The following is a 231,956-nucleotide window of genomic DNA, read 5'->3' on the forward strand; positions in this document are numbered from 1 at the left end:
GCCAAGACCAAAGAGCTGTCCAAGGATGTCAGGTACAAGATTGTAGACCTACACAAGGCTGGAATGGGCTACAAGACCATCGCCAAGCAGCTTGGTGCGAAGGTGACAACAGTTGGTGCGATTGTTTGCTAATGGAAGAAATACAAAATAACTGTCAGTCTAAATCGGTCTGGTGTTCCATGCAAGATCTCACTCCGTGGAGTTTCAATGATCATGAGAATGGTAAGGAATCAAACCAGAACTACACGGGAGGATCTTGTTAATGATCTCAAGGCAGCTAGGACCATAGTCACAAAGAAAACAATTGGTAACACACTACGCCGTGAAGGACTGAAATCCTGAAGCGCCAGCAAGGTCCCCCTGCTCAAGGAAGCACATGTACAGGCCCGTCTGAAGTTTGCCAGTGAACATCTGAATGATTCAGAGGAGAACTGGGTGAAGGTGTTGAGGTCAGATGAGACCAAAATTGAGCTCTTTGGCATTAACTCAACTCACTGTGTTTGGAGGAGGAGGAATGCTGTCTTTGACCCCAAGAACACCATCACCACCATCAAACATGGAGGTGGAAACATTATGCTTTGGGGGAGTTTTTCTGCTTTGGGGACAGGGCAACTGCACCACATCGAAGGGACCATGGACAAGGCCATGTATCATCAAATCTTTGATGCGATCCTCCATCCCTCAGCCAGGGCATTGAAATGGGTTGTTGATGGGTATTCCAGCATGACAATAACCCAAAACACACAGCCAAGGTGTCAGGATCGGGACAGGGATCCAACTTGCAAAGTACAAACAGGAGGTAGGTACGTATACCGGACCTTAGAATGGCCGGACTAACGTAAGGAGTAAGCAAAGAATAGTCTAGAGACAAGCCGAGGTCGAGGGAATGAGAGAGCAGATAAGCGAGAGACAAGCCGAGTCAAAGGGTAATAGAGGTAAGCAGGGTAGAACAAACAAGCCGGGTCAAAACCAAAGAGACAAATAGATAACAAGAGCACTGAGTGACTAGACAAGCTAGAACCACGACAGGGCAATGAACAAATGCATAAAGCCCTACTTTATACCCTGGTTCTAGATAGGTAATCACGCCCCCGACAAGTCCTGATTCGTGGTCGGGACTTGATTGACAGGTCGGAACGGATTGTCGTCATGACGTCGGCTACTGAGCGCCGCGTCATAAAAGGAAGCGGGTCCCTCGCGGCCGGCGTGTAAACGGCCGAGAGAACTGCGAGGAACGAGTGAGTCAACCCCTCTGAGAGGATGAACGTCTAAGTATCTCACCTCCTCTGAGGTAGAGACAACAGGTACCCTGACACAAGGCCACAAAGGAGTGGCTAAAGAAGAAGCACATATAGGTCCTGGAGTGGCCTAGCCAGTCTCCAGACTTTAATCCGATACAAAATATGTGGAGGGAGCTGAAGGTTCAAGTTGCCAAACATCAGCCTTGAAACCTTAATAACTTGGAGAGGACCTGGAAGAGGAGTGGGACAAAATCATTTCTGAGATGTGTTCAAACCTGGTGGCCAACTACAAGAAACGTCTGAACTCTGTGATTGCCAACAAGGGTTTTGCCACCAAGTACTAAGTCGAAGGGGTCAAATACTTATTTCACTCATTGACATGCAAATCAATTCATAACTTTTTTGACGTGTGTTTTTCGGGATTTTTTTTATTTTTTTTTAATTCTGTCTCTCACTGTTAAAATACACCTACCATTAAAATTATAGACTGATAATTTCTTTGTCAGTGGGCAAATGTTCAAAATCAGCAAGGGGTCAAATACCTTTTTCCCTCACTGTATTAGTCTATCTAGAAGGAGACAAATAAGAAAACACACATAGTGTAATCTGTAAACAATGATACATACGGCGCCAGATATGAATCTCACTCACATGATTAAGAGCTGTATCAGTCTTTATGTGAATAGTCCATGGGTGCCTGTACAGGCCTCGATCAAAACTGCAACCTTCAGAAATGTGGAACTCAAAATCCAGGTGTGTATTAAAAACTTTACATTTTATTGATACAACATAGAAAATATACATAAAAAAAAACTAAGCAGAACATAAAACAATTAAAAGGCTAGGGAAACCGCCAATTGTACAGCAAATAATAAAGATTTCATACATTATGCTTACCGCATCCCACCTAAAAATTGGATAATAGCAAACGCATTTTAACTAGACAAATCTTTTTCCTGTGCTAAAGTTCAAGATGCCAAAATACTAGAGTATCGCAGTATGCAATGATACCTTTTTTATTGGACTAACATAATATTTCAAAGACAAGCTTTTGAGAGTTTTCCTCTTAATACTGCTCAATCTGATAGAGTTTAACACTTAAAACAACTGATGTTAGAGAAAGGGAGGGAGAGGGGTGAGTGGGATGTCATAAATAGCAAAAGATTTGTCTGAAAGTGAAAGGAGTAGGTTGGCTGAGAATAGCCAGAAAAAGTTGCATGTATGTATGTATATAAATTGATCAAACAAAGGTGAAGCGAAAATATTGAAAAATAACTATATAAGACATTAAGATGTGTGTTTATATAAAGCTTTGGTAGTGTGTTAGAAAGCCAGAGTCTTCATTAGGTCCATTTCTAGTGTTGAAATGTGTGATCATTTTCATCTCAAATGAAAGAACTTTAATTAAGAACTTTAATCCAGGGAGCGGGGGCTGGACTGCCGAGCTAAGCGGTCGCACACAGTAGGAGCTCTGTGCAGCATCAAGCTTTAAACTTATCTTATGGACTCCAAATTCGTATTCTCTACACCTGAAATACCCTACTATGTCTGGGAGTACCATAGCCCAATAACACACCGGTATTTCAGCGGTGGAAGCCCTGGCAACGCGACTTCGGCCTGCTTAGTGGTCAAGACCTTGAGGGTCTCTGACCAACCTGGAGCTGGGCCCTCAGTGGTTAGAATCACCGCCCCACCCCCACCCCCTGCCGGTGAGGGTTATCCCGGCGCCCATAACATCAGACACCCCAGAGCTGCTTGCCTACGCTAGTTCCCACTCATTGTTGCAGCGCGAGCACTTCCAAGATGGCTTGTTCAGTTGTGCACAAGCAGGCACAATTGAACAAGCGAAACTGAATTTTCCCAACCCAGTTGACCGACTCATGCGGCGGCTGGATGAAACCTTCACATGGTTCTGGGCAGCACTTGATACCTACATGGCGGAAGCCGCAAGACAACCTTCAGAGAGCAATGGGAAAGGTGAGCACTGGGGAGAGAGTGAGCCTCCTTTAGGAACAACCTCGCAAGGTACACACGCCGCCAGCAATGTAAACCCACCTGGGTCGAAAGTCACAAGGGGCCTAGTCCCCATGCATCAACCGCACAGACAAGGGGCAACCTGCCACTGGTGGTGCGGGAACACCACTGCCTCCTGTTCCCCCAGGTGGGTGAAGGTCAAGGACTTTCTAAGCCTCCACGACCGCGGTAAGAAAATGCAGGCTACAACAAGGGCCTGGGGATGGAGGACCACCACTCCAATACCCCCACTGAGAGCCTAGCACAACCCGAGCTGAGCCTGATAATGGGAATCGGCTGACCGCTGACAAGCATAGTTCCACTGCTTCACACTGGACACTGGGAGCTACGGGAACCTTCCAGCAGATGTGGATTTCAAAACAAGAGCATAAAGAAGGAGGGACAGCATGTGTGGAGAGAATATGTCCTCATTACCTTCCAGACTGCTACTAGTTTCTTGCAGCCAACTTTTAAAATAGTTTTAGCAGACTCAGGAAACAAAGTGTCTTCTTTTGTAGTTAAAATATCTATATTTCTGGCTCCATTAAAACTGCAATAATGGCTCTTTATTCTAGTCCAACGGTTAAAACCGTGGGCCCTGGCATCTCCGCAGATTGGTTTACAATTTCTAACGGGACCAGGCAGAGATGTCCCTTGGCCCCGCTTTTATATATTTTGACTCTTGAACCCCTCGCAGTGAGCATCAGAAACAACTATCAAATTAAAGGAGTCATTCTGAACAATTCTGAATTAAAGATCAGCCTATATGCTGATGACATAATATTAACACTGTCTGAACCGGATATAGCACTAGTGTGGTGGAATCTCGGTAAAAATAAATTTAGTAGGCCGAGATTACCACGTGGCATGTGTACGTGCATATACTGGTGTATCGGTCGGTTGGTTGCACGTGGCAAAGATACGATCAATAGTGTACGGAGCATGTGCGAGCATACCGGATGTAGTATTCCCCTCCTCCATTGTGCTGGGCAAGCCATGCGGTCAAACCGGAAGTTAGTTCTTGTTCGATTGATTGGGTAAGAGCTTATTATGGGAGGAGTTACATGCCTATATAAGGAGCCTACACTATTGTCCGGGGCTCAGATCTTGTTGTATTTTGGTGACATTAGTCCCTCTGAGTCCCGATCGGTGAACCGAATAAAGAATCTCTTCCTTCCTGAAGAAACCTGTGTCCATCTCTCTGTGCTTGGCTTCCGTCAGTTTCTCCGGTATCATTTGGTGCATTGGCCGGGAAGCTCATCCATCGTTCAACGGTAGCTGAGAAGCAGAGGCGTGAGACGGTCTATCTTTGCCCACGTTCTCTACGGCTGCACCCCTGAACTTCTGCGTGGACTTCCCTTCGTCTCGGCGCCACTGGTCTGTTGTCCAGGAGATCATCGGCCTCTACGTAGTAAGTGCTGGGGTGTCCCCGTCGATGAGTGTGAACTCAGGTTCAGGAACAAGGAGGTAAGGCGACCGCTGTTTTAGACGGCGGACCCACTAGGGGTATTGGATACCGATTGTGCGGTAGGCCCATAAGGGGTTATTTGTGTATGGAATCTGCCCCCTCCAGTGGAGGGAAGGAGCGAATGCGCACCGCTCAATTAAACGCCCTGTAGTCAGCCCGTTTAATTTTGGTTTGGAGTCAGGCGGGGTTCTGGTGTAAATAGCCCTAGCCGGACACCGGTGTCTTGTCTAGACTAGCATTCTAGGGTGTATATTTTGTTCGCTAGGTCGGAGGGACCGGGAGACTAAGCGGCGCCTGTGTAAATTCGGTTCGCTAGATCTCAACCTATCTTGGCAAAGTGGGAAGGCGTGTAAATTTGGAACCCACTAGATTTTTGATAGAGTAAATAGACTAAAAGGGTGCTGTTGTAAATTCCGCCCTCTAGTTCCCTATATGTGGTGCTTGGGCAGTGTGGCTAACCAAAACGTATGTAGATAGTTTTAGGTAGTCCATCAAGGTACTGGCCAATAGATTAGTTGGGAATTGTATATGTGCTAAAGATTGTTGTAGTAGCGTGTATATCTTGCTAGATAGCGTGAGCTCTTCCGTCTAGCGAGAGTGTGAATAGTGTGTAACTGTATTATAGCGCACGGTACCATAACCATGTATAATTACTGACACTGTAAATAAGTACTAATAATTGTCGTCTATGTTGCATGTTTTAACACCATAATCACTACTAATTGTACTGTGACTTTAACTTGTAGTCTAACCTATGCTAACCGTACTATAACTACTGTTTGTAAAGACGATGTTACTGGGGTATGTTATAGACGGGTAATTCAGATATAGGGAATTATAGCGTGGGTGACCGTATAGTTTCGCCAAAGGGCACAGTATTAGTTACTTAGCTGTGTGTAACAGCTGTGTGTGTACGGGAATTCCCTGAGTGTTTTGTTGTGTTCGTTTCACTTAGTAACTGTACCACGTGGTGCTGTTGCCGAGGGAACGGGTGTGACCGTTGGTAGAGTGTTTGTATAGTTTCTGTTGGAAACGACGCTCCATTGTTAAGTATGGGTGCGTCGGATTCGACGATTTTGGATCCCTTAGGATGTATGATTAAAAACTTTAAAAAGGGATATACAGTATGTGATTTTGGGGTAAAGATGTCTCCAGCACGCCTGATTACATTGTGTAGTAGGGAATGGCCTACTTTGGTTGCCGCATAGCCACCACGTGGCAGTTTGGATCCTAATCTGGTATAGCGTGTACACGTGGCTGTATCAGGTAGGCCTGAACTTTACGGCCAGTTTCCATATATTGATTGTTGGAGGCAGGCCGTAAATGACTCGCCAAAATGGATCCGAGTATGCCACGAGGAGCAATGTCGCCTCATGGTGGCTTGTCCACTAAGGCCGTAATTACGCCCATTTTGGACACGCCCCCTGAGTCTGACATCCCTATGCCGCCTCCTTACTCCTCCTCCACCGGAAGAGGAAGAGGAGGTGCTGTTGGAAACGCTCCTCCCCTTGCCCCGTTGTCCCCACCTACTCCCTCCTCTAGCTCAGAGTCCAGCCCCCTTGTTTCAAACCCGCCCCTTCCGGTACCTGCTTCCGTTAACTCCACATACCCAGATTTGGCGCCATATCTAGCTTCCGGTCAGGCTCTACCTAGCCCGGCCCGGAATATTCTACTCACCAACCTTCCCCTTAGTAAAGCTTCCCCATCCCCATGCCTTACTACCCCTCGACCGGAACCCCTAACGGACTCATATCTACGAAGCCCCATACTAACCCGACAACTGACCGGTACCCTCCAACCCCGACATTATCAAATGCCTCTTCGATTGACTCCTGGCCCGACACACATTAGCGATGACGGCCAGATACAATATGCTGATCCAGTCTACGTCTATGTCCCTTTCACAACCACCGATCTCTTTAATTGGAAGACCCATAACTCCTCTTACACTGAAAAGCCTCAAGCCATGACGGATTTGTTTACCTCAATAGTCCAGACACACAATTCCACTTGGGCTGATTGCCAGCAATTATTAATGACATTGTTTAATAACGAGGAAAGGACTAGGATAAATCAAGCGGGAATTAAAGCGCTGGAAGAAGAGGCCCGTACACAGAATCAGGCCAACCCAGCAGCATGGGCCGCAGCCCATTATCCAAATACCGATCCAAATTGGAATGTCAATGGCGCAGACATGGTCCATTTAAAAGCTTACAGAGACGCTATTATTGCTGGCATGAAAGCCGGAGGAAAGAAGGTGATTAATATGTCTAAGACGGCTGAGGTATTACAGAAATGTGATGAATCGCCCAGTGTCTTTTATGACCGATTATTGGAGGCATACCGTTTGTATACCCCCTTTAATCCGGAGGCTCCTGAGAATTCCTGGATGGTTAACTCTGCATTTGTCAGCCAAGCCTACGGAGATATAAAGCGCAAGCTACAGAAGTTAGAAGGGTTTGTAAGGATGTCTATAACCCAACTAATGGAGGTAGCGAATAAAGTATATATGAACAGGGAAACAGAGACAAAGAAAGAGGAAGAGCGCAAGATGCGTAGAAAGGCAGATATGCTAGCGGTAGCGATCGCAGGCGTAGATAGAAGGGAAAAGGAGGTGTATAGGGGAGCAGATAAAGGTGAGAGTAAGTGGAATAGGGAACCCCTGAGTAGGAATCAATGCGCGTACTGTAGGGAAGAAGGGCATTGGAGAAGTGAGTGTCCACAAAGGGAACAGTATGAGAGAGACAGACCTAGGGCAGGATATGGTAATTATAGAGGCAGAGCGAGAGGTAGAGGAGGTCCTGCAGGGAATAATGGTAGCAATAGAGGAAATGTTAGAGAAGATAGGTACTATCCAGCAGCGCAGAGATCCCGCGATAGAGAAGATAGGGACTTTGTAGGATTGGCTGACACGGTCATGGAGGACTATTGATACCGACCGGGCACCATCCCCCTTGGCCGAGCGGAGCCTATGGTCAATGTATCAATAGGGGGAAAAAGGAGTGCGTTCATGATCGATACTGGTGCTGAACATTCGGTGGTGACTGACCGAAGAACCATCACCGTAATAGGAGCAACTGGAAAGAGTGCTGCTAAACCGGTTCTTAAAAGTCGACTCTGTATATTGGGAGGTCACGTAGTGAAACATCAATTCCTTTATATGCCTGAATGTCCAGTCCAACTGCTAGGACGCGATTTGTTGTAAAAACTACAAGCGCAGATAACGTTTCTACCTAATGGAACAACATCTTTAAAGTTCAATGGACCTTCAGGTATAATGACAATATCTGTACCAAAGGAAGAAGAGTGGTGACTTTATACAGCGTTGACCAGCCAAAACCCTAAGAGTGATGAATCCTTGTTCAATATACCAGGAGTGTGGGCAGAGAACAACCCACCAGGACTTGCTCGCAATATCCCACCAATTCGAATCGAACTGAAACTTGGGGTCTATCCAGTGAGCTTAAGGCAATATCATATCCCACAAAAGGCCAAGAAGAACATACAATCGTATTTGGATAAGTTCATACGGTATGGTATCCTAAAATTCTGTACTTCCCCCTGGAACACCCCATTGCTGCCTGTTCAAAAGCCCGGTACAGATGAGTATCGCCCTGTGCAGGACTTGAGAGCAGTCAATGATGCGGTCGTAAGTATACACCCAGTCGTGCCCAACCCATATAACCTGCTTGCTTTAATTCCGGGCGGGGCTACCTATTTCACTGTCTTAGATCTCAAAGATGCCTTCTTTTGCCTTCGAATTGCTGCGGAAAGCCAGTGTATCTTCGCATTCCAATGGGAAAATGCTGTAACAGGCTTGAAATGCCAGATGACTTGGACAAGACTGCCCCAATGGTTTAAAAATTCACCTACCCTATTTGGATCAGCTTTAAGTCAAGGCTTACTGGATTTCAAGTCCATCCCAGGAGAGTGTGTACTATTGCAATATGTAGATGATTTGTTGATAGCGGCAGTTACAAGAGAAATATGTCAGCAAGCAACACATGATCTACTACACATTCTCTGGAAGGCAGGATACAAGGTGTCCAGGAAGAAAGCTCAGTTGTGTCAGCCGACTGTCAAGTATCTGGGATTCCATATCTCTGAAGGTCAAAGAATAATGGGGCCAGAGAGAAAAGAAGCTGTATGCCAAATACCAATACCCAAGAATAGAAGACAAGTGCGGGAATTCTTGGGGGCAGCAGGCTTCTGTAGGATATGGATTCCCAGTTATGCGATATTGGCGAAACCTCTTTACGCAGCTATAAAAGGTACAGAACACGATCCCTTCCTATGGACCCCTGAACAGCAAAAGGCATTTGAAGATGTGAAGAAGGCTTTGATGAGTGCCCCAGCATTAGGTCTACCTGATCATACACGTCCATTCTACTTATATGTACACGAGCAAAGAAGAATGGCTGTGGGAGTATTGACGCAGTACTTGGGATCATGGCAAAGACCTGTTGCATATATGTCAAAACAACTGGATGCAGTGGCCAGTGGTCTTCCACCTTGTCTAAGAGCCGTAGCTGCAGCCGCCCTGCTAGTAGCTGAAGCCGATAAACTCACTCTGGGTCAAGAACTCTATGTGCGAGTCCCGCACGCAGTACAAACGTTGCTAGACTATAAAGGCGATCATTGGTTTAGTAACAGCCGCATGACTAAGTATCAAGCTATGTTGTGTGAAAACCCAAGAGTGCATTTAGAGACTAACACCTTAAATCCAGCTACCCTTTTGCCACAACCTACTGAGAGTCAACATGATTGCCTGGATGTGATGGATGAAGTGTTCTCAAGTAGACCAGACCTTTGTGACTTTCCCATCCAGAACCCTGATGTCCAGTACTATACGGACGGCAGTAGTTATGTGAAAGAAGGGATTTGCTATGCAGGATATGCAGTGATTACCATAGACAAGGTGATAGAAGCACGGCCATTGTCAAAAGGAACATCGGCACAGAAGGCAGAATTAATTGCACTAACACGAGCATTACAATTGGCTGAAGGTTTAAGAGTGAACATCTACACGGACTCCAAGTATGCGTTTCTAACCACTCATGCCCACGGAGCTCTGTATAAAGAAAGAGGATTATTGAACTCAGAGGGTAAAGAAATCAAGTACGCAGCTGAAATATTGCAACTACTGGAAGCCGTATGGGAACCGAAAGAAGTCGGTATTATACATTGTCGGGAGCATCTGAAAGGTGATGGTGACGTAACCAAAGGAAATCGGATGGCAGATAATGCAGCTAAGCGTGCCGCTGAATCAGGAAGACAGGAGTATGTGGAACATATAGCTGCTCTTATACCGACTCCACTGTCTCAATGGACTCCAGTTTATACAGCTCAAGAAGAAGAGTGGTTAAAGACTGAAGCTGGGAAATACCTGGAGAACAAATGGTATCAGTTAGAAGATGGAAGAATAGTTATTCCAGCATCACTAGCTGTAGAAATTCTCCAGAACTATCACAACGGGACACATTCTGGAAGAGATAGTATGGAAGAATCTCTCAGAAAACATTTCTACATACCAAGATTGTCCAACTTGACTCAAGCCATTGTACGAAGATGTGTAATATGTGCTAAGAATAATGCAAGGCAAGGACCAGTGAAACCAGCAGGAGTCCAGTATATGGGGGGACTCCCTATGTCCGATCTTCAAATAGACTATACAGTAATGCCCAAATCCGGTGGACATCGCTACCTACTAGTAGTTGTGTGTACCTATTCAGGTTGGGTAGAAGCATGTCCTACTCGTACAGAGAAAGCAGGAGAAGTTGTACGATTCCTGTTGCGAGAAATAATACCCCGATATGGACTACCATGCTCTATAGGATCGGATAATGGTCCAGCCTTTGTTCACCAGTGCCTACAACAACTGACTCATATGCTTGGTATTAAGTGGAAGCTTCATACAGCATATAGACCTCAGAGCTCTGGTAAAGTAGAAAGGATGAACAGAACTATTAAGAACCAATTGGCAAAGATGTGTCAAGAGACTCAGCTTAAGTGGAATGTTCTTTTGCCCATAGCTCTGTTACGTATTCGTAGTACACCTACCAGAAGGATGGGTCTCTAACCTTTTGAAATCATGTATGGGCGTCCACCTCCCGTACTTGATAACTTAAGGGGGGATTTGAGTCAGTTGGGAGAAGGAATTACCCGGCAGCAGGTTGTAGAGTTGGGTAAAACTATGAAGGAGGTACAGAAATGGGTACAAGATAGATTACCTGTGAATATTTATCCCCCTGTTCATAGCTATCAGCCAGGAGATCAAGTATGGATTAAAGAGTGGAACAGTATACCGTTAGGGCCTAAGTGGAGGGGTCCTTATGTTGTTCTTTTGTCTACCCCTACAGCAATAAAGGTGGCTGAAGTGACTCCGTGGATTCATCACTCCAGGGTTAAACCAGCAGCAGTAGATTCTTGGCAAGCTACACCAGATCCAGAAAATCCCTGCAAGATCCAGTTAAAGCGCACGACTCAGTCGGAGTGACGAGGAGATATCGGGATTACAAGTGTGTTTAAAGAGATCAGCAAGTGAGTGTTTTTGACGGCCATAATAAAGCCTGACCACTTACCCACGTGTCATAGCCAGGGTGTCTCAAAGGGACCTCTGTGAAGGGAAGAGCAGAACTCCATTCCTTGCAGCCCTTACATCCTGGAAGCTGAGGTGCCATCGCACGGACGAAGACTGAGGATGAAGACGTCGAAAGAAGTGCTCTTGATAATGTGTATTTTTATGTTTTTTATTATTCAGGAAGGTAGAGGTACCGACACACCTAGCTGTGAGGTTTGCATTAAGACTACTATAACAGGTAATCACATTTCCCAGACCCTTATTTGGCATTCACAATATGAGTGTAAAGGATATGTATCCAGGTGTAGATACTTAGGTATAGAGTATAGTGTATGCCATTTAGGAGTAGGCGAACCTAAGTGCTTCAATCCAGAGTATCAACCCTGTACAATTTGGTTGACCCTCCGGAATGGAGACCCACAGGGGACCCTAATAAATAAAACAGTATTAGAAACCGTACATTCTTCGGGTGTTCTGCTATTTGATGCATGTGAGGCGATATCAAGTGGTAGAAAACCGTGGAATGTATGCGGGGATCTTAAGTGAGAGAGAACGTATGGGTCTAACGATAAGTATATTTGTCCCAGTAGTAAAAACAAGTATGTAAGTCCAAAATGCCCAGATAGGGATTATAATTATTGCCCATATTGGTCTTGTGTGGGGTGGGCAACTTGGGGACAGACAGTAGATAAGGATATGATTGTTACTAAGTTGCCTACCAAACCGTATTGTAAGTCTATGGAATGTAACCCAGTCCATATACTTATCAATAATCCTGAACAATTCATAGATAGGTTCGGAAACTTATTTGGGTTCCAGATATATGGGACGGGTTTGGATCCTGGGACAATATTATTTATAGGGATAGAGACCGATACCGTAGCATCCCAAACTCATCAGGTTTTCCATTCTTTTTATGAAGAGATGAGTGTAGAAAATAAGATCCCCCATAATGCTAAGAACCTGTTTATAGATTTAGCTGAAAGTATTGCTGGTAGTCTTAATGTGACCAACTGCTATGTGTGTGGAGGTACTAACATGGGAGACCAATGGCCCTGGGAAGCAAAGGAGGTAATGTATTCTGGTTCTGAGACAATTGAACAAATAATATCTTCTCAAGCCGATTATCAAATGAGTGTTAGAGGTAAATCTGAGTGGCGATTAAAGACCTCCATCATAGGTTATGTTTGCATAGCAAGGAAAGGAATAATGTTTAATACATCTGTAGGAGAATTAACTTGTCTAGGGCAAAAAGCTTATGATGATAATACAAAGAATACAACCTGGTGGTCAGCTTCAAATGTCTCAGAACCACCTAACCCGTTTGCCAATTTAAAGGACGTGTGGTTTGATCCAGGGGCGGACTGACAGGTCGGGCAGATCGGTCATGGACCGAGGGCCCGAGGCAGTCAGGGGCCCGGCAGCACAGTCATGCTCTGGCTGAGGAGATCAGAGATCTCCTCAGCCAGAAAACATGATTTCTCCGTTATTCTAGTGATATGCTGCAGGACCACTGCAGCATATCACTCTGTAGTTAACCCCCTCCCCCCCCTCACCCGTTTCCCCTCTCTCAGGGAGACCTGGCAGTGAGTATTCACTTCTTGCTGCCAGGTCTCCAGCCGTGCGGTGCTGTGTGTGAGGAGGAAGAGGCGGGGCCAGGAAGTGACATCACGTCCTGCCCTGCCTGAAGAGCACTGGACGATAAGGAGCTGGAGCAGCCTGGCATACAGCACAGGTAAGCTTCTTATAATTTTAATTCACCCCCCCCTGTCTCCCTGTACTCACATCAGCCCCCCCCCCCAGTACCCATATCAGCCCCCCCCAGTACCCATATCAGCCCCCCCCCAGTACCCAAATCAGCCCCCCCAGTACCCAAATCAGCCCCTCCCAGTACCCAAATCAGCCCCCCCAGTACTCAAATCAGCCCCCCTGTACCCAAATCAGCCCCCCCGTACCCAAATCAGCCCCCCCTGTACCCAAATCAGCCCCTCCAGTACCAAATCAGCCCCTCCCAGTACCCAAATCAGCCCCCCCAGTACCCAAATCAGCCCCCCCAGTACCTAAATCAGCCCCCCCAGTACCCAAATCAGCCCCCCCAGTACCCAAAATCAGCCCCGCCAGTACCCACCTAAGCCCCCCCAGTACCCAAATCAGCCCCCCCAGTACCCACATCAGTCCCCCTGTACCCACATCAGCCCCCCCAATACCCACCTCAGCCCCCCCAGTACCCACCTCAGCCCCCTGTACCCACCTCAGCCCCCAGTACCCACCTCAGCCCCCAGTACCCACCTCTGCTCCCACCTCAGCCCCCTGTACCCACCTCAGCCCCCCCCAGTACCCACATCACCCCCCCAGTACCCAAATCAGCCCCCCCTACCAACATCAGCCCCCCCAGTACCCACATCAGCCCCCCCAGTACCCACATCAGCCCCCCTCCCAGTACCCACCTCAGCCCCCCTCCCAGTACCCACCTCAGCACCCCTTTGCCCACCTCTGCTCCCACCTCAGCCCCCAGTATCCACATCAGCCCCCCTGTACCCACCTCAGCCCCCCTGTACCCACCTCAGCCCCCAGTACACACCTCTGCTCCCACCTCAGCCCACCAGTATCCACCTCTGCTCCCACCTCAGCCCCCCTGCACCCACCTCAGCCCCCCTGCACCCACCTCAGCCCCCCGGTACCCACCTCAGCCCCCCGGTACCCACACAAGCCCCCCGGTACCCACCTCTGCACCCACCTCAGCCCCCCAGTACCCACCTCAGCCCCAGTACCCACATCAACCCCCCAGTACCCACATCAACCCCCCAGTACCCACATCAGCACCCCTCTACCCACCTCAGCACCCCTTTACCCACCTTAGCCTCCAGTACCCACCTCTGCTCCCACCTCAGCCCCTCTGTACCCACCTCACCCCCCCTGTACCCACCTCACCCCCCCTGTACCCACCTCAGCCCCCCTCTACCCACCTCTGCACCCCTCTACCCACCTCTGCACCCCTCTACCCACCTCTGCCCCCCTCTACCCACCTCTGCACCCCTCTACCCACCTCAGCACCGCTGTACCCACCTCAGCTCCGCTGTACCCACCATAGCCCCCAGTACCCACCTCTGCACCCACCTCAGCCCCCAGTACCCACATCATCCCCCCAGTACCCACCTCAGCCCCCAGTACCCACCTCTGCTCCCACCTCAGCCCCCCTGTACCCACCTCAGCCCCCAGTACCCACCTCTGCCCCCCTGTACCCACCTCTGCTTCCACCTTAGCCCCCCTGTACCCACCTCAGCCCCCAATATCCACCTCTGCTCCCACCTCAGCCCCCCAGTACCCACCTCGGCCCCCCTGTACCCACTTCGGCTACCACCTAAGCCCCCCTGTACCCACCTCTGCTCCCACCTCAGGGCCCACATCAGCCCCCTGTACCCACTTCTTCCTCCCTGTACCCACCTCAGTGCCCACATCAGCCCCCCTGTACCCACCTCAGCCCCAGTACCCACCTCAGCTCCCCAGTACCCACCTCAGCCCCTAGTACCCACATCAGCCCCCCTGTACTCACATCAGCCCCCCTGTACCAACCTCTGCTCCCACCTCAGCCCCCCTGTACCCACCTCAGCCCCCAGTACCCACCTCAGCCCCCCTGCTCCTAACTCAGCCCCCTGTACCCACCTCAGCCCCATTACCCATCTCTGCTCCCACCTCTACCCCTCATTACCCACCCCAACCTCCTTTACCCACCTCAGCCCCCAGTACCCACTTCTGCTCCCACCTCAGCCCCCAGTACCCTCCTCTGCTCCCACCTCAGGCCCCCAGTACCCATCTCTGCTCCCACCTCTACCCCTCATTACCCACCTCAACCTCCTTTACCCACCTTAGCCCCCAGTACCCACCTCTGCTCCCACCTCAGCCACCAGTACCCACCTCTGCTCCCACCTCAGCCCCCTGTACCCACCTAAGCCCCCAATACCCACCTAAGCTCCTCCTCCACACACCACATCTCCCCTTGCACCCACCTCAGCCCCCTTTCTCCCTGTACCCACCTCGGCCCCCCTGTACTAACCACAGCTCCACCTGCACCCACCTCGGCCCCCCTGTACTAACCACAGCTCCACCTGCACCCACCTCAGCCCCCCTGTACTAACCACAGCTCCCCCTGCACTTGCCTCAGTTCCCGTGCACCTACCTCTGCCACCATTCCTCCTTGCACTTACCCCAGGATCTACCTATCCCTGTACCCACCTAATCCCCTATGCACCAACCACAGCCCCTATGCCACCTCCACCTACCATAGCTCCTATGCCTTCCAGTACCCACCACAGCCACTATGTCCCTCCCTGTGCCCACTACAGCCTCTATGTCCCATCCTGTGCCCACAACAGCTCCTTGTCTATCCGCACCCACCACAGCTCCTTCTGCACACACCACATCTCCCCCTGCACCCACCTCAGCTCTCCCTTTACCCACCTTAGCCTCCTGTGTCCCTACACCAACCACAGCTTCCCCTGCACCCACCTCAGCCCCGTCTGCATCCACCACAGCTGCTCCTGCACCCACCTCACCCCCCCTGCACTCACCTCAGCCACCATTCCTCCCAACACTCACCCCAGGATCTACCTATCCATGTTTCCACCCAAGCCCCTATGCTCCCACCACATCCCTTATGCCACCTCCAACTACCATAGCTCCTATCCCTTTCAGTACCCACCACAGCCCCTATGTCCCTTCCTGAGCTCACCACAACATCTATGTCCCACCTCATACTCTGTCCAGCCCCACCCCCACTTCAGTCCCCGTGCCTCCCTGAGCCCACCTCAGTCCCCGCGCCTCACAGTGCCCACCACAGCCCCTGTGCCTCCCTGCACCTATTTCAGCATTTATCCCCCTACACACACACTACAGCCACTATCCAACTTATACACAGTAGAACCTCTATTATACAAACACGCACACACACTACAGCCCCAGTAACCACGAGATGCCTACTACAGATTCTATCCCACATACACTGCAACACAGCCAGCCCTCTCTACTCACATAATGCACTGCAAATAGCCCCATTCACACACGCAAAAACCCACAAGGAGCCTTACTGTATAGACACACCACAAGCAGCATACAAAATGACACATACACACACATACAAAATGACATGCAGCCTCCCTTCACATACACATCACAAACAGCATACCCACCATTGCAATACTGCACACAGCCTTCACACACACAACTTTTACAATCTCTTATAAAGCGCCAACATATTCTGCAGCGCTGTACAATAGGTAAAACAAAAGAAAGAATTAATCTAACACAACACTTTGACATACAGGAACACATCACTAACCACATCCCCACACACGCAACCCCACAAGTAGACTCCAAACACATGTGGCTTGTTTTAAGGTTGTACATGTGGGGGATGCTGCTTGTGATGTCCAAAGCAAAATTAGTGGAAGTGTGTAATTAAATTTGCTTTATTTTAATTGCTGGGGAGGCACGCCAGCAAGGGTTACTCCATCTAAAAACTGTGTTTATTAAAACACTGGTTAAGGTTGGATTAACCCCTTAAAAGTAAATCTGGCCATTTTGGGGGGCACTCGGGGATGTGGGAGTCAGGGATGTGTGGCTCTCACACATCCATTCTGTGTGCTGGGCAGCCTACACATAATATATGTGTAAAAGCACCAGAAAGAAGGGGTAGAAGAATAGCAGGGAACCAGAAAACCTTGTACCAGGACCAGGAGGGCGGGCCCTTGATCACCCACTGCCCGAGGGCCCTGTGAGGTGTCAGTCCGCCCCTGGTTTGATCTATCTATCACATCTAGTTGGAAAGCCCCAGCAAATTTGTACTGGATCTGTGGTAAGAAAGCCTATTTGGAATTACCACAGGACTGGGAAGGGGCATGTGTGTTAGGTATGCTCAAACCATCCTTCTTCTTGTTGCCTATTGAAACAGGAGAGACTTTGGGAGTTAAAGTATATGATGTGAATCATAGGAAGAAAAGGGGAACCCTAGAGATAGGTACCTGGGAAGATAATGAATGGCCTCCCCAGTGTATTATAGATTATTATGGGCCAGCCACTTGGGCAGAGGATGGTACTTTTGGTTATAGAACCCCAATATATATGCTCAACCGCATTATAAGGTTACAGGCAGTGGTTGAGATAATTACCAATGAGACATCGCAAGCGCTCAATCTCCTAGCGAAGCATAATACTAGGATGAGGACAGCCGTTTACCAAAATAGATTAGCTTTGGATTACCTATTGGCAGTAGAGGGAGGTGTATGTGGGAAGTTTAACCTAAGCAATTGCTGTCTTCCAATAGATGATGAAGGGCAAACAATAGCTGAGCTTACTAGCCATATGGTTAAACTAGCGCATGTGCCTACTCAGGTATGGAAAGGGTATAATCCAAGTAGTTGGTTTGGTAATTGGTATGAGCAGTTTGGAGGACTTAAGGCATTGGTAGGTGGAGTCATGCTAATCTTAATGCTGTGTCTTCTCCTACCATGTCTTGTTCCTTTGATAGTTAGGTCTGTGCAGAGCATCATAGAAACTATAGCAGAGAGAAAGGCTGTTGCACAGATAATGGCCATATATAGATATGAGGCTCTAAATCAGGGAGAACCAGTGCAGGAAGAGGAATGTTGAGGGATTCATATCATTAATCGCAAAGTCTGGTCTGGTTCATGGCAACCTGAGGTATATGCAAACTATGGTTAAGTGATGCCTCCGTAATTGTGAAAATATCAGAGGCATCAAAGGGGGGAATGTGGTGGAATCTCTGTAAAAATAAATTTAGTAGGCCGAGATTACCACGTGGCATGTGTACGTGCATATACTGGTGTATCGGTTGATTGGTTGCACGTGGCAAAGATACGATCAGTAGTGTACGGAGCATGTGCGAGCATACCGGATGTAGTATTCCCCTCCTCCATTGTGCTGGGCAAGCCATGCGGTCAAACCGGAAGTTAGTTCTTGTTCGATTGATTGGGTAAGAGTATGTGTGGGTGGAGCTTATTATGGGAGGAGTTACATGCCTATATAAGGAGCCTACACTATTGTCCGGGGCTCAGATCTTGTTTTATTTTGGTGACATTAGTCCCTCTGAGTCCCGATCGGTGAACCGAATAAAGAATATCTTCCTTCCTGAAGAAACCTGTGTCCATCTCTCTGTGCTTGGCTTCCGTCAGTTTCTCCGGTATCCGGTAGTTATGCCCATCAATTTAGATTTTACGACAATTAATAGATTATCAGTTAAATATCCCTTCACTTGGTCATTACAAGGTTTTAAATATCTTAGGAGTCATTTCTCTTATAATGTAAAAGAAATGATCAATAAAAATGTGGATAATCTAAACAGTGATAAATTACTCAAAGATTGGAGAAACATAGGAATTTCCTGGTTGGGAAGAATAAATATCATCAAATCATATATTCTACCTCATTGGTCATACCTGTTCAGAATGATCCCTTTATCTATAACAATAACTATAGATAAAGGCAGATTCATAAATTATTTCTGAAATACATATGGGATTATAAGAGGTTAATGATCTCGATCTTACATGTAATAAAAAAGTCCAGTAAGGGTGGCCTGGCTGTCCCAAATTTTATCAAATATATTTGAAGCCTCTAGGCTGTATCATCTGTGGAGATGGCAGGGCCTGACCACATTAGAAGAGCCTTGGTATACAATTGAATCCTTTCTGTGTAATTCAAAAAAATCTTTCTGATATGTTATGGATTGACGTTGGGGCTAGTGCAAAATTCATCTCCAACATAGAAACTTCATACATAAAAGATATCTATGAAATATGGGTAAAATACAGGAAAATAAATCACATTTTAAATAAAAATTCTAAGTATAGTCCAATTAAGACAATGGAATATAATACTAATGACCTAAATGTAGGTAATTGGATCAAATTTGGTTCAACTAAAATAGATGATTTATTAGAATTGAATAAAATAAGGTCTTTCTCATATCTTCAGTTAAGTCTTGACCTTAATTCAAGAGAACTATTCACATACCCAAGAATCAAAAATTATTTTGACAACCATCTGCTTTATGACAACACTAGGATAAATAAAAAACTAAATGATCTATTTAAAAATAATACTAATCGTGAATCGATATCTAGTTGGTATGAATTATTGAGAGAGGAAGAAAAAGAGTCTAAACCAAGAGCCTGGAAAAACTGGAAACAAGAAAGTGGGTCTCCAATCGAGAGCAGTGGTATAGATCAATTCAAGAAGTTAAAGAATCGTTGCATTGTTTAAATATTATAGAGCTCCATTATAAAATTCTTCATCAATGGCATAGGGTACCAAAAATTCTAAATAGAATCAACCCTGATAATTCCAAACTTTTTTGGAGGTGTACTTGTGCTGAAGGTAGCTCTAAACATATCTGGTGGGGATGTAAGCTTTTAAGACCTATATGGAATAAAGCATTTAGAGTTATATCAGATTTAGTGGGAGAAGATTTGGGCGATAACGGTTGCTCTTTTTCATTTTAATTTAAGAAGATTCTCAACTCAAAATAGATATCTAATAATCCAACTTATGAAGGCCATACAAATAGAAATATCAAGATATTGGCTACAAAAAAAGACTCCATCTTGGACCCAAGTGCTAACTCAGCTTAAATACCAACACGATATGGAAAGGGGAATATCTTTTATTGAAAAGATATTCCCCTTTCCATATCGTGTTGGTATTTAAGCTGAGTTAGCACTTGGGTCCATATCGTGTTGGTATTTAACCCCTTAAGGACACATGACATGTGTGACATGTCATGATTCCCTTTTATTCCAGAAGTTTGGTCCTTAAGGGGTTAAGCTGAGTTAGCACTTGGGTCCAAGATGATAGCCACTTAAAATTTGATGAGAAATGGTTACCTTGGCTAGATAATCTGCTATAACTATATATCTTGTTGCGTACTCTGTTACAAATATCCTTATATATAAACATCACTCTAGTTCTTCCCTATGGTACTGTATTCAGGAAAGTTATGAAGTAACCTAATTATTATAGTTTAGGCCCGCCTAATCCGCTCAGTCCTTTTAAATTGTGATATTTGTGTTTCTGTGTGAGAAGTTTACTCAACAGTTCATATATCCTAAAAAAAAAAAAAAAAATAAAAAAAATAACTATATTTCTTTAAATCCTCAATAGACATATGTCTGGTAAGCACAGTTGTATATGATATGCGTCTGTTCCCAAGCAATAACCCTTACATTTTAGTTTTTTAGTTTTGTCACGAAGATCTATCTTTATATGAGAGTTGTTTAATGGTGTTCTGGGCACAAATGTCATAAGAAGTCCATGGAATGATATTAAAATTAAATGTGAATCCTAGAACATTACTGTAGTACCAATAGCGCTCCAGACGGGTACCAGCATCGTATTATGAGCACTCCGTGTGGCATATTACACATATAAGTGGTTATCCCTCTCACAGCCTCTAGTCCAAGTATACTGCAAGAGCCTTGCCGTAGATCACAGTATGCAATCTTTTATATATTTTGTATTTGTTTTTGGGAGTTATTTGTTGCATTCTGTGCACGGTAATGTACTATTTAGTGATGTCGCGAACATAAAATTTTCGCGAACGGGCGAAACCGGCGAACCGCCATAGACTTTAATAGGCAGGCGAATTTTAAAACCCACAGGGACTCTTTCTGGCCACAATAGTGATGGAAAAGTTGTTTCAAGGGGACTAACACCTGGACTGTGGCATGCCGGAGGGGAATCCATGGCAAAACTCCCATGGAAAATTACATAGTTGATGCAGAGTCTGGTTTTAATCCATAAAGGGCATAAATCACCTAACATTCCTAAATTGTTTGGAATAACGTGCTTTAAAACATCAGGTATGATGTTGTATCGATCAGGTAGTGTAAGGGTTACGCCCGCTTCACAGTGACAGACCAAACTCCCCGTTTAACGCACCGCAAACAACCGCAAACAGTCCATTTGCACAACCGCAAACTCCCCATTTGCAAGGTTGGATACCAAGCCAGCCATGTCCCGTTCCTTGTCCTCACTGATGTCATTGAAGGTCTCTTCCTCCACCCAGCCACGTACAACACCAAGGGTACCCGAAAGGTGACAACAAGCCCCCTGTATTTTTTTTTTAAATGTACACTACTGTTACACCAGATATGAGTTGCACTGGTGTGACACTGTGCCCTGGCAGGCCCTGAAACGCACACGTGTGAAGGAAACTGACTATTATTTCACAGTCAAATTTCTAGGTTTTTTTTTTAATGTACACTACTGTTACACCAGTGATTGGCCCACGTTATGCCTATGCCCCCAAAACGTTTGTATGTGGGGGTGCTGGAATGACGTGGGCCAATGGGAGCCTGAATCAACTTTTGGCTCCCACTGCCCCTTTAAGAGCGAGCTCGTGACTGGAGCCGTGCTCCTAGTGCCAGGCGGGCCACGTGACCGATCACTGCGGTCAGTGCACGCGGCTAAGTCAGAAGAGGAGATCAAGCCGCATGCGGCTCGTGTGGAGGCAGGAGTGATCCAGCCACGCGCGGCTCAAGCTTAGGAGCCAGGTCGGTCCCAGGATAAGGTAAATACAGCCACAACCACTTATCCCAATCACACACCTTTCCTAACGTCCTATCCCATTGAAAGCATATTACCGCGTATTTAATAAAACAGATAGACCCCCTACTTCATCCAGGTTACCTATCAATGGTTCGATATTCTGAGCCCTCTCTGATTTACTGTACACGACTATTCGATATTCCCACAAATTTTATATAGCATTTTATGTTTGTTTGAGACCACCTTAAAAATATTGGTTATCGCTAAAAATCATGATCACTATATACTTTCTCTACAAACCTCTAAAACGAACCAAACTACTGATCCATCCGCTATACCACTTTATCCCACCTAGAACTAGTGCCCAGTTAAAATACTTGACTCTTACTTACCCACACTCAGTCATGCCACACACATTTCACCACGACTCTCACGGAATCCCTCTGACTACGGCTAAATTAATCTTCTAAACACTACTCCTAAGATTGGGTTGTATCCATTTCTCGGGTCTTTCATTTAGAATAGGGGCAGCTTCGGTCTCCTTCAACACTGACACTGCAGTGCATATTATTAAAAGATTGAGCTCCTCAGTCTACAACCGATATATTCCTCATCCCGAGAAAGAAATGAGGAAAGCTTTTAAAAGTTTGGCTTTGTAAATTTGATGCAATAACTGTGTTTTTCTTAAATACCTTTTCACCCTCTTTGCATGAACCCGATTTACATATATTACTAATATGTTTCTGAACATATATATTATATTATTCACTCACTCACTCTCTGGGCCGGCCTAAGACATCATGCTGCCTAGGTCCAACGATAAATTACTATGGGGGATAATGTATAATAAACACAGGTTACTGGCTATGGGGGATAATGTATAATAAACACAGGTTACTGGCTATGGAGGATAATGTATAATAAACACAGGTTACTGGCTATGGGAGGGATAATGTATAATAAACACAGGTTACTGGCTATGGGAGGATAATGTATAATAAACAGAGTTTACTGGCTATGGGAGGATAATGTATAATAAACACAGGTTACTGGCTATGGGGGGGATAATGTATAATAAACACAGGTTACTGGCTATGGAAAGGATAATGTATAATAAACACAGGTTACTGGCTATGGGAGGATAATGTATAATAAACACAGGTTACTGGCTATGGGGGATAATGTAAAATAAACACATATTACTGGCTATGGGGAGGATAATGTATAATAAACACAGGTCACTGGCTATGGGGAGATAATTTATAATAAACACAGGTTACTGGTTGTGAGGGGGATAATGTATAATAAACACAGGTTACTGGTTGTGGGGGGATAATGTATAATAAACACAGGTTACTGGCTATGGGAGGATAATGTACAATAAACACAGGTTACTGGCTATGGGAGGGATAATGTATAATAAACATTATCTGGCTATGGGGGGATAATGTATAATAAACACAGGTTACTGGCTATGGGGGGGGGTAATGTATAATAAACACAGGTTACTGGCTATGGAGGGATAATGTATAATAAACACAGGTTACTGGCTATGGGGGATAATGTATAATAAACACAGGTTACTGGCTATGGGGGGATAATGTATAATAAACACAGGTTACTGGCTATGGGGAGGATAATGTATAATAAACACAGGTTACTGGCTATGGGGGGATAATGTATAATAAACACAGGTTACTGGTTGTGGGGGATAATGTATAATAAACACAGGTTACTGGTTGTGGGGGATAATGTATAATAAACACAGGTTACTGGCTATGGGGAGAATAATGTATAATAAACACAGGTTACTGGCTATGGGGGACTGATGTATAGTAAACACAGTTTACTGGTTGTGGGGGGGATAATGTATAATAAACACAGGTTACTGGCTATGGGGGGATAATGTATAATAAACACAGGTTACTGGCTATGGGGGGATAATGTATAATAAACACAGGTTACTGGCTATGGGGGATAATGTATAATAAACACAGGTTACTGGCTATGGAGGATAATGTATAATAAACACAAACACAAAAAAAAAGAATGCAGCTTCAGAATTAATCTAAATTGTATGCTGTCTAGAAGGTGGGAGGGTCTGGGAGGAAGGGTCTGCTGCTGATTGGCTGGAATGTTTCTGCTGACTGTGAGGTACAGGGTCAAAGTTTACTCAATGATGACGAATAGGGGCGGACTGAACATCGCATGCACCTCCACAACACAACCATCAAGGAAGCCATCCGACAAGACATCACCAATTACTTTGATCTCAACAAAAACTCAGTCACCTCCGCGGGCACCCTATGGGCTGCCCATAAAGCCGTCATTAGAGGCAAACTAATTGCGGCGGCTACAGCATTCAAAAAGAAACAACTAACACAACTTGAAGCGCACCTCACAGCCCTCAGAACCACAGAACTCCTGCATAAAACGAGCCCTAGCCCCACCCTGACGGCCCAACTGCAAACACACAGACAAGACGTACAAAGATTCATGGCACAAGACTCTAAAAAAGCGCTCCAATGGATGAGACAAATGTTTTACGAAAAATCGAACAAGGCAGACACACTGTTAGCCCACAGGCTACACCGGCGACAAAGAGCCAAACACATAACCCAAATAAAAACACCCGACGGACAACTGCTCACGCCACCTCACCAAATAGCGACCTTCTTCCAAGACTACTACGCCTCTCTCTACGACCACGACCCTGAAACACGACAAGACCCCACCTCCAGGAGAACAAAAATAGAGGCGTTCCTGGAACGCATCCCCATGCCCTCACTGACAGACGAGGGCCACCAAACAATCAACACACCCATCACCACTGAAGAGATTGCGCAAGCAATAAAATCCCTGATGCCAAACAAATGCCCGGGCCCCGATGGCTACTCCGGTCTCTACTATAAAACTTATCCAACGGAACTCCTACCACACCTTCTAACACTGTTTACCTCCATCATGGATGGAGATCCCCCCCCCCAGACATGTTACGGGCAAACATATGCCTGATCCCGAAACCCGACAAAAAACACCATGACCCAGGCCACCACAGACCAATCTCATTACTAAACACAGGCATTAAAATCTTTACAAAACTATTAGCCAACCGACTACATCCATTCCTCCCCAAACTGATACACCCAGATCAGGTGGCTTCATCCCATACCGCCAGGCATGCGACAACACTAGGAGAACGTTCGATCTCATCTGGATAGCAAACCATCGTAGACACCCCACACTACTCCTCTCCCTAGATGCCGAGAAGGCATTCGACCACATCCTCTGGCCCTACCTATTCGCAACCCTCGATAAAATGGGCTTCCCAGTAACTTTCATAGACATGATCAGCGGATTATACTCCCAACCCACCGCAAACCTTCTCATCCCGAACGCCCAACCCCCCACCTTTACGATCCACAATGGCACACAACAGGGCTGCCCCCTTTCCCCTCTCCTCTTCGCCATATCCCTGGAACCCCTCCTCCAGACAATCCGACAGAACAAAGCCATAACCGGCATCAAACTCCGGGGCGAGGAATACAAAGTAGTAGCCTACATGGACGATCTACTGCTGACACTGACAGACCCCACATCCTCCCTCCCCCCACTACTGGCCCTCCTATACGACTATGCAAAAGTGTCGGGCTACAAATTAAACCTCAGCAAAACAGAAGCCCTGCCAATCCACATCCCAACCAGCACGCTAGCAGCACTCAAATCAGAATACCCAATCAGATATGAAACGCAATGCATACATTACTTAGGAACGCGCTTACCGGCGGAACTACACTTAACATATAAACTTAACTACCTCCCACTGCTAACTAAAGCAACCCAAGACCTAGACACTTGGCAACACCTCTTCATCTTCTGGCTAGGCCGCCTGGCATCAATAAAAATGAACCTACTCCCGCGCTTCCTATACCTCTTTCAGGCCCTACCCATACCCATATCCAAAACAGACTTCAAATCTCTACAGACTCGTATTGATAAATTCATATGGGCGGGGAAAAAAGCAAGGATAAAGAGAGCAACGCTGTACATCCGGCATAAGATGGGGGGACTAGGCCTCCCCAACTTTTGGGACTACCACCAGGCGGCCCAGCTAGCGCAAATCCAGAACCTACACGCCCCCGCAGGACTCTGGGTGGACCTGGAACACGATCTACTCGGACGGGACTTCCCCTCCCTACTCATATGGTTACCCAAACAAGACAGACCACACACCCCCTTCCACAACCCTAGCACTAACACACTCCATTCCACTATGGGACCGGATCACCCGCAAACACGACATAATCAACTCCCCATCCCCACTGACACCAATACTGCGCAATACTCAATTTGAACCGGGAATGACCCCCAAAAACTTTGCAAGGTTTGAAGACAATAACCTGGTCAGATTTTACCACTTCTTCAAAGGGCCGCAGCTTATCCTCTTTCCAGACCTCTCGAACACCACGCCACTCACCACGTTCGACCATTTTCGCTTCCTGCAAATCAGGAGCTTCCTGTTCCAACCGCCCAATCACCAAGCAGCTACCACACCAACAACGACCTTTGAAAGGATGTGCATGCACACCCCAATACAAAAGAGACAGATATCCATCATCTATGGCATTCTCCACAACTCCACCTCCCATGAGGGAAATAGCCCAAACAATAAACAGGGCTCTCCACAGTGACCTCCCACTAGACCCCTGGATCTGGCTCCTCTCAAAACCACACAAATCCCTAACTAAGGGCCAAAACAAACTCACAGCTCGGGTGGCTCTTGCTACACGAAGAACCATAGCCACACACTGGGGCAGCAACGCCACCCACTCCACACCCGAAGTACAGCGAAAAATAGAAGAGGCCGCAGAAATGGACAGGCTATCTCCCCTGATCCACGACACGACTAACTCTTTCCACAAGATATGGGACCCATGGATAAAAGAGCGGCAATAATGCTATAACCTCTATAGATCATAACCCTCCCTACCCAAAAGCCTCCCCCCTGCATCCTCCCCTTTCCCACCCACTTTTTTTTCTCTCTCTCTCTCTTTTCTCTCTCTCTCACCCCCCACTCTCACCGCCCCCCCCCCCCCCTCCCCCTGCACCTTCTCCCACAAACTCACACAGGCACCACAAGACAACAAATAGATGAGACATGCTCCACCGACAACAAAATGGCATACCCCCCCCCCCCCCCCGGAAACATACAACACACAACAGACAACGTAAGGACAGAACCCTAACACCCCATTCCTGCCCAGACAAGCTACAAGCAGACCCAAAACAGAGGGGCCCAATTTCAATGGACACCGGCAAGGAAGGAGCTCACACTTAGCCCCCACTGCTCGGACCAGAACCCCACATGAAATATCCACCGCGATTAGTTCCACACCCCGACTCTCAGAACAACTCTAAAAACACACACGACCGACCCACTGTACCAAAGCCCGAACACCCATCCCCCCATGACAATGGACACCAACGACGGTAGGACAAAGAGAACTGAAGCCGTTCGCTAACGAGAAACGCACAATAACCCCACCTAACACCCTAACTTCCGTACCCAACAAGAACATTTAAGACGTAACACAACACCGATAAGACGGCTATTGTATGAAACCGAAGATGATCAGACTTAAACTTCCTGGCATACAAAACCAGACAGGGTAACCCACTCCCCTCCCACTCCTATTCTGTACCCCTCCCCAACCCTTAGACCTAGAACAGCAACAAATGATACGGACAGAGTAATATTATATGAGCAAACGATCGCTACTGTAATTAGAGAAGAAATGTCATAAAAATTTTCTATATGTCACAAACAACATAACTAAGATCTACGAACTCTGTAACACTTACCCCACTCCCAAGTTTTCTTCTGTACCCTAACCCCGGCATAAACGAAAAAAAAAAAAAAAGAATTAAAAAAAAAAAAAAGAAACTTCAATCCAGAGGTTTTGGATGGAGTCACAAGTCTTGGTGAAGTGATGACCAACCGAAGTACAATATCTGTTTTCCTTGTGGTTCCTGATTGAGTGTCTGTGTAGATTCTTTCTGAGATGCAGCTTAAAGGAAAACTCCAGTGCCAGGAAAACAATCCGTTTTCCTGGCACTGCAGGTTCACTCTCCCTACCACCCCCAATCCCCAGTTGTTGAAGGGGTGAAAACTCCTTCAGTTACTTACCTGAGGCAGCGACGATGTCCACATCGCTGTTTCCTCCTCCGCGCCGCTCCTCCTTCTGACTCTGTCGGCCAGTGGGCGAGACTGATACCGCCCACCGGCCGAGGAGACCTAATGCGCATACGCGGCAATGCTGCGCATTAGCGCTCCCCATAGGAAAGCATTGAAAAAGATTTTCAATGCTTTCCTATGGGGAATTGAGCGACGCTGGAGGTCCTTACACAGCGTGAGGACATCCAGGGACGCTCTAGCAAAGAAAATCTTTGCTATAAAGCAGGAAGTGCCCTCTAGCCTAGAGGAGGAGTTAAAGGGACACTTTAGGCACCCAGACCACTTCTGCCCATTGGAGTGGTCTGGGTGCCAACTCCCACTGCCCTTAAGCCTGCAAGTGTAATTATATGCGCATTAGGTCTCCTCGGCCGGTGGGCGGGATCAGTCTTTATGAATTTTTTCTTAGGTCTTCAATTATTTCAGTATTATCTGTTACAGATGCGTCGCTGGCCATTTTTTATACACGGATTTAATCTCAATACAAGACTCTTTTCTATATCAAGATTAAATTGCATGAATTACACCAATATTATTGTATATGGAATATAATTTCAACTTAGCACCGTGCCTCCAATTTGTGGGGATATTTATGGGATAATAATAGTAAACTGTTGAGAATTGCCCACTATTTCAATTCTCATATCCCAAAGATCGTTATCGTGTAAGTGAAATGTATTCCATATAAATAAAATCACAATTTGTTATAAAAATAGATACAATTTATTGTGACAAATTAAATAATAATAATATGTAACATGCGTGATAATAATCAATGAATATTCAGTATAACATGGTATGCAATACAATGGCAATATACATTCTAATGGTTAACACAAGATTTATGACTGTCTTTCACAGAGAAATGAAAGTGAAACTTACACACAGACACAGAGCTTGCAGCTTTAGGCCATACAACTTTTGCTGACAGTTAGAATAACCCTTTCAATGCTGGTTAGACCTCCTAGGTAATTAAGACCTATTCTCATGTAATTTTAAATAAAATAACATTTAAACCAGCTCATTAGTCATTTCCTGGAACCATCCAATAAGAGTAATCTACCATGTTCTATAAGCAGAATTTTAACTTGCCTAAACAGATATTTTATCTTATTTTAGAGCAAATCAATAAACCTGGATAAATATCACGATATGCTAACATGTGATGTAATCACACTAATATATAATTATTATTCCTTTCCATCTGCAGAATGGAATGGTTATAACTATATACTTCTTTAGTAACTAAGATTTCTAAATATCGAAATCTGATCGTCATATATCATGCTATTAGAATTTTTTTTATTAATTAAGATTAATTAAATGAAACCAGTATAATTACCAGTTGAGTAGATATTTTCATCAGATTAGTAGGTAGTCTCAGGAACTGAATGGATGTGTGATCGGTGTGTACGAAATTCTGAGTGCCCTGGAGTGGATATCTGTCATGGATTTCTCTGCATTGCCCCCGACTGCTCACCTCTTTGCTTCTTTGCTTCCTTTTTGCATACCTCTCTCTTCCCTTTGTCTTAACTTTTTTAAAGGGAAAATTCACTAGGTGATAGACCAATAGAAAATTGGAGGTGTAGCAAAACCTTCCAGATAGCAATTTAAGTATTTGGTCTATAGAGGGCAGTCTCGTCCCACTAAACATTCCTATCCAGGAAAGAATTAACTTTTCCTGGTGGCTATGTTGACGTCATTTAGCTTATCTTTATGGTTATTTATAATTTAAGTTTTCTGTCAGTTCAAAGAGTTTCTTTGGACTTTCTTCAGACTATGTGTCTGGCAATTCTGCTATAATTTCTAATATGACAGTTATAACTAAATATGACCCCTAAACTTACAATGGGACGTTATACAATATCGAAAGTAAAATTAAATTATTTAATCTTCTCTGTCATAAATGTCTGGGTTTAGAATTAATTATATTCCATTAGCATTTAGACAGTCTATCCATCCCCCGTTCTCATTTCTTATCAACAGGTTTGTATATACTAAGCATTCCTTTAGCTCTGGCAAAGTGGTTAGTTTTACAGAAGGGATATAAATCTTGTGTCTTTTGTTAGTTTGAAGATAACAAAATGGAGTCTGATCTGTTCAGAATGATTTAGGCAATATACACTTTAATTTCTATCATAGCACAAAATGTCTGCTGATATAAATACCCTGACAACCCTTATATACCAAATCCCAGTCCCCCTCTCTACTAAATCCTAGCACCCCCCTCTAGCCAACAAGCAGACTCAACGCACATTGCCACTGCCAGTATTCGACTCCGGAGACCAGCCTCTGGTATACCCCAAATGGCGCTGTCTGCACCCTGTGCCAAAGCGGATCCTCCTGCTACTTCTTGAAACCCTGTGAAGGTGGAGCACTTCAACGTCAAGTTGGAATGTGACGTGGCGTTGCGTGCCTACGTGCCCCTCCAGGTCCTCCACTGTCCAGCCGTGGTCATCGCAATACTGACTAACACACACTCACTGACATACACACAGACACACTCACTGACACACACACACACTGACAGACACACATACATACACCGATAGACACTCACTGACACACACACACACTCACTGACACACACACACACAGACAGACGCACACTCACTGACACACACAGACAGACACACACATACTCACTGACAGACACACACACTCACTCACTGACAGACACATACATACACACACACTCATGGGCACACACAGACAGACAGACACACATACACACACTCACTGACAGACTCAAACACACTCATTCACTGACAGACACACACTCACTGACACACATATTTCCACATTCTTGCACACACTCACATCATTGTATTTATCCCTGGGGTCCAGTGGAGATCTTCTATCTGAAGATCTCAGTCTTCCTGCTCCTCACTGCTCCCTCACGTGTGCAGTTTAGTGATGGCGGAATATGACGTTATATTCCTGCACCCAGCATCCCTAAAGACGGCGCGTGCGAGGGAGCAGTGAGGAGCAGGAAGACTGAGAGTAGGTACCTGCAATGTGGAGAAAGCAGGTGCCTACTCTGCTTTAACACTTAGAATGTACTCACTGCTGGCTTGGCCACAAAGATGTCCATTCTGTTTCGCATGCGGCCCGCGGGGCGCAAGTTTGACATGCTTGTATTAAATAATATACCAATTATAAATATGTATGTTTATATGTGTAAATATATATGTTACAAATCGCTATTTGTAACTGGCCCTTTAAATGGAAAATTGCCCTGCTTCCCTGGATTGTGGAGAAGCCTATTTGTCAGCCTCCTTCCTCATGACTATGGCCCCTGGAAGATTGTGCCCCTGAAAACGTATTAACTTTTATTGGGTGTGTATGGCCCTTTAAGAACCGTCTGGGGACATATTGTGACTTTGCTGAACAATACCCCTTTAAGACTATGTCCCCAGACCTGTAAAATAACTTGCCCCTGGCTCTCTCCCACTTGGTTCAGTAAATAGGGCTTACTGAACCAAGTATTACACAGGCGGACCACCCAGAAGTTAAAGTGTGCAGGCAATTGACCTCCCAGGCTGTGAGGTTACTGCAGGTTAATTGCACGTGGCGGCGGCCATCTTTGTTCAGTCGAATGCGGTCGGCGGTGTATGCTAAAGATTCTGTGGAACTGAAATCGGCTACACATTTTACCGAACACCGCTGACCCTTACCTTCTCCTACACTTCATTTTTCAGCTCCAGAGACTAAGTCCCGTTCGAAATGGGACTTAGTCGTTTTTTTGGCATGAAATTGACCGGCCGCACAGCCCAAATCTATGGAACTGTTTTGGGCAGGAAACTGTGCTTGCAGTCGGTCATAAAGGGACCTCCAGCTAACTTTTGATCCGCTGGAGGGATTTGACTGATTTTTGGAAGTGTTTATGTTTGATGTATGCTGAGTTCAAATATGGAGATTGAATGTATAGTTTTAAAGTTACAGTGTATGTGTGAAAAATGTATTTTTACTGTATGCTATAATTATGTTATATGTTTATCTGAGGGGAGGAGACATGGGGGTGGTACCATGTATGTGATTGGTTAATTTCATCCTCCCCTTGGGAGTGTCCTGTGTGTACCTTTTTGTAATAAAAAGCAGGCTGGGTGTTCCAGTCCTCAGTTCTTCTTGACCCTTCAAAACGTAGCCTCGTCTCGTTATTGGAGGGAATTGCTGTATCACACTGGGGATTCCCCTGAGCTTAATCACTTAGCTCTTTTAAGAGCTTGTTCCGGATACGCTCTCCTGGAGGAGAGGTCTTCCCCACACGGTCCTGAATGCTGGAGGTTCATTCCAGGGTGGAAGGAAGACGGCGCGGCTCCAGTTAAGCTCCGGCGGTTGTGGAGCGTGCGGTAGGTGTGGTGTCGTCTGCAGTGCTTGGAGTCCTCTGAGAGCGCTAGGAGCATCCATCAACGGAGGGTACTCGGTCGGAGTACACGGAGCTCCGTTACAATATATATTATTGGTATATTTATTTTTCTAGTTAAAAAAATATTGGTCCTTCCAGGGTAATTCAATTATACAGTAAAGCATACTCACATACAGACACAGACAATCTTACTGACACAAGCTCATTGATACACAGGCTCACAGACAATCTCACTGATATTCATAAGCTCATTGACATAAAACACAAGCTCACTGATGCACACAAATAGGCTCACTGACAGACAATCTCAATGACACACACAGACAAGCTTACTGGTACACACACACAAATTTAGTACAGACAAGCTCTGATACACACACAAGCTTACTACAGATAAGCTCACTCACCAGCAGACAAACTCACTCACTAGCAGACGCGCACACACACACAAGCTCACTCACTAGCAGATGCACACACACAGAAGCTCCCTCACTAGCACACACAGAAGCTCCCTCACTAGCACACACACACATTCACAAGCTCACTCATTAGCAGGCACACATGATCACTCACTAGCAGGCACACAAGCTCACTCACTAGCAGGCACACACACACATACATAAGATCACTAGCAGGCACACACACAAGCTCACTCACTAACAAGTACACACACTCAAACTCCCTCACTAGCAGATGCACACGCACACGCAAGCTCACTCACAAGCAGATGCACACACACACACATGCACACACACAGAAGCTCACTCACTCACTAGCAGATGCACACACACACACAGATGCACACACAGAAGCTCACTCACTCACTAGCAGATGCACACACACAGATGTTCACTCACTCACTAGCAGATGCACACACACACACATATGCTCACTCACTCACTAGCAGATGCACATACACACAAAGACACAGAAGCTCACTCACTAGCAGATGCACACACACACAAAGAAGCTCATTCACTCACTAGCAGATACACACACACACACACACACACACAGAGAAGCTCACTCACTCCCTAGCAGATGTGCACACACACACATATGCTCACTCACTCACTAGCAGATGCACATACGCACACACACACAGCTCACTCACTCACTAGCATATGCAAACACAGACACACACACACACACACACAGAAGCTAACTCACTCACTAGCAGATGCACACACACACACACACACACACACAGAAGCTCACTCACTAAGCTTACCTGGCACTGGTAGGTGAAGGTGTCAATGTCTGGCCTCTTCATCCCAGCAAGGTCAGCTGCTGTCTGGGGGAGAGGCTTGTGTTCAGGAGGTGGGGCTTAAGTGTTGGGCCGGGCGGGGCATGCAGCTGTAGTTGCTGTACACTGTGCAGGGATACTGACAGGTCTTCCTTGGGCCACCGGCAGAGTAATTGCGGCCACAGCAGCCCCCAGCTGCTCCCTCATTACTCACCTCAGACTGACACAGGCTGGCACAGTCCAAGGGAAAAATCATTTAAATGAGATGAGCCTGATGGTTAGGGCTGTCTTCCCCAGGTGCTGCAGCCCACCTGGAAATTTCCCGGTATCCTGTGGGTCAGTCCGTCCCTGTATACAGTAAAGGAGAAAAGTATTTGATAACCTGCTGATTTTGAACATTTGCCCACTGACAATGATGATGTCAATGATCAGTCTATAATTTTAATGGTAGGTGTATTTTAACAGTGAGAGACATAAAAACAAAAAAAATCCAGAAAAGCACATGCTCTGTTCGTGCCTTTAGACTTATATGGTTTGGTATATGGGGCTTACCGAATGGATTAGGAGTATTGTGTTCGTGTACATAACCCGGGGACCACCCGTGGGAGATGTGTGCTGCTTATTAACCTTATTGACCTTGTTAACTGCAAAGTTTTAAGTGGTTAGTCGGGTGGCCGTCGTTCGTATGTGCGAACACCTACCAATCTGGGTGATGTTTGAATATGTTGGTCCCCCAGATCTGGGCTATCAGGGGATGTGACTTTTGTGGGGTTTTCACGTGTTTCGGGGGTACTTTTGAGATATTGTAAAATGTATGTTTTCAGTTCCTGACTCAATTATCTCTAATGCACAGGGGAAGATTACCCTGTTTGTGTGGGAGTGTCCTGGACCTGAGAGCCAATGTAAGTACAGTGTGTATTTTGTCATACTCCCCCCTCAGGTCCAGTGGGGAATGCCCCTGGAATATGTTGTAGTAAACCCTTTGCATGGGGACTTACATAAAAGGCCGGTTGTGGCTACCAATAAACGAGTTCCTCTTCACCCTCAACATAGAACCTCATCTCATGTGTGGAGGGGACAGCTATATTCCCTCTGGGGTTTGCTATAATCTGTGTACTCCCTTGGATTACAACACTTGCTCTTGTAAGAGCAGTCTGCTTTACTCTCTGGTCTAGGAGAAGTCTACCCACTGGAAGCTGGATCCTGGTCTTGGGTCCAGGGTGGTGGAGGACAGCGAGACCACATCCAAGCTGTAACGCTGGCTGTGGTGTTTGTGGTGGTAATGGTGTCTGGTGCAGTTGTTATTGTACTCAAGGATTACTAGGAAGCAGTGATTGGCGGAGGCACCTGGTCGGGAGCCAGGCGGTCCGCCACACTCCTGTTCTGTGGTCAATCTGCTGCAGACCAATCATTGTGTCAGGTTGGGTGGTTGTTTGTATGCTAGTATGGGGGGCTCAGGAAATATTTTTTTGTGTGGGGTCCTCTGAAATTAACAGTTATAGTTAATAATTGTACGTACTCCTTCTAGAGTTGGGTTGTATGCAGGGCCAGCCTTAGGGGTGTGCGAGCTGTGAGGCCACACAGGGCGCCATGGAAGCAGGGGGCGCTGCACGGCCGACACAGCTCACACATGGCCGTCCCCGATAAAACTAAATATTTACAAATATTGTGTCGGGGGCGGAGCTTACCGTGTGGCAGGGGCGGAGCTAAAAGTGCCGGTTAGCTGCTGCAGGGGAAGCAGGAAGGAGTCTCTGCTTCCCCAACAACCAGTCTCCAGGAGCTGTACTGCCTCCACTCAGGGGTGTGTTTACCGTGAGGCAAACAAGGCATTTGCCTTGGGCGGCAAAATAAAACTGCACCCCAATCACCCTGGCAAATGCCTTGCCACCTCAGGGCCCACCAGGCTGGCAGCGGCAGAACTTTTCGGACAGGCAGCAAGGAAGCACTTATCCTCCTGTTCAGCATCCTCACGCACACCGCAGTGATGGTGGAGCCAGAATCTGATGCAATTCAGGCCCCGGCATCACTACGCAGCGTGCGAGGGAGCTGAACAGTAAGGTAAGTGCTCCCTCGCCGACTGCAGTGACCGGCCGGCCACCCAGCAGCCCCACTGGACCCCAGGGAAAATGTTAATCCACCCCAGCTTTCCCAAAGGTAGGGAGGCTGAGGGGATTCAATTCTTACAAAAATGTGAGTGTGTTAATGTGTGTGTCTGACTGAATGTATATGTGTATTTGTTGGGGGGGGGGGTGTTCCTGAGTTTTGTCATGCCTAGGGCAGCACATGCCTAGGGCAGCACAAAGTCAGGATACACCACTGCCTCCACTCCTCCATAATGAACAGAGGTAACTATGTGTGATTGTTTGCCTGTGTGTGTGTGTTTGCCTGTGTGTGTGTGTGTGACTGGCTTCCTGTGTGCCTGGCGCCTAAAGGCCCTGGTTGTACGTAACTACTAGAGGGGCTTGTTTTGTTTTCATTTTCTTTGTATTGTAGGAACATTTCCCGTGGTGTTTTTATGGCATATTTTCTTTTTTTAGATATCTGCCAATGAGCCAGAGGAGGTTAGTAATGAGGGAGAGTCCTCCCTTGAAAAGAGTGTGGCCCCATTTTGCACAGGATCAGAGCGTTCTCGGGCTTAAATGCGGAGGCTCAGGCTAAATAGAAAGTGTATCAGTATTGTGTGTGCTGCTTGTGGCTGAAGGAGACAGAGCTTCACATAGGCACATACATGCAGCTCTGCCAAGTAGCCACACCCCCCTTAATGCCTTTTCCCTCTTTTTCTTATTTATATAAATGAATATAATGTACATAATCCTGTTCAGTATATATTTATTGGACTTTTGAACAAAGAATCGCTTATAGTTTTATTGATTTGGAATGATGCCCTCAAACAAAATGTCGATCTGTATTAAGTAAGGGAATTGGAATTCAACTTGCCTGAACAAGCATCACTTCCATCTCTTATGAGTGACACAATTTGCCAACAAGATTGAGGATCCAGAAATGAAGAAGGACGCCTCTTTCCACGTGGTTGACATGGAAGAAGAATCGGGACCTATTGGGTATATAAGCAGCAATGTTTAAATGGACTTTAGCACAGGAAGAAGACTTGTGTATTTGAAACACATTTGTTATTATCCCTTTTAAAGGTGGGATGCCAGCTGTGAGCATAATTTATGAAATCTTTATTATTTGTCATAAACACTGCACGATTTTTAATACACACCTGGGCTTTGAGTTCCATACTTCTGGAGGCACACTAATGGACCTGAGAGAAACAAAGACACACAGGGGACTCAGGGGGAACAAAGACACACAGGGGGCTGAGGGGGACAGAGAGACACACAGATGACTTGAGGAACAAAGAGATATATATATATAAGCGCTGAGAGAGACAAAAACATACACTAGGGACTGTGGAGAACAAAGAGACACAGAGGGGTGAGAGTGAAAAAAAGAAACACAAATGGGGCTGGGGAGACAAAGAGACACACAGGGTCTGAGGAGGAGTTAAATAGACATACAGAGGAGCTGTGGGGAACAAAGAGTCACACAGGGGGATGCGAGGAACAAAGAGATATGCATAAGTTCTGAGAGGGACATAAATATACACAGGGGACTGTAGAGAACAAAGAGACTCAGAGAGGTTAGAGGGACAAAGAGACACACAAATAGGGCTGGGAGGACAAAGAAACACACAGTGGGCTGATGGGGGACAAACAGACACACAGAGGAGCTGGGGGAACAAAGAGACACATAGAGGAATTGGGGTACAAAGAGACATGCAGGGGGCTGAGGAGGACAAAGAGACACACAGAGGGGCTGAGAGGGACAAAGAAACACAAAAAGGGTCTGGGTGGACAAAGTTGGCAATTGTTTTTTTGGGGGGAGTGCAAGTAGCTTGTCTTGCTAAGGGCACAGAATAGTCTAGCACCAGATCTGCCTCTAGGGTGTCACACACTTTAACCAGGACCATAGGCCGTGTGTACTCAGCTTTAAGCTTAGTGCTTGTGGCCTTACTAAAAGGATGCCAAGTTTTCAATGTACCTAGCAATGTGATCCGCAGGGAGCCACTCCACGGATGTATGATGATGATGTCATCTGGATCAAAAAGTTGCTTACACAATGGGTCCAGGATCATGTCCCCTGCAGCCACAGGTAGAGCCTCCTGAAGCTCATCCTTAAGGGTAACATGAGTCTCAGACAGGTCTGCTAATATAAGTGCATTGAAAGTCACCTTCCTAGGAGCTCCCACAGTGGGAGGCTCACTTTTATACTGTGTGCAAGTAATCCCTGAGGTTGGCAATAAGACTTGGGAGATCATCTGGGACAAAGCTGATCATATGGTCCCCACAGCAGCCATAATGGCGTCCATTATGGACTTTTGCGTTTTGCATAGTCAAAGAGGGCTTCACGCAAGGTACCAGCAGATCTGAAAATATTAAGAGGAGACAATGACAGGGACGATTCCCCTCAGAGGAGTGTTGGGCCTCAACCTCCTTGGGGATAGGGGTAATACAATAATCTTATGCCGGGGCAAAAGCCAAAAGCCAAATCCCAACACAAGCCAAATCCCAACACAAGCCAGAAAAGTAAGTAATAAGAGGGAGTCAATGGTAAGCAATTCCCAACACAGAAGCAGAGCACTCCATACCAGAAAAAAACCTAGGTGTGCAGCAGGTAAAGTCCCACAGGACACTAGGTGGGTAAATTACCCAAACTACTCCTGCCACACAGATCAAGAGACTCCATGGGAACAAAGAGGGAGCTCACCAGGGTCCAGAACCAGAAGGACAGCCAGAAGACAGGGAGAACACTCAAGCAACGCACGTGATTCCATCACAAAAAGCATAGGGGAAGCAGGCAGAGCCTCAAGCCCAACTCTCTGAAGAGTGTGACCACCAATGTTCTACAGAGCACCAGAGAGGGGAGACATGGTGGGAAAACAGAAGCCATCCTGAAACGAACAAGAGAGCAAGCACCTGCCAGAGAAGGGAGCAACTGGCAACCACAGAACAGAATTTAACAGGGGGCACAATGAGGGGAAGAGAGCACCAGCAGGTTCAACAAGGGACAAGCCAAGGGACAACAAGGGAATACACAAAGAAGTGTTCAACAGGGATCTAGGTGGGGATTGGCAGAAGTTCACTCTGTGTGATTTCTTTTTTTCTATTTTTGTATTTTCTTTGCTACTATTTGAGACAGTAAAGAAAGAGTTAAGCAATGAGCATTTGTGTCTTGTCATACCGTTTAGAATGTAATTTCTCCTGCTTTGTTAATTTCCTGCTAGAGACTATAGCAGCCTCCTGTGAGTAATTAAAGGGACACTGTATGCACCCAGACCACTTCAGCTCATTGAAGTGGTCTGGATGCAGTGTCCCAGGTCCCATAACCCTGAGCAAGTAATTATTACAATAATTGCAATAATTATCTGCTAGGGTTAACTCCTCCTCTAGTGGCTGTCTTTCAGACAACCCTAGAGGGATTTCCGAGCTCAAAGGCAACTTTTGGTTGCCTAAATGGCGCTGGATGTCCTCGCGCTATGCATGAGGACTTCCAGCATCACTGGAATACCCATAGGAAAGCATTGAATAATGCTTTCCTATGGAGAAATCCTAAGACAATGCAGCCATTGCCGCGCATGAGCTTTAAGTCCTCCCCACCGGCTGATGTCTGCGGGAGAGGAGCATGGGCGGAGCCAAGCGCTGGACCCATTAAGTGACAAAAGGGGTTATTAATTCCCATCCGGGGGGAGGCCTTGACAGAGGGGGAAGCTATAGGGCCATGGAAAGGAGTTTGTTTTCCTGAAACTATAGTTCAATTAGCAGAACAATAAAGTTTAAAGTAAACACACTGTGCTGTAAAAATGTAGTATTTTTCTGATGTAGGCTGTGAGTCACTGTCAGGAGAGGTATGGTTGCATAAATACAGTGATTTATTTCCTAAACTGGTGTAACTTGTTTCCCAGTCCCTATAATTTGCTTTTCAAGTGATTAACTCTTTCATAGTCAAAAGAGGTCAGCAGATGCTTAGCCAGTCAGGTTTGTGTTCTTGGAACTATAGCTTAAATGTATTATTTGTTTATTTATTTATTTTTGTGTTACAAGTAGTTTTTTTATTTTAAAAAAATAGTTGCTATTTCATGGGTTTTTGGACTGTTTTAGTGTAACAGAAAGAAAATTGAAGAAATAAAGTCTGCAAGCAAGACATTGCCATGTAATATTAAATAAGAATTGCAGTCATCCTAGACACACGGGGGAGATTAATCATGTGGCCTGTAGATTGGACATCTCCTGATCCCCCCACCCCCTTGGTATTATTATTTCTATTGATGTATTTATTTTCCAAGATTTTACCATATCTTTCAATGCCACAGGTGAGACAACTTATACTTAACATACTTATACTTATACTTAACAGGAGATATTTATTGACAAAATTTGAAACAAGCCTTGTGATACCTGTAAATTAAATGTGTTGTTGTATAGCAACGGATGCACTCTTGCACATCAAAAAATGTATCAACATATTTAATGAAATGTTCTATTATTGTAATTTTATTTTAGGCCTCAATCCTGTTACTCTATCTTTCTTTTCTGTACACTTATAAGAATTGGTACTAATCTAATTTCTACTGCAAATTATACTTACATTTATAGCAAATAAACAAATATGAGTGCATTTCCTTTGACACCAAGTAATTTGATTAATGTTACGCTACTTATACTTAATTGGTATAAAATGTGCACATATCCATCTGTCTGTCTATCTTTCTGTCAACCTGTCTGTATTGTGTTCAGGAAAATAAATGTGCTCGTTATATATATAGTACACAAGGTACAAATCACATGCCCTCCTTTAATCCCTTTAAACTCTTTACTAAGGCTCAGAACAAGTTGATGTTATTAGATTACTGATAATCCTGTGTTTCCTCTAAAGCTCTGAGCAACACTCTCTTCCGTGTAGAAGGCCATCGGAGATATTTCTATGTCTCATATTCCAGAATCTGAGGCAGCCAGGACCCCAGAAAAAGAAGGGACTAAAAGTCATTCAGGGACAAAACATAAAAGTGGGGGGGACACCGGAGGCAGAAAAAGCACAACAGGGGCCCATGATGGAGCCAAAAAAGGTACGAGTGGTGGAAGCCATGACAGGAAGAGTCCACAAAGTGGGCACGAGCACGGGCATCATGCCAGTGGGAGAAATCATCATAAAGGCAAAAGATTGAGTGACACCCAAAGCATTACAACCAAGACTTACTCACCCTTTTTGAATGCACTTTTCAGCAAGGTATGTAAAGTGTGTGTCTGTTTTTGTGTATTTGTATATGAGATATGAGTAGAATTATACCTGCGAGACTTTGGAAAGAACGTTTTACTTTTTAATTACTCAAACATATTATATATTGATTAGGCAAAACTATACATTTTTACAAAATACCAAGTCGTATATGTATGTGTTTAGGAAAACCTGAAGACATAAGACAAAAATGGCACAACACATACCTCCCAAGTGTACCTATAGTAACAGTCCCTTTTTTCTAACCAAATGTCCCTAATGTTTTGTAGGAGCGCTGTATTCCTTATGTGTGTATTATAGAGCTTAACAGTAATAGTGTTCACAGTAATGTGTCTTTTTACATTATAATAAATGTGCTTAGAAATGTCTGTGTAAATAGATCCATTGATATTGTACTTATTTATAGTTTAGTTGCATAAATTGTTAGTAAAAGTTCTCAGAACAAGGTACACTTTTGTTCACGTCCCACTCACACCACTAAAGTTAGAGTCTCTCATTGTCCATTTGAAATGTTGGGAGGTATTTATACCCACCAACAGAACATGAGGCTGATACAAAATTGATTAGGTACCACTATAAGTACTGTCACAAAATTTACATCAATAGTTGTATGAGTATGAAAAGACCTATAAACAGCATAAAACAAACACATAAGGTCAAAACAGCATCAACTTTTATAACAATATGCGTTCTCTATTTCTTTATTACTCAGGAGAGAGATTTGGCTCCAGAAGAGATGGATGGTGAGTATTTGACTGTCTTGATGTAAGTAAATACATGGATAAGTAGAAATATAAGAGAAACAGAGCAGCACCGTTTTGTCATGGTTTTCCAACATCATGAAGTTGAATAAAGACAGAGGTTCATTCATAAACCCTTAGTGGTGTAGGATGTGCTATGATGTCCTATAAAAGGTGGGCTTTAACATTGTAGGGCGTAACCAAGATCAGTACCCCTCCCCAATGGCCCAAATACTCACCCTCTTTGGCGATTGCAATCGGGAGGTCCTGCCTGACCCGATTACACCACCATAACATGACATGGATCAATGGATTGGCAGATTAACTGCAAGAGGACTGCCTGTGTTGTCAGGCAGATCCCCCAACTTAAAATTCATATTTTATTAATTATATATATTAATTATAAGTGTATTTTGATATTTATATATAATAATTCTAAGTGTATTTATGTATGGAATTATATATATTAACATTAATGTATAACATTTTAACATGTTTGTTTTGTTTTGGTCAGAAGTTGGACATTTTGTCTCTGCCTTAAAAGGTTAAGGACGGCTGCAATTATTGTTATGCATAAGTTCTGAACCAAAAAACAAATAAAAAACAAACACTAGAATTTGAGCTATATGTTTGTTCAACCAAAATGAACCTCTTTCGTATTAATTGCATCCACGTATATTATATGGAATTTTGTTCAGGAGAAATAGGGCTTTTATTTCACATCAAATATATTTCTATATGGAACACAATTTAATCTTAAAAAGTGTGAGAAATTAAGAAATGTTAAGTGGTGCATGGCATTAACTGTGAATGTCATAATACTGTTAGCCTTTACTGCAAAAAAACACACATATTCATTTGCTGTGATCCAATGAGTACAATGATACCCCTCACGCACAGGTATAGAGCTTGCCCATTTCAGTTTTTACAATAAAAAAAAAAAAACACATTTAAATTTGGTTTCAGTTTGGTACAAATTGGTGTTTAGTAAATAAACCCATACATTGCTGTTTTTTCTTTGTATTATGTTATTCCTCTTACTTGATGCGTCTAAAATTAGCTTCCAATCTTTCTTCTGTGCGTATTCGATCTCACTTGGTTATTTTTGTTTCATCTCTATTTCCCACTTCCTGTATGTCTTATTTCCTGTATGTCTCTCAGTTTTTATTAATTTCCCGTCTGTCAATTTCCTATATGTCAAATGCCACAAAATGTGTTTCATACTTATAATGTTTTTAAATTACGTACTATTATTTGTAGTTTTCCTTCTGATAAGAGGCTATTGGTGTTAAACTATCCTATAAAAATATGTTTTCATTTATAAAGCATGATATGAGCAAATCATGCCCCCTATCTTTCCTATTTTCATGTGTTTCCGAAATGTTCAGATGCAAGCAATTTCCAATGGACCAATGACATGTTACGCTGTCGTCATACTATGGTCCATAAACATCATAAGTCAGAATGAATGTCCTGCAGACATGTAAAGTCCCGCTATCATTGAATAAGTGGAATGCTCAATTTTCTATAGAATCTTCCAAATGTGGTTTGTTATTAAAGAGTTATGCTGCCCTTGGTTCTTAAGGGGTTAATCCGTGTAGGTTTACTTCTAACCAACAAATTTCTTATTTTCTTTAGTTGTTGACTATATACAGACATTAGTTTGTCTAACACAGGGGTCCTCAAACTCCGGCCCCCTAGATGTTGCTGAACTACAACTCCCATGATTATATGGCTATCTATGTAATTCAAAGAATCATGGGAGTTGTAGTTCAGCAACATCTGGGGGGCCGGAATTTGAGGACCCCTGGTCTAACAAATGCCAGAATAATGAATTGTGTATGTTGATATAGCTCCTTGTACAACATAATCTTTTCACTAAAACATTATGTAATTCCTGATCTTGATGGATTGCTAATATGTAATTGGGATTCAAGACTTTTTGTGACAGCTGTATTTGAAAGGAGTACTGCCATTTCTCTGGAGTTTACACCATTAAATAAAACATTGAAAATCACATGCAATGCATGTTAATATCTTTTGTCTTTTTTGAGAGGCATTTTTCCTTTAAATTTGCATTCAAGATTTAGCAATGACATCATAATCCAGTCTAAAAAAAGACAAAGCAGGGCAAACATCGCAAATAAAGAGGAACAATAGAATTAGTTTCATTTCTACTCTTCTCTGTATGCTTTATTCTGACTGCTAGATAGAGTTTGTTACAATGATTGGCAGGGAGCTAAAATGGAGGTACCCAGTTGCAGAATATAAAGGTGTGAATCTCTATATTTATTATTCACACCTTATATATATGTTAAATATAGAGATAAGTAACATAATATAAAAAAATCCTAGAATGTGGCAGCTCCTCATTCTTGATCAACCCAGGCAGATTAACCCATTGGTTAGATACTACCCTCACAGCAGGAAAGACTGGAAATGCACACTGTAATTTCTATTAAGCAATTCGCCTTCTCTCCATAAGCCTTCTTTCCTATACTTAAAGGAACACTGTAACGCTAAAACAATAAAAACCAAATCAACAAATAATAAACAAATTATTCACCCTTTCTTCAGCGTTGAGTCTCCCTCATAGAATAGAATTGCACCTACAATTCCTCCATAGAGAATCGTTGTACTAAATAATTCTCTATGGCTCTCATAGCCGCAGTTCAAAGCCTTCTAATTAGTTTGATATTGTTTTTTGGGGAGAAGTTGTTAAAGTCCCAACAGTCGCCCTTTAATATCAGTTAGAAAGGAGTCTGGCTTAGCAGGCCTGGATTTTGTATTATGCTCACCAGACTAATATTCTTATAGCCTCCAATCTCTGAAGACCTAGAAAATAGCACATATACAAGAGTTGCTTCTCACGGAGACCTAAACATTCTTCCTGAGAAGATAATAGTCCATTGCAGACCTGGACTGGTCATCGTGTAAACTAGGCAAATGCCCAGTGGGACACAACGGCCATGTGCTGAGGTCAACAGGGGAAATCAGAGGATCTCTCCTGCGAGCCCATGCAGAACTGGAGCTATTCATGATCTCCCTCACAAGCCCTTTGGCACAACAATCCAGGGAGGTTGAAGGGAAAAAAAACCCGGGAGCTATAACTTCCAGGATCTTCCTCTAGTGACTATCTGCTGCGGATACCATGGCAAGTTAACCAGATCTTGCGAGAGTGAACTTCAGACGGAGGAGTTGTAGGTGAGTACACCCACCACTGGACCACCATGGCTTGTAATGTACCCCCTCCTGGGCCAAAGGAAAGAAGGGAGGAACGATATACAGTTTATTTTCTTAATATAAAGCATATAAATGTATATACATTTACTTTGCTCCAATCTGCCCTGCACCCACAATACCACCCAACACATTCACACAATGCACATACATTGAACCCTTCATACACACACTGCACCCCTCAAAAACATTCCACCCCACACACACACACTGAACTTACACACACACACATTGAACCTCTCACAAACTGCACCTCTCACATACACATTGATCCCCCCACACACACACATTGATTCCTTCACACTCACATTGCATCTCTCTCTCTCTCACACACACACACACACACACACACACACAGACAGACACACTGTACTCCCCCTTACACACCCATCAAACCCCACACACCCTGCACTCTCACATGACATTACATCCCTCACACACTCACCTCTAACACACACTGCACCCCTACACACTAGATCCCCTATAGACCATTTTACACACACTCTACCACTTTCACACACTACATTACAGACACATACTGAACCCTTTACACACACAATGCAACCCTCACCTCCACATTGAACCCCTCATACACACTGAACCATCACACACTGCACCCATCACACACACACTGCATCACTCACACACTGCACCTCTAACTGTGCCCCTACACACTCGATCGCCTATAGACACTACATCAATAAAACACTCACTCTACAACTTAAACTCACTACATCCCATATACACACACTGCACCACTTACACTACATTCCACACACACTACTGGGTCTGGAGCTTTGTGTTTTGGTGAGGTAAGGATTACTGTACGTATTTCGGCTTCTGTAAAGGGAGCCACGAATGTTTGGATCTAAGCTTGCCTTACAGTAGTTTGGGTAGGAAAACGTTTTCTAAGAAACGCAGAATATTCTTCTGTGTGGGTTAAAATATGCCACGCTCGTCTCTTATATTGTACCGTTTATCGTAGTAGCGGGCCAATTCATCCACTATATCATTTAACCCCTTAAATCCGGAGGGCGTACTATTACGCCCTGCAGGAGCCGGCTCTAAACGCCGGCGGGCGTAATAGTACGCCCTTGCTATAATGGCCAACCACGTGGCCGGCGCTAATCACCCGCTAAGGATCGCGGTCGGGGGGGGATGCCTGGACCCCCAGGCAACCCCCCCTGTGGCCGGTGACCACGATCTGCAGTCTCTGATCGCAGTGACAGGCTGTCACTGCGATCAGTATTTTCCGTGTGTCAGACGATTTCAAATCGGCTGACACACGTGGCCGGCGGCTTTCCCCTGTGCAGATCGAGGTCGGGGGACATACCTTTGAGACTGTATGGTAGCCCAGGAATAATAATTACCCCCATGATCGCATACCATTTGCAAAAGTAGACAACCCAAGGTATTGCAAATGGGGTATGTTCAGTCTTTTTTAGTAGCCACTTAGTCACAAACACTGGCCAAAATTGGCGTTCAAATTAGTTCTTTGCAGTTTTCACACACAAACAAATATTAACGTTAACTTTGGCTAGTGTTTGTGACCAAGTGGCTACTAAAAAAGACTGGACATACCCCATTTGCAATACCTTGGGTTGTCTACTATTGCAAATTGTATGCCATCATGGGGGTAATTCGCATTCCTGGGCTACCATACAGTCTCAAAGGCAACGTAACCAATCTGGCGAATTTCAATGTGAAAAAACTGAAATCTAACATGCTATATTTGACCCTGTAACTTTCCAAAACACCATAAAACCTATACATAGGGGTCACTGTTTTACACGTGATACATTGCTGAATACAAATATGTGTATTTTATTGCAGTATAAGCAAACAGTATTATGACAGTCACAGTTAGAATGTCACGTAGAACTAAACATTTTTTAAAAATCCTTATTTTTTCCCATTGTTCAATATTTTATTCATATTAAATTGTGTTTTATACCTAAATATTTGAGGTTAAATGAAAGCCCTGTTTCCCCTGAATAAAATGATATATAATAAGTGTGGGTGCACATAATATGAAAGAGGCGAATTACGCCTGAACAGACATATAGCGCAAATTAAAGTTTTTGTTTACGTTTTGTTTTGATCACAACGTGTACATTTGGCTCAGTCCTTAAGGGGTTAAATTGAAGAGTCTTGTTTGTTGTGTAGAAATAATGTAGGGGATTTTAGTTAATACATATTTTTTTAATTTCCAAGCCAACAATTTGCCTGCTTTATTCCCTTGTATGTAATAAGTTTATTTAAGCCTTCTCAACTGTTTTTCAGTGTCTTGTAAATCTAGCATTTAGAGTTATTTTTTAACATTTTCTATTAGTGTGGAAAGTTTTTTAGAGGGGTTGAAAGTGTTCTTGGATTCCAAATTGGACAAGGCTTGAAGGAGCCTTCTTTCTGTGTCAGGCTGCAATTTATATGAAGACCTCAACTTTTATTTGTAGTACATGTTCTGTGGTATCGAGAACTGTTTCATTTAGCAGGTACCACTTGCCCCTTCCCCAAAAAGGATATGACATTTGGCAGATAGTAACTATTGGTTCATCATATGACCATGTCCTTTTATTGATGTGTAAATCTGTAATGTTAGTAAGCACATATCTATATGTAAATAAGTTAAGTGTACTGGAGAAAAGAAGAAAAATTCCTTCGCAGAAGGGTAAAGGCATCTTCATGTATCATAAAGATCATGGGCATGGAGTAAATTAGCCAATATCTGGCTTAATAAGTGTATTGCTGGATGCGGACATCCTTTATGCTCCCACAAAAACATTTAAATCTGGGCCTAGCGTGCAGTTAAAATAGCCAAACACAATCAAATGGCCTTTACTTAAAAGGACACTCCAGGCACCCAGACCACTTCTGCCCATTGGAGTGGTCTGGGTGCCAACTCCTACTACCCTTAACCCTGCAAGTGTAATTATTGCAGTTTTTTATAAACTGCAATAATTACCTTGCAGGGTTAACTTTACCTCTAGTGGCTGTCTACTAGACAGCCACTAGAGGGCACTTCCTGCTCTATACAGCATCGCTGGACGTCCTCACGCTGTGTGAGGACCTCCAGCGTTGCTCAATTCCCCATAGGAAAGCATTAAAAAGCATTTTCAATGCTTTCCTAGGGGAGCTCTGATGCGCATGCGCATTATGTCTCCCCGGCCGGTGGGCGGGATCAGTCTCGCCCACCGGCCGAGGTAATGACTGGGAGGAGCGGCGTCGAGCAGAAACCACCGCCGAGGGATTGGGAGGTGGGAGGGAAAGGGGACCTGCAGTGCCAGGAAAATTGATTGTTTTCCTGGCACTGGAGTTTCCCTTTAAAGATTGTATTCTTTTAAATGCTTTACGTAAAAAAAAAAGTCTGAGCATTGTTGGGCGCATACAAGGATACAATAGTTATCTGAATTCTGTTTAATGAACCCACCAATATCAGGAGTTGTCCCAACTCATTTTCATATTTTTTGTCTAACTTAAACACCCAATCAGCGTGAAAGAAAATACTGTAGATATCCTTTTGGATGTTGTTGGTGAGTATATCCCGACCATTGCATGTACTGGCTGTCCAGAACGGTATCACACTCCATGCCAACTGTATGCTCCCAAACCCAATAAACGAAAGGAACATATGATGGCCATTGTTCCGAGCGAATGTTTGCAAATTGGGACTCCATAGCTAAAAGTAAATCTATAACAAGAATCCCTCATACTGACTTCTAAAATTTCCTGTAATCGAGTGCCTGATGGAACTCCCGAAAGTGGGCAACCCGTAGACTGGTTGTAGACTAGAAGAGTGAGGCCATTTGTTTAAATCACCCAGGAAGATTAGCTATGGTTACACCATGAGAGAATCCTATGGTAAAAGACTGCTTAGATCCTCAGTAGGGACAGTCCAACTACAAAATCTCAGATGCATTGTTGTTCTGAGATCTGTTATATATAGTTTTTCGGTGCGCTCACTATCTTAAAATCAGGTCAAAATGTGTGTGGAGACCACCGTTGAGTAGTAGGATTTTACTGCGACTTTATTATTCCCCAGTCTTTCAGCATAGTAATTCCAAAACAGCATGGATTTTGCCCTCTTTCCTCAATAGGAGTTTAGTGGAGTAACCCAACTTGTAAGGGATCCTGTGATTTCTCAGTATTTGTGCCAGAATGCCATTGTGGTAGCAGAAAGATCTGCATATACAATGACATCCTGGTATGGCATCGGAAAAGCAGGCATTTTACTGGCTGCATTAATGAGTAAGTCCTTGGATCGGTAATAGTGAAATCTCACAATAGTGTCTCGTGTAAATCTAGCTGGTCTTGGCAGTCAGTGAACTCTGTCCAAGAGCAATGCCGATTCATCCAGATCAATACACAAGATCCAGGGCACTCACTCATCCACTAAACAGCAACTTCAAAGCCCACAGATTTAATTAGTTGTTTTTTGTTTTTGTAAACACCTCATCTAAGCAAAAATAATGGGGGTTTAGTTACAGTATATGGCATAAGCCAGCCACAACGACAATATACACCATTTTTGGCAGGCCCTCCTCTAACACCTAATATCTTCTCTTGTGAGATTAACCCACTTACTTGGGGAAAAAAATTCCATCTGGGGCTCTCTGCAGTGCATGAGACACCTGTGACAGGGAGGGGGAACCTGCTCCTCCTCCATCTTTTGTAGCTTTTCCATCACCTCCCTGTGAGCGGTACATGGCTCCTCTGTTTTTTGCTCCAGGTGGTTCGTCCTGTCTCCCAGTTCTGCGATATCTGTATGGAGCAATGCTGTAATTTGGTTAAAACCATTCTGTAAAGTGGTTCTGAGTTGTTGTAGCATTGTATTAAGGTATCTGCTTGTAACAGGGTTGTCATCAAATATGAGTTGTGCTGGATCAGGATCAGCCGTTTCGTCTGAAGTAGGGTAGTAGGCCTCAGAAATGTACCTATTATAGGTAAGTTTAAGGAGCTCTTTTTTTCCTTGTCGGATCTGATCCGTGAGCTTTGTTTGTTTTGAAGAAACCATAAGAGAGATTTAGGTATCTGCCATCCGGAGCTGTGCTGCGCACTCTGGAAGTTAGCCACGCCACCTGGCTCTATTTCTTGACTACTGTATCGTATCAACCATTCATGCCTGTTGCCTCTCTGGATTCACACCTCATCCTACATTACCTCTCTGATGTTTCCGTTTATCCCTGTGCCTTGTTTTAACTCCAATATTAGACCCCAATGTACTATTCAAGACCACTCTCTTGGATCATCTATTCAGCCATTGCATTACATAGCTACGTACCTGAAAAGAGACTTGCGTCTATCAAGTTCAGACGTTCTGTTTTCACTGTTGATCCAAAAGAAGGCAAGAAAAAGCAGTTTGAAGCACTTCCAATTTTAGAAAAAAAACTAGAAAAAAATTCCTTCTTGATCGCAAAATGGAAGTCTGATCTCTACTTGGTTCAAGATGCTATTACCCCACTAATTAAAATGTACCGTATATACTCGAGTATAAGCCGACCCGAATATAAGCCGAGGCCCCTAATTTTACCCCAAAAAACTGGGAAAACTTATTGACTCGAGTATAAGACTAGGGTGGGAAATGCAGCAGCTACTGGTAAATTTCTAAATAAAATTAGATCCTAAAAAATATATATTAATTGAATATTTATTTACAGTGTGTGTATAATGAATGCAGTGTGTGTGTATGAATGCAGTGTGAGTGTATGAATGCAGTGTGTGTATGAGTGCAGCGTGTGTGTATGAATGCAGTGTGTGTATGAGTGCAGCGTGTGTGTATGAATGCAGTGTGTGTGTATGAATGCAGTGTGTGTGTATGAATGCAGTGTGTGTATGAATGCAGTGTGTGTATGAATGCAGTGTGTGTATGAGTGCAGTGTGTGTATGAATGCAGTGTGTGTATGAATGCAGTGTGTGTGTATGAGTGCAGTGTGTGTGTATGAATGCAGTGTGTGTGAATGAGTGCAGTGTGTGTGTATGAGTGCAGTGTGTGTGTATGAGTGCAGTGTGTGTATGAATGCAGTGTGTGTATGAGTGCAGTGTGTGTATGAGTGCAGTGTGTGTATGAGTGCAGTGTGTGTGTATGAGTGCAGTGTGTATATATGAGTGCAGTGTGTGTATGAGTGCAGTGTGTGTGTATATGAGTGCAGTGTGTGTGTGTGTGTGTGTGTGTGTGTGTGTGTGTGTGTGTGTTGCAGAGCCTTGGTGGGGGGTGGGCAATTTTTTTAAATTTTTTTTATTATTTTAATTTTTTTATTATTATTTATTATTATTTTTTATTTAATTTCATTATTATTATATTTATTCTTATTATTTAATTTCATTATTATTATTAATATATATTTTTTTTCGTCCCCCTCCCTGCTTGATATATGGCAGGGAGGGGGGCTCTCCTTCCCTGGTGGTCCAGCATTGGCAGTTCAGTGGGGGGAGGGGGAGCTGGCAGAGAGTTTACTTACCTGTCCTGCAGCTCCTGTCAGCTCCCTTCTCCTCCGCGCCGTCAGTTCAGCTCTTCTGTCAGCTCACACTGTAAGTCTCGCGAGAGCCGCGGCTCTCGCGAGACTTACACTGGGAGCTGACCGAGGTGCTGAACGGATGGCGCGGAGGAGAAGGGAGCTGACAGGAGCTGCAGGACAGGTAAGTAAACTCTCTGCCAGCCCCCACAGCCCCTGTCTGTATTATGGCAATGTAAATTGCCATAATACAGACTATTGACTCGAGTATAAGCCGAGTTGGGGTTTTTCAGCACAAAAAATTTGCTGAAAAACTCGGCTTATACTCGAGTATATACGGTATATCCCTGAATATTATGTTTTTGCGAGTATTCATCCAGTTGCTATTTAAACATCTGTACAGACTCTGATAAAACCACCTCTTCAGGCAGACAGTGTTCTCACTGTAAAAATCCCTTTACTGTGCCGTAGACTAAATCTCCTTTCTTCCAGACTAAATGTGTGACCTTGTGTCCAATGTATAGTCCTGTTTATGAATAGATTTCTAGACGATTGTTTGTATTGGCCCCAAATATATTTGTATAATGCTATCATATCCTCTCTAAGTTGCTATTTTTCCAAACTAAATAGATTTGAATCTTTCTTCATAATCTTTCCATTTATTAATTTTGAAGCCAACCTCTGCACTTTTTCTAGTTTCATAATATCCTTCATTAGAGCAGGTGGCCAAAATTGCACAGCATATTCAAGGTCTGATCTTACCAGTGATTTATAAAGAGGCAAAATTATATTTTCATCCAGAGAATGAATGCCCCTATTTATACATGACATTACCTTACTGGCCTCAGGAACTGCTGATTGCACATTGTTGCCTAGTTTGTTGTCTATAACAATTGCTCACATCTTTCTTGTATGTTGTTATCCCTATTTCACTACCATTTAGGATGTAAATTGATTGTGCCATTTTGTCCCAAAATGCATAACTTAGTATTTTTCTACATTAAATTGAATCTGCAATTTAATTTGCCCAGTCCCCCAATCTATCTAAATCCCTCTGCAGCTAAGAAATATAAGTTTTGTGTTATCTGCAAACACTACATGACTTTCAATGCCTATTTCAAGATAGAAATAGAAGCGGTCAAAGAAAAGATCCCTAAAGGACAGCACTTCCCTTGTTCAGGCTGAAAATGTACCATTAATAACAACTCTCTTTACTCTATCATTAAGCCAAAGCTCTATGTAAGAACAACAATTTTCATCTAGACCAATTTGTTTTAATTTAGTTACTAAAATATTATGAGGAACTGTATCAAACGCCTTGGCAAAATCCAAGTAGCTCGCATTTACTGCAACACACTGATCTATACTTCTACTTACTTCTTCGTAGAATGCAATTAGGCTAGTATGACATTACCTATGTTTTCTAAACCCATGCAGATTATTGCTAATAACACTGTTCTTCCCAATGAATTTCTATATATCATCCCTTAATAACCCTTCAAACAATTTCCTAGCCTCAAAAGTTGTCTATAATTTCAAGGCAAAGATGTATAACCCTTTGTGAATATAGGAACCACATTTGCCTTCCACCAATCCTCTGGTATGATTCGGAAAGAAAAGAATATTGAGCCGCATTGGAATGGACAGTCTGGGCTGGATTAGAAGGTGAGGGTTTGCAACAAGAGAACTGCAGCTTTTGCAAGATGTTTTTAGATATACCCCAAAGAAAAAAATGCCTAAATAAAGTCTCGTTTTCAGTTGGGGTACACCTACTAAACAGGATGAGATAGTGGAGGCAGGGAAGTGTTTATGATATCAGACAACCACACAACAACAACAAAATAGAAATTGACACTTTTATAAAGTAACCTGGTTACACCCCTGGCTTTCAAGCAGGCAACAGAGCATGTTACTTCCTGGCTTGGTTAGCTCAGTGGAGCTAAACTCAAGAGTCAGCAATTTCCCAGAGCACCTGCCTTGGAAAGACTTCTCACATTGAACCGTCATTGAACAGCCACAAAAAGTATAGGCTACGGGAGAAGGGAAGGGTTTGTAAAGGCAGCAGTCATGGGAACTGCAGCTTTTGCAAGTTGCTTTTAGATATACCCTCAATAAAAAAATACATTACTGAATGCATTCACAGTTTCATTTGTGCTATATATACACTACACAGTGATTTTTATTTATTTTGTATTTGAGCAGTGGTGTCCCTTTAAGAACTTGTGGATGAAGGCCCATGAGCTTTGTTTTCATTAACCTTCTTTAGTTGCTGCAGCACCTTGAGTCATCCAATCACAATTTTTCTGCATTTCTTGCAGCAATCATTTGCAAATCTCAATATGCAATATATATTGAGGAAAAATAGTTATTTAAAAAGTCTGCCTTTTGCTGCCCTGCAGAATCTGCTGAACCCTAGCAGACAGCAGGTTCGTCATTACCGCCCTAGAGGCACTGTCGTAAAACTTTGTCACTTGACACAGAATCCTATAGGAAAGCATTAAATAGGGGGGCGGAGCCAAGCGTCCGAACGGAATGGCCGCAATCTTTCACAGCTCCTGAAACAGGAGTAAAAGCTGACAGCTACCGGACCCCAAACGGCTCCATCGATGTGTGAAAACCACCTACCACGACGCCTGAAGGGGCGAGCAGCACACAGATGCCCTTCAGATTCCTGCAACCCGGCAGGAACATCCGACGGAGGTCTGGGGCCTACCCCGAGTTCCGCGCCATATAGACAGCGCTGGGAATATTAGAACGGACGGAAGCACCTGAATACTCACCTTGGGCCCAGCACATACAACCCCAACAAGACCCAAACACCATGGGTAGAAAATCACAAAAACCACAACCAGGTGCGTACAAAGACTCACAAGACATAAGCACCATGTTACAGCGCCCTGCTGCTGCAAAAATGGCGGCCGAGCCGTAATACGCTGATGGCTCAGACGGCTCTGAGGGACTCACAGGGGAGCATATAGAACCCCTAAACACCCGACCACGCCAAACAGAACCGGCAAGGGAAAAAAACCTGACCCCAGCAACAAAACAGGACATAGCAGAGCTCCTGCAGGAAATGAGGCAGCTACATGCAGCAGACCTTGAGCTACTGAAGACAGAAATCTCAGCAGTAACAGCCTGCACTCAAGCCTCTGAGGAGGTCATAATGGACTTAAGACAAGAGGTACAAGGCCTCAAGGAATCTATACTCCAACTGCAATCCTCCCAAGCTAACCTAACGAGCAGGGCTAAAGCGGCAGAAGACCGCCACAGGCGGGTAAACATAAAGATCAGGGGAATACCCGACTCCATTAGCAGAACAGAGTTGCCTCACTATCTCAGGCGACTCACCAACTCACTACTGCCGAACGTCCAGGCCAAGAAGCTCACCTTTGAGGGACTCTTTCGCATCCCGAAACCAAGACAAGCTCCACCAAGAGCATCACACAATGTCATAGTCAGATGCCACTCGTCCACTGACAAGGCCCTCCTAATGACGGCAATTCGGGGTAAAACTCCACTCACTTTTGAATCCAGTCAACTTACCTTCTACCAGGATATCACACACAACACACTGCTGTGGAGACGCTCACTGGGACCGGTAACCAGCCAGCTGCGCAACGCAGGCCTAGAATATAGATGGACATTGCCACAAACTCTAACAGTAACCAAGGAGGGCAACGCAAAGAAACGAACCACCCTAGCAGACGCAGACTCCTTCCTCCGAGCCCTGGGGCTCCCCACGGCAGTGGCAACAGCGACAACCCCATCTACCTCACACACCTGGGATCCGGAGAGAGCCGTGACCTTCACACCTAGAGGGGGCACACAACCAGAGGCCCCGACCTGAAAGGACTGCACCAACCCGCAGCATACCTTAATAAACTGTCAAGTTTAAGATACTAAGTTCTTATAATTCACATTTGTTTACCCACCGATCAGACGCTCTGTTTACGTTTATTTTCTATGTTACCTTTTCCCTTTTATACACCTGCCATAGAGGCGACAGGCCCGAGACGAACACCCACCGACAATCCCCCCAACAGACACCTACTAATAGGACCACAACCGGCACACCCAACGCGCATCAAGCGGGCCCCCGCACTGAACAGGAACGGCATATGTACCTAGCTGCACAGGAAGGGCTACCAGTGAAGAGACGTTCGAGGGCTCCCACACAACTGTAGATACGAAAAACTACACTGCACTAGCCTAATCACTTGACTAGCAATGACTACATACGTTAACTGACACAACTACATGCATGGCTTAAACATTGTTTATCTATTATTAATATTTGTTAATTATAAAGTCAGTTCTACCTCGAACCACAGACACATACCCAGTAAAACAACTGTTTTAGCACATTCTAAATTCTGACGTGAGACCCAATATGTGCATGAACAACTCGAACCTGAGGCTGCTATACAGGACTGTATAGCTCTCACTACTCTACACAAAGCATAATGTGTAACCCTAACATACTACTGAGCTGGGCTCCTGAATATAGCACGCTGTCTGAAACCATTAACACACTCAGTAAGTAGGCATGTCTTGTATTTACGCACTGACCTATTGTAATCTACTATCTCCCTTAAAAAATGTGTGCTGTCTTACATATGCCATGATGATGTCATTATCTAATGTCGTTAATGTACTTGCCCATGCTGTCGTGGCTGTGCAAGCCCATTTGTTATAACATGCACAACAAAAATAAAGAATTACAAAAAAAAAGTCTGCCTTTTTATGGTCTTCATTGAAAGAACAATATTGTTAAAAACATGGCGTGGCATTGAGATACATTGAGAGGCTGGGGGGTGAGACACATGGAGGCACTGGGAAGGAGAATGAGACACATGGAGGTTCTTGGGGGGAATGAGACACATGGAGGGGCTGGGAGGAATGAGACACATTGAGGGACTGGGGGAATGAGACACATGGAAGGAGGGAATGAGACACATGGGAGGAGAATGAGACACATGGAGAGGCTGAGGGGGGATGGGACACATGGAGGAGCTGGGGGTGATGAGACACATGGAAGGAGGGAATGAGACACATGGGAGGAGAATGAGACACATAGAGAGGCTGAGGGGGGATGGGACACATGGAGGAGCTGGGGGTGATGAGACACATGGAGCAGCTGCGGGGAAGAATGAGAAACACAAGAGGGAATGAGACACATGGAGGGACTGTGGGAGAATGAGACACATAGAGGAGCTGGGGGGGGGCAGAATGAGACACATGAGGGGGATGAGACACATGGAGGGGATGGGAGACAATGAGACACTTAGAGGCATTTATTACATGGAGTAGCTGAGAAAGAGAATTAAATACATGAAGAAGCTGGGGAGAAGAATGAAATACATATAGGTTATGGGGCAGAGAATGAGACACATGGAGGGACTGGGTGGGGATCAGACACAGTGGGGGGTCCCAGGGCAATTTTTTCACCAGGGCCCACTGGTTTATAGTTACGGCTCTGCTCCCTGGTATTTAGGATATAAGTAAAGGCTTAGGCCTTTGAGCCTCAAGTACCTTTGTAAAGGCAGTATTTGGAGGCAGCACAGGCAGAGGATTAACAGCTGTCTGGAAGAAGGAAAGGGTGGATAATTCCTGCATGGAAAATGGTTGGGGTTCCTGGTACCAGAGGAAATAGGACTGACAATGTAGCGGAACATGGCTGGATTCCAAGTCAAGGACCAGTCACCCCTGTTCATGTTATTTTATGTAAATATCTGTCATTTTTATTGTTATCACATTAACTCCAATGTGTATGGGCTCAAGTGTCATAGCCTATGCAAAAATTATATAGTAAAGTTATTTATTTAACTGCTCAAACTATTGTCTCATCCAATTATTGCACAAAAATGCACCATCGCAACCAGGAATCATGACATAACCCTTTAACTCATTTGTGTATCTTATTTCCACCTATCTTTTGTGTCACTTACCTCCAACTATTCCACACATTGTGTCTGTTACCTCCACTCTGCAATCCTTTGAGTTTCTTATTTCCCTCTTAACACTTTGTGTCCCTTACCCTCACTCCCCCACACTTTGTGTCTCTTATTTCCTCCACACACCCTTTATGACTCTTACTCAGTCTATCCCACCCTTTGTATCTCCTATTCATTCTCTTCCTCCCCATTTATCCTTTTGGTAGTGTGGCCTAGTGGGACCACAGTAGATGATATTCATCATTCTTCGTTATCCTCTACCCAGTTTGAGCAGCATGCAGAGTGGATGGGTTGGAAATATGATGCTCATTCATATACTGCACTCTCTGCAGACTTCTTGGTGCTCCCTCTCTGCCCGGCAGAGGATAATGTTACCATATTCCCACAAGGTCATGCTACAGAGATTCAATATCGATAGGGGTTTGCTGCTTTGTGCATCCCTTTCCTTCCTGTGTCCTTTGGTTTACTGTCTTCCCTCTGCCCCATTGGTTCTCTACCATTGGTAAGTATTTAAGAAATATTTCATAAATGTAATGGATATAAGATTGTTTAAATAAAATAAATGCTATTTTACAGATGCCTATATATCAATATGTATGCCAAAACATAAAAATGTTTCTCTTAAATTTCTATTTCAATCTTTTTCCCAGAGCTTCATGCTGCATTTCTGGAATTTGATGCAGATCAGGATGGGTTCATTGGGTACAAGGAGTTAGGTGAATGTATGAGAACCATGGGATATATGCCAACAGAAATGGAGCTGATTGAAATCTCCCAGCACATCAAGATGAGGAGTGAGTAATGTGTCTCTCTAGGGCTCTGGTTTTAAAATCTTCCATTTGGCATTATTTGCATTATAAAATTTCATAGAATGTTTGGATGTGGTGATGAACAGATAAATAAATATATGATAGATAGATAGATAGATTGTATGTTTGTTGGTTAAAATATACATCCATAATTCATACAGGGTTACTCTCCAGACAAAGAATATAAGTAATTGAAATCTGAATAGCAAAATTAAGGCTATAATGGCTGATTTGGGGAAAAAATCTTCATCTTAGCTGTAGTCACAGCTTGGCTATTGGGGGCTGAGTTTTGCCATTCAAATATAATTTGCTAAAATGTGGTGTCCAGTGAAAATCCCTTTACTGTTGTGAGTCATTTAATGAAATCAGTGTACATATTTGAACACCATATGTCATGTACATGAATCGTAAAACAAGTAGAATTTAATATGAAAGTATGTCACCAATAATCTAAAATTTCATACAGTACATACCATTTGTAATGTTACACTAAAGTCAGCTCTATTAATCGCATAAATTATTTGCACATATAAAACTAAAATAAATATCATAATAATAATTTATATATATCTCTACTCAATGGCACAAGTAAGCAAAAACTATTTTGAGACCTTAGCGGGGATTTACTGATGGGCAAGCTACTGAGTTCCTCTAAGCTTAGTTTTAGAAACTAAACTTATCATCTGTCATAAATTTGCTGGGGTACTTCTGTTTTTTGAACCCCTGTTCTATTTCATTTGTGTCTTATATATATAATCTGTGACAGCATTTTCAGGAGAAAGCATCCTTTTTTTTCCCCCTCTTTTCATTTTTCTTATTTCATATTTTCTTCTTTTTTAATTTTAGTTATTTCTTTATTATTTTATCTATTTTTAAAATTGTAGTTTCGTGTTTCATTATTTTTCTTTTCTTAATTTTATAAGATTTCATTTTTTTTTCTTTCTTCTTCTGTCTTTCTTTTTAATTTATGTTTTCTTTACCTCTGTCACATTTTAATATTCATTATATATTATTTAAATACTTTTTTTTACTTGTCATCATGTGTTATTTATATCACACTTTTACCTTATTGTCTATATTGTTTTTTATGAATTTATTTTGAATATTGTAAAAACCTTCAATATTATTCATTCTGCCCATATGAAAACTAATTAGGTGACAAAGTAACAAAGTCCCAGGACAACCTGTTATTAGATGACCAAGCAACAAAATTGCTGGACAAACTATTGTTATTGCTGGGATTTAAAATATTATTATTATTTTTCTTATTATTATTACAATGTTTTTTTCAAATGCCATTGACTATAAAGCAAACCACTAATAACTTGGCACAATGGTAAAATCTAGTGGCCATACTAGATTGCTCAAAACTCTTTAAACAACTTAATCTCTGAAACCAACTGTTAGAACAATGCAAAATTTGGCAAGTAATATTTACAGCAAGGTCATCTACCGTGGTTGTTCAGAGCAAGACAGTATAAAAGTCAAGATGGCTGTCACAAGCTAATGATATTTAAAATGTCCTCCAATTACAGATATGTTCCTTTATTTCACTATTGAACTATAATACAACTTGATAAACATATTTTTTACTCTAATCCATGAATGCCAAAGATCATATAAGGGTGGGCATTTTGAATTTGATTTTTTTTTTTTTTTAAGTTATAAAATTTAGCAAAACATAAAAGTGTACGGTGAAATATGGAGATCATAGGTCACATTGCGTGATTTCTATTTCGTTTTTTGTGCACATTTTTCAAAAGTTATAACATTTTTCTTTTGTAAAAAAGATGTGTAACTGTTTGACAAGCTCTGCTATAGCCTATATTTAGAATTGTTCAAGACAATTCAGTAAGCCAGTTGGGTTTGGCAGCCATTTTGAAAACTTCAAAAACATTGCAGTTTTATTTTTCAAATAACTGTAAAATCTAAATTGCTGCACTTAATCTGTTTAAAATTGGTGTGCTGATAAATAGCTAGGGTGTGCTTTGCCACATGCAATATAAAGACCTTATGTGTATGCATGCAATTTTTCTCTACATCCTATGGCATTTTCTTAAGCTCGGCCACCTCAAGATGAATTAGGGATTTGATTTGGCAGTCATTTATAAAAATACAAATATTACAGTGCATTGTGTAATAACTGTAAAATAAAACTACTTTGCAAAACTCTGTGAAACCAATGTTGTAAACGTTAAAATCTTGTGTGTTTTGCCATTTGCAATGTGAAGCCTATATGTTTCATGTACTGGTGGCCATATTGGATTAATGATGCAAAATCTCAAATATTTTAAATTGCAAATCTTTGTAATTTACTTCTATATATTACTTTTCTATGAATGTGCTGTGTCCATGCTCTGCCATGTTCAATATGAAGACCAAATGTCACGAGGTCTGGTGGCCTCATGACATTTGTATAAAATGACCAACTTTGAAAAATCTTCTATTTAATTCTCTACCTGCAATATCTGCTCATGTGCATTACCAGGTTTTTCTACTTGGCCACCTTTATTGGTGCTGGCAGCTATTTAGTTGGCCAAGCAATGGAGCTGCTGAAGAACCTATTGTTTTTGCTCAGATTTATTATTAATATGATTAGTGTTTAATTTTGCACAATATTTAAAAAATGAATTCTCCAGAACCATTTATGATACAGATGTTCAAATAGCTGTACATGGTCATGTTGTGACCTAGACTATGATTTGTTCAACAGAAGTCAGTTGTTCACATGGTTTGGTGGCCATTTTGGATTGCCTAAAATTCTTTAAAGGACCACTCTAGGCACCCAGACGACTTCAGCTTAATGAAGTGGTCTGGGTGCCAGGTACCTCTAGGATTAACCCTTTTTTTTATAAACATAGCAGTTTCAGAGAAACTGCTATGTTTATAATGAGGGTTAATCCAGCCTCCAAATCCTCTAGTGGCTGTCTCACTGACAGCCGCTAGAGGCGCTTGCGTGATTCTCACTGTGAAAATCACAGTGAGAGCACGCAAGCGTCCATAGGAAAGCATTGTAAATGCTTTCCTATGCGACCGGCTGAATGCGAGCGCGGCTCCTGCCGCGCATGCGCATTCAGCCGATGACGTCGCGATCAAGATGGAGAGGAGGAGGAAAGCTCCCCGCCCGGCGCTGGAAAAAGAGGTAAGTTTAACCCCTTCCTCTCTCCAGAGCCCGGCGGGAGGGGGTCCCTGAGGGTGGGGGCACCCTCAGGGTACTCTAGTGCCAGGAAAACGAGTATGTTTTCCTGGCACTAGAGTGGTCCTTTAAACAACTTCTTCTCTGAAGCTGAGTGTTGTAACAATATAAAATGTACCACACATATCCACATCAAGGTCTGCTACCACAATTGTGCAAATATATTAAATATACAATTACTCAAAAACTTAAGTGCCATAGGTCATATAGAACAAATAACAAATGGATCAGCACTAAGTGACTAAACAGAGAGAATGTTAAAGACAGGCAGCAGAACCTGAAGTTTGATGCTCCCTCACAGACCTTCAAAGAAAAGGGATGTACACAATAGAACAGATATTGTAATTGTGGCGCAACCTAATATCTGCTCCATAGGTCATATAGTAGTCAAAAGCCAATTTTGTATTTGAAAAAATAGAAAAACTTTGACAAAATGTAGTGTTCTGCTGCAAACTCGTGTTTATGAAATATGCATATCATCGGTCACAAGGTGTGGTGGCCATTTTGTTATGTGTACAAATTTAAGATGAATTTATAAAATTCTTCTTTTTGGAAAATGTTTAGGCTACAGTAACATTTTGTTTGTAGAGCTATATTATGGCTTATATTCAGTTTTGTTCAAAAGAAGTCAGCAAGCCATGTGGCTTGGCAACCATTTTGAATTATTCAAAAACAGTACGGAGTATTGTAAAACAACTGTAAAATTAAAGCTACTGAACAAAACTCTTTAAAAACAAATCTTTTGGAGCTTACCCGATTGGGGGGGGGGGGGGGGGGAGGAGGGGGGGAGATGATGTAACGTTGCACGCCTGCCACCGCATTAGGAGAAATCCATCTTTGATCATTGAAGTTAGTCTTTACTCACTTCAGCCAGTCTGTATCCAGCCTCATCGAAGCCAGCCAGTCTTAGCAAACACAACCTTGCTGGAACCATGCTACTAGCAGAGACCTTATTTATTTCCAACAAGGAGCTCTGCACTAGATAGTAAGGCTCTTGAGCTTACTTGTAAACAGCAGAGCCGGACTGGAAACTAAAAATTCTATACCAGCCCCCCAAAAATAATGAATAGATAAATATTTACCTTTTAGATACTACAGTGTTTGTTGAGTAAGTAGTAGGTAGATCCCATCTCCCATGCCACAGGAAGAGGCTTCACCAATAAAGACTGATTTTGTCCCATACGGCTCTTTCCAGCAGAATTTATTGGATAAGTATTTTTTTATTTTATTTCTATCAATTTTATTATATTTTAATACTGTGTCAGAAGAAAAAGTAAAACTCCCTCCCCCAACCATTACAACAGGTGCACACAAAAAACATATCAGTATTTAAGCTTTCAAAATATGTAAAGAAGGTATGAAGTGAAAGAGAAAGCTTGAATGTGAAACCTACAAGTGAAAGAGAAATACGGAGCTGGTTACAAATCCTATGATATTTTAATATTGTACTCCTCCTTTGTGTCGCTCTCTTCCCCCTGTCTTTCTCCCCTGTCTCTCTTTCTCTTCCTCGTCTTTCTTTTTCTCCCCTCCTCCTGTCTCTCTCTCTCTCTCTTGCCCCTCTTTCTTCCACTCCCCCTTTGTCACTCTCTTCCCCCTCTTTCTCCCACACTCTCACTCTGTAAGGCTCACTTGAATAAGATGAATAGATTTGGAACACAACTGCAGATATCTGTTGATTCTTTAATTAATTAATTTGGTTTTAAGCAAACAAAAATATTGATACTGTAGCTTTAAATCTCAACGTAGTTAGACAAGCAAGTAGAGCAGTTTGCACTTGAAGCAAGTAATAATACTGATACTGTAGCTTTAATTATCAGCGTAGTTAGGCAAAGCAAGTAGAACAGTTTGCACTTGAAGCAAGTAATGATACTGATACTGTAGCTTTAATTATCAGTGTAGTTAGGCAAAGCAAGTAGAAGCAGATTTAATTGGAGCAAGAGTTAATACTGATACTGTAGCTTTAAATATCAGCGTGGTTACATGAAGCAAGCAGAAGTAGTTTGCAATTTCAAGAAAGCAATTAGTTAGTCCATGAAAAATGATTGCTTTCTGGGAGTAACAATAAGGCAAGTTTGCAGGAAGGATTGTTAGTTGTAGCAGTAGAAAGTAAGACAGACTTGCGTGTAGGTGAAATCCGAATTAGCACTGAAGATTCTACGTAGCTTTTGATGAGAGTAGTTCCAGCTTGCTTTTAGCTTGTCGCTAAGCTAGGGAGGTTCTTGAGCTTGGAGGGGTGGTCTGTGATACAATCCAAGGTCGTGGTGAGAAGAGAGAGAGTCAGCGATATCCAGTCCGGGTCGGGTACACGTGTAAAGAGAGCGAAGAACTTCAGCCGGGTATGTGATTGCGGTCGTAACCTTTTTCAATAATCCAGCAATTTGGATCTGGCGCGGTCTCCCTAAGTAGCGCGGGATGACCGCGTCAGAGAAAGGGGGCGTGGCAAGACTCCGGCTACCCGGAAGTGTCAGGGTATCGGTGATACCATCAATTAAGCTATGACACCCTCTGTCTCTTTCTTCCCCCTCTTTCTCCCCCACTACCCCTCTGTCTCTCTCTTTCCCCTCTGTTTCACTCTTCTCCTGTGTCTCTCTCTTCTCCTTCTGTCTTTTTCTCCCCCCCACTATTTCTCCCCTTCACAACCTCCTGAGGCTGACCTTGTATGAAATCAGATCTGGAGCTGTGCTAGAACGGCAAGGACAGCAATTTGCTGTTGTGTCTCTCTCTCCATCATGCTCCCTCGCAGTTCCCACAATTCCAACATGGACACATCAGAGAGTAATCCCTACTCTATGATGTGGCCATGCTGGGAATTGTGGGAACCGCAAGGGAGCATGATAGCTCTGCTCCCTCCCTCAATCCTCCTATGCTGACAGCTGCACGGCTGCCAGTATTAGAGAGCTAGGCGGCCACCCGGCCCGGCGGCAGCAGCATAGAATGCGGCCAGCCCCCCTAGAGTGTGCCACCAGACCGGCCACCCGGCGGCACCTACATGTGGCCCGTGGCCGTGATGTTACTCAAGCTGGCTGTAGGGCTCCCTCTATATGGGAGGGAAGAATCAGTGCTGTGCAGCCCCCAGGTGCCGCGGCCCACCGGGAAATTTCCCAGTATCCCGGTGGGCCAGTCTAGCTCTGCTTATGGGAGTTGCGGGATGCTTCTGGATGCCTCGGAGCCAACTGCAGAGATTTCCTTTTTCCATCTTGCTATTTGGTGCTGGTCTCATGGTAACCAGTTATTTTGGTGATGTATGAATTTTCTGCTTAAGTATACAGAATATGTACAGCTGTAATTTGGCTGGTTAAATAAATCATAACTCAGGAACAGCTGCAGACTGCACTAACAACAGCAGCCACATCACCTAAATTGGCTGAAATTAGGCAATGGCTTTTTAAAAGTATTATATGTAAAGATTTGGTCTGGAAACTTGTAAACACATAAAAAATGTGTAAAACTATACAAATATTTTGATACTTTACTGGAGCAATATATACTCTATAGAAGATACGCAGATAGTTAGTGCTTTGTGTTCCTCAAAAATATATAGAGGATCGTGTTAGATTATGCGTGATGATATAAGGACGTAATGCGCCCAAGCAAGTAAGAAGCAAGTAAGAAGCAAGTAAGAAGCAAGCGGAGGAAAAGTGACAATGGCAAAAGCCAACTAATTTCCCTCAAAATGAAGAAGTGGCAAAGTGAGCGAACGTTGGGGTGAGGAGTGCGGAGTACGAGGGTGAAACGTCATGAAGTTAGAGATCTGATTAAGAGTAGGAGCAGTTAAAATCACTGAATAAGCCAGCAGGAAACTCACAGCAGATTCACTGCAGCCTTTAAAGAGACAGGCTACAGACAATCTCGGTACAACAACTCGGTACAACAAACCATGTAAGATAAATATGGCAATTACATACCGAAGGGCTGGTTGATTGCTGGCCGAAAGAAGGCGGTTTAATACAGTCCTGTGTATACCTCACTACTGTGGATGTAGGTAGTTATATGTAGCTGCAACAGGACAGATAAAAAGCAGAGTGTCTAGTGCTCATGTAATTTGGAGTAAAACCTTAATAGTGGTTCATAAACAGACAGCCTAAAATAGGCTGAATATCCTTGAAATAGAAATTTAGTTGCCATACAATTTAATCACAGAAGAGATACAAAAAAGGAAAAAAAAGGAGGGAAAAACAGAAAAAAGGGAAGGTGTAAAAGGGGAAAGAAAATGGAGGGAGAAGGGGAAAAGGAGGGAAGGGGAGGGGAGGGGAAAGAAAAGGAAAAACAAAGGGGGGGGAGAGTGATTACTCAAAGAGCGGAGGAAGGGAGAAGGATAATTAAAAAGCTAAAGAGTAATAGGAGCAGAAAGATTGCCTGGAAAAGGAAAGGGTAAACATTCGACCTTAAGATCATATACTATCAGAAAAATCCTCTTCTGAAAATGTAATGGAAGCGAGCTCATCCGAGCATATACCTTAACATTTGGGCTATGTTACACAATCTAGGCTTGTTGCCGCATTTGAATCACTATATGACAAAATCAAACTAGACCCAAAAAAAAAAATCTATTGGCCGATAGTGATGTACCGAACTGTTCGCTGGCGAATAGTTCCTGGCGAACATAGCGTGTTCGCGTTCGCCACCGCGGGCGAACACATGGGCAGTTCGATCCGCCCCCTATTCGTCATCATTGAGCAAACTTTGACCCTGTGCCTCACGGTCAGCAGACACATTCCAGCAAATCAGCAGCAGACCCTCCCTTCCACACCTTCCCACCTCCCTCCCAGCATCCATTTTAGATTCATTCTGAAGCTGCATACTTAGTGAGAGGAGGGAAAGGGTAGCTGCTGCTGATTAGATAGGGAAATTGATAGCTAGGCTAGGGTATTCAGTGTCCACTACAGTCCTGAAGGACTCATCTGATCTCTGCTGTAAGAACAGCACCCCAAAAAGCCCTTTTTAGGGCTAGAACATCAGTCTGCTTTATTTTTTTTTCTGTGTAATGTAATTGCAGTTGCCTGCCTGCCAGCTTCTGTGTCAGGCTCAGTGGATGCTGTGCCCATTTGCACAGTCAGTGCCACCACTCATATCTGTTGTCACAATAGCTTAAGCTTTACATTTAAAAAAAAAATTTCACTGTAATAAATTGAAGAGCAGTTAGTTGTCTGCCAGCTTCTGTGTCAGGCACAGTGGATGCTGTGCCCATTTGCACAGTCAGTGCCACCACTCATATCTGTTGTCACAATAGCTTAAGCTTTACATTTAAAAAAAAAAAAATTTCACTGTAATAAATTGAAGAGCAGTTAGTTGTCTGCCAGCTTCTGTGTCAGGCTCAGTGGATGCTGTGCCCATTTGCACAGTCAGTGCCACCACTCATATCTGTTGTCACAATAGCTTAAGCTTTACATTAAAAAATTTTTTTTTACTGTAATAGATTGAAGAGCAGTTAGTTGTCTGCAAGCGTCTGGGTGTCAGGCCTCCTTCAGCGTGGTCTCTGCAGAACTGCGCCATTGCACATTGCCACTCATATCTGGTGTCACAATAGCGTGCATTTAAAACCAAAAAACTTTTTCCACTGTTATAGATTGAATAGCACCCAAGAGACCCAGAACTTGCATACCTCACGGGCATATAACTTACGCGGCACCACACATAGAGGGGGTTTACAAACCCATATAATGCTCAACTCGCTACAACCCGACAGACAACCAAGCTCTTCAAAAACGTGCAACACGCCACCCAGCCAGAAACCACAAAATCGCGATTTAACATACGTTGTTTACCTTTGTACCAGCCTAGATAACACAAAAATGTATGTACCAAACTAGATTGCAAAATGTATGTACGTTGCATGCAAACTTGCACCAAAAATAAAGAATTAAAAAAAAAATATATAGTAATCTCCTTTTATGAACAAAATATTGGAATAAAGAATCACTACTCTGAAAAATGTGCCAACAGACCTGGAAGATTGGTCAAGGAGGAAGAATAAGAGGAGTTCCAGAGTCAGTCATACATGATCAGCTTGGTCAATAGCAAGATCCTTATTCTTTACACTAATACCATCTCATCATCTAGAAGAATATCCTTTTGAAAGATTTAATCGTCTATGTAAACCTAAAAATATCCTCTCGACTTCTCTTAGGGACATTATTGTCAGATTCTTAATTGGCTTTACTAAGAACCTTTTTATGCAAGCCACTCAGAAGACATCACTTCAGGATTCACAATATCAAGCCAGAAGAACGTTTTGGTGACCTAACATTAACCTTTAGATCTAATAATATTCATTGTAAATGTAATTTTCCAGTTGCCTTGATGGTGTCCTATCAAAGTACAGTCCTATTTCTTCAAAGATCCTATTTCGGCAAAGAAATTACTCAAACTTGGGAATTACGTAACTGAAGAATTGTATTTAGTTTTTTGTTTGTTTGTGCTTCTTGTCCTTTAATTGAAATGTTGATTATCTAAAATTTCTATATTGCAGACACAAAGTCATGGATATAGTTTAAACTCTACATACTGAGGTACTTTAATTTTTTATACGTGTTATATTGATATTATAGTTGAAGATACCTTTACGATTCACTAATTTCTGCTCAATTTAAAATAAGCTCAAATAATTATCTCACTTATAAAAATAACACTTAATATTTCTGATGTTAAGGCTTAGTAATACACTCTTACTGTAATGTTGATATTTAGACACTAGAGATTATAGATGTAAACTGAATTTCTACATCCATGTACTTTAATATTTTTATTTTTTTCTACCTGCAATGTTGATAATTTAAGATGATAATTCTGATTCACAGAGCAGGTTGCCTGCTCTATGAAGTGTGAGTAATTTTCTGTATAGCATTTTCCATAAGCAAGATTATACACATAGCATTCTTTTCTTTTCTATATTCTTTTTTGGGGGGTTATTTGGAACTCATCTTGTTGTGAAGTTGAGCTACAATACCTCCATATATACCTGGATTAGAAAAACTTGGTGTGCTGCTTTCTCCACATATATTGACTGTATTTATTGGATATTGCAACTGCATGCGATTATATTGCAAGTAGTACCCCACTTTTACCTTTTGGACTTTTTAAAGATTGTTTTAATTTCTTTAAGATATTAATTCTGAGTGGTTTATCACATTTTATAAATTTGGCACAACCTTTTACATTGTTTTTTTTGTTGCGGTATACTTTTTGGGGCAAGAGGAAACCCCATATCCTGATGTGTGCTACCTCTAGTCTTTTGTCTGGTTATTCAGCACTGATCCACTCTTCTTTTTCCCTTTGTATTAATGCACTTTAATATTTATTTTTACATGTTTGCACTTCAATTCCTCTAGCTGCAATGTTGCTTTTTTAAGATGCAAAGTCTTAAAGTCTATATATATATATATATATATATACAGGCCCGGACTGGCCATCGGGCACACCGGGCAAATGCCCGGTGGGCGGCGAAGGCCGTGGGGCCGAGGCCGGCAGGGGAAGTCCCAGGATCTCCCCTGCCGGTCTATGCAGGGCCGGCACTATCCGAGCGCCGGCCCCGCTGTTTTCAATGATGGGCCGGTGGGGAGATCAAAGATCTCCCTCACCGGCCCACATACAGTATATTCCGGCCGCCAGCAGGGAGAGAGGGAGGGAGGGAGCCAGGAGAGGACCCGGCGGAGCTCTATCTTGCAGCTCCGCCGGGTTCCTCTCGCGAGATCCGGTGCGTTGCCATGGCAACGACCGGATCTCGCGAGAGTGAACTCTAGCCCGCAGGCTAGAGTTCACTCACCCACTGGACCACCAGGGATGGTGTCACCGTGCCGGTCCCCCCCTCCCAGATACCACCATGCCGGTCCCCCCCCTCCCAGGCTAAAAGGTAAGAAGGGAGGGGGGGGACATAATGCCTACTTGTTTTTTGTTTTTATCTACCCCCCCAAACACACACAGCACTCTCACACCCATCATCCACAGCACTCTCACACACAGCACTCTAACATACACATCACACACAGCACTCTCACACCCATCATCCACAGCACTCACACACACAGCACTCTAACATACACATCACATACAGCACTCTCACACCCATCATCCACAGCACTCTCACACACAGCACTCTAACATACACATCACACACAGCACTCTCACACCCATCATCCACAGCACTCACACACACAGCACTCTAACATACACATCACATACAGCACTCTCACACACAGCACTCTAACATACACATCACACACAGCACTCTCACACCCATCATCCACAGCACTCTCACACACAGCACTCTAACACATCACACACAGCACTCTCACACCCATCATCCACAACACTCTCACACACAGCACTCTAACATACACATCACACACAGCACTCTCACACCCATCATCCACAGCACTCTCACACACAGCACTCTAACATACACATCGCACACAGCACTCTAACATACACATCATCCACAGCACTCTCACACACAGCACTCTAACATACACATCCCACACAACACTCTCACACACAGCACTCTAACATACACATCACACACAGCACTCTCACACACAGCACTCTCACACACACAGCACTCTCACACGCAGCACTCTCACACACACAGCACTCTCACACACACAGCACTCTCACACACACACATCACACACAGCACTCTCACACCCATCATCCACAGCACTCTCACACACAGCACTCTAACATACACATCGCACACAGCACTCTAACATACACATCATCCACAGCACTCTCACACACAGCACTCTAACATACACATCACACACAACACTCTCACACACAGCACTCTAACATACACATCACACACAGCACTCTCACACACAGCACTCTCACACACACAGCACTCTCACACGCAGCACTCTCACACACACAGCACTCTCACACACACAGCACTCTCACACACACATCACACACAGCACTCTCACACACACACATCACACACAGCACTCTCACACACATCATACACAGCACCCACACACACGAATCACCCACAGCACTCTCACACACATCACACAGCACCCTCACAGAAATCAATCACACACAGCACCCTCACACTCAGCACCCTCACACACATCACACCTCACATACACATACTGCACCCCTCACATACACACAGAACCCCCCCGACACATTGCACCACACACATACACAATACTTCCAAACATATTTATATATATATATATATATATATATATATATATATATATAATATTCACACACACACACACACTATAGCCTGTATGCACACTCTTGCTACATCCTCTATACCAGTGATGGCGAACCTATGGCACGCGTGCCACAGGTGGCACTCCAGGCCCTTTCTGTGGGCACGCGGCCATAGGTTCGCCAATAATGCAGAGTAGGCACCTGCCTGCCCGAAACGGCAGGCGCCTACTCTGCTTCCGGGTCGGGAGGCAGCATCGCGCGGGAGGACAGGGGAGCTGCTGCAAAGATCCGTCTCCCTGCCTCCCACCCGGAAGACTGCTTGCCACCACCGGACCACCAGGGATGGCTGTGCCCCCCCCCCCCTTCCTTCATTAGAGGTAAGAAGGAGGAAGGGGGGGACTGATTTAATAAAAAATAAAAAATAAAGTATATTAAAACACCTTTAGCCCTACCCCCCACACAGCACCCCTACCCCCGCCACACAGCACCCCTACCCCCCCACACACAGCACCCCTACCCCCCCCACAGAGTACCCTTACCCCCCCCACACACACAGTATCCCTACCCCCCCACAGAGTACCCCTACCCCCCCACAGAGTACCCCTACCCCCCACAGAGTACCCCTACCCCCCCACACAGAGTACCCCTACCCCCCCACACACCGCACCCCTACCCTCCCACACAGCACCCCTACCCCCCACACAGCACCCCTACCCCCCACACAGCACCCCTACCCCCCACACAGCACCCCTACCCCCCACACACAGCACCCCTACCCCCCACACACAGCACCCCTACCCCCCACACACAGCACCCCTACCCCACACACAGCACCCCTGCACCCCTACCCCCCACACACAGTACCCCTACCCCCCACAGCACCCCTACCCCCTACAGCACCCTTAACCACCAACAGCACCCCTACCCCCCACAGCACCCCTACCCCCACAGCACCCCTACCCCCCCACACAGCACCCCTACCCCCCACAGCACCCTACCCCCCCCCCCACACACACCACCCCTCACACACACACACCACCCCTCATACACACCCTTCACACACCCCTCATACACACACACAGCACCCCTCACACACACACAGCACACACAGAAACCCTCAGACACACACAGCACCCCACACACAGCACCCCTCAATGCCCCTTAAACTACACCCCTCAATGCAGTATGTGTGTGTATTCAGCAGTCTGTGTGTCTGTGTGTGTGTGTGTGTGTGTATTCAGCAGTCTGTGTGTGTGTGTGTGTGTGTGTGTATTCAGCAGTCTGTGTGTGTGTGTGTGTGTATTCAGCAGTCTGTGTGTGTGTATTCAGCAGTCTGTGTGTGTGTGTATTCAGCGGACTGTGTGTGTGTATTCAGCGGACTGTGTGTGTGTATTCAGCGGACTGTGTGTATGTATTCAGCGGACTGTGTGTATGTATTCAGCAGTCTGCGTGTATGTACTCAGCAGTCTGTGTGTGTGTACTCAGCAGTCTGTGTGTGTGTACTCAGCAGTCTGTGTGTGTGTACTCAGCAGTCTGTCTGTATGTGTATTCAGCAGACTGTGTGTGTGTATTCAGCAGTCTTGTGTGTGTATATTCAGCAGACTGTGTGTATGTATTCAGCAGTCTCTGTGTGTATGAATTGCATTTGTTGGAGATATAAATAGATAAAATTAAGCTTATATTTATTAGTATCATCTTTTAAAATTTGTATTATTGAACTCTCTGCTGTTGTGTTCTTTTAAAACAAAAGTTGTTAATTAGTTCAGACAACAGTATGTTTTTTCTAAACTTAAACCTCAGTATTGAGGTTTTATTGCCGTGTTGGCACTTTAAGGAAAAAAAAGTTGGCATGTATTGCGGTTTGGGCACTCGGGCTCAAAAAGGTTCGCCATCACTGCTCTATACACACATTCTCTTCAGCCCCTAGCCACATATGCATTACATTACACCACAAACACAACACGACTAAAACCGACCTTATAACACAATACCACACCACAATCAGCTCACTCTGCACACACACAATGGCAGGCTCCAAAAACATGCACAATACTCTTTCCTGGCATTTTTGTCTCCTGGTATCCATTTATAGAGACACCAGAGACAAGTTGCAAGGAAACACAGTGCAAGCATGTTATTAAATTTGCTTGCGCTGTGCAGAACAAATACAGGGCTTTTTTCTCGTGCTAGGGCTCTTCAGCAGAGCTCTGCGCATGGTCTGCCCTGGAAGAGCATTGAACCAACATGCTCACTTTGAGAGGGGGCGTGTTTGTCATTAATGATGACAAAACACACTCTCTCTGCCCCGCCCCCTTCTTAGTGGGCCGCTATGATAAAAAAATGCCCGGGACGAATTTTTTTCCCAGTCCGGCCCTGTATATATATATATATATATATATATATATATATATATATACATATACACACACACATACATACATACATAGGTATTTTGGCATTTTAATTTGCCATTTTATATATATATATATATATAAAATGCTAAAATACCAGAGTAATATTACCTTTTTTATTGGACTAACATAATATTTAAAAGACAAGCTTTCGAGAGTTTCCCTCTCTTCTTCAGGTCTACACTATATATATGTATATATTTTTTTTTTCAATGATTATAATATCTCATATACTGAAATAGTTGTAGTATACCTTGTGTACAAACTCAAATAAAAAACAAGTTTAAAAAAAAATATTTGGTTGTTGGAGAACATTTAATCCGAAAGTAAGAGACTATATTTACTTTTTTTCATGCCTACCAAACATATTCATGTATTGACTTGATTTTGGTAAATTCTAGCCTCTTAGATTTGGTCTTCAATTCAAAGATAGCTTCTATTGTTTTATCAGGTCACTGTCCTGTTTTCATTAATATTAAAAGTAATTCAAATTTTAAATTAAGAAACAGATTAAAGTTTACTTGCTAAAGATATTAACATTTTTGAAATTGCCTCTGATTTGAACAAATTTATGTTTATAAATGATAATGGAGAAGTCCTAATATCTACAGTTTGCTGTACATTTTAAAGTTATGCAAGTGGCTTATTAATAAAACTGGGCTCTAGACTTAAGAAAAAAAAAAGCCTACTTTCTGAACTGTACATTAATATATCTGAAAATGTAAGAATGAACAAGACAAATCAGGGAAATTGAGAGATTAAAAAGGTATTAAGATTAAAACTTTTGAGAATATTAATGTCTATTCTATTTCTCAAACAAAAATGGTATCACAACAACAATAAAATCGGTGAAGTCCTTTCAAATAGGTTAAAATAGGTTTACAAAAGATTAGACTATTAAAACAATTTTGTTTGGAGACAAAATGTCTGACAACGCCAAAAGATATGTTTTAAACCTTTTGATTTGTGTGCATCTCTTTATCATTTGGAAGAGGTTGATGCCACTACTGAAGAAACAGTTAACTACCTGGAGAGTTATGATGTACCTAAGATTTCACAAGAAACACTCAATAAATGCTCCTTCTACAATTTCAGAACTTAGTAATATGATGAAAAACCTTAAAACTAACAAAGCTCCAGGTCCAGGTGGCTATACAACTATATTATATGAAAAAAAATATCTACTTTTAGAAACATACTTGGAATATGTTGAATGTTTCTATAATTTCAATCCCTAAGCCAGGGAAAGATTCCACTCGTATGGTTAATTATAGACCAATTTCTCTAATCAATATGGATGCTAAAGTTTTTTTCACAAATTCTTTCTGATAGGGTGAAATTGTGTAAGCCCCCTTGTACTTACCTTAGCGGTCCGCCGATCTACTGACGCTGAGATCCAGCGGACCAGAAGTTCTGAATGTTCTCAAATTTATAAATTCTCTAAATATAAGATTTATTTAAAAAAAAAAAAATCTTAACATCACGTTTAACAACAAACAAGATTGATATTCTTAAAAGTTATTATCATTTTGATTGGAATAGAGCAGTGATGGCTAACCTTGACACCATCAATTTTTCTGGACTACATTTTCCAAGATGCTCAGTTAGACTCTAAAAGCTAGCTGAACATCATGGGAAATGTAGTCCAGAAACAATTTATGGTGTCAAGGTTGGCAATCACTGGAATAGAGAATACACTGGATACTTTGGAATTAAACTTTCTTTCAATATACCCAAATCGATTCAACATAACTATGAAGTATTGTAAAAAATATCAAAAACTTAATAATTGGAGAAAAATTGAGATTTCATGGTTGTGGCATTTGAATATAGTTAAAGCGTATCTAATGCCTAAGCTATTAAATCGTTCATTACCATTTAGACTTAATAATTACATAAATTAGTCAGTGCCAGACCTTATTCTCTAAATTCATCTGAACCAATAAACAACCTAGAATCTTTCCAAAATATTCTACAAAAAAAATCAATGCTAGAGGAGGAAGTTCATTCCCAGACATTATTAAACTACATGATGCCTGCATAATTTCAAACCTAATGCTATGAAATAATTGAACGTTCAAGATAATGCTTGGTATGCCATTGAACAAGATACCTGCCCTCAATATAAATTATATGATATATTTTGATCAGATTTGTCCAAGAGTAAAAAACTAAATGTTCTTCCAAACAAGATAATTGAGGATATGTTTCTTAATTTGAATTCGCTAAAAAAACAAACTAGAATTAAATAATTGTATTTCTTCAATAGCTTCAATAGATATGTTTCGATATAATATCATTAAAGTTAATATTTGTGGGGGTGGGGCCTGACAGCCAAGATGGCCGGTCGTGCTCTTTGAGAGCTCCTGCACCAGCGGGTACAAAAATGCTAATCCTGACCGAAATATTAATGCCAGCGGCACAAGGTACCCGGAGAGCGACGCAGGATCACACAGGGAACAGAATTACATCTGTCCCGCACCGAAACTCTGTGAAATTACCTGAACCGGCCATGTGGCCTAATCCAAAGCGGAGCCTGAAGCCTGGGGGAGGCGGCCGATCTCCCGGCACGGGACCCGCTCACAAGCGAGCAACCAACACGGCCCAGCTACCCCCCCCTCTGGACCGGCGGGGGATATCCCGGTCCTCGCTGGGGACGCTTACCTCCACTACTCGGCTTAGTCAAGCGACAAAACCAGTGGCCAACCAAGCCTGTCGAGGCCTAAGTAAGATGGCGGCCCGAACGAGACCCGCGACACAAAGCACCCTTACAAAGCCGCCTGAACATGTCCAGGAATTTTTCCATCGGCTTTGTACCAACCTATGGACACAACACCGCATCAGGGGTCGGTCGTTCCAACTAATGGCGAAGGGGATGGCGGCATGGATCCGTCCTGTCACCCGGCGCCGCCTGTGCAGACACTCACACCACGCCCCTAGAGCAGCCTCCAGACGGAGATTGTGCCGGAGAGCCGGATGGCGGGAAGCAAAAGCAAGCTCCACAAGCACCATCACCCACCCTCGCACACAACTGGGCGAAACCGCCAAACAAACCCGACCCACTTACCACTCAGCAGCACTAGCAACCTCCGAACACCGCAGCTTACAAGCCACGGCATGCTCAGAGCTGTCTACTGCTCGCAAACCACACCAACCGCCGGAAAAGCAAGGCCTCAGCCTTCATCCTAGCCTGGCGCAAACTGCATGGCGAGAAACGGAGGGGTCGGTGCCTGCCGAGTACTATCACGCTGGACTACCCCCTGAAGCACACCAGCGGCATCAGATTGACAAACAAAAAAGGAAAGGACGAGGACGACAAAGCCCGAGCTGTACCAACGAGGGGTATCGGATAAATCACTCACTGCCACACATGGGTATTTATAGCACGGACTGCCCAGAGCTCTCTTACCAGCTAAATACCCAATCTCAGTCGCCTAAGACTCGCTCCACACAGACTAAACTCCCATGCCAGCACTAACCTGCTAGTATAACGCTATTTATGTTGAACCTTGCTCCTAACGCTCCAATACTCCGTTAACTTATGACACAGCAGGGCAAACTAGGCCCAGAGGGAATAGAAATATGTCTATACAACAATGGCAAGTCTTAGTAAAGTTATATGTTATATGCTATATAATGTCTCCCAGCTTGTTCATACATAGTCCAACTTTGATATACACTGTCTCAGCCAGCTACTGCTATTGTGCAATTTGTGCCTATGTACCGTGACTATAGCGGCACAGCAGACTAGAACTGACAACAAGTCGTTAGTATGTTTCATGGTAATCTAGATCATCTCAATTCACCAACCTATCTATCTGTTTCGTTAAGCATATCCAGAAAACATAAAAGTTTGCCTTCCAAACAGATATGCTCCACCTATGCCTATTCTGCTCTAGCTAATATACTAACGTACTGGCAGAACGCATAGAGACCTAAGGCCAGGGACTTAATCCCTCATAACTTCAACGTGTTAAATAGAGTGCTAATCATTATTTTATGCAGGTCACGTCTATTACCTCTTTTCTTTGTGAAATGTTAAATGCTAAAAATTATCGAGACCTGCAGCAAACGTGTTATAACAGCTTGTTTATCTTTATATTTTAAAAAATGTGCAGAGACCAAACTGTCATACAAATGTACAACTATGTCACAACTATGCTTACATGTGCTGTCGTGGCAGTGTAAGATGTATTGTTATTACTTGCACAACAAAAATAAAGAATTAAAAAAAAAAAGTTAATATTTGTAACTGGAAACAATGTGGTATCTCTAAAAATATAGTATAATCTCTTGTGACTTTTCCTGTATTACAATCAAAATATAATTTACCTTCAAGAGAAATAATAATTTAAAGAATTAAAAAAGTTCCAAATTGATATTATTTTATCATTTTCTTAATTCTTTTATGGAAAAAAATGGGATTAAAAGGTTGATTTCCAGATCTATTTATCTTTTACATAGCAATGAACCTATAATTAAAATCCCTTCTATTATAAAATGAGAAAATTACCTTAAAATTTCTTGTCTTTGAAAATTTGATTAATTTAAGGAACAGTATAGGTTAAAAAATGCATAGCCTCCCCCACCCCCCCAAGATGTACTCAATCTAAATTACACCATTCCGACACTAGAACGTACATATCACATGTACTACCCACTGTAAACGTCTTCCCCTCTATCCCCTGTAAGCCAACCACTCTACTCTCCTGGTGTATCCTGCATATCCTAGGTGGGGATAATACCCCCAACGCTCTTCATGCCAGAGCAGGCCATTGCTCTGCATATTGTAAGTACTTTTTGTCCTTTACTTTGTGTATATCCATTTTATACCATAAGACCTTTCTATTGTGTTTTCTCATATATACTGGACAGAAAGAACTATCAAACAAAGCTACAAATATCCATAGACAGGGATTGTACCATCCAGGTGCATTACAGCAGAGCTCTTAGCAACGCTATCTATTGTGAGTTTGCACACTATATTTCTGCCTCAAATAGTTTAAATAACTGTTACATATTGCACTATTGTTTGTCCATTTCTGTTTCCTACAAGGTTTCAGAAACCATCCTACCTCAGCGTATGTAGATTGAATCTACTGATGTAATCATATTTTTTATGTTATATATTTCTGCTATATCTTATTGCTTTTGGGGCGCAGTCTATCACCTTGCTTGTTGTTATCTGTTTTGTCAGTGAGATTTTGGAAATTCTCACAGATTTACTGCTGCCCATCCCCCACCCACCTACCTTGTTTGTAGTGAGAGCTTACTCCTATCTCTATCTGTTACAACTTACCAACAATATATATATGATATTTTTCTCATTTACCTAAATAATTGATGTACATAACAGTCAGCATAATTCTCATGTTATCAACTATTAAGAGTACAATTCAAATTTTATTGAACAAATCTCCTAATGATAACAGTATTTTTTTAAAACATAAAAACTTACAGTGCACTGTTCCAAATTATTACGCACAGCAAGTTTCAAAACATTTTATAGGTTGTAAAGAAGTGAGAATTGTCATTTGTTGTGTTTGCAGCATATTTACTGAAATCAAAAGCTATTTCAAGCAAACTTATAACAACATTTAAGTTTTTAAACATTTTAACAGGTCATGTTACATTTTAATTTGATAGCAGCTTCACAAGTCTTGCATCCATTGAACTTGTGAGTTTTTGGACAGTTTCTGCTTGAATTTGTTTGCAAGATGTCATATTATTAATCAGCACACTTGAAATATGAACATACTCAAAAATCATGCAAATCCTTCCATTAGTTCAAAAGTTAGTCGGAAGTCCTTTGTGACCTACCGCAGGAACATTTTCATGCCCAAAACAGTTCCACAGATTCAGGCTGTGCGGTCGGTCTATTTCTACACTGAAAAAAACATCCGAAGGCGGCGTTCGAATCGTCGAACACACTTCGACTTCTGTCGAAGTGTCGAAGTGAAACCGGGGTTGTGTTTCTGTGGTGTTATATTGTCTACCAGAGGTCTATTTTCCACCCAGAAATGACAAAGTCCCGTTCGAACGTGTGTTCGAATCTTCGAACGGGACTTAGTCTCCAGCCGCAGTGTCGAAGGGTAGGGGAAGGTACAGCTCACCACGTACCTTCGTGTTCGACTGTAATGGCGGCCACTTCGACGACTTCGGCACTTCGACGACTTCAGCACTTCTACTGCATCCGAAGTGCCAGTTTAAAAGTTGTAACACTGCTCCACAGTATTTAAAGGGCCAGGAACAGCATATAAACATCCATTGTGCCCAAATACCCTTCTTACAGGGTTAATACACTCCAGGGCCATAGTCGCAGGGCAGGAGGCTAGCAACCAGGCTTCTCCAGTTCACAGTGGCGAGGTTGGTTCCGCCACAACTGGGAATCAGCAGAACCAGCAATACGCATCCATATTTCAGGTGGGTAGTACTCCAATGAGTGCTAAGTTTGATCGTCTTTTATAAGTTATACATAATCAATGGGATGGATATCCTGTATGTTTCCACCAAATCTTCTTATCAGTGCAGCCCAGCAAAGACCTTGCAAAAGCGTTGGATGAGACCTGCAGCTAGCCAGGCTGTCCAGCCCCACCAAGAATGCCATGCCAGATCTGTGCGGGTACTTATCTCTTATCTAAAAGCTAGCTACGTTCTCATAATATTTTCGTGAAGCTATGCATGAGTCACTCTGGTGCTGTGTTTTGTGGTTATTAACATTTTTAGTACTGTGTACCGGCGCCATCTTAACAATCTATAAAAGTTTAATTTGCTCAACAGTGATCAATCATTCTTAATTAATATGGAATATTATTATTACAGACATTTCAGAGAATTGTACTGCATTTGTTGCGAAAAGGCTTGGGGACAAAAAAGTTTGATTTAGCTTTCCTTGCAGAACTCCTAAATTTGGATTGGAATCATTCCTTCAAATAAGTTATCGAATTTCAAAATATATAACAATTTAAAGAATTTTTTTTTTTTTTGTGAAATAGGTTACAATATGGGGGAAATAACAATAATAATATATACATCCACAATATATAGAAAAGATAACAATATTCTACATATATTTTTAATTCAAACATAAAATTCCCTATAAATGGGATCTGATCTCAAAACCGGTAGATGTTTTTGTATTATTTTAACTACTGAATTATATTGATTACTATAATCAGTACAGAAATAGGGTAATTCTTTTGTCTATCCCCCCTTTTAGCTGTTGCACTAATATTTTTTTACAGGATTTCCTCTGAAGTTTACTGAAATTTGCACTTTTTTGCAGCATAATCCCTGCTGCCATTAGTTGCCTGCACACGATTCCTTGTGGGGTTTCTTACCTACATGGTGCCCTTTTCAGTTGGAAACAACATGGCATTTACAAGTTCATGAAACAGAAAATAAAGTTTACGAGAGCAGGGAAAACAAAAATCGTAAGGAATTTGCAAGATCTCTAAAGGAAGAAAAATTTATATGCAACTATTTTATCCTTGAAATGCATCTAATTTAATCCTGCTTTCTTTGAATGTGGTCCAGAAGGCAACTTTACAACGAGATTTAAATAAAGTTAAAACATTAAAGTGCATATTAAAGAGACACTCCAGGCACCCAGACCACTTCTGCTCATTGGAGTGGTCTGGGTGCCAACTCCCACTACTCCTAACCCTGCAAGTGTAATTATTGCAGTTTTTTATAAACTGCAATAATTACCTTGCAGGGTTAACTCCACCTCTAGTGGCTGTCTACTAGACAGCCACTAGAGGTCACTTCCTGCTCTATAGCTGTGCTAGAGCGTCGCTGGACGTCCTCACGCTGTGTGAGGACCTCCAGCGTCGCTCAAATCCCCATAGGAAAGCATTGAAATTATATTTCAATGCTTTCCTATGGGGAGCGCTAATGCGCATGCGCGGCATTGCCGCTAATGCGCATGCGCGGCATTGCCGCGCATGCGCATTAGGTCTCCTCGGCCGGTGGGCGGGATCAGTCTCGCCCACCGGCCGACGCAATGGAGAGGAGGAGCGTCACGGAGGAGGAGACAGCGGCGAGGGACATCGTCGCTGCCTCAGGTAAGTGACTGAAGGGGTTTTCACCCCTTCAGCAACTGGGGATTGGGGGGTGGGAGGGAGAGGGACCCTCCAGTGCCAGGAAAACGGATTGTTTTCCTGGCACTGGAGATTCCCTTTAAGTGTATATACACCCTCTACAGTATTGATTTTTGGTTAGTTTTCCTAATTTTGTTTGGATAATAAACCATTGTAATAACATGGCGGGGGGGGGGAGGCGGGAGGGACAGCAAAGAATTGATACTATGTTTCAGGAAGAAACTTTTTTTTATTTCTTAGACATGCACCTACGGGGGACCCTAGGTTGTTTTACCCCTAATAAACTTAAACTCTCACCCACACCTTTTAAGTGTTACCCATTCATTCTGCCTTGGTTTACTTTAGGATTGTGGTGTCCAGTTTTGTCACTATACAATTTAGTCCACCCAAAATCAGGACAAGCATTGCAGATGAAGAAAACATTCTTTAAGTTCTCCTCCTCTCTGTATGCTTTCTGTGTGCTGACTGCCAGGTGATTGACAGTGACAGATGGACAAACCCAGCCGCAGAGTAAAGAGATATGGATTTTTAAATTTACTTTTATTTTTCACACCTCACAAATACACATTTGTAAAATATTGGAATTCGTAAATATAATATTAATACTCCTGGGAAGTAGCAGTTCCTCTTTAACTGTCATTTTAACTTTTGTAATTGTCTTTTTTTCAGTGGGTGGTCGTGTGGACTTTGAGGATTTTGTGGAACTCATTGGTCCAAAGATGTTGGCAGAAACAGAAAATATGGTTGGTGTTAGAGAACTCAAGATTGCTTTCAAAGAAGTAAGTAAGAGTGATGAGCCAGAGAATGAAGCCTTGAAATTATCTCTCAGTATCTTATGAAACTTGCTTTTGCCATTCTTACTAACACTTAACACTGTACAATTCACCTTTCACCTATATTGAAAGTATTTGTATTTAAAACCATGTATGTAGGCTACACTTAACTATTCTCTTGCAAATCAATTTAAAATCTAAATCTTATGCCCGTTTATAGAATAGCAGTGTAAGGTATGAAGAGTGTGTATAGGGGGTATAGAGTGTATAGGTTTGTAGGGTATATATGGGAAGTGTTGTGTGTGTGTGTGTGTGTGTGTGTGTGTGTGTAGGTAAACTAAGTTTGTTTGATCACCCACTGTAGAGCGTGGCGGAATTTGTTAGCGCTATATAAATAATAACATAATAATAATAATAATATGAATAGGGGTGTAATGTGTGTGTATAGGAGAATAGTGTGTGTATAGAGGGTTTAGTGTGTGTATAGGGGGTGCATGCGTGTATTGGGGGTGTAGTATGTGTGAAAGTGAGTTTAGTGTGTGTGTGTGTGTGTAGTGGTATAGTGTCTGTAGGGGATATAGTGTGTGTATAGAGGGTGTAGTGTGTATGTGTATATAAGGTATAATCTATGTATAGGGGTGTAGTGTGCCAGTTGGGCATATAGTATGGGGTTGTATAGGGGGTATGGTGTGTGACCATAGGGATAGGGGCTAATTTAATTATCATTATTCCCTTAATAATTTATTTACAAAAATAAAAACACTCCCCTCTTGGAACTTTCCATGGTAAAGTGGCATGTTGGGGTACCGACCAGTTGGTGATGCCCACCGAGAGGTTTCCTGGTGGGCTGACCTGCTGCGTTCTGTGGCTGGTGTGCTGGGCAAGCAGCTCCTTAGACACCCCCTAGCGCACCCATTCATCTGCTGGGCTCCTCTGGTCACCACCAATTATCTGCCAGAGCAGAACATACGGCTTCCTGCAGTGACCTGATATGCCATAAGCCTACCTGTGAACAAACTAAACCCTTCAATGGCAGGAGGAAGCAGTTTGTGCTCAAAGTGCATGGCTCTCCTGCTCCTCCATGAGAAAGAAAGTACACTTTCTACGTGCTGGTCACCTTCTTCTTCAGTCACAACACTTTTTTGTGTGTGGCTGTACATTGGTGTGTATGTGTGAGTGTATGTTAAATTGATGTGTCTGTGTATATAAATAAAGTGTGACTCTATGTAAACTGGTGTGTTTGTGCTTGAGTAAGCACACTTGTTTATTGTGTGTGTATGTCAGTGAGATAGTGTGTGCGCCAATGTATGTGTGACCATGTAAATAGATCCTCATATAAAAAAATATATTTATAATGTATTATTATACATTATACTGAAAAATGTTTTACTTATAATTATTATTTTATTTTATTATTGATATAGTGCCAGCAAGTTCCATAGCGCTGTATAATGGGTATAATGAATCTGCCAGACAAGTGCACTGTTCAATTAAATCCCACAATCATGATAAATTAAATCAAATCAAATTAAACCTTGAATACGTTATTTATCACAGTGATAAATGATACATTCAATGCAATCTTTTTCATTAGGCAGTATGTGTGTATGGATGTATGCAGGGGCGTACCTAGAGCATATGGCACCCGGGGCGGGTCCTAGTTTTGGCATCCTCCCTCCCCCCTGCACTTTAAAATGTACAAAACACCCACATTTTTTTAATGTATGTAGCATTGAGCAGTGCTTGCATGTTTCAATGTAAGCATGCTTTTGTATTGAGTAAGTGTGAGTGAATGAATGCAGATATACACACATGCTTTTGTGTGTAGTGTTGGCGAGATGCAGTGGTGTGGTTATATATAATGGTGATGTTTTAATACAGAGGTGTGTTTGTATGTAGTGTTTGCACTGGAATGCAGGGATGTGTTTGTGTGTAGTGTTGGCAAGATGCTGAGATGTGGGATTGCCATATTTAAGGACACCAAATAAGGGAGCTATCTGCTAAACAGCACCCTAATTTGGTATCTTTACATATGGAATCTCACATAAGGGCACCAATTTAGGGAATTCTCTACTAAATAGCTAAAAGATCAAAATTTAAAAAGCCTTTTTCTTAATTTTAATCTTTAGGTTGTTTAGTAGATAACTCACTTATTTGTTATCCTTATGTGGGATTGACATATTTAAGGACACCAAATTTTGGAGCTATCTACTAAACATATACACAACCACAGATATACAAACGCATTTAGTTATTAAGAGGTCCAACCAACCTCCCTACCTTACTCTGGGAGTGACAAGCGGTTGCTGCTGGGCTGGGATCTCTGTGCTCTTCCTTCACAGCTCACTTGCATGACCAGTAGTGATGCCGATGCCAGGATGACGTCATACCCCGGCTGCCGGCTTACTGCAGGGCGTACACAAACTCCTATATGGTCCATAAAAATGTTTAATCTCACTGCCTTCCAGTATATATCTGTCCTATCTGTCTGGGGGAATGTGACAACGTGGATGTATATGTAAGTGGGTGAGTATTACTATCAGGAGAAAGGTATATGGCAGGGTGGGACAGTGTGGTGGATACTATGACAGTGTGTGCCATTGCACACAGTGGATTGAAGGAGGTGACTGCAGGTGAGGTGGTGAGTATACGGTGGTTTATGTCACGGGTGGAAACAATGGGATTGGGTGGTATATGGAAGAGAGGATATTATGTCAAGGCAGGGCCAGGGTGTATGGCAGGGTGTGTATTATGATACGGTGGAGGTATATAGCAGGGAGGGGATTATGGCAGTGTGGGTATTATATGACATGTTAAAGGGGTATATTCCAGGGGGGGGAATTATGACCAGGTAGTGGGTTTATAGCAGGGAGGATATTATGACAAGGCAGGTGTGTATATGGCGGGGGTGTATATGGCAGAGAGGGTAGGGGTGTTAAAATTAAAAAAAAAAAAACTACTTGTCCAGGGACTAAAGTGTTTGCCCAATCTACTTGTCTGCCGTGACAATCTACTCATCCTGATACAAATCTTTATTGATAGTAACTTAGGAGACAGACCTGGTGTAGGGGTGATAGGGATGTAGTATGGGTAAGACACATAGTGTGGGGTGGGATGTAGTGTGTGTAGGGCATTGTAAGGCACATAGTGTACTGTGGGATAGGGTTGGCAGAGTGAGGAGGGGACAGGTGGCAGAGTGTAGGAGGGAGGGGCTGACAGAGCATGGGAGGGAGTGACAGGTAGCAGAGTGAGGGAAAGAGGGAGTGACAGGTGGCAGAGTGAGGGAAGGAGGGAGTGACAGGTGGCAGAGTGAGGAGGTGGCAGAGTGAGGGGATGACAGGTGGCAGAGTAAGGGGATGACAGGTCGCAGAGTGAGGGTATGGTTAGTGACAGAGTGACTGAGGGAGGGGGTGACAGGGTGACTGAGGGAGGGGTGACAGGGTGACTGAGGGAGGGGGTGACGGACAGATTGACTGAGGGGCGGTGACTGGTGACTGAGGGAGGGGGTGACTGGTGGCAAAGTGACTGAGGGAGAGGGTGACTGGTGACAGAGTGACTGAGGAAGGGGGTGACAGGGTGACTGAGGGAGGGGTTGACTGGTGATTGAGGGAGGGGGTGACAGGGTGACTGAGGGAGGGGTTGACTGGTGACTGAGGAAGGGGGTGACAGGGTGACTGAGGGAGGGGTTGACTGGTGACTGAGGGAGGGGGTGACAGGGTGACTGAGGGAGTGGGTGACTGGTGACAGAGTGACTGAGGGGGGTGACTGAGGGAGGGGGTGACTGAGGGAGGGGGTGACAGAGTGACTGAGGGAGGGGGTGAGAGGGTGAGAGGGTGACTGAGGGAGGGGGTGACAGGGTGATTGAGGGGGTGACAGGGTGACTGAGGGAGGGGTTGACTGGTGACTGAGGGAGGGGGTGACAGGGTGACTGAAGGGGGGTGACAGGGTGACTGAGGGGGGTGACATGGTGACAGGGTGACTGGGGGGGTGACTGGTGACAGGGTGACTGAGGGGGTGACAGGGTGAGGGTGGGGTGACAGAGTGACTGAGAGAGGGGGTGACAGGGTGAGGGGGTGACAGGGTGAGGGGGGGGTGACAGGGTGACTGAGGGAGGGGTTGACTGGTGACTGAGGGAGGGGGTGACAGGGTGACTGAAGGGGGTGACAGGGTGACTGAGGGGGGTGACATGGTGACAGGGTGACTGGGGGGGTGACTGGTGACAGGGTGACTGAGGGGGTGACAGGGTGAGGGTGGGGTGACAGGGTGACTGAGGGGGGTGACAGAGTGACTGAGAGAGGGGGTGACAGGGTGACTGAGGGGGGTGACTGGTGACAGGGTGACTGAGGGGGGGTGACAGGGTGACTGAGGTGGGTGACAGGGTGACTGAGGGAGGGGGTGAGAGGGTGACTGAGGGAGGGGGTGAGAGGGTGACTGAGGGAGGGGGTGACAGGGTGATTGAGGGGGGTGACAGGGTGACTGAGGGAGGGGGTGAGAGGGTGACTGATGGGGGATGACAGGGTGACTGAGGGAGGGGGTGAGGGTGAATTTACAATAATAATATTGTCTTACCATTATTCAGGGGCTGTCTCTCTCCATCCCAGCCCAGGCAGTGCAGGAGGTGCAGGCAGAGTGGCCGCAGGGGAGAAACCTTGCAGAATACACGCTCTGCGCCCCCTGCTGGCACACTCCATAACAACCTCCCTGGTGCTCAGTGATGACTCAGAACACAGGCTGGGAATCCCCTCCCTGTGCTCTGACTCACTCACTGAGCGCCTGAGCCGCGAGGGAGAGGACGACCAGCAGGAGGGACAGAGTGTGGCACCCCCCTACTGGATGGCACCCGGGGCGGACCGCCCCCCCCCCGCCCCCCTTCTTAGTACGCCACTGTATGTATGCATTAGGCAGTATGTGTGTGTGTGGATGTATGCATTAAGCAGTATGTATGGATGGATGTAATAGACAGAGTGTGTGTATGGATGCATATACTGGATGAGTGTGTTTATATTCTGCAGTTTGTCTTTCTTTCCATAAATGTCTGCTCCTAGTCTCTGTTTCCTAAATATTTCAACAGCCTCTCTATACTTTCCCTAAATGTCTCCCCATCCTGTTTTCTTTCTCTAAATTTCTCACTGGTTTATCTGCATCAGGGCTGCCATCAGAAATGTTGCGGCCCCTGAAGTTCTGGGCCCTTAGGGCCCGCCTCCGAAATCGCTTGTTACATGTGAGTTTACCCCACTTATAATGAAATCATATATATGTATTATATATGTATAATATGTTATAAAATTATTTAATTATAATATATTGTACATTTATAGGAAATAAAAGTGTGTGTGTGTGTGTGTAAATATATATATATATATATATGTATATATATATATATATATACACACACTCATTCTACATATATATTTAACTATTAATTACATAATTGATTTTAATAATTATAATTTGAGGTACCTGCCTGCCAACCCAGGCAGACAGTCCAGAAAATTTAATTGGCAAGCCCTATATTTAACCCCGTAGCTTTCCAAAACACCATAAAACCTGTACATGGGTGCTATTGTTATACTTGGAAGAGTTCGCTGAACACAAATATGAGTGTTTAAAAGAGTAAAGCATATCACGAAGATGAAATCACCAGTAAAAGTGCAGTTTTTATGTAAAACAATGCAAAAAACAAATATGAACGCTAAGTTTGGCATGCTCTTGTGGCTAAGTGGCTACTACAAAAGACTGGACATACCCCATTTTGAATACCCTGGGCTGTCTACGTTTTCAAATGGTATGTCATGGTGGGGTTAATTTTCATTTCTGGGATGCCATACCATCTCAAAGGCAACATAGCCAATCTGGCAAATAGCAATTTACAAAAACAGAAATTGGTAAATCTTATGATTGACCCTGTAACGTTCCAAATAACCATAAAACCTGTACTCGAGGGGTACTGTTGTACTCGTGAGACATTACTCTACACAAATATGAATTTGTTTTAGAGCAGTAAAATGTATTATACTGATAATATCATCGGTGAAATGGCAGTTTATGTGTGAAAAATGCAAAAAAAAAATATAAACACTAATTTTAGCCAGGGATTGTGACTAAGTGGCTACTAAAAAAGACTAGACATACCCCATTTTGAATACTGTGGTTTGTCTACTTTTACAAATGGTATGCCATTATGGGGTTAATTTTCATTCCTGGGCTGCCATACGTTCTCAAAGGCAACATAGGCCCAGCAAACCAATCTTGCAAATTTCAATGTGCAAACATGGAAAAGGGGAAAGCCCTACATTTGACTCCTGTAAGTTTGCAAAACCCCATAAAACCTGTACATTTGGGCACTATTGTACTCAGGAGATGTTGCCAAACACATATTGGGGTGATCTTTGTCAGTAAAACATAACAGAACTGAGAATCCATGCCTAAAGTACAATGGGAGAGAAAAAATAACACAAAAAATGACTACCCAAAAGTTTGACAAAGACTGGTGTTAGAAGTAGTACATGGGAAGTGTTAAAATACCACCATTTGAAATACCCCAGGGTGTCTACTTTTCAAAAATATATGGTTTGATGGGGGTAAATTACACTGGCCGGCTTCAAAAATGCCCCAAATAGGACATGGGTGCATGATGACCAGCTGAGAAAATTCCAAGTTGGAAAACTGGAATGCACACCCTCCAAATAAGGTCTTTCAGCCCCCAGAGAACCTGACACACCTATACATGGGTGGTATCACTGTACTCAGGAGATGTTGCTGAACACATATTGGGGTGTTCTTTGTCAGTAACACATAACAGGCATTAAGAATCCATGCCTAAAGTACAATGTGAGAGAATAAATCACACAAAAAATGACTACCCAGATGTTTGACAAAGACTGGTGGTAGAATTAGTGCATGGAAAGTGTTAAAATACCACCATTTGAAATACCCTAGGGTGCCTACTTTTCAAAAATATATGGTTTGATGGGGATAAATTACATTGGCCGGCTTCTAAAATGTCCCAAATAGGACATGGGTGCATGATGACCAGCTGTGAAAATTCCAAATTGGAAAATTGGAATAGTTAAACAAATATAAGAAAGGTACACTTTTCAGGATCTACCACTGGGTAATAAATGCAAAAGAAACAAAATGTTGCTTAGCGAGGAATAAATAGAGAAATTACAAATAAGAAAAGGGCATTTAAAGCATTTAAATCAGACAAATCAAGGGCATTCAATATAAGATATCAGGAAACCTATAATGCATGTAGGCAATTTAAAAAAAAAACTAATTTTTTTCAGTATATATTAAAGAGGAACCTATGGCAAGATTTATGAAAGCGATTGCTGCAAAAAACTTGCAGAAACATTATGATTGGATGACTTAAGACAAGGTGCACCGGCGCTGGCTCCACCCCCTTTGTGACATCATCAACATGGCCTATTTTTAGCCAATCCAATGTTTTCCCATAGGGAAAGTATTGGATTGGCTAAAATCGACACGGGTCGGGGCCAAATGCCGTTTTGGCCACTCAGGACCTCCTCAAAGAGATGCATTGAATCAATGCATCTCTATGAAAAAAATTCAGCATCTCCATGCAGAGCGTGGGGACGCTGAATGGCAGGACTGCTTACTGTGCAGCCCTGAGCTGGGAAGCCCCTCCAGTGGCCATCTAAGGTGTGGCCACTTGGTGGTGTCCCTGGGGGCAATGTAAACACTGCCTTTTCTCTGAAAATGCAGTGTTTACATGAAAATGCCTGAAGGGAGCTGTTATACTTACCAGAACAACTACATTAAGCTGTAGTTGTTCTGGTGACTAAAGTGTCTCTTTAATGAGATAAGTGTGGAAATAAGCTGACCTCTGTTTTTAATCTTTCAGGAATTGCACCAGAGCATTATAGGAAGGCAATGTGATTCCCATATTCAAAAAGGGTTCAAAATCTTTGTCTGAAAATTATAGACCTGTGAGCTTAACTTCTGTTGTTGTGATAGTATTTGAAGGTTTATTAATGAATAATATTCAGGAATCCATTGAAAAAAAATATTGCTGTTATAAATATTGCTGCAAATAAATGTAGCGGAGGCCTGATATTCCACAGGTTAACTCCACTATAGATCCCAGTGAGGCTCAGGAACAAGTATTATAGATCCATGGAGTAGTAATTCCAGCAGACAAAATAATCCAAATAATATCCCAACAGCATTCCCAATAACTGGACGACACCCAGCATCAGGAGCAGAACTGACTTTTAATCCACACAGTCTCCTTATAAAGCATTCTCCCATGCAAGGGAGGGATTCACATTAATTAGGACAGTATCCAATAGTATAACCGTTACCTCCCACACATCTCCTCCCCTCAGTATGACACTTAATCCCATTACACATACTGTAGTTCCTCCCCAGTTCTGAATGTACCCTAAAACAAGTAGTTACAATAATCCTGGGGGTACCCCCTGGTAGCCCTGATCTGGGTGACTAACATATCCAAAAATCACCCAGATTGGTCCAGGGGTTCGGGAGTTAGGTGGAGGGTATAATTTGACTGACCGCACACGAGGTAGTATCAGAAAAGAGTTCCAGAGGTTTTGGCCCTGCGGTCGGTCTTCATTCGGGAGGTAAAATACACATTAAATACTGTCATCCACGATTAATCTTGGATTCGTATGAATCCCTTTGTTTGGTACTTTGAAACTACCGAACGGGAGACTGATTAGCCTTCCCGTTCGTGAGTTGTGGAGCTATGGAGGTCTCAGCGGTGTTAGGGTAATCGAGTGTCCGATTTGAGTTCCAGACACTCGACGACCAAACACCGCTAAGATTTTCGTGCGTAAGATGGCCGCCGCCACGTGTTCATATCCCGAACAGCGGCCACCCAGATACCGCACTAAAATACCAATTAACCTGCGGTTAGAGAAGTGTGAACGATTAGTAAGGTACACACTTCTCTCTGAGGTGGTCTATTGGTTCGGTAGTTTACATTCGTATGGAGTACGGATGGAAACTACCGAACAATTATACGAATCCCACATACATTTTAACCATAGGAACAAAAATAACACACGAATTGCAATATTAGTACAGTCTTTTAGGACAGCCCTGACACCATCTGCTACACTGCTCCCCCTTGCCCACAAGCCGGCATACACAGTCTGATCCAACACGGATCGGCTTGGGAATGTCCGGGGATGCTCACGGATCATTTTTCCAGGTCAGTTTGTCTTGACAACCCGTCAGCGTTTCCATTCTGTTTCCCCGGGCGGTACTGAATGTTAAAGTCAAATGGCTGCAGCGCTAAACTCCAGCGCAGCAGCCTGGCATTGTCCCCAGCCACCCGGTTCAGCCATACTAACGGGTTGTGATCCGTGAGCAATGAAAAGGGCTGTCCATACAAATACGACTGCAACTTCCACACCACAGCCAGGCATTCCTTTTCGATGGCGGCGTAGCTTACTTCTCTAGGTAACAGCTTGCGACTGATGTAAGCCACGGGATGTTCTCTGCCATCGGCTCCGACTTGGCTTAGTACTGCCCCCAATCCAAACATAGAAGCATCTGTGTGAACAAGGAAACGTTTAGTTGGATTGGGAGCTGCCAAGACAGGAGCATTGCTAAGTGCACTTTTCAGATGTTGGAATGCCTGCTCACACTGCGGGGTCCAGGTTACTTGGCGGGGCAGTTTCTTCCAGGTCAGGTCAGTAAGGGGTTTTGCTATGGCGCTATAATTGGGAACAAACTTCCTATAGTATCCCGCTGTCCCTAGAAATGCTAACACCTGAGTCTTGGTCCTAGGCGTGGGCCCTTGGGCTACGGCCTCTACCTTTGCTGGTTCTGGCTTTTGCTTCCCACAGCCCACTCGATGTCCCAGGTATTGTACTTCGGCCATTCCTATACTACATTTGGCCGGTTTTAATGTCAGACCGGCCTCCCTAATCCTGTCTAGAACCGCTCCTATATGGGCCAAGTGCTCCTGCCAGGTATTGCTAAAAATGGCAATATCATCTAGGTATGCACAGGTGTACTCCTGGAACCCATCTAGAAGTCGGTTCACCATCCTCTGGAAGGTAGCCGGAGCGTTTTTCATCCCAAACGGCATGACCTTAAAGTGGTACAGGCCGAATGGGGTGACAAAGGCTGACTTAGGGATGGCGTCCGGAGCCAAGGGAATTTGCCAATACCCCTTACACAGATCAATGGTAGTGAGGTATTGGCCTCTGGTCATCCGGTCTAGCAGTTCATCTATCCTAGGCATCGGATATGCGTCGGAAATAGTCTTTTCGTTCAATCTCCGGTAGTCCGCGCAGAAGCGGGTCGTACCATCTCGCTTGGGTACGAGGACTACCGGAGAAGCCCAAGGGCTATCTGAGGGCTCAATCACCCCCAGTTGGAGCATCTCATCGATCTCCTTGCGCATATTCTCCCGTACCGCTTCAGTGATGCGGAATGGGGTCTGGCGCATGGGAAGTTGCCCTGGGGTTTCCACCTGGTGAGTAGCCAGAGGAGTGTATCCAGGCACATTAGAGAAGGTGTCTTGCTTCTCTCGCAACAGCTGCTGTACCTCGGCACGCTCCTGTGGGCTCAGCCGGTCTCCCAGTACAACCTCTCCTAAATCCCCAGACAGCCTACCGTCTCCCAGCAGGTCGGGGAGGGGAAGGCTGTCAAACTCGTCGGAGTTGGGTGCACAAATCGCTGTCACCTCCTCTGAGCGTTCCTGGTAGGGCTTCAGCATGTTCACATGGAGCATGCGTCGCCCTCCAGTCCCTGTGCAGGGGCCAATTATATAAGTGGTGTCACATCTCTGTTCCACGACTTTATAAGGGCCTTGCCAGGCGGCCTGTAGCTTATCATGTCGGACAGGTTTTAAAATTAAAACTTTCTGCTCCACCTGGAAGCTACGGTCCCTGGCGCCCCGATCATACCAGGTGCGTTGGCGCGTCTGAGCCACCTCAAGGTTTTCCCCTACTGTCTTAGTTAGGGCCTCTAGTCGGTCTCGGAGCGCCAACACATATGGTATAATGGGGGTACCGTCTGCGCTCCGGTCTCCCTCCCAATGTTCTCTAATGAGATCTAGGGGCCCTCTTACCCTCCTCCCAAATAACAACTCAAATGGGGAAAACCCGGTCGATTCCTGAGGCACCTCCCGGTAAGCAAAGAGGAGGTGAGGCAAGAATCGCTCCCAGTCCCTGTGGGTCTCAGCGAAGGTTCGGAGCATTTGTTTTAATGTGCCATTGAACCTTTCACAGAGCCCATTGGTCTGGGGGTGGTATGGGGCACTAATGATGGGCTTAACATTACACAGCCTCCAGAGTTGCTGGGTGACCTCTGCGGTAAATTGAGTACCCTGATCCGAGATGATCTCCCTGGGTAACCCTACCCGGGAGAAAATCTGCATCAGGGCCTCGCCCACGGTTTCGGCGTGTATATTTGTCAGGGCCACCGCCTCTGGATATCGGGTAGCGTAATCTACAACTGTTAAAATGTATCTCTTGCCAGAAGGGCTAGGTTTCTGAAGGGGACCTATGATGTCTACCGCTATTCGGTGGAAGGGTTCCTCAATTATAGGTGTAATGGAGCTCCGTGTACTCCGACCGAGTACCCTCCGTTGATGGATGCTCCTAGCGCTCTCAGAGGACTCCAAGCACTGCAGACGACACCACAACCACCGCAGACTCCACAACCGCCGTAGCTTAACTGGAGCCGCGCCGTCTTCCTTCCACCCTGGATCGGCTTCTGTCCTCCAGGACCGTGTGGGGAAGACCTCTCCTCCAGGAGAGCGTAACAGGAACAAGCTCTTAAAAGAGCTAAGTGATTGAAAGCTCTGGGAAATATGCAGAGCATAACAATCCCCAGTGTGATACAGCAATTCCCTCCAATAACGAGACAAGGCTACGTTTTGAAGGGTCAAGAAGAACTGAGGACTGGGACACCCAGCCTGCTTTTTATTACAAAAAGGTACAGGACACTCCCAGGGGGAGGATGAAATTAACCAATCACATACATGGTACCACCCCCATGTCTCCTCCCCTCAGATAAACACATAACATAATTATAGCATACAGTAAAAATACAGTTTTCACACATACACTGTAGCTTTAAAACTATACATTCAATCCACTCAAAAGTTAGCTGGAGGTCCCTTTATGACCGACCGCAAGCACAATTTCCTGCCCAAAACAGTTCCATAGATTTGGGCTGTGCGGTCGGTCAATTTCAACGGGACTTAGTCTCTGGAGCTGAAAAACGAAGTGTAGGAGAAGGTAAGGGTCAGCGGTGTTCGGCAAAATGTGTAGCCGATTTCAGTTCCACAGAATCTTTAGCATACACCTGAACAAAGATGGCCGCCGCCACGTGCAATTAACCTGCAGTAACCTCACAGCCTGGGAGGTAAATTGCCTTCACACTTTAACTTCTGGGTGGTCCGCCTGTGTGGTACTTGGTTCAGTAAGCCCTATTTACTGAACCCAGTGGGTGAAAGCCAGGGGCAAGTTATTTTACAGGTCTGGGGACATAGTCTTAAAGGGGCATTGTTCAGGAAAGTCACAATATGTCCCCAGACGGTTCTTAAAGGGCCATACACACCGAATAAAGTTAATAAGTTTTCAGGGGCCCAATCTTCCAGGGGCCATAGTCATGAGGCAGGAGGCTGGCAAATAGGCTTCTCCACAATCCAGGGAAGCAGGGCACTTTTCCATTTAAAGGGCCAGTTACAAATAGCGATTTGTAACAATAGGTAGCGGATGCAACTTCGCCTTCCGCCGGTCTCCCCTCTTCCCTACCCTCTGGCACGTATCACAGGTACTGCAATACTTCCGCACCTCCTGGCTAACTCCTGGCCAGAAGAAACTCTGGGTCAGTCGGTATCTGGTCCGACTAACCCCCAAATGCCCAGATAGCGGAATATCGTGCGCTATCCGCAGCAATTCGGCTCGGTACCTCTGTGGTACCAGTAACTGTCTTAACACAATCGGGTCTGACCAAGCTACTTGCTTGTCTGACTCCCTGTATAACAGCTGTCCCTCCCATATAAATATTTCCCCCCCTGCCCCAGGGTGGTCAGAGGTGACTTTATCTCTATATACTTGCAGGGTAGGGTCAGTTATCACCTCTGCCGCAAATTCGTTAGGGGGGGCCCAAGGGACACAGTCTAGGGAAGGGGAAGGTTCTCTTACCTGGACCTCCGGCAGTGTGTTGTAGTCCTGGGTGTGATACCGGAGAAACTGACGGAAGCCAAGCACAGAGAGATGGACACAGGTTTCTTCAGGAAGGAAGAGATTCTTTATTGGATCACCGATCGGGACTCAGAGGGACTAGCGTCACCAAAATACAGCAAAGTCTGAGTACTGAATACATAGAGTACATTCCTTATATAGCACTGTAGCTCCTCCCACAATTAACTACACCCACACATACCCTTAACCTATTTAATAAATAGAGTCTAAACTCATCCATCCGGTCTAACCACGTGGCTCATCTGATACAAAGGAGAGGGACGCGTAATTCCAGTTCTTACATTCCTGCACCTGGTCAGTACAGTGATAACAGTATCTTAGCTACGTGTAATTAACTAACTGATACTACAAACACATATACATACATATGCCTTGTGGCAATCTTAGCCTGCTAAACTTGTATTTTACTGGAATTACATCACATTCCCCCCTTTGATGCCTCTGATATTTCACAATTACTTGAGGCATCACTTAACCTTGGTTTGCATATACCTCAGGTTACCATGAACCAGACCAGACTTATCTTATGATGTGAATCTTTTAACACTCATCTTCCTGCATTGGTTCTCCTTGATCTAGAGCCTTATACTTATATATCGCCATTATCTGTGCAGCAGCCTTCCTCTCTGCTATACTTCCTATCAGGCTTTGCACAGACCTAACTACTAAGGGTATAAGACACGGTAGGAGTAGACACAACAGTAAAATCAGTAGGACTCCACCTACCACTGCCTTAAGCCCTCCAAACCACTCATACCAGCTACCAAACCAACTACTTGGATTGTACCCTTTCCATACCTGAGTAGGCACATGCACTAGTTTAACCATATGGCTAGTAAGCTCAGCTATTGCTTGCCCTTCGTCATCTATTTGAAGACAGCAATTGCTCAGGTTAAACTTCCCACATACACCTCCCTCTACTGCCAAAAGGTAATCCAAGGCTAATCTATTTTGGTACACTGCTGTCCTCATCCTGGTATTATGCTTCGCTAGAAGATTGAGTGCTTGTGAGGTCTCATTAGTAATAATCTCAACCACCGCCTGTAATCTTATAATACGGTTGAGCATATAAATTGGGGTTCTATAACCAAAGGTACCATCTTCTGCCCACGTGGCTGGCCCATAATAATCTATGATACGCTGGGGAGGCCATTCATTATCTTCCCAGGTGCCTATCTCTAAGGGTCCCCTTTTCTTCCTATGATTCACATCATACACTTTAACACCTAAAGTCTCACCTGTTTCAATCGGTAACAAGAAGGATGGTTTGAGCATACCCAACACACATGCCCCTTCCCAGTCCTGTGGCAACTCCGAATAGGCTTTCTTACCACAGATCCAGTACAAATTTGCTGGGGCTCTCCAGGTAGATGTGATGGATAAATCAAACCACACATCCTTTAAACTGGCATATCTAGCAAACGGGTTAGATGGTTCTGAGACATTTGAAGCCGACCACCAAGTTGTATTTTTAGTATCATCATCATAAGCTTTTTGCCCTAGACAAGTTAATTCTCCTACAGAAGTATTATACATTATTCCTTTCCTTGCTATGCAAACATAACCTATGATGGAGGTCTTTAATCTCCACTCAGATTTACCTCTAACACTCAAATGATAATCGGCTTGTGTAGATATTAGTTGGTCAACTGCCTCAGAACCGGACATTACCTCCTTTGCTTCCCAAGGCCATTGGTCTCCCATGTTAGTACCTCCACACACATAGCAGTTGGTAACATTAAGACTACCGGCAATACTTTCAGCTAGGTCAATGAACAGGTTTTTAGCGTTATGGGGGATCTTATTATCTATACTCATCTCTTCATAAAAGGAATGGTATACTTGATGAGTCTGGGAGGATACCGTATCAGTCTCTATTCCTATAAACAATAATGTCCCAGGATCTAAACCCGTCCCGTATATCTGAAACCCAAATAAATTTCCATACTTATCTAGGAACTTGTCGGGGTTATTAATAAGTATATGGACTGGGTTGCATTCCATAGACTTACAATAAGGGCTAGTCGGCAACTTAGTCACTATCATGTCTTTATCTACTGTCTGTCCCCAAGTCGCCCACCCCACACAAGACCAATATGGACAAAAGTTATAGTCTTTATTTGGGCATCTAGGACTCACATATTTATTTTTACTACTGGGACAAATATATTTATCATTAGACCCATACGTCCTCTCCCATCTAAGATCCCCACATACATTCCACGGTTTTCTACCACTTGATATCGCCTTACATGCATCAAATAGCAGAACACCCGAAGAATGTACGGATTCTAACACCGTCTTATTAATTAGGGTCCCCTGAGGATCTCCATTCCTGAGAGTCAACCAAATTGTACGAGGTTGATACTCTGGACTGAAGCACTTAGGTTCTCCTACTCCTAAATGGCACACACTATAGTCTATATTTAGGTATCTACATCTTGATACCTCTCCTTTACATTCGTATTGTGAATGCCAAATTAGGGTTTGGGAAATATGGTTACCTGTTCTCGTAGTCTTAATGCATACCTCACAGCTAGGAGTGTCGGTACCTCTACCTTCCTGAATATAAAAACACATATAAATAAACACAATCAAAAGCACATCTTTCGCCGTCATCCTCAGTCTTCGTCTGTGCGATGGAACCTCAGCTTCCAGGATGTGAGGGCTGCAGGGAATGGAGTTCTGCTCGTCTTCACAGGTGTCCCTTCGAGACTTTCCTGGCTTATACACTATGTGTTGGTAAGCGGACAGGCTTTATTATGGCCTTCTCACTCACACCTGTAACAATAAAATTTGTAATCCACAATAATTCCTCGTTACTCCGACTGAGTAGTGCGTTTCAACCGGATCTTGCAGGGATTCTCTGGATCTGCTGTAATTTGCCAAGAATCGACTGCTGCTGGTTTAACCCTGGAGTGATGTATCCACGGAGTTACTTCGGCTACTTTTATCGCTGTAGGGGTAGACAAAAGAACAACATAAGGACCTCTCCACTTGGGCCCTAACGGTACATTATTCCACTCTTTAATCCACACTTGGTCTCCTGGATGATAACTATGAACAGGGGGATAAATATTCACAGGTAATCTATCTTGTACCCATTTCTGTACCTCCTCCATAGTCTTACCCAACTCTACAACCTGCTGCCGGGTAATTCCTTCTCCCAACTGACTCAAGTTCCCCTTTAAGTTACCAAGTACGGGAGGTGGTCGCCCATACATGATTTCAAAAGGAGAGAGGCCCATCCTTCTGGTAGGGGTACTGCGGATTCGCAATAAAGCTATGGGTAAGAGAACGTTCCACTTAAGTTGGGTTTCCTGACACATTTTAGCCAACTGGTTCTTTATAGTTCTATTCATTCTCTCTACCTTACCAGAACTCTGGGGTCTATATGCAGTATGAAGCCTCCACTTTATACCAAGCATATGAGTCAGTTGTTGTAGGCACTGATGAACAAAAGCTGGACCATTGTCCGATCCTATAGAACAGGGTAGTCCATATCGGGGTATTATTTCTCGTAGCAGGAATCTTACAACTTCTCCTGCTTTCTCTGTACGAGTAGGACATGCTTCTACCCAGCCTGAATAGGTGCACACAATTACCAACAGGTAACGATGTCCACCCGATTTAGGCATTACTGTAAAGTCTATTTGTAGATCGGACATGGGGAGTCCCCCCATAAACTGGACTCCTGGTGGCTTTACTGGTCCTTGTCTTGCATTATTCTTAGCACACGTTACACATCTGCGTACAATGGCCTGAGTCAAGTTGGACAATCTTGGTATGTAGAAATGTTTCCTGAGAGATTCTTCAGTACTGTCTCTCCCAGAATGTGTCCCGTTGTGATAATTTTGGACAATTTCTACCGCTAGTGATGCTGGTATGACTATTCTTCCATCTTCTAGCTGATACCACTTGTTCTCCAAATACTTTCCCGGTTCAGTCTTTAACCACTCCTCTTCTTGAGCTGTATAAACTGGAGTCCATTGGGACAGTGGAGTTGGTATAAGAGCAGCTATATGCCCCACATACTCCTGTCTTCCTGATTCAGCAGCACGCTTAGCTGCACTATCTGCCATCCGATTTCCCTTGGTTACATCACCATCTCCTCTCAGATGCGCTCGACAATGTATGATACCGACTTCTTTCGGCTCCCACACTGCTTCCAATAGTTGTAGGATTTCAGCTGCGTACTTGATTTCTTTGCCTTCTGAATTCAGTAGTCCTCTTTCTTTATACAAAGCTCCGTGGGCATGAGTGGTTAAAAACGCATACTTAGAGTCCGTATAGATATTTACTCTTAAACCTTCAGCCAATTGTAACGCTCGTGTTAGTGCTATTAATTCTGCCTTTTGTGCTGATGTTCCTTTCGCCAGTGGCCGAGCTTCTATCACCTTGTCTATTGTTGTCACTGCATATCCTGCATAGCGGATCCCTTCTTTCACATAACTACTGCCGTCGGTGTAATATTGAACATCGGGGTTCTGGATGGGAAAATCACGAAGATCTGGTCTACTTGAAAATACTTCATCCATTACTTCCAAACAATCATGTTGACTTTCAGTAGGTTGCGGCAAAAGGGTAGCTGGATTTAAGGTGTTTACAGTCTCTAAATGCACTCTTGGGTTTTCACACAACATTGCTTGATACTTGGTCATACGGCTGTTACTAAACCAATGATTTCCTTTGTAATCCAACAACGTCTGTACTGCATGTGGGACTCGTACATAAAGTTCTTGACCCAGAGTGAGTTTATCGGCTTCAGCTACTAGCAGGGCGGCTGCAGCTACGGCTCTTAGACAAGGTGGAAGTCCGCTGGCCACTGCATCCAGTTGCTTAGACATGTAGGCAACAGGTCTTTGCCATGATCCCAAGTACTGTGTCAATACTCCCACAGCCATTCTTCTTTGCTCGTGTACATATAAGTAGAATGGTCGTGTGTGATCAGGTAGACCTAATGCTGGGGCACTCATCAAAGCCTTCTTCACATCTTCAAATGCCGTTTGCTGTTCTTGGGTCCATAAGAAGGGGTCGTGCTCTGTACCTTTGATGGCTGCGTACAGAGGTTTTGCCAGTATCGCATAGCTGGGAATCCATATCCTACAGAAGCCTGCTGCCCCCAAGAATTCTCGCACTTGTCTTCTATTCTTGGGTATTGGTATTTGGCAGACAGCTTCTTTTCTCTCTGGCCCCATAATCCTTTGACCTTCAGAGATATGGAATCCCAGATACTTGACAGTTGGCAAACACAACTGAGCCTTCTTCCTGGACACCTTGTATCCTGCCTTCCAGAGAATATGTAGTAGATCGTGCGTTGCTTGCTGACATTTTTCTTTTGTAACTGCTGCTATCAACAAGTCATCTACATATTGTAACAATACACATTCTCCTGGGATAGACTCGAAATCCAGTAGATCTTGACTTAGAGCTGAACCAAATAGGGTAGGTGAATTTTTAAACCCTTGGGGCAGTCTTGTCCAAGTCATTTGGCGTTTTGAGCCCGTTACAGCGTTCTCCCATTGGAAAGCGAAAATACATTGGCTTTCTGCGGCAATTCGGAGGCAAAAGAAGGCATCTTTGAGATCTAAGACTGTGAAGTAAGTAGCCCCGCCCGGAATTAAAGCAAGCAGGTTATATGGATTGGGTACAACTGGATGTATGCTAACAACCGCATCATTGACTGCTCTTAAGTCCTGTACAGGTCGATACTCATCTGTACCGGGCTTTTGAACAGGCAGCAATGGGGTGTTCCAGGGGGAAGTACAGAATTTTAGGATACCATACCGTATGAACTTATCCAGATAGGATTGGATGTTCTTCTTAGCCTTCTGCGGAATGTGATATTGTCTTAGGCTCACTGGATAAACCCCATGTTTCAGTTCAATTTTTATTGGTGGAATATTGCGGGCCAGTCCTGGTGGGTTGTTCTCTGCCCAAACTCCTGGTATGTTAAACAATGTCTCATCACTCCTAGGGTTTTGGCTAGTCAACACTGTATAAAGTCGCCACTCTTCTTCCTTTGGTACGGATAAAGTCATAATACCTGAAGGTCCATTAAACTTTAAGGATGTTGTTCCATTTGGTAGGAACGTAATCTGCGCTTGTAATTTTGATAGCATATCACGTCCCAGCAATTGGACTGGACATTCAGGCATATAAAGGAATTGGTGTTTTACTACGTGGCCTCCCAATGTACAGAGTCGACTTTTAAGAACCGGTTTTTCAGCACTTCTTCCAGTTGCTCCTATCACAGTAATAGTCCTTCCAGATGGAGGAGCAACTAGATTAGTCACCACTGAATGTTCAGCACCAGTGTCGATCATGAACGCACTCCTTTTCCCCCCTATTGATACATCGACCATAGGCTCCGCTCGACCAAGGGGGATGGAGCCCGGTCGGTATCAATAGTCCTCCATGACAGTGTCAGCCAATCCTACAAAGTCCCTACCTTCTCTATCGCGGGACCTTTGCGCTGCTGGAATATACCTGTCTTCCCTAACACTTCCTCTGTTCCCATTACTCCCTCAATAAACAATTACTCCCTCCGGGGCCTCCTCTACCTCTCGCTCTACCTCTAAAGTTTCCGTAGCCTGCCCTGGGTTGGTCTCTCTCGTACTGCTCTTCTTCCTTGCAATACGCGCATTGATCCCTACTCAAAGGCTCCCTACTCCATCTATTATTGCCTCTATCTGGGCCCCGTTTATCTACGCATGCGATCGCTACCGCTAGCATATCAGCCTTTTTACGCATCTTGCGCTCTTCCTCTTTCTTACTTTCTGTATCCCTGTTCATATAGACCTTATTTGCTACCTCCATTAGTTGGGTGATGGACATACCTGCAAACCCTTCTAACTTTTGTAGCTTGCGCTTAATATCTCCGTATGCTTGGCTGACAAAGGCGGAGTTAACCATTCGGGAATTGTCTGCGTCTTCCGGATTAAAGGGGGTATACAAGCGGTATGCCTCCAATAATCGGTCATAAAAGACACTGGGCGCTTCATCGCTTTTCTGGATCACCTCAACTGTCTTCGACATGTTAATGGCTTTCTTTCCTCCGGCTTTCATGCCAGCAATTATAGCGTCTCTATAGGCTCTGAGTTGAACCATATCAGCACCATTTACGTTCCAATCGGGATCGGTGTTGGGATAGTGTGTCGCGGCCCATGCTGCTGGATTGGCTTGGTTCAAAGCACGGGCTCTATCCTCTAATGCTTTAATGGCTGCTTGATTTATTCTTGTCCTTTCCTCATTGTTAAATAAAGTCATTAGTAACTGCTGGCAATCAGCCCATGTCGGATTATGCGTCTGTACTATTGAGGTGAACAGATCAGTCATAGCTTGTGGTTTCTCAGTATACGAGGAATTATGGGTCTTCCAGTTTAAAAGATCGGTTGTGGTAAATGGGACATATACGAAGACTGGGTCAGCGTGTGCCATTTGACCTGCGGCATCGATATAAGCTGACCCGGGATTCAGACGAAGAGGCATCTGATAGTGCTTTAATTGTTGGGCACCAGTCAACTGTCGGGTTTGGATGGGGCTACGTAGAGAGGCGTCAGTCATGGGTTCCGGTCGGGGAGAGATAGGGTATGGGGATGTGGGAGGTCGGTTTTGGGAAAAGGTCGTAAATAAAACACTTCGAGCCGAGCTAGATGAAGCTTGACCGGAAGTCTGAAGTGGCGCCAAATCAGGATATTCGTTTCTAATGGGGGTGGATTCTGGTTCCGGAAGGGGAGATTTAGTACGAGGGGGGGTGGATCCTGTACTGGAGGAGGAAGCGGAAGTGGATGAGGGTAATGAGGGGAGGGGTGCAGGACTTCCTGCGTTTGCGTCACTTCTTCTTAACGGAAAGTAAGGGGGCGGCAAAGGGATCTCGGACTCAGGGGGCGTGTCCAAAATGGGCCTAACACCAGTCCTAGTGGACGAGCAAGTCCTAGCTACCATGAGGCGACACTGCTCCTCGTGGCATGTCTGGAGCCATTTTGGCGAGTCATTTACGGCCTGTCTCCAACAGTCAATATAAGGAAACTGGCCGTAAAGTTCAGGCCTACCCGATACAGCCACGTGTAAGCGCTGTACCAGAGTTGGATCCAAACTGCCACGTGGCGGCCATGCCGCAACCAAAGTAGGCCACTCCCTAGTACACAAAGTGACCAAACGTACAGGAGACATCTTTACCCCAAAATCACAAACTTTGAATCCCTTTTTAAAATTCTTAACCATACATCCTAAGGGATCCGGAATCGTTGACTGCGACGCACCCATACTTAACAATGGAACGTCGTCGACAACGAATACTATACACGCGTACTATTCAACAGTCACACCCGTTTCCTCTGGCAACAGCACCACGTGGTACGGTTACCAAGTGAAACGTACACAATAACAATAAACACTCAGGGAATTCCCGTACACACACAGCTGTTACACCAGTCACTATATAATCAATATTATGCCCTTTGGCGTAACTATACAGTCACCCACGCTATAATTCTCTATATACGAATTACCCGTCTATAACACACCCCAGTAACATCGTCTTTTACAAATAGCGGTTACAGTACGGTTAGCATAGGTCAAAGCACAAGTTAAGGTCACAATACAATTATTAGTGGTTATGGTGTTAAACATGCAATGGACGACAATGATTAGTACTTATTATATAATGTCAGTAAATATACAGGGTTATGGTACCGTGCACTATAATACAGCAACACACTATTAACACTCTCGCTAGACGGCTGAGCTCGCGCTATCTAACAAGATATACACTTTACTAAAACAATCGTTAACACATTTACAATTCCCAACTAAACTATTGGCCAGTACCTTGAATGGACTACCTAAAACTATATACACCCGTTTTGGTTAGCCACACTGCCCAATCACCACATATATAGCGAGCTAGAGAACCGAATTTACACAGGCGCCTCTTAGTCGCACTATCAAAAGTCTAGTGGGTTCCAAATTTACACGCCTTCCCACTTAGCCCAGATAGGATGAGAACTAGCGAACCGAATTTACACAGGCGCCGCTTAGTCTCCCGGTCCCTCCGACCTAGCGAACGTAATATACACCCTAGAACGCTAGTCTAGACAAGACACCGGTGTCCGGCTAGGGCTATTTACACCAGGACCCCGCCTGACTAACCAAATCAAACGGTCTGACTAAAGAGCGTTCGATCGAGCGGTGCGCCTTCGCTCCTTCCCTCCGACAGAGGGGGCAGATACACAGATTCAAAACCCCTTTGGGCCTACCGCACAATCGGTATACCCCTAGTGGGTCCTGCCGTCTAAAACAGCAGTTGTCTTACCTCCTCGTTCCTGAACCTGAGTTCACACTCATCGACGGGGACACCCCAGCACTTCTCACGTAGAGGCCGATGATCTCCTGGACAACAGACCAGTGGCGCCGAGACGAAGGGAGGTCCACGCAGAAGTTCAGGGGTGCAGCCGTAGAGAACGTGGGCAAAGATAGACCGTCTCACGCCTCTGCCTCTCAGCTACCGTTGAACGATGAGCTTCCCGGCCAATGCACCAAATGATACCGGAGAAACTGACGGAAGCCAAGCACAGAGAGATGGACACAGGTTTCTTCAGGAAGGAAGAGATTCTTTATTGGATCACCGATCGGGACTCAGAGGGACTAGCGTCACCAAAATACAGCAAAGTCTGAGTACTGAATACATAGAGTACATTCCTTATATAGCACTGTAGCTCCTCCCACAATTAACTACACCCACACATACCCTTAACCTATTTAATAAATAGAGTCTAAACTCATCCATCCGGTCTAACCACGTGGCTCATCTGATACAAAGGAGAGGGACGCGTAATTCCAGTTCTTACATTCCTGCACCTGGTCAGTACAGTGATAACAGTATCTTAGCTACGTGTAATTAACTAACTGATACTACAAACACATATACATACATATGCCTTGTGGCAATCTTAGCCTGCTAAACTTGTATTTTACTGGAATTACATCACAGGTGCAGGCCTGTTGCTTGGTGACCACTGGATGCGCTTCCTCAGTGGTTGTGGTTTGGGGCTCAAAAGCAGATGTGAGCTTTCCCAAATCGTTTCCCAGTACCACCTCTGCGGGTAACTGTGGCATCAACCCCACCTCCACATTGCCTGACTCCGCTCCCCAATGCAAATAGACGTTTGCAGTGTTCAGCCGGTAGACGGCTCCCCCAGCAACCCTGACTGCTATAGTCCTGTTGGTTTTAGCCTTGTCAGCGACCAAGTGGCTTTTTACCAGGCTTATGGTGGCTCCTGAGTCTCGGAGCCCCTGCACTGCTTTTCCTTCCAGATATACAGTTTGCCTGTGGTGTTGGCGATTATCGGCATGTGCTTGTAGTGGGTTGGCTTTGTGCAGTACCTCCCACTGTTCTATGGTAGTGAGAGGAACTGCGGAGCCCTAAGCGGCGGGTGTCTCCCCTTGGTAGTGATGTGCAGCTGCTCTCGGTGGTGGTGGTGGTGGTCCCGGTCGGATGCAGGAGGATCGGTCTCTGAGTTGCGGGCATTCTCTTTTGTAATGTCCCCACTTCTGGCAGTGATGACAGGGCCCTGAGCTAGGCTGGCAAAAACGTGGTTGTACAGCAGGTGGTGGTGGTGGTGGTAGCTGTCGTGGTAGTACTGTGGGTAGTTTGTCCCCCCGAAGGATTTTATTGTGGCTTTTGGGACTACCGTTTTTTGTGGCCTGTGGGCATCCAAGTAGTTGTCTGCTTTCCTAGCTGCCCCTGTGAGGGATATAGGGTTACGGTCCCTTACCCACTCCTGGACATCAGTTTCTACCCCATCATAAAACTGTTGCATTAGCAACATTTGTATGACATCCTCCATAGACCGGGCTTTGCTAGCTTCTACCCATCCAAGGGCCGCCTGCTGTAACCTACAAGCCCACTCAGCATGCAAGTCTTTCTCTGCCTTTTTCAAATCCCAAAACCGCCTTCGGTATGCCTCTGGTGTTATGGCATACCGGGCCAATATAATTTCTTTTACTCGGCTGTAGTCCCGGATCTCCTCGTCTGGTACAGTCCTATAAGCTTCTGCTGCCCTCCCAGATAACCGCCCAGCCAAAATAGGTACCCAATCCTCAGTACTGATCTTATGCAAGGCACACAGTCTTTCAAAATCTTGGAGGAAGGCATCTATGTCTTCCTCTGCCTCCACATAATTTTTAAAAGCTTGGTAAGGAATTGTTGTCTTACCCTCTGTGTTGTTAGTGGTTGCTGTGTTCCTTACTGCGGCCTGTTGTGGTCTTTGGCGTAATATAAACTCCTGCACCTCGGTCATAGTCCTGGAGATAATGTCAGGCGTTGTATTTTCTCCATAAAAGGCCAGCCTAAATTGTACCTGCCTTTGAAACTCTTCCTGTTCTGACCATCTGTTGCATTTTGCTGTTCAGGGATTGCCCTGCCCTCGGTTTGATATTCTGCCATAACCTCTGCAATGAGGGTTGCTTTCTTTTTGTTGCTTGCTGCAATACCTCTTGCTTCCAGTAGGTCTTTTAGTGTGGCTCTTTTTAGCTTAGCATAATCACTCGCCATCCGTATTCCATTAGTCCTTGTTCCTTTATGAGTCTGGATCCAAGCGCTGCCAAAGAATGTAGCGGAGGCCTGATATTCCACAGGTTAACTCCACTATAGATCCCAGTGAGGCTCAGGAACAAGTATTATAGATCCATGGAGTAGTAATTCCAGCAGACAAAATAATCCAATAATATCCCAACAGCATTCCCAATAACTGGACGACACACAGCATCAGGAGCAGAACTGACTTTTAATCCACACAGTCTCCTTATAAAGCATTCTCCCATGCAATGGAGGGATTCACATTAATTAGGACAGTATCCAATAGTATAACCGTTACCTCCCACACATCTCCTCCCCTCAGTATGACACTTAATCCCATTACACATACTGTAGTTTCTCCCCAGTTCTGAATGTACCCTAAAACAAGTAGTTACAATAATCCTGGGGGTACCCCCTGGTAGCCCTGATCTGGGTGACTAACAAATCCAAAAATCACCCAGATCGGTCCAGGGGTTCGGGAGTTAGGTGGAGGGTATAATTTGACCGACCGCACACGAGGTGGTATCCGAAAATTACAATTACAAATAAGAAAAGGGCATTTAAAGCATTTAAATCAGACAAATCAAGGGCATTCAATATAAGATATCAGGAAACCTATAATGCATGTAGGCAATTTTAAAAAAAACTAATTTTTTTTCAGTATATATTAAAGAGGAACCTATGGCAAGATTTATGAAAGCGATTGCTGCAAAAAACTTGCAGAAACATTATGATTGGATGACTTAAGACAAGGTGCACCGGCGCTGGCTCCACCCCCTTTGTGACATCATCAACATGGCCTATTTTTAGCCAATCCAATGTTTTCCCATAGGGAAAGTATTGGATTGGCTAAAATCGACACGGGTCGGGGCCAAATGCCGTTTTGGCCACTCAGGACCTCCTCAAAGAGATGCATTGAATCAATGCATCTCTATAAAAAAAATTCAGCATCTCCATGCAGAGCGTGGGGACGCTGAATGGCAGGACTGCTTACTGTGCAGCCCTGAGCTGGGAAGCCCCTCCAGTGGCCATCTAAGGTGTGGCCACTTGGTGGTGTCCCTGGGGGCAATGTAAACACTGCCTTTTCTCTAAAAAGCAGTGTTTACATGAAAATGCCTGAAGGGAGCTATTATACTTACCAGAACAACTACATTAAGCTGTAGTTGTTCTGGTGACTAAAGTGTCTCTTTAATGAGATAAGTGTGGAAATAAGCTAACCTCTGTTTTTAATCTTTCAGGAATTGCACCAGAGCATTATAGGAAGGCAATGTGATTCCCATATTCAAAAAGGGTTCAAAATCTTTGTCTGAAAATTATAGACCTGTGAGCTTAACTTCTGTTGTTGTGATAGTATTTGAAGGTTTATTAATGAATAATATTCGGGAATCCATTGAAAAAAAATATTGCTGTTATAAATATTGCTGCAAATAAATGTAGCGGAGGCCTGATATTCCACAGGTTAACTCCACTATAGATCCCAGTGAGGCTCAGGAACAAGTATTATAGATCCATGGAGTAGTAATTCCAGCAGACAAAATAATCCAAATAATATCCCAACAGCATTCCCAATAACTGGACGACACACAGCATCAGGAGCAGAACTGACTTTTAATCCACACAGTCTCCTTATAAAGCATTCTCCCATGCAAGGAAGGGATTCACATTAATTAGGACAGTATCCAATAGTATAACCGTTACCTCCCACACATCTCCTCCCCTCAGTATGACACTTAATCCCATTACACATACTGTAGTTTCTCCCCAGTTCTGAATGTACCCTAAAACAAGTAGTTACAATAATCCTGGGGGTACCCCCTGGTAGCCCTGATCTGGGTGACTAACATATCCAAAAATCACCCAGATTGGTCCAGGGGTTCGGGAGTTAGGTGGAGGGTATAATTTGACCGACCGCACACGAGGTAGTATCAGAAAAGAGTTCCATAGGTTTTAGCCCTGCGGTCGGTCTTCGTTCGGGAGGTAAAATACACATTAAATACTGTCATCCACGATTAATCTTGGATTCGTATGAATCCCTTTGTTCGGTACTTTGAAACTACCGAACGGGAGACTGATTAGCCTTCCCATTCGTGAGTTATGGAGCTATGGAGGTCTCAGCAGTGTTCGGGTAATCGAGTGTCCGATTTGAGTTCCAGACACTCGACGACCAAACACCGCTGAGATTTTCGTGCATAAGATGGCCACCGCCACGTGTTCATATCCCGAACAGCGGCCAAACAGATACCGCACTAAAATACCAATTAACCTGCGGTTAGAGAAGTGTGAACGATTAGTAAGGTACACACTTCTCTCTGAGGTGGTCTATTGGTTCCGTAGTTTACATTCGTATGGAGTACGGATGGAAACTACCGAACAATTATACGAATCCCACATACATTTTAACCATAGGAACAAAAATAACACACGAATTGCAATAATAGTACAGTCTTTTAGGACAGCCCTGACACCATCTGCTACAATAAATCCTCATGGTTTTATGAAATATAGGTCATTTTATGAAGAAGTATAGATCAGGGTGTTGCAATGGGTGTGATCTGATTGGGTTTTGCCAAGAAGTTCAATAGGGTTCCACGCAATAGGTTAGTGTTCAAACTAAAAGAAATTGGTCTAGCTTAAAATTATTTTTCTTGGTTAGAACATTGGCTAAAAGATAGAGTACAGGGAGTTGACAAAAGTGGCAAGTGTTGACCCTCAGAGTTCTGTTCTGGGACAGCTTCTATTTAACATATATATAACATAGAAACATGGAAACCATTTGGTCCATCTAGTCTGCCCAATTTTCTAAATACTTTCATTAGCCCCTGGCCTTATCTTATATCTAGGATAGCCTTATGCCTATCCTACACATGCTTCAACTCCTTCACTCACTATTAACCTCTACCATTTCAGCTGGAAGGCTATTCCATGCACCCTCTGTCAGGATTACAAGTTGATACAGCACACAGAACTGTGTCACACCTAGGACTAAGGATAACGTATAACCGGACTTTAGAATGGTCGGACTTAACGTATCCAAGAATAGTCAAAATACTTGCCGAGGTCAGAAACACAGAATCAGACACAACGTTGAGGGAAAGCCAAAAGTCAAGGATACCAAAATTCAGGGAAGTCAAAACAAAGCCAAAGTCAAATACCAGAAAATCAAGATCAGGAACGCACTCTCGGATTACCATCAGGATGAAACCACGACAGGACAATGAGCAAAAGGAGAATTGGGTTTAAATACCCCTCTTGTGGATCCGATTGGCCGTAACCGGCCTTTGACCCCAAAAGCAATTACTAGGTTTCCATGTGCATTCCTGTAGCGGTCGCCGGCCCGCCGTGTGGCATGGCCGTGCCTGACCGGCACAGCCTCGCCGACAGCACGAGCTTACCTGCTCGTTGGCGAGCCGACAACCGCTCCCCCAGGTCTTCCGGGTGTCGAGCCCAAATGCAAGATGGCGCTGACCGCGTGGTCGCGTCCATCTCTAGCTCCGCCCCCGAAGTTTATACTAACGTGCGCGTGACGTCACGACGTCAACGCACACGCACGTTTTGGGGTCAGAGGTCGCCCTCTGACCAATCAGAGCATAGAGAGGAATAGTTAAATCCCTGACTCACCCCAGTACCTTGCCCTGTCGTGGTTTCCTGTTCCTGGTTTCCTGAGAGTGCTTTATCTTTGTGAATCTGATTTCCTGGTATCCTGATCTTGGTTTTTCCCTGGTTATTCTGAATTCTGGTTTCCCTGACTTGGCTTGTGTGAACGGTATTGTGTATTTTCTGGCTTCTTTGACCTCGGCTTTCCCTTTGACCATTCTCTGTCTCTAGCGTATTAGTCCGGCCATTCTTAGGTCCGGTTTACGCTCTGTCCTTTTATTTTCCTTTTCTTTCTTATGTATATTGTGACAAACTGCCATTTGCCACTGGGCATTGGAGAGGACGTATTGCTAGCCTCCTGCCCTGCGACTATGGCCCTGCAGTTCAAACCTGTTATTTTCCCTGCCGAAAGGTTTATTTGTGCCTTTCTGCGGACTGTTAAAGCCATGCTACCCCAGATAGCTATGCCATGGAGCCCAGCCCTATACTGAAAGACTGTATGAAAGACGTTGGCTCCATGGTGATTGAACTGTATGTATTTTTATGTATTTTATTGTCCTTTGTCTGCCATGTGGCTAATGGAGTTTTGCCTCTGTACTTGGAGATAATTGGATTACTTCTCAATTATCTCCAGGATAGAAGACTCTGAAACTGGTTTGGGCTGGAAAGCCATGCTGGCAGTGGGTTTTTAAAAATACTTTTGCTAACTTTTGAATCCCTGGTCTGATTCGCGCCATTTTTTAATATGTTGTTCCCCTGAATGGATTGATTATGAAAATGTATGTTTTATGTTTGTGACATGTATATTTTAGAAGTTATAGAAATGTATACAAAATTATAAGTTTTAGCTTGGAGATAATTGAGTAGATACAGTAGGAAACTCAATTATCTCCCAAGCAGAGAGGAGGGAATATGTGGGATGTAACCAATATGTGATTGGTTAATACCTAATTGCCTGTGGGCGCCTCCCTTGCAGGGGAGCACTGCATAAAAGCAGAGTCCCTGTCATTAAACCAGAGTTCTTCTTGACCCTCAATACGTAGCCTTGTCTCGTTATTGGAGGGAACTGCTATATCACACCGGGGATTGCTATGCTCTGCATACTCCCTTGAGCTTTAATCACTTAGTTCTTGTTCCTGATACCCTCTCCTGAATGCTGGAGGTTCATTCAGGGTGGAAGGAAGACGGCGCGGCTCCAGTTAAGCTACGGCAGTTGTGGAGTCTGCGGTGGTTGTGGTGTCGTCTGCAGTGCTGGGAGTCCTCAGGAAGCGCTAGGAGCATCCGTCAACGGACGGTGATCCGTTACATATATGTTTACATAGTTTCTGCGTGCTGGGCCACACTAGTAGTCGTGACAATTCCACGGTAATGCTGCTCGGAACAACTTTTCCTGTCAGGATGGTAAATGCCATTAACCACATTTTTATGTGCAGATTAATATGTGACATTACCCCCCACCTGAAGACCGCCTACCGGGCGGGCAGGACCAGGTTTGAGAGGAAACGTGGCGTGAAAAGAACAAATTTTATGGCCAGCATGGATATCAGAAGCCGAAACCCAAGAACGGTCAGCAAGCCCATACCCCCTCCAATCAACCAAATACTGTAAGGAACAATGAGAAAACCTGGAATCAATGATGGAGGAGACTTCATACTCTTCCTGTCCAGAAACAACCAAAGGAGGAGGGGGTACAACTGACTTGTGTACCGATTTCAAACAAGCGGTTTGAGCAAGGACACATGAAAAGTATTAGGTATACATAAGGACACTGGAAGGGCCAGAGAATAACAAACAGGGTTGGTTCTCCTAACCACACGAAAAGGACCAAGGAACCTCAGAGTAAACCTCATGCTGGGAGCCTGAAGCGTGAGGATAACCAAACCTGATCACCCACCTGGTAAACTGGATTGGCACTCCGCCTTTTATCCGCATGAAACTTAAAGTGAGCAGCCGCAGTTTCTAGAGCGGAGTGAACCTTAGTCCAGGTATCATGAATAGAGGTAAGGTGATCATCCAGAGTAGGGATAGTCGTATCAGAAAACACAGCAGTGAGAACAGCAGGATGACAACCCGTATTGACAAAAAACTGACTATGCCCAGATGAGTCATGGGTAGCGTTATTGCTTGCAAATTCGGCCCAGGGCAATAATTCAGCCCAGTTAGACTGTGTACTATTCACGAAGCAGCGTAAATACAGCTCAAGTGATTGGTTAGCTCTTTCAGCCATACCATTAGTTTGGGGATGGTAAGCAGAGGAAAAAGACAATTCAATGCCCAACTGTTTATTGAATGCCCTCTAGACCCGTGACACAAATTGGGAACCCCAGTCAGACACAATATTTTGAGGAATACCATGCAGCCTGACAATATCACGTATAAATATGTGCACCAGGTCCTGAGACGATGGCAATTTTCTAAGTGGAATAAAATGTGCCATTTTGGAAAAACTGTCAACTACCATGAGAATGGTTGTATACCCATTGGAACTAAGCAGTTCAACAATGAAATCCATCAATAAATGAGACCATGGGATACTGGATATAGGAAGTGGCCGTTACAATCCACACGGAAGTTTATGAGGAACCTTCGATACTGCACAGACAGAGAAGGCTTCTACATAATCTTTAATATCCCTCCTAGGTGACTCCCACCAAAATGACCTGGAAATGGCGGATACAGTTTTATTAATACCTGGATGCCCAGCGGTCACATTGTCATGAAATACCTTCAGCACCTCTTTCCTGTCAGGCAATGGAATAAACAATTTATCTTGAGGTTAGTTGCAAGGTGTCTGGGGCTGAGCCGCCATGATAGCACGGAGCAAAGTGGACGATAAAGAAAGGACAGTGGATGCAATAATACACTCAGGAGAAATAATAGGGCATGTTTCTTGTTCTAGATCCGATTAAACGTCAAATTGCCTAAACAAGGAGTCAGCTTTAACGTTCTTAGAACCGGGTCTGTAGGTGATAATGAAGTAAAAAGAAAGACATTATCACAAACCATCTAGCTTGTCTAGAAGACAGTCATTTGGCATCCCCAATATAGGCCAGGTTCTTGTGATCAGTAATAATCAGAATGGGGTCCTTGGAACCCTCCAAAAGATATCGCCATTCCTTAAGTGCTAGTATGATGGCTAACAGTTCTCTATTACCAATGTCACAGTTACGCTCGGCAGGAGACAACTTTCCGGAGAAGTAACCACAAGGATGCAAAAGGGCATCCTGAGTCTCTCTCTGAGAAAGAACAGTCCTGACCCCTGTCTCGGAGGTGTCAACCTCAAGTAGGAAAGATTTACTAGTGTCAGGATGTCTTAATATGTCAGCAGATGAGAACATTTGTTTAAGAAGCTCAAAAGCCTCTTTAAGAAATATAGTACAATTATCCCCCTTGCGTGTCATATTGGTGGTGGGGGCTATTACCGAAGAGAAACCTTTGACGAATGTCCTATAATAGTTAGAGAAACCAATAAACCTTTGGATTGCTTTTAACCCATTGGTAACGGCCAGTGTAGAACGACCTCTAGTTTCCGAGGATCCATTTGGAAACCAGAGGCAGAAATGTTATACCACAAAAACTGAACCTCATGCTGATCAACTATGCATTTCTCAAGTTTACAATAAAGTCCATTATCAATCAATGTTAGTAAAACTTGTTTAACATGTTCATGATGAGTCTGGAGGTCTGGGGAATAAATAAGGATATCATCAAGGTAAACTAGAACAAATTAATAGATATAGTCCCTGAGTACATTGTTAATAAAATCCTGAAACACGGCCGGAGCATTGCATAATCTGAAGGGCATGACAAGGTATTCATAGTGCCTACTCTTAGTGTTAAATGCCGTCTTCCATTCGTGATCCTCCCTAATCCTCACCAAATTGTATGCACTCCTAAGGTCAAACAATTCGGTTATAAGGGGAATGGGATAGGCATTATTTATAATAATACCTTGTTTAATGCCCTGTAGTCAATGCTACAAAAAAAAGAATCCTGCACCAGCAGGCGAGGATGATTTATGTATAAGGGCTTTTCTTGTGGGGATAGGGAAAATACTGCCACCTTAGGAGGTAACAGATAAATGGAGCAATCGTATGACCTGTGTGGAGGAAGAACATCAGTCTGGCTTTTACTAAACACCTCCCTAACCTCCCAATACTGTACAGGAATTTCGGGGGTCAGAGACGTAGCAGCGGGTAAAGTAACAATGCCCACTTTTTTAGTAATGTTAAACATGCAGTTTTCCTGACAGTCTTTACCCCATTCCAGTATTTCCCCTTTAGTCCAGTCAATATGAGGGTTATGCTTGATGAGCCAAGGGAAACCTAATACGATGGGACAAGAAGGGGAAGCAATTATCTGGAAGGTAATGTCTTCCTTATGCAAAGCTCCTATTGTAATGCAAATAGGCAAGGTCAAAAAAGTCAATCAATGGTTGAGATTGGGCTCTCCCATCAATAGCCTCAACCGCTAGAGGTGAAGATCTCTCCTTGACTGGTATAGTGTGTTTCTTAACAAAATATAAATCAATAAAGTTACCAGCCACACCTGAGTCAACCAGGGCTTTGCATGAAAAGTTCTTCTCATTGCAAAAGGTGGAAATTTCAAGGAGACATCTGCTTCGGGAATAGCTTGAAGACGTTTCCATTACAACTAAGCCCTGTCCCCTTAAGGTTCTTAGGTACGTAGGTATTCCGGAAGTATAGGTCTTCAGTACTCCAATTGAGGTCTCACCAGTGTTCTGTACAATGGCATGAACACTTCACACTTTCTACTGCTAATAGCTCTCCCTATAAAACCAAGCATTCTGCTAGCATTTCCTACTGCTCTATTACATTGTCTGAAATGATTACCCCTAAATCCCTTTCCTGAGATGTTGAGTTAGGACTCTATCAAATATTCTATACTCTGCGTCCAAGATGCATTATCTTGTACTTATCCACATTAAATGTCAGCTGCCACAGCTCTGACCATTTTTCTAGTTTACCTAAATCATTTTCCATTTGGATTATCCCTCCTGGAACATCAACCCTGTTACATATCTTAGTATCAGCAAAAAGACATACCCTACTATCAAGACCTTCTGCAATATCACTAATAAAAATATTAAAAAGAATGGGTCCAAGTGCAGATTCCTAAGGTACCCACTGGTAACAAGACCATGCTTTGAATATACTCCATTGACTACAACCCTCTGTTGCCTGTCACTCAGCCACTGCTGTGGCAAACCTCGCCACTTACAGAATGTACTTGTATATATCTTGCTATTACTGCATTGCTATTCCTATCTGTGGCCAAACCAGCCACTTAAAGTGTAACCCCCCCCTGAATGTAATATGATCATAGGCGTGCGCACGGGGTGTGCCGGGTGTGCCTGGGCACACCCTAATCCCCTCGGCACGCCTGTGAGTCCTGCAGGAACGCTGTTCCCGCAGGTACTCTGCCGCCCCCAAATGCTTTTCTCCTCCTCCCCCCGTCATGGGGGGAGAGCAAGAGGTGATGGACACCCGGACACCCCCCCCACCCCCCCCCCCCCCCCCGGTCGGGCGGCTCTCTCCATACAACAAGCGGCGAGGGAGCTGTGTGTTCTCTGCTCCCTCTCGCCGCGCGACGTTTGCTGATAATGGGAGCCGGAATATGACGTCATATTCCGGCTCCCAGCTACAGCAGACAGCCCACGCGGCGAGAGGGAGCAGAGAGCACACAGCTCCCTCGCCGCTTGTTGTATGGAGAGAGCCGCCCGACCCACTGGACCCCAGGGACAAGTCCACGCCAGCTCTCCAGGTAGGGAGGCTGGGTGGACAATTTTTGTAAAAAAATAAAAATAATTTGTCAATGTGTGTGAGTGTGTGTGTCTGTGAATGTATGTATGTGTGAGTGTCTGTAAGTGTGTGTGTGTGTGTGTCTGTGAGTGTATGTGTTTGTAAGTGTGTATGTGTGTGTCTGTGTGCCTGTAAGTGTGTATGTGAATGTGTGTGTCTGTGAGTGTATGTGTCTGTAAGTGTGTGTGTATGTGTGTGCGTGTGTGTGTCTGTGAATGTATGTGTGTGTGCCTGTAAGTGTGTGTGTGCCTGTAAGTGTGTGTGTGTGTGTCTGTGAATGTATGTTGTGTGTCTGTGAATATATGTGTGTGTGTCTGAGTATGTGTGTGTGTGAGTGTGTGTACGCGTGTATATATATATATATATATATATATACATATATATATACACACACACACACACACAAGTGTATATTTTTTTGGGGGGGGTGGGAATCTTGGGAGAGATCCCACACTTTATTCCCCAGGACTTGACCCCTGCCGGCAGGGGAGATCTCCGGATCTCCCCTGTCGGCTCATGCAGAGCTGGCGCTATCTAAGTGCCGGCTCTGCTCTTAGCCTCCATGGGCCGGCGGGGAGATCAAAGATCTACCTCACCAGCAGCATGGAGGGAGGCAGGAGAGGACCCGGGGAGCTCTAGACAGAAGCTCCGCCAGGTTCCTCTCGCGAGATCTGAGCGTTGCTGCGGCAATGCTCAGATCTCGCGAGAGTGAACTCTAGCCCCGCAGGCTAGAGTTCACTCTCCCTTGGACAGCAAGGACCCCCCCTCCCTACATAAGGTAAGAAGGGAGGGGGTTATTTACTAATCTGCCCACACCTTCACAATCCCTCCAAGCATACAGCACACACACACACAGCACCTACACACATACAGCACCCTAACACAAACAGCGCGCACACACGGCACCCTCACATACACAGCACACAAACAGCACCCTCACACACACAGCACACTAACAGCACCCTCACAAACACACACAGCTCCCTCACACAAACAGCACACTCACACAGCACAATAACAGCACCCTCACAAATACACGACACAAACAGCACCCTCACACACACATATCACACAAACAGCACCCTCACACACACAGCACACTAACAGGCCCCAAACACACATACACAAACACCCTCACACACAGCACACTACCAGCACCCTCACACACAGCACACAAACAGCACCCTCACACACATAGCACACTACGAACACCCACACACACACAGCGCACCAGCAGCACACACAAACAGCAGTATATGTATGTGTGTGCATGTATGTATATATATATATATATATATACATGCGGCGTGTGTTTGTGCTTTAGGGTGCACACCCTAATGCAATAGGCTGCGCACGCCTATGAATATGATGGAAAGTGTATCCCTGTGTACTGCTTGGTATCTCCTAAGGCAGGAGATGGCTATCTGTAACCCATCCTCCTCCTGCCTGGGAAGTGTATTGTGTGGAATGCAGACCCCCTGCGGAGGTCTGTGCTTAAAGTAAGCTGTAATCAATAAAGAGAGTGACTCAGCCTGGTGAGATGCCAGTGTTTAAACCTCCAAGCTAGGTGTCGTCTAGTTCTTGGGAGAAAAGGATTGTAGCTACGCTACCTGCATTTTACCTACATTTTACCTGCTTCATCCTGTCTACCAGCGGAGATACCGTGGATAATACTACTACTCCGCTACAATTGGTGGCAAGCGACGGGATTTAAAACCACACAGCAAATCCACGTTCGGCAGTAACTACACGAATAAAGAGGAGAGGCAGCAGCACAACGGAACAAACCATTCGGATAAAACCAGTGTTCGGTAAATATGTTGAAGTATACGAACGATTGGTGAATGGAGGCGAACTATGCAGCATTGAAAAGAGCTACATTGAAAGAATTATTGCAAGCAAGGGGAAGAAACGCCAGCAATAAGACAAAAGCGACCCTTTTGGCAGAGCTCATGGAGGGAGACAGAGCAACCCCTGCAGCAGCCCCACAGGAGGCAGAACGCAGTGAATTTGACAAGAAACTACAGGGTAGACTTGCCTACTACCCAGAGCCCCACTCGAGAGAAATAATAGACCAACTGATGGCGGATGTGCAAGAATACCTGGTGGTCAAACACCAAGCAAGTCAGCAAGCCGGGGAGAGAGCTCCAACGCCTGTCCACATTACCCAGGGGAAGGCCAAGATTCCGTACCAAGCGTTTAAAAGCTATATGGAAGCGAACGGCGAGGTAGATGACTACCTGCAAGATTTTGAGAGGTTATGCCATCTGCACAACATCAGTGCGGCGGATAGGGTACCTCTACTGGCAGGGAGATTATCTGGCCGCGCAGCAGAGACGTACCGTGCAGTACCAGATGAGGACAGTACAGACTATGCAAAGGTGAAGCAGGCCATTCTAGCCAGGTATGCGATTACCTCAGAGGCCTACCGCCTAAAGTTCTGAGACATTAAAAAGCTCACCAGACACGCACACAGAATGGGCACACCGCCTACAACGAGCTGCGAAAGGGTAGTTGGAAGCCACTCAAGTCACCACACTAGAGGACCTGTTCCAGTTATTCTATGACCCGTCCACAAAGACAAGCTGCAGGCTTCCTGGCAGGGCCCATACAAGGTGGTGGAACAAATATGTGATACCACCTATGTGATCGGTCCAGCCACTGGTGTAGGGGCCAAACGCATCCTCCATGTGAACATGCTCAAGCCCTACCAGGAGCGTACAGAAGAGGTAACCGCGATCTGCGCACCCACTGCAGAGGACTTTGATAATCTACCTCTCCCAGATCTCCTAGGCCAAGAGGGCCAGAACGGAGACCTGGGAGAAGTACAGTTAGGGGAGCGGTTAAGTTTACAGGAGCGTACCCAAGTCCAAAGCCTAATTAGGGAGAAAGGGGCCACCTTCTCCAACTTACCCGGGTACACCCCATTGGCCACCCACAAGGTAGAAACCTTAGAACAGACCCCACTTCGCCAACCTCCTTACCGCATCTCAGAATCCGTAAAAGAAAGCATGCGTAAGGAGATTGATGAGATGCTACAGTTAGGGGTGATAGAACACTCTAATAGCCCTTGGGCCTCCCCAGTAGTGCTAGTACCGAAACGGGACGGGACGACCCGTTTCTGCGTAGACTACCGGAGGCTCAACGACAAGATGACCTCCGACGCTTACCCTATGCCCCGGATAGACGAGCTCCTAGATAAAATGGCCAGGGGCCAGTACCTCACCACCATAGATTTGTGCAAGGGGTACTGGCAAATTCCACTAGCCGAGAACGCCATCCCCAAGTCAGCGTTTGTCACCCCGTTTGGCCTGTACCAGTTTAAGGTCATGCCCTTCGCGATGAAAAACGCCCCGACTACCTTTCAGAGGATGGTGGATCGGCTACTGGATGGGTTCCAGGAGTATGCTTGTGCCTACGTAGATGATATAGCCATTTTTAGCTGCTCCTGGCCCGAACACCTGACCCACATAGGAGCCGTACTAGACCGGATTAGGGAGGCGGGATTGACCCTCAAGCCCAGTAAATGCCACATAGGGATGGCAGAGGTGCAGTACCTAGGACACCGGGTAGGCAGCGGTCAACAAAAGCCAGAACACGCCAAGGTAGAGGCCGTAGCCAAATGGCTTTAGTTACGCAATCAAAAAAATCAATAAGATTAGTTTGGCATGATCTTCTTGAAGTAAATCCATGTTGTCTCTGATCTTGAAATCCATGTGATTTTAGATGTTCAACAATCCTATCCTTTAACATGGTTTCCATTACTTTACCCACTACTGAAGTAAGGCTTACTGGCCTATAGTTGCCCGACTACTCCCTACTACCTTTCTTGTGAATGGGCACAACATTCGCTAACTTCCAATCTTCTGGGACTACTCCTGATTGGTTAAATAAATCTGTCAATGGTTTTGCTAGTACACCACTAATCTCTTTTAATAACTGTAGGGTCTCCGCTGGTAGACAGGAAAAGCAGGTAATAATCCAAGTAGGCAGATACAGCATGCAATAATCCAGGTAGCGTTATAAGATTCCTTCCCTCCCAAGAACTTGATGACACATAGGCTGGGAGTCAACTGAGCTTTTAATCACAGGTCACCGTATTTATGGGATTCCCCATGCAAGGGGTTTCCCTACTGACATTTCAGGGGTTGTACAGTAGGGGACTACATGGGGAACTGAATAACCTGAACATTTCTCCCATCATGCACTGCTGCACGAGAGGGACACTCCCACTAGAATATACAGTTAAGTGGATTATGCCTCCGTGCAGCAGAGCTGACAATTTACATTAAAACCCATAACTTTTACATTATTCTATATATTAAAACGAATGGACGTTCGGTAGATAGCTGGGGTCTGAGCGCACATTTCGTGAAAGTACTGCTCAGATCCCAGCTTAAATAACCGAACGCCGCACGAAATAGACATTACATTTAAGTTCACTTCAAACTACCGATTTAACATATGGGAACAAAATACCGAAGGACCGGGACTCCCGAATGGCTTGGAAGTCCAGCGGTATTCGTGCCGTCGAGTAGCCGATTTTAATTCCAGGCGCTTGACGACCAAATACCGCTGGGCTAACAAAGGATCCAAGATGGCCGACCGCCGCGTGGTCGGTAGCCGGCCGGCGGCAACCCTGAATCCTCTTAATTACCGATTGCAACAATGTTGCAATCCTTAATGGGAGCCACATGACCTCCTGTGTGTGGTCTCCCTTCGGTAGTTTGGTTGTTTCACGAACAGTGTTGAAATTCACTGTTCGTGAAACGATTTGCAGGAAGGCTGGCGGCTTTCATGCCGCCAGCATACGAACGCCATTGTTCGCAAGAACCACACTACATACACTTGGTTCTTAAAGGCATACATACACATTTGTAACACAATACAGTAAATACAGTCTAAAGTGGCTGGATTTGCCACAATGCTCCCCCAGAACCAAGCCGGCATACACAGTCTGATCCCAACGGATCGGCTTGGGGATGTACTCACAGATCACTTGTCAATGTCTGTTTGTCTGGATAACCCGTCGGCGTTGCCGTTTTGTTTCCCAGGGCGATAGTGGATCGTAAAGTCAAAAGGCTGCAGCGCTAAACTCCAGCGTAGCAGCCTGGCATTGTCTCCTGACACCCTGTTCAGCCACACCAACGGGTTGTGATCTGTGAGTAAGGTAAACTGTTGTCCGTATAAGTAATGTTGCAGCTTTTTGAGGGCCCACAACACAGCCAGGCACTCCTTTTCAATGGCGGCGTAGCTCACTTCTCTGGGTAGAAGTTTCCTGCTTAGATAAGCCACTGGGTGCTCGCCTCCATCTGCTCCGACTTGGCTCAGTACTGCTCCCAATCCAAACATAGAAGCGTCTGTATGGACGAGAAAGCGTTTAGTTGGATCAGGAGCAGACAGTACAGGAGAGTTAACAAGTGCCGTCTTGAGCTGTTGGAATGCCTGTTCACACTCTGGGGCCCAGACTACTACCGTTGGGAAGGTTCTTACGGGTCAAATCAGTGAGGGGTTTGGCTAGGGTACTGTAGTCGGGCACGAATTTACGGTAGTATCCTGCGGTACCTAGAAAAGCTAGAACTTGTGTCTTGGTGCAGGGAGTTGGCCACTTGGCGACAGCCTCTATTTTAGCGGGCTCGGGCTTCTGTTGACCGCTGCCTACCCGGTGTCCTAGGTACTGCACCTCTACCATCCCTATGTGACATTTACTGGGTTTGAGGGTCAATCCCGCCTCCCTAATCCGGTCTAGTACGGCTCCTACGTGGGTCAGGTGTTCGGGCCAGGAGCAGCTAAAAATAGCTATGTCATGTTGAAATTCACTGTTCGTGAAACGATTTGCAGGAAGGCTGGCGGCTTTCATGCCACCAGCATATGAACGCCATTGTTCGCAAGAACCACACTACATACACTTGGTTCTTAAAGGCATACATACACATTTGTAACACAATACAGTAAATACAGTTTAAAGTGGCTGGATTTGCCACAATAACTTTGGGTGAATTTCAACTTATTTGTCTTTAATTTTGACAGTTGAAATAGAATCTCTTTCCCTGTAAACTCACATGGAACAAATGACTCATTCGTCCTTTTTCCTAACTGAGGCCCCTTACCTTCATTTTCATCTGTTAATACTGAACAAAAATATTCATTGAGGCAGTCATCTAGACCTTTATGCTCTTCTACATACCTTCCTCCTTTTGGTTTTAATCTAACTAATCTACTAATTTACTTTCCTTTTCTCATTTATGTATCTAAAAAATGTTTTGTCCCCTTTTTTTACTGACTGTGCTATTTTCTCTTCTGTGTGTGATTTGGAAGCTCTTATAACATTCTTAGCCTCTTTCCGTCTAATCTTATCTTACATAGTTACATAGCTGAAAAGAGAATTGCGTCCATCAAGTTCAGCCTTCCTCACACCTGTTTTTTGCTGTTGATCCAAAAGGCAAAAAAAAAAAAAAACCCAGTTTGAAGCACAATTTTGCAACAAGCTAGGACAAAAAATTCCTTCTTGACCCCAGAATGGCAGTCAGATTTATCCTTGAATCAAGCACATATTACCCTACATTGAAAGATTATATCCTTGAATATTCTGTCTTTGCAAGTATGCATCTAGTAGCTGTTTGAACATCTGTATGGACTCTGATAAAACCACTTCTTCAGGCAGAGAATTCCACATCCTGATTGTTCTTACAGTAAAAAAACCTTTCCTTTGCCTTAGACGAAATCTTCTTTCTTCCAGTCTAAACGCATGGCCTCGTGTCCTATGTAAAGTCCGGTTTGTGAATAGATTTCCACACAATGGTTTGTATTGGCCCCGAATATATTTGTATAATGTTATCATATCCCCTCTCAGGCGACGTTTTTCTAAACTAAATATGTTTAAATTTGTTAACCTTTCTTCATAGCTGATATGTTCCATTCCTTTTATTAATTTTGTAGCCCGCCTCTGCACTTTTTCTAGTGCCATGATATCCTTCTTTAGAACAGGTGCCCAAAATTGCACAGCATATTCAATATGTGGTCTTACCAGTGATTTATAGAGAGGCAAAATGATATTCTCGTCCCGAGAATGAATGCCCTTTTTCATGCATGACAATACCTTACTGGCCTTGGCCACTGCTGATTGACATTGCACATTGTTGCATAGTTTGTTGTCTATAACAATTCCCAAGTCCTTTTCGTGTGTTGTTATCCCTAATTCACTTCCATTAAGGGTATACGTTGCTTGTGTATTCTTTACGCCGAAGTGCATAACTTTGCATTTTTCAACATTAAATTTCATCTGCCATTTGAGTGCCCAGTCCTCCAGTCTATCTAAATCCTTCTGCAGCAAAGTAATATCTTGCTCACATTGTATTATTTTACAAAGTTTTGTGTCATCTGCAAACACTGAAACATGACTTTCAATGCTGTCTTCAAGATCATTTATAAACATGTTAAATAGAAGGGGTCCCAGAACAGACCCCTGAGGGACACCACTTGCCACCTCTGTCCAGCTTGAAAATTTACCATTAACGACAACTCTTTGTATTCTGTTTTTAAGCCAATGTTCTACCCAAGAACAAGCATTTTCATCGAGACCGATTTCCTTGAGTTTGAACACTAATCTTTTGTGTGGAACTGTATCAAATGCCTTGGCAAAATCCAAATAGATCACATCCACTGCAACACCCTGATCTATACTTCTACTTACTTCTTCGTAGAACGCAATCAAGTTAGTTTGACATGACCTGTGCTTCATAAAACCGTGCTGATTTTTGCTGATAACCATATTCTTCTCAAGGAATCCCTTAATAACCTTTCAAATATTTTACCAGCCACAGAAGTTAAGCTCACAGGTCTATAATTTCCAGGCAAGGATTTTGAACCCTTTTTGAATATAGGAACCACATCTGCCTTCCTCCAATCCTCCGGAACACTTATAGATCTGTCTATCTTCCTCACACTGTTTTTTTTTTTTAATTAATTATTAAATGCTAACTTTTTGCTTTTACTGACAAGCCTAATGCAATTTTCTGTTCTTTTTTTAGTAGTGCAACTTTTAAATAATCCCATTTCTCTTGGACTCCATTTAAACTGCTTCAGTCTGATAATGACTCCTTTACACATATTCTAATTTTAGAAAAGTCTTCTTTTTTCAAGTCTAAAATTTTTGGTTTTGTGTGCTGTTCTTATATTAAACCACACTGACTGATGATCACTGGATCCTAAACTTTCACCTACAGTAATATCTGATATCAAATCACTATTTGTAAATACTAAATTTAGTATGGCCTCCTTACGAGTTGGCTCCTCAACGACTTGTTTTAGAGAAATCCCAGTCAACCATAAAATTAACTTGAAATAGACAGTGAACGTAGCATTTCAGTGTTTGCAGATGACACACAACTCTAAAGTAATACAGTGTAAGCAGGATTTTACTTTGCTGCAGTGGGATTTAGAGGGAACTAGGCACTCAAATGTTTGCACAAGCAACTTGTACGGTAGTGAATTAGGGATAACAACACTTGAAAAGGATTTAAAAATTCTTACAGATATCAGACTAGGCAACAATGTGCAATGTCAATCATCAGTTGCTAAGGCCAGTAAGGTATTGTCATGTATAAAAAGGAGCAATAACTCCCGGGATGAAAATATAATTTTGTCTCTTTATAAATCACTGGTAAAACCACATATTGAATATGCTGTGCAATTCTGGGCACCTGTTCTAAAGAAGGATATTATGCAACAGAAAAAGTGCAGAGGTGGGCTACGAAATGAATAGAAGGAATGGAACATATTAGTTATGAAGAAAGTTTAAATTAAAATCTCTTTAGTTTAAAAGAAAAAAATGGTACCTAACAGGTGATATGATAGCATTATACAAATTTACAATACAAACCATTGTCTGGAAATCTATTACTAAACAGTACTATACATAGGACACAAGGTCACACATTTAAACTGGAACAAAGGAAATTTAGTCTAAGGCAAAGAAAAGTATTTTTTTTACAGAAAGCATGCAGCATCAGATTTTTCTCCATAGAAAAGCATTGATTCAATGCTTTCCTATGGGGAAGTCTAATGCGTGCCTGCCATTTGCCGCACATGTGTATTAGTCCCCGCTCATCGCGGGAAGTCGGTGGAGGTGGAGCTGCGACCTCAGAAAGGACAAAGAGGGACAACGGTGCTGGGATAAGGTAAGTAAATAAAGGGCTGGGAGGAAGTGAGAGCAGTTCCTCCCAGCTGATACAGACACAGTCTGAATCCACTGCTATAAAACAAAGCTACTTAATTGGATTTCAGTGTAAAGACAAGTATAACTTTAATCTCTTTAACGTGTATTCAACATTTGTGCACTCTCTAATTTTTATTAGTTTGATGTAAATGGAGATGGTCACATCAGTGGAATGGAGCTGAGAGATGCTGCTCAGAGTTTCTTGGGTGAGCCTCTAAACCCTAGCGAAGTCCAGGAGATCATTCATGATGTAGATCTGAATGGTGATGGCCGTGTCGACTTTGATGGTGAGACTTTTTTACATTATTTTATCTAAACAAGCATTAACTAGACAGTAAAACACTTGAACATTTAAGCAAACAGAAGCTGAGAAAAAACAATACTTCTACATATCTAAAAGGTTTATTTAGATTCCAGAATACAAAACCACATTTAATACCTTTTTTTTCGTTGTCTTTGTCATTTTTCACAGTTTTGTTTTTTTCACCAGAAGTGTGAATTTAAGTTGAGGTACAAAAACTGATATAAACAAAGGAGGCTTGTTCATAGGATCAGTTTATCATGAAATAAATAAAAAATATCAAAAATATTCACGTTAAGGGTTAAAAGCATAGGCCTCCAACACATGCTTAGTCTTCTCTAACATGATTTCTGAGGTAACTCATTGGCTGCAGGACATTAGACACTCTGAAAGACAGACCTGCATATTGCCCTGTCTTCTAGGGCTGTCATTAGGTAACAGCACCAAGTGGGGGTCTCAGACCTCTTTAACCCCTTAAGGACACATGACATGTGTGACATGTCATGATTACCTTTTATTCCAGAAGTTTGGTCCTTAAGGGGTTAAAGTGGATATGTGTTCCCAAATATGTGTATCTACATGTTATTAGTGTTAAACAGGGCATGACCTCTCACTTGGTAAAATGTTAAGTACATGGGATTACATAGGCAGAGTTGGGGATGGGCCCTGGCAGCCATACTCTGAGTGGAAGCAGAAAGTTTAACCCCTTAAGGACCAAACTTCTGGAATAAAAGGGAATCATGACATGTCACACATGTCATGTGTCCTTAAGGGGTTAAAGGGACACTATAGTCACCAGAACAACTACAGCTTATTGAATGTGTTCTGGTGAGTAGAATCATCACCTTCAGGCTTTTTGCTGTAAACACTGTCTTTTCAGAGAAAAAGCAGTGTTTACATTACAGCCTTGTGATAACTTCACTGGCCACTCCTCAGATGACTGTTAGAGATCCTTCCTGGGTCATGGCTGCATAGAATGCATCCAAGCATTCAGTATCTCCTCCCTCTACATGCAGACACTGAACTTTCCTCATAGAGATTCATTGATTCAATTCATCTCTATGAGGAGATGCTGATTGGCCAGGGCTGTGTTTGAATCATGCTGTGTTTGAATCATGATCTGCCTCTTTGTCAGTCTCAGCCAAACCTATGGGGAAGCATTGTGATTGGATCAGGCTACCACTTCTGATGATGTCAGCACACTGCTTGTTTTTCTGAATCTAACAGCATGCAGAGTTACAGCTTCAAGCTTGAATACAGTGAGATTTTTACTATATTTGTGGAGGCATAAGGGGCCCAGGGGGGCTAGATGGTGGTTTTAACCCTATAGGGTCAGTAATACATGTTTGTGTTTCTGACCCTATAGTGATCCTTTAAGCTCTGCAACTACCTTCAATATTTTGCATGTTCTCACTGATTTACCATGTGAGATCTCATTGGTTGCCCTGGTGGGGGAGCTGACTGGTCTCACCGGATCCCGAGCGTGCCGCCACCGGCGCCGTGGGACAATTTCTGACCAAACTAACATAACATCCGGAAGCAGATCCCTCAACCTGTTAATGTCCTGCTTCATCCACTTCACCAGCCGGCGTTGTGGCGTAAGACCCAGGTCATTACCCCCCGCATGCAGGACCAGCAGGTCCGGCCTGTGCCCACCTGCCAGCATCCTAAACAACGCCCCACAAACATCCCCCCAGCAAAACCCCCGATACCCAAACCATCGAACCACCAACTGGCCCCCCGGAAAACCCAGCTGCTGGCCTTGTGCTCGAGCTGCGGCCCTCCTTCTGGCCCAGAAGACAAAAGAATGGCCCACGATCCATGCAACACTCCCTGGGGAGGAGAGAACAAACGGTGAGGGAATTCCGAGAGAGACCCCCACCCCAAACCAAAACATTACAGTGTTCCTTTGCATATATATATTTATTTATTTATTTATTTATTTTTTAATAATTACCCCAACTTCCTTAATCCAATAAACCCAACCGTACATAGGAACGGAATCTTACCGATTCCCATCTCCCTATCCGTTTCACGACCTCATCCCCCAGTCCCAACCGCGTGGCCTCCGTGGCCGCCCCAATACGGAATGAGTGCGTTACAAAACGTTCAGCCCGAAGCCCCCACTTAACCAGACCTAACCGAAAAACCTTCGTAAACTGGAACCGAGAAAGGGACGATCCATCAGCATGCACCAGCAAGGAACCCCTTACCGCCGGCCTCCGTGCCAGGTACTCCGCCGTAGCGGCCAATGGGCACAATGCCGATCCCGGCAAGGCCCAGAGTGTTACGTCCCGGCCCACGCCGCGGACATCCGTTTTGGATCTGCCAAGGTGCACCACCACCTTCCTATTCCTATCAAAATACGAACCCCCGAAAATTGCAGGCCCCCCTGCACCACCTTATTAGCACTCACTAACACCCCAATGCGGAACGCCCCAAAAAACGCCAAGAGAAACGCCGTTTTGAACAGAGAGACCTCGAACCCATCGAACCAGACCTCGGGCAACAGACCCACCAGATCCCCCAACACCCTAACTGACACCGGGCGCCTGGTATCCGGCGACCTGCGTCCCTTGCGATAACCTTTCAGGGCTTGCCTGATAACGAAGGTCTTGGTAAAGTCCTCCTTCCCGCGCCACCGAAACCAAAACGCCATCGCCGCCATGGACCTGTCAACCACAGCAGGGGACGGCCCCTTTGCCAGCAACTGACAGGTGTACCACAGGAAAGCATCCCGCAGCGCATCCCCATTATCCCCGGCCAACCCGTCCAGCGATTGTTCCCAAGAGTCCCAAACCTTACTGTATGAGGCCCAGGTGGCCGGCGCCAGAGAAGCCTTCACAAGTCCTCCAAGCAGGATGCTCCCAGCTGCCATATCTCGTCCGGGCAAGCCTGCCCTTCTTTCGATGCCCCCGGCGCCACCAGCCAAAATCGGGACCACTGAAAACGAGACAGAGCATCAGCCACCTCGTTCAAATACCCAGGAACATGGCGCACGCGGAAGACAACATTCCTAGACATGCACAGCAATACAAAATGCCTAAGCAGCTTAACCACCGGCTTCGAAGCCGCGGACTGACGATTTACTGCGTGTACCACCGCCATGTTGTCCGAGAAAAAGACCACCTTCCGATCGCGCAACCCATCGCCCCACAGCGCCATTGCGACAACCAACGGGAACAATTCAAGGAAGGCCAGGTTGTGCATAAGTGGGCTCGACCCCCAAGACTCCGGCCACCGCTCCGCGCACCAATATCCGCCGAAATATGCCCCAAAACTCACACTGCTCGACGCATCTGTGAACAGCTCCAGCTCAGCTGCCGACTGTCCCTCCTGCCAGAAGAACACCGTCCCATTAAAATCCTGCAAGAAGGCATCCCAGATGCCCAAGTCCGCCCTCATGGCCGCCGACACCCGGATGAAGTGGTGCGCGGTAGCGGAAGCGCCCCCCCCCCCCCAGCCGCGACAGCTGTTCCGGCGTTTCCAGACTTACCCTTCTTGAAGCAGCAGTTGAGCCCATGAGCAACCCCGCAGCCGGAGCACTCGTGCTTGAATCGACAGGTGGCCCCCCATTTGCACTGGCCCTCATTATAGAGCCAGCATAAGCCCTTTTGTAAGGCGGCCGACGAGGCGGACTGCCCCCTTGCGCCGGCCGAGTGTTGATCCGAGTGTTGAACACAAACTCAACCAGGTAGAAAGTTAGAATGACTCACCTAAAATGGCTGCCTATTTAAATAGCCAAACCTACTTACCCATAACTCCAATCCTTGCTTACTTCCTCCTAAGCCCGCCTCCTAACCCCTGTCAAGGCCTTTTTCCACTTAGCTGCGCTCTAGCTACATGGGGCTACATGAGTAGTATCTATCCTGTACATCAAGCATGTCAAACTCAAAGGCTAACACAGGCCAAATAAACAAGATTTAAGTTTATGTGGGCCGCAAAAATACAAGAACTTCAGTTTTCATAGGAACGTAGGTTTATTTAGAAAAGTACAGTATAAAAAAAGTTGCCTAACTGGACATCCTCGCGCTCGTAGGGTTACAAAGTAAACAAAAGAACAAATTTATTTTAAGGAGAAGTTCATTTGCATATAACCAATGTTTCAGTCCAACTACCTTGACATATTAAGAAAATGTTGTTAATGGGACTGAAATGGTGAATGTATGCTGTTGCACATCTGTAAAAAAACAAATTACATTATCTTGTTAATTTTGAAGTCCTACAATTGTGTTCTTAACTTTGGCTGAGATCATCAAACTAATACACAGCCCCCTCCTGTCAGGATCTTACCTGAGTTGGGAGTCTGTAGAGCAGATATGTTGCTCACCCTTGCAAATAGACACAGTCCAAGGCGACCAGATAATAAACCACCTGAACTGTGAATCTGTACACGGGGGCTGTGCAGGATAAAGTTCCAAGTCGCAGTACAGGCAAGGACACAAACAACAGGATAGTAAAGGGATAGCCGAAGCCAAAGGATGCCAGACGTCAGGATCAACAAAGAGTAGCCGAAGTCAAGAGGTGCCAGAGGTCAGAGAAAACGATGTCAGAAGCCGGGGTCAATATAGATTTGAGATTCAATAGACTGGAACACAGGAACGAAGACTGGAACACAGGAACGAAGATCCACAACAGGATCAAATACTTGATAACGTTCACAGGACGAGGTTGTGTTTAAATACCCTGCTGATGTCTGATCAGGGTCAGGTGAAGCACAGCAATTGGCAAGGTCCAGCCCCCAGTGGGATGAACAGGACTGGAATAGCTTGAAAATAAACAAAACTGCTATGCCTCAAAGGTAGAATGCAGGCCCAGGACCGCAAAGTTCCCAGGTTTAAATTACTGTTGGGCACGTCTGGATGTCCCCCCACCCCCACCACTCTAATACACTGGCCCCCTCCCTCAGTTTAATACACTGGCGCCCTACCTCTCCCAAATGAATACACTACCTGCTCCCTCAAATGAATTCACTTTCTCCCTTCCCCAATTTAAGGTCTCTTAATCCCCTCTTCCCCTACCTTAAGATGAGCCGCCCATCCTCCAGTTCCAGCCCTGCTCTTCTCTACTCAAGCAGGCCAGACGCTCCTCTGGAACTGCTAGCAGGAGGGAAGGGGGAGTGGCTGGCCTGCTCTGCAGACAGACTGCCACTCTGCCTTCTTGTGGCCATTGGAGGAAAGACAAGAAGCAGACAGGAAAGATCTTTCCTGCCTTGCAGCTGGTCGCAGCAACAGTACAAATCGGCCCCAGGGCAATTAAGCCCCAAATTATATATTCATTGTGGGCTGCAAGTTTGACATGCTTGCTGTACATGCATTGTCCTATTGGCATTCATTTCGCTGTTTAATTTGCTACATTAAAAATTACAGTGAACACATATTTTGAAGGATTCATCTGGACTTCATTTAGTAGCCATTTAGTATCCAGCAATACCTGTTTTTTTTCTTGTTTCAGGTCTAGTAATTGTGAGTGTATTTTTAGAAGACCTTGATTACATTTCTTGTAATCTTTAATAAAGATCTAACATAGCCGTCCCTAGAATTATTTTTATAATATATTTGGTTGGAGGCTGATTTAATTCCCTGCAAAGAATCCAGCCACTAATATGCCTGCAGTACATATCTTGTAGTACCACATTCCCATTTCCCCAGACGTGACATTTATGTTGACCTTGGGGTTTTTGGACTTAGCTGTGCCTATTTTCACATTTCTTTTTCCATTTTACCAACGCTCCTTACCTGGATGACTCCTATACTTCAGATACCTTTAACAATATCAGAAACTTCTTCTAGTGCCTCAGTATACATTACCTCACTCTAACCCTTTTTGGGGGGGTTTCTTAACCAATTTGCAATTCAATTTGAGTTTGCCCCGACAGCAAAATAAATTTGGTATATAATCTCAGTACCAATATGAAAAGAGAAAGAGACTGGATAGGGATTGGAGTAGATTCCTCCCCATTCACAGTCCCTGTACCCCAGAGAGACACTCGTTCATAATAGAATGGCAAAAAAATGCCCGTATAGAACTAACATGAAATATAAGAAAAATAATAAATTTGTATTAATCCCACTTAGGGAGAAAATAAATAAGAATCAGTAAGGATAATAAGTGACAAAATGTGTATAAACAGTGAAAAAAGAGAACAAATATTTACAGGAGTCGGGGTTTGGGGTGGAAACTCTTCCAGTCCAGAAGACTATTTGAAGCGGTAGGTTTCCTAAAGAGAGTTGTTTGGATAGCTTGGTTATCAAATGGAGACAGTTAAATCTAAAAAATTCTGATTTTTTCCTCCAAATTCAGAAGTGAACCTGAGATTGTAATCATTGTCATTCAGAAGAGTTACAAATTGATTAAACTCATTCGCCGTGCTTTGCCACACTATTAGAATGTCATCTATATACCTCGCCCATAGGTGTATCATGGGGGTAAAAGATGAGAGCTTGGTGGATCCAATGACGATTTCCTCCCACCAACCCAGGTGCAGGTTGGCATATGATGGGGCACAAGCTGTCCCCATCGCAGTGCCCCGCACCTAGTGGTAGAACTTGTCATTGAATAAGAAATAGTTGTGTGTAAGCACAAATTTGAGTAGTTCCAGGGTAAACTCCGTATGTGCTGAGTAGCTTGCTCCTCTTTTTTCCAAGTAGTATTGGACATGCTGTATTCCCCCCCTCATGGGGTATGGAGGAGTAAAGGGTCTCAACATCCAGACTGCATAGGTTCGCAGTTTCTGGAAGTGAAAGGTTTGAGAGAAGTGCCAGTGTCTGTTTGGTGTCTTGATTGAAGGATGGTAGGGATTCCACAAAAGGGCGTAAAATTTTGTCAAGGTAAATACTCCCATTCTGTGTGAGCCCATCATTACCTGACACTATTGGGCGACCTGGGGGGTCCAGCCTATTTTTATGGATTTTTGGTAAACAGTAAAAAGTTGCTATCCTAGGGTTCTTGTTGAGGATGAAGTCATACTCCTCCCTAGATAGCAACCCACCCCTGTGACCCCTGTCCAGGATCCGTTTATAATCATCCAGAAAGGAGTTGGTAGGATCATTGGGGAGTATCCGATAGGTTTCCCTATCATCCAAGATTTTTAGGGCCATTTTAACATAGTTGGTTGATTTCATCATAACTATGTTACCGCCTTTGTCTGCGGGTTTTATTATTGTTTCCCTATCTTCTTTAAGGGAAAGAAGAGCCTTCCCCTCATTTTTGGTTAAATTCATACTGGGATAGAACTCAAGATCCACATTTTTTATACTTTCAATTTCAAATTTCACTGCTTCCAGGAATAATTTGATATTCGTGTAGCTGCCTATATGTGGTGTGAATCTGCTTTTGGGTTTCAGTACCATCTAACACTGCTTTGCCTTGGGCTAAGTCATTATGGGAGATTGACAGGGCCGGACTGGCCCACCGGGATACTGGGAAATTTCCCGGTGGGCCGCGGCACCTGGGGACGGCGCAGCTCTGATTCTTCAGTAATCTCGGCCGCATGAAGGTGCCACTGCCTAGCCGGTCCGGCGGCACACTCACCAATACTGACAGCTGTCAGATAGCACAGGAGGACTGAGGGAGGGAGCAGAGCTGACTATCATGCTCATTTGCGGTTCCCATACTTCCCTCGGTCATCCTGTGCTATCTGACAGACTGTCAGACAAGGTCAGTCTCAGCGGTGGTGGAGGGAACAAATATGCACAGGGTAAGGAGGGAGAAAGAGACAGAGAAGGGAAGAGAGAGACACAGGGGAAGGGGGAGAAAGAGACAGAGGGGCAAGAGAGAGACACGGGGAGAAAGAGACAGGGGGAGGGGGAGAAAGAGACGGAGGGACAAGAGAGAGACACAGGGGTAGGGGGAGAAAGAGACAAAGGGGGGAGAGTGACACAGGGGGAGGGGGTAAGTGGGAGAAAGATACAAAGGGGGAAGAGAGACACAGGGGGAGGGGGTAAGTGGGAGAAAGAGACAAAGGGGAAACGAGAGACACAGGGGGAGGGGAAGAAAGAGAGAGAGCAATAGAGAGACACTGGGGAGAAAGAGACGGGGCAAGATAGAGACACAGGGAGAGGAAGATGGGGAGAAAGACAGAGGGGCAAGAGAGAGACACAGGGGGAGTGGGTGAAAGAGGCAGAGGGGGAGAGTGAGACACAGGGAGAGTGGGGAGAAAGAGACAAAGTGGATAGAGAGACAGGGTAGTGGGGGAGAAAGAGACAGAGGTGGAGAGAGAGACAGGGCAGTGGGGAGAAAGACAGGAGAGAGAGAGACACAGGGAAGGAGAAAAAGTGAAAAGTGGGAAGAGAATTGGAGAAAGACACACAGAGAGGCTGGGGGAAGAAAAAGGCACACAGAGGGACTGAGGCGGAGACAAAGACACAACAAAGAGACATACAGAAGGGAAGGGGAACAAAGTGACACACAAGGTTTGTAGGGGGGAAAGCTGGACTGGGAGGAGAGAAAGAGACAAAGGGGCTGGGGCTAAGACAGACACAAAAGGGGCTGGGAGGAAAGAGACATACAGAGGGCTGGAGAAGGGTAAAAAGAGACACATGGGCTGGGATGAAGTAAAAGATACACAAGGGGAGTTTAAAGAGACACAAAGGAGACAAATTGGTGACAAGATATACTAAACAAGGTAAAAAAATGAAAGGAGGGAAGAAGAAACACAAAAAACAGCAAGAAATTCAAAAAGGGGTTGAGAGAAATATAAGAGAAGATGCATTTTTATTTGTGTGTGTTTGGAGGGATGCATTTTCACCTGTGTCTCCTGCTCTCCCTGTAAGTTAGTTCTTCAGCACAGAAGTTTATACTGAAGAGTTAATTGACAGGTGAGAGAAAGACCTCTTATTAAATAGATTTTCCTTCCAATTTATACATTTTGCTAGCAATTTTGCTAACCCAATGTACAGATAGACGTAATTAATGTGATTCTGACAGTGATACACACACACACATATGTGTGTGTGTTGTGTGTGTCTATATATATATATTAATGTGTGTATTAGTAATATATAATGATGCCTATAATATTTAGACATATATTAATATACATTTATATATGCATAATATACTCAGAAACGCCATTAATATGTAACATATATGTAATGAGCACGTATTGGCCCAGTCTTGTTACTGGGTGCACACTCCAGCACATTAACATATTGAAAATGAAGAGCGCACTTATAGGACTTCAAAATAAACAAGATAACTTTTACAGCTGTGTAACAGCATACATTCAACCTTTCAGTCCCATTACCAAACTGTCCTTAATATGTCGAGGTAGTTGGACTGAAACATTGATTAAATTAAAATAAAGCTGCTCTTTTGTTTATTTTTATTTTTTCATTAGAGTAAAAGTTTTAAATTTTAAGTTATCTTTTCCACCTCTATATCAGTACACTATGCTGGCGCAACACATTATTGGGCTGGTATAGAATTTTTTCCAGGGCTGCTTTTAGTTCCCAGTCTAGCCCTGGAGATTGACAAACAAATAGACTACCCATTCCAGATATTGAATAAACACCCCTTTTTATTCCAGTACCAGAATAGATAAGTGTCTTGCACCTATATCTAAAGATTTGCTATCAGCTATATCTATATTTGATGAATTAGTACTGGCTACTTTTTTTGCTGTACTTTTCACTATGCCAAACAATGAAACGAGCACCAAACCTGGCTTGTTTTGGAAGATGTACCCATGCACATACTTCAATTATCTGAAATGCTACTATTAGTGTTGTCGCGAACCCGAAAATTGACTTCAATGGGCAGGCGAATTTTAAAAACAACAGGGAATCTTTCTGGCCACAATAGTGATGGGAAAGTTGTTTCAAGGGGACTAACACCTGGACTGTGGCATGCCAGAGGGGGATCCATGGCAAAACTCCCATGGAAAATTGCACAGTTGATGGAGAGTCTGCTTTTAATCCATAAAGGGCAGAAATCACCTAACATTGACACCTGTCCTCAAAGCCCAGCCCTGATACACACTGACACAGAGCAGAATAGAGACTGTTCCCCCTACATTGGGTCACTTGGCAGATATGGATTGACACCTGTCCTCAAAACCCCTGATACACACTGACACAGAGCAGAATAGGGACTGTTCCCCCTACATAGGGTCACTCAGCAGATATGGATTGACACCTGTCCTCAAAACCCCTGATACACACTGACACAGAGCAGAATAGGGACTGTTCCTCCTACATAGGGTCACTTGGCAGATATGGATTGACACCTGTCCTCAAAACCCCTGATACACACTGACACAGAGCAGAATAGGGACTGTTCCCCCTACATAGGGTCACTTGGCAGATATGGATTGACACCTGTCCTCAAAACCCCTGATACACACTGACACAGAGCAGAATAGGGACTGTTCCCCCTACATAGGGTCACTTGGCAGATATGGATTGACACCTGTCCTCAAAACCCCTGATACACACTGACACAGAGCAGAATAGGGACTGTTCCTCCTACATAGGGTCACTTGGCAGATATGGATTGACACCTGTCCTCAAAACCCCTGATACACACTGACACAGAGCAGAATAGGGACTGTTCCTCCTACATAGGGTCACTTGGCAGATATGGATTGACACCTGTCCTCAAAACCCCTGATACACACTGACACAGAGCAGAATAGGGACTGTTCCCCCTACATAGGGTCACTTGGCAGATATGGATTGACACCTGTCCTCAAAACCCCTGATACACACTGACACAGAGCAGAATAGAGACTGTTCCCTGTCCACAGAGACCATGATACACACTGACACAGAGCAGAATAGAGACTGTTCACCGTCCACAGAGACCATGATACACACTGACACAGAGCAGAATAGGGACTGTTCCCCCTACATAGGGTCACTTGGCAGATATGGATTGACACCTGTCCTCAAAACCCCTGATACACACTGACACAGAGCAGAATAGGGACTGTTCCCCCTACATAGGGTCACTTGGCAGATATGGATTGACACCTGTCCTCAAAACCCCTGATACACACTGACACAGAGCAGAATAGAGACTGTTCCCTGTCCACAGAGACCATGATACACACTGACACAGAGCAGAATAGAGACTGTTCACCGTCCACAGAGACCATGATACACACTGACACAGAGCAGAATAGGGACTGTTACCCCTACATAGGGTCACTTGGCAGATATGGATTGACACCTGTCCTCAAAACCCCTGATACACACTGACACAGAGCAGAATAGAGACTGTTCCCTGTCCACAGAGACCATGATACACACTGACACAGAGCAGAATAGAGACTGTTCACCGTCCACAGAGACCATGATACACACTGACACAGAGCAGAATAGGGACTGTTCCCCCTACATAGGGTCACTTGGCAGATATGGATTGACACCTATCCTAATGATCCCTGATACACACTGACACAGAGCAGAATAGAGACTGTTCCCCCTACATAGGGTCACTGGGCAGATATGGATTGACACCTGTCCTGAAAACCCCTGATACACACTGACACAGAGCAGAATAGAGACTGTTCCCCCTACATAGGGTCACTTGGCAGATATGGATTGACACCTGTCCTCAAAACCCCTGATACACACTGACACAGAGCAGAATAGAGACTGTTCACCGTCCACAGAGACCATGATACACACTGACACAGAGCAGAATAGAGACTGTTCACCGTCCACAGAGACCATGATACACACTGACACAGAGCAGAATAGAGACTGTTCCCTGTCCACAGACACCATGATACACACTGACACAGAGTGTCCGCGTGAAATAGGGCCGTGAGTAATGACGTCACGGGTAGCCTGCCCATAGTATCGCATAGGGTGGAAGAGCTGATAGGACATTTGAAACGTATTGGGATGGAGATGCTTAATTGTTCTCCAAAATGCTTGACACCACCCCATAGTGAATCTCTGCAAACTTTAATACCATCAGAGGAGGAAGAATGTGGCAGCCCACTGGGATTATTCGAAAAATTTCAAATTGATGATTTTCCAGACCCTGGGGTTGACATTAGTCCAGATTTACATCTTGTGACCCATGAGGATGTTCCAGGCACTACTTGTGAAATAAAGACAGATAATAAAGTGAATGATCCTTCTCCTTGGGACTTGCACCCTGTCGTTGAAGGTGGAGTAGGCAATGGCAAGAGCATGCTGTGGGTAGTCAGTGCAAACACTCTCTTCCCGGTGAATAATGAGGAGACTAACTATGATGACGTTATTTGCGTTGAAAGTAATGATGCCAGAGATCTTTTGAAACCATATGGAAGGAACGAATTGGTTAAAAGAAAGGCAAGAGACCACCTGCATATAGACAAGAATACGCATAAGAGAAAGAAGAGAACAGGTGAAAAAGAGAAGCTGCAGACTGCCTATCTGCAAATAGTTGAGTTATGTCCTGAAGATGTCCGTGTTACCACAGTGCAGACTCTGTTTGATACACTACTGAGGAGAGTCAGAGAAACCCCAGATCTTCACGTATTGGATGAGTCGGTGCGTGGAGTTGCAGAGAACGTAGAACAAGAAATATTTAAACTTTTCCTGTGTACTGACAGCAGATATACATAGGGTCACTTGGCAGATATGGATTGACACCTGTCCTCAAAACCCCTGATACACACTGACACAGAGCAGAATAGAGACTGTTCTCTGTCCACAGAGACCATGATACACACTGACACAGAGCAGAATAGGGACTGTTACCCCTACATAGGGTCACTTGGCAGATATGGATTGACAAATCCCTGACAAACAGCTACCACATGCAAGGAAGGCAGCAGGGGCGCAAATGACCCACTCCCGACGCGGGAAGGTAGTGACGACAAATAACAATACAGGACTCTTTAGAGGCCCTGTAATTGTAATCAGTCCACTTGAAATCCTTTAACTTTGATCAATTGGAGGGAAGTCTGGTGCAGAGCCACTGACCCATGCGCAGGGCCAGTCTTAGGCCTTTGGGCGCCCTGTGCAAGAAATCTTCACCCTGTCACACCCATGTGCAAGAAATCTTCACCCTGTCACACACACACAGGCAGACAGCCATACACACACACACACACAACTGCGACTGACTAGGTTTGTCACCTCCTCAAAAGGACGCATGAGCCTACAGGCATTGCGCATGAGCTTCCAGTAACGTGGCAAAAAAATTCCCAGCTCCCCAGAGGCTGTCCTAGCACCCCGGTCATACAAATATTCATTAACAGCTTTTTCTTGTTGGAGCAGGCGGTCGAACATTAGGAGTGTTGAATTCCAACGTGTAGGGCTGTCGCAAATCAAGCGCCTCACTGGCATGTTGTTTCGCCGCTGGATATCGGCAAAGTGAGCCATGGCCGTGTAGGAACGCCTGAAATGGCCACACACCTTCCTGGCCTGCTTCAGGACGTCCTGTAAGCCTGTGTACTTATGCACAAAGCGTTGTACGATCAGATTACACACATGTGCCATGCACGGCACATGTGTCAACTTGCCCAACTTCAATGCCGCTATCAAATTTTTTCCGTTGTCACACACCACTTTGCCGATATCCAGTTGCTGCGGAGTCAGCCACTTTTCCACCTGTGCGTTCAGGGCGGACAGGAGTGCTTGTCCGATGTGACTCTCTGCTTTCAAGCAAGTCAAACCCAAGACGGCGTGACTGCCGTATCCGGGATGTGGAATAGTACCTGGGGAGCTGGGGGGGTGCCGTTGATGTGGAGCAAGAAGCAGCGGCACAAGAGGACTCAGCCGAGGAGGTTATGGAAGAGGATGGAGTAGGAGGAGTAGAGGAGGTGGCAGCAGGACTGCCTGCAATTCGTGGCGGTGTCACCAACTCCTCTGCAATGCCACGCATTCCTGGCTTGTCAGCCGTCAGCAGGTTTACCCAATGCGCAGTGTAGGTGATATACCTGCCCTGACCATGCTTTGCAGACCAGGTATCAGTGGTCAGATGGACCCTTGCCCCAACACTGTGTGCCAGACATGCCATGACTTCCTTTTGCACAATCGAGTACAAGTTGGGGATTGCCTTTTGTGAAAAGAAATTCCGGCCGGGTACCTTCCACTGCGGTGTCCCAACAGCTACAAATTTTTTGAACGCCTCAGACTCAACCAGATTGTATGGTAAAAGCTGGCGGGCTAATAGTTCGGACAAGCCAGCTGTCAGACGCTGGGCAAGGGGGTGACTTGGTGACATTGGCTTCTTACGCTCAAACATGTCCTTGACAGAAACACATGACTGTGGGCAGATGAGCGGGAACTGCTCAAGGCGGGAGACGGAGTGGCGGATGGTTGAGAGGGGGCAAGAAGGACAGCAGTGGTTGACGTGGCTGAAGATACTGGACCAGGAGGAGGATGGCGGCTTAGAGTAGGCGTGCTGCTTGTACTCATGTGTTGATCCCATAGGCGTTTGTGATAGATCATGTATAGATCATGTGCCTACGCAAAGCAGTTGTACCTAGGTGGGTGTTGGACCTCCTTTCCTTTGGCACAGGTTGCAAATGGCATCGCTGTTGTCAGAGGCAGACACACAAAAAAAATGCCACACTGCTGAGCTCTGCAATGACGGCATTCTGGTGGTGGACACAGCATGCGTTGATTGGCGTGCTGTCGGGCTGACCCCGGGTGCCGATGCATGCTGTCTGACTGTGCCACTAGCTCCTTGCGACGGCCCCCCCCTGCTTCCAACTCGTCTCCTCCTCCTCCTCTCTGTCTCCCCATCTGAACTTTCGCCCTGTTCTTCTTCTTGCCGAGCGGGCACCCACGTGACATCCATGGACGCATCGTCATCATCAACCGCTTCGCTTGTATCTGACAACTCAGAAAAGGAAGCAGCAGCGGGTACAACATCATCATCATCACACCGTACCTCCATGTGTTTAATGCTGCCTGCCTGAGACATATCCCTGTTATCTACATCCTCTAGCAATAATGGTTGCGCATCACTCATTTCTTCAAACGGGTGTGTGAATAACTCCTCTGACATACTGTCAGGGTACCTGTAGTCTCTACCTCAGAGGAGGTGAGAGACTTAGACGTTTATCCTCCCAGAGGGGTTGTTTCTTCCGTTCCTCGCGGTCCTCTCGGCCATTTACAAGCCGACCGCGAGGGATCCACTTCCTTATATGACGCGACGCTCAGTAGTCGACGTCATGACGCCAACCCGGGTCGACCTGTCAGTCAAGTCCCGAGCCCTAATCAGGACTCGTCGGGGGCGTGATTACCCTCTAGAATCAAGGTATAAAGTAAGGCTTTCGGCATCTGCTCATTGCCCTGTCGTGGTTCTAGCCTGTCTAGTCACTCAGTGCTCTTGTATTCTAGTTGTCTCTTTGGTTCTGACCCGGCTTGTTTGTACTACCCTGTTTATCTCTGTTACCCTTTGACTCGGCTTGTCTCTCGCTTACCTGTCCTCTCGTTCCCTCGACCTCGGCTTGTCCCTAGACCATTCTCTACTTACTCCTTACGTTAAGTCCGGCCATTCTAAGGTCCTGTATACGTACCTACCACCTGTTTGTACTCTGCGTGTTGGATCCCTGTCCCGATCCTGACACATACCAAGTAAAGCGGCTGTGGTGCTAGTGTTGGTGGTGGCGGCAGGCGGGTGAGTGCTATCTTGAGAGGTGCCTGAAGCTAAGCTGGAGGAGGATGGTGCGTCAAGGTTCCGAGCGGAGGCTGTACAAGATTGGGTGTCCTGTGTTAGCCAGTCAACTAAGTCCTCAGAACTTTTCAAGTTCAGGGTACGTGGCTTCTGAAAACTGGGCATTATTCTAGGGCAAAAGGGAATCACAGCACCACGACCACGACGGCCCCTGCGGGGTGGCCTGCCTCTGCCTGTCATTTTTTTGGGGATTAGTGGTACTATGCATGCAAACTACTGTGAGACCAGATATGATTGGCAATGTGCACTGGAACAGTTCTGCAGAGCACACGCTGAAGGAAGGACTGACAGAGCCGCTTGAAGACAAGTAACTGCTATTCAATCTATAACAGTGAAAAACTAATTTTGGTTTTAAAAGCACGTTATAGAGACACCAGATATGATTGGCAATGTGCACTGGAACAGTTCTGCAGAGCACACACTGTAGGCCTGAGACACCCGCTTGAAGACAAGTAACTGCTATTCAATCTATAACAGTGAAAAACAAATTTTGGTTTTTAAAGCACGCTATAGAGACACCAGATATGATTGGCAATGTGCACTAGAACAGTTCTGCAGAGCACACACTGTAGGCCTGAGACACCCGCATGAAGACAAGTAACTGCTATTCAATCTATAACAGTGAAAAACTAATTTTGGTTTTAAAAGCACGCTATAGAGACACCAGATATGATTGGCAATGTGCACTGGAACAGTTCTGCAGAGCACACACTGTAGGCCTGAGACACCCGCTTGAAGACAAGTAACTGCTATTCAATCTATAACAGTGAAAAACAAATTTTGGTTTTAAAAGCACGCTATAGAGACACCAAATATGATTGGCAACTGTCAAAGCACGCTGGAACAGGTCTACAGAGCACACGCTGAAGTAGGCCTGACACCCAGACGCTTGCAGACAACTAACTGATCTTCTATTACAGTGAAAAAAAATGATTTCTTTAAAATCTAAAGCTTAAGCTATTGTTAAAACAGATATGAGTGGTGGCACTGACTGTGCAAATGGGCAAGGCATCCAACCTGACACAGAAGCTGGCAGGCAGGCAACTGCTCTTCTATTACAGTGAAAACAAATTATTTATTTTAAATGTAAAGCTTAACCAATTGTTAAAACAGATATGAGTGGTGGCACTGGGCAAGTAGGCACAGTATCCGATGTGAACCTCACACAGAAGCTGGCAGGCAGGCAACTGCTCTTCTATTACAGTGGAAACAAAATTTTGGTTGTAAAAGCACGCTATAGAGACACAAGATATGAGTGGCAACTGTCAAAGCACGCTGGCACAGGTCTGCAGAGCACACGCTGCAGTAGGCCTGAAACACAGACGCTTGCAGACAACTAACTGCTCTTCTATTACAGTGAAAAAAAAATATTTATTTTAAATGTAAAGCTTAACCAATTGTTAAAACAGATATGAGTGGTGGCACTGGGCAAGTAGGCACAGTATCCAATGTGAACCTCACACAGAAGCTGGCAGGCAGGCACCTGCTCTTCTATTACAGTGGAAACAAAATTTTGGTTGTAAAAGCACGCTATAGAGACACAAGATATGAGTGGCAACTGTCAAAGCACGCTGGCAGGGTTGTGCAGGGCACACGCTGAAGGAAGGCCTGACAGAGTCGCTTGAAGGACACTGACTGTCTGCTATTAGCTTACACTGGAAACCTTTTTTCTTTGTAAAAGCACGCTAAAGAGACACCAGATATGATTGGCAACTGTCAAAGCACGCTGGCACAGGTCTGCAGAGCACACGCTGAAGTAGGCCTGACACCCAGACGCTTGCAGACAACTAACTGATCTTCTATTACAGTGAAAAAAAATGATTTCTTTAAAATCTAAAGCTTAAGCTATTGTTAAAACAGATATGAGTGGTGGCACTGACTGTGCAAATGGGCAAGGCATCCAACCTGACACAGAAGCTGGCAGGCAGGCAACTGCTCTTCTATTACAGTGAAAAAAATTATTTATATTAAATCTAAAGCTTAACCAATTGTTAAAACAGATATGAGTGGTGGCACTGGGCTAGTGGGCACAGTATCCAATGTGAACCTCACACAGAAGCTGGCAGGCAGGCAACTGCTCTTCTATTACTGTGGAAACAAAATTTTGGTTGTAAAAGCACGCTATAGAGACACAAGATATGAGTGGCAACTGTCAAAGCACACTGGCAGGGTTGTGCAGGGCACACGCTGAAGGAAGGCCTGACAGAGCCGCTTGAAGGACACTGACTGTCTGCTATTAGCTTACACTGGAAACCTTTTTTCTTTGTAAAAGCACGCTAAAGAGACACCAGATATGATTGGCAACTGTCAAAGCACGCTGGCACAGGTCTGCAGAGCACACGCTGAAGTAGGCCTGACACCCAGACGCTTGCAGACAACTAACTGATCTTCTATTACAGTGAAAAAAAATGATTTCTTTAAAATCTAAAGCTTAAGCTATTGTTAAAACAGATATGAGTGGTGGCACTGACTGTGCAAATGGGCAAGGCATCCAACCTGACACAGAAGCTGGCAGGCAGGCAACTGCTCTTCTATTACAGTGAAAACAAATTATTTATTTTAAATCTAAAGCTTAACCAATTGTTAAAACAGATGTGAGTGGTGGCACTGGGCTAGTGGGCACAGTATCCAATGTGAACCTCACACAGAAGCTGGCAGGCAGGCAACTGCTCTTCTATTACAGTGAAAAAAATTATTTATTTAAAATCTAAAGCTTAACCAATTGTTAAAACAGATATGAGTGGTGGCACTGACTGTGCAAATGGGCAAGGCATCCAACCTGACACAGAAGCTGGCAGGCAGGCAACTGCTCTTCTATTACAGTGAAAAAAAAATATTTATTTTAAATCTAAAGCTTAACCAATTGTTAAAACAGATATGAGTGGTGGCACTGGGCAAGTGGGCACAGTATCCAATGTGAACCTCACACAGAAGCTGGCAGGCAGGCAACTGCTCTTCTATTACAGTGGAAACAAAATTTTGTTTGTAAAAGCGTGCTATAGAGACAAAAGATATGAGTGGCAACTGTCAAAGCACGCTGGCAGGGTTGTGCAGGGCACACGCGGAAGGAAGGCCTGACAGAGCCGCTTGAAGGACACTGACTGTCTGCTATTAGCTTACACTGGAAACCTTTTTTCTTTGTAAAAGCACGCTAAAGAGACACCAGATATGATTGGCAACTGTCAAAGCACGCTGGCACAGGTCTGCAGAGCACACGCTGAAGTAGGCCTGACACCCAGATGCTTGCAGACAACTAACTGATCTTCTATTACAGTGAAAAAAAATGATTTCTTTAAAATCTAAAGCTTAAGCTATTGTTAAAACAGATATGAGTGGTGGCACTGACTGTGCAAATGGGCAAGGCATCCAACCTGACACAGAAGCTGGCAGGCAGGCAACTGCTCTTCTATTACAGTGAAAAAAAATTATTTATTTTAAATCTAAAGCTTAACCAATTGTTAAAACAGATATGAGTGGTGGCACTGGGCTAGTGGGCACAGTATCCAATGTGAACCTCACACAGAAGCTGGCAGGCAGGCAACTGCTCTTCTATTACAGTGGAAACAAAATTTTGGTTGTAAAAGCACGCTATAGAGACACAAGATATGAGTGGCAACTGTCAAAGCACGCTGGCAGGGTTGTGCAGGGCACACGCTGAAGGAAGGCCTGACAGAGCCGCTTGAAGGACACTGACTGTCTGCTATTAGCTTACACTGGAAACCTTTTTTCTTTGTAAAAGCACGCTAAAGAGACACCAGATATGATTGGCAACTGTCAAAGCACGCTGGCACAGGTCTGCAGAGCACACGCTGAAGTAGGCCTGACACCCAGACGCTTGCAGACAACTAACTGATCTTCTATTACAGTGAAAAAAAATGATTTCTTTAAAATCTAAAGCTTAAGCTATTGTTAAAACAGATATGAGTGGTGGCACTGACTGTGCAAATGGGCAAGGCATCCAACCTGACACAGAAGCTGGCAGGCAGGCAACTGCTCTTCTATTACAGTGAAAAAAAATTATTTATTTTAAATCTAAAGCTTAACCAATTGTTAAAACAGATATGAGTGGTGGCACTGGGCTAGTGGGCACAGTATCCAACGTGAACCTCACACAGAAGCTGGCAGGCAGGCAACTGCTCTTCTATTACAGTGGAAACAAAATTTTGGTTGTAAAAGCACGCTATAGAGACACAAGATATGAGTGGCAACTGTCAAAGCACGCTGGCAGGGTTGTGCAGGGCACACGCTGAAGGAAGGTCTGACAGAGCCGCTTGAAGGACACTGACTGTCTGCTATTAGCTTACACTGGAAACCTTTTTTCTTTGTAAAAGCACGCTAAAGAGACACCAGATATGATTGGCAACTGTCAAAGCACGCTGGCACAGGTCTGCAGAGCACACGCTGAAGTAGGCCTGACACCCAGACGCTTGCAGACAACTAACTGATCTTCTATTACAGTGAAAAAAAATGATTTCTTTAAAATCTAAAGCTTAAGCTATTGTTAAAACAGATATGAGTGGTGGCACTGACTGTGCAAATGGGCAAGGCATCCAACCTGACACAGAAGCTGGCAGGCAGGCAACTGCTCTTCTATTACAGTGAAAACAAATTATTTATTTTAAATCTAAAGCTTAACCAATTGTTAAAACAGATATGAGTGGTGGCACTGGGCTAGTGGGCACAGTATCCAATGTGAACCTCACACAGAAGCTGGCAGGCAGGCAACTGCTCTTCTATTACAGTGAAAAAAATTATTTATTTAAAATCTAAAGCTTAACCAATTGTTAAAACAGATATGAGTGGTGGCACTGACTGTGCAAATGGGCAAGGCATCCAACCTGACACAGAAGCTGGCAGGCAGGCAACTGCTCTTCTATTACAGTGAAAAAAAATTATTTATTTTAAATCTAAAGCTTAACCAATTGTTAAAACAGATATGAGTGGTGGCACTGGGCAAGTGGGCACAGTATCCAATGTGAACCTCACACAGAAGCTGGCAGGCAGGCAACTGCTCTTCTATTACAGTGAAAAAAAAATATTTATTTTAAATGTAAAGCTTAACCAATTGTTAAAACAGATATGAGTGGTGGCACTGGGCAAGTAGGCACAGTATCCAATGTGAACCTCACACAGAAGCTGGCAGGCAGGCAACTGCTCTTCTATTACAGTGGAAACAAATTTTTGGTTGTAAAAGCACGCTATAGAGACACAAGATATGAGTGGCAACTGTCAAAGCACGCTGGCAGGGTTGTGCAGGGCACACGCTGAAGGAAGGCCTGACAGAGCCGCTTGAAGGACACTGACTGTCTGCTATTAGCTTACACTGGAAACCTTTTTTCTTTGTAAAAGCACGCTAAAGAGACACCAGATATGATTGGCAACTGTCAAAGCACGCTGGCACAGGTCTGCAGAGCACACGCTGAAGTAGGCCTGACACCCAGATGCTTGCAGACAACTAACTGATCTTCTATTACAGTGAAAAAAAATGATTTCTTTAAAATCTAAAGCTTAAGCTATTGATAAAACAGATATGAGTGGTGGCACTGACTGTGCAAATGGGCAAGGCATCCAACCTGACACAGAAGCTGGCAGGCAGGCAACTGCTCTTCTATTACAGTGAAAAAAAATTATTTATTTTAAATCTAAAGCTTAACCAATTGTTAAAACAGATATGAGTGGTGGCACTGGGCTAGTGGGCACAGTATCCAATGTGAACCTCACACAGAAGCTGGCAGGCAGGCAACTGCTCTTCTATTACAGTGGAAACAAAATTTTGGTTGTAAAAGCACGCTATAGAGACACAAGATATGAGTGGCAACTGTCAAAGCACGCTGGCAGGGTTGTGCAGGGCACACGCTGAAGGAAGGCCTGACAGAGCCGCTTGAAGGACACTGACTGTCTGCTATTAGCTTACACTGGAAACCTTTTTTCTTTGTAAAAGCACGCTAAAGAGACACCAGATATGATTGGCAACTGTCAAAGCACGCTGGCACAGGTCTGCAGAGCACACGCTGAAGTAGGCCGGACACCCAGACGCTTGCAGACAACTAACTGATCTTCTATTACAGTGAAAAAAAATGATTTCTTTAAAATCTAAAGCTTAAGCTATTGTTAAAACAGATATGAGTGGTGGCACTGACTGTGCAAATGGGCAAGGCATCCAACCTGACACAGAAGCTGGCAGGCAGGCAACTGCTCTTCTATTACAGTGAAAAAAAATTATTTATTTTAAATCTAAAGCTTAACCAATTGTTAAAACAGATATGAGTGGTGGCACTGGGCTAGTGGGCACAGTATCCAATGTGAACCTCACACAGAAGCTGGCAGGCAGGCAACTGCTCTTCTATTACTGTGGAAACAAAATTTTGGTTGTAAAAGCACGCTATAGAGACACAAGATATGAGTGGCAACTGTCAAAGCACGCTGGCAGGGTTGTGCAGGGCACACGCTGAAGGAAGGCCTGACAGAGCCGCTTGAAGGACACTGACTGTCTGCTATTAGCTTACACTGGAAACCTTTTTTCTTTGTAAAAGCACGCTAAAGAGACACCAGATATGATTGGCAACTGTCAAAGCACGCTGGCACAGGTCTGCAGAGCACACGCTGAAGTAGGCCTGACACCCAGACGCTTGCAGACAACTAACTGATCTTCTATTACAGTGAAAAAAAATGATTTCTTTAAAATCTAAAGCTTAAGCTATTGTTAAAACAGATATGAGTGGTGGCACTGACTGTGCAAATGGGCAAGGCATCCAACCTGACACAGAAGCTGGCAGGCAGGCAACTGCTCTTCTATTACAGTGAAAAAAAATTATTTATTTTAAATCTAAAGCTTAACCAATTGTTAAAACAGATATGAGTGGTGGCACTGGGCTAGTGGGCACAGTATCCAATGTGAACCTCACACAGAAGCTGGCAGGCAGGCAACTGCTCTTCTATTACAGTGGAAACAAAATTTTGGTTGTAAAAGCACGCTATAGAGACACAAGATATGAGTGGCAACTGTCAAAGCACGCTGGCAGGGTTGTGCAGGGCACACGCTGAAGGAAGGCCTGACAGAGCCGCTTGAAGGACACTGACTGTCTGCTATTAGCTTACACTGGAAACCTTTTTTCTTTGTAAAAGCACGCTAAAGAGACACCAGATATGATTGGCAACTGTCAAAGCACGCTGGCACAGGTCTGCAGAGCACACGCTGAAGTAGGCCGGACACCCAGACGCTTGCAGACAACTAACTGATCTTCTATTACAGTGAAAAAAAATGATTTCTTTAAAATCTAAAGCTTAAGCTATTGTTAAAACAGATATGAGTGGTGGCACTGACTGTGCAAATGGGCAAGGCATCCAACCTGACACAGAAGCTGGCAGGCAGGCAACTGCTCTTCTATTACAGTGAAAAAAAATTATTTATTTTAAATCTAAAGCTTAACCAATTGTTAAAACAGATATGAGTGGTGGCACTGGGCTAGTGGGCACAGTATCCAATGTGAACCTCACACAGAAGCTGGCAGGCAGGCAACTGCTCTTCTATTACTGTGGAAACAAAATTTTGGTTGTAAAAGCACGCTATAGAGACACAAGATATGAGTGGCAACTGTCAAAGCACGCTGGCAGGGTTGTGCAGGGCACACGCTGAAGGAAGGCCTGACAGAGCCGCTTGAAGGACACTGACTGTCTGCTATTAGCTTACACTGGAAACCTTTTTTCTTTGTAAAAGCACGCTAAAGAGACACCAGATATGATTGGCAACTGTCAAAGCACGCTGGCACAGGTCTGCAGAGCACACGCTGAAGTAGGCCTGACACCCAGACGCTTGCAGACAACTAACTGATCTTCTATTACAGTGAAAAAAAATGATTTCTTTAAAATCTAAAGCTTAAGCTATTGTTAAAACAGATATGAGTGGTGGCACTGACTGTGCAAATGGGCAAGGCATCCAACCTGACACAGAAGCTGGCAGGCAGGCAACTGCTCTTCTATTACAGTGAAAACAAATTATTTATTTTAAATCTAAAGCTTAACCAATTGTTAAAACAGATATGAGTGGTGGCACTGGGCTAGTGGGCACAGTATCCAATGTGAACCTCACACAGAAGCTGGCAGGCAGGCAACTGCTCTTCTATTACAGTGGAAACAAAATTTTGGTTGTAAAAGCACGCTATAGAGACACAAGATATGAGTGGCAACTGTCAAAGCACGCTGGCAGGGTTGTGCAGGGCACACGCTGAAGGAAGGCCTGACAGAGCCGCTTGAAGGACACTGACTGTCTGCTATTAGCTTACACTGGAAGCCTTTTTTCTTTGTAAAAGCACGCTAAAGAGACACCAGATATGATTGGCAACTGTCAAAGCACGCTGGCACAGGTCTGCAGAGCACACGCTGAAGTAGGCCGGACACCCAGACGCTTGCAGACAACTAACTGATCTTCTATTACAGTGAAAAAAAATGATTTCTTTAAAATCTAAAGCTTAAGCTATTGTTAAAACAGATATGAGTGGTGGCACTGACTGTGCAAATGGGCAAGGCATCCAACCTGACACAGAAGCTGGCAGGCAGGCAACTGCTCTTCTATTACAGTGAAAAAAAATTATTTATTTTAAATCTAAAGCTTAACCAATTGTTAAAACAGATATGAGTGGTGGCACTGGGCTAGTGGGCACAGTATCCAATGTGAACCTCACACAGAAGCTGGCAGGCAGGCAACTGCTCTTCTATTACTGTGGAAACAAAATTTTGGTTGTAAAAGCACGCTATAGAGACACAAGATATGAGTGGCAACTGTCAAAGCACGCTGGCAGGGTTGTGCAGGGCACACGCTGAAGGAAGGCCTGACAGAGCCGCTTGAAGGACACTGACTGTCTGCTATTAGCTTACACTGGAAACCTTTTTTCTTTGTAAAAGCACGCTAAAGAGACACCAGATATGATTGGCAACTGTCAAAGCACGCTGGCACAGGTCTGCAGAGCACACGCTGAAGTAGGCCTGACACCCAGACGCTTGCAGACAACTAACTGATCTTCTATTACAGTGAAAAAAAATGATTTCTTTAAAATCTAAAGCTTAAGCTATTGTTAAAACAGATATGAGTGGTGGCACTGACTGTGCAAATGGGCAAGGCATCCAACCTGACACAGAAGCTGGCAGGCAGGCAACTGCTCTTCTATTACAGTGAAAACAAATTATTTATTTTAAATCTAAAGCTTAACCAATTGTTAAAACAGATATGAGTGGTGGCACTGGGCTAGTGGGCACAGTATCCAATGTGAACCTCACACAGAAGCTGGCAGGCAGGCAACTGCTCTTCTATTACAGTGAAAAAAATTATTTATTTAAAATCTAAAGCTTAACCAATTGTTAAAACAGATATGAGTGGTGGCACTGACTGTGCAAATGGGCAAGGCATCCAATCTGACACAGAAGCTGGCAGGCAGGCAACTGCTCTTCTATTACAGTGAAAAAAAATTATTTATTTTAAATCTAAAGCTTAACCAATTGTTAAAACAGATATGAGTGGTGGCACTGGGCAAGTGGGCACAGTATCCAATGTGAACCTCACACAGAAGCTGGCAGGCAGGCAACTGCTCTTCTATTACAGTGAAAAAAAAATATTTATTTTAAATGTAAAGCTTAACCTATTGTTAAAATAGATATGAGTGGTGGCACTGGGCAAATAGGCACAGTATCCAATGTGAACCTCACACAGAAGCTGGCAGGCAGGCACCTGCAATTACATTACACAGGAAAAAAAAAAAAAGCAGCCTGATGTTATAGCCCTAAAAAGGTCTTTTTGGGGTGCTGTCCTTACAGCAGAGATCAGATGAGTCCTTCAGGATTGTAGTGGACACTGAATACCCTAGCCTAGCTATCAATTTCCCTATCTAATCAGCAGCAGCTAAACTTTCCCTCCTCTCACTAAGCATGCATCTTCCGAATGAATCGAAAATGGATGCTGGGAGGGAGGTTGGAGGGTGTGGAAGGGAGGGAGTGCTGCTGATTGGCTGGAATGTGTCTGCTGACCGAGAGGCACAGGGTCAAAGTTTGCCCAATGATGACGAATAGGGGGCGGATCGAACTGCGCATGTGTCCGCCCGCGGCGAACGCGAACACGCTAATTTCGCCGGGAACTGTTCGCCGGCGGACAGTTCGGTACATCACTAGCTACTATCAGTTGTTATAACAATGTGGCTTGTCCACCCTGTTAAACACCTTTTTAGCATTGATTGATAAGACTATGAATGGAGACAGATTAACATCCTAATGGAGTAAACGGATGAACGGATGGCATTAACAGTCTTATGTATGCATTCTCTCATTAGTATTACTCCCACCTGATCAAGATGGAATAGTCATTGGAGCAATGGCTTTGATCAAAGAGATAGAATCTGTGTGAATAGTTTAAGAATAATGTTTGGAAGGGAAATTTGTCACTGCTTATTTTTCTCTGAACTATGGATCAACAGAGTGTAGACTTTTAGAGTTTGAAGTTTGAAGTTTTTGACATTCAATCATTTGACCAAAAATTAAATAACAAACAACAAATTTAGAGAAAAATATATTTAAATATATTTTAAATATATATATATATATAAAACACACTATATCTATTTTCTATTAATCATCTTTACCGAAGCGTAAGTTGGAGTTCATGACTGATTGGGAAAATGATATGCAATTACAAATAGACATATCAGGATGGTACAAAATAAGAGATGCTCTCAAAAGTATGACCCTGTGTTCTAGATGTTTAGAAAATCATCTTAAAGTTGTATATAGATGGTACTTAGTACCTACCAGGCTCAAAATTTTTTTTTCCCATGTACATCAGATTTATGCTGGAAACAATGTGGGGAAATTGGTAATATGTATCATATTTGGTGGACTTTTATTAAATTAAAATCGTTCTGGGATTTTATCCTCTCGTTAATACAAATCATTGTCCCCACAATCACAAAATTGGGCTTATTCAAATTGCTTCCAAATTTCTTAAACAAGGCCCAAAAAATAGTTATATCTCATATTTTAATAGCTGCTACGTCCTTGATACCTAAATATTGGAAAAGGTTACATTACCATCTAAAGGAGTAGTTATACATTTTATCAGAAAAAAAACATATGTTTAGCAAATGTGAGCTATATATGGGACACAAGGGATTTAGAAATACAAAATAAACTAATATAGAGAGGTAGAATTATTTGCTCAGCATGGATAATTTAAAACATTTTAATTTACTATTTATTTTCTTCTTGATGTTTAACATAGTTCTGTTATATATTGCTTTTTTTTCTTTTTAGAATAAGATATTCTATATGATTATCTCAATTATTAATATTAAGGTCAATTTTTATATATACCCTACCTTCCCTTTTTCCCCCTGTATTTTCTTTTTTGTTGTTTTATATTGTCAATATTGTTAAATTTATACTTTTCTTTTATCATATTAACATTTTATTTATTTATGTATTTATTTATAGATATGTTGTATTCTACTCTATTTGTCCCCAAGCCCTTCTGTGTGCCTCTTTGTACCCCCAGCCCCTTTGTGTTTCTCTTTCTCCCCAAGCCCTTTTGTCCATCTATTTCTCCCTCAACCCCTTTGTGTGTCATTTTCCCCCTCCCTAGACCCACTGTGTGTCTCTTTGTCCCGCCTAAGCCACTCTGTGTGTCTCTTTGTCCCTCCTGAGCCCCTCTGTCTGTCTTTATGCCCCCAGTCACTCTGTGTGCCTCTTTATGCCCCCTCCCCTCGTCTGACCTCTTTAGACTACCTTCTTTCCAGTGCCCTCTTTAGCCCTTCTTGGTTCCCATCCTGTGCCTTATTTGGCCCCTCCCCTCCTGGGCCCTTTTTTTGCCCCCTCTTTTTTCAGTGCTCCTCTTTAGCCCTTCTTGGTCCCCATCCTATGCCCTCTTTAGCACCCTCCCCTCCTGTGCCCCCTCAATTTCACCTGAGACTGGCAGTCTACAGTGGAGGAGCCTATGTTTCCTGCACCCGGTCTGACAGAAAGCAGTTCTGTGCTCTCAGTGAGCACTTCCTGTCAGACTGGGTAGGGCAGGTATAGGCAACCTTCGGCTCTCCAGATGTTTTGGACTACACCTCCCATGATGCTTTGCCAGCATTATGTGTGTAAGAGCATTGTGGGGGATGTAGTCCACAACATCTGGAGAGCCGAAGGTTGCCTATCCCTGGGGTAGGGGAACAGAGGCGCCTCTACCACGGTCTGAGCTGTGCAGTGAGCTTACCTCCTGTTGGTCACCAGGAGATTGGACATCCCCCTAAATAGTGGCACTAAGGTTGGCCCTCCTCCCCTCCACCTTAGTACGTCACTGTCCTCTGGCCTGCTGATAACTAGATTACATATTAACAGTAACCGTATTAACACAGTACATAACAAACACTACTACTACAACACAAGATTCTAGTATTCCTTTTATTTCATTCTCAATTCAAAACTCACTAGGCACCCCATCATGTTTTATATTTCAATCTTTAGCAGGCATTACCATCATCTCAGATTTTGGGTCTTTAACCCCTTAAGGACACATGACATGTGTGACATGTCATGTTTCCCTTTTATTCCAGAAGTTTGGTCCTTAAGGGGTTAATTAGCTTTCCCAGTTCTGAAAACGTAGTGATATATGTATCCATTTGCATCTTCTGAAGAAATGGATTTTGAGAGACTTCTCAAATTATTGTAGATGGGGGGAGAGTATAATGGGGTGGGCAGGCTGTTCCAAAGGAGCTGCATGCGAGAAGTTCACATCCATCTTACTAGATCTAATGCAACCTTTTAATCTAACCCTGGCCATTGTCATCCTCATTGACTGTAAAAATGCATGCTGTTTGGATTTAAGCAACCCAAAAGCTTATTGTCTGAATAAACAATGCTCACATGCATGGTGTCTAGCCAGATCAAAACCTGGCCATTTTGGCCTTTCTCAAAGAAACCAATTTTCAGTTACATAAACTACTGGTAGATAGACTTGTGACGAGAGCAATCTCGCCACATTGCATTGGAGAAGCCTGGTTGCCCGCCTGCTGCCTTTGGACTATGGGCCAGATGTTAAAAGACTTATTTTCCCTGCAGAAAGGCTTATTCGTGCCTTTCTGCCGGGGTGTTCGGTAGATTTTATCTACCGAACCAACTACCGAAGGCGCGGCCACCCGGGAGGTGGAGGGTGCCGCCAATTGACCACCCTGAAGCTGTGGTTAACCGCAGCTTAATTGACGAATGCAGGGTGGTCTTTGTTCGTTTAAAAGTCCCGTACGGCCAGCAGTGTTCGGCACTTAAACTATGGAACGAAAAACGGACACTTATTTGCACGAACACCGCTGAGCCGTCCGCCGCCTGGTTCCTGTTCGTACAGTTTAACGAACACATGTCCATTCGGTATTTTATGTGAATGTGTTAACCCAGATAGCTATGCCATGGAGCCCATTCGTGTAGTTAAAGACTTTGGCTCCATGGCAATTGAACTGTGTGTATAGGATCTGAGCGCTATTCGGTAGTTTTGTGCGCTCAGATCCCAGCTATCTGGGGATATGTGAAATGTCTGTGTATTATGTGTAAAATGTGTATTTTAAAGTATTTTACTGTTTTTGTGTCCCCACGTGTGTAATGGAGTTTTGCCTTTGTCCTGGGAGATAATTGAATTACTTCTCAATTATCTCCAGGGCAGGGGAGAGGAAGCCAAGATGCATTGTGGGGAAGTGTTGTGACTGTATGTCCTGAAATGCTACTTGTCTGTCCGTTGTTACAGTCTTCCATCTGGTCCCCTAGGGGAGTGTCCACCAGGTGGGAGACCTGCATAAATACAGGGGCAGGTAGCCCTCAATAAACAGACCACTGCTTGATCCTCAACACGAAGCCTTGTCTCGTTCTTAGGGGGGATTCACTGCATGCTGTTAGAGACTGATTGCCAGGAGTGTAAGCCGCTTGGGAGCTTTTCCTGTTCGTCTGCTAGCAGCTATTCGTGAGGTTCCGGTTCGGGAGTTTGGAGTGCTACCTTATTCCCTTGTATGCAGTTCGGGAGTTTGGTGCATTCCATTGTATCCAGTTCGGTGGTTTGGTGTTCTACAGTAGCTGTGCCTGTATCTCTGAAAGGGGAATATCGCATAAACGGATTTTAACCCCTTGTCTGCTGAAACGGTCCGTTACAATTGGTGGCAAGCGGCGGGATCGTTCCTACAGCCAGAAGGACAGCTACAGGAGACGCCATTTCTTTGGATTTACAAGTTAAGGACAACTCATGTCCCAGTACAGCGACCCTAAAAGCAACAGAATGGAACCAGCAGTGGAGTACAGACACTCTGCAGAGGAATTTGACCGTATGATGTGGTTGCGGCTGAACTTCTTCGGACCCAATCCAGCTGAGAAATATGTGCAGTCCATGAGGAACCTAGTGTTCAAGAATTTGCAACACCGGGCAGAAAGAGAAGGTCAGCTGGCACGTTAGGAGGAACTCCAGCGGCAGGTACTGCAGGGAATTGGGAGCCCAGTCTCCATTCCCCAGCGGCAGTGTGATGTGCCGGGAATTGGGAGCCCAGTCTCCATTCCCCAGCGGCAGAGTGATATGCCAGGAATTGGGAGCCCAGTCTCCATTCCCCAGCGGCAGTGTGAGATGCCGGGAATTGGGAGCCCAGTCTCCATTCCCCAGCGGCAGTGTAAAGTGCAGGGAGAGGAGAGCTCCCGTGAAGGCTCCCGTGTATTAAGATATGGTGCAAGAGAGAGAATATAATAAAATACAAAGGCAAGTGGCAAAGAGGGGAGTATATTCATTACGATACAATGTGCATAAGAAAAGGAAAACTGAAAGTAAAAAAAGAGAAAAAAAAAGCATGAGACATTTCACTTTAATGGCAACAAAGCCCAATGGCTCAGAGTTTTACTACAGAATATTCAGTCCACCAATCACCAAAACCTGATGATTCAATGGTTGTTGAAGTTATACATCTTTACTTCTTTGGGAAAATAACGGTTTTCATCCCCACCAGTGCAGATGGTAGGGTAGGGCTGATACAGCAAAAATAATACAACTTCCACTGCTACTGGTCCTGCACATAAAGACAGTGTATGGCTACATTGCAAGTACAGCCTAGAAATTACATCAGGCAAAATGTGCAACTTTGCAGGCTGCAATTCTAGTGACAGCAGAGAAGAGTGAGAAAGGAAAGGGAGTAAGAAAAGATAAGTGACATGCAGATTCAGGAACTACGTATAACGTGGAGTGCGTTGCAACAGTAGGTGATAGGTGGCAGGTTTCATTGGGATTGAGAGAAGTATAAAGTGGTTGGAGAGAAGTGGTCAATTGACAATAGAGATGATGGTAAGTAAAATGGTGCCTGTTTTTGTTTAGACTCTGAAGTACCCAACCACAACTTAAGCATCTAGGGTAAATTTAAAACAATACATTGTATTGAAACACTGGACCATGAGTTCAAATATTTTAAATATTAAATAAAATATGGAATCATGGGATGTAATATGTCAAAACAAATATTATAGGATAACATAAATCAGATCTTGAAAATATGGAATTAAACTGGGATTATTGTATGATATGTTAATTGTGGTGAATTCTGCTATGACATGAAATGTGTTTTTAAAGAAAATGATACTGAGGAGAAAGATGATAACTTATAACAATATAATACAAACAACAAATAAGTCTAGGAAGGTACAATATAGGAGTATAAAATATATAAGAAGGAGAAGAGAACACAGAATGGATAAGAATATTAGGATAATACAAAATTGCATTATGCAGTGTATAGGAACAGGGATGTATTTACTAACTAAACCATGAAATGTGACTATAACATTGATAAAGAAGGACAGATTAATCAAACTGGAATTTTTTTTCAGTGAGAATTGTCAAGAGTCAAAGGGAATTCCAAATTTAAAGCGGCTCTGTCACCTTATACTTACCTTGCTTCAATCTGTCAGTCATCTCTTCCTCATTAAATCTGTTGTTCTTATCTTCTTTTTCTTCTAAATACATAAGGCAAAGTAAAGACTAGTTTGTCTTATGTATTTTTCCATCACTTGATACAAATTAACAAGCAAACAAAAAAAAGAGCTAGCTTCCTTTGTCAAGTTCTGTCAATTCCCCTAGCCATTGATAGTGACAGCTGCGGGAATAAGGCATTGTCTCGCTCATCGCAATATAAAATCTATGGAAGGCCTTGCAGGATCTTCCACAGACCTCAGTGTTGTACTCTTGCGCATGCATTTACAGGGGTTCCTGGCAGATCAAGTGCCAAGAGCTGAAGAGGACCAGCAGGAAGATAATGGTAAGTAAAACGTATCTTCTATTGCACCCCACAGCCACGGAGCACCATGCGGCAAAGTCCCCATTGGGGTCTTTGCAAATCATGCCAGAGTAACTGAACTCCAGCTCAGCTATTTTGGCCATAAATTTGAAGTTCACTTTGAATTTTTGACAATTCGCACTTTAGTTAATAACCCCGACAATGTCACATTTACAACCTGCTGCTGAACTTAAAAAAAACAGTCGGTCTATTCTCCCAGAATTGTGCCTAGGTCTAAAAAAGGTTGGGATTTCTGGAAAGTGTGCCTGCTGTGTAAGCTCCCACTGTGATTTCTGATAATAAATTTCCTTGCCTCTAGAGATCTTATCATCCATTCCAAAGAGAATGACCAGAACCCTCTAAAAATACCCAAGGACTATCGTCACTGTAGGGAGAAGATAAGAGGTGTCACCATGTGCTTATTCCCCCCCTCCCTCCCAATTAGGTTGAACTTTGGGGAATCACCTATATGCCCACCGAGCACCTGACCACTAGATACCCTGAGATTTTGTGGAACTATTCACCGGATTGGAACTATTTGGCTGCAAGTAGGCCAATAACTTAGATTTCCTAATTTGATCTTCCATGTTTAATTCACCTTCCACTTCCCTTCACAATGTATACCCATCCTCATTCCACTTATCCTTTCCATTCATTCCTCCCCACTTATTTATAACTCAACCAACCCTCCTATTCCCATTGTTTATTTACACCTTCCTTAATACATCTTAATTTCCCTTTATTACCCATTGCATCTTCTCATCCTAATTTTGAATTGAAGCCCATGGTCCCATATTTGCCTCTGCTTTAATTTTTACCTCTATTCCTAACCCTATTCCGTCCAACACTGTCTTTTCATAGAAGGGTGATATGCCATTTGCTCGCCAACCCCCTTCATTTTTTCTTTCTTGGTGCTGGCTATATGATTGGCACCCTCTGTATTTTCAGTACAGTCCCCATCTCTCGTTCATTCTAATTATATTGTAGTGAACCTGTTATGCTTTCTGCTTCTCACTGCTCTAACACAAGTTTTACAAAAGGGAGCTTAAAATTTATAGGTTGATTATATCATACTTTTTCTGGTTCTACTTATTTCTGATCAATTCATTTTTATTGTATCATCTCAAGCATGTAAAACAAATTACCAAAAACCTGAATGTTACTTTATAGAAAAAAAGTGTGGGAACCAAACTAATATTTCATCTGTCACTTGAACAACGACCACATCCATTTTAGCAAATTGTTTTAAAAGGGAACTGTCACATTTTTACTCAACTGAATAAAACATGGAAAATCGGCTGTAAGTTCTTAACATTTTTTTCATGAGATGCTCTGGGTTTTTTCCAATTGATATTAAAGATTTAGCAAATGTATCACGATCTAATTTAGGCAAGGTAAATCAGGGCAAACATTGCAAATATAAACATTTTTTTAAATGCTCCTCTTCCTTTTATGTTTTCACTATGCTGACTGCCAGGTGCAAATTACAGAACCTTTAAAGTACAACTAATGTAAGCCATGCCATTTCATCTCAATGAAGTTCCCTGGGTGCTGTGGCTCTGTATATTTAATCCAGCAATTTAAAACATTACATTGTCATACTGACATTTACTAGAGGTGCTTCCTGTGATAGTAACCGATTAAAAGTCTGTAACGTGACTGCAGTCTGCATAGGAAAACACTGATTCAATGCTTTCCTTTGGGGAACACTGGCAAAGGAGCATCGCGGGAGGAGGAGTGGTAAGCAGTCCCAAGGGAGCCTTGGCACGGGAAGAAAAGGTAAGTAAAGAGGAGGATCTTTTAATCCTTTTTATGCCAAAATTGAAGGGAGGTCTATATATAAAATTAGTGACAGGAATAACAAAGCCTACAGATTAGTATTTCTTAACAACAATGGTCAGGTAGCTACGATGGAGACATACATTAAAAAAAAAGTCTGGGAAATGACAGTCCTTCTTGAATTTTCCTTTACCAAGCTACTTTTTCATGTTTTCTCTATTTCTTTAAATCTGTTTCAGAGTTTGTCATGATGTTGTCATCCAGATAACCTTTGCTGAAGAAATTATCACAGTGTGAACAGACAATAATGAAATCCTTGAAGGGCCTTGTCTCCCAGTAGCTGTGTCGAAATGATACTTTTGATCAAAAAGTGTACAAAAGTATGCACATCACATGGTTAAAAATGTCTATTGTTGTAACATTAAAATATTAATTACAAGCAATGCAAACATGTGTGTTATTTATATAAATATATACATAAAGGCACTCTGCATAAAACAATCTGTAGAAATAGGGGTATTATCCTAAGAGGTAGAGCTCTGAAACTTTATAGCAAGATGAAGATTGCCTTATAAACTTAATGGTAATATACACAAAGCAGGATAATGTTTTCACAAGATACTTTTCTTCTTGCTAATAGTTTTAGTGTTTTCCTGGTGTTCTTTTGCATTGATTTGACATATCTAGTTTAGAGAGAGTTGATGTAGCAACAAGCTTTCTTCATTATATCATTTATCAAAATATGGGAGGTAGAAGAATTGGAAGCCATATCTGCCTCGCACGGCGCAGTATATGAATATAACATGGTAAACTGCAAGAGAAAAAAAACATACACACGAGTGAAAAGGGAGGAACAGAGAACAACATTGTTGTAAGCAAGAATCCCACCTGATCATGTCACATACATGTTAAATTTACATGTAAACTAAATACCTGGTTACAATTTTTTTTTTTTAATTTTTTTTTTTAAACAAACAAACTAAAAAATCTCATGACCTCTATTCAGGTGTTAAATATGAAAGGTTAGTAATGTATGTTGCCTGCTAAGATGGAATTCCAGATATTTTCTCCTGTAAAACATGTATTAACTGATAAATATTTGTAAAAGTGTCTCACCTCCTGGTATCAAGAGTAATAGCCCAGGTACAAAAAATATGGCACTTGAAACAGCTGTAAAAAGATATAAATATAGTATTACTTACTTAGCTGATTGTTTGTAAATTATATATTTGTGAGTGCATATGCATCATATAAAATCAGAGTCATCTACTAACCTGGTGAAGGGCTAACCTGCAATCCCACACCAATAAACAAAAAGACTGCAAAAGACAGAAAAATACATTTACTGGTATTCAGGGAAGTTAGAAAATCTAGGAAAGGACTGAGACAGATATATGTACTCACCTAAACCTAAAAGTAGCAGAAGAAAAGATGAAGTAACAACTTTCTTGTTCTTTTGAATCAGTGGGTGTCTTGTCCAGCTGTAAACATAAAAAATAAAGAGTGGTTGAACTAGAAAACCCTGTGTTTCACTGGCAAATTGTGATTTTCCAAACTGACAGCTTAATCTGTCAAATCTAAATTAAAACTAAATGTTCTTATGCACCCCATGAACCAATATCTTCTCCTCAGGGAGAGAGCTCAGGTCAGAGCCCCAGTCACTAAAAGGGGAACAACCAGGGAGTCACCTTTGTATACCTGGGTCTTCACGGGCAAGAGGCTGAACCCTGGCCAGGCCTGCAATAATATTGTCCAGATGAATATAAAATAAAATCTATGCTAAATCTAACTGACAAGAAGTGGGTGGCACTATTTTTAGTAATTTCACAGTTCTGTTTCCTGTCCTTTCTCCTGGGACAGGAGGAGCTAATCCATAAGTCAATGCTACCATAGCTTAATCAGGAAAAGAAGATTTTCTTTAAAATATATGTAATGAGCAAAAAGGACAATCTGAGTAAATTGTAAGGGAAAATGGAGTAATCTTCTTTGTTCAGCAAGGGCTGAGTGGAAGGTTTTAAATGGTTATTCACCAAAGTCCGAATGGTTCTGTATTGGACAGGGAAACACCATCCAGCTGCACAGGGCCAAAGAACTGCAAAATTCATACATTGTACACACTATTTAACAATGTCCACATCCTGAAAGAGCCTGAATTTGGTACAGATTTCAGCCACACCAAGCACTACCAGAAAGCTGAAATCCAGATCGGAATGCTTCAAAACCAGGCCTAAAAGCTCAGAAATCTGGCCTTGTGTTTAAAAATAATCCAAATGATTTGCCTGCTAACAGCACTAGCAGCCAGCGGGCAAATAGTTAAAACCCTTGGCACTTGCTAGCCAGTCGCCACATTAAATAGTTAAAAACTCTATGTGGGTCAAAAGGTCCTCCATGTTTTTATAAAGGAGGTTTACCTATGCCTTCACATGCCATTAAAATGTGGGACATCATATCTCCCCCTGATCCCACCCATGCTCAACGGGTGGGGCTATTAAATTTATACCAGGAAAGATCATATTATCCCCTCCCCCGCTCCCCCACTGATTAGCAGCAGGTGGGGAAAAAAATAAAATTTGAGCTGTGGAGCACTGATTTAGCCTCTACGGGTGAGATTGTAGTGTTACATAGTTACATAGTCTGAAAAGAGACTTGCGGCCATCAAGTTCAGCCTTCCTCCTTTTGTTGTTGATTTAAAAGAAGGCAAAAAACCCAGTCTGAAGCGATTCCAATTTTGCAACAAACTAGGAAAAAAATTCCTTCTTGACCCCAAAATGGCAGTCAGATAGCTCCTGGCTCAAGCAGCTATTACCCCATTTATTCAATTGCTGTTTAAAGACATGTATAGACTCTGATAAAACTACCTCTTCAGGCAAATAATTTCACATCCTTATAGTTCTTACTGTAAAAAACAAACAAAAAACTTCTCTTTGCCTTAGACTAAATCTCCTTTCTTCCAGCCTAAATACGTGACCTTGTGTCCTATGTATGTGTGACAAGTACATATAAAATGAACTGGATTAAAGCAAAAAGGACAGACACACACACAGACTACCTGAAGCAATTCCGGCTTGAAAGCTGAGTGCTGTTACTTATGGTGCTGAGGGAGCATTGAGAACTGTGAAATGACAGTGTTGGGAAACTTCTGGGGGAGAAAGATGTGTCAAAACATTCAGATGAAAAAACAAACAAATAATACTCGTGTATCTACAAACTATGGACACAATGAGGAATGCAAGAGAGTCAAAATTGCTTCTTAAAAATGGTTAGTTTTGACATTATAAATAACAGCTAGTAGCTGTATAGAATGTATGGCGGTTTGTAAGTTTTAAATGTGAAAATGTTATACTTAAAAAGGACACTAAGGTGAACAGCACAATGCAACAGTTATGGTAAGCAGAAGAGTTTATGAAAAATAAGCATAATTCTAGAAATTTCAAGGGATATATATACTCACACATATAAATGAAGTTTAAGTTTACCTTTCTGTGTCTTTGACCTTAATATCAGTGATTTCTTCATAGTTCTCCAAATTCTAGAGCAAGAAAAAAATATATATATCCACAGTAAAACAAAAAATTGAGAATGAGAGATACTGTAAGACAAATAGACACAAAATGCAGATAATGGAATCAATGGTGCACTCCCTAGAATGTTAACGTGCTTTACAAACAGCTGGTGGTTGTTTAGTTTTATTTCCATGAAAAAGCTTTGTGAAAGGGAAAGCAATGCCCCATCTAATGGGCATCAGAATCGGACAACTTTGCCCAAATATAATTTGCTGCAATTCAGTAGGCTAAAGATACTCTAAACTCCTCTTCTGAGTGCAATCCGATATAGCAATACAGTGGAAAATGTGTTAAAAAAAAAAAAATGCCTCGGTTTACGATTTTTTTTCCGCAATACTAAACAAGTGTCCCGGTTTATAGCTCCGCCCCCTGCGTACTGAAGTGTGGGTAGCACGTGAGTGTGTAGTGTGGAGGTGTTGGAGAGGTTTTGGAGCCATTTGCAGCAAGTTGTGGAGCCTTTTGGAGCCATTTGCAGCAGGTTTTGGAGCCTTTTGGTGCATCTCAAGAAGTGGAAAGGTAGGGAGTTGAGCTTAGTTGTTTGCATGCCTTTTACTGTGTGTTCTGCATTCTGGGGGTGATTTCCATGCCAGCTCATGTGCTGTGCATGCCTGTTACAGCCAGGGCCGGACTGGGAATTAAAAGCAGCCCTGGAAACAAATATTTACCAGCCCCATAATGCGTCGCGCCAGCATAGTGTGCCGATACAGTGTTAGAAAAGAGAACTTAAAATTAAAAATTATTACTCCAACGTAAAAAAAAAGCACTCATAGGCTTTAAAATAAACAAAAGTGCTGATTTATTTTAAGCAGACGTGCCTTTGCATGTAATCAATGTTTCAGTCCAACTACCTTGACATATTAAGAAAAGCTTAGTATAATGGGACTGAAATGGTGAATGTATGTAGGGCACAACTGTAAATAAATTGCCGTTATCTTGTTTATTTTGAAGTCCTGTGGGTGCGCTCTTTACTTTAAATATGTTATTGTGCTGGAGTATGCACTTAGCAACAAGACTCGGACAATATCTGCTCATTACATATGGTACATATTAATGACATTTCTCTGTGTATTATGCATATATAAATGTACATTAATATATGTGTAAATATAATAGGCATAATTATATATATATATATATCTAATACACACATTAATAATATACATGTCATATATCAGTGGCGGATCCAGAGCCTGGTCCCGGGAGGGGCACTTGTAGATTATTTAAAGAAAAAATCCATACACAATAACCACTACTGCTCTGTGTAGTGGTTATGGTGCAAGGAGTGCCGGGACCCCCTCACAGAGTAAGTAGTCAAACCGTTTAAGAACTGTTTGACAACTTACCTGGGGTCTGCTGGGATATGGGGCTGTAGTAGGGTATAGGAGCAGTGGTGCAATGTGTGAGGGGTGCAGTGTGTGTGTGTGTGGGGGGGGGGGGGAGGGTGTAGTGTGTGAATGCGTAGGGTGTGTGGGGAAATGTGTGTATGGGGGGCTGTGAATGTGTGTGTGTGTGGGGGGGGGGGCTGTGTATGTGTGTGGGGGGCAATGTGTGAATGTGTATGGTGTGTGTGTGTGTGTGTGGGGGGGGGGGGGGCAGTGTGTCTATGGGGCTAGAGTTCACTCTCAACACTGCAACCACCAGGAATTCATGGTGGGTTGCAGTGGTGAGATTGAACTCTAGCCCATAACTCCAGGGCTAGAGTTCACTCTCATGAGAGCCGGAGCATTGCCGTGTTAACGCGGCAACGCTCTGTGCTCGTGCGAGAAGGACGCAGAGGAGCCGGCTGCCCGCACGGTGCCTGTGGAACGGGGAGGGAGATCGGCTGGCAGTGGAGAGCCTTGTGGGGGGTGGGGGAGGGAGTCTCCCCTCTCCTTCCCAGTCTCTCTCTTCCCCCTCTGCCTCTTTCTCCCCCTCCCCTTGTGTGTCTCTCTACTTTCTCCCTCTGTCTCTCCCCCACATCTCTCTTCCCCTCTGTCTCTCTCTCCCCCACATCTCTCTTCCCCTCTGTCTCTCTCTCCCCCACATCTCTCTTCCCCTCTGTCTCTCTCTCCCCCACATCTCTCTTCCCCTCTGTCTCTCTCTCCCCCACATCTCTCTTCCCCTCTGTCTCTCTCTCCCCCACATCTCTCTTCCCCTCTGTCTCTCTCTCCCCCACATCTCTCTTCCCCTCATCTCTCTTCCCCTCTGTCTCTCTCTCCCCCACATCTCTCTTCCCCTCTGTCTCTCTCCCCCCCCACATCTCTCTTCCTCTCTGTCTCTCTCCCCCCCACATCTCTCTTCCCCTCTGTCTCTCTCCCCCCCACATCTCTCTTCCCCTCTGTCTCTCTCCCCCCCCACATCTCTCTTCCCCTCTGTCTCTCTCCCCCACATCTCTCTTCCCCTCTGTATCTCTCTCCCCCACATCTCTCTTCCCCTCTGTCTCTCTCCCCCCCACATCTCTCTTCCCCTCTGTCTCTCTCTCCCCCCCACATCTCTCTTCCCCTGTCTCTCTCTCCCCCCCACATCTCTCTTCCCCTCTGTCTCTCTCTCCCCCCACATCTCTCTTCCCCTCTGTCTCTCTCTACCCCCCACATCTCTCTTCCCCTCTGTCTCTCTCTACCCCCCACATCTCTCTTCCCCTCTGTCTCTCTCTACCCCCCACATCTCTCTTCCCCTCTGTCTCTCTCTACCCCCCACATCTCTCTTCCCCTCTGTCTCTCTCTACCCCCACATCTCTCTTCCCCTCTGTCTCTCTCTACCCCCCACATCTCTCTTCCCCTCTGTCTCTCTCTACCCCCCACATCTCTCTTCCCCTCTGTCTCTCTCTCTCTCTCCCCCACATCTCTCTTCCCCTCTGTCTCTCTCTCTCTCCCCCACATCTCTCTTCCCCTCTGTCTCTCTCTCTCTCCCCCACATCTCTCTTCCCCTCTGTCTCTCTCTCTCTCCCCCACATCTCTCTTCCCCTCTGTCTCTCTCTCTCTCCCCCACATCTCTCTTCCCCTCTGTCTCTCTCTCTCTCCCCCACATCTCTCTTCCCCTCTGTCTCTCTCTCTCTCCCCCACATCTCTCTTCCCCTCTGTCTCTCTCTCTCTCCCCCACATCTCTCTTCCCCTCTGTCTCTCTCTCTCTCCCCCACATCTCTCTTCCCCTCTGTCTCTCTCTCTCTCCCCCACATCTCTCTTCCCCTCTGTCTCTCTCTCTCCCCCACATCTCTCTTCCCCTCTGTCTCTCTCTCCCCCCACATCTCTCTTCCCCTCTGTCTCTCTCTCCCCCCACATCTCTCTTCCCCTCTGTCTCTCTCTCCCCCCCACATCTCTCTTCCCCTCTGTCTCTCTCTACCCCACATCTCTCTTCCCCTCTGTCTCTCTCTCCCCCACATCTCTCTTCCCCTCTGTCTCTCTCTCCCCCTCTGTCTCTCTCTCCCCCTCTGTCTCTCTCTCCCCCTCTGTCTCTCTCTCCCCCTCTGTCTCTCTCTCCCCCTCTGTCTCTCTCTCCCCCTCTGTCTCTCTCTCCCCCTCTGTCTCTCTCTCCCCCTCTGTCTCTCTCTCCCCCTCTGTCTCTCTCTCCCCCTTCCGCTCTCTCTCCCCCTTCCTCTCTCTCTCCCCCTCTGTCTTTCTCTCCCCCTTCCTCCGCGGTTCCTGTGCTGGGAATTGTGGGAACCGCAAGGGAGCATGGTAGAGAGAGACATGCTCCTCCCTCCTGCATCAGCCCCCAGCGAGTCTGCATTAGTGACAGACAGCCTGACACACAGTGTCTCCATGTCTCCCAGCCAGTGTCCCTAGTGTCTCAGTGTCCCCATGGCTCCCAGTGTCTCCCCATGGCTCCCAGTGTCCCCAAATTTCTGTGTCCCATGTCTCCCAGCCAGTGTCTCAGTGTCCCCATGTCTCCCAGTGTCCCCGGGTGTATATGTCCCTAGTGTCATTTATTATGCATCGTCCCTGCCCGGTTTTGGTAAGAGTACCACGTCGGCCAGCGACATGTCCCTGTCTGGTGTGCCCCCCTCCATGAGATCGTTAAACAGCGTTTCCAAATGTGGGGTGAGTTCTTCGCGGAAGATCTTGTAGTACCCGCCCTCAAAACCATCTGGGCCCGGAGCCTTATTACCTTTCAATGCCGAGATTGCCGCGTCTATTTCGTCAGCCGTGATATGCGCTCCCAAAACAGCTGCGTCCCCTTCGCTCAACTTCGGCAGAGACAGTGGAGCCAAAAAGTCCCTAGCGTCGTCTATCGCACGCTGTTGGTGATCGCTGTCACTCTCCCCAGAATGGTTATATAATTTAGAATAGTAATCAGTGAAAACTTTCGCTATATCGGTGGGGTCCGTGCAATAGTTGCCCTCGGCATTCTTGATTCTCGTGACGTGAGAATGAGCCTGTCTCGGGCGAAGGGATCTAGCCAACAGCGTATCCATTTTATTGGACTTCTCGTAGTATGTCCGTTTGGACCGCACCACGGCCCTAGCTGTGTCGTCCAGGAGCGCCTCACGTACCGACGTGCGGTGTGTTTGTACGTCCACCAACGAGTTGGGGGACGGAGCGGCCTTGTGTTTTTCTTCCGCTTTTCCTAGGGCCTCCAGTAGAGTCGATAGTAATTGTGTTTTGCGTTTCTTTTTAAGTGTAGCTTCACGGATAAGTATGCCACGTATAACCGCCTTGTGAGCGGCCCATACCGTGGCCGGGCTGAGATCGGGTGTTCCTGTCGGACCGACTCCACCACGACCGGATCTTGTAGCAGGGAGGTATTAAGTTTCCAGGACCACGGGGAGGCTGTACACAAGTTATCTAGGGTCAGCGTAACTTCCGCGTGATCCGACCAAGTTATAGATCCGATCGTGGATGTCGAGGTCCTCGACGCTGAATGCGAGTTCACTAGGAACATGTCGATTCTGGAATAAGTTCCATGGGGTGCAGAGTAATAAGTATAGTCTCGGTCATCTGGATGGTGAGCCCTCCAGATGTCCAAGAGGCCCGTACGCTGGATAAACGTACGGAGTAGTTTATCCTGGCTCCCTCGACCATGTGATCTTGGCAACCCGCCGCCGTGGCTCCTATCCACGGCTGGGCATGGGGCAGCATTAAGATCCCCTCCTACAATGATCATGCCGTGCGGTAGGCCATTCACTGTTTGGGTCATGTGATCCCAAAATTCAGTGGAAGGGATGTTGGGGGCGTAAATATTAAGAAGGTGGATCGTATGGGAATACAAACTCCCCGATAGTAATATATAGCGCCCCGCCGGGTCTGCTAACACCTTCCCAATCCGAAAAGGGCATCTATGGTGTATGAGTATGGCGATGCCGTTCCTTTTGTTTAATGCTCTAGCCTCGTGTGCTACTCTGAAAGTGTGGTCCTTCAGGGTGAACTTCGCATGCGCGGATATATGCGTCTCCTGCAGGAACGCTATATCTGGATTCAAGCGTTTAAGTTCCCTAAACATAAGGCGTCTTTTACTTGGGGCATTAAGGCCCTTAACATTCAGAGATAATATTTTTAACGGCATGGCAATGGGTGGAACGTGAAGCTTGTCCTGGTACTCTGATCCCACGGGACCCGGCACAGATAAGTCATTGTCGTGTGCGAAGGCCTATAGCTCTTGCCCAATCTCAGCAAATCAGGACTGTGACCCATGCTACGGGCGAACACAAGGCCCCCCCTTCCCAAGGGGACTAGGACGGGGACATAGGGGAAGGAGAAGGGGAAAGGAAAGACAGTAGGGTAGAGTAGAAGGGTTATGAGAGAGAATCGTAAGAAAATTGAGAAGGAAAAGGAAAACAAACGCCTGGTCTTACCTATTGCCAGGACAAACTGGGGTATATGTCGAAGCTTACTCAGAGCACTGAAAGGGCTCCAGAGAAGCAGGAACATAGACCAACCACTGGAAGCACCCTAGGGGTGCCAAACTGAACTTCATTGGAGATAAAAATTTTAAACATCTAGAGTGTACAAAGGTAGGGGAATGTAATCGGGCTGCATTTAGCTCGGGCCCTGACCTGTGGGCCCCCTCAAGAAGGCGTCGGAGTGGGTGTCAGGGGAGGGGGTAGTGAGCAAATCACAACCTGTCCCCCCATAACTCAATAGCGGACAGCTGTGCGAGGTTAATACTAGGGAACATAATGCAAACTGTGTGTAAGGATCGGAACTCAGAAGTGGTAAGGGTTGGAGGGGGTCACATAAAATCAATGAGTACTATAGTAGAGTAGCTGGGCGACATGTAGTATCAGTATATTACGCCCTTAAGTAAGTATCCTCCTTGCTTGCCGCAATACGGGGAACGATGACAACTATATACCTTATGTAGTTATGAGCTATGTTACAAGCATCTCGAGGTGCATAGCACAGGAATTTTAAACGAGACACCAACTCGGATCCCCACGGAGACTGTTAGTTTCCTATCATCTCTAACTGTATGGGGATCTGAATATTTGAAATACAGCCCGCCCGGGGGTAATGAAGTGCGTGCAACTGTCGCCCACGTACAACTATGGAGGAGCCTAAGTGAGGGGTAAAACATCCCCCTTGTAGAACCAGTGCCTACAGCGCGTCCCATATCATCCCATATCGAACAATGTACCCCCTACTACCCCCGGCCCCGGTTCCCAATGGTCGACTGCCCCCCGCATAATAAGAGACAGGAAATGTCAAACCCCACATCCTCGCTCATAAAAACCAATAGCATACATGTTGAGGGGGTGTTACAAAAAACGCATCCCGCCGCCCGCCGCCCCACACCGGGCCCGTGCCCCCGCCAGAGCATGAAAACACAGATAAAATGCATCGCAACTCCCGCCCCCTGGGGACTTAATGATACGTGGAAAAATAGGGGATGGGAGGCTACAAGCCGGTACACGGTATTCGCCAGAAGACCCCAAAAAATTAGGTAGGGCCGTGTTCTGGGGGTGCAGAAAGATTAAGATAGAAAGACACAACCAAAACACATGTCCCCGGAGTATAACAGTACATATATGCCGCAGCGAGACGCCGGGCATAGTAAAACATTCGAACCCGCCGCCCGCCGCCCCCGTCAGACTCGAACCCCTGAGACAACAGAGGCCCATCGCACGATACTCCGGTCCCGGTCTCGAGGGACCTGCTTAACTCATCAGGGAAACTGATAGAGAATGTTGTAGGATGGGTCCCGTCGGGCCTATATGCAGCGTCTGCCGCCAGACCCCAAAACCAGGCGTTTCTATGGGGAAGGGTGGCCACAAAGAAGCAGCGCAGGAGCGGTATCAAGGCGAGTAGCAGGTAGAAGCCCTAGCCCACCCCAAACAAGAGGGAGCCCACCCACAAAAGGGGGAGCCCGCAAACCCACGGAGGCCTCACTGCGGGTCCCTATACCCAGGGCCACAAAATGACAAAAACAAAACAAGAGAGAAAAAAAAGGATATACAAAAAAAATTTCAACCCCCCGGGAACGAGGCTCCGGTAACCCCCTCCCAAGCAACATTAATCCCCCCCTGTGAGGCCTCACCAACCGGGATAACAGCCATCCGACCCGGGACAGCATCCGAAGATCGCCATCTTCACTCGTCCGCAGCATACCATTCGCGAGGGAGGGCAGAGAGGACCTCCACCTGGGCCGTCGATGCAGCAAAATCAGCGGGCGGGTGAATCCCCAGATCCTTCAGAAACTGCGCCGGGTCGCCATCAGGAAAAAGAAGCCTGGTGCGGCCCTCTTTGAAGGCCATGAGCCGGAAGGGGTGCCCCCATGCATACTTGACAGAATGGCGCTGCAGTAGCTCAGTGATGGGGCGCCATTCTCGTCGTCTCTGTAAAGTTAGTGGGGTCAAATCTTGAAACAGCGCGAGTTCGACCCCGTTGTGGGTGATCGGGCGCTCTCTGCCTCGTCTCATCAGGGCCTCTTTTGTTTGGAAGGAGAGGAATTTTATTATTACGTCTTTTGGCCGTCGGTCGTCCGCCCTTCTCGCCCGGAGTGCCCTGAGCCCCCGTTCTATCTGCCATTAGTGGTCGGGGATGTCGGGGAGCAGAGGTTTAAAGATCCCCAGGACCGCTTCGCTCAGGGACCCCTCCCCCTCCTGTTCGGGCAAGCCCCGGAGGCGAACGTTATTTCGTCTCGACCTGTTACCCAGATCGTCGATCGCCGACTCCGCTGTCAACAATTGAGAAGTAAGGCGATTGATTTGGGCGGCAGCTGCGTTGTGAGCCACAACCGTGGACTCCACCTGATGCTCCAGCGCCGCCGTCCTTACTCCCAAGGCCTGGATTTCCGCCTTCACTTCCGCGGAGTTACGGGCGATCTCTGCAGCCAGGTAGGTGCGGACCTCTGTCAATTTAGCCATGATCTGGCTGGCCTCAGAGTCCGGAGAGCCCATGGCCCCGCTGCTCACTGGGCTCGAGGGGGGATGGGGCGTACCTCGACCATCCCGTCCGCCATCTTGTGTGCTCGATCGAGAGGCCGCAAACATGTCGGTCAAAGTTGCTCCCGGTTCAGCCGCCGTTTTGGTTTGCTTTCTCGAGGCCCTTCTGTCCATTGCACTTCCCCAACCTGGTATAGCAGTTTAGGCAATTTTTCTCCGCTTTCGTAGGCTGTTGGCACCGCGGTCGCAGCAGAGCTCTACATGGACACGTCCAGCTCGCTCGGCTGCTAACCACGCCCCCCACAAATATACATTTCTGACATTCAAAAACAAAACAAATCAGTGACCAATATAGCCACCTTTCTTTGCAAGGACACTCAAAAGCCTGCCATCCATGGATTCTGTCAGTGTTTTGATCTGTTCACCATCAACATTGCGTGCAGAAGCAACCACAGCCTCCCAGACACTGTTCAGAGAGGTGTACGGTTTTCCCTCCTTGTAAATCTCACATTTGATGATGGACCACAGGTTCTCAATGGGGTTCAGATCAGGTGAACAAGGAGGCCATGTCATTAGATTTTCTTCTTTTATACCCTTTCTTGCCAGCCACACTGTGGAGTACTTGGACGCATGTGATGGAGCATTGTCCTGCATGAAAATCATGTTTTTCTTGAAGGATGCAGACTTCTTCCTGTACCACTGCTTGAAGAAGGTGTCTTCCAGAAACTGGCAGTAGGACTGGGAGTTGAGCTTGACTCCATCCTCAACCCGAAAATGCCCCACAAGCTCATCTTTGATGATACCAGCCCAAACCAGTACTCCACCTCCACCTTGCTGGCGTCTGAGTCGGACTGGAGCTCTCTGCCCTTTACCAATGCAGCCACGGGCCCATCCATCTGGCCCATCAAGACTCACTCTCATTTCATCAGTCCATAAAAACTTAGAAAAATCAGTCTTGAGATATTTCTTGGCCCAGTCTTGACGTTTCAGCTTGTGTGTCTTGTTCAGTGGTGGTCGTCTTTCAGCCTTTCTTACCTTGGCCATGTCTCTGAGTATTGCACACCTTGTGCTTTTGGGCACTCCAGTGATGTTGCAGCTCTGAAATATGGGCAAACTGGTGGCAAGTGGCATCTTGGCAGCTGCACGCTTGACTTTTCTCAGGCTTCTTGCGACCCTGTTGACTATTTTGAATGAAACGCTTGATTGTTCGATGATCACGCTTCAGAAGCTTTGCAATTTTAAGAGTGCTGCATCCCTCTGCAAGATATCTCACTATTTTTGACTTTTCTGAGCCTGTCAAGTCCTTCTTTTGACCCATTTTGCCAAAGGAAAGGAAGTTGCCTAATAATTATGCACACCTGATATAGGGTGTTGATGTCATTAGACCACACCCCTTCTCATTACAGAGATGCACATCACCTAATATGCTTAATTGGTAGTAGGCTTTCGAGCCTATACAGCTTGGAGTAAGACAACATGCATAAAGAGGATGATGTGGTCAAAATACTAATTTGCCTAATAATTCTGCACTCCCTGTATATAAAAACATAACGAATATAGGGCCCTGCACAGTCATATCATCTATACCCCCTTGATGGTGGCCCTAGGTAAATATATGGAATTCAGTGGGTAGAGTTAATGTAACGAGCTAGGATACTCCATGTGACTGTAAGGAGGTATGTGATATTTATGTGGCTGAGTGAATGTGACTGGGTTACTGTATGTAACAAGTTTTGTTTTTTGAAGTTTCAAATTAATTTGAATTAAACATATGCATCCAATTCTCAGAAGTAAAAAAAGTCAAGGGTACATTATAGGAGAAAGTACACGGGGATCCATGAACCTACACTCTGATGGATAGGAGTAACTGGTTAGCCCCACTGCCAACGCTACCAGACCAGAGTCCAAACATTTGAAATACGCTCAACTAGATTGCACCGTCGATAACAGTTAAATATTAAGCACACTCCCATATTCTAGTATATAAACAAGGAGACATGGAGGACCGCTGACAGTAGTTTTACCTTAGCATTGCAGGCCACGGGGGATTGCCCAGTCACGCCCAATGCCAAACTCAGTACGAAACCAGCAACAGTTTGTTGATGTAAGATATAGGTCTGATTAAATTTCCTGAAGCTATGGTCCTATAACCTATGGTCCTATAACCATATGTTTTGATGTTTACAATGAGACGCCTGTCATTCAACTACTTGAAAAACTCTCTGTAACACTCTGTATATCTGTTTTGAAAAAACTAATAAAAGGTTATTGACAAAAAAAAAAAGAAGTAATTATAAGAACAAACCTGGTATTTGTGCCTGTTCTGCTGGGCATCTGTATCCCCACTAAAATGCATGGCTCCAAACCTGGATCCTGTGTCCTCCAAAGACACCTCAAACGCATCATCAATAGAAAAATTACCCATCAATCCAGTAAAGGGTTGTCACTCATACACGTGCAGAGAGCAGTTCTATATTAGTACTATCTTCGGATAAAGACAGCCATTAAGTCACATAACCTGAATTTGAGGAGATAAGCAAAAGAGTGCAATTTCAAGTGTAAAATTGCATGCTTATATAGGTTTTTACAATTTAACTGCAAATATGAAACCTCTTACTTTTGGCAATGTATTTAATTATGAACCTACACTAATGACATATGAAAGAACATGAAAACCTATAGCTTTTAAATATAGATTCTTATTGCAAATTAATTTATCAAGTATTATTTCTTTAAAACTCTGCCCTCAGTTTCTCATTGCTACACAGTGTTGGGTGAATTCAAATTGACACAGGGCTACAGGTTCAGTGAGAAATATATATATATATTTTTTTTAAATATCAAACTGCTCCAATAAAGTTTCACAAAAACGGTGTACATAAACTCACAACACCATAGCTGCTACAATATACCACAGCGGCAATGGTGGTTAGAGTGTCTCTTTAACCAATAGCTTGTTTGTATTTATACAATGTCATTTATGTTTATTATTGTAATTTAAAGGAACACTGTAGTCACCTAAACAACTTTAGCTTAATTAATCTGTTTTAGTGTATAGATCATGCCTCCCATGTTTAACTGCTCAATTCACTGCCATTTAGAAGTTACATTGCTTTGTTTCTGTTTATGCAACCCTTGCCACACCTCTTCTGGCTATGATTAACACAGCCTGCATGAAAAAAAAAAAAAAAAAAATGGTTTCACTTTCAATCTTAAAGGGACTCTCCAGTGCCAGAAAAAAAAACACATTGGTTTTCCTGGCACTGCAGGACCCTACAGTGGCCCTCTTCCTCCCACCCCCCATCCATTAAAACCACTTCAGTGACTTACCGGAGTCCAGCGCGGATGTCCCTCAGTGCTGGGTCAGGCTCCGCCTACTCTCCTCCCCTGCCGACGTCAGCCGGCAGGGGAGACCTAATGCGCATGAGCGGCAATGGCCGCGCACACGCATTAGACTTCCCCATAGGAAAGCGTTATTCAATGCTTTCCTATGCCTATTTCGGCGACGCTGAATGTCCTCACATAGTGTGAGGACTGTCCAGAGTCGCTTAAAACACTTCGGGTTCTAAGAACACGGAAGTCCCTCTAGTGGCGGTCTGAAAGACAGCCACTAGAGGAGGACTTAACCCTGCAAGTTTTTTTATAAAAACTGCAATAATTACACTTGCAGGGTTAAGGGTAGTGTGAGTTAGCAACCAGACCAAACCAGCAAACTATTAACATAGCAGGGAATAAGAAAATATAAATTAAACACAACTTGCAATAAAGAAAGGATAAACTTTAGATGACTCGTTACAGGAAGTGTTTAGGGAGGCTGTGCAAGTCATATGCAGGGAGGTGTGACTAGGGTTCATACACAAAAGTGATTTAACTCATAAATGGCAAAGAATTGAGCAGCGAGGCTGGAGGGGCATGTTCTATACACCAAAACAGCTTCATTACGCTAAAGTTGTTTTAGTGACTATAATGTCCCTTTAAGAAACCAGAGAGGGACACAAGTTTTAGGTACTACGGATTACAACTGATTTAATGCATTATTTGGGGAATGATAAAAATGTTTCTTGGAACCATCTTTCTATAAATGAGATACCATGAAATACTGTGTTGCCTATATAAATATGTTTCCACAGTGGAATGAACGAGAATCTAGGAATTAAAGAAATCTTGATCAGTACCTGGTTAAGGAAAAGTAAATGGCAGATGTGAGTTCTGTGAAAGCCTTGTTTTGTTTTCCCAATATATATTTTACAGACATTTTATGAAGTTGATACATGGATTTAGTGATAACAAACAGTATAAAATCCGGTAAGTAAGGCATCTTAAATTAGGGCATTTGTTTTTTAAAAAAAAAAAAAAAAAGCACTAGCAAGAATACATTTTCTTTCTACCACTATACTGCCTCTAACCCAACCAGGATGAGCTCCAAACCAGATCTAAACTACAGCAGCCTGTAACCTGCTAGCAGCACCATAAGCACAACATTGTTTTAATGATTTCTTTTCATACATTGCTCTAGTAGACAGATTTATGAGACCATTGTATAAATGCGGAAATAAAAGAAATATGAATGCCCTTACCATTTAATAAGAGTAGTAGGAAGTGAAAATGGTGTGTTGTTGAAAGGGTTTTAAGCGACAGGAAGCTCTTTGCATATTAACATTTACAAGATGCACAAACTGCTGCAAAGTTCTACAATTTGTAGCAACCAGCAGAAATATTTAATTAAATTCTGTTCGCTCTGTATTTTGTCCCAATGTGCCTAAAATGACCTTTCATGAACATCAGAATGTGTGTGCATTACTAGGATTTAAAATAATCTCTGAATTCCTGGTAAATGTTCACTTTAGCAAATAACCAACATACTGAAATAAGGAAACAGATCACAGGATGCAGTGTATTATTTATTTATTTTTTTATAACTATATAGCATATCTGAATATCATATGCCACTTAATAAAAAAAAGTTTCTGCACAACTTTGTTACCTAGAAAACACAGCCTACTTCATGTTACTACAACTCTTACACTAGTTTGTCTGTGGACCCCAGACTGCTTATTAGCTGAAGGCTTTTCCTATAATTACAGGCTTATCACAAAGGCCATTAGCTGCCTCCCCCCTGCACCAATCTGTGATCATTAGTTTGGTAACAATGTTACTTCTCTGGAGGTAGGATGTGACGGGAAGTGCATGTTATGTATCTGTAAGACATTAAAGGAGGGGTCTCACCTGTGGCTTTGTGGTTTTATCGAACTTGTTCCTTTCTGTACTTACAGACATTACCCACGCCTCTGCCCTTTCCTCCCTTATCGGTCCCTCCCATACTGATCTGTTCCTCTCTCCTCCCTCAATCCCAGGACAGGACGGTCCGGTCCCCAAACTGGGCAGATTCAGGACAGACCGGCCCCCATATTAGGCAACAGTAAACAATGCCGGGACTGTCCCTGCTTTCTGTCCCTTAACGAGCAGGTTTAATGATATTATACCCTCCCAGCCCTGCCCTCTGCACTTACCCAACAATGAGAATACAGCCATAAACTCCTATACTGTAATCACCATATCACCGGTCTATACACACTGTTACTGGACTATGGCTCCTCACTTATTTTGTTTGGCAACTAATTGGACATATAAAGTAATGTGTTTATTTCTTGTGGATATGACGTATCAGTGCAAGCCCCAGCGTCCTTCCCCCCAGCACCCCCCTCCGGTTCCCTGTTTGTTTTAGCAACATGAAATGGCTGCCCGGTTACTATCCTCATGTACGCACGCTCCGCATTCCTGCGCATGCGCTCTAGAGCGTCCGTCTGGTCTATGGGGGGGGAGGTGTCCGCGCGTGATGACGTCACTGCCCCCCCAAGTCCCCAAAATAAAGATGGCGACGGAGGTAGTGGTCCTCGGTGATGGCATCAGAAAACGGGTGACCACGGTGGGCAAAGAGCCGATTTCTGAGTTTAGGAATGGCACCAAGGTAAGAGTGCGTGTTTTAATGGCCAGTCATGGAGGGATCGCGAGAGACCACTCTGTCACTCAATCGGCAGGATGGGGCGTAATTCCCAATAACACAATCTGGGAGAGGAGCTCGGTTACACGGAGTTAATATCAGCAGCTTTGTTAATAGTTATATTCAGGTTACCATGGTTGCTGTTTAGTGGAGACCTATAGTTACAATGTCTGCAGTGGAGCAGTCACTGCTTGTCTTACTCCATCCTGGTAAATGTTTAAACACTGCAAAGGGGCTCGGTGAAGCCGCAAACCATGTCCTAAAGAAGTGGCTTTGGTCCTAAGTGTCCCTTTTGTGACCTAGTGTCCCTTTTGCCCCCTCTCTGATAATCTGCAATGTTTACATTTTGCCTTGCAGACAGCCACCAGAGGTGCTTTCTCATTCATTTGCATGAAGCCCTATGCTGATAGCCGTTCAAAGGATCATCATCATCATATCCTGAGAACCAGAAATTAAAGTGACTGTCCCCCTTATGCATGCCCAAAATACCTCTTCTGCAGCCCCATTTAAAAAATAAATAAATAAAAAATTAAGCAAAGCTTAGTTTTAAAGCAATACATAAAGATTATGTATGGAGGAAGTCTCGCACCCATTCACACGTTCTCCATTATAGATTCATAGTGTTCATACAGCACAGCCCTTCCACCTTACCTCTCTTTCTCAACCACATGTAGAGCATGCTTTTCCTACCCTTCAGACTTTCTCCCTGGCTACTGAACAAGAGATTGCTGGCTTCTCCTTTCCTCTCGCCCCACCACTTGCCTGCTTGATCCTGTCCCGCCTCAACTTATCAGATTTCTCTCCTCTTGTCTTGTGCCTTCTTTTACACACATCTTCAACTGCTCTCTCTCTCTCTTCTAATGTTGTCCCTCATGATCTTAAACATGCACGGTAGTACCCATCCTGAAACAAAACATCCCTTGACCTGTCCTCCCCTTCTAACTATCCTCCCTTGTCCCTCCTCCCTTTTTCCTCAAAGCTTCTGCAGAGACTTGTCTTTACCAATATTTCTCACTTCCTCAATTCTAACTCTCTCCTTGACCCTCTTCAATCTGGCTTCTGCCCCTCCTCTCTACTGAGACTGCTCGTATCAAAGTTACTAACAACCTAATCACAGCCAAATGCCACTACTTCACATTAATTCTTCTTGACCTCTCAACTGCCTTTGACACTGTTGATCATGCTCTCCTTCTTCAAATTCTTCAATCACTCGGACTCTTTCCTCTTGTGGTTTTCCTCCTATTTTCCCCAACACTCACTCAGTGTCTCCTTTTCTAATGCTACCTCCTCACTTCGTCCTGTCTCGGTTGGAGTCCCCCAAGGCTCTGTCCTTGGTCCCCTTCTATTTTCTCTTTATACTGCCTCTTTTGGCAAACTTATTACCTCATTTAGATTCCACTACCACCTGTTTGCTGATGACACCCAAATATATCTCTTCTCCGCTGACATCTCCCCTGCCGTCCTACAACATGTCGCTGCTTGCCTTTCTTCCATTTCTGACTGGATGTCCCCCAGCTTTCTGAAACGTAATCTCTCTAAAACTGCCTTCTGGGTCAGTGCTTCCGAAAAAGCAGCCCTGAGGTTCAGCGTCCCCACTCTCTGCATGGAGATGCTGAATTTTCCTCATCGAGATGCATTGATGCCGATTTTAGCCAATCCAATGCTTTCCCTATGGGTAAGCATATGGCTAAAAATCGTCCATTTTGATGATGTCACAAAGGGAACGGAGCCAGCATCAGCGCATAAGACAAGGCAGTTCCTGGTTTTTAGTTAGAAATAGATTGAAAATGGGAAAAAAAGAAACAGAATAGGTAAGAGGAAGAGAAGAAAAAGCGATTTGGGAAAAGGTAAGTAGGGTGTGATAGTTAAAGATGGGGGATATTTTTTTACTTCCAGTGAAACCTAAAGGGACTCTCCAGTGTCAGGAAAACAAACAGTTTTCCTGGCACTGCAGGTCCCCTCTCCCTCACACCCCCCATCTCAAGTTGCTGAAGGGGTCCCCTTCAGTGAGTTACCTGTATCCAGCGCCGATGGATCCTGTATCCTGCGCTGTATCCAGCGCCGATGGATCCTGTATCCTGCGCTGGTTCAGGGTCCGGCCGCGCTCCTCCCCTGCCAACGTCATCTGGCGGGGGAGACATATTGCGCATGTGCGGCCGCCGGCGGGGGATACCTAATGCGTGTGCGCATGCGCTGCAATGCTGCGCACGCGCATTAGACCTCCCCATAGGAAAACATTGAAAAATGCTTTGCTATGGGGAATTTAGCGACGCTTGAGGTCCTCACATAACGTGAAGACGTCCAGCGACACTATACCACAATTCGTGTGCTATAATCGCGGAAGTGCCCTCTAGTTGCTGTGTAGTAGGTATCCACTAGAGGAGGAGTTTATGAAAACTTCAATAATTACACTTGCAGGGTTAAGGGAGCACAGCGCTGGAGAAAGGTAAGCCTTTAACCCCTAGAGCCTGGCGGGAGGGGGGCTATGAGGGTGGGGGGGGACCTATTAACACTATAGTGCCAGGAAAACAAGTTTGCTTTCCTGGCACTATAGTGGTCCTTTAATATTTAGAAAAATAATTTTAGAATTTTATCCAAAAATATTAAACCCATGCCTTAATTTGTGAAAGCGGCATGGAGTAGTCTGCATTAAGGCTCCATTGGGACCCTGAGGCTGAGATCCATGAGCTGGTATTTAAAGGGACACTATAGTCACCTGAACAACTACAGCTTAATGTATTTGTTCAGGTGAGATCTATAGCTCACTGCAGGCAATCTAATGTAAACACTGTATTTTCAGAGAAAATACAGTGTTTACATTGATAGGAATACCTCCAGTGGCCGTCACTCAGATAAGATACGTCTGACGTGTGCAGGAGAGAGAAGGCACTGTGTGCGCGCCTTCTCTCTCCAGCCTGTCAGAGAGGAGAGGGGGCGGGCAAAAAACGCGAGCTGAGCTGTCAGTCAGCTCAGCTCACGGCAGCGCACACCGCGAGCTTGCGCGGTAATGCGCTCAGGACTTCAGAGGGCAGCATGAATGCCGCCCTCTGAAGTCTGTGCGCATGTGTGGCGAAGTCGCGCATGCGCACAAGGGCGCAATGACGCTTCTCTCAGAGAAGCGTCCTATTGTGCCCCGCGATTTCGTCATTTTGACGAAAAAGGGGGCGCGGCATGGCTGGGAGCTCGGCGCTGGAACAGAGGTAAGTTTTTAATATAAAAAAGCATTGAAAATGATTTTTTTTATATTTGAAAGTACATATAAAAGCAAGAAGGAAGGCTGGGGGACCTGTCTTTCTTGCTTTTATATGTAGACTATAGAGTCCCTTTAACGTTTACATCCTAGAATACCCTTTACCCATATACCCACAACTATAGCTAATAGCCTTTGTGCTGTTTCACACGCCACCCTGGTACATTTTGGCAATCTATGGTGGAGCCAGTAATTGCACCATAACAATATTCAGTGAGTAAGAGTGACAGGTTGGAATCCCAGGGACTGAACGAACACACGGATTGCGACACTATAACCGGGGTCTGTACCACTGTAGACCACACTTTTCCTGCCCTGTCTCCCCCCATTATTAATATAAAGTGATGTAAAATTGTTACATTTCTTGTATTCTTCAGGCTACATTCCATTACTGTACAGTGCTCTGTGATGAAAAGCGCACAGTGGTTGATGACAGCTCTGAAAGAGGCAAACCTATGGAACTGATTATCGGCAAAAAGTTCAAACTTCCTGTATGGGAAAAAATCATCCAGACCATGCGAGAAGGGGAGGTTGCTGAGTTTCTTTGTGACACTCCGGTATGGATTGGAAATACATACATGTAAAATACGTGGAATGAGATTGGCGAAATGGGGCATTCAAAAAATTTATTCTGATTTTCTTTTTTTTTTTTATTTCTTAGCATGTTGTAGAATATCCACAAGTGTCTCGTAGTCTGCGCAGAATTGCAGAAGGACAAGACCCTCGTGATGGCCAAAGACACTGCTGTGGAGGCATTGCTCAGCTTCATGACCATTCACTTGGATATACCGACCTGGATAATTTGCAGAAAGATCCTCAGCCTCTTATTTTCATAATAACCATTTTACAGGTATTTCCCATGAACGTCTTACTTTCATATTCATACATTGGTGTTGTATTCATAATGCGTCTTATATTCCAATGAATAAGTGAACATTAGGCATAATTAGCAGGTTAGATATAACCCTTAAACATCATCTGAAGACTAAAACTGACACGGAGTACAGATTTTATCAGGTAGACAAAATCAGGGCATGGCTACAATTTGACCTTTTTTCACTGCATTTGCTCGTAGTTCAACACATATATTGTCACTATTCTAAATTCCTTTTGTAACATCATCTGGATGTCAATGAGATGGCCGAGTTTCCTACCTCATCTGCATTTAACAATAGTTCAAGCTTCTAATAGAGATTGCTGCACATGCATTCTGTGTCCCTTTGCTCTGATAGAACTAAAATCATAAGTAATGACTTCAGAGCAGTGTGTTTTTTGTTTTTTTACGAACAATTTTAGTCGACTTAAACTATTCAGATTACTAAAATACGACTAAAACTAAAATGGCATTTTCGTCAAAAGACTGACTAAAACTAAATTGAAATGTAGTTTTAGTCATAGTCTGCCAAAATTAATACTGCACAGAGGGGCTGGGAAAGGGGCCAAAGAGATGGACCAGGGCTTGGGCGAGAGACACCTAGGGGCTGGGTAAGATGCAAAAGAGCTGGAGGCTTTATGTAAACCCATTAGATTTTAGTCGTGTTGACAAAAATATCCAGTAGATTTAGTCGACTAGAATCTACTGGAGAAATAGTTGACTAAAACTAGACGAAAACTAAAACCATCCAGATTACTAAAATGGCTTTTTAGTCAAAAGACTATGACTAAAAATAAATTGAAATTTGCTGTCAAAATTAACACTACTTTAGAGGAGACTGTTGTGAGGATAACTATTGTTTTTAATCTGTTTAATTCCGAAATGTAGTAATATAAACAAAATAGGAACACCTCCCTTTAAAGAACCAAGGCTTTTTTTTTTTAGATGCAACACGTTTGTGACCAAGGCCTTTACAGCACTTTTTTCACACGTTCATTCTGCCACAATTTCCCATTTTCTGTATATGTGCACCCATACATATTGTATATCCCTTTTAAATGGAGACTCTTTTGTTACCCTACATGTATACATAGGGAAATATTAATATTCTATAAAACCCATATATGGTCCCACTCAAATAGCTGGCTCAAACTTTGTAACTTTGTCAACCAAAGGATGAAGTAGATGTTCCTTGGAAATCTGTTCACTGCAGCTCCCCACTTGGTTTTCAGTAACTTAAGCCTTATAAACTCCATTATACAAGGTAAGTATAGGAATAACAGTTTATGGAAGCACTTAAAATACACTAGATTCCATACATAGAAACACGTAGTCCACCTCACATAATGCGTTTCAGGAAATCCAAGCCTCTCTAAAAGTGTCCAGTGTGGTTTTATATAATATTGGTGTTTTACTGTATTACCCTATGCTCTTTTAAAATATTTTTTTAAATTTTATTTGTATATAGATATGACAATCAGGCTTACTGCAAACAGATAATACTGCAAATTGTTATGAAGTAATATAAAGCACTGTAGTTATATTGAGTAATGCTATGAAAAGTAAAGATGCTATAACATGCTTATGTTGGTAGCCTAAGACTGTCAGCTAAACTGCACATTGTTAGCTGGTCAATAAGACTGGTTTGTCCGGTTCAGGTAATATAACTGGCTACTCTAGAAGTTACAAGTCAATGCGGTCCGGAGCACTAAGTATCCAGGGATAGTTGCTACCCGATCTGGGCTGCCTGTTTGCATCTTCGGAGCTTTTCCCAGAAGCTGTTGAACAGGTGATCTAGGCGCTGCTTGATGTCCGCAGCATGATCATAGCAGTACGTAGGATTTGCGAGTTGGTGCAGCTTGTGTGGGGAGCGCTCAGCCGCCATTTTGTGTGAGCCTCATGAGTCAATGTCTCTGGCGCTTGTGTACCGCTAAGGGATCGATCCAGACAGATAACTCCGTTAGGCCTAGGATATCCCCCACAGGTCCAAGGGGGGGTGGTGTGGGAGTTGAGGTACTTCCTTGCCAGGTTACAAGTGAGGAGAGCGTCCGCTTCTCCCCGCTTGCTCTTCTGTAGGCCTCATCAGGCGATTTTGGGTTCCCGGGTGGGTAGAAAGAAGTTTCAAATGTCCAAGGGTTCACTCGGGTATCCACTGGAGTACATGTCTCAGGGGTACCCACCGGGTACCTGCCCTCATCTTTTGCTGGCCCGGTCAGCACTGGGCGCTTTAACAGTGCGACCGGGCCCCCTGTGATGAGATCGCACAGAGCTGGGAGGAAGTGACCGCACGTCACTCCTCCCAGCATACACAGTCCACACGGGAGGAAGAACAGGGAGTCAGAGTGGGAACTCTGACTCCCATCCATTTGAACCACCACTGGACCCCCGGGGAAGTCACCCTCCTGCACCTAAAAGGTAGGAAACAGGAGGGTAACTTAAACAATTTGTGTGTGTGTCTGTATGTATGTATTATGTATATATGTGTGCGTGTCTGTCTGGGGGGAATAGGGAAGGGGGGGACCCACGAATCCGTTTCGCACCGGGGCCCTATGGATTGTGTTTATGCCACTGTGGGTATCCCCAGTACAACTAGAACCCTCCAAAGTTTCTGGGGTGTTTTCCCCCGAAATATTTTTTTTTTTTTTTTTTTGGTTCTGGAGCTTAGTTTCTGCATGTCCATTCAGCCTGCAAGCTAGGCTCCACTCCCTCCCTCCCCCCTCCTACCATTTTGTAATGTTTTTTTTTATAGGCTTTCAAATTGTACAGCTTGGGGTAAACACCTTGCTTTTATTTTGTGTGCTCTCTCTATTCTATTGATTCTTTTTGCACGTTATTTCTGTGTTTGGGGTGAACACATAGGTGAAAATAGCACCAATTTATAATACCCTAAACTAATGCTTTAATTTATTGTGTATAAGGTAATGTTAAATTAGGGGGGGAATTAATTTAATTTTTAATAACTTTTTTATAAACCAACTGCAACTAAAGAAAACTAACTGAATAGATTTACTGTATATACTCGAGTATAAGCCGACCCGAATATAAGGCGAGGCCCCGCATTTTACCCCAAAAAACTGGGAAACTTATTGACTTGAGTATAAGACTAGGGTGGGAAATGCAACAGCTACTGGTAAATTTCTAAATAAAATTAGATCCTAAAAAAAATATTAATTGAATATTTATTTGCAGTGTGTGTATGAGAATGCCGGGTGTGTGTTTGATGCAGAGCCTTTGTGGGGGGTGGGCATTTTTATAATTTTTTTATGATTATTTTAATAATAGTTTTTTTTGTTATATAATTTTTTTTTATTATTATTATTTATATCTTATTATAATTTTTATTTGTTTCCGTCCCCCCTCCCTGCTTGATACATGGCAGGGAGGGGGGCTCTCATTCCCTGGTGGTCCAGTGGATGGGCACTGTGTAGGAGGGGGGCTGGCAGAGCTCGCTCTTACCTCCCTGCAGCTCCCTCCTCCTCCGTGCCGGTGCGTTCAGCACCTCTGTCAGCTTACACTGTAAGTCTCGCAAGAGCCGCACTATGACCGCGCGGCTCTCGCGAGACTTACACTGGGAGCTGACAGAGGTGCTGACCGGACCGGCGCGGAGCAGGAGGGAGCTGACAGGAGAGGTAAGTAAACGCTCTCTACAGCCCCCAGTTTGTATTATGGCAATGTAAATAATACAGACAGTGACTCGAGTATAAGCCGAGTTGGGGTTTTTCAGCACAAAAAAATGTGCTTATACTCGAGTATATATGGTACTTATTAGTCCTGATTGTTAAAATGCCCAATATATCTAGGATTTAATTTTTAGAAGCAGGACTGTGAGAGGACTGACTAGAGAGGAAAATCAGTCTGGCGGTGGCATTCATTAGAGACTGTATACTGCTCAGGAGAGGGTTACAATAATCCATGCATGAAATTACTAGAGCATGGACAAGCTCCTTTGGTGGCATCTTTTGTAAGAAAGGGGCTGATGCGGGCTATGTTTTTAAGTTGGAATCTACGGGATTTGGCAACAACCTGGATGTGAGGCCAGAGTCAAGTATGACAAGACAGCGTGCTTGCAAGGATGGACTTATGTGGATACCACTGACTTGAAGGGAGAGCGAGAGAGGAGGATCAGCATTAGGAGGAAAGACAAGGAGTTCAGTTTTAGAGAGATTGAGTTTCAGAAAGCGGGAGGACATCCAGTCAGAGATGGAAAAAGGCAAGCAGTGACACGTTGCAGGATGGCAGGGGAGAGATATATTTGGGTGTCATCAGCGTACAGGTGGTAGTGGAATCCAAAAGAGGCAATAAGTTTGCCAAGAGAGGCAGTATAAAGAGAAAATAGAAGGGGACCAAGGACAGAGCCTTGGGAAACTCCAACCAAGACAGGACGAGGGGAGGAGGTATCCTTGGAAAAGGACTCTGAATGAGCGTTGGGAGAGATAAGAATGAAGAGTTTAAAAGAGGAGAGCATGATCAACGGTGCCAAAGACAGCAGAGAGGTCAAGAAGAATTAATGTGGAGAAGTGGCCTTTGGATTTAGCTGCGATTAGGTCATTAGTAACTTTGATAAGAGCAGTCTCAGTAGAATGGAGAGGGCGGAAGCCAGAATGAAGAGGGTCAAGGAGAGAGTTTGAATTGAGAAATATGGGTAAAGACAAGTCTTTCCAGCAGCTTTGAGGAAAAAGGGAGCAGGGATATGGGATGATAGTTAGAAGGGGAGGACAGGTCAAGAGATGTGTTTTTTTTATTTTTTTTTTCAGGATAGGTACTACAGTGGCATGTTTAAGGTTAGCAGGGACAACGCCAAAAGAGAGAGCAGTTGAAGGTGTGTGTGTGTGTGTGTGTGTGAAGGAAGGCACAAGGCAAGGGGAGAGAGATCTGATGAGGTGACACAGGACAGTATCAAGCAGGCAAGTGGTGGGGCGAGAGGAAAGGTTGTTCTGGTACTCATATTCAGTCCCTTCACTAGAGGTGCTTTCTGGGGCAATACTGCCATTCAGTGTCTCCTTCCTCTGCATGGAGACATTGAACTTTCCTCCATAGATATGTATTGATTTAATTAATCTCTATGAAATGCTGTTTGGCTCTGCCCCGATCTGCCTCCTTGACCGTTTCACCCAATCCTATGGGGAAGTATTGTGATTGGCTCAGAACAGCAGCAGCTGTAGACTTGAACAAAAGTAAGATTTACTATATTCGGGGTGGGAGGGGGTGCTAGATGGTGTTTGTCACTACAAGGTCAGGGATCCATATGTGTTCCTTTGACCTGCAAACTCCAACAGTTTTCACTTTAGTAAATATCCTTTATAGTGAACATTTTTGTTGCTGACACCATCCTGTTGTTGTGTAATAGAACATTTCCCTCTCTGCAGATACAGGAACCTGGTACATACAGGCAGGATGCCTGGGCCATGTCTGATGAAGAGAAACTGGATGCTGTGCCACTTCTCCACCAAGAAGGAAATCAATTGTACAAAGAAGGGAAGGTTGCTGAAGCAGCTGCCAAATATTATGAGGCTATTGCCTGTCTTAAGTCCTTGCAAATGAAGGTGCTTTATGAAACTTTACTGAAATATGTTTCCTTTCCCTTTGTATTAAATCATTAATGCCTCTTCTCAAATTTAGGAACAGCCAGGTTCTCCAGATTGGATTGATCTGGATTTGAAGATTACTCCACTTCTGTTAAATTTTTGCCAGTGCAAATTGCTTCAGGGTGAATACTACCAGGTTTTGGAACACTGTTCATCAATACTGAACAAATACTCCGGTAGGTATTTTCCTCGTTTCCAATTCACATTAAATGGCACATGTACCACTGCTGTTTTGTTATAAATATATATTTAGACTATTAAAAATATATTTAAATCCGATCATTACTGTGGCTGTTCATACTATTAAATCATAGACTTATATACAGACTGCTGCTGCTCCTCTCTTGAGATGATCCAATCACAATGCCTGGATTTTGTAAATCAGGCATCAAACGGACCTGAATTGGAGGGGGAGGAGAATCTTTAACATGAAAGACAATTTAGTATTAACCTGGAAAATGTGTGATTAATGGCAAAACAGCATTAGCATTTGAGGAATGGAATATTTTAGTTGATGAAAGGTTAACAAATGTATAAATCTTTAGTTGAGAAAAACTGTGCCTCAAGAGGGGATATGATAACATTACACAACTATAGTCGTGGACAATACGAACCACTGCCTGAAAATCTATTCCTCAACATAGGACACAAGGTCATGCATTTACCCTGGAAGAAAGGAGATTTAGTCTAAGGAAAGTAACAATAAGAATGTGGATTGATATTGGCCAACACTAAACTCTTGTCCAGGCTGGCCAATGATGCGGTCAAAGGTGGTGTTGCAGCAATATAAGATCTCTATATGTGCAGCATTTCATACGTTGCACATAAAGACGCCAAGCAACATAACCACTTCAAAACACCAAAGTGGTCATGGTACTTAGAGTACATGTAAACTGGTACTGTGTTGTATTGTAGGTGCGACTCTAGTGGTTATTAATTTTTTTATTTTTTTTTTCTCCCCTCTCACAGACAATGTAAAAGCATTATTTAAAAGAGGTCGTGCTCATGCTGCAGTATGGAATGCATCAGAGGCAGAGGAGGATTTTTCCAGAGCAGTGTCTCTTGATCCATCCCTTGCACCACTTGTTGCCAAGGAACTAAAACAGCTAGGGGAGCGTCTTCATGAAAAAGAACGTGAGGACAAAGCAAGATTTCGAGATATCTTCAAATGACTGTATTAGACCATCTTTATGCCTGTGTAGTACTATCCCAGTCTGTACGGAAACAGTGTATTAGACATGTGAATGGCACCATCTTATATTGTGGCTTAATTGTTCTGCAGCCATTTTGTGGCAAGGCATGTGGTATCATCTTCACCCTATATGCAGGGGAAACAATTCTCACATGGAAATTCTAGCCAATAAAGGGAGAATAAATACATTACTGTGATACATACATGCAAAGAAATAGGTCAGAGCAATGCATTTTTTGTGCTGCTTTAAGATTAACATAATTGGGCAACAATGCAGTTAATTTACCAGTTGATGTGCACCGTCACACATGATCAAGTGTAAACTTTATTTATTAAAAATAAAAAAAAAGCAAAGTGTTTTACAGAAAGTGGAAAGCTAGAAAGGTCACGTGCGTGCATTGCGCTCTGTTTCAGCAAGGCATTCTCTCACAAGAGCTCTGGCATGGATTATACCTGGAATAAAAATAAAACAAGTAGGTATACCACACTGTACAACAAGCCTGTATGTAAAATATAATTCAGACATAGTATAATCATACTGATTACATTACACAAGTCTTTACCTCTCTTCAATCTTTCCATTGCACTTTTACTTCCTGCATAAGTGGGTCTGATTTCTCTTCCCATCTCCTCAATCACAGACAATAGGTCACTGTAGGTGCCTTGAGAAACTGCTTGTGAAACAGCTGGCTTCACTCCCTACCAAAGAAGAAAAAAAATTAGGTAAACTTTTAAAGTTGTCAGACCCAATATATTTGCAATCTCCTATATCTACACTTTATTTTCTATAGTTTACACATAGATATTTCTGCATGCAACTATTTATTACAGAGACTTTATGCAAGACAGGGCCCAAATAAAATCTGAGAACAAATAGCTTTTACTTACAAAAGGGCTTTAAAGGACCGCTATAGGCACCCAGACCACTTCAGCTTAATGAAGTGGTCTGGGTGCCAGGTCCAGCTAGGTTTAACCCTTTTTTCTATAAACATAGCAGTTTCAGAGAAACTGCCATGTTTATAAATGGGTTAATCCAGCCTCTAGTGGCTGTCTCATTGACAGCCGCTAGAGGCGCTTCTCACTGTGATTTTCACAGTGAGAAGACGCCAGCGTCCATAGGAAAGCATTGTGAATGCTTTCCTTTGGACTGAATGCGCACGCGGCTCGTGCCACGCATTCAGCCGAGGAGGAGAGTCCCCCGCCCGGTGCTGGAGAAAGAGGTAAATTTAACCCCTTCCACCCCCTAGAGCCCGGCGGGAGGGGGGCCCCTCAGGGCACTATAGTGGTCCTTTTAAAGTAACAATCTAAGCTGCATAACCATTACAGCATGGTTATAATGCTGTAGAAGTGCCCTGGCACCAGCCCATAATCCAAGCTGTCAAACAGTTTTAGTATAGTTTGACAATTTACACGGGTGCTACCAGGAACATGTGTCTGGTCTTCTCCAAGAGGAGAAGCCAGAGGTCTGTAGAGTTGAGCGTTGCTGATGCAGTATTGTGCCAATTCAGAATGCTTAGCTGTCAGGACAGATAAAAGGAGCAGTTTTCTTTAAAGGCTCACTATACTATAGTTGTGAGCCAGATCAAAAAGCAATATGGACATTGGATTCTTCTCTACCATTGGACATATTTAATATAATACTAGAAATGGCCATTTTAGCCAATATATGAAAGTTTTTTTACTTGCAATTGCCTATTGAGTTTTTCTATGTCAGACAAAAAAAAAAATAGAATAAAATGCCTAGATCTAATATACGCATATTAAACTTCAAGCTGTATTTGTTCTGGTTTTCCTATTCCTACTGTATATTTAAATCCATTTAGTGTATTTACTTTTACAGCTTTTGCTTGGACAATATTCAATGCATCTATTACTATTTTAGTAACAGTAGACTCATCGTCATTTCTATGTAAATTACACCATTTAATAAAACAATGGAAAAATCATCTATAGCGTGTGCTAATATTCTTTTATGTGGTGCTTGGTTTACTTATGTGTATTGAAGATTCAGTACTTGACATAACGATCCAGTTCAATCCTGGTATATAAAGCGGTTTGTCATATTGTAGTAATCTTAAATAAATAGTTTGTCGACTTTAGTTATCACAACTAAAATCTAAGGGGCTTAGTTCCCTAACCCCTCTGTGTCCTACCAGCCCCTCTAGGTATCTCTCCCAAGCCCTGGTCTGTCTCTTCTGTCCCTTACACAGCCTCTCTGTGCAGTGTTAATTTTGGCAGCAAACTTAATCATCTGAATAGTTTTAGTTTTTTAGACTAAATTTAAAAAAAAAAATTGTTAGTCAACAAAACTGAAAAATAATGTTTTTTAACACTATAGGGTTAGGTTTGTGTTCAATTTTATGCTACTAGACAGAATTCAAGCGTTACTTGCCATTTTCACCATGAGTGAAAGACTACATTTTCACTCACGAATGGCTAATGGTGAGTGGATACTTTAAGTTCTGATATACATCATATATAAAATAATTTTAATCATTTTCTATTAACCAGACCTACTATAGGCTACTAACAAAATTGCTCGTTTAGAGTGACCCTAAAGGAAAGAGAAATGACATACATCAGAAGTTTGTGTGGACCACATTACAATTGGTCTCTGTAAGCCTTAGTTACATGCATACACTTCAGACTATAACTTACTTTTCCACACAAAGTGAGTCCAATAATAATTAATAGATAATAAAAAGAAATCACAGAAAATTAAATGGTTACTATTACTATGTAATTACTGCTACTATAAAACAAGGAAGCCCATCTTACCGGAATGAAGCCCATAGATGGAGGCCCAAAATCACTGAAGATGGGACGGAAAGATGACACTGGAACAGCACCTGAGGGAGAGTTCACAGCAGCTCCAGGCACTAAAGATTACGAGACAAAATTACATGTCTTAATGCATCAAATTAAGAATTAAAGTTACATTAACGGTGGGGAGGTCTGCAACATTTTGTGTGTGAGTAGCGATGGACTGATCTGAGTGGTGCAAGAGACTAGACTTGAACTAGTAACACTTTCTCTCCCTTCCTCCACCCCTGTAACCCTTTCTTACACTGCTCCCCCCCCCCCACTTTCACCCTTTCACACCCTGCCCCCTCCCTCCCATATTGTCACCCTTTCACACCCCCCGCAATCCTATTCCCACTCTGCCCCCCCACCCCCGTAACCCTATTCCCACTCTGCCGCCCCACCCCCGTAACCCTATTCCCACTCTGCCGCCCCACCCCCGTAACCCTATTCCCACTCTGCCGCCCCACCCCCGTAACCCTATTCCCACTCTGCCGCCCCACCCCCGTAACCCTATTCCCACTCTGCCGCCCCACCCCCGTAACCCTATTCCCACTCTGCCGCCCCACCCCCGTAACCCTATTCCCACTCTGCCGCCCCACCCCCGTAACCCTATTCCCGCTCTGCCGCCCCACCCCCGTAACCCTATTCCCGCTCTGCCGCCCCACCCCCGTAACCCTATTCCCGCTCTGCCGCCCCACCCCCGTAACCCTATTCCCACTCTGCCGCCCCACCCCCGTAACCCTATTCCCACTCTGCCCCCCCACCCCCGAAACCCTATTCCCACTCTGCCCCCCCACCCCCGTAACCCTATTCCCACTCTGCCCCCCCACCCCCGTAACCCTATTCCCACTCTGCCCCCCCACCCCCGTAACCCTATTCCCACTCTGCCGCCCCCCCACCCCCGTAACCCTATTCCCACTCTGCCGCCCCCCACCCCCGTAACCCTATTCCCACTCTGCCCCCCCCCCACCCCCGTAACCCTATTCCCACTCTGCCCCCCCCACTCTAACCCTATTCCCACTCTGCCCCCCCCACTCTAACCCTATTCCCACTCTGCCCCCCCCACTCTAACCCTATTCCCACTCTGCGCCCCCCCCCCACTGTAACCCTATTCCCACTCTGCCCCCCCACTGTAACCCTATTCCCACTCTGCCCCCCCCCACTGTAACCCTATTCCCACTCTGCCCCCCCCACTGTAACCCTATTCCCACTCTGCCCCCCCCACTGTAACCCTTTTCCCAATCTGCCCCCCCACTGTAACTCTATTCCCACTCTGCCCCCCCACCCCCGTAACCCTATTCCCACTCTGCCCCCCCACCCCCGTAACCCTATTCCCACTCTGCCCCCCCACCCCCGTAACCCTATTCCCACTCTGCCCCCCCCACCCCCGTAACCCTATTCCCACTCTGCCCCCCCACCCCCGTAACCCTATTCCCACTCTGCCCCCCCACCCCCGTAACCCTATTCCCACTCTGCCGCCCCCCCACCCCCGTAACCCTATTCCCACTCTGCCCCCCCCCACCCCCGTAACCCTATTCCCACTCTGCCCCCCCACCCCCGTAACCCTATTCCCACTCTGCCGCCCCCCCACCCCCGTAACCCTATTCCCACTCTGCCCCCCCCCACCCCCGTAACCCTATTCCCACTCTGCCCCCCCCACTCTAACCCTATTCCCACTCTGCCCCCCCCCACTCTAACCCTATTCCCACTCTGCGCCCCCCCCACTCTAACCCTATTCCCACTCTGCGCCCCCCCCCACTCTAACCCTATTCCCACTCTGCGCCCCCCCCCACTGTAACCCTATTCCCACTCTGCCCCCCCACTGTAACCCTATTCCCACTCTGCCCCCCCCACTGTAACCCTATTCCCACTCTGCCCCCCCACCCCCGTAACCCTATTCCCACTCTGCCCCCCCACCCCCGTAACCCTATTCCCACTCTGCCCCCCCACCCCCGTAACCCTATTCCCACTCTGCCCCCCCACCCCCGTAACCCTATTCCCACTCTGCCCCCCCACCCCCGTAACCCTATTCCCACTCTGCCCCCCCACCCCCGTAACCCTATTCCCACTCTGCCCCCCCACCCCCGTAACCCTATTCCCACTCTGCCGCCCCCCCACCCCCGTAACCCTATTCCCACTCTGCCCCCCCCACTCTAACCCTATTCCCACTCTGCCCCCCCCCCCACTGTAACCCTATTCCCACTCTGCCCCCCCCCACTGTAACCCTATTCCCACTCTGCCCCCCCCACTGTAACCCTATTCCCACTCTGCCCCCCCCACTGTAACCCTATTCCCACTCTGCCCCCCCCACTGTAACCCTATTCCCACTCTGCCCCCCCCACTGTAACCCTATTCCCACTCTGCCCCCCCCACTGTAACCCTATTCCCACTCTGCCCCCCCCACTGTAACCCTATTCCCACTCTGCCCCCCCCACTGTAACCCTTTTCCCACTCTGCCCCCCCCACTGTAACCCTTTTCCCAATCTGCCCCCCCACTGTAACCCTTTTCCCACTCTGCCCCCCCCCACTGTAACCCTTTCTCACTCTGCCCCCCCCCCCCACTGTAACCCTTTTCCCACTCTGCCCCCCCCACTGTAACCCTTTTCCCACTCTGCCCCCCCCACTGTAACCCTTTTCCCACTCTGCCCCCCCCCCCACTGTAACCCTTTCTCACTCTGCCCCCCCCACTGTAACCCTTTTCCCACTCTGCCCCCCTCCCACTGTAACCCTTTTCCCACTCTGCCCCCCTCCCACTGTAACCCTTTCTCACTCTGCCCTCCCCACTGTAACCCTTTCTCACTCTGCCCCCCCCCCACTGTAACCCTTTCTCACTCTGCCCCCCCCCCCACTGTAACCCTTTCTCACTCTGCCCCCCCCCCCCACTGTAACCCTTTCTCACAATGCCCCCCCCACTGTAACCGACCAATTAGTTTTAAGACCGGGTTGTAAGAACAGAGCTGGTCGGTAAGTGAGGATTATCTGTATTCGTAAAGTTGTCTAAAGCACCAAAATTACAAAGTTTCCATAAAATTAGATAGTTTACTTGTCTTTGTGGTATTGCCACAAGGACACAAAAAAGAAGCTATCCATTAAACAGGTCCCTTATTTGGTACCCTTAAATTATGGCAATCCCACAAGGGATGTTTAGGGAGCTATCAACTAAACGGCTGCTGGCCTACATCTGAATTTTACAAGTCAGTTTGTACGAAACAAATAGTTTGGCGGCACCCAAGTCATAGTGGCCGCTTTCCCTATCTCCTTGCACTAATACACAGGAATCAGGAGGAAGTGATACAACATCACAGCCTCCCAGCACACAGTCTAAATACAGCCATTAATAATGCAAAGGGAATTATAAAAACTGTCTCTGCAATATAATCACGCATGGACAGAAAGTTTGATGTGATCTGAATTTCTTATTGTGAAAGACTATTTATGGAAGATCCCTTGTGATGTTTTATAAAACTTAGTTTTGTGTAAGCTTCAGAGTAAGCTGTTAAGGTCAGTCCAAACACTGTAACCATACAGCTGGCCCATTGTAAGTAGTCAAACAGTTTTTTTATGAGAAATATTGCATCGGACCTTCAAAAAGGAGTTGAGCAGTGGCCAGGGAACTAGAACAAGGTAAGTAAATCTTTTAAAAAATTTTATAGCATAGGAGGTGGAGGGACCTGTGCAGCTCTTGAACGGCATGGGAGAAAAGGTAACTAAAAACGCCTTTCCCATGTGATCAGAGGGAGGCCATTCACTTAAATAGACACACTGATTTGACACACACTGACTGACATACACACAAATTATTATTTTTTTTTTAATTAAAGTAGACCTAGCCTCTCCACCTTTGGGAGAGCTGGAGTGGATTTTTTCCCTGGGGTTTAATGTGGCTGCTGAAATGTTCCTACTCTTCTTTCTAGCATGCCGTTTAGGGATACTGGGGCCGCAGTGATGTCATACACCGGGATCACAGCTGGCAGAGCGAGGGAGCAGTGCACGAAGATTACAGCTCCCTCATCGCCTGACTCCAATCTGCCTCAGTCAGCCACTGCTGGGGGCTTATTCCGCAGCCTCTAAACGGGCTGACAAACACCACAGAATTAGGGCAAAATTCCTAGTCGCCATGGTGAACTGGGAACTTGGATTTGTGGAGCCCTGTCCTAGCCAGTCTTTGCACCACAGGCTAGGGAGTCACCATAGCAATCACAGCACAAAAGCTGTGGTTGCTATGAGTGGAGAGCAAAAGACTGTCTCTTCTGCTCCCCTTTTAATCAGTTCTTCAGTATAGGGTCTATGCCGAAGATTTTTAGATGGATAATAGTTTAAAATAGTTTTCATTTTTCTCCCAATCTATTCACGTGTAGCAAAACTGCTAGCATGGTGTATATATTACATTTTATTCACGACAGGTGCCCTTAATTATACATATTGTATTGGTGGTATTTAAAAAAAATAAAAAAAATCATATTGCTTTAACCCCTTAAGGACCAAACTTCTGGAATAAAAGGGAATCATGACATGTCACACATGTCATGTGTCCTTAAGGGGTTAAAAGCCCTCTCCTTCTAACCCAGCCCACAGCTGTCCAATCAGAGGTATCTGCAAGGCAGGTGCTCTGGGCATTTGTCTGCCTTTAGAGTTTAGCTCCACTAAACTAAACAACCAGAAAGGTACAGGACCAGTTTTCGGTTTGACAGCTTTGGGGTGTGAGAATCTGCACATTTTGTAAAATAAAAAGAAGACACACTCTTTACACATTTCAGCAAGTTAAATGTGCTTCAAGGCTCTAAAGTGTATCTTTACCTTTTTATGGGGCCATGATTATCCTGGAACTTTCCTAGTGTAACTATTCAATATTTTTTATTAAGGTTTGATAATCTGCATCCCCCAGTCTTCTCTTGCAAGAGAAGCCAAATGTCCCTATAAAATAAAGCATGGTATATTTGCGTTTAGACTGGAAGAAAGGAAATTTAATCTAAGGCAAAGGAAGTTTTTTTTTTACAGTAAGAACAATAAAAATGTGGAATTCTCTGCCTGAAGAAGTTGTTTTATCAGAGTCTGTACAGATGTTTAAACAGCAACTAGATGCAAACTTGGAAAAATATTCAATTATATAAATTTTCAATTGTTGGGTAATGGCTTCTTGATCCAAGGATAAATCGGACTGCCATTCTGGGATCAAGAAGAAATGTTTCTCTAGTTTGTTGCAAAATTGGAAGTGCTTCAAATGTTTTTGTCTTATTTTGGATCAACAGCAAAAACAGATGCGAGAAAGGCAGAACTTGATAGACACGTCTCTTTTCAGCCTATATAGCTGTATCCAGGAATATGCTCATTGACTGAGAATTAACAACTGATGCGCTTAACCAAAGAGCGTCGTCCTGCTTAGCACCATAGAGCAAACCATATTCTGGTCTTTGACTGAGAGTGCTAGGCCAACACTATCACCAAATGAGCACAGTCCTGGAGGGGCTTGCTTTGCTCTATAAAGCTAATCAAAAAACAAACAAAAAGAAAAGACCTGAAGCAAGGACTTTGGCCACTGGCAACTAGCAGGGGTGCTGCTCATTGACTGGTCCCAGATAAGTTGTCAAGCTATACTAAATCAGGTTTACCACAGTGGGTCATAGTGGTTATGGTGCTTTGAATGTCCTTTTAAACACAAATACAAAAGACCTGAAGGAGAAAGCTAAAAGCTTCCTACCAAGACTATGATGGAGTTGCCATGATCATTCAGTGAGGTACATTTTCCATTAGATCTATGAGGAGTTGCCACGATTAGTGAGGTTATATTTACCTATGATGGTTACCATGATCAGTGAGGTATATCTATCTATGATGGTTACTAACCTTAGTGAGGATATATAGAGATATATATATATAGATATATATATATATAGATATATATATATATAGAGAGAGAGAGAGAGAGAGAGAGAGAGAGAGAGAGAGAGAGAGAGAGAGAGAGAGAGAGAGAGAGAGAGAGAGAGAGAGATATATATCAGTCTATAATGATGCTCAGTCAGGTTCTATGTGTGATGGTCACTATGCTCAGTCAGGTTCTATGTGTGATGGTCACTATGCTCAGTCAGGTTCTATGTGTGATGGTCACTATGCTCAGTCAGGTTCTATGTGTGATGGTCACTATGCTCAGTCAGGTTCTATGTGTGATGGTCACTATGCTCAGTCAGGTTCTATGTGTGATGGTCACTATGCTCAGTCAGGTTCTATGTGTGATGGTCACTATGCTCAGTCAGGTTCTATGTGTGATGGTCACTATGCTCAGTCAGGTTCTATGTGTGATGGTCACTATGCTCAGTCAGGTTCTATGTGTGATGGTCACTATGCTCAGTCAGGTTCTATGTGTGATGGTCACTATGCTCAGTCAGGTTCTATGTGTGATGGTCACTATGCTCAGTCAGGTTCTATGTGTGATGGTCACTATGCTCAGTCAGGTTCTATGTGTGATGGTCACTATGCTCAGTCAGGTTCTATGTGTGATGGTCACTATGCTCAGTCAGGTTCTATGTGTGATGGTCACTATGCTCAGTCAGGTTCTATGTGTGATGGTCACTATGCTCAGTCAGGTTCTATGTGTGATGGTCACTATGCTCAGTCAGGTTCTATGTGTGATGGTCACTATGCTCAGTCAGGTTCTATGTGTGATGGTCACTATGCTCAGTCAGGTTCTATGTGTGATGGTCACTATGCTCAGTCAGGTTCTATGTGTGATGGTCACTATGCTCAGTCAGGTTCTATGTGTGATGGTCACTATGCTCAGTCAGGTTCTATGTGTGATGGTCACTATGCTCAGTCAGGTTCTATGTGTGATGGTCACTATGCTCAGTCAGGTTCTATGTGTGATGGTCACTATGCTCAGTCAGGTTCTATCTGTGATGGTCACTATGCTCAGTCAGGTTCTGTGATGGTGTGTGATGGTCACTATGCTCAGTCAGGTTCTGTGATGGTGTGTGATGGTCACTATGCTCAGTCAGGTTATATGTACCATGTCCCACACCGTACATTATTGAAGTTTGAGCTCTCAGTACGCGCAGTGTGCCCGCTATGTGTCGGGTTTACCTGGGGTGACCGGGGTGCCGGGGGCGCTATTGCTTCCTGGGGGAGCGGGTGCGATGGGTTTGTAGGACATGTTGGGCGGTGGTCGGTCGGTCTGTCCGGTGTTACTGGCTGGCCGCAGGGCTCGCTCGTGCCGTGTCTGACGGTTGCCCGGAGTCCCGTGTTTCGGACAATGCTCTCTCCTGCTTTCGGCTCCTGTAATTTAGCCGGCGGGGTGTTCGCTATCCTGTCACCTTTTAAGTGGTTTCTGGACTTTTAGATTTTTTTTGTTGATTTTTTTTCCCGATTAAACGAACTGTTTACGTTGGTTCCCCAGCTTCCGCTTTGCAGGAAATGGCGACCGGCCGCCCTCAGACCCCTTCACCTCAACTCACCCGGCTCCACTGGCCGCTACGTATTTTCAACGTCATCACGCAATAGCCGGTCCGCCGAGACCACGCCTACATGCTCGTGCGGTGCGGCTTTGACACGCCCACTACGCGCGTGCATCGTTCTGTGTGCCGCTGGGAGAGTCAGCTAGTGGTCGGGGGCGGGACTGCCTCAGAGTGGGAGGGAGGGGGCGGGGTTTATTCAGATTGCGGGAGGGGGCAGGGGCTGTGAATGAAAACAAATTAGTTTTGTGTGAAGGAAAAAAGGATTGAAAATGCTAAGAAGAGATTGTAAATGGACAGTTTAGTCACCTTAAAGGACCACTATAGGCACCCAGACCACTTCAGCTCAATGAATTGGTCTGGGTGCCAGTTCCCCCTAGTTTTAAAGGACCACTCTAGGCACCCAGACCACTTCAGCTTAATGAAGTGGTCTGGGTGCCAGGTCCCTCTAGGATTAACCCTTTTTTTAATAAACATAGCAGTTTCAGAGAAACTGCTATGTTTATAATAGGGTTAATCCAGCCTCCAAATCCTCTAGTGGCTGTCTCACTGACAGCCGCTAGAGGCGCTTGCGTGATTCTCACGGTGAAAATCACAGTGAGAGCACGCAAGCGTCCATAGGAAAGCATTGTAAATGCTTTCCTATGAGACTGGCTGAATGCACACGCAGCTCTTGCTGCGCATGCGCATTCAGCCGAAAGGGAGGATCGGAGGCAGAGAGGAGGAGGAGAGCTCCCCGCCCGGCGCTGGAATAAAGATACGTTTTAACCCTTTCCTCATCCCAGAGCCCGGCGGGAGGTGGTCCCTGAGGGTGAGGGCACCCCCAGGGCACTATAGTGCCAGGAAAACGAGTTTGTTTAACTGGCACTATAGTGGTCCTTTAACCCTGCAGCTGTAAACATAGCAGTTTCAGAGAAACTGAGGGTTAATCCAGCCTCTAGTGACTGTCTCCCTGACCGCCACTAGAGGAGCTTCCGCGATTTCTCACTGTGAAAATCAGTGAGAAGACGCTGGACGTCCATAGGAAAGCCTTGAGTAATGCTTTCCTATGGGCGGTTTGAATGTGTGCATGGCTCTGTCCGCGCATTCGGCTCCACTCGGGAGCTGACGCAGGCAGGAGGAGGAGAGTTCCCCAGCGTCGAGGGAGCCCGGTGCTGGATTAAGGTAAGTGGCTGAAGGGGATTTTAACCCCTTAAGGACACATGACGTGTGTGACACGTCATGATTCCCTTTTATTCCAGAAGTTTGGTCCTTAAGGGGTTAAACGAGTTTGTTTTCCTGGCCCTATAGTGGTCCTTTAAGGCACCATGTAATTGTTATGGTTCCAGGAAGCTCCCAGTACACTCTTACCCCAGGAGATTAAAGTGTTTGGTAAACCCAGAGTTGCCTCCAGCGCCGATCTCCACAAACTTTGGAAGACTGCAAAAGTTGTACCTATCCATAAAAGTGGTGACAATACTCAACTTCGACTGCCCTCTTAAAAGTTTGCAATGACATCCAAAGGAACAAGGAGACTTAAAGGGACACTCCAGGCACCCAGACCACTTCTGCCCATTGGAGTGGTCTTGGTGACAACTCCCACTACCCTTAACCCTGCAACTGTAAATATTGCAGTTTTCATAAACTGCAATAGTTACATTTCAGGGTTATAGCGTCGCTATGTGAGGACCTCCAGCGTCGCTGAAATCCCCATAGGAAAGCATTGAAAGCATTTTTCAATGCTTTCCTATGCGGAGGTCTAATGCGCGTGCGCAGCATTGCCGCACATGCACATTAGGTCTCCCCCCAGCCGCGCATGCGCGATAGGTCATCAGGCGGGGGAGGAGCGTGGGCGGACCCTGAACCAGCGCCAAGGGACATCAGCGCTGGATACAGGTAAGTCACTGAAGGTGTTTTAACCCTTTAAGCAACTTGGGATGGGGGGTGGGAGGAAGGCAAAAAATGGTTTGTTTTCCTGTCACTGGAGATTCCCTTTAAGTGGAGCTATTTTCCTTGATTTTTCCAAGGCCTTTGACATAGTAGACCATGGCATTCTTTTGCAAAAACGTAACAACTTAGTCACTGGTGATCGGCCGCTAAACTAGTTTTGATCGTATGTTTAAGACCGGTTGCAATATGTGGTCATTTCTGATAGTGCTTTCCTCCATCTTATTATATAAAAAGCTATACAGGTTAGTACAGCATTACCTTTGACAAAGGCGCTTTAGCAGCGCCGAAACTTGCGTTAGGGTTCATGCTTCTTTGATCTTAAATTTCACGGCACTGTTTGGAGTGTACACAGGGTGTGGAGTGATGGCTACGAGATTCATCATAGCTTATCAGTAGTCATGACTATTTAAACTGGGAAATCTTTAAGGTCTCTTTTCAGGTGTTTTAGTTAAGGTTGCTGGTACTAATATTAGGAAGTGTACAGCAACAGTCAGTTAGAATTTGGAACTACCCATTGCTCACTACATAGCACGTTAAGTAGCTCTCTATATTAACTACTGTATACCTATAGGTGGACTATATGTGTCTATTATCTATAGAATTTTGAAGTTATTCATTGAGTGAAAATACACATACCTTCTTTATATTCAGTCATCTATCTGAATTGCTTGGTACTCTTCACCTAACATTGGATTACAATCTCTATGTGTACCTAGTATATCTATAGATTTTTTGCAGACTTTGTATGCATACAGAATGCCACCTACTAAGTGAGGATACTGTTATTTATTTATAGGAGACATTGTACTTGAGGCTTGGAGCAAATTATTCATTAGACTGTATAACAGCTCACTTCCCAGCACCACTAAATACCTGTTTGCCCATATCCCTATTAAGACTACAGGACTCTATAGTTCTCCTCCACTTTTTTAGATGTGATGGGATTTAACAAGGTTTAATTTATTTGTATTTTTATTTTTTTTTTGGAACTTATTTTCTATAATAAAATGTGTTTTGAATTAGTTCTATATATATCTGCATACCCAGAGAACTTTTGTTGTGCTCCTCTGATTTTTTTTTATCCTTGGAACACTTTAATCTACTACTGTTTTGTGTCAAGTTTAAGAGTTATCCCCTGTTTAAAGGTTCTCTGGACACACTAAATATAGGGATTCTGTGTTTTTTTTCCTTTTTTTCAACATGGCTTTCAATGCCTATTTCAAGATCATTTATAAATATGTTAAATAGAAGCAGTCCCAAAACAGAACCCTGAGGTTTACTATTAATTACAACTCGTTGTACTCTATCCTTAAGCCAATGTTCTACCCAAGAACAAGAATAATCATCTAGATCAATTTCTTTTAGTTTGAAGACGAACCTATTGTGAGGAACCGTATCAAATGCCTTGGCAAAATCCAAGTAGATCACATCCACTGCAACACCCTGATCTATACTTCTACTTACTTCTTCGTAGAATGCAATTAGGTTAGTTTGACATGACCCATGTTTCATAAAACCATGCTGATTATTGCTAATAAAGTTCTTCCCAATTAATTTCTGAATATTATCCCTTAATAGCTCTTCAGAGATTTTCCCAGTCACAGAAGTTAAAGGACCACTCTAGGCACCCAGACCACTTCAGCTTAATGAAGTGGTCTGGGTGCCAGGTCCTTCTAGGGTTAACCCATTTTTTCATAAACATAGCAGTTTCAGAGAAACTGCTATGTTTGTGAATGGGTTAAGCCTTCCCCTATTTCCTCTAGTGGCTGTCTCATTGACAGCCGCTAGAGGCGCTTGCGTGATTCTCACTGTGATTTTCACAGTGAGAGCACTCAAGCGTCCATAGGAAAGCATTATGAATGCTTTCCTATGTGACCGGCTGAATGCGCGCGCAGCTCGTGCCGCGCGTGCGCATTCAGCCGACGGGGAGGAGAAGAGGAGGATCGGAGGAGGAGAGCTCTCCGCCCACCGCTGGAAAAAGGTAAGTTTTAAACACTTTCCCCTTTCCAGAGCCCGGCGGGAGGGGGTCCCCGAGGGTGGGGGCACCCTCAGCGCACTCTAGTGCCAGGAAAGCGAGTATGTCTTCCTGGCACTAGAGTGGTCCTTTAAGCTTACAGGTCTATAATTTCCAGGCAAGGATTTTGAACCCTTTTTAAATATAGGAAGGGCATCTGCCTTCCTCCAGTACAATACCTGAAACAAAATAATCTTGAAAAATTAAATACAGAGGTTCACTTATTTCCCCACTTAGCTCCTTAAGTACTCATGGGTGAATACCGTCAGGCCCCGGAGCCTTATTTACATTAATTTTCTTTAACAGCTGTAGCACCTTGTCTCGAGTCATCCAATCACAAATGATCTTATTATATCTATTGCCATAGGATCCTCATTAATATATACTGAATACAAATAGTAATTTAAAATTTCTGCCTTCTCCTGGTCTTCATTAGCTAACAGATCCATCTCTGTTTCTAGTGTTTTTTTTTAGAATTTATGTACTCTGACTCTCTCCTTCCTCTCGGGCAGTCACGTCCTCCTAGCTCTGTCTAAGGTCATCACAGGGGGTCCAATCGCGCTGTTAAAGCGCCCAGCGCTGACCAGGCCCCCTGGAAATACATCTCCATAGGGTGGCCCTAATAGCATGGGCCACCCGATGGACCCCTTGAACGATGGCCCCGGCGGTTTGATGCGTGGGCTGGGGCCACAAAACATGGCGGCTTGCACCCAGTCGCAGGGCGGCCGGGCCCCCTGGAATGACGGGCCCGGATGCCGCTGTGACCCATGGGACCGCGGTATGTATGCCATGGTTTCTAATATTTGTTTGAATAGTGAACAAGGCAGAAACAGAATAGTAAGTACTGGAAATTCTCCAAATTCCCAGTAATCTTAACATCAAATTATAATAAAAAGAAGAGAGGAGTTGCAATAATAATTTCAGCATATACTAAATTTGAACTTATTATGGAAAAAAAAGACAATCAAGGTAGAAGTTTGATCTTGATTTGTAAATTAAATGAAGAAATATATACATTAGTAAACTTATACGCACCAAATATCTACTCCAGTACATTTTTTAAATCGGTTTTTAATGAAATCAGGAAAATCAAAAAAGGAACTCTATTAATAGCTGGAGATATGAATGTTACACCAGATGTAAAAATGGATTGAACACTAACTAATAAGAACAATCATTATACTAGAAAAATAATTAATAATGATAGATCATTTAGTAATACTATGATAGAACATGATCTTTATGATATCTGGAGGGTTCACCACCCTAATAACAGGGACTATTCGTATTTTTCTCATGTACATTCTATTCTAGAATAGATATTTATTTCACAAATTCGTATAGTTTACAGAGGTTTGAGAATTCTAATATCGATAATATATCCTGGTCAGATCATGCACCGATAATAACTAACATTAAACAAAAAAATGATACCAAGGTAATTACACCTTGGAGGATGAATGATGAAATTCTAGACTCAGTATCTGGCCTAAAATATTTGAAAGACCAAGCAGAAGAATTTATAAGATTCAGTGATAACAAAGAAGTATCTAATAGCACTCTTTGGTGTACATACAAATGTTTTAAGAGGGTAAACTTTATAAAAATTGGAGCAAAACTGAAAAAAGATCAGGGGAAAAAGTTAACGGATCTTTATATAAAATTAGCCATATTGGAAAATACTAATAAAAAAGACTTCAATATATTAAGACTAAACAAAATTAAACAAATACAAACTCAAATTAAAACCAATCTATCAAATAAAGTGAACAATGCAATTATAAGGTTAAAACAACTGTGGTATCATGGAGAAAATAGAACGAGTAAAACATTTTCTGATAAATTAAAATTTAAAAAAAGACAACAAAGGATTACAAAGATCAAATATATTAATAAAGATCACTTATCACCAACTGACATAGGGGAAGTATTTGGTCAATATTATAAGTCATTATATAATCTCCCAAAGATCTCTTTAACGACTGAAGAGATAGATACCTTTTTATCTACCTGTAAATTACCAAAAATTAATGTAGAACAGACTAAAGATTTAGAATCTCCTATATCCATGACAGAGATTACCCACGCTATAAAAACACTCCGTAAAGGGAAAGCTCCTGGACCAGATGGTTTAAAGGGACTCTATAGTCAACATATAAAAGCAAGAAAGACAGGTCCCCCAGCCTTCCTTCTTGCTTTTATATGAACTTTCATTTATTTAAAATAATTTTCGGAGCGTTTTTATATTAAAAACTTACCTCCGTTCCAGCGCCGAGCTCCCAGCCATGCCGCGCCCCCTTTTTCGTCAAAATGACGAAATCGCGGGGCCCAATAGGACGCTTCTCAGAGAGAAGCGTCATCGCGATGTGGTGCGCATGCGAGGCTTCGCGCTGCACCAATCGCGTTCTTCATAGAGCGGCATTGACAGCCGCCCTATGAAGAAACTCAGCGCTTTACCGCGCATGTGCGCGTTCGCGAGCTGAGCTGTCTGACTGACAGCTCAGCTCGCTTTCTATACCCGCCCCCCTCCTACTCCAAAATTTGCATGCAAACACTATATATAGAGATTTCTCTATATATAGTGTTTGCATACAAACACACATATTGTTAAACATAAGGGGGGGACCTACTGTCCACCCCCGGCCCCCCTTCCCTGAACCGGTGGGTGGGGGCCCTAAAACTAACAATAAGGGGGGGGACCTACTGCCCCCCCCGGCCCCCACCCCTGAGGCAGTGGGTGGGGGCCCTAAAACTAACAATACGGGGGGGGACCTACTGTCCCCCCCCCCGGCCCCCACCCCTGAGCGGTGGGTGGGGGCCCTAAAACTACAAATAAGGGGGGTACCTACTGTCCCCTCCGGCCCCCACCCCTCAGCGGTGGGTGGGGGCCCTAAAACTAACAATAAGGGGGGGACCTATTGTCCCCCTGGCCCCCACCCCTGAGCGGTGGGTGGGGGCCCTAAATACAAAGGGGGGGGGGGGGACCCTAGTTAACCCTCCCCCCCAAAAAAAAATTATCTCCCTACCTACCCCCCTCACCCTAAAAGTAATGAGGGGGGGACCTTTAACTAAAAACCTGTAAACAAAAAAAATGAGATAAAAACAACTTACCATTCGATGTTTTCTTTCTTCTAAAATCTTCTTTCTTCAGCCCCAAAAAAGGCCAAATAAAAAGCCATAATAACCGACGCAATTAAAAAAAAATAGATCCATGTTCACCCATGGAGGGCTCCGCGCAGACTGAGCTCTGCAGGGCGGGGGAAGGCTTATAAAGCCTTGCCATGCCCTGCAACTAGGCTAAGAACACTCTGATTGGCTGGTTTAAGCCAATCAGAGTGCTCTTTGTCATTTTACACAGCGTGGGAAAATTCCAAAGAAAATGACACAGAGCACTGTGATTGGATGGCTTGATGGTTTGGAGTAGGAGGGGGGCGGGTATAGAAAGCGAGCTCAGCTGTCAGTCCCCCGCCCTGCAAAGCTCAGTCTGTGCGGAGCCCTCGATGGGTGAACATGGATTTTTTTTTTTGCGCTCGTTTTTTGTTTTTTTTTGTTTTTTTATTGCGTCGGTTATTATGGCTTTTTATTTGGCCTTTTTTGGGGCTGAAGAAAGAAGATTTTAGAAGAAAGAAAACATCGAATGGTAAGTTGTTTTTAATCTCATTTTTTTTTTTTTACAGGTTTTTAGTTAAAGGTCCCCCCCTCATTATTTTTAGGGTGAGGGGGGTAGGTAGGGAGATAATTTTTTTTTGGGGGGGTGGAGGGTTAACTAGGGTCCCCCCCTTTGTATTTAGGGCCCCCCACCCACCCCTCAGGGGTGGGGGCCGGGGGGGACAGTAGTTCCCCCATATTGTTATTTTTAGGGTCCCCACCCGCCGCACAGGGGTGGGGGCCGGGGGGACAGTAGGTCCCCCCCTTATTTTTAATTTTAGGGCCCCCACCCGCCGCACAGGGGTGGGGGCCGGGGGGGACAGTAGGTCCCCCCCTTATTTTTTATTTTAGGGCCCCCACCCGCCGCACAGGGGTGGGGGCCGGGGGGGACAGTAGGTCCCCCCCTTATTTTTAATTTTAGGGCCCCCACCCACCGCTCAGGGGTGGGGGACAGAAGGTCCCCCCTCAATTTTGTTATTTTTAGGGCCCCCACCCGCCGCTCAGGGGTGGGGGCCGGGGGTGGACAGTAGGTCCCCCCCTTATGTTTAACAATATGTGTGTTTGTATGCAAACACTATATATAGAGAAATCTCTATATATAGTGTTTACATGCAAAGTTTGGAGTAGGAGGGGGGCGGGTATAGAAAGCGAGCTGAGCTGTCAGTCCCCCGCCCTGCAAAGCTCAGTCTGCGCGGAGCCCTCGATGGGTGAACATGGATTATTTTGGGGCCTTATTTTTAATTTGAAGGCCCCCACCCACCGCTCAGGGGTGGGGGACAGAAGGTCCCCCCCCAATTTTGTTATTTTTAGGGCCCCCACCCGCCGCACAGGGGTGGGGACCAGAGAGGGGGAGGGCAGTAGGTCCCCCCCTCATTATCTTCATGGCCCCCACCCACAGCCCAGGGGTGGGGGCCGGGGGGGGGGGAAGGAGAGTAGGTTTCCCCCCCCCACCTTCAACCACTATTGTGGCCAGAAAGAGTCCCTGTGGGTTCGGTCTTCAGCTGTCAGCTGAAGCCACTCCCACAGCAGTGCTGACAGCCTCAGCACACAAATCGCGTTCACAGTGCTTTGTGTGCTGATAGCCCGTCTGAAGTATTCACCCATGCGTGAATACGTCAGACGTGAAAGGCCTTTTTAGAGCCTCTGAACTCGGAAGTCCCTCTGGTGGCCGTCTGATTGACTGCAACAAGAGGTGTTCCAAGCTTCCAATGTAAACACTGCATTTTCTCAGAAAATACAGTGCTTACAAGAAAAAGGCTGCAGGGAGCTGTAGCACTCACCTTAACAACCTCATTAAGCTGAAGTTGTTCAGGTGACTATAGTGTCCCTTTAAGGAACCGGACTGTCTAGTGACCGTAGGTATGATAAAAATTAACTTTTAATAAATTCTCAAAATAATAAGAGCTGAAGAGATACCAAGCTCTAAACAAACATCACATAAAAAGAGTAAAGGAGGGAAATAGAAAATAGATGAAAGTAATAGTCCCTACTAAGCTAATAAGTCTCTCAATCCCTAAGTGCACACAAGCACTAAATAGTTAAATTAGGAGATGATACAGGGTCACAATGTAACTGTAACACAAGATCATCTAAACAAAGTGTCAAAAAAATAAAAGCAGAGGAGAGGAGAGCAAAAATCCGTACAAAGTATCACATATAATGATGCAGAGACAGAGCTTGTAAGAGGTAAATGCTGGGTCTGGCTAAAACTCGTACAGGAAAACTGCCTGGAGAGTAACTATCTAATAATAGCAGACCTCAACCAATAAACCTAAAGAAAAAATAGTAGTGGAGACAACCTCAACCAATAAATCAACGTATTCGAGACAGCAAAGGATATATAATAGATGCCCTGTACGGGCAGTCAACTAGATATCACCCCTTGAAAAGCCGATCACAGGCGAAACGCGCGTCGGGGCTTTGCTTCGTGTAGCTTTATTTGTCAAGCAGTGTTACTCTATTGAGCTAGACTTCGTTACCCGAGCATTAGAAATCTTCGTAGAATCTATCAGCGGTTCTTTAGACTTTAACTTATTTCAGGTCCGTTATCCGGCATTTGAAGTAACAGATTAGCGTTCTTTGACAGTTAGACGCATCTAATCTGCTAGCTCAGTATCTCCATTATCTATTTATATTTTGGGGACGCTCTAGCTTTACCACTACTTGACCACATTATTAGCTGTTAGGCTGAGGCAGGGATCTCTAGCCTAGCCAGCTACACGATTAAGAGTTAGCCCAGGTTATTCTAGTTGACTGCCCGTATAGGGCATCTATTATATATCCTTTGCTGTCTCGAATACGTTGATTTATACCTTCAGTTCAGCAATCTGTCCGGACAGGACTAGGTATATTATCATAATATATATATATTCCTTGTGACTTTTACGGAATATATACTTTTTGCTATCCTGGACTACTATTTGTATCTTATATTCATTTCTATTTTGTCTCCACTACTATTTTTTCTTTAGGTTTATTGGTTGAGGTCTGCTATTATTAGATAGTTACTCTCCAGGCAGTTTTCCTGTACGAGTTTTAGCCAGACCCAGCATTTACTTCTTACAAGCTCTGTCTCTGCATCATTATATGTGATACTTTGTACGGATTTTTGCTCTCCTCTGCTTTTATTTTTTTGACACTTTGTTTAGATGATCTTGTGTTACAGCTACATTGTGACCCTGTATCATCTCCTAGTTTAACTATTTAGTGCTTGTGTGCATTTAGGAATTGAGAGATTTATAAGCTTAGTAGGGACTATTACTTTCATCTATTTTCTATTTCCCTCCTTTACTCTTTTTATGTGATGTTCGTTTAGAGCTTGGTATCTCTTCAGCTCCTATTATTTTGAGAATTTATTAAAAGTTAATTTTTATCATACCTACGGTCACTGGACGATCCAGTTCCTTGTTCATTATTTAGTCCTATGGGTTAACCCCTTCTATTTCTGTCCAGCTATCCTATCTACAGCTTCACCCCATTCTTTATATTTATTTGTTTGAATAGTTTCCATTTATCCTCAGTGTTTTTTGGTTTTTTTTTTCCTAAGGAGTTTATGCCAGTCGTTATGTTGTAGACACAAAAGGTAAGGGTTGGGTAGAAAAGTAGATTTCTGGGATCGTATTCACGGAGGGCTTAGTGTTTTGTTTTGATGACAGTTGCAGGAGAGGCATAAAGGCATGGGAAGGGAAAGCGGTTGACAGATTAATTGATGTGCTTTCCTGAAGAAGTATGTTTTTAATGATTTTAAGGAGTGGAGACTGGATCAATGTCTAACAGAGAGGGGAATGGCATTCCATATAAATGGTGCAGTCTTTAAAACGAGCAGCAGAGTTAGGAGTACAAAGGTAGGTCTTTGGCAAAGCATTGGGGCCTAGACGGGACATATAGTGAAGATAGGTAGGTCGGAGCAGCATTGTTTAGAGATTTGTAAGCAAGCACCAGGATTTTAAATTGAGCCCTATACCTGACAGGAAGCCAGTGAAGGTACTGACAGAGGGGGGAGGCGTGTAGGGTGTCGGCCGACAGGAAGATGAGCCTCGCCGCCGCATTCATTATAGACTGTAATGGGGCAAGCTGGGAACAGAAAGACCGCTGAGATGCGGATTACAGTTGTCAAGGCGAGAGAGGAAAACGGCATGGACAAACACCTTAGTCACATCAGGCGTTAAATACACACTCTTCATACAAATGAAAACCACTGCAGAACGGTGAAATTTGCAATATCACTACTCACAACTACAGTCAAAATGAATTTACTTCACTAAATACATTTTTAACACCTTACATGAAGAAAAAAAAAACAAAAATAGATATTTTCATTTTACCACATGACATGGTTTGTCGAAATGCTTGAAAAAAAATTCTGTTTCATTTTGGTTTATTTATCAGTAAAAGATTGCTACATATTCTCAGACACATTTACATGGTGAGAGTTACTTAAATTCTTCAGTCAGACTATTACCCTTACCCTCACACAACCATACCCATGCAACAAAATATTTGCGCCTTATTTACATGCACTTTTGTTAGTTTTTCAACTGCCTTTGTGAGTGGCAAAGATATAAAAGAATTTGAAAACACAAGCCCTACAAATAAATGTAGGCTTGTTCATGTTTGCACTATAAAAACATGCTTGTATTTCTCTTATTTTTTAAATATGTATTATTTGATTTAATCACAACAATTTTGCATATCAAATTCCAGGAGTAAGATTAAAAAAAAAAAAAAAAAATATGAACCCCCCCCGCCCTGAAACATACAGTGAGGTAAAACTGAAATTGACATTTTAGCATCTTAAAGGACCACTCCAAAACCAAAAACACTTCTGCTTGCTGAAGTGCTTTATGGGTGAGGAATGCCCTTATTAAACCCCAGTTTATAAAAGTGCTGATTTCTATGAGAAATCAGCACTTTTAAAAATTAGCTAGAGAACTCCCCCCTGGCTGTCAAACAGCTAGGGAGAATTCCTTCCTACTTCCGTTATGTATACACACACAATACTTGATCAATTACATCACCTCTGAATTAAAATTTCGTCCTGATTACATCTCTGTTATTTATGTATTTCATTTTCAATGACTCGAAAAAAATTTTATTTTAAGAAATAAAATTAAAACATGTTATTTTAATGTATTAACACATAAAATCAGATTTTATTATTACAGTGTACATACTTAAAAAGTAAAACATTTTTCTATAAAAATATTAACAACCATCGGTATTTCACAAATTTTGGGTCTGCAATGCATCAGAATGACGCAGTGTCCATTTTTGTATGTTCATTTGTGGAAGAAGCAGCGGATTAAACATACTGAAATACAATGTACTCCTATGATGCATCCTCTAATGTTTCTGTAATATTGTTTTGGCGAATGATCCCCTTTCTTCGCTCTTTTTGCAGACGCCTGGACACAATTGCAGCACCCTCTAGATCTGCAACAGATTGAGTTTTTACTGCCAAATATCCATGTGAAAGCTCTACAGATGGCTGCGCCAAGTTCTTCCTTCTGCGACGTGACCTCCTGCGAGCTGAGGATGAAGCTCGTGGGGACGGAGATTGAGAAGGTGAACCACTCACAAATACCTGTCAAGAGATTTAGATTAGTGGTGGGTAAGTAGTATCTTTCACTTTACTACTTACATGTTAAGATTTTACTTTTCTGTCTAATATCTGGTTTCCATTCTAAAAGTAGAGAGATTAAAGGCCCAAATATTGTACATTTATATTATCATGTGTGACAAAATTACATAGCAGAGAGGTGGTTACATCATCCCCAATATTATGCATTTTTATTATTAATTGGCATTTATGTCTAGACTATAAGTTCATCAAAAGTTAAAAAACAAGGAAATGTCAAACTGCAACGGTCCTCAGCTTGGGTGCTTGGCATGCCATCATTAATAATCTAATTGATTATCTTAGGTGATGTTACTAGTGATTTTATTGATGTCATACATATGATGCCACCAACGGCATAACTAGTGTCAGCACTCATAATATTCTACAGATCAAAAAAAAAAAGACATTGTTGGTATCATCCTCCATGGCAACATTTGTGACATCACCCATTACATCAGGGCTTGACAAATTTGTTTGGAATCTAAGAGCCAGCTAAAAAAAAAATTAGGAGCAAGTTTTCTTTAAAACGAACGTAGTTTAATTTACGAGAAATATACAATTCTTAAAGGGACACTATAGTCACCAAAACCACTACAAGCTTAATGTAGTTGCTCTGGTGCCTGTAGCCGGTCCCTGTAGCCTTTTCAATGTAAACCCTGCCTTTTCAGGGAAAAGGCAGGGTTTACATTGCTGCCTAGTAACACCTCTAGTGACAGTCACTCAGATGCCACTAGAAAGTCCTGTGTCAGTGCAGCACCTTTGTTCAGCGTCTCCACGCTCTGCATGGAGATGCTGAATGTTACATATAGAAAACATGCACAATAATCTCCCAATGCTTTCCTATAGGAAAGCATTGGTTTAGCGGAGATCTTAAAGATTGATTATCTCACCCATGAAGGCAGGACAAGCTGCTAGAAAACTGGCATGGTGTTGGAAAGAAGGGGAGTAAAAAACACCTCTCTCGTGATCGGAGGGGTGCAGGTACCTAAACAGACACAAGAAGACACTGACACTAACACACACACTGACTGAGAGACGTGAGCACAAACACACACATACTGAGAGAGCGAGAGACACACACACATACTGACAGAGACACACACACATACTGACAGAGACACACACACATACTGACAGAGACACACACACATACTGACAGAGACACACACACGGACATGCATACACACATTTTCCATTTTAATTTAAATCCAATTTAAGTCGCAATGGCGACCTGGCATCTGTCGAGCCCTGCATTACATCATTTTGCTGTTCCGATAAATCATAAATAGGAAAAAAATATACAGCACTGTATAGAAATGTATGTGATTTGCATTAGAAAAATTAACATTGTTGAGTGATTGTTTGTTATGTTATAAGTGATGTTTCGTATTGATTTATTTATAATGTCAAATTTGTTAACTGGTGTCAGAGGCTGAGGAGGAAAATGATATTTGCTGTAGAACAAGGCTGAGAAACGTTAGCTAGAAATGCTGTGCAAAGGAAAATTAGAGGAAAGAGGATGTGACTGTGTATTAAGGAATTAGGGGTGTCAAAGGGTGAAGAAGTTGTATGACAGCAAGAGTGATGCAATGTTGATAAGGTATATAATGGACCGGGTATTCTAGTGAAACAGATTGTTTAAAGAAAGAGGAGAAGGTAAGGAAGACTGTGTGTATTAGAAATTATTATTATTATGTTATTTATATAGCGCCATCAAATTCCGCAGCGCTTTACAGTGGGTGGACGAACAGACATGTAGTTGTAACCAGACAAGTTGGACACATAGGAACAGAGGGGTTGAGGGCCCTGCTCAATGAGCTTACATGCTAGTGGGAGTGGGGTAAAGTGACACAAAAAGGTAAGGATCGTATTAGACTAATGACAGTTGCAAGAGAGGAATCAGTCGGGAGCTATTAACAGTTTAATTGATAAGCTTTTATGAAGAAGTGGGTTTTTAATGATTAGGGAGTAAATGGGTAATAGGAGACTAATGTGGAACTGAGATAGTCATAAGGTGCATATCAAGGTCATTGAGGCTCATTTGGTACTTGTATGGTAATGGGGTTGCTGAAAGGATGATACAGAGGGATGCAAGGTAAGACAAAACTGTGAAAAATAGAAAGAAGGAAGTAAAGAGGAGGTAGTGGGAGAGGAAGGATGAATGTGGGAGGAAGGAGGAATGTGGATATTCTTGTGTGTGCGCATAAGGCAGATAATGGCTGTCTTCTGCTGTGACCTTGTAACACCACCTGTTTCTGCAGTTCACTGACTTGCCTAAGCCTCATTCTCATAATATATAAATATCATCTAATTATTTACATATTTATGTTTGTCTATTTTATATCATCTATTGTATCCAGTTTATCATAACTTTTTTATGGTTAACAGCACTGTATATTTGTCTTCCTAGATACACAATGCACTGGGGTCTTTAGGAGTCTTCTGGGTATTTTTCTTTTTGTAAGCAACAAGCATTTTAGAATTGGTAAACCATTATATAATTTGTTATCTGCTTGGATTAGGATAGGTTTTCTATGCAATTTCTCTCTCATTGAGCTTGAATGTAGTATGTACCATTACTATCACAGCACTCGAGACAAGATTCTTCTTCTAGAATCTAGATCAAGCATAATTTATCAGTATGTGTGATATTACCCACGCCCCTTTTGGTTTGTTTTTCATTCATCACTTATATAGCATAGGCTTCATATTTTAATAATCTAGTACTCAAAGCTTAATTTATACAGTTTTAGTTTTTAGGTGGCCATGCAACAAAAACACTGGACAATCCATTGTTCTATATTAAGATTATGGATATTATTACAGGACTACATGATATGTGATCGAGTGGTTATGTCGTAATTTGCCTAAGAAAACTTTAAACAGTAGCTAGTATGTAAGAGGAAGCATCCAGAGAGCTGCATACCCTTTGAAAAATTCCATAATGACAAAACATGTTCATGTACATTACAAAATACATTTTAATCTTATTTTAATCTTGATACATGTCTATTTTACTGCATATATCCTTGGTAGGGATGATGCCACCTTTTGTAAGCATTACAATGCTCTGAATACTGTAAGTAGACTTTTGTTTACTTTATGGTCTGAAACAGTGTATGCTATATATATTTTGTGGACAGAACAAAGACATTTGTTTCTAGCGGAGAGCATTTGCACTGCCTACATATCCTAGAGTGGGGATCATACCACTCCACCCTTTACCTTAGGAGTCTTTGTACTTACCTCTGGAATTTTATCCTATATACTACACTATATATTTTTTATCTTCTCCCTTTATACATACATATTCTCTCACAGGGAATAACTACTGGACACATGAGATCACACTATATCCTCAGGCGGGGATCACACTGCCTAAAGGCTGAAGTAGGAGCTGTATTTTAGCTCCTGGAAAGTGTAATTGCAATTCTTATTCCTTATTTATCACAAAAAAAAAAAAAAAAGTGTGACTTACTACATTATCAGCCTTCTCTCTCTACATTTTGTCGTTTTATAAAATCACTAAGGACACTCAAGGGACTCCTGTTTTACCACATGTTTCTAGCGCTTGTGATGTGGGTAATGTCCTGGTCAAAGAACGGATGTATATAGATGGAGGGAGCAATTGACTAATTGATAAAGCCAACAGTGGTGAAATGCGTCCTGGAGGAAGGCATTTGTCTGCTTTTAAAAGTATTTGATTCTGTTTTTAGTTGTTTCTAGACGGAATAATTTTAATTTTTTTTAAATCTTAATTTCCTCCCATCTTTATCTATATTTCAGTTTCAAACAGTTGTGCCACCCCGTTTGCAAACTTGGGGCCAGTTATTCATAGGATCCTTAAAAAGGTGAGCATACAGCTATATACATATCCTCTAAGTGTTTAAGTATGCATTGATATCTGACATGCTACACCCAGACTGCTTTTCTCTGTTGTACCACATATATATCTACATATAGATCATTGGAGATATATACTGCATTCCTACACAAAGAAGGTAGTGCTTCCGCCTAGAAGGCACAAAAGCTCATGTGTTTAGAGCCTATATCCACTAAGAGCTCTTTTAAATGTGAATTTTCGAACACTTATATATATATATATATATATATACACACACACACAAAGTGTTTGAAAACTCACATTTAATTTTTATTTTTTAAATAAGTGGTAGAAAACGCACATTTAAATGGGCCTTTATATAGTACCAACTCCCCTGAAAAAAATTAAGGAGTAAGTTACAATTTTAAACTTATTATATTATCATATTCATCAAGGCCAAATCCAGTAAGAGATTTTGCTCAACCTGAGCGAATCTGCAGGATATTGCCCAGATGCATTTAGATTCCAAGGTGAAATTGGTGCTATTCGCAGTACATGAAGCATCAATTAAGAAAAACAAATTTAATCCGAACACAGGATCGCAAATTATCTTTCACTTGCTTTTTGCAAGTGAATTATAATTTCAAAATATTATTTACTCACTGGCAGCGCAGCAAGGACTATGTGACAGCTGGCCAGCCTTTGCCAGCCAGCCACCTCATTAAAACAGTGTCATTCCTGGGGAGGAAAGGTGAGATTTACTTACCTGAACCTATCCCTTTTCGGCGGCGCCATTTTTCATGTGCAAGAGTACAGTATGGAGTTCTATGGAGAATCCCGTGAGACCAAGGGATCTTTCATAGATACAGGTGATATCTCAGCAGCAGTCTCTGGTGATGGCTGGGAGATTGACCCTTCTAGCTCCACCTAGTGTCTAATTGTCAGGTGTAGGAAAAATACTTAAACAAAGAAGTCCCTACTTTGTCTCAATATATCTTTTGACTGGGTTGGAATTTCAGTGAAAGTATGAATATTTCATAAGGATTTTATCATTATGAAACACTCATTTTGCAGGAGTTGGGGGGACGTGTGACAGTGCAGTTTTAACTGAAGCTAGTGCTCATTTATGCTTGCATGACATTACAACTCTATTTGTGTCTGCTTTATGTTTTGCATATAGATTTAACTACAAGTAAAATCCTAAATATATGTTCATTGGTGCAACCTTCCATTCATTGTGTGTGTGCTGGTTCTTGTTGGCTGGAGTAGAGGGATTCCCTGCTGGTTGGTTTGCTGCCTACTACACCCTACCATTTCTAGATAAACTATAGATCTATCCTGTATTATTTGGCAACTATAATTTGATACAGCCCTTACCTCATCTACTGACGTACTCTCATCATTTATTGAATCCATGTCTTGTGAAGAATTTAGGCTCCCCAGTGTGGAAGTATCTCCTTCCAATGGCATACAAAGAGTCTTTGCATCCTCTTCAGTTCTCTCACTAAACTCATTTTCTCCCATGGTGCGGTCATGTTGATCATCAAAACGAACTTGTTTTATGTTCTTAACATGCTCGTTATCCATGTTTCTATTGTTCTTCTCCATTATAGTTTCTTCCATCTTCAATTCACTCTCAATCTGTTCTAATGTGCATGCCTCCCTCTCGGATGTTCCCTCCTCTTTCTCCATGTCCCTTTCTTCCACTTTCATGGTTTCATCATCCCGTGGAGTTTCTCTTCCCTCCATTTCACTAATTGAGCGCATAAGAGTACGTAAACTCATCTTCATTGGTCGTGTGGTATGAGAAGATGACCGTACGCCAGGTAAAGTATCAATGGTGCTTGCCTGGGGATGGCGCGGTGGTGTTGAGCTGGCATCCCATAAGCAATTGTGTCGTTGCTTACTGAGTGTTATTAGAGAACAGAAATAAAGCAGTGAGAACAAAATATAGGGATTTCTTCCAAATGCGTCACACATTTTTCATTTTTTCCCCCCAATTTCTTTTTTATTGATTTTATGGTTGAAAAATCGATATAAAATCAACAAATGCTGAGCATGGTTAAATGCAATAAACAATATTAAAAAAATTCAACATTTTTCATGTTCCTATCTACTAAAAAGTGATAACATCTTTAGGAACAATTGTAATTACATATTTAAATAGTTTGTACCTACAACCAGTTTAATTTTTTTCTTAAAAAAAAAAAAAAAGTAAAGTTAATAGAAATGTCTTTGGATGCACATTGCAATTTTTTTAAGCGACAGTTTGTGTCAAATACTTTTTTTTCCCAATTCCTATTAAAATAAGGGTAAGTTGGATATTTTAAAGTGACCTACTACTAATTGAGCAGAGATTAAAATAAAATTTTAAAAATGTCAACCTTAAATGTCTGCTTGCTGATGCTTGTGTAACATAGGGGAGCTTGAGATTTTGGCATACAAGGAACACTATGCCATAACTGAGAATACTGAGACTTGGGTAGGATGAAACACTCCACTGGGCTGTTAACATAAATGGATTTGCATGGTTTTCTTAAGAAAAACTGCATCTCAGAGGGAATAAGACGGCACTATACAAATATATAATGGGTTCATACAAACCAACTAGGTGCTAACCTGTTCATTAACAGGAATATAAAACAGACAAGAAGTCACCCATTGAGACTTACAGCAGTTGATTTCATTCCTCCTCCTAATACTGATCCTCCTCTTTCGCTCTCCCTTCAAGTCAGTGATATTCACATAAGTCAATCCTTGCAAGCACGCTGTCTTGGCGTCATACTTGACTCTGGCCTCACCTTTGAGCCTCACATCCAGTTTGTTGCCAAATCCTGTAGGTTCCAACTTAAAAACATAGCCAGCATCCGCCCCTTTCTTACACAAGATGCTACCAAGGAGCTTGTCGATGCTCTAGTAATTTCCCGCATGGATTACTGTAACCCTCTCCTGATTGGTCTCCCCAAAAGCCGTATTGCCCCTCTACAGTCTGTAATGAATGCCGCCGCCAGACTGATTTTCCTCTCTAGTCGGTCCTTATTATACCTCACCCCTCTGCCAGTATCCTATAGGAGTCAATTCAAAGTATCCTATAGGAGTCAATTCAAAGTGCTAACCCATACATTTAAAACACTGAACAATTCTAGCCCCTCTTACATCTCTTCACAGATCCATAGGTATGCCCCTCCTTGTTCCCTCCGCTCTGTCCGTGACCATTTTCTGACTGCTGCTCACACCCGTACGGCCAACTTGCGCTTGCAGGACTTCTCGCGGGTGGCTCCTTTCCTATGGAATAGCCTGCCTACCCCATCAGACTCTCCCCTAGTCTTCAATCATTTAATAAGTGCCTTAAAACTCATCTCTTTAGGAAAGCTTATGACCTCTCAGAGTAACCTCTACCTTACATACCTGTCTCTTGCTCTCTCCTATAGGGCAGTGCTTTACTCTCTCCTCCAGCTCTGCTTCACTCCCACCCTATTTGATTGATATTTCCTGTCCTAACGTGTCTTATACCCCATCTCCAAAAGACTGTAAGCTTGTTTGAGCAGTGTCCTCTTCAACCTATTGTTCCTGTAAGTTTTCTTGTAATTGTCCTATTTATAGTTACATCCCCCCTCTCATAATATTGTAAAGCGCTACAGATCTGTTAGCGCTATATAAATGGCAATAATAATAATAGGGTCCTCTACACCAAGAACAATGGAATTCTCTAACCAAAACAGTTGCCTTACAAAAGTCTGTAGATATATAGTTTAAAAAAAAATAATAATAAAAAAAGGCCTGGATGTTTTATTGGAAAAACAGAATATTCAAGGATATAATTTACATGGGTTGTTGATCCAAGAAGAAATCTGATTGCCATTATAGAGTCAAGTAGGAATTAAATGTCTCTTTTTCCAAGATAATTAGCCATCACTACAAAATGTTTTCTTTGGACTTCTTTTGGATCATTAGCATAAAAATATGTGTTTGCAAGATGAACTTGAGTCTATTTCAACCTAGATTATGTATCTATGTACTTGACACATCCATGTAAGACAGTGAGACAAACCTCACATGTAAACAACTGCAGTAAGGACAGTTCTTATTTGGAAAATCGAACCAAATGAGTTTTCTGGCCACTTCCTACATGTACATTAAGCACATTTACAGTGTTACTCATTCAAAAAGCAGTGTTAAAAAAACAAACAAACAAAAAAACACAACACTGTTTTCAGTCAGTTACCTCTCCTAACCTGCCCCACCCTCTCTCTCTCAAAAAAAAAAAAAGGAAGAAAAAAAAAAAAAAAAGCTAAATCACCATTCCAGAAGCTTGATCCCCTTTGCTGACGTTGCTCTTGCTTTAGGGGGACAGATGTCAGGGACGTCGGACTAAAGAGTTAAGCTCTGTATGTATATAAACAATGTACTCTGCATCTATCCAACCCAACTCCTTATTGAGGAGATTCCAACAGCTGCAGGGGATTTCTCAACCAAAGAGCAATTAATTTAAAAGTTTCCCTGAATTTGTTTTTCAGGTAAAGCAAATGTGGGCTACATTTTGAATCGACTTACAGGAAATGACTTGGTTTGGGTAAATCCATTCTGGGAGAACAAAGGAGTCGGACCAATTGTTTCAAATTATAAATTATTTGTTGAGACTTTCCTCTCACAAAATAAACTGGTTATTTCCCAGAAATTTTTTGTCTTATGGAGTTTAATAGGGTGTGACATCTTATTGGTTCACAAGTGAGGAGTGACTAGCGTGACAGAGGCTTTAAACTTCAACAGCTTATGTTAATTTGCGCTTGATATAAAGTTTGTTATTTTTATCTCACCTGGCTCCTAGGATACCCTGGTATATTTGGAGTTGCCTTGTAAATCCAGGATTTGGTTGGACAATGTTCCGTTTCTTCTTTACGTATTCTAAAGCCTCATCATATGTCCACTCATACTGCTTCATAGCATAAGCGATAACCGTGGAAGCTGAGCGAGATACACCCATCTTACAATGAACAAGCACACATGAACCCATTTGCCTGTGAAGAAGGTCAAAAGAAGCTATAGGAACATGTGCTACATTATGATAAAGTAAGCACTGTATAACCATAATACAAACATTTACAAAATATGCAGTAAAATTTTAAAGTGCAAGATGAGAGTGAGATACTGTCTATATTGCAAAACATCATAGGAAGGCCTAACCATAATATATATATGCCAACGATGGCCAAAGATATAATTCACTCCAAATCCTATGTCAATATTTCAGGACAAGTTAGCTCAAAATAATATATATATATATATATATATATATATATATATATATATATATATATATATATATATATATATATATATATATATAGAATATAATGAAAAAAGGCTTGCACTCACGGTCTGTTATTGTAGTAAAACAATTCTTCTTTATTCCAACATTCTAAAACATAGTTGCTGTCATCGTCATCGATGACAGCAACTATGTTTTAGAATGTTGGAATAAAGAAGAATTGTTTTACTACAATAACAGACCGTGAGTGCAAGCCTTTTTTCATTATATTCTATACGTTTTTGGCTATGGCTGTAATGCACCCGGCACTTTTTGATTTTTGAAAGTGTGTGTGCTGGGTACCATTGGAAGAGATATAGATATATATATATATATATATATATATATATATATATATATATATATATATATATATATATATATATATATATATATAACATAGGCAGCAAATAAACAAACATAAAATGAACTAAATCCCCTAGTGAAAAACCACCCAAAAAACATGTAGGTAGAGGTGCAAACCTGTACTCATAAAAACGCAATTGAGTGTATTTAAGTACAAAGAGCGCATCTAGTGCAAAGTATTCGAACTCTTCAGTTTGGGCAGTACAATAACAGAGAGGTTACCGAGGGGCATCTATTCAACATACTAGTAAAAAGCTTAATAAGCATGAAGGCTAAGCTTTATATGAGGTCCATGCTGAGGCCTCATGGATAGAGCAACAGCCAAGAGATACAGTGTGACAAAATAGTATTTAGAATAAAAAAATAAATAAAATAAAGAAATTATATATATATACCACCTCTTTTACAGGTAGGATTTTGTCACAGATCTTACTGTAACCACAGCCTTCTACTCAACCCTTAACCTCAGCGGGGGCAACCACAAGCTCAAGCGGCAACAGCATCTTACCGAGGCCATGCCTACAGTGGTGTGGGAGACCGGAGCAGTGGGGATCGCACAGAGGCTTCCGAGATCCCCCGGAGCTGGCGGAGCAGTCAAGTGAGAACTGTCCCGGACCTGTCTCCATACCCAACTCGGACAGACAGCAAAGGTATCGGGTGACAGCCGGCCAGTGGGGTGTCTGGCACAAGCTACAGACTGGCACTATGAGGCTTTAGGCTTTCATTCTTTACGGCAAAGTGTCACCTTGGCGCCCACCAACCATTGACTCTAGATGTTATATTGATGCCTGTCTGTCTTGCTTAATTTCTTTTTTTTAACCTTGCCATGCACGTCTCGAGTTGAGTAGCTATACAGCAAGCTTTTTGTCAGTTTCAAACTCACCAACGTGCTATATCTCTGCATTCCAGTCATACTAAAATCAAGCGTGTTCCATACACTCGACTAGTTGTTATAACCAGCACAACCAGTTAGCTACACGCCTTTCTACTCTGCTATAGATATAATGGACAGCTGAATATGTTAGTTATTCTGTTTAGAGCAGGTTAGTGCAATTATGCTGTTCTTTAATTTTAATGCCATGCCAGTACTCAAGAGCATAGTACCCTTAAGCTATTTCAGTTTATGCAAGCCAGTGCCTGTGCCCCACACTACAGCCTGTTATGATCCAGCAATAGCACTGTATCTCTCTGGATTGACTGATTAATATAACAATGTGCAGAATAAGCTCTACTGTTTAGTTTTCCTACTACATGTTTTACAATTGATTATGTTGCTCAACAGTGTAAAATGTCTTCTTCATGTACCATCCATGCACAACCAAAATAAAGAATAAAAAAAAAAAAAATATTAACCCAGCTTCTTCAGTGAGCAAATGTTAAACTCAACTAATTCCTGCAATTATTTCATTTGAAGTTTTCCCAATTCGAAGTTTATTGGGGTTTACTCATCCGATATCCATCGATGACAATATATGAGAAATTTGGAAAGAAGAGAAACATACATTATTATCATTATTATGATATTTATAGAGCGCCATCAAAATCCTCAGCGCTTTACAATGGGTGGACGAATAGACATGTAGTTGTAACCAGACAAGTTGGACACACAGGAACAGAGTGGTTGAGGGCCCTGCTCAATGAGCTTACATGCTAGAGGGAGTGGGGTAAAATGACACAAAAAGGTAAGGATAGTATTAGACTAGTGACAGTTACAGAAGAGGAATCAGTTGGGAGCTATTAACAGTTTAATTGATACGCTTTTATGAAGAAGTGGGTTTTTAACGATTTTTTGAAGGAGTGGAGACTGGGTGAGCATCTAACAGAGGAGGGAAGCGAGTTCCACAGGAACGGTGCAGCCCTCGAGAAATCTTGAAGGCAAGCATCAGAGGTGGGAGTACGGAGAGAAGATAGACCTAAGTCTTTAGCAGAGCGTAAGGGCCTAGACGGGACATTTGTGTATTAGGGAGGATAGATAGGTGGGAGCAGCATTATTTAGAGATTTGAAAGCAAGAACCAGAATTTTAAATTGAGCTCTATATTTTATAGAAAGCCAATGTAGAGACTGACAGTAGGGTGAGGCATGGGAGGTGCGGGCGGACAGGAAGATGAGCCTCGCCGCCGCATTCATTATGGATTGTAACAGCACAAGTTGGGAGCACGCAAGACTACTGAGAAGCGGATTACAGTAGTCAAGGCGAGAAAGGACAGTAGAATGGACCAACACCTTAGTCGCATTTGGCGTTAAGTAGGGGCGGATGCGTGCAATGTTTTTGAGATGGAAATGACAGGATTTGGCGATAGATTGAACATGAGGCTTGAAGGAGAGGTCGGAGTCAAAGAGAACGCCTAGGCAGCGAGCCTGCGTGGTGGAGCTGATGGTAGCACCGTTGACTTGGAGGGAGACAGACACAGGAGTAACCACACTTGAGGGAGGAAAGACCAGAATTTCAGTTTTGGTCAAGTTTAGTTTAACCCCTTAAGGACCAAACTTCTGGAATAAAAGGGAAACATGACATGTCACACATGTCATGTGTCCTTAAGGGGTTAAGGAAGTGGGCAGCAATCCAGTTAGAAACATGACAAGATTGCATGCTATTGTACAACTGAAAGAAAAGCAGTAGCCATGCAATGTGACAAGTTACAGAGTAGCAAGCACTTTGGGGTTTGAACAGAATTATGAATAGACTAAATAATTTCAGCCGAAATGCAAGGGGAACACTGTTAATGGTGACAGCTATGCTGGGTAGCACTTGTCCTGCACACTAAACCTTAACCTTGGGGCATTTTTATACTAAAGGCAGATGCCTCCACTTTAGTGCAGCACATCATGTCTTGAAATACAGCCTGCAGACCGAAAGCCTCTTAATGTCCCCTTTTGTAGAAGGGGAAGAGTCATCATCTGACTCAGACTCCTTGTATACTCCTCCTGTGCCGTCTACCATCTTGGACAGGGGCCACTCCACAGGCCTTTTGAATGAGAGCCTGATACTTGGCATGCCGGGGCCATCTGGGCGGTGGGATTTACTGTGCCTGTGTCCATATTAGCCTCTGGGGCATGGTGGGTAAAGGCAAGTGGAAGACTGCTGGCAATCGTGATAAATATAGATTAATCGCTGGGCCACGTAAGTGCACTGCTGAATCATGTCTGGTTTGGTTCACGGTCGGCCAGGCTCCCCCCTCCTGCAATAATTTATTTTTAAATAATGCACAGAAAAAAAAAGAAAAAAAAAAACTAATAATGTGGCATTTGACAAGTTTTGGGCACTTTTTCAGTTGATTCTGTAGAGATTGCTTTGTGAACCTTAATTGAACACACCAAAGCACCAAACCACTACAGCTTAATCTTGTTGTATATATGCTGTCCCTGCAGGCAGACAAATACATACACACCCCATGTTCAATTAAAATTAACCAATATTTGTTCACCCCTTCACTAAGATGTGTTGGTATCCATAGAAAATGGTGAAAGGAGATGCAATTTGTCCAGAGTGATCCTGCTGAAAGCCTGTCAGATGAGAAGATACGCCTTGATGGTTGCTGATGCTGAGATGGAAAGAACAGCATTATGGAACAGTCTAAATCTCAAAGTGGCTCTATTACCTCAAGCTTTTTTTTTTAAAATATTATTTCCTCTTCTCTTCCACTTTCAGAATCTGTTCTTTTTCTTAATTTCTGATATAGTTTTCTTTCAAACATAAGACAAAGCATGGAACACTTTGTTCCAAAGGGTGAGGTGACTCAAAAATGCTGAGGCAACTGCTAGTGCTGTCAGTGGGCAAATAGTTTGGATTCTTAAAATATGGCCTAGAGTTGAAGCATTCAACAATCTTTATTTTAGCTATCCAGCAGCGTTCAGGCAAGCTGAAATTCAGTCCATATTCAGGTTCGTTTAGAGTCTGTTTTGCAAAATTCTGACATTGTTAAATAGTGTGAACAATGTCAGCTTTTGCATTCTGAATTGCCCTATACAGCACAAGATGGTTTTGCCCCATTCAGTACGAGGCCAATCGGACTTTAGTAAATTATCCTGATAGAAGCAGACAGAGGAAGTGTGCAAATTAAGGGAAGTAATAGATACAAAGGAAGTGGTTTAGTTATATTTTTATTTTGTAGAAAACAAATTAAAACATTTACAAAAAACAAACATAAATCACACAAAGGTTTTTTCTGTAATGCCAAGAGACTGATAATTAGACATGGTAATGCTACCTGATCTACTATTCCTTGATATGTATTTGAGAAGTGTTTTTTTTTTTTTGTTTAAACTGAACTTACCCGTATATACTCGAGTATAAGCCGACCCGAATATAAGCCGAGGCCCCTAATTTTACCCCAAAAAACTGGGAAAACTTATTGACTGGAGTATAAGACTAGGGTGGGAAATGCAGCAGCTACTGGTAAATTTCTAAATAAAATTAGATCCTAAAAAAATTATATTAATTGAATATTTATTTACAGTGTGTGTGTATAATGAATGCAGTGTGTGCGTATGAGTGCAGTGTGTGCGTATGAGTGCAGTGTGTGTGTGTGTATGTGTATGAGTGCAGTGTGTGTGCGTATATATTAATTGAATATTTATTTCCAGTGTGTGTATATAATGAATGCAGTGTGTGTGTATATGAATGAAGTGTGAGTGTGTGTGAGTGCAGTGTGTGTATGAGTGCAGTGTGTGTATGAGTGCAGTGTGTGTATGAGTGCAGTGTGTGTATGAGTGCAGTGTGTGTATGAGTGCAGTGTGTGTATGAGTGCAGTGTGTGTATGAGTGCAGTGTGTGTATGAGTGCAGTGTGTGTATGAGTGCAGTGTGTGTATGAGTGCAGTGTGTGTATGAGTGCAGTGTGTGTATGAGTGCAGTGTGTGTATGAGTGCAGTGTGTGTATGAGTGCAGTGTGTGTATGAGTGCAGTGTGTGTATGAGTGCAGTGTGTGTATGAGTGCAGTGTGTGTATGAGTGCAGTGTGTGTATGAGTGCAGTGTGTGTATATGAATGAAGTGTGAGTGTGTGTGATGCAGTGTGTGTTTGTGTATGTGTTGGTGGGGGTGGGCATTTAATATATTATTAATTATTATTTTTTTGGTATTATTATTTAATTATTAATTATTAATTTTTTTTTTTTTTTTATTATATTTTTTTTCGTCCCCCCTCCCTGCTTGATACATAGCAGGGAGGGGGGCTCCTTCCCTGGTGGTCCAGTGTCATTGGTAGTTCAGTGGGGGGGAGAGGGGGGCTGGCAGAGCTGTAACTTACCTTTCCTGCAGCTCCTGTCAGCTCCCTCCTCCTCCGCGCGGTCTGTGCAGCTCCCTCTGCCAGCTCCCAGTGTAAGTCTCGCGAGAGCCGCGGCTCTCGCGAGACTTACACTGGGAGCTGACCGAGGTGCTGAACGGACGGCGCGGAGGAGGAGAGAGCTGACAGGAGCTGCAGGAAAGGCAAGTACAGCTCTGCCAGCCCCCCTCTCCCCCCAGTCTGTATTATGGCAATGCAAATTGCCATAATACAGACTCGGACTCGAGTATAAGCCGAGTTGGGGTTTTTCAGCACAAAAAAGTGCTGAAAAACTCGGCTTATACTCGAGTATATACGGTACTTGTTTCAGATATTGTTTGGGACTTGTGTAATTTATTAGACCATGATACCCTTTGACAGTTTTGTACTCCCCCTTATTCTGATAATCTCCTCTCAGATGTTAAAAGTTAAGGCAGTCCTCCTCCAGATGCTTTCATTCACACTGACTTTTTTGGTGGTTTTCATTCAGTCATTCCTTAGCTTCTTTTGGAATTCAACAGTCCGCTTGAGGATGTCCACACTGCTGACTACATCCCTAACTTTTGCCAGGCTCCGTTCTTGCAGGCCTTTTGAATTGTGTGAAACATTGCCAGTGAATATAGGCCACCTCTTGCCCCCCCTCCTCTTGATTGACAGTTTTGTTCATTGAGCCCTGATTCTCTAACTGTACTTAAAGCGGCACTGTCATTCCGAACTTACCTTTGTTTAATTCGTTCATCTTTTCTCCCTCTCTCAGGATCTGTTCTTCATTTCTTCCCATCTGCTCTAGTTTTCTTTAAAACATAAGACAAAGTAGGGACAATGCCTGACCATCTCTGACCAGCGGAGGAGCAAAGCGTGCTTCATTTCCGGTGGTCAGAGAAATTTTCCCACAATTCTTACCCTTCCTCCCTGTTTCCGCGATGCTCCATTTCACTTTTCCCGAACATCCTGTCACTTAGACAGAACGCCGGCGAAACTACCGTATTGCGTCCCAACAGAATGAGAACAGTTTGCTCATTCATGTTAGGACGCAATTCAGGAATTTGTTTGGATCGGAATTTTATTTGAATGAATGAAATTCCGATCCTATTTGTGCCGTGGCTGCATCTTGTAGCCGCTTAGTAGATAGCTCCCTAATAACATGGGAATTAGGGAGTTATCTACCAAAAGGCTAAAAGACCTAAATTGGTCTTTCAGACAAATTTACTGATACTAAGTAAAGATAAATAAATAACCAAAATACCCGTCGAACTTGTAAAAAATAAACGAAAAAAACCGAGCGCCCAAAAAAAAAAAATCCAAAGAAAAATAAAAAAACCCAGACACTAAAAAAATAATAATCCATCTTCATCCATGGAGGGCACGGCTCCGTGCCCTCGCCGGTGAAGATGGATTAATTTCTTAGCGTCAGATTTTTTTTCTTTTTCGTCAGATTTTTTGGGCGCTAGGGTTTATTTCATTTTATTTTTTGACAATTTCGACGACAGGTATGTTTTTATTTGGCCTTTTTGGGGGTTGAAAAATAAAGATGTTAGAAAAAAGAAGACATCAAATAGTGTTGTTTTTTTTTTGTTCTGTTTTTATACAGGTACTTAGTTCTTTTATTCCCAGGTACTTAGTTCTCACTATTTTTAGGGTGAGGGGGTATGTAGGGGATTATTAATTTTTGTTTTTGGGGGTGACTCGGGGCTTGGGGACCCCTAGTCACCTTGGAAGGGGGGGGGGGAGGACATTTTCATTTACGTCCCCCTCCTGCTGCTCAGGGGTGGGGGCTGGGAGGGAGGACATTAGAACCTCCCCACCCCACATTCTCATTCAGGGCCCCCACCTGCCGCTCAGGGGTGGGGGCCGGGGGGAGGACAATAGGTCCCGCCTCCCCATTCTCTTTTAGGGCCCCTGACCAATTTAGGTATTTTAGCCTTTTGGTAGATAGCTCCTTAATACCATGGGATACGAATAGGATCGGCCAAAGGTAAACTTCACGGAGGGGTGAAGAAACCTTTTAATTTTATATTTAAATAAAAATGTTTTTGTTTTTTTTGTAACTTTCCCCTCAGCTCTTCTCTACGCTACTACATCCCCTAAACTCCACTTTAGCCTCTCAACTCCCACAACAGGTCCTGACCTCCACTACTGCCCCTTTCTACCCACCACATCCCATTCCACACATCACACATTGCCACACACAACACCAACAACGGCCCAAACATATCACTCACAGTGATATACACATTACACACAGAAAGCACATCTCATACACAAAACTTACAGCCACCCTACACCTATACAATACACACACCACACATCCATTCAACATTTTAATAGTCACATGACATTAAAAAAAATGACATAGGCAGAGTGGGGAGCTAACCACCGAGCTGATCAGACGCCATTGCTGACAGCTCCGGATCCAATCTTCCGTATCTCGCCTCAATCCTAAGAATCACCACAGATCCCACCACCCTAGACCCATACCCAGATTTGGGACACCGAGCTGCATCGATAGATGCCCTTCTTTTTAAAAAAGAGACAGCCGAAACGGCAACGGAGGGCCGGGGCCTACTCCACGCATCCACTGCCCGACCTGACGGCGCTCCTCGGAGGAGTTTACCAAGGCCTTGCACCCACCCTGTCTACCGAACCCCATCCCAGTCTGGTAGATCACATGCCTGCCATGGGAAGACGTTCCCAGAAAACCAGCACCCAGACAGAAGGGAGAGACATAGGGGCTATGCTACAACGGCCCGCTAGGCCCAAGCCAGCCAGAAGAAAGCCAGACAGCGACCACACAAATGGACCACGCTGATCATCCAGGGAGCACCGACTTCGGTACCATACCACCAGCTCCCCCAGAGGGATCACCACCAGCGACCAAACATGATTTACAGATACTCCTGCATGAATTCCACAAAATGCTAGCGAAGGAGCTTGCAGGACTTAGAGCTGACTTACAAAAGACTAACGACCGAGTGCGTGCCACAGAGGCTGACATGACAGAAGTCACAACAAATTTAACAAACGTACAGACCTCGGTGCAACAGCTCCAAAAGTCCCAACACAACCTGACCCTACACCTGAATGCCCTAGAGAACAGCCATAGACGAAATAATATTAAAATCCGAGGCATTCCAACAAGTGTCACATCAGAAGAGCTGCCACATTACATAAGAATACAAAAAGAGAAGTCCTGCGCTTAGTCCCATTACTGCTGGGCCAGCAGCAAGACTACAATACACATCAGCCCCAATATATAGTAAAAACCAAAGAAAAGAAAATGTTACTTGCGCTTTCTCCTTAATCCCTATGTATATTTAGACAAATGGAGGTCATTTAGTTGCTCCAATGGCCATTGGAGGGAATGCCCGCCTGCCAACGTCAAGGCAGACCCCCCTAAGCGGGTCCTAACACTGACCCTTCAGCCTGCTTCCTTGAGCTTCTGGCAAAGATATCTCTAATGAGACAGAAAGGGGTATTTTTTATATACACCCCTATACTTATACTTATTAACCCTTAATAGGGAACACATGGGATGGGCAGCCCCTCATTAGAGATATCTTTGCCAGAAGCTCAAGGAAGCAGGCTGAAGGGTCAGTGTTAGGACCCGCTTAGGGGGGTCTGCCTTGACGTTGGCAGGCGGGCATTCCCTCCAATGGCCATTGGAGCAACTAAATGACCTCCATTTGTCTAAATATACATAGGGATTAAGGAGAAAGCGCAAGTAGCATTTTCTTTTCTTTGGACATTACATAAGAAGACTACTGGCAACAATATTACCTCCAGCGATGGCAAGGAAACTAATGACCGATGGAATATACCGGGTCGCGGGCCCCCTAAGAGCTCCCTCACAAACAGCACGTGACGTCATCCTACGCTGTATTTCCTCACAAGACAAGGGACAGATAATGGCGGCACTGCGGGACAAGACCCCACTATCATTTGAGAACTCCAACTTAACCTTCTACCAAGATTTAACGAGGGCCACCCTTCAATGGCGCCGATCACTCCACCCAGTGACCCAACAACTGCGAGCAGCCAACATGAGCTACAGGTGGGCAGCACCAGGATCGCTGATGGCCACGCACAACGGACTACCCATACACTTACCTCTCTTGCAGAAGCCCCGACCTTCCTTGAAACTCTGAGGTTGAAAGCGGCGGACGCACAAACCCTGGAGGGAACCTGGGACCCAGATAACAGCGCTCCCTTTACCCCGCGCGCTGCCCCGGCACACCAACAGTCCACATGAATGCAGCTAAAAGAAACAACCCCAAGGACACTGCACAGAGACTATGAATAACCGGGCTCTTCGGACACTAACTATAAGAATGTTTTTTTGTTACCTGTTTATCGGTTTATCTCAAATTAGGGAACGAGCGACAGAACTTATATCTATACTTATGATGAGAGTGTTTTTACCCCAGTTTATCAGTTCCCAAGTTGCACAGCATAGCGCAGCTCAAATCCTGGCACATACGATAGGGTTTCCTACCTACACCTACCAGACACATAGGGACCCCCCTCAAAGGCCCCTGACTCCGCCACAAACACCTACCACCGTGCCAACATGCACACACCCAACAGACGAGATGACACCCCCCCCCCCCCCGCTAACCCCCTTGGTTAGGGGTAACAAACAGTACATACCTATCACTGAACACCACACTGAGATGGAAACGCAACCGAAGGGATGGCAAACACACACATGATCAACAAGAGACCTAAGCACAGCTTGGCATCACCCCATATCGGATTTAATCCCAGTAATAGGAACTATATAGTAATGTTTGCTAAACACACGGTTCTGAGATAAGAATGTCACCTACAGACAACCAAAGCATCTTCTCTGCACACATAGCCCCAGAACCACAAATCCAACCTCAATTTCAAGCTTGACATAACTCATGAGCATTGACATGTCTTGTACACCTTAGGAAGATCTCATTTAACCTCTGGCACGCCCTATCAAACGCAGTAAATAAACATAAAAAAAAGTGCTGTATAATCGTTAATAACTCTCTGTCACACAAATGTATGCCTGTTTATGACCTATCTCTGCTGCTGTGGCAGAATAGGTACTTGTGTACCATTTATGCACGACAAAATAAAGAATAAAAAAAAAAAAAAATGACATAGGCAAAGAATTTCCTGGTGGACATGGGCTGCGCATGCCCATGGTATAGTGATCGACCGATTATCGGTTTTGCGACCGCCTTAGGGCCCACTGGCCCGGAGGGCGCAAGATTGAAGTAACCGGCAGGAGGTGGGTGCACAGCGCTCTCTCCTGCCAGGCACTCTGTGTAGCATGGCCGAGCGGAGCAGTGCGCACCGCGGTACAGGAACACTATGGGACAGAGGAGGGGGGTGAGGAACACTATGGGACAGAGGAGGGGGTTGAAGAACACTCGTGGGTAGAGAGGAACATTAAGGAAGGACACTAAGGTACAGGGGAGGGAAGGGAAAAGGAACACTGGGGTGGGGGGGGGGGGGTGGGGAGACAATAAAAGAGAGGAGGAGACACTAAAAAGAGAAGAGAGAGGAACATTAAGGGGAATGGGGGGGCACTAAGAGACAGGTAAGGGGTGTGGGGGGAAGGGGGATAGATAGATAGATAGATAGAGAGAGAGGATAGATAGATAGATAGATAGAGAGGATAGATAGATAGATAGATAGAGAGAGAGAGGATAGATAGATATATAGATAGATAGAGAGAGGATAGATAGAGAGAGAGGATAGATAGATAGATAGATAGAGAGAGGATAGATAGAGAGAGAGGATAGATAGATAGATAGATAGAGAGAGAGGATAGATAGATAGAGAGAGGATAGATAGATAGAGAGAGAGGATAGATAGATAGATAGATAGATAGAGAGAGAGGATAGATAGATAGATAGAGAGAGGATAGATAGATAGAGAGAGGATAGATAGATAGATAGATAGATAGATAGAGAGAGGATAGATAGATAGAGAGAGGATAGATAGATAGATAGAGAGAGAGGATAGATAGATAGATAGATAGAGAGAGAGGATAGATAGATAGAGAGAGAGAGAGGATAGATAGATAGAGAGAGAGGATAGATAGATAGATAGATAGAGAGAGAGGATAGATAGATAGAGAGAGAGGATAGATAGATAGAGAGAGAGGATAGATAGATAGAGAGAGAGGATAGATAGATAGAGAGAGAGGATAGATA

The 231,956-nt window shown here is 44.0% G+C and overlaps 5 protein-coding genes across 7 annotated transcripts in view; 2 read left to right on the forward strand and 3 right to left on the reverse strand.

Moving 5' to 3' along the window:
- The first annotated feature begins 40,636 nt into the window (after window positions 1-40,636).
- On the forward strand, window positions 40,637-160,239 carry LOC134575640 (calcium-binding protein 2-like). The gene is made up of 6 exons (XM_063434982.1): window positions 40,637-40,999; window positions 41,721-41,751; window positions 58,042-58,185; window positions 81,738-81,847; window positions 125,412-125,559; window positions 159,526-160,239. Exons 1-6 carry the CDS (start codon window positions 40,697-40,699, stop codon window positions 159,552-159,554), a joined length of 765 nt encoding a protein of 254 aa, XP_063291052.1. The 5' UTR covers window positions 40,637-40,696; the 3' UTR covers window positions 159,555-160,239.
- Window positions 158,736-176,478, reverse strand: TMEM134 (transmembrane protein 134). Of its 2 annotated transcripts, none has more exons than XM_063434984.1 (8): window positions 176,372-176,478; window positions 173,451-173,663; window positions 162,763-162,815; window positions 162,336-162,422; window positions 160,691-160,767; window positions 160,561-160,605; window positions 160,403-160,456; window positions 158,736-160,097 (listed from the first exon to the last, which is right to left on the reverse strand). In XM_063434984.1, the coding sequence occupies exons 2-8, from the start codon at window positions 173,568-173,570 to the stop codon at window positions 160,015-160,017; spliced, it is 519 nt and encodes a 172-aa protein (XP_063291054.1). In that variant the 5' UTR covers window positions 173,571-173,663; window positions 176,372-176,478; the 3' UTR covers window positions 158,736-160,014. The 2 variants fall into 2 exon arrangements, with proteins under 2 accessions (XP_063291054.1, XP_063291053.1); XM_063434983.1 differs by having other exon boundaries at window positions 162,336-162,425.
- Window positions 176,479-176,982: 504 nt separating this feature from the next.
- Window positions 176,983-188,027, forward strand: AIP (aryl hydrocarbon receptor interacting protein). Its single transcript, XM_063434958.1, has 6 exons — window positions 176,983-177,113; window positions 180,774-180,953; window positions 181,058-181,246; window positions 186,637-186,813; window positions 186,890-187,031; window positions 187,825-188,027. The coding sequence occupies exons 1-6, from the start codon at window positions 177,018-177,020 to the stop codon at window positions 188,025-188,027; spliced, it is 987 nt and encodes a 328-aa protein (XP_063291028.1). The 5' UTR covers window positions 176,983-177,017.
- On the reverse strand, window positions 188,007-198,346 carry CDK2AP2 (cyclin dependent kinase 2 associated protein 2). 2 transcript variants are annotated; one of them, XM_063434960.1, is made up of 4 exons: window positions 197,927-198,346; window positions 190,826-190,926; window positions 188,611-188,746; window positions 188,007-188,173 (listed from the first exon to the last, which is right to left on the reverse strand). In XM_063434960.1, exons 1-4 carry the CDS (start codon window positions 197,994-197,996, stop codon window positions 188,169-188,171), a joined length of 312 nt encoding a protein of 103 aa, XP_063291030.1. In that variant the 5' UTR covers window positions 197,997-198,346; the 3' UTR covers window positions 188,007-188,168. The 2 variants fall into 2 exon arrangements, with proteins under 2 accessions (XP_063291030.1, XP_063291029.1); XM_063434959.1 differs by lacking the exon at window positions 188,007-188,173 and adding an exon at window positions 188,360-188,500.
- An 11,406-nt stretch (window positions 198,347-209,752) lies between these two features.
- The window catches only part of SSH3 (slingshot protein phosphatase 3), a 116,498-nt gene continuing 94,294 nt past the window's right edge, over window positions 209,753-231,956 (reverse strand). The window contains exons 13-15 of the mRNA XM_063434981.1: window positions 219,645-219,845; window positions 216,205-216,733; window positions 209,753-210,968 (exon numbers count right to left, since the gene is read on the reverse strand). Coding sequence (XP_063291051.1) covers window positions 210,714-210,968; window positions 216,205-216,733; window positions 219,645-219,845 — 985 coding nt within the window. The 3' untranslated portion in view covers window positions 209,753-210,713. The remainder of the gene's footprint in view (window positions 210,969-216,204; window positions 216,734-219,644; window positions 219,846-231,956) is intronic.

Source organism: Pelobates fuscus, chromosome 10, assembly GCF_036172605.1.
Source record: "Pelobates fuscus isolate aPelFus1 chromosome 10, aPelFus1.pri, whole genome shotgun sequence".
Lineage (NCBI taxonomy): Eukaryota > Metazoa > Chordata > Amphibia > Anura > Pelobatidae > Pelobates > Pelobates fuscus.

What these genes read in the sequence shown, in the direction of transcription:
- LOC134575640 (XM_063434982.1), top strand. Translation starts at nt 40,697, where the DNA reads ATGTCTCATATTCCAGAATCTGAGGCAGCCAGGACCCCAGAAAAAGAA. An exon ending in GGCTCCAGAAGAGATGGATG is followed by an intron (nt 41,752 to 58,041) that starts GTGAGTATTTGA and finishes TCTTTTTCCCAG; the next exon opens with AGCTTCATGCTGCATTTCTG. An exon ending in CCAGCACATCAAGATGAGGA is followed by an intron (nt 58,186 to 81,737) that starts GTGAGTAATGTG and finishes TCTTTTTTTCAG; the next exon opens with TGGGTGGTCGTGTGGACTTT.
- TMEM134 (XM_063434983.1), bottom strand. Translation starts at nt 173,570, where the DNA reads ATGGGTAATTTTTCTATTGATGATGCGTTTGAGGTGTCTTTGGAGGAC. An exon ending in AAGGTCAAAGACACAGAAAG is followed by an intron (nt 162,426 to 162,762) that starts GTAAACTTAAAC and finishes TTTCTCCCCCAG; the next exon opens with AAGTTTCCCAACACTGTCAT. An exon ending in GCAGGTTAGCCCTTCACCAG is followed by an intron (nt 160,457 to 160,560) that starts GTTAGTAGATGA and finishes ATCTTTTTACAG; the next exon opens with CTGTTTCAAGTGCCATATTT.
- AIP (XM_063434958.1), top strand. Translation starts at nt 177,018, where the DNA reads ATGGCGACGGAGGTAGTGGTCCTCGGTGATGGCATCAGAAAACGGGTG. An exon ending in TCATAATAACCATTTTACAG is followed by an intron (nt 181,247 to 186,636) that starts GTATTTCCCATG and finishes CCCTCTCTGCAG; the next exon opens with ATACAGGAACCTGGTACATA. An exon ending in TTAAGTCCTTGCAAATGAAG is followed by an intron (nt 186,814 to 186,889) that starts GTGCTTTATGAA and finishes TCTCAAATTTAG; the next exon opens with GAACAGCCAGGTTCTCCAGA.
- CDK2AP2 (XM_063434959.1), bottom strand. Translation starts at nt 197,996, where the DNA reads ATGTCCTACAAACCCATCGCACCCGCTCCCCCAGGAAGCAATAGCGCC. An exon ending in CATCTATGGGCTTCATTCCG is followed by an intron (nt 188,747 to 190,825) that starts GTAAGATGGGCT and finishes CTTCTTTGGTAG; the next exon opens with GGAGTGAAGCCAGCTGTTTC. An exon ending in AATGGAAAGATTGAAGAGAG is followed by an intron (nt 188,501 to 188,610) that starts GTAAAGACTTGT and finishes TTTTTATTCCAG; the next exon opens with GTATAATCCATGCCAGAGCT.